General features: G+C 47.3%; 3 protein-coding genes and 1 long non-coding RNA gene across 9 annotated transcripts; 1 reads left to right on the forward strand and 3 right to left on the reverse strand.

The window, feature by feature from the left end:
- Positions 1–11259: 11259 nt before the first annotated feature.
- Positions 11260–26032, reverse strand: PARD6B (par-6 family cell polarity regulator beta). Its single transcript, XM_060123760.1, has 3 exons — positions 25967–26032; positions 21083–21305; positions 11260–12368 (listed from the first exon to the last, which is right to left on the reverse strand). Exons 1-3 carry the CDS (start codon positions 26030–26032, stop codon positions 11539–11541), a joined length of 1119 nt encoding a protein of 372 aa, XP_059979743.1. The 3' UTR covers positions 11260–11538.
- Positions 26033–55289: 29257 nt separating this feature from the next.
- On the forward strand, positions 55290–127715 carry RIPOR3 (RIPOR family member 3). 2 transcript variants are annotated; one of them, XM_060123933.1, is made up of 22 exons: positions 55290–55627; positions 98091–98209; positions 104824–104970; positions 107232–107310; positions 110298–110321; positions 110628–110681; positions 111335–111484; positions 111655–111718; positions 112017–112060; positions 112248–112373; positions 112460–112605; positions 114330–114504; positions 116041–116613; positions 119373–119503; positions 120434–120557; positions 121113–121248; positions 121878–122039; positions 122756–122917; positions 123425–123627; positions 124885–124968; positions 126077–126167; positions 126595–127715. In XM_060123933.1, the coding sequence occupies exons 1-22, from the start codon at positions 55625–55627 to the stop codon at positions 126696–126698; spliced, it is 2901 nt and encodes a 966-aa protein (XP_059979916.1). In that variant the 5' UTR covers positions 55290–55624; the 3' UTR covers positions 126699–127715. The 2 variants fall into 2 exon arrangements, with proteins under 2 accessions (XP_059979916.1, XP_059979915.1); XM_060123932.1 differs by lacking the exon at positions 55290–55627 and adding an exon at positions 68145–68299 and having other exon boundaries at positions 114375–114504.
- Positions 127716–128837: 1122 nt separating this feature from the next.
- PTPN1 (protein tyrosine phosphatase non-receptor type 1) lies at positions 128838–196950 on the reverse strand. Of its 5 annotated transcripts, none has more exons than XR_009535222.1 (11): positions 196729–196950; positions 154101–154181; positions 151470–151560; positions 148481–148581; positions 145620–145718; positions 140226–140363; positions 136213–136422; positions 135660–135821; positions 135064–135287; positions 131913–132335; positions 128838–131729 (listed from the first exon to the last, which is right to left on the reverse strand). XR_009535222.1 is itself a non-coding variant. In XM_060122918.1 (11 exons), exons 1-11 carry the CDS (start codon positions 196789–196791, stop codon positions 131721–131723), a joined length of 1350 nt encoding a protein of 449 aa, XP_059978901.1. In that variant the 5' UTR covers positions 196792–196950; the 3' UTR covers positions 128838–131720. The 5 variants fall into 5 exon arrangements, 4 of the variants coding, with proteins under 4 accessions (XP_059978901.1, XP_059978900.1, XP_059978902.1 ...); XM_060122918.1 differs by having other exon boundaries at positions 132164–132335; XM_060122917.1 differs by lacking the exon at positions 128838–131729 and having other exon boundaries at positions 131826–132335.
- A 74514-nt stretch (positions 196951–271464) lies between these two features.
- On the reverse strand, positions 271465–278570 carry LOC132505301 (uncharacterized). Its single transcript, XR_009535351.1, has 3 exons — positions 278544–278570; positions 276211–276467; positions 271465–272009 (listed from the first exon to the last, which is right to left on the reverse strand). It is a non-coding gene; the product is annotated as an uncharacterized LOC132505301 (long non-coding RNA).
- Between the last annotated feature and the right edge of the window lie 9788 nt (positions 278571–288358).

Raw genomic sequence — 288358 nt, forward strand, 5'->3', positions numbered from 1 at the left:
AACTTTCCTGTAAATCTAAAACAATTCCAAAATTAAAAGTTTGTATTTAGAAAAAGGAATGGAAATAAATGAATGGGGAAGAATTTTATCTAGTGATAAGGAAAGAATTACCAAAGATATATTAAATGAGAAAACCAAAGGGTAGAATATGCTGTTTTTATATAATAATAAGAGGGGACATAGTATATTTTCATACTGTCTGATTTACATTAAAAATCTATGAAAAAAAAAATCTATGGAGAGATAAGCAAGAAACAGAGCATAATTGGTACCCAAGGGAAGGGAATGACAGTTGGGTGAACTGGGGACCAAAAAAGGTGAAAGTGTTTTCACTATGTACTTTTAAAAACTTTTTTTGGTTGTTTGAACCATGTGAATTTATTTACCATTCGAATAACTAAATTTGTAAAAAATAAACAATTGGGGAGGAATAAGAGGGCTTGTCTACAGAAACTAAAATGTATTTTAAAGCTTCAGTAATCAAAACAGCATAAAAAAAAAAAAAAAAAACAGCATGAAATTCTTCCAAAGCAGACAAGTAGATTAACAAATCGTGATTTGGCCAAAACAAACCCAAGAACATGTAAGAAACTAGCAAATGATAAAGGTGGAATTACAATTCAATGAGAAAGTAGTGTCTTATTCAATACATTATGCTAGAACAATTAATGGAGAATTTAAACCAAAAAAACCCTCAGATCTCTTAGTTTAACCAAAGATTAGATGGCCAAAGAATTATCAGATGGATTAAATATTTAAATGTAAAAAAAAAAATCATAGAAGTATGGAACTTAGAATAAAAGCTGGGTAAGCATTTATATAATTTGAGAGGGAAACTACTAGAGAAAAGAATAAAGAATTTTACCATGGACAATAAGAAATTCCTACAGAATAAATACAAAAGCCAATGATACACACAGTAAGGAGCAAATGACTAATTAGGAAAAAATGATGACCAAAAGGTTGACTTCCTTAATCTACAAAGCACTTCTATATTAAGAAAAGACTGATACCTCAATTTTTAAAATGTTATGCAAAGGACCCAAACGGAGAAGCTAATAAAAGAAGAAATACTAATAAACAGTTTTTAAAAAGCCCTTCAAACTAATAATCAAAGGTATGTAAAGCAAAATAAAGAGATGCTTTTTTCCCCTATTAAGTAGGAAAAGCATAAAAATAATAAATCTGGTGTTTTGGAGGGGAAAACGACTCACACATACCCCTGGTGAGGAATTAAATTAGAACAACCTTTCCGGAAGGAAACTGAATATATTCATGAACCAATGCTCCCTTCTTCTCCAAAACAAAAAAAAAAAAACACAAAAAAACACATGCGTTGACCTAATGATTTCTCTTCTAGGAATTTATCCTAAGGAATTAACTGAACAAAGAATAAAAATATGTATTTACAAAGCTGCTCACCACAGCACTGTTAAAATTGTGGGGAAAAAAATGGAAACAGCAAACGAAAGGGAATTGGTTTTATTAAATGAGGGTTCATCTATACAATGAAACACAATGAAGCCATTATAAAAGATGTAGAGCTGTATTGACAGAGCAAAGACATTCACAATATATTGCCCTCTGAAGAAAGCAAATTACAGAATAATTTAGATGTATGTAAGATCCTGTTTCTGTCAAAATCCATATTAGGTAATATATATCATTGTGCATATGTACTGAAAAACTTAAGAGTGGTTATCTCTGAATAGTGCTTTTTTGAGGGGGTGACTCTTTTCTTTCATATACTTTTTTCCCTAAAATTTCTTCTGAAATCATATATTACTTCACTGGACACACAGCTTCCTTAGCCAGTCTAGTTTTTGTAAGAGATAGTTATATATGCAAATATATTTTTCTCTTTCCCAGGTTATGTCTCTGAAGCTCTGAGTTAACTGTAAGGACCAGAAATGAATATTAAAAAAAACCTTGCCTCGAATTTTGACTTTTGCTTTTGATGAAGAGAACATCTAGGAATGAGTACTTCAACAACAACAACAAATTATAAAAACAATTAGCCCTAGGAAGAACAGAGTAAAAATAAGCATGATGTCAGTTTGCCAAGGAGACATCATGGTTCTGAGAAGTCCTAATTGAGAGCAAACTATTGGACTGGAAATGAGCAACAACTCAGGAATAAATTATGCATGGCCACTGTTAAATATTTTATCCATCCTTAACCATTATTTATCTTCGCAAGGCTAAAAGAGGAAAGACAAAGAAAATACTCAGATAGTAAGCATTATCAGTCTTGTCATCTTTCCTCCATCCTAGAAGCCATCAACATTCAGGCACAAACCCTACAAAAGAGGAAAAACTCTAACCATGATCACAATAAGCAATCGGCAGGCTGAACTTGAACTTCACGACTTGATTAAGGGATGTCAAGGTGACCTCACCTTCTGCATCCAGTTTGTCACATCCCTCAAAATCATGAACATTTCGCTCTGCTTAACATGCTGTTTTAAAAATGAACGCTTATGAATTCTTGGCGACGTCCAGGCAAAGGGGTTTTGTGTTCCCCTGGTACCCACGCAGTGAGCGGGAAAGGACAGCGAGGATATTTGAGGAGCTGTCAGGAGTTGATGTAGCCCATTCAGCCCTTTGCCATTTGGCCAGCTTCCCAGCCACTTTGCCTCCTCCCCTGGCTCTCTCCCTTCACTGTTGATTTCCTCCCTCTCCGCTGTCTGCTTGGCTGATGGAGGCCCATGCCAGTCCCACTGGGCACGGGCCCTGTGAGCACCAGTCAAGGCCCCGTGGTGGTGGAGGGAGGACATGGACGCCAGCTCGCTAGAAAAACCCTCACGGGCCACAACGGAATTGCGAAGACTATTGCAAAGGTTTGACTGTTGCCTTCCACAAGGGAATGAAAAATTTTTACGATGGCCATTTTGGGGTGAGATTTGTTTGGAATCATTTTTCAAGTATTGTCTGGCATTTTGTATATGCGTGTGTCAGATGCGTACATTACGTTGTTATCCTTTTTTTTGGGGGGGGTGGGAAGGCGGGGCTGCACCAGGTGGCATGTGAAATCTTAGCTCCTCGAGCAGGGATTGAACCTGTGCCCCCTGCAGTGGAAGTGCTGAGTCTTAACCACTGGACCGCCAGGGAAGTCCTTTTTTATCCTTTTTTTTTTTTTTGCATTACACTAATGTTAATTCCACATTCTGGCAGACCAGATGTGTATGTGTGTGTGCGTGTGTGTGTGTGTGTGTGTGTGTGTGTGTAAATGCATGTACCCAATTTAAACATCAACTAGTTAAAAGTTGTCTGTATGGGTGTTTTAACTTTTTTTAATGTCTATTAATTTTATTTATTTATCTATTTATCTATCTATTTATTTATTTATGTATTGGGGGTATAGTTGCTTTATGTATGTTTTTAAACCAAGAATCCTTTTCCACATTTTTCTGCTTTACCAGATAGAGATTCAAACAAATGAAATCTACCTTCTTGTTAAGTTACCTGGTGTGGATTGTTACTCCTGAGAGTGACTGATTGGGGATTCTGATTCCAGATGATTCTGGCGTTAGTCACTGATCCACCGGGGAAGCAACACTGACCAGGACTGCTGTTCCCATGCTGTCATCATCACGGCATTGTTGGAGGCCCACATTCTAAAGCCCTCTCCTTCAAGCTCCCTTTACCCATGCGTGGCAGGTATTTACCAAGTTAATGATTTAGTTTCTGAGTCACTAAGCATACAGATTTTTGCTGGAGTCACCCCGGGTACATACCTGAGACAGCAGCTGAAGGCCTCTGGGAATGTTGGGGAAAACCTGATTTGCGACTGACTACCCTACTGTAGATTTAAAGCTAGCACGCGCTGGCAGGACAGAAACCCTGGGAACAGAACTCTTATGTTCCATAAGAACAGTGCCCTGTTTCATCTGAGTGGAACCTGTTCCAGGTCTTGGTGGAACAATGCCATAAAAGATATTTCCTTGTCGTTTCAGGCATTGCTAGGAGATGGGCTGGAAAAGGAATGCTGTACTGATACAATCTGTGAGTTGTACTATTAGTCAAATTCTAGCCTTTTTTGGTCTTCTCTTTTGGTGGATAGCCCAGAACAAAAATCCAACCTGGAGTTTTCAGAGGCTTATTTTCTGCACACCTCTAATGATCTGTGTGGGGAATTACCATATTCGATCAACCTTGAGATTCTGGAAAGTCAGATTATACTAATTTAAGGAAGTGGAGTCCCTTGCACAGGGGGCTGGAGACTGAAGCTTACTTTCGCCAAGTTAACAGTACAGTGGATGCCAGATGAGTAGATGAAGGCTTTCCGTACATCTTTATGAATTTCAGAAGACCTTAGAAGCCATGCTCATTAAAGCAGTTCTGCTAAGAGTGAAGGAGAGATACAGATGGATCTGAGGACTTCTCAGACTGTAATATGCACGGGAAGCACCTGAGGAGAGCTTGTTAAAATGCAGATCTCTGGGCTCCACCAGCAGAGGGTCTATTCAGCAGAACCGAGGTGGGGCCTGAGCATCTGCATCTCTAACTTCCATACAAGTGACGCCGAAGCTGCTGTCTGGGGACCACACAGTTGGAGGACTACTTTGGGCTGGTCGCTGAATCCCTCTGGACCTCAGCCATCTCCCTGAGAAGTGGACAGCACAGCTGACATTCAGAGCGCTTATTAATCCTCAGGCACTCTCCTCAATCCTCACGGTGACCTATGAGGAGATGGTTTCACAGTAAAGGAATGAGAGCCTTTGATGGTCCATGGTTCTGAGCTTCTGAGACAGCGTTGGCAAACTGGTAGCCTGCAGGCCAGCTGGGGCTGGCCGGTCTGTTTGGTCTGTCTCACGAGTTGTTTTAAAAATCAGGATGTTCCACGGGAAATGCTGGATTTCTGGTATCTTCTTAAAAGTTCGAAGAGCTGGCAACGCTGGGCCCATACATACCCAAGTGGCAACAACGCAGTGGAGTGTGTGTGTAAGGGGAGACTGGCTTACCAGTCCCACCCACCCTACCCCATTCCAACCCCTTGGGAATCACATTTACCCATTACTCTAAGACCACGATTCTCTTGTTTCTGTATTTCAAAAGTAATGAGTTTTGAACTTTCTGCCATTTCAGATTAAAGTTTCTATGTACTCTTTATACATTACATTTGTATCAGATTTAGTTATGGTAAATACAATCAAAATAAAACAATAATATCTGAAAACACAAAAGCAAACGTTGCCATTATTATGAGATTTAAACTTTTCCATCAAATTCAGAACAGGCCACTAGACCCCAAATTTCATTTCCACTTTTACCATTTTCCTTTGACAGAGGACTGCCCTCTGTCCCCATTTACCTTTTGCACAGTACCTTATGCTTTGAACTCTCTCCTTGACGAGAAATGTACACCCAAAGACTCTTAAAAAAAGCTGCAGTTGACGCCACTGTGTTCACTTCCCTTTCACAGGGTCCTTCTTTTGTGAGGTGACAGCACTCTGATTCCCTGATTCTTCTTTGAGGAACACCCCTCACCAACCCAGCGCAGATGTGGGCTCAGGACCCAGAGCCAGAGAGAGTGGGCTCTGAGGCTTTGGCTGTGATTGGTGGGGAGCGGAGGCTCGCTTCCGGGTGGGTAGTTAATGACAGAAGGTACACTGGAGTTGCTGCAGGCCATTTTTGTCACCACAAAGGGGTAATTTGTCTGAGAAAACGCGAAGCAAGAAACAAATTCTAGCTTGTGTTGTAAATACAGCAGCCACTCGCTCCGTGTGGCTATTTAAATTTAAATTCATTAATTAAAACTACATAGAGTTAAGAATTCAGCTTCTCAGTTGCACAAGTCACATCTCAAACATGCAGTATCCATGTGTGGCCGAGTGACTCCCATGTGGACTGAGCAAATGAGCAAATAGGCCACTCCCCTCATTGTATTAAGTTCTACCAGCCGCACCGTTAGATAATATCTGTGCTGAAGTTCTAGCCCTGACTATTCAGCTACGTGAGCCAATAAATCTCTTTTTAGTGAAGCCATTCGAGTTGGATACACTCATAATCGAAAGCCAGAAGCCTTCAGTTAGCGCTCTAGAGAACACGACCGCAGGATTTAAGTTTCATTGGGGATGGTTTTCTTCCTCAGGTCAGTGCCAGAAAAAATAATCACTGGGTCCACAAAAAGTACTTAAGCAAATGACACTCAAGAATATTCATGCCATTTCACCATCTTCTATTGTTTCTCCAATCAGAAAACAATTAAGACATAGAACGGATGGATCTGAAAACAGATACACTTCCTAAGTCCCCGTTCACGTTCATCAGCTTGAGAATAATTAAGAATACAAGAACTGTTTTCCCCCCACTGAAAAGCGTTTTAACATGAACAATATTGAAATAAAATGACATGTGCCTTCTGACACGGTACAATGAGGATATAATATATCTGTAGTATTCTTGCCAAAAATGCGTAACTTGAATTTAATTATGAGGAAACAGACAAACCCACACTGAGGGACAGTCTACAAAAGTTGTCTTTACTTTGAAAAAATGTCAATATTATGCAAGACAAAGGAAAGCTGAGGAACTGTTCCAGAGTAAAGGAGATCAGAGACATGACACCTGAATGCGATGCATGATTCTGGATTAGACCCTGGATGGAGGGACGATTTTTCTGCAGAGGACACTACGGGGGCAACTGGTGAGATTCTAGTATGGTTTTGTGTAATAAATATTACTCTATCAATGTTAAATTTTTTGAATTTGATAACTGAACTGAGGTCGTATACAGGAATGTATGAGAGAATGTCCTTGCTCTCAGGAAAATATATGCCTGTCTTTAGGGGCTTAAGGGGCTGTGATCTCTGCAACCAGTTCTCAGATGTTTCAGGAAAAATGGAGAGAGAAAGCAAATGTGGGTATGATCGGGGTGAAGGGTATAAACTGTACTTTTCATGCAGCTCTTTTCTAAGTTTGAAATTATTTCAAAATAAAAAAGAAAGCAATGCAGTGCTTTCCCCCCCCCCCAGGAAAAAAAATATACTAGTATTTTCCATGGCAAATTTCTCAAGTGGAAAACAAAGTGCTTCACAAGAGTTTTTCAAATAGTGCATCCTGAAATTGTTTGGGGATGGCCCAATAAACATTTAAAAAATGGAACAGAAAATCAGCATTATTCATGTAATGGTTTCGCTTTGTGAAACTTTCAATTATATATAGGTGTGTAGTATACCCATCCTTACACATGCATACACACATCTGTGTACTGGATCACAACATTCAATGCATTTCTTACTGTGGCGTGCAGTTTTTAAACAATGTTTGAAAGCCATTATACTACAGTATCTTTAAGATAGTGACTCACAATTTACCTAAAACACCTTAGTTTGTAACCTGCTGTCCTGGCATAATTATACATTACAGTCACTCATTTTCAGCCACTTTAATTTCTTTTTATAACCAAGTACCGTATGAATAAATATGCTTTGTGGACAAAAAAGAATTTTAGCCTTTTTTAAAAAAAATAATAAGAATTATGTATTATTTGTATAATTGAAAAAAAATTTTAAGTTATCTTTACTAATACTATATTAAATAACTTTGCTATCCATCCCTTGGGATTATAATGAACTAGATAACTATAATGAACTAAAAAAAAGATTTTCTATTACACGGAGAACTCTCTAAGAAAGCTTTTTAAAATGGGAAAACACCTAAATACAGCTTGTAAATAAAATACGAACTCTATTTAATATTAATTTATAAAATACACATCAAATTTTGTAAAGTAACTGGACAAACACATTAGCTTTTAAAAATATATTATGTAAATCTCGTTTACAGGGAAGAACTTGGTAGACTACTACACACTAAGGGCTTTTCAATTATTAAATCTAACAGACTAATTTCCTTTCTTTTACCTTGTAATAGCTAGTCAGACACCCACCCAATTACACCACTTAAGTAGCATGTAATATAGCTAGAGGCACAACTAATGTATGCTTTACCTTACAGGTAACAGTCACCATCAGCAAGTGATATGCTGTCACAAATAACAAGGTCAAGACTTTCTACGTCTTCCAAGTCAGGTGCTCCCCAATCTGCTGAGCTGCCGAAGTCACTGACACACACACAACCCTTAAAGCTTTGTCACCCACAATTAAACCTTTCATCAGTCTAAAAGATGGGAATATCAGAGCAAACAACCAGTTGCTGCTAACCATTAATTCAAGCACCTTAAGGCAAACGACCAGAACAGGGCTACTAGCTTTTCCTTATACATTTCTATGACTTCGATGATTTTTTCCTCAAATGTAATTTTTTACCCAGACTGGAAACTTGGAAGCAGCAGGGATTTAGGATACAAAGAGCACTGGGGTCGTATTTGGGGATGAAAAGGGTCTTTTCGTTCCATACCATTGTTTCATGGACCCCGAAACCAAGTGCATCAGGTACTGAGCGCAACACCGTCTGCACCAATGGATGATGTGAAGGGTTCTGTGTACACGATGTTGAATTTTTACTCAGAAGACTTTCAGTTTTTAAACTGGCGGAAGGAATCGGTTATTATCCTGCATGCTGGATGGCAGAGGAGTTAGTGCAGAGATCGACTGAGCCAATGACCGGGTGACTAATTTGGGATTAGACTTGGTTCAGGAAGAGGGTCTGTTTTATCTCAGGCCTTTTACAGTGTTCAGCATAAAGTGAACTCAATCCATATAGGCAATACCTGTACCTGGGGTGGTAATAAAAAGTATAACTAAGTGAATTTGAATTCAGAAGAGAAACTTTCACTTTACAAACAACTTTTGCCTTATTTCAAATAATCTTAAACAATGTAAGTGATAATTCTATATGGATATCATGCATAACCTCTCACATTATCAGAATTTAACTATATTTTAAATGCCCTAACCCTAACCCTAACTCTAACCCGGGCCCTCGGCAGTGCAAGCGCGGAGGCCTAACCACTGGACCGTCAGGAATTCCTGGTGTTGATCTTCTAAAAATTAAGGAAGCCAGGATCTTGTTATAACTTAGCAATTTTCTCCCTACCCATTTGCTGTAATGGGTGCTTGGTAAATATTTGTTGGGTGACTTTTCATATATTTGCAGACAAGAAAGTAGCCTTTATACAAGTCTATCTTTATTTGTAAAAAATAATATACAACTAAAGCTAATTTGATTTTTAAAATCAAAGCTCATTTAGTGATAATGTACATTTTATAATAAAATTGTAGTAAAATACTGACATTTGATAGTTTAAACAAAGTAGCATTCATGTAAAAATCATATTGCATGTAAAATTTAATTAGAAAATCCATAGTTCACAAAAGTTCATATATTTTGTTGATAGCTCGAGGACATTATCATAAATTTACTTAAGATACAGAACAAAATTCACAGTTAGCTTGACATTTAGTACTATAAAATTTTATGCTGAGTTCACTGATATTTCTGTTAATAAGGTACACTTGAAATAATTCAGACTACCAACGAATCGACATTTTATTGTATAACCAAGATCTATTGGTTTTACAATACGTCTAGCAATCAATTCTTTCACCAATAATTTAAACGACAGATCCAGTTGAAAAGACCGTTGACATATACCCTTAGTGGGATAATTAGAAATCACTAGCAGGGCTTCCCTGGTGGCGCAGGGGTTGAGAGTCCACCTGCCGATGCAGGGGACACGGGTTCATGCCCCGGTCTGGGAAGATCCCACATGCCGCAGAGCGGCTGGGCCCGTGAGCCATGGCCGCTGAGCCTGCGCATCCGGAGCCTGTGCTCCGCAACGGGAGAGGCCAAAACAATGAGAGGCCCGCGTACCGCCAAAAAAAAAAAAAAAAGCACTAGCAGCTTTGATTTCCATTTTCATGAATACATACAAGACAAATCTGTATTTTACAGTTAAAAGTTGTACAAAAAGTCAAGCCCTGAAGTATTTCTTCCCCTAAGAAAAGTTCTGATGTTAAAACTTTGTTAAAAAAAAAGAGAGAGAAAGAGAGAGAGGTAGTATGTGAAAGTATTTTTACTTAAAATGTTGAAGCCCTGCACCGCTTATAATTATAAATGAAATGTAACCTTCTATTCAAGAGTCAAATTTATAGAACTCAACAGAATGTTAAACCTGGAATGCCATTAAAAAATAGTGGTTATATAACTGGAAGAACTTCAATGAATTCAACAAGAAGTACACTGTATTACATAATGTTGTGCAGTTAACAGTTTAGTGATAACATGTTTAGTGGTAAAATGTGGGCAAAATACATTGAAGTATTCTGAGTCAAGAGAGCTTCATTTAATCAACTTTACTTCATATACTTTTACCATATAGAGAAAATATCCTTCAAAACGGAGTCATTTGATTCTTCATTGTTTTAATAGCACACAATTGTTATAAGGTATCCATTCTAGCCCTAGCATAAAATTAATCAATAAATAACTCTGAGAGAAATATCCATAAGTCACAGGAAACTCATGTAGTTCATACTATTCTTAGTCTCTATATACAAGCTACTGTAGTGCCTGTGCACCTCCATACAATGAAACCAGGCAAGGAACAAAAGTTAGCAGCCTTACTCTTACCTTGCTAAGTGGATGCAGCGGAAAGTAATAAATAGCCTCATAAAATTAATCGAGATACACTCTACCTGTCAGAGGTGAAGACGACATACTTTTCATAAAGTGTAGGCAGTGTTCCTAGAAATCCCATTAAGGAAAACCCAAAATTTTCATATAAAAAGTGCACAAGGTTGTCCTGTGTGTAAAAATCTCTTAGTTTGGGTGCATTTTTTTTTAACGAAAATAATTCACACTACTCAAATACATTAAAAGAGTAAAAAGGCAGACAAACAAAATATGCACACAAACAACAAAAGGAATGATTTCTAATGAGATTTGGAATGAGGACAAGAAGAGGTTATGGGAGAGAGTCTCCCATGGGCAAACACGGACCTGAACAACTGTTAGAGTTTCTTAATTCAGGAACATAGCTTCAATGCTTTATAACTTAGGAAGCAACCCCTAAAAACAGTCAATTGATTTGATTTCTTAGAAATTAGGAAAAAAAAAAGCATTTGAAAAAATTACTCGCTACAATTAGCAACAGAGGAACAATATTAAAAAATCAAAATACAACATGGGGAATATAGGAGCCAAGGTCCCAAAGTACCAAAAGATAGACTCAGACTTCTTCACGTTAGAATTAAAAGATATACAGTTAAAGGAAAAATCAACCAGGCTCTGCACAGCAGGTTAAATATGCAACCACTTCAAACAGAAATGATCTAGTCCTTATGTGTAGTTCTGGGAATGTGCTCTAACATCCAGTTCTCTATAGACAAAATAGCAAAAGCACATCATTTCATTAGCAAAGGCCCCTTTGTTTTAGACTTAAATTCACCTCTGACCCACTGAAGTTTATATTAATTATCAAACTACTATTTTAATAACATTTTAAGCTTGCAATATAGTTTTTTCATGCCTAGCCCAGATCACTGGTTCAGAGGTACATATGCTTTAAACTAGCCAAATTTACAAGTCTCCACGGCATCCTCACTCAGAAGACATTCAGACGCGATGGTTTCATAGTGTTATGATTGTTCCATCTTCTTCTAAGAGTTTTTGATCTGGAGCACGCGTTTCAAATTCTGTATTTGTGCCACTTGCTAAGGGTGCTAAGCTCACTTCATTAGAAGGAATAAAACCGTTCTGTCCAGACTCAAAACTGAGTTCTATTTGTGTTAATGATTCCAGGCTCTCGGTGTTGCGAACAGCCTTAGGGATCTGCTGTGGCACACCATTGTCTTCAATAATAATGTCATCTTCATCGCTGTCTTCATCCTCTGGCTCAAAGCTCGGTTCGACCTGCTGTGGATAGCCAGGAAGGCTGTTGTCAGTAGACTGGCCAGAGCTGCCGGAAGTCCGACTGTTCCTAATGACATTATTCCTCTGGTTTGCTGGTCTCACTGTGATGATGAGGTTGCGGCTGTTTGCAATCATCATGTCAGTTACTTGATCTAGACTCTTCCCGGAAACTTCTATGCCATTAACTTCTAAAACTTCATCATTAACGGCTAATAGTCCTGTGCTTTGAGCCAGACCTCCTGGCACAAGTCTGGATATAAAGATCCCTGGGACCTTCTCTAAGCCATGGGGTGTCACCCTGACACTGGAGCCGTCCCGGATGTAGAATCCTAGGGGTTTCTCAGTGCCATATTTGTAAAGACGGACCCTACGATGTGTTTCTGGGAGAATATCCACGTCTATAATAGAAGACACAGGTCTGAAGTCCTGGGGCATACTAATGACTATGTGTGGCTTTTTTCTATGGTTGTCAGGACGCAACACATTGGTTAAAACATTCTTCTTCTTTATTAGTGTGTCTGTACCAAAGGCACTGTAGTCTGCTTCTTCTGTTTAAAAATAAAATAAAATAATTATAGAAATGCTGTAAAAACGCCCATTTATCTATAGTGGAATCTGTACAGAAAGGACAACTCAAATATATTTGATACATAAACAAACTCGTTAAGTATCAGCCTGCTCCTATCGGCTGAAAATGTAACGCAGTAAGACATGCTATACCAGAAAAGCCCAATAGGTGGCCCTCTCGAGTATTCACCATGAAGTTACCAAAAGTTGAAGTTAAATTTGAAAAAGCTCAATGACTCAAACAACATTAAATATGGCAGATGAAATTCTGATAAGCCTCGCACACACATTCTTAAACACCATTTAAAACAAGTTATTTACATTGTATTTTCCCTATGTTTGTTTAAACACCTCCAATTTGCATGTTTATCATATTTGACTCAATGACACGAAATTGGGCACTTTTGAAGCGCAAATACCTGTACTAGAGTCTGGGAGGACAGTGTACAAGCAGACCTCTTTTTACTGCGCTTCGCAGATAATTGTGTTTTTTTACAAATTGAAGGTTTGTGGTGACCCTGCACCGAGCAAGTCTACCGACGCCATTTTTCCAACAGCATTTGCTCACTTCGTATCTCTGGGTCACATTTTTTAATTCTTGCAATACTTCAAACTTTTAAATTATTATACTTGTTACGATGTGCTTTGATCAGTGATCTTTGACATCACTACTGCAGAAAGATTATGACCTGCTGAAGGCTCAGGTGATGGTTAACATTTTTTTTTAGCAAAAAAGTATTTTAAACTTGAGTTATGTATTTTTTTAGACATGATGCTATTACACGCTTAATTTGTGCAAGAATTCATGTGACTTGCTTTATCGCGATATTTGCTTTATCGAACCCACAATATATCTGAGGTCTGCCTGTAATTAAATGAAATGGATAATACACATAAAATGATAATGTAATTAAATGAATGCATATCAAACACAGGAATTCTGGTCTTCTGAAAATACACTCTCCCTCAGTTTTCTGGGGGAGTTTTAACCTTTCATTTTCCCACTTTTGAAAGAGGCTGAGGTATAAGACAGAGACAACAGGGAGGGGTGAGGATTCTGGCAAAGCTGAGAGCTCCTGCCCCATTTAATGGCATGGCTTTTCTCGCTCCAGGCAGCTTTTCTTCACGGACTGTAGGAATTTGTGTGGACAGTCCAACTTGTCAGAAAGTCTTGTTTTTTTAGGTTAAAAAAACCACAAACCTTCCCATTTAAAATGCCGACACCTAATTAAATAACAACAAAAACCTGTTTGAGCAAAATAACATCTGGGGGTTGAATTTATTCTTCAAGCCAGCAATTTATAATCCCTGATGTAAATCAGGGAAAACAGGGCACTAAAACTAGATCTCCTTACATCCCACAGCTGGAGGTAGACAGTCTACAAACAACACGTCTCATCAGAGGATGAGGAAACAGAATTAGCAGCAGGCATAAAAGGTGAAATCACATTTCAAAAATAACTGGAATGGGGATAAACTAAAAAGTCACAATCTCCAAGGATGAAAAAATATTTAATAAGAATAAAAAAGACAAAAGTGCCCCCACCATCCCAAGAACTAGTTTAAAGTCCTAGTCTCAATCACTGCTACAGACAACAGTAACATCACCAGACTGTGTCTGCACAGGGCTTCCATCTGTAGCCTCTTGTCACCCAACTCTCGGCCCCCCTGTCTGTAAGTATTATTACCTTTACTTTATAGACCAGGAAATTAAGGGTACAAAATAAGGTACAGACAGAAGACTGGCCCCAGGTTTTCTTACTAAGGCCAATACCGTACATGTTCAATTCATACAGTGAATGTTAAATGTCCACTGTGTGTCAGAGCCTGGAGAACTTCAGTATTCTTTTCTCAGTGCTGCTTGAACACTCTTCAAAAGCTAGTTTCAGATAAATGTACAAGACTAGGGGTACCTGGGGACTTCCCTGGTGGCGCAGTGGTTAGGACTCTGCGCTCCCAATGCAGGGGGCCTGGGTTTGATCCCTGGTCAGGGAACTAGATCCCACATGCATGTCACAACTAAGGAGCCCCACCTGCCACAACTAAGACCCAGTATAACCAAAAAAAAAAAAAAAAAGCCTAGTGGTACCTGATTTTGGGGCATTTTCCCCCTGGGGATAATTTTGCTTCATTTATGGAGAAAGTACTTACACTGTGTTCTTACAAAGACAAATTTATTTATAATTTGGCTTGGGAAATAAACTGACTGACAAAAGAATCTTTTGGGCAAAATGTAGCCAGAAATCTATCAACAATGATCTTCTACTGAATGTGTTTATTCAAAATTGTATATTTCATTTTACAATCAATTAAGAAAGCCCACACAATTTTTATATGGGAAATTCCACACCATACAAAAGGAGAACAAAACTAAGTTGCTTACATACCTATTCATGGGAAACCTGACCAAAAAACCCCCCAAATCTGCATAATTTGGCATTGCATCCAGACTCTGTTTGAATGCTCTCTGCTAAATTCTCAAAAGCAATATGCCCCAGTACAAAGGCACCTTTGTTCTCCCATCTAGCTAATCAGTTTCCAGCCACTGGGAAAAGAAATATTTTGGCAGAAAGCCAGGGTGCAGGGTGTCGGTTTAAAGTGTAAAGGTGAACATCTACAGAGACCAGGCCTGACGTTCCACCTGAGCATGTCTGTCAAAGTACAAAACTCAGAAAGAGACGGAAAGTTGGAATCCTGGCTCATGGCAACCTTTCACTTGTATAAACCCAGGCTTTATGCAACAGTGTGTGATATAGGCTCAGCGAAACCTCACCTATCCCGAGCCTGGCAATCTCAGCTCACCGAAACAGACAAGGATCTACCCCTGGAATGCCGCCAAACAGCCAAACTGGATGTCTCACTTCCTTACACACAAAAAGCCCCTGTGCTTTCCTCACAGAGGAAGGGAGCCCTGAAGGGCCTCCCTCTGAGCCTCTTACTTTTTCAACATTAATTCCAAAAAACCCTGGTTATCTCATTCCTCAGCTCACAGTCTTAAGTCACAGTCAGGGGTAAGGGTCCACCAGTGAGTGGCAGGCACAGATACAAAAAATAAAAGCCTACAGTGAAGAAAAAGCAAACCTGAAAACAAACAAACAAAACAAAAGCGTTATATAAATCCCAGCAGCATCCGTGTACAGTAACAAAACAGTAACAGTTCATGGTAGAGTCATCAAGAAGGTTCAAGATTATGACCCATTCAAGTTCAGTAGGAAGACAGGGGAAGAATGAAATAATTTTTGAAATTGTTCTAATCAAGGGGTGGACAATCTTTTTCTGTAGAGTTTGTACAGTAAATATTTTAGGTATTGCAGGTCATACGGTCTCTGTTGCAAAAGCAGCCACAGGCACTACAGAACGGAGTGATCATGGCTGTGTTCCATGAAAACAGCCAGCAAGCCTGAGTTTGCCAACCCTTGTTCTAATCCAAAATGGTTAAATGAAATACATGTGGCAACTTTAAAAGGATTAAACATCACTTAAAGCAATATTCAAAGTCTGCAGATCCCTTCACTTCCTAATATAACGAAAATCAAATGCCAGACACTTAAGCACCTGCTACTATGTGGCTAGACATTGTGCTGTGTGCTGCAGATCCAGTGCACCAAACAGCTAAGGTGCTTGCTTTCATGGTGCTTACACACTAAAATAGATGGCAATTAACAAAGAACTTGAAACCATTATATTATTACAAAGGTGCCAAGAGCTGTGAAGTTTATCAGTGGGAACTCAGCCTGGTCTGCAGGGTAAGGCAAGGCTTCTCTGGGGAGCGTGGTTTATACTGAGACTGGAAAACAAACCAGTAACTAATCAGGTAGAAGGGAGGGAAGAACTTCCGGGTGCAGATACAACAAATACAGAGCCAGGCAGGATGGGGTCGGCGGAGGAGACGGTGAGAAGGCAGGGTGGGAGGGGAGAGAAGAGGAGGAGCTGGAGCCAAGTCCAGGCGGCCAGGGCCCTACAGACAGACAGGGCCTCCGGGGAAGTGGGGAGGATTACGGGCTTCAGCCTGAGGGCAAAGGGAAGAAAACCAAGGATTTTGGTTTTCCTACAAAGCTCACTCTGGCTGCAAGCTGGAGGAGGGACCTGCGGGGAAGACAGGAGGTTTTACTGCAGGTAATTTAGGATGGTACCTGGCCTGGGGCAGAGGCAGTGGAATGGGGAAATAAGCTTGAAAAGTAATTAGAACACATTTTTAATAGGCCAGGTGACTGAATAAAAAGGTGTGTCAGGAAACGGGGAAATAAGTTTGAAAAATAATTAGAACACATTTTTAATTGGCTTGGTGACTGAAAAAAAGGTATGTGTCAAAGGCGACACCCAGGTTTCTGTCATAAGCAACTGGTGTCACATTCTGAGCTGTTACTCAGAATTTTTTTTATTTCTCGGGCCATACCTTCTGTTAAACAATTTTTCACAATTTACTATGAAAATGTATACTCCTTAGACCATTTCTAAATTCAACCCTGACTCACTAAAATATAACCTTAAAATACAGCTCCCAAATAACATCCAATGCACAGTAAAGTTCTGAGACAGTTTAAGTGGCTGCCCAGTTGCAGGTGTCTGGGCCACAAGCCCATGTCCTAACGCAGATGAGGCTTCAAGCAAGGCCCTTCTGGTACTTCCAACATACTCCTTTGAATAAACCCATGATACAAATGGGCTTGTCTGATGGCACACAGAAACAGCCTGTGACACAGCAAGCAGCTGTGGTGTAGGTATGCTGATCAGATCTGGCGAGACGTCCGGGCAGGTCAACGGGCCTCAGACTTGGCTGATCATCGCAACGGGCTTTTAAAAAATACACATTTCCCTGGCTGCGTTCCAAACCTACAGGAATGACCCGAGTACTTTTTCTAAAGGTGCAACCTTTAAATATTTTCTGAGATTGTTTACCATACAAGAACCACCTGAACAACAGAGAAGAAAAACTCTCTTTTTCCCTCAAATAAATGAGGAAATTCTAAACTCTGACAGGGTGAGGGGGCTGGCAAAAGCCCTAGGATCCTCTGCGAAAGTAACTTTTAAAATATCAGGTTTTTTGTTTTGTTTTTGCTTCCACAATAACAGCCCTGGAAATAGAGTCTGGGTTTTCTCCTCTAACAATAAATTACTGTAAGACATAAAACTTTTCAAGATATGCCATGATGCTACCCCCGAGTTCAAGCTATGAAGTGGTTTATGCCTTCAGTCCTGAGCTCTCACTTCAAAGACGCTTTATTTGGTAGAGGGGATCAGATGTTAAAAGGTCACACGGTTTAAAATTTAAAATCGTTTTCATGTCTGTCTTTCAAAAAATCGCTTGGTGACACATCAAGTGCAACTGCTGCCCTATTGGTTCCTAAATTGGAAGCAACAGGCCAGTAAAACAGAAAGTGTGTTGTAATTAAGCGAGAAAATGTAACTGTACTTAATGCCATGTTTTACATTTGTTTCCTGAATTTAATGTTCATTAAAGTTTAAGTAAAATCAGCTTTCTACTTAAGCATCTCTTGAGCTCTGTTTAAAAGAAAAAAGGTATCACCACGAACTACAGGGCACTGTGTAACTCTGTAAGACAGACAACAAACATGTTAACTCTACCTAAATAACCAGAGGGTAATGTGGTAAAGGTGGAGGTTGGGGGGCTCTAGCTAGGGTGGTCAGAAGAGGCCCCTCTGAGAAAGCCATCTGAGCTGAGAACTGAGGGAGGAGGAGGCAGCCACGGGACCAGCTGCAGGAAAAGCGTTGCTTACAGAAGGAACAGCAAGTGCAGAAGCACAGAGACGGCAACAAGCCCGCTGACTCCTAGGGACAGAAAGAAAGCCAATGTGGTTGCTGTGAGGGGGGAGTGGGAGAATGGAGGAAGGAGACGCTGCTGTGGAGCACAAATCAGGATGTATTTTATTCTGGATGCAACGGAAACCACTGGAGGGTTTTCAGCAGGAATGAATCGACTGACTGACTTTTCATGTTTTGCTTAAGTCATATGTGTATTACAGTTACTTTTTTTTTTTTTGGCCGCACCGGGTGGCATGTGGGATCTTAGTTCCCCGACCAGGGATTGAACCTGTGCCCCCCTGCAGTAGAAGCATGGAGTCTTAACTGCCGGACCACCAGGGATGTCCTAAAGTTACATTTTTAAAAACAAAAATTTTCTGTTGAACACACTGCCTATTTGTAGATCAAATTCTAAGGGCTCTGAATTGTATTGGTTATTTACCTCTACAGCATAGAAAACTTTTGTTTACATCTAAACATATTTGAAAAGGAAACAGCAGATGATAACCGCCCTTAAAAGATGTTAGGATTAATCCTATGATCACGTAAGTGTTACAATTCCAGTAACAAAAACATGTGGTAGTATAATCCAACACCTATAATCTTTCTAACGAAGGGGATAATCCAACAAGTTCTGTCAGATGGCAGTAGTTTAAAAATAGTCATTCTATATTTAAATACATGTTCCAAACAGCAAATTTGTAATGAAAATTACAACTGCTAACAAGACAGGCCTTCTATGCAACAACAATGATTTAAATTATTCTGCTTAAAATGACAAGCTCCACTCCAATGTTTTGTCTTCTCCTCTTCCTTCTCCAACATTCTATACATAGCTTTCTAAGAACCATCCCTGCTCTTCATCTCAGCAAGCCCTTATGTCTACTCCCCAAAATTTCAACTATCACTTTTCTGCAGACTTTCAGCTCTTTGATCAGCCTCTAGATTTCCACCCTAAGCTCCAGCCCATCATTTCTGATTTCCTACGGGACAAGGTTGAAACTCGCCGGCCAGATAAGCTTTTTTGTCCTATAACCAGACCAATTTTCTTTCCAAGTCAACCTCTCTTCCAGACTGTACCTGTTTTATGGCGCCATCAGGCTCAAATCCAGAAAGCTACTTTCCTCTGGACGCCTCCTCAACCCTCTGCCCTCCGGGTGGGGGGAGCGCAGTGACTCTCAGATCCTCCCCTTTATCTTCCTCACCTGGTCTCCTGCCGGGGCAGCTTCTCAGCGTCTCTCACCCCCCTGCTCCTTGCTCTCTCCTGTAAGACTGCTGCGTACTCCAATTCCTCCTGAACAGCCAAATGAGTCTTCCTGAAGTAACACTCTAATTGTACCACACCCCTGCCACATACCTAGGAAATCCATCTTAGGGGTCTTTGGGAAAATGAATTTGCGTGTTTGTAAAGTATTTTGTAAATAGTCAAGTGATACAGAGGTAAGTTACCCTACCCTTGGAGGTTTATTTTGTTGGCGGACTTTAGTTCCTCCAAACCCAGAAGCAAAGATACACAATCAGTGGAATTTCAAAGCCCTAGGAGTGGTCCAATGCTTATCAACTGATTGGAAAGAAAGTTTCACCTTCAAGGGTAATCTCTACCCACTCTCTCAAACTGCTTTCTGGGTTGGTTTACAAACACAGTAAGGCTTTGATTATCCCACCAATACTGGGCTTGTGGCTCTCATGTCGCCTTTCCAAACCTCTTCATTTACCAAAGACAAAGGAATAAATGGCACACACCATGGCCATCTATAGGCGGACACAGATAAACACACACACACACACACACACACACACGGAGGAGGCTACAAAGTTAAAAGTTTTAGGGCTCAAAATATGTTTCAATTCTTGCCATATAGAGTGGTTATTTTAAAATGTTCTTTTGCAAGACAAATATCAATGTTTACATTCCTCCAAAATAATGACTTGCTCTCTGATTTTCCAGATAGTTCACTAGTTTTATTTCTGTGAAAAATGCCTTAAAAGGAAAGAAAACATTCACCGGAGGCATACTACATGCCAGAGCACTGCACTGAGCTCATTTAAACTTCCTAGTAATCCTATGAGATAGTATGTTCATTCTATAGATAAAGATACCGCGACCCAGGAAGAATAAACAGCTTTCCTTCAGGTACCTATTAAGTGATGCATACAGATTTCAAAGTTAATTGCTACCAAAGAAGTAGAATGTTTCCCTGACTCCAAAGTCATACTCCTCCTACCACATCTTTCTGAATGGACAAAATTCCATTCAACAAAGTGAAGATTCAATAAATTCCTAATTTCCATTTTTAAAAAATCTAAGAGGTTATAAAGTAATTAAAACCACAATCGTTCGGACTTCCCTGGTGGTGCAGCGGTTAAGAATCCGCCTACCAATGCAGGGGACACAGGTTCGATCCCTGGTCTGGGAAGATCCCACACGCCACGGAGCAACTAAGCCTAAGTGCCACAGCTACTGAGCCTGCACTCTAGAGCCCATGAGCCACAACTGCTGAGCCTGTGAGCCACAACTACTGAGCCCGTGTGCTGTAACTACTGAGGCCCACGCCCCTAGAGCCCATGCTCCGCAACAAGAGAAGCCACCTCAATGAGAAGCCCATGCACCACAACGAAGAGTAGCCCCCGCTCGCCGCAACTAGAGAAAGCCTGTACATGGCAACGAAGACCCAACGCAGCCCAAAATAAAATAAAAATAAATAAAAAAAAAAACCCCGCTATCTTTCCAAAGTATACTTAGTGAAGTGTAACGATGTCAATTAAACCAATAATATCACAGATGTCTTAACTCACTTGTTAGTTAATATGGTAAGAAGATTCACACAAAATGTCTATTCATTAAATTTGTAGTGAATTCTGTGTATCCTATCAATGAGGAAAATAAACAACTTCTAATTCTAAAATAATTTTTCTAAACATTGTTACTTACCCTTTTTTTGTATAAAAATCCTAAGCAGTGGGTTGGCCGTTGAAACAGCTTTGTGATAATTATCATCGTTATTTATAGGTAGTAAATCTCCGTGGATGTCTGCATAGCCTACTAAAACGTCAACATTGGGTATCTTATGAACATGTTGCAGTAATCCATAAAACTCCTCAAACTTTCCAGGTTTTGATCTTTCCAGTGAAAACCGACGAAATTCAGCTCCAAACTATAAATAAACATATTAATTTTAAAAAAGGTAACAGGATCCAATCTTAAAATGCATTACAGAAAAATTCACAGGCACAGTATTTCCCTTAATGAAGAAGACAGTTCCAATAACACGGTCTATTGTCAGAAATCTCATTATCAGGAGATAAAACAACATAAGGAAGGCACAGGAATGTGTCTGCTCACTGCTGCATCTCTGAAGGGCATTCCCTTCAAGAGATGCAGGCTCAACTTAATCCCTGGGGTACCCAGGTCTCACTGAGGACTGTCCTGCAGAGTGACTCAGCTCAAACAAACCCTGTCTGGAGCCCAGATCCTGACAGCAGTATCTGCTCCTCACTCAGGCCATGGGGTAACAAAGATGTTCCTAAGTCTTTATTTTGACTGGTAGCAAAAAGCATCTAAGTTTCCTTCCCCATAAAAGGAATTACAATTTCACAGGAAGTGGCAAGAATTAACAGCAACATATACAAAAAGGACTTTGAGTTTCTTGGCACTAAGGCAGGATACAAATGGAGGTATGTCATATAAGAAACAGGTCTAGAGATAAGAAGTGTCTTCCGTATGTTAATCTTAAAAACACACACACACACACAACACATTAAATATATGTCCTACAACTCTCCAATTAAAGCAAAAGTGTTTACGTGCTTGGCACAATGCTAGGCCCTAGAGAATGAAAGGCTCAGGCCTGCACCAGAGCTCAGAAATTAGTGGGGAAAGAGAATAACTATATGAGAGGCATTAAGGGATCACACAAACAGGGAGGACGATACTTCCATCATGCCCAATATTTATCTCCACAATTCTGGTTCTCAGGTCTGCTTCCCTACTCTAGATTCACACCTCTGCCTTCCAAATGCCAAATTATTTAAGTGGTTCTTACTCAACACGAAGGACTGGCTTCATCTAGTCCATAATAAACAGGATCCATGACTTAACTATGGGACTAGCATGGCATTTCCTCAAATGTGGAAACGTAAGAAAGATTCATCAGCCTTCCTCAAAAAGTGCCCCAGTCACACAAGTTTGGGAAACGCTACATAACGATAATTACACTCTTAGGAATCACTGTGGAGACCAGATATTAAACGCTCAGTTAAGTCCTGTGGTTGATTAAAAAAAAAAAAAAAGTTTTTAAACAAATGTTTGCCAAATATGTTTGACCACTGAACTAATTTTTCCTCTAAATATCTATTATTGGCAAGAAACACTAATGTACCCCTAAGACAGCCTTAAGCATCTTGCAGAGAAAGTCCCTATCAGAATAATTTGAGCAGGTTACAAATGTGTCAATTCATTTCCCTAAGGATCCCATGGTCTCTCTGAACTCACTGCTTTTGCTATCTCAAAGAGTTCATCTGCCTTGCTCATACCCACACTACTCACTAGTTTTAAATTAAAATGAAAAATTACTAAAACCACTTCTTACCTCTAACAAATCAAAAGTTTCCAAAACACATTCCTGAAACATAAACACTAACATCTGTCAAGAACATAAGGTGACTCATACCTAAAGCGCTCAAAAAGTGTAGTCATACCTTCACGTTTCAAAGTAAATAATAACTGGGGAACACCCTTCATATCAGAGTTAGTCTTATGATGTTATAAAAAGTCATAGTTTCTTCTCCATTTTCTTTATTCTGGTATCAAAACATCCTAGTGCTTTCTGATTCATCTCAGGGTTTTATTACTTCCCCTGGTGAATGGGAGTAACATCTAATAATTGAATATTTTAGGGCTGCAATGTTTTTGCTAAAGCTTGTGGATAAAAATTCTTTGCTCAACATTTTTTTCTCTTGCTTAAATGTTATGATAAAAACAATGGAAAATTGTATGGCTTCACAAGTAGATGTGCCCTTTTGCAATGTTAGCAGGAAAAAAAAAGAGAAATTGTTATGCTTCTTGCAGCAAAACAATAGGATTAAGAGAACTTTTTACTACATGAAGAAAAATACTGAAATAGAGATAATATTAAGACCCAATCAACAACTATTATAACTTTTCTTAGCCTGGTCTAGTTTGCCTTGGTCACCCAGAATGTGTATGGACACCTGTCTCCCAGCATCTTTTGGTACACTCTAGAAATGAAAACTTAATTTTAATATTGTTTGCCCATAAATAATAACTAGGAAATGTACAGCTCAAAGACTATTCCAAGTGTTTAATAACCTAAGGTTATTAAAGGACATCACCTTGATTATTAAGAGCTTTTCCAACTCTGGAGAAACAGGAAGATAAATCAGTTACCCAAAAAAGTCACATGGTAACTGGTATCACAACTTAACTATAGTTATATTTGCATTATCCATTACTTTATTTGCACCATTTTCCCCTTCCATGAGCAAAGATATGACGTTGACACTGTTTTCTATGCAGAAGAAAAAGTTGACACTGTTTTCTATGCAGAAGAAAAAGAAATCCTGAAACGTGGATCTGTACATCACCAAGTTGTGGTTACAACCTTTTAGCGACCAGCTTTGTAAAAAGCTGTGATATCACCAAAGCAGTGAAAAAGGAAGTATTGCTTCACACATCTGTCCAAATATTTTTTAAATGGTAAAGATGCCAAATGTTTTATTTAATCCATTAAATATATATTTAAAACATAAGGTGCCACTGACACACTAGAAACAGCACCTCTACTGTGCCTATTTATCAGCAGCTAGAACGCTAGTGGGACCACACTTTGAGATGCAGGTTCTCAGAATGCCTTGATTCTATTTAAGAGACACGGTTCACCAGAAGTCCAGTATGGCAGGTCAAATATATAATGGGCAGTATGGGAAAGATTCACAAACCAGTTGACAGAAAAAAAGGGCAGAAAGCCTGAAATTCCAGTCCCCAAGTGCTCGAGGTTTTCTAGTCTGAGAGATAAATTGCCACTTGACTGTATTTATCAGAACACCTAGAATCCCTACTCATTTTTTCCTATGATAAAAAGATTAAATACTTGCTACCAAGATTAGGACCACAAACTGAATTTTAAGATTATGCAACATCATAAATGTCTTTCTTTTCTTAACCTCAACTCCCACAAACCCAAACTAGATTTATGACAGAAATGCCATGAGAAGGTTCAACCACTGGCCACGGAACTACCACCACTATACTGCTAGAGGAAAAGCTCTATATATTTTGAGTTATCTTAACCCTTAGTTCAAGCGTGTCACTTCAATTTGCTATGGCAGTTCCACGGAGGACACAGGAGACAGCATATTCATGAAACGGCTATAACTACATTTCTATTCTTATTAAGCAGAAGGGTTTCTTAACTAGTGCCTATTCTGATACACGAGTTAAGTCGAAAATAACATTGTAAAATAATGTGAAAAATGAATGCAGATACTCTTGATGTGATCATCTCAGTTACAGTAGCTTATAGAACTTTGCTTATCAACTCCAGATAGTAAAAACCATTCCACCACAGGCTCCAGGGAGCCTTCCTACTCTGCTTCACTGAAAAGCACTCCTGGATTTTGCATTCTCCTCCCCCCTACCCCACCCCGCAGTCTTACATTCAATGATGTTTCATTAGTCTTCAAGTTGATATGCTTTTACTTTTCTCCTATTCTTTCATGTGTTTTCATCTTCCCAGCTCTTATTTTCAATGTTCTCAGGGCCCAGCCCATGTCCTCTTTTTTCTATTCCATAAAGCCTAAAACTTATTTTGTAAAAGGTTTTAAGGTTTTGTCATAAAAAGCACACCTTGTCGAAGTCATAAGCTTTCTGAGCCCCCGTCTTCTCAGAGGATCAGACTAGGTTATCTAAGTCCCCTTTGGCTCTTCAATTCATGAAATGCTTGCTGAAAATGTTCCCGGAGCCGCCGACCATCTTCAAATTCCATCTCAAAACCCCCGTTGGAAAGCATTCCCTCACTAATCCCTATACACCGTCCTGCTCAGGCAGCCCTGCAATTTAGGAATTCAGTGGATACTGACGTAATTATCAGCAGATTGGCATACCGTTGGTCAAGAGTGAAAACACTTGATGTGAAAAGGTAGCAGGATGGAATGAAGAGGGCACCCAGACTCAAACTGTGAAGTGCTACTCAAACGAAAGGCGATAGTGTTAATTTTAGAGATTAAATGCATACCAAAGTTAGTGCTAGAAAAATCTCTAAGCAGGAAGCAAAGCTAACTTTACAAGGGCTCTTGAGTTCCCTGGGCTCTCTCCTTCACCACTTGATGCACCCTTGAGCCACAGAAAGGGGTAACATTTTGTGACCACGGGTATTCCAAATACTCTTTACTCAGAAGGCCAAGAGGTAGAATTCCTCCAAACCTTTCGTACCACGCTGCGCTCAAACGCCTCCCATCCTCGGCTATACCTCGGCCCTTACTCCCATCCTTGAACAGGAATGATTTTTAAGGAGATAGATTAAGCGCTCAGCTGGTCTCCTTCCTACCTGGGGCAGGAGCAGACACAACCCCCCACGCTCGTCCTCTTCACAGCAAGCGTATTCTCCACCATCTCCTGCCTCCAAATCCCACCATCGCGCCCACCACGGTCCCAGACAGCGGGCAGCTCCTCAGGCCGTCCCCGGCCAGCCCTTGGCTTCCCCCAGGCCTCCCCCAGGCCCCGGGAGCACCCCCCTCAAGGCTCTGACCGCCAGTCCCCATCTAGCCGGCCGCTCCGCCCAGCCCGGGCCCCGCGCACCTTGCTCTTCACCTCCATGGTGCCCAGGCAGCCGCTGCCCGCTCCGTGCCGGTGGCTGCGGTTCATCCTGAGGCCTGGCCCGCAACAGCCTCCTCCAGCCGGGCCGCCCCTCGGAGCGCGGAGAGCGAGTGCCCGGCCGCTGGGCTCGGGACTCGGCTGCGGCCCAGGCGCCTCCTCACAGGCACCTGCAGATGGGCGACCGTGGCTCGGGTCTCCGCGCAGAGCTCCGCTCGGCTGGCTCCTCACGCGGTGGGACCGAGGGTGAGACTGGCGGCGCGGCGGGCGGGAACGCGGCTCCCTCCCACCGGGCCTCTGCGACGGCCGCGACGGCGAAGAAGGAGGAGGGGGCGGAGCACAGGGGACAGGCGCCGCAGCCTAGCTCTCAGCCGCTTCCCCCGCGAGCCCGCGCGCGCGCACCCCAGACGGGCGGGAGCCGCGGCACGTGCGCGCGCTCACCTGCAGCCTCCGTAGACGCCTTGGAGGCTCGCGCTCCGCCCACACCCAATGGGAAGCGCGCACCTGCGCCTCCAGCGCCAACCAATCGGTACACGTCTCGCGCTGCGCGTGGGCGGGCCGCCTCCGCGAAAGTCCCGCCCGCCGCCGTACGATTGGTCCCACGCTGCGAGGGAGGGGCGGGATCACCTGAAGCCGTGGACCTCCTCTCCCGACCTAGCAGGAGAGCTGGAAAGCGCATGCGCGGGCCCTGGAGTTTCCGCCCCGGGAAGGCAGGCCGGAAGCGCGAGCGCACCTGGAGATGAGCTAGGGCGCTGGGCCTTTTGCGCACGCGCAGGCGCGCGCCTGGTTGACCCGGACCCGGCTCGCGCGCCGCGGGGGAATGGGAGGCGAGGCCCGGCTGGTGCGGAGGCGGGGTGGGGCTGCTATGTTTCTGCCACCCCTTATCTTCCTTCCACTTTGGGATGCTGCAGCGTGCAGCTACGCCCCTCCACCACCCATTTGCGTCGTTTAGGGGTCTGGCTGCAACTCTGATTACAAAATTCAAGTTTTCCCGCCTCTGCAACAGTCACTGGGGAAGAATCTCAGGGCTCTACTGGCTTAGTTTTGTTGGTAGAGACTCTTTCTGCAGTCCGTCAAGTCTCATAGGGTCGAGTAGCCGCTGGGAGGGAGGGAAAGTGGGCAGAGGCTCGGGATGGCTCCTCGAAGGTCCGGCTTACCCGAGTACTTCTAGACCGTCCCTCCAGGGCTTTCTTTTTTTCTTTTCTTTTAAATTTATTTTTAACCTCTGAAGTCTTCCTCTCCCTCCAGCCATTTCTGGGCTATTCGTTGTGTCCACCAATGACAGCCTCCAGATTGCCTTTGTCCCCCTCCCCCCAGTGGAATGACCGAGCTCTGTCCCTGATAACAAAAGACTGACTCCTTCTCTCTAAATGCCCCAGAGCTGGGTTTGTTCTCCCAGGGGCCCTTTTCAGCACTGGCCGTGCTGGGGAGGTGAGGAGGAGACCCCCAACGCTCCCCCGCACACACCTGCAGGGGGCTCATCATGGCACTGCGGCTCATCAAGGAGCTGTGGAACCCTCCTTTGAGCTGGACCTGGGCCAGCGGGCGGGGTTTCTAACCTGAAATGGCCAAGAAGATCTGGTTAGGGTGCTGCATTCCACCTGAGTCCTCCGAGGCTTCCTCCCCTTATCTCATGCCTCCCATCCCTCCTCACACTTTGCACCCCTCCTTCCCAGCACTTGTGTCAAGTTCCCGTTTCCCCATGTGTTTTGGGAGTAATCTGCTCCTGACCGAGAATGACGGCTCTGAGAAGGCAGGGGTCTGCTTTGCTCACTGTGGAGCAGTAGCACCTACCTGACTCCTAGCAGGTACTCAGATATGTCTCTGCTGGGTGCTGGAGCTGAGGAGGGCGATTTCTCCATACTAACTTTACCTCACCTGGGCTCAAAGGTGAGAAACCCATCTTTCCCCCTGAGGGGTTCAGTCCAGCAAATATTCGTGGGGGAATTTAAAGTTTTTCTGGCCATTTTGGGTGGAAGTCCAGATGGAAAGGATCCCATCCCAAGCTGAGTAATAATAAAACTGCCTTCTCTACCCCCTGTTCAAAAGCACCTACTATGTGACTCAAGCTAAACTGGAAATGAAGTGTGGTGCTGTGATGGGGCAGCATGGCAGTTTGGTCTCAAGACCCCTTAATACTCTTAAAAATTATGGAGGGCCGCCAGGTATTGTGTTTATGTGTGATATGTCTTTCAACAGTCATTGTATTAAAATTGAAATTGAGAAATGTTTAAAGCACAAGAGTACACAAGCACACATACCAATAGTCATCAGGGTGATGATATCATCACATGTCCTGTCCCTTCTGGAAAATTCCATTGTATACCTGTCTGACAAGGAAGGTGAGAAGAGCAAGTGACATCTTAGTATTGTGAAAATAGTTTGGGCTTTGAGACTCACCTGAAAAGGTCTCAGGGACTCCCAGGGACCGCTGGGATCTCTGTTCTCAGCTGTCACCTCCCAACCCCCAGCTGCCAGGGCTGCATGCTGGGCCCTAGTTCTGTGGGAGCTATTGCTGGGTGGTGGAGCTCTATTACTGTTATCGGTACTGATTTATCAAGCCCCTTTTTAAAAAGGAAGTTCATGGGTGCCAACACACCTGCGTGGGCCCTGCATTCCTGGAGGTGTCGTCACATCCTCTCTGTCCTCCCCCGGGGTGTGGCATCCCTCTTGGACTTTCCTTTCTGGAAGGGAGGGCCCGAGCTTTCTGGATCTCCTAAGTGGAATGTGCTCTGAGGCCTGCGTCACAAGTGCGCCTGGGCTGTGTAAGGAAGGAATGTGGAAAATAGTCTGAATTTGATAAAGGTGGTGTGGAGGAGGGGAGCCCTTTCATTCCGAGACGGCTGTTCCGGGCACACGTTTGTTCGCAGGGCCTGAAATTCAGCCTTTCTCAAGAAGTATGAAGCCCAGAGAAACAGCAGAAACAGAGAAGGGTTTATATTTTTGTTTCTTTGGTTTGAAAACTGAACCCTAATCTCATTTCTCTCCATCCTCCCTCCCCACCCCCAAATCCTCAAGCTAAAGCTGATCAAGTCCTACGTGGGGGATGAAAAGCTAGTCCCAGGCCTGGGAGAATTAATACTCAGTGAGTTAGGGAGATAAGCAAAGTGAGTGGATGACACAGATTCTATAAATTACAGGTTCACAAAATCATTAGTTGGGAATGACTATCACACCCACACACTGTCATATCTCCCCCACCCCAGCCCATCTCCACCCTCTGAAAGAAGCTAGTGAGGGTTCCATTTCTGCTTTATCCCTTTTCCCAATACTTTCTGTCTTTAGTTCTTCTACAACTTAACACAACTCTTGTGTCTGTTTGAAATTTACCTTGTGAGGTGGAAAGAGCTTGTAATTTTCCACAATTCATTTTATTGATTTACATCTTGCATGACAATGCTTATTTTTTCCTTCCTCCTCTTAGGGGGGAAAAAAAGAGGTGGCAAGAAATCACGTGTAACGGTGAGATTGGTGAGATTTTTTTCAAGAAGTCTCTCTTGCCAGCTCTTTTCCTCCTTGATTGCTCAAGTGCCAGTTTTAATGGAGCTGGTTAATAATTCTTTGAGAGAGAGGTGAAGTGTACATTTATGAATCTCAGACTACTCACCGAAGCACTTTAAGCCCTTTGCAGAGTTGGAATTAAGTCACATGATCCGTTTTCTGGTTAATGGCTTATAACACTCACAGCTCGGGAAGCAAATGAATTATCTCCTGTAGCTTGTAAGAAACTCAATGCCATTTTACTTAAAAACCCATCTTCATGGGAGGCAGCGTGTGCCAGGCACCGTGTGCATGAGCCCTGCCCTCGAGGAGCTTTGCTTTCTGACCTCTTGCCTCTCTGGGACTCAGTTTCCCCATCTGTAAATGCAGACGGATGAGATCATCTTCACAATCCCTTCCAGCTCTTAACATTCTGTGTATCCCGGGGATAACGGAGATTGATCATTATTTCAATGAGTTCATGCCAGGGATGAACTAGAATGAAACGTGTAACCTTTCCATCAGGGTCAATAGGCAGGCAGCAGTCATCAGCTAAAATATTCCACTTCCTAGGACGTGTTGATGAAGATGATGATAACTAACATTTACGAGGGTCCACCCTGGTGCTGGGAACTGTGCTAAGTGCCTTCCCCATGAACTATCTTATTGGCTTTTAAGGAACATGGAAGAGCTTTATACTTGGAGGCCCTGAGATCTTAACTTTTTAAAGTGATAGCTGTTCATTTGAGCCCTTGCTCTGCCCCTTGCTGGCTGAGTGACCTTGACCCTGTTCGTTTAACTACTCAGAGCCTCAGATTCTCTCCTCAGATGAGAAACTATACATGAAACTGCTTTGCAAACCATCAGGTTCGGTGAGAACATTGGCGGTTATTATTTAGCACATAATATTGCCTACCAAATCCTTTGGTAGAATTTCAAGAAATCCTTTGAAATAAAACAGAAATGTGTAATAAACCATTCTTCTTGTTTTCACACGGGGTGACCTTTTAGTGGCCATCTCTTAGAGAGGCCGAGAGGCAGCCTAGAGGAGTCCTTAAGAACGTGATTCCCAGATGCCCACCTTCACTCCTGCCTCTGGCATTTCCTACCTGTGTGACCTTGGGCAAGTTTTTAAGCTCTCTGAGCCTCGGTTTCCTCGCCTGTAGAATCAGGATAATAGGAGCATTATTTGTCTTCATTCATGTACATTCATGTACATTCATGTACAAAGCACTTACGATAGGACCCACAGAGTAAGGACTCCTTAAACGTTACCTATTATTGTCATAATTGCTGTCTAATTATTTTTATTACCTACTGCCATAATAGAATTCATTAATGTAATAAGTATTTATTAAGCCTCAACTGTGTATACAATACGGTCCTCGGTATGGAGTTAAAGAATAATTAAAAAAAAAAAGAATGAAGGTTTGATTTCTACCATCTAGAACTTCACAGTTCACATAGACGTTGGCTCAGCAGGCATCCTTGAATGCCTACTAAGGATCAGGCAGAGACAATACTATGAATGTGATCAAGTTCTTGCCTCCAAGAATCCAGAGTCTAGCTGAGAAGTCAGACCCTTGGAGAGATGCCTTCTGGAAGCGATGTGCGGAGTAGGTGAGGGGGGAGGTTTGCTGGAGTTGACCATCCTAGAGCTCACATCTGGCTCCATCACTAACCTGCTGTGGAACTGTGGGCACACATCTTCATCTCTCTGAAGACCACCTTCCTCAGGAGTGAAATGAACATAGTGAGAATATCTACCTCTTTTGAATTCATAAATATTTACTGAGTGTCTATTTTGTGCCAGATACTATTCTAGATGGTTAAAGATACAGTAGTAGCGAAGACATGACCCAATCCCTGACATTCCAGGGGAGGAGAGAGAAAGAATCCACAAGTTAATTAATTACAAAATATAGCGTGTTAGTGATTAGAGCTATGGAGAAAAATAAAGCCGGGAAGGGGGATGGGGAGGCCTAGGGAGCTTGGGGGTAGGGGGAGGTGTAGAAGGAAAAGGAAAATTTCAAATAGGGTGACAGGGGTGGCCTTTCAGGGACACTGGAGATGAAAAAGTGATCCTGTGTTTCTCTGGCTGGTGGGAGCGGGGGCGGGGGAGCTGAGGGTCGGGGAAGCCTTCCAGGCAGAGGCTCAGCCTGGGTGTGATGATTAAAGGAGATAAAGCTCGCTCCGTGCCTGGCACACAGCGAGTACTCAGAAGACACCAGCTGCTATTTTGAGCCATTACTCAGGGCTAAGGCCGGGGCAGGAAAGAGGAGGTGGGAGCGGAGAAGAGAGGATGACTAAGTCAGGCCTAGGGGGGAGTCTGGAGTGTTTCACGGGTGAAGTGACTTTGGTTAGAGCCAGGGCAGAAGAATGAGTAGGAGTTTGCTAGAGGCACGGGGTGGTGTGGGGGGGGATAGGGCGGGGGAGGAGGCGTTCCAGGGAGAGGGAGCCTCGCAGCAGAGGTGTGGAAGCCGGCAGAGAAGGCGGTGTGTCCCCTGCGCCCTTGCGTGGGGCGCGGGTGTGCACTAGGTGGCGGCCCTCTCTGGCCACGCGGGCTGGAGGAGGAGGTGGGAAGCAATGAGATGGGCCTCAAAGGCCACACTGGGGAGTTTCTGCTTTCTCCAGCTGGTGCTGGGAGACTCCTAAAATCTTTAAAACTGGGCAATGAAAGGAACAGATTTGTGTTTTCATAAGATCTCCGGAGGACGTAGGCACTGGGGCAGCGAATTTAATGAGTCTTGCAGGGAAGGGTGTCATTAAATGGCAAAACGAGTGGTGGGGCGTGTGGGACTTAGGGAGGGGGCGGGCCGTCCAGCCCTCAGTTATTGATTCATTCAGCACATCTTTCTGGAGGCCCAGCTACGGGCCAGGCACCGGCTGGATGCCGGGGCCGAAATGGGGAGTAAGACCAGCTCTTTGCACGAGGGAGACAGATGAGAAGCAAGTAAACCCAGTTTTGGGGTGGGGGACAAGAATGGGATTGCTTTACGGCCCAGGCAAGTGGCTGCGATGGGTGCGGATGCCAGGCGGGGCCTGCAGAGGGGAGAGCTCCCGCCGAGTCAGGAGCTCACGAAGCCCAGCCCAGCCCGTGGGTCTGTATGACGGTGGGCTTCATAGTGGCAGGTCTCGTGGTTCTTGAAGAGAGGCTGGACATTTTTACGGGGAACTTCCTGATTTTTAACTGCTGGCAACTGATCAGAAAGAGTGCAGTGACTGAGGATAAGTGGAGTGTGTACGTGTGTTTGTGTGTGCGCTCGCGCACGCACGTTCTGCTTAGGATGGGTTGTGGGAAAAGCGCCGAGGAGGTGCTGGTGATGTATTATAGGGTGCTGGCTGGGGCGAGAGGGGAGAGCATGTGCTGGAAGGATCCAGGCAGGGCAAAGCTTGATGTGTTTGAGGAGTTAAACGGAAGCTATGGCTGGAGCTGGAGGAGAGAAGGAGAAGAATGGCTCTAAAGGAGACTGAGGGTGAAAGGGGGGCAGGGTGGGTTGTGCAGGGTCTTCCAGGCCATGATGACTTTGGATTTTCTTTCAGGTTCATTGAAAAGCCATCTCTGAATCATTAGAAGTCCTTCTAAGGTCTGTGGCGTCTGAATCTAGAGCTAGGAGGGGGAGGAAATGCAAAGGAGGAAAGTGGCAAGAACAGAGTCTCTGGTTCTCAATCATCCTTGAGTAGAGGATGGTCAAGTTGAAGGAGAGCGAGGCAGGCAGAGCGTTGGGATGAATTCCAAGACCCTGGAGAACCTTGGGAGATGACATTCCAACAGGGAGGCTGCTGCCGTTTTTTTTTTTTTTTTTTCTGCTGCCGTTTTATGGATGTCTGTGAACCAAGATCTTTGGTCTCTTCTGGATTTTATCTTGTAGGTCAGAGGGTCCCAAACATGCCTGAGGATAACATTCTCTTGGGTGATTAAAAATGCAGATTCCAAGGCCCCTTTATGTGATCCCATTTCTGGAGGCCTGAAGTGGGGCCCAGGGAACCAGTAATTTTAACTATGGGGATTCATCCTCTCCAGTAAGTTTGGGGAATATTGAAGCAGGCACTCAGGTGGCACTGCAGGTTTCTGACCTGGGAGCCGGGAACTGGTATTTTCAGATGGATTTCAGGGAAGAGTTTGCAGGCAGGAAGACCGGTGAAGAGGCCCTTAACATTTGTCAGGACACAGGACTTGAAGGTCTGGACTTGGGTTGTGTAAGGGAACTGTGGTAGTTTTCTAGGGCTATTGTAACAAAGAACCACAAACTGGGCGGCTTAAAACAACAGAAATTTGTTCTCTCCTAGTTCTGGAGGTGTCAGCATGGTGGGCTCCTTCCGGAGGCTCTGAGGGGGAATCTGTTCCAGGCCCCTCTCCTGGCTTCTGGTGGTGGCCAGAGATCACGGGCATTCCTGGGCTTGCAGGCCCGTCACCCCAGTCTCTGCCTCCATCATCGTGTGACGTTTTCCTCCTTTTCACCTTTATGTGTTGCCTGAAAGTTGAGGAAGGTGAAGAGAGGGAAAAGACCACAGGATTTGTTGAAAAGCTGCCTACCTGACACATCATAAATTCTCTCGATGCTGGTCCTGGGAATGTAGAAACATTTGTTGGAGACTTTGGGGAATGCAATGTCAGGAGAAGGCACATTGGAGGCCCCTGCAGGTGGATAATGGGGAGAAGAGGACCATGGTAACACTTGACGCGAAATAAGATGGGTGCCAGAGATGGCCACCAATAACGACAGCTAAGACCCCGGAGCGTTGAAATGTGCAGGTGTGTTAAAGTGTGTACACATCTCTTCTCGTCTCATCTCAGGTGACCAGCTCATCCCGGTTTGCCCAGGACTTTCCCAGTTTTAACCCTGAGAGTCCCAGAAACCCCTCAGTCCCTGGCAAACCCTAATTCATCTTCACAAGCATATATGGATTTAGGTACTGTTATCACCTTTATTTTACAGATGAGGAAAGTGAGGAACAGAAAAGTTAAGTAACTTGCCCGGGCTCACATAGATTAGTGGCAGAACTGGTACTCAAATCCAAATTGTTGGATTCCAGAGTCTTCTAGGTTGCCTTTTATAGGGTCAGGTGAATGTCGGTGATGGGTTTTAAAGTCTTTCTTCCTTGATGAAATACATCATTTTGTTTGGAGGCAGAAAGCCTGCCTGTGTCCTTTTCCCCCTTCCCCGAGACAATCCTACAGGTGAAAAGTCGGCTAAGAGTCAGGTTGCAAGACTTGTTGCCCTCTAGGAGCCTTCTAGAAACAGGACAGTCTCCAGGGGGTGTGCCCCACGACCCCAGGCTCTGATCAGAATTCCTCACGGGATTTTTTTTCAGGGGGAGGGAGAGGGGGGTCACTATGGAGAGGAGTTTCCAAAATGAAAATAAACCAGCAAACAACCCAACTTGTTAATGAGATCCAGTGACTTAGCCCTATTAAGTTCAACGTTAAGGAGAAGAGAACGAAATCATTTATAGAAACCTTTTTCTCCCTCAGGAGTTATTTAAGAACTGAACCTTTTTTTTTTTTAAATTTAAAGGAATTTGCCAAGGTTATGTAAAATTATACCAGTGATGGAAGAGGCTGCAGAACAACAGCAAGGCCAGCCAAAGTTGATGCCCACGACCTTAGACTCTTGGGAGACACAGAGGCAAACAAGAACAAGGAAGCCAAGAGCGTGAGAACGGGCTGATAGGGAGCACAGCTGGGGAGCCTGGTCCCCTGCCCGCCTGCTGGCTGAGCTGAGCCAGGGGACCTCGCCCACTGAGTCTCATCTCTAAAAGGAGATCCGGACTAGCTACCTAGAGTGTTGTGCTGAGAACGCCACCAGATTACAAATATGTCATTTAGCGCTGTTTCTGGTACAGGGCAGGTGTTGAATCAATAGTACTTGTTACTGCTCAGGACTCTTTTGGGTTCGCACTTTGGTCTGTGATTAGAAAAAGCCCCCAAGCTAGTGTCTGAGGGCTCACGCTGTGTCAGGCCTGAGCTAGGTATGCTACACACATTCTGATATTTAATCCTCACTTTAACTTAGGTAATATTATTATTCCGCTTGTAGATGCGGAGACTGAGGTGGAGGGGGGAGGAGAAGTGGTTTGCTTGAAAGATTTACGCAGAGAGGGAGGGATTAGGACCCAGGTCTATTTTTTTTTTAACACCCACAGGTCTATTCTGACTCTGTTTTCTACTATACAAGTTTACAGGGAAAAATACACCCCCCCCCCCCAGAAAAGAAAAGCAGATGCCGTTTTCCTAGTTCCAGGTCTCCTTAAGTATAAAGAAGATCTGTTTGTTTCAGGAACGTACCAGTGGGGAATTTTTAAAGGGAGCAAGGTGTGCCCGGCAGCCTTCCTGATTGGGGAGTTTTTGCTTATGTTTAGAGGCAAAATTTTCAGGCTCTAGGTGTTTCCCACACAGTTGAAGAGCTTAAGGCAGACTTGACCCTGCACCCCAGGGCTGAACCCTGCTTACTCCCCAGTTCATCACCCCAAGGTGAATGTGCCCTAAAGCCTCCACTTATATCCTTAAAATAGGATCCTGTGCATACAGTCTGTGTTTCCTGTTACTCCTTCAGGATGGTTAGGAGATGGTTATCTCCGTTACTAACCTCATCTGACTTCTGTTGTCATGATCAGTGAATGTAACTTTTTATTTGTATGTGGGCCTTGCTGGTGGGTCAGTCCCATGACCTGCGGGGAAAAGGTCTCCCAGCTCCATCTTTAAAATCAGGAGCGTGAATGCATAGTGATGCTCATCTCGAGACTGGCCAGGAAGTCCTAAGCTCTCACCCTTTGCATGGCCCTAAATGAGACACCCCCATCCCAGCCGTTTTACTTCCTGTGGCTTCCTCTTGGTCACTCCTACCGTCCATCATTCGGTGATTTGCTCATTCATACAGCAAACTTGGAGTGCCTGCTACCGTTTAGACATCTGTCTTCTCTCCAGGGACCCAGTGCTTTTCAAACAGGAGTACTGAAGGACCCGTTTTTCAAAACTTTCCCAATTGTCACGGATGGACACTTCTGTAAAAATAGAATAAAAATGAACGATCAGGGACTTCCCTGGTGGCTCAGTGGTTACGTATCCGCCTGCCAATGTAGGGGACACGGGTTCGAGCCCTGGTCCGGGAAGATCCCACATGACGCCGAGCAACTAAGCCCGTGCACCACAACTACTGAAGCCCACGCGCCTAGAGCCCATGCTCCGCAGCAAGAGAAGCCACTGCAATGAGAAGCCCGTGTACTGCAACGAAGAGTAGCCCCCGCTCGCTGCAACTAGGGAAAGCCCGCGCGTAGCAACGAAGACCCAATGCAGCCAAAAATAAATAAAATTTTAAAAAATATATATTTAAAATAAATAAATAAAAGTCAAGCATTTTGTGATAGCCCTTATATGTGGAATCTAAAAAGTACAACAAACTAGTGATTATCTTATAAAAGAAGCAGACTTACAGATATAGGGAACAAAGTAGTGGTCACCAGTGGGGAGGGGAGGGAGGGGCAATGTAGGAGATGGGGAGTGGGAGGTACAAACTGTCAGGTATAAGATAGGCTCAAGGATGTATTGTACAACATGGGGAATAGAGCCAATATTTTGTAGTAACTGTAAATGGAAAGTAACCTTTAAAAATTGTATAAAAATAAATTTTTTTTTTAAGTCAAGCATTTTTTTTTTTTTTTTTGCGGTACACAGGCCTCTCACTGTTGTGGCCTCTCCCATTTTGGAGCACAGGCTCCGGACACGCAGGCTCAGTGGCCATGGCTCACGAGCCTAGCTGTTCCGCGGCATGTGGGATCCTCCCGGACCGGGGCACGAACCCGTGACCCCTGCATCAGCAGGCAGCCTCTCAACCACTGCGCCACCAGGGAAGCCCTAAAGTCAAGCATTTTTCAGGGGGAAAATGTCTCCCTTTTACCCTGCCTTCTAGGTCTTTTATTATACACACACAAATACAGCAATGGGCTCAGACCATACCATAAATTTAAAAAATATATATGTTTACAAATCTTGCTTTCTTCACTCAACAGCATATCATGGTGATACTTCCACTTACATACCATCCCCATTCCTTTTTCCTGGCTGTATTTAGGCTGCGTATAGGTAAGCCATGACTTATTTAGGCAGACTTGTGATGGTGGACGTTTAGGTCATGATTACTCAGAGTGTTGCAGTGAACATCCTGTGTGTATGTCCTGTGCACTGATGTGTGTATTTCTCTAGGATAGATTCCAACAAATCCATCAGTGGGTGTGCACATTTGAAATGTTGTAGGTACTGCCAAGATTGTCCTCCTGAAAGGTAGGACCCGTCATCATCAGATTTCAGAGTTGGAAAATGTGCTGTTGAAGTTGCCCCTCCTTTTGCCAATCAAAAGGCTGAAAGGGGGAAGAGTTTGATCTAGGTCACATGTGACGTAAGACAGAGCCAAGAACACAGCCTCCTGACTCTCTTTCCAGTGAGGTTCCAGGTTTTTATCAACTTCTAACAGCCCAATGGCCATTTACCTCGACTGGGGGCATGTCCTGCACAGAACTAGGAATAAAAGCTTTGAATAATTATGTTTATGTCAAATTTGAACCTCGGTCCTTAAGATTGTGTCTTAAGTCCCTTAAGAAACGGACTGTGGGGACTTCCCTGGCAGTCCAGTGGTTAAGACTGTGCTTCCAGTGCAGGGGATGTAGGTTCGATCCTTGATTGGGGAATTAAGATCCGGCCCGCATGCCGCTCAGTGAAGCCAAAGAATAAATTAAGAAAAAAAAAAAGAAAGAAAGGGGCTGTGACTTGGGATGCCTTTGCAGCCCCTCTAGGAGGAACATCTGATTCCCATTTGACCAAAGCACCCTTGTCATACACGGGGACAGAACTTGGCCTCCAAGCTTAGCTCTGCTCTGACTTTGTGATTTGCGGCATGGTACCTAGGCCTCTCTGTGCCTCAGTTTCCCCATCTGGGAAGGAGTAAACCCTCTCACAGAGTAATCGTGATGACGAAATCAGAATAATGCATGGAAAAGGCTTGGGAGGCTCCCAGGAAATGTTTTCCTTCTCCTCTCCTCGTATCCTTCTCTTGTGGAGTTTAAAAGGATCAGGATTTGCGGCTGAAGCATCCAACAGAGGGCACTCACTGTCTGAGCTGGAAGTGGGATTCTTCTCCGCACAGAGACGAGCATTAGTAAGATGCTCCAGTGGTGCTAATTTATTCCCAGAGTTTAGGTTTAATTAAGGTCAGAGTCATTTTTCTTTATCATTGCTGTGTTGTTCTGAAGAGGTTATTTAAGGACAAGAAGTGGTCACATCCCCAAATTCCACGGACACTCCCTTTAATCTAATCCCTCTCTGAACTCCCTGTTTCCTAAATATCATCATCTGTCTTCACTTCCCTGTCTTCCGTGTAACCCGTCTCTGTTAACGGCATCACTATCTTTTGGGCCATCTAGGACCATAAGTTTATTTTGGACTCCCTCCCTCATTCCCTGTATCCCTGATTGAAAATATCTAACACACTGGTCCTTCTCTGTTGCCATGCAGAAGCGCCCAGGGGACAGACCTTCACGACCTCCTGCCAGGACCAGACTCCACATCCAGACAGGTCTGGGAAGCCTCAATCTGAGTGCTGCAGCCAGAGCTGTCTGATCCACCTCTCTGGAGCCCAGGGGACTTGGTGACCCCCATCCCCTCTGTTAGCATAACATTCAGGGCTGAGCAGGGCCCGGTGGCCCCAACCCTCGCCTTTGGCTGCCATTTATGGAGAGCTGACTGTAAAGCTAAGGCGTTTATAGGCCTGGTGTCATTTAATTCTCAGGAGATAGGAAATATTATTATCCCCTGTTTATGGACAAGGAAACTGAGAGCCAGCAGAGTGTAGAGACTTGCTAAAGGTCACAAAGCCAGGAAGTGGTGATGCTGGGATTTCAAGCCCTATGTGTCTTAACTATGTTTCCCAACAGTGGTCCTAATACTGCCCAGGGGTGTGTTAAGAGGGTCCCTTGGGAATTCCCTGGCAGTCCAGTGGTTAAGACTCTGTGCTCTCACTGCAAAGGGCCTGGGTTCAATCCCTGGCCAGGGGATTAAGATTTCACAAGCCACGTGGCAAGGCCAAAAAAATAAAGAATAAAGTAAAATGGTACCTTGAAATGTCAAAATTGGCAATGGTTCCTGGCTAATTTCTACTTTAAAAAGATGACTGGAGTCATTATTTTTAAATTTCCCTTAAAACACCTGGCAGAGTAAGACTTTTGCTTGCCCAGCGAGTCCAGGAAAAAATGAGCCTGAGTGTGACTCGGCCGCTTGCTTATTTTTTAAAATTAGATTAAATTATTTTTATACAGCAGGTTCTTATTAGTGATCTATTTTATACATATCAGTGTATACATGTCAATCCCAACTTCCCAGTTCATCCCACCACCACCCCTTTCCCCCTTGTCGGCCACTTGCTTGGTTTCAGTGACACTTCTTTTTTTTTGAAGATGTTGGGGGTAATTATTAATTAATATTTATATAAATTATCTTTATATAATTATAAATTGTCTTTATATAATTTATATTTATATAAATAATAAATTATCTTTATATAATTAATTATTAATTAATTTTTGCTGTGTTGGGTCTTCGTTTCTGTGCGCGGGCTTTCTCTAGTTGTGGCAAGTGGGGGCCACTCTTCATCGCGGTGCACTGGCCTCTCAGTATCGCGGCCTCTCTTGTTGCGGAGCACAGGCTCCAGACGCGCAGGCTCAGTAGTTGTGGCTCACGGGCCTAGCTGCTCCGCGGCATGTGGGATCCTCCCAGACCAGGGCTCGAACCCGTGTCCCCTGCATTAGCAGGCAGATTCTCAACCACTGTGCCACCAGGGAAGCCCTCAGTGACACTTCTTGAGGACCGTGCAGTCACATGGTATTAAATTGCTTTAATTCTTAGACTATATTGCCTCATTTATACCCTGGCAGAACCCTGCTGTTGTAATCTGATAAATTAATGAAAAACCATGTTACTGAAAAACCAACATTAAAAAGAAAAATTTAGCAATGATTCTATTCACATCTGTACTTTCTTAGTTAGTGGAGCAGTGCTTACAAATTAAAACATGAAAAATCTCTCCTCACCTCTTAGAAACAAACATAAAAATTTTTAAAAAAGAAAAAAACTTTTAAAAACACAAAATGCAAGGATTTCAAGAGAAGTAAAGTTCAACAACAGGTGGCTGTTAGGACCATGGTCCTTTGACTAGAAAATAAACTTCATGAAGTCAGGGACCATGTCTTTTACTGCTGGGTGACCAGTTCCTGGCACATAGGAGATCGTCAGAAAATGTTTGTTGAGTGAATGAATGTCCATGATACGGTTGCACCCAGGATAAAATGTGAATTTCTGGACTTGGTCCCTTTAGAAAGAACTGAACAATGACCGAGATTTTCTGCTCTTTATAGTTTGTGGTACTCTCATCATTGTCTCATTTGATCCTTGGAATCACCTGTGCAGTAGTGTTTTCAGAAGTGGCTGGGAGAGGTGAAATACTGGGTTCAAGGTCCCACAGTAAGGGAGAGGGGCCAGGTCTTTTGAGTCTAAATCCAGTTCTCTTCCCACTATCCTCCACCCTCAGCAGGTCGAAGGAGATTAGAGATCGGTGACTAAATTAAGCAAGGTTTAGATTCCTCCTCTGTGGAGTGGAAACTTTGATTGGCAACCATGTCTACTCTGTTCTTGGACCTCTCTCTTCTATGACTCCTTCCCCCGGTGACATTACCTAATGGCATGGCTTTAAATACCACCTATGTGCTGAGGGCCTTCACATGGATATTTCCTGCCCCAAACTCTCTCCTGAACTCCTTCTATGTGTACTTAGTTTCCTCCTTGGCTCCTCCATTATTTATGTCTACTAGGTATCTCAAACTAACATGGTCCAAACTGTAATCTTGATCTCTCCACTCCCCTTCTCATCAAGAATCTTCTTCCATCTCAGCAGATGGCAGCCCCATTCTTGAACTTGTGTCTTCCAGAAGACTTCCATTGGCATTATCCTTGACTCCTCTGCTTCTCTCACACCCCACATCCAGTCCTACTAACTTGATCATCAAAATATATCCAGTATCCAACTGCTTTTCACCACCTCCACACCGTCTACCCTAGACCAAGTCACTGTCATCTCTCGCTTGGACTATTACAGTAGCCTCCAATCTGGTTTCTCTGCTTCTTCCCCTGCTTCTCTACAGTCTATTTTCTATACTAAGCCAGAAGGATCCCAGAAGTCCTAGGATCACTCCTGCCCCTCAAACAGCCTCCCTCTGATTGTCCCAGATTGCATAAATACTCAGGTGGAAAGCAAGCTTGTGGCTACACTGTCCCAATTCATTTTCCTCCCTTTTAGAAGTCTCACCCATCTCCAACTAGGTTTGCTGGCACCGGGTCTTAAATTCTGATAATTGTATCTTATATCCCTGTCACCTCCCTCCTGCCCCACCTCTTTCCCTTTAAGAGTATTTCAAGACTTTCTCTATGGCTGTTGAAACCATAAGGTAAAGATTCAAGTATATACTAAAAAATGCATTACGTAAAAGAACTGATTATATCTCAACAACTGGAATCCAAACAGAATGAAACAAAAATTCAGCAAATATGTATTTGTTTTTGTTACTTATTGCTCAGAGCAAAGCCAGGGAGTTTAAGTGGCAGAAAGAACACACGTCTCCTATTTAATATTAGGCGGCTGTCATCACCCCCTCGATACAGCGTTCACAGGTTAGGGTTTTTCTGGCCCTGAAATATACATACCCTACCTCCCTACATAGAGGTGTCAGGAGTCTTCAGTCATCTCCTATGCTATGGTGGATTACATTTTCCAAACAATGAGCACAATTTCTCCCTTAAGGAAACTTGTTATCGAAAGATCCGAGGGATCGGAATGTGTAATACAAAACAGACATGCAGAGAAGAATGAGTTTTATGGCGCAGGAAGAGAAGAACTGACTTTATTGGCTATAAAATAAAGTCCACATGCTACAAGTTGGCCTGAACCCACATTGTGCATCATTTTTTTCAAATTGACCTGAGGTTACAAACCAGCCAGCCCTTTCATAGCTGGGGGACTTTAGGGATAAGCCTCTTAGACCTCTCTTAGATAAGCCCCTTAGAACCTGTCTCCTATGATGAGGGGCTAATGCCTCCCAGGGAAATTGTGAGAAACGGGAGGACACATTGGCCAGTACCAGTGTGTTCTGGTTGGATGCAGGAGAGTCGTGTCCTGTTAGGCAGAATTATCACCTAGTTATTGTCTCCAGTAGGAGATGAAGTATGGTTCAAGGAGATGCACGTGGGCGTCAGGTTGACAAGGAGTGGACGCCTGAGGAGAAGCTGGATGTATCAGCTTCATGGACTAAGGGATGTCCAGAGAGCTGGTGAAACATTCGTTCTGGGTGTGACTCTGAGGGTGTTTCTGGAAGAGATTAGCATATGAATCAGTCATCTGAGTAAAGGTAAAGAAGATTGCCCTCACCAATGCTAATGGCATCATCCAGTCTGTTGAGGCCTGAATACAACCATCAGGCAAAGGAAGGGCAAATTTGTCCTCCTTGTTTGAGCAGGGACACCCGTGTTCTCTTGCCCTTGGTCACTGGTGCTCCTGGTTTTCTGGCCTTCAGACTCGGACTGAGAGACACACCATCAGTTCCCCTGTCCTCAGGCATGTGGACTCAGGCTGAATTACATCACCAGCTTTCCTGGTTCTCCATTACGGAGGACAGATAGAGGGACTTGCTGGTCTCCATAATTTCATAAACCAATTGCTATAATAAATCTCGTGTGTGTGGGTGTATATGCGTGTGTGTGTGTATATATATACATATATATATAAAATTTATAACTATCCTGTTGGTTCTGTTTCTCTGGAGAACCGTGACTAATGCATTACCATAATTTTTGTTTCCCTTCTGACCGGGCTACACAGAACCTCATCAAACCTGGGTACTGCTGGCCTCCATACCTTTGCTTATGTGATCCCTTCTTCCCAGCAGGCTTTTAGAACCTTTGCCTGCCCTAAACCAACTGCAAAGGTTCTCACAAAGGCCGCCTCTTCCAAAACGTCTTCCCAGATGCCACCAGTCAGAAGCAATTTGTTCCGGCTCATCTCCTCAAGCATGATTGTACCTCTGTGACGGCTGTTCTATAAGACAGCTGTCAACGTGGTGGTCTTGCAGCATCCCTGAGGGGTGGGGGAAGCCTCCTCAACTTGCTCAGGTCCGAAGCCAGGTGTGGCTGCAGATACCTGGCTCTGCATCACCTTCAAAGCCGTCGATCTTTGCCCATGTCCAGCCCACTGTTCACAGAGATCTTTCTCAAATGCAAACCTACATTATCATGGTGAAGCCTAAAACCTTCAGTGGCTCTCATCAGTCTGAGGTTGAAGACCCGGGGTCATGATGCCTTGAATGGAGTGACCCTGTCTATCTCTGCAGCTTCATCTTTTTGGTTTGTTTGAGATATAATTCAAATGCCATAAAATTCACTCCTTTAAAGTGTACAGTTCAGTTTTTTTTTAAACTAAATTAACAGAGTGGTACAATTATCACCACTGTTTAATTCCAGAATATTTTCATCACCCTCCAAGGAAAGCCCCAGACGTATTAGTAGTCACTTTCCGTTACCTCCTCAGCCCCAGCCTCTGGCAACCACGAATCTTCTTTCTGTCTCTATGGATTTGCCTATTCCGGACATTTCATACAAATGAAATCATACAATATGTGGCTTTTTGGGTCTGGCGTCTTTCCCTTAGCATAAGGTTTTCAAGGTTCATCGACATCACAGCATGTATCAGTATTTCATTCCTTTCTATGGCTGAATACTATTCCACCATATGAATGTACCACTTTTTTGTTTATGCGTTTGCCAGTTGATGGGCATTTTGGCTGTTTCTCGTTTTTGGCTAATATGAATAATGCTGCCGTGAACATCTGTGTTCAAGTTTTTGTCTGAACAATCTATTTCCACTTCTTCTGGGTATACGCCTAAGAGTGGAAGTGCTCGTTCAGATGACATTCCATGTGTCACTTTTGAGGAACCACCAGACCGTCCCATCTCACATCCCTCCAGCAGCATCTGGGGGTTCTGGTTTCCCCCCATCCTCCTCTAGCCTCATCTGGTACCACACTGCTCCTGGGTCTCTGGGCTCTAACCCCATACTTCCTGTTAGTTCTTACATCAGCCTGACTCCCTGTCCCACTGCAAGAGGAGAGTCTTAAAGGTGCCTGTGGTTCTAACCCCATCAGACCCAGTGGCTCCTTGTCTACCCGGAAATGGAATTCACAAATAGTATAACTTACCTACTCACATACTGAAAACATGTACGTGTACTTCTCGAACTCTAAAACAAAGGAGAATAAGTGGAAAGTAATCTATAAGAAAATCATATGTATTTTAATGCTGGAAGTCCTGCTGAAGTAGCCAGGGGCTTGAACCGAACAGGTAGAACCTCTGTGAAGGTGACACCTGCACACGCAGGCGGCTCTAGGTATGGGGTGTTGGCCACTCGTGCACCACGAGCATGTCGACTGGAGTTGCTGCCAGCCCTGATGCTCCGGAAGAGTGACCAATATGAACCCCCAAGCAAAGTCCAGTTCAGCCTTCTCTCAACGTACATGGTCCTTGCATTCCAGGAAAATTCAGTACATATTACAACCATGCCAAAACTATTCTGTGTTTAAATGTAAAATAGAGTTGGGTTCTAGGTTAACCTAACTGCTCCTGGTAAGAACCCCTGCCATGGGCTTCCCTGGTGTCGCAGTGGTTAAGAATCGGCCTGCCAATGCGGGGGACATGGGTTCGAGCCCTGGTCCGGGAAGATCCCATATGCCACAGAACAACTAAGCCTGTGCGCCACAACTACTGAGCCTGAGCTCCAGAACCCGCGAGCCACAACTACTGAGCCCACGAGCCACAACTACTGAAGCCCATGCACCTAGAGCCTGTGCTCCATGAGAGAAGCCACCGCAATGAGAAGCCCTTGCACCGCAACGAAGAGTAGCCCCCGCTCACCGCAGCTAGAGAAAGCCTGCGCTAAGACCTAACGCAGCCAAAAATAAATAAATAATTAACAACAAAAAAAAGAACCACTGCCATATGCTCTTCCCTCGGCCTGGAACATTCTTCCCCTCCTTTTTGGCCAGGCGCTTCACCTATTCTTTCAAGTCTCAATTTGAAAGGTGCTTTCTGGGAATTCCCTGGCGGTCCAGTGGTTAGGACTCCACGCTCTCACTGCCGAGGGTCCGGGTTCAATCCCTGGTCTGGGAACTAAAATCCCACAGCCATGCAGTGTGGCCAAAACAACAAAAAAAGAAGAAGGTGCTTCCTCAAGTAAATCTTTCTGGCCTCTTCTCACCAAACTAGTTCAGTATTTAATACCGTTTGCAGTCACGTGTTCATGTCGTTTCCTTTTATTAACGTCCACCTCCCGGCTCAACTCCCGACCCCATGAGGTCTGGATTTGTGACTTTCCTATCATTGTATTCCCAGCCCTTAACGTAATGCCTGGTATGCAAATATTTGCTGCACGAATACAATAGTGCTCTTGTCTATCGCCTTTGTTGTCCTGGGAGTTCTTAGAAGACATTACTGTGCCAGATTTGTCTGTGTCCCTAGTGCTAAAGATAGTTCTTTCTTCCATGTGGAAAACAGTGGTCAAATATTTAATGAGCAAATAAAAGCAAAAGCACAGTTGGGCTCCCAACGTCCTAATGAATGAGCTAGGGACAGGGTAAGAGGCGTTTCGGTAAATCCTCCAGAAACTGCTGTCATCCTGGGTCGTGCTGGAATCCTTTTTATAGCTGTGGTTTCGATAGAGGACCTTTGTTTTAACTGTGTTAACAATGATTTGAGCTCTAGCCGCTGTGTAACAAACCACCCCAAACATTACTGGCTTCCTGTAACTGAGAGCTGGTTGTGTTTTTTGATTCTGTGGGTTGGCAATCTGCTGGCCTCTCTTGGGCTCACTCATGAGACCACAGTCATCTGACAACTCGACAGGGACTGGAGGGTCCACGTGGCCGCACTCACGTACCCAGCAGTGGTCTGGCTGTCAGCTTGGGTGCCATGGTTCCCGTCAACGTGGACTTCCGTCTTCTAGGAGGCTAACCCGTTCCTCTTCACCATTGTGGTCCTGAGGTCCCAAGAAAGTGAAAGCAAAGACAGCAGGTGTAAGGTGAAGACTGCTTCCAAAGCTGGAGGGCCATCACGTCCTCCTCGATCTGCTGGTCAATGCAATCACACATTCTCGTGGCTATAGCAGCACCAGCTCCTTGCAGGGGGCAGCGGATCCAGGTGGCACGTTCACTGGGATGCTTCTTATAATAATCCACCATGGTAATCTCTCTAGAGGATGCTCTTCTACTTCCTCGTTCTGGAATCCAGAGGGCAGCTCTGGGTCTTTCTTGTGAACGGAGGGTCCTCTGGGACCCTGAGTCTCCCCTTCAAACGTGGCATCTTCTTGTCTGGGCCTGGAGATAGAGTTGGAGAAGGTGGAGGAGATTAGGTTGAATGTGTTCTCTTCCAGATTCCGTTGGGTTTCATTTGGAGAGCAGGATCTCAATTTTGCTTTGGTGAAGTCACGATCTCATTTTATTTCCCCGCCATTTGCCTTGCTTCTCTTCCAACTCAACTGCAATAAAGAGTCGAGTTAATGGAGCATGCTGGCTAGTTCAGCAGATTTTACTACAAAAGGACCTCAGGGTTGAGAGAGTTGATTCTAGAGCAAGACTCTTTGAGTTAGAATCCTGGCTCTATCAATTACCTGCTGTGGGAGCTTGGGAGAGCGGCTTCACCTTCCTGTGCCTCGGTTTCCTCCGCTTAACGTGGGGATCACGAGGCCGAGGGCAGTGGTTGTGAGGATGGAGTGAGGTAGTCAGCGTAAATCACTTAGTGCAGGCACAGGACAGTCTCCACCCCAGACAGCTGGGGAAGAGCCAGGGCAGGGCATTTGCTCACAGGTCAGGCAGATGGTCTATGGCTTCTGCCATAGGTGTTTCTCTTGCAGGGGCGGGTAGAGATGGGGGTGGGAAAGGAGAAGGTGGCTTCACTAAAAAGCGGTTTGCAGTCTTTCGTAGTATATCTGTGAGACAGGAAAGCCTCCATGTGTGGTGACTTTTGCTCATAACTGCCTCTCATTGCAGCCCTATTACGAGGTATTTGTGCTTTCAGTATAAATTATAAATCTAAACACATGCAGGGTTTGTTTTCCCCCCAAAGCAGATTCCAACCAGCATGAAACTAGCCAATCCAAATAAATTGTGCGCTTAAGTCCATTGTTTCCAGCAACATGTAAACTGTTGGGTTGTAAAGAATTGCTTTGAAGAAGGCGCCCCATTAGTGCTTCAAGCATCAGGGTTCAATTTAGGCTGTGCATTTTTTGAAGAGTTTACTAGAAATTTGTGGCAAAGAAAGACACGCATTGGGGTGGGTGGAGGGGAGAGGGTTTTTATCAAATTATACAAGATGCATTAAGAGGATGTTGTCATAAAAGCACAAAATAAAGCCGCAACCCTGAACTCCAGGAGAAATGCAGAATTCCTCAGCTGGGGAAATCATTCTGGGAATGCAAAGATCGCTTCCAATGTTATGTTTGTAAGGAAATGACAGTCACCAAGTGGAGAATGTCAGGTCCTCTGAGAAACCCTGTCGGCACTCACGTGCAGAACGCTATTTACTTAACTGGAGTTGGTTCGGAAAATATTTGACTCCGGAGGGTCCCTAAGGGAGCATGGAGGGCGTCTGGGATTTTCCTTCAGGTCAAGACTTGGCCTTTGCTAATCCCCCCAACTGATAAAGCTCCCAGATTTCAGGGCGGATTCATTCCTCCGCTGAACCAAGGTTTATGGCCCAGCCTGAGGCCAGAGGGGGGACCTGTCATTCCAAATGCTTCCCCAGCTCAACAGAGCCAGCCTCTCTCTGTTGAATCGGTTGTTTGTCACTGTGGAGCAGAGGTGCAAAGAACCGGACCCTGAGTCAAGACGGCAGTGGAGGAGAAGATTGGCAATGATGGGTCAGGATATTGATCTCCAGGAAGAATACAGCAATTGGATGTTCTCTTCGGTGCTGAAGGGTTGATAAAGGAGGGGGAGTTTTGATCCTACTACCTGTAGGAAAATGACGGATTTTACCAACTGGGATGAACTTCCTCCCAAACAAGCTCACCCCCATGCCTTCCTGAATGGGAGACCCCTTCGCCATCCAGACTTTGTTCCTTGTATCTGCAGGAGGCTGGGGGTTTGAAAAAAAGCTCAGCTGGGAGTAAGGCCACTGGGTTCCAGTCGGGTTTTTCCATGAAAATTAGACAATGACTTAATCCAGCCATCATTTATCAAGCACCGGCTCTGCTCTGGGCACTGAGTCTGCAATAGTGCACATGGCAGTCGTGGTCTTTCCTCTCAGATGGAGAAGGATGAGGAAACAGCAGTCTTGTGGGATGATGGTGCCGATGATGATGGCAACCACATCTATTTAATAGGAGCCAACCGTGTGCCAGGCAGGGTCTTCACACTTTACATATAATGTCTCAGTGCTTCTCAACTTTAATGTGCATATGAATCATTTTGGGATCCTGTGAATCTGGTTCAGAAGGTCGGGGGTGAGGCCTGCGACTCTGTACTAACTAGCTCCCAGGTGACGCCCCATCTGCTGGCCCATAGACTGAGCAACAAGCTCACCTCATCCTCACAACAACGCAGTGAGGCTCTATAGTTACTCCCATTTTATAGATGAGGAGATGGAGAGGTCAAGTGACTTGCCCAAGGTCATTCAGTCGGGAAGAAGAGGAGCCAGGATTGGGCGCCGGGGCCTGTGTGCTTACACAGTTTTGCCACGATGAGACAGCGAGGCTGCCTGGGAGAGGGTCTCCACACCAGAGCGGGGGTTCGGAGAAAGCTTTGGAGAATGTGGCTCCTTAGTGGGCTCCAACAGGGTAAGGATTAAGGTCTTAAACAGGTAAAAGCCAGGAGGGCGTGGGAGATGGCCAAGGGGAGAGAGTTCTGCTGGGGGAACCACGGGAGAGAGCCAGGCACATTAGAAGGACGAGGGGGCAAAGCAGGAGAGGGGTAGAGTCCCAGGCTCTGCAGGGCCCCCAAGGCTGCGGCTGGTGACACACTTCCCTGAGGCATCGTCTTCATTCTCGAAGGTAAAGCGGGGGGTGGGGGGGGCCTTCCCTCACTGCCCCGCCCACCTGGCCCTTACTACCTGGGCTGAAATTAACACTTGGCATTGTAGGTTTCTGTTTACATGCCTGTCTCCCACTGGAACATTTCCTCCTTCTTCATCTCTGTCCCTGAAATCCCCAGCCTGGCACGTAGGATGACAACACCTGCCCTGCCGACGTCACAGGATGCTGTGAGGGGTAGAGGTGGGGAAATGGTTTGAAAGTGTTACGAATGCTGTGCTGTTGGAAGTTGTGTGCCTGTGAGGGTGGCAGAGAAGATTCTGCGGGTGACAGGGAGTGAGTGTGGCCACACAGGGACTTGAGAGGGTCCTTTGGAGTCACCACATATCTCCCCGCCAGGCCACATCTTAGCCTAGTTTCCCCCAAAGGCCAGCAACTCAGCACCACCTTGACAATTTGGCTACACTCATTTTCCACCTGGGCTCTTATGTACTAAACTTTTTCTTTACATTGATTTACTTTCTCTCCCAACTGTTTGTTTCAACAAATTTCAAACCTGCAGCAAAGTTGGAAGAATAGCTTCAAGAACCCCCAGGACAGGACTTCCCTGGTGGCGCAGTGGTTAAGAATCCGCCTGCTAATGCAGGGGACACGGGTTCAATCCCTGGTCCGGGAAGATCCCACATGCCTCTGAGCAACTAAGCCTGTGCGCCACAACTACTGAGCCTGTGCGCCACAACTACTGAGCCTGTGTGCCACAAGGAAGAGTAGCCCCCCTTTGCCACAACTAGAGAAAGCCTGCGAGCAGCAACAAAGACCCAATGCAGCCCAAAAACAAATAAAATTTAAAAAAAAGAACCCCGTATCCCCCTCACTCAGACACTCCAATTGTCAATATTTTGCCACATTTGCTGTCTCTCTGTTTCTCTCTGTACATACAGTTAAAAAAAAGCAACATGCAACCACAAGTAACAAGTGTTGGCGAGGGTATGGAGGAAAGGAGACCCTCGTGCACTGCTGGTGGGAAGGTAATTTGGTGCAGCCACCATGGAGAACAGCATGGAGGTTCTTAAACACTGAAAATAGAGTTACCATATGATCCAGCAGTCTCACTGCTGGGTATGTGTCAGAAGAAAACGAAAACACTAGTTCAAAAAGATACATGCACACCTATGTTCATAGCAGTATTATTTACAATGGCCAAGATATGGAAGCAACCTAACTTTCCAGCAACAGATGAATGGATAAAGATGTGGTATATATATATATATATATATATATATATATATATATATATATATATATATATATATATGTATATACACACACACACACTTATAAACACACACGTATGCACACATACATATAAACACACACAATGGAATGAAAAGAATGAAATTCTGCCATTGGCAACAACATGGATGGACCTAGAGACTATTATGCTTAGTGAAATAAGTCAGGCAAAGAAAGGCAAATACTCTGTTATCACTTATATGTGGAATCTAAAAATCGAAACAAACGAATGTATATAGTAAAATAGAAACAGACTCACAGATACAGAAAACAAACTAGTGGTTAACAGTGGCGAGAGGGAAGAGAGGAGGGGCAAGATAGGGTAGGGGATTAAGAAATATAAATTACTATGTATAAAATAGATAAACTGGGCTTCCCTGGTGGCGTAGTGGTTGAGAGTCCGCCTGCCGATGCAGGGGACGCGGGTTCGTGCCCCGGTCCGGGAGGATCCCACATGCCGTGGAGCGGCTGGGCCCGTGAGCCATGGCCGCTGAGCCTGTGCGTCCCGAGCCTGTGCTCCGCAACGGGAGAGGCCACAGCAGTGAGAGGCCCACATACCACAAAAAAAAAAAAAAAAAAAAGATAAGCAACAAGGATATATTATATACAGCACGAGGAAATATAGCCATTGTTTTGTAATAACTTTAAATGGAGTATAATCTATAAAAATATTGAATCACTAGGTTGTATACTTGAAACTAATATTAATATTGTAAATGAACTCTACCTCGATTAAAAAAAACAAAGAACAGCAACAACAAAAAAAACCACGGGGGCTTCCCTGGTGGCACAGTGGTTGAGAGTCCGCCTGCCGATGCAGGGGACACGGGTTCGTGCCCTGGTCCGGGAAGATCCCACATGCCGTGGAGCGGCTAAGCCCGTGAGCCATGGCCGCTGAGCCTGCGCGTCCGTAGCCTGTGCTCTGCAACAGGAGAGGCCACAACAGTGAGAGGCCCGCATACCGCAAAAAAAAAAAAACCCACGGACTTACTTTTTTTCTGGGTCCATTAAACATAGTTAAATAAACTTTCAATTTTATTTACTTATTTTTCTTTCAGTTTTATTGAGATATAATTGACATACAGCCCTGTATAAGTTTAAGGTGTACAACATAATGATTGGACTTACGTACGTCATGAAATAATTACTGCAATAATGCTCCAGTGAGCATTCATCATCTCATACAGATACAAAATAAAGGAAAAAGAAAGATTCTCTCCTTATGATGAGAACTCTTAGGCTTCACCCTCCTAACAACTTTCACATATAATGTACAGCAGTGTTGATTATATTAATTGTGTTGTGCATTACATCCCTAGTACTTATTTATCTTATAACCGGAAGCTTGTACCTTTTGACTACCTTCATCCAATTCCCCCCTTCCCCAAACCCCCGCCTCTGGTAACCACAGATCTGATTTCCTTTTCTATGAGTTTGTTTTTGAACAATTGACCTACAACACTGTGTGAGTTCCTGTTACACAACATAGTGATTCGATATTTCTACACATTACAAAACGATCACCACTAAGCTTTCCATCTTGGAATAGTTTGAAACTTACAGAAAAGTGGCAAAGACGGTACAGGGAACTCTACATACCCTGTACCCAATTTCTAATTGCCCCTCTTGTCATCTTACATTGCTATGGTACATTTGTCATAACTAATGACCAATATTGATACATCATTATTAACTAAACTCTGTGCCTTATTAGGGTTTTGTCAGATTTTCCCTTAGCTGATGGATTCCCTTTTAAACTTAAAAAAATTACAGATAGGAAAGTGGAAGACAGTGGAAAACCGTGATCACTTGCCAAACAGGATTCTAGCTGGATGCTGTTGGCTGCTGGCTGACCTAAGCCTGAGGCCTGCTTTTTCTTTGTCAGAAAGAGAGATTAGTAGACGGTAGAGGTGTTAAAGACAGATTAGTACAAAGCTGAGACTCTGTCCCAGGCCAAATGGGATGGGAAGAGAATTGCCACTGGAGTAAAATGACGCTCCCACTCTAGGGGCAGTGCTGTTCAGTGTCCTGTGTGTCACCCAAAGTCATCTTGGGCACTGACCCTATGTGAGGCCTGCTTTGGGAATGGCATGGTCTCACTCTGCCACTCCCTCAGATGGCTGGAAACACCAAGTCTGAGACTGCCCGGCTCCAAAGCTGGGGTTCCTTTCTGCCCTGGAGGACGAGGAGGAGGGGCTGGTGCCCCCACTGGCTCGGGGCTGTGAGAAGCATCATTTGTCTTCTTTGCAGTAAGTCCCCAGTTGAGTTCCCAAAGCCCGCAGGCACTGGACAAGTGGAGGACAGAGAGCATTCTGGTGAATTCCATCACATCACAGCACGTGCGAAGCACCTTGTGTGGAGTACCAGGCTCGCCTGCCTGTTGTGCCTGTGAGATGTGGTCGTGCACTTGGTCGGTGAGCAGGAGAGAAACGGCTGAACCGAAACCGTGCTTCTCGGCAGCCTTTTCTTGGCATGAATTCTGAACTTGTTCACTCCTTTAAAACGCTTCAAAATGGTTTTCATGTTTTGCAAGTTAGAGTAGGTGACATTGCTTCCTGAAAACCAAGCCATCAACTTTCCAATACTTTGCTTTCAAATATAGATCTGCCGGCCTCCTTTCCAGGAGACCTAAGCCCACTCCGGAGTAACTTTGACAGCTCCCTGGCTCTTAAGGAATTTCACTCAGTGCAATGTCACTTTCAGCTCTGGGTCCCAACATCTGACTAGAGGTGATCAAACTAGAGTGCTTGTAGAACTTCTGGGTTCACTCCTCAGGACTGCTGTTCAGTTCTCAGCTGACAGATTATAGAATTCTTTGAGCTAGTCCAAGGAGGCAAACAGGTGGATGAAATTTTCTCCGGGTATGGGGTGCAACGTCACTGGTGAAGGAAGCTGGTTGGGAATCTAGGTAATAAGTGAATCCATTTTCACTTTTCAGAATGAAGCTGCTACAGGTAAGAGCACCACGCTTAAACTTCTGCCTCCCCCACTTCCCAGAGGTAATGGCTCAGTGTGGTTTATATCCTTACAGACTATTTTCCTGGCTTTATGTGTTTCCATAGCATTTCATTTTATGTGTGTATAAGGGCGGAGGGTTACACAATCAGGATGATATTGAATGTATCATTCTGACCCTCTTTTCACTCAATAATATGTCTTGGAGACCCATCTCCATTGTTACATACAGATGCAGCTCACCCTCTGAATCCCTGCCTGGGATAGTACGATTCTTTCATATTCTATTTATTATATTCTATTTATTATATTCTATTTAACCAGTCATTTTTTTGGATGGATATTTATTTCCAATGTTGCCTGTGATAAACCTTTTTTTTTTTTTTTTAAGCAAACGTCTATGTGCATGCCACCTCGTGGACGTGCATTAAGTGATGTTCTGGGTGGCAGCTTACGCCCATTTCTGGTTTTTAAAGGTCTTGCCAAATTACCCTTCAGAGTATGTGTGTTTGTGGCTGTGGGAAGGGGTGTCAGTTTCTCTTCTTTGGGGCTGTTTATTCCTGATTTCTTGTCTGCAGTGGCTGCAGGGTGGCACGGAGCCAAGGGGCAGCAGAGAGAAATTTATCCCTAGGTGTTACAGGCTGGGAGGCACCATGGCTGGGGGGTGGGCTCTCCGTGGTGGCGATGAATGGGGCCTTTGTTCCTGGGTCCATCCCTGAGCAGAATCCGAAATCCGAAAGCCGAGATGTGCCGAGGTGACCAAAGGAGCAGTGCCTCGTATCTGGACTCCACCCTTGACTGGGACACACAGTCAAGTTCATAGGAGTTCTACACACCCATGTAATGGGGGTTGGGCGGCGGGGCGAACCCTGAAATAATTAGGTTGTAAAGAAAGAAAAGAGGCTGACCACTAGCTGTAAAGATGTAAAGGGAAAAGGCCAAGCTAATTTACATCCCAGGAGAAGTGGGAGGTGCAGAGGGGGCTTGGGGGGAACCAGGACCAGAGGAAGGGGTGTACGGAGGACCGGATCTGGGACAGAGGCAGGGAACAAATGGGAAGGAGGGAAGAAAGGAGGGAAAGGAGAAAGAGTGAGGAGAGCGACCCGAAAGTGGCAAGGTAGGAAGAGGGAGAAGAGGGCGGGGGAGCGAGCGGGAGGCTGGGTCCCGTCTGTTTGTGATTAGTACGAAGCCCGGTGCAGAATGAGTAAACAGAAACTTCCAGGCCTCCCCACACCCCCCTCTCAGGCAAAGCAGAAATCAGATGCTCCGTGATTAATCGTGGAGAGTTCAGGACACGACCACAAACGCTGTACGGACTTGAAATTAGCTGCCTTTCCCGGTCCCCTTGCCAAGATGCGAGTGGGGGTGGGCCGTGAAGGGGTGGGGCTCCGCCTGCAGGGGGCCAGCATGGAATTCTCCCTGGCAGAGCTCAGAGTGACACTGACGGGCAATCGGCCGCGGCCAGAGCGGCAGGCAGCATCCGGGGGGGAACGGGGCCGGCCGGGGGGGCCCCAGGCGGGCTTCCTGGAACCCCAGCTCCGCGGCCGCCTGCACCCTGACACAGGCCGGATAAGAGCCAGGCTGCTTTATCGGAGCCCGGCTGGCGGCCGCGCGCCGTCCCCACGCACCACGAGGAAGATCGCGGGCAGGGGGTCCTCCGAGGCCATCTTCCGAGCGGCCAGTCCCTATAGGCTGGTCTCCCAAGCCCCGCAGCCGATGGGAGCCGACGCTCGCTTCAGCGATAGAGAGAGCCGTGTTGCTTCCAGGAGGACGGCGTGACACGGCCCTGAATGTCGAGACCTGCTCGATGGTGAGTGCGAAGCGACTGCTCCGTGTGCAGCTGGCGTGGACCAGACTTTAGAGGGAGTCGGGGTGTGAGGAGGGCATCCGCACATCCCACCTGGAGCTCCCCAAGCACTGAGGCTGAGATGAGATGGCAGCATCTTGCTGTGTGGCCTTGGGCAACTTCCTTCCTCTCTCTGGGCCTCCCTTTGTCCATCCCTACAATGAGGGGTTGAACTAGGTGATCTTTAAGGGGCTCTTACTATGACTACTGTTTTTTCCTTGTGTTTAGCAGCGCCGGGCAGCTTGCAGGATCTTAATTCCCCGACCAGGGAATGAATCCCGGCCCTTTCAGTGAAAGTGCAGAGTCCTAACCACTGGACTCCAGGGAATTCCCTACGACTGCTATGTTGTGTGGGTCTGCTGCATGCCAGGCACTGTGCCAGGCTTTGCTGAAGCTTTAGCTCAGAGAATCCCCACGAGCCCCTGGCAGGACAGGGATTATTACTTTTATTCTCGTTGTACACTGAGCAAATGGAGGCATAGAGAAATGAAGTGACTTGCCCAAGGTCACACAGCTGGTCAGTGGCAGAGATGAGAGTCAGATCTCAGAAGCTCTCCGCCTCCAGGAGTAGCCGGGACTTCTGTGTTCTCTGAGTCTGTGACTATCCCAGGAAGTAGAGGTGAAGGAGGAGAGGGTGTCAGGGGAGTGTTATGTGTATGAGGAAGAAGAACAGTGGGACAGACGAAGCACCGGGCTGATCAGCCTGCAACATTTAGAGGGTATGTCAGCCCAGGGATGGGCAGGGGCTCCTGGCTGGAACGGAGAGGGCCTGATGCCCCTTGCTGTACTAGGCTCCCGGGGAATGAGAGAAGAGAGGTAATATTAGGCAGGGGTGGGGAGAGCTGGGGGTGGGGAGAGTGGCACATGCCTCTATGAGGTTTTGTTCCAGTTTTATTTTGCCTTTTTCAAAAATCTGTTTCGAATCATTCTGGGCCCCCACTGCTCCTCTGGACGAAACAGAATTGTGAAACACATACAGTGCTTTCCACATGCCTCCCTTGGGGGGAATCACATATTAATATTATCGTAGGCTATTTGCATATACATCCCTGAAGCTGTGGTGACAGCAGCCAAGAGATAAGATGCAGATAAAGTCAGCTAGTGTCTCTCTGGCAGAGACAAGGAGGATGCATGTTACATCAAGGGCGGGGAAATCCACAGCAGGGCTGTGGCAGGTGGGAAATCCCTCGGGTGCCAGCCATCTGGGTAGAGCTGGAAGTCCCAGCACCCAGATATGGCCTCCTCTTTTCTCTTCCCTTGGAAAATTCCATCCCGCAGCAGCTCTGTACTCGCTCCTTTTCTTTCTAGGACTGGCCCAGACCCTCTGCCTTGGGCTTGAGTTGAGACCCGACTGGTGGTCCTAGCTCAAGAGTGACCAACTTGTCCCAGGAGATCCCCTCAGTCCCGGGACAGCTGGTCACCCTACACAGTTCTGCCCTTGATTTCTGTAATCTTGTGCAAGTCACTCCCCTTCTCTCATCTATAAGACGAGATTATTTTAGGAAATCTCTAAAATCTCTTTAAACTCTAAATTGCTATGACTCTGGCTGGAAGGCACTTATGTTCTAAACGTGGGTGAGACACAAGCTTAAAGAGGAGGAAAATCTCCCCGCGAGTCCCCCAGCGCATCAGGGAAGGTGCCGGAGGAGGCTGGGATTAAGATGGGCTTGAAGAAGTGATTGCTGGCCTGCAGTGCCCCGTGACTGCTGTCAGCGAGAACAGTCCTAGGGCCCCGCAAGCTTCAGAAAAGCCTCATGAAACGCTGAAAGCCCAGCTCAGTCCCGCAGCTTAGGTTTGGCACAGAGTGATTTAACCCAGATGTCTGCCACTTACAGAGCCCTCACCTACGTGTCATTGGAAGCTCAGCACCCCCAGGGTCCCCCAGTTCCTTCTGGGGAGCTCCAAAGGGATGTTTCACATTGGCTTGCAAACTAGTCCCTCGCCTCTGCCGCCAAGGCCACTGGGAGAAATTCACTGTTGCCAGCACCCATCTGGTGCGGCCAGACTCCAGCTGCTTATTGCCTGAGCTGCTCTGGGTTCTGGGCAGAGGTGGAGGGAAGGGCTTCCTCCCCAGCCCGTGGCACTCTCTGCCATGTGGTCCCTGCACGGGTGGCGTCCTGGAGCCAGCTTGGACCGGCTCGCAAAAGCCGACTGTCAGATTTTCAGGAATTTGGTGAACTCGTTGCTAACCAGAGCCATTATTAAAAATTAAGCTACATAAACTTATAATTAAATAAATTTAATTAAAAACAAAGGTCGTGGGGCTTCCCTGGTGGCGCAGTGGTTAAGAGTCCGCCTGCCAATGCAGGGGACACGGGTTCGAGCCCTGGTCCGGGAAGATCCCACATGCCATGGAGCAACTAAGCCCGTGCGCCATAACTACTGAGCCTGTGCTCTAGAGCCCGCGAGCCACAACTACTGAAGCCCACGTGCCACAACTACTGAAGCCCACACACCTAGAGCCTGTGCTCTGCAACAAGAAAAGCCACCACAATGAGAAGCCCACGCACTGCAACGAAGAGCAGCCCCTGCTCGCCACAACTAGAGAAAGCCCGCACGCAGCAACGAAGACTCAACATAGCCAAAAAATAAATAAATGAAATAAATTTAAAAAAACAAAAAACAAAGGTCGTAAGTGCTCAAAACTCATCACTTTCCAGTTTTTAAAACTACATGTTACTGTTACTGGTTCTCCTGGGGATATTCACGTCCGGTGTGTCTGTCTGGTGGGAACACCCCCTAACAGTGCACTATTGCAGTGCACTCTTCCCAATTCCATTTTTTGCGACTTAAGTTGGTAGCCTGAAGTCGGCCATGGTGGGAGTAATTACACTACGGGAATTGGCAAACAGTACAGCTCAGGGCTTGATTTATTGTTTTGTTGACTGTCTAGGTCAACAGACAAAGTGATCTAGACAAAGAAAGGGAGGGAGAAAAGGATGATGCAGGTTAAACATAAAAGTGCGTCATGTCTCTAATTGTTACAGTGGGAATAACACCAAAAAGCAGGGAAGTTGCACACTTCGCTGACAAACCAGGAAAGTTCCGACCTGCACTTTGATGTATCATTTTTGTCTCAGTCCTTAAGGTAAAGGCAGATATCAGCCAACGTTCTGGAAAGAACTACAGTCACTCATCAATTATAACCATAGGGTGACAACAGATACAAGAGTTGGGGGCAAAAATCAACAAAAATGTCCTGTGTGAATCAACTGAGTATATGAAATTTACAAAAGGGGGGGCTATTGTACATTTTATGTTTATCTGTAAGTTGTGGGCTATACATCCTTTCCATCAATACAATCTATAGTAAACCTGGGTATATATGTGTTTATGTGTGCAAGCATGAGTAAGTGCCTATATTTGTACACATGTGTGCACGTGCATACCCACACATACACTTTCCCCTGGAAAGCTGGTTGTTAAACCTTTACCAACACACCACTGGCCCCACAGCATATATGCTTGTGCCCAGGGTCTTAGAAATCTTGTCATGGACGTCCTCAGCTCTCACCCAAAGGGATTCAAACTCCAGGCACTGGGCCTTGGACATAATCCCTCAACTTCCTCCTCTGGCCTCAAACAAACCCAACAGCCAAACTCCTCTCTCCTGCTCTAAGCGCTGGAATGGATGCAGAGATTGGGAGGGTCAGAAGGTGTTATTTGCACCGGCTGCGTCCAGGGCCCCAGCTCAGGCAGCACAAAGGCCCTGGGTCCCTGCATTCTCGGTGCCCCCCCCTCCCCTCCACATTCGCAGGGCGTTTCCGGGTCCCCTCAGGGGCAGCTCCCTGTAAATTCCATCCCTTTTCAGGTCTCGCTCCTGCCATCCTTGATTTTCATGCACAACACATGATTCTCTAATCAAAATGGCGTCTTGGAACATGGAGGAGGAACAGCTAAGCCAAACCTATTGGAAAGTTCAGAAAACTTTCTATTTTTAGAAAACCTAGGAGCCAGGTGGGCCCTTTCCAGTCTCCCAGGCCCGCAAGCACGAGAGGAAAATATTTCTCATTCCCCTGTTCTGCCTTCTTACAGGCCTAGCCAAGGAGGAGGCCCAGGTGGGGACACTGGCCGCCTATGAGAAGTGAGGCTGGGATGGCAGGAAGCGAGCCCCGCCCACAGCAATCTTAAAAGGAGCTAAAACCAGGGTTTTTGGATTCTTTTATTTTGCATGTAAGAAGGGCAATCCTGACTTTAAATCTCAGTGGGTTCCGCTCCAGGTAACCACTGTCTGTTCTTCCAGACCATTCATTCACTCGTATATGTAATTTTAATGTTCAAATATGAGGTCATTCTTACATTTTATTCCGTATCTTCCTTGTCTCATTTGACAATACACCCCGGTGTCTTTCCCTGTTAGCACATGAAGACCTAAACCACTCCTTTCAATGCCTGCATAACAGAAGCCCCAGGAGGTTGTGAGAAGGGAGCCGTTTTGACAACCACATCTCTATTTTCAAACCAGGTCTCAAACTTTCTTGACTGCAAAACACATGAGTAGAGCCCAGCTGCTTCCACTTTTCAGTAAAAAAGACATTCTATTGGCTCTACCCTCAACCTGTCTCCGGAAGCTGCTGGCTTCCCGTCACCTCCACTGCCGCCACCCTCGTCCCCGTGGCCATCATCCCTCTCTGGACTGTTGTGGTTGCCTCCTCACGGACGTCTCTGCTTCTCCTCTTGCCTCTCTGATGGGCTGTTCTACACCTGCAGCCAGCAGGTCTTATTAAAAGGAAGTCAGATCCTGCCCCTCCTCTGCTCAGGACACCCTCCTCCCACAGGCCTGGCTCCCTGCTCCTAACCACGGCCACCAGGCCCCGCAAAATCTGGACCTCATCTCCAGATTCTGCCCTGCCCTGCCCCTCGCCACACTCACTGTTCTCAAGTGAGCCAGGCTCAGTACTGCCTCAGGACCTTTGCACTTGCCTTCCCCTCTGCCTGGGACACTCATTCCCAGATCTCCACATGGCTCACTCCGTACCTCTTTCCATCATCTAAAAATAATATATTATTTTTCTTTTTCAAAATATCCTCTACTAGAATGTGAGTTTCCTGAGGGCAGGTTTTTTATTTATTTATTTTTTTTGGCCTGTTTTGTTCAGTGCTGTAGCCCATAGTAGGTGCTCAGTTAAGACTTATGGCATATTCGCTTTGCTACGTTGCCAAGGGTGACAAAGTGGTCAGACTGAATTAGGGTCCCTGGGCACCTCTAGCTGCATGCTACATTTCATTTATGAATACCGCATTTTAATAGCCCGTGCTAACTCACCAAGCAGCCGCTCCTTTGCAAAACAACGAGAGTCTGTGGAATCGTGCATCCTCACATGTGCCCGTCAGACCAACCAGGCCCAGGTTCCAGGCTCTTCATGTGGCCCCTATACTCACACCCCCCTTCTCTGTCTCAGGTGGGCTTGGAGGACCCGGTAAACAACCCCCTCTTTCTTACCTGAGTTCGGATAAACCCAGGAGTCAGGCAGGTGATGGGACTCGGAGTCTGTCTTGGCCAGGTGGCTGTGACCGTGTTGTCCCTTGAACTGAATCACCTCTCCCACCACCCAGTGCTGCAGGCAGCCCTCTGATGAGGAGCGAGCCTAGCATCGCCCTCCAAACTCACTCCCCAGGGGAGAATGAGCGAGGGGAGGGGAAGGCCCTGCAGGTGGAGGCATGAGGAGGTGGGCTTAAGTGGTACCTCCAGACCATTGATTGCACCCACCCGCCAGATGCCCGATAGGCTGGTGCCTGGTTGGCAGCAGCGGGAACGGCCCAAGGTCTTTTCTCACTTGCCCAGGGGCACCCATTAGATCCCTGGTCCCCAAATCCAGGTCCAGAGAGCTTTCCTCAAGTCTTTACAAAATGGACCTCAGGTGACTTCAATTAATCACAGCCCAGGTGAAAGAGACAATTGAATGTCCCCATTTACCCACCCAACCCACAAACAGCTGTGACAATTATTTATAACCAGGTACGTGCTCCTTCCACTGTGGTAGCTACTACTTGAACTTTGTGTTTATCTTTCCCTTGGTTTTTAGAAAATTGTAGTAAGGTATCCATAATATAAAACTTACCATAGTCACCATTTTCCAGGGTACAGTTCTGTGGCATTTAGCACGTTCGCAATGTTTTGCAATCACCACCATCGTCCAACTCCGGAATGTTTCCATCATCCTGATTTCTCTTGTTTGAAAAAGTAGTATTATCACTCACGTATTTATGCCATAATAATGTATCATTTACTTTTACTTATTTTTGAACTTTATAAAAAGATATATGTTGTCCTGTGGTACCTCTGTGTTCTTAAATCATTTTATCACTAAAATTCATCTATGGCGGCACGTGGCTGGTTGTTGATTCACTTTCACTGCCGTATACTATTCTGCAGTAGGCCGGAATTTGTTTTCCAAGTCTATGGGTCTTTGGGTTGTTTCCACTTGTCTGTTTGCTGTTATAAACAGAATTGCTTTGAGCATTCTTGCACTTGTCCTAGTACATTCATGCTGGCGTGTGTCTCAGACGTGTACCCAGGAGTAGGATTGCTGGATCATAGGGAATATGAAATAATATACTGAACTATTTTCCAACGTGGCTGTACTGATTCACACCCACCCTCAACCATGTGGCATTTGTCAGATGTCTTACTTTTTTGCCACTTGAATGAGTGGAATTTCCCCTGGATCTCGACCACCACCACACAGACAGGCCCAGCTGCCGTCGACTGTGTCTCTCCAGGTCAGAATACCCAAGCCTGAGCGGGCTGTGGGTTCCTGATGTGCCACATCTTTGTGGTACGGCTGCTCCCGGAGGGGAACCGAGCCTGATAGCATCGACCTCTCCTTCCTCCCCTTCCCCTGCTTTTATTTAGCCTGACTCTCATCACATGTGGGAAACAGTGTGACGGGGGTAAGGGTAAATCCTCACCGTGAGACAGGCACTTTTCCACACACTTTACATGTATTGCTGTAAACTCATTCAACCCTCAGGTCCCACAAGTGGAGGTGCTCTTATAAGCCCCACTTTACAGGTCTGGAAACTGATGAACAGAGAGGTTAAGTAACTTGCCTGGAATCACACAGAGTTGGGTTTGGATCCAGCTTCTCTGGCTTCCTCTGGAGTTTATTCCCCCTCTTGGTAGAGCTTAGCAGTTAAGTGTTGCAAACTCTTCAGTCCTACAGACTTGGGTTCAAATCCTGATCCCCTACCACTGTGCTGTGTGACTCTAGGCAAGTTACTTCACCTCTCTGCACCTCTAAAGTGGCAAGAGCTCTCTTTTCCAGAAGCCTCATAAAGTGTTCCTTTCTTGTGCCGTATTGTTTCTTGTCGGGTTGTATGCCCATTCCTGAAATATCCCTGGAATACGCTCCTTGGCATGAGCAACTGACAAGGCTTATCCTTGGAGCTGAGGGGGAATCAATTCTATCCAAACCAGTGTCGGCGAATCAGGGCCTGAGGTGTCCCAAAGCTAGCTGCTGTTCTTGGGAGAAGGGCAGGGGTGCTGGGCAACAGGAGTGGAGACGTCCACTCCAGGCCATGCTTGGGCCTTTGCACACACATGTCTGGAATACCTATTCTGAAGGGTAATTCCCAGGGAGAAAGCATGTTTATACTTTTTTTTGCGGCGGCGGGGGGGGGGGGAGATTCCATTTCTGTTGCCAATTAGTTCTGCTTGAGAACAGCTTTTTGCAACACCAACATGTTGGCCGTCCAGGCTCGAGTTCTCTTGATTAGCTCAAAGTAGGGGAGAAAAGTGATTTTTCTTTCCTTCCTCTGCCCCCAACCGTGATACCCGGCTGTTAGTGATGAAAGGGGTCCTGTAGCTCATTTAGTTTTCCTTGTCATGACTCCAGGAAAGGCTGTAAAAATCATCAGTGGGCCCTGCGGGCCGTAATTGGCTGGAGGGGAAGTTGGCTACCACAGCGGCTGAGTTATCAGAATCCACTTCAGACGAAGACGCCTCAGTCAAGCCTCTTCTAATTGCACCTGCTCCGCAGGCTGGCACAGGGCAGGGAGCGCTGAAGGGTGTCTGTGTGCCTCTCTTCCTTCCCGGGTCCCAAGGGCGCCAGGGCTCTTGTCAAGACAGAGAAGCTGGGAGAGCACGTGGCAGGCTGGTCCCCAGCCAGCCTCTGTTGCCCGCACCAAATCTCAGCTCCGCTGTTCATGGCCACGAGCCGTGGACGAGGGACTGGAGCTTTCTGTGCTCACTTTCCTCATTTTAAAGTGATGGTCGTGGTCCGTCCTGAGATTGCTGTAAGGACCAAATGAGTGGATACACTTGGAAGAGACCCTGACAACGTGTAAAGTCCTTCCTAAATGTCAGTTTTTATTATGGACTTAGGATCTCCTCTGACGCTTGAGTCATGTGATTGTACCAAAGTATCTTAACCCAGTACCCTGTTGATAGACATGACATCAGTTCCAATCTTTTGTGATTGCAAGTCATGCTGCGTTGAATGACCTTTAGCTTTGTGTATCTACCCCTCCCCGGGGTATGTGAACCCCACGATAACCTTGGCTCTGGACTTTCCTCCCCGGGGCCTGCAGAATGAGGAGAGATGAGTGGGCCATGGGCCAGCCCCAGCCTGGCATGCAGACCGGCCTGTGAGGCAGGGCAGGGTGAGGCCCTCCCGAGCCAGGTGGGACAGATTCCTTCCGAGTCCCTCAGAGGAGTGTGGCCTCTGGTCCCCAAGTTTCTGGCAAATGCCTGAGCTGGCCTGGACAGAGGAAATCTGTGCAGGTTCAGCCCATCTTTTGTGATCCTCTTCCTCCAGGCAGACCCCTGGGATCTCTGTTCCAATACTCTTGGCTGTCTCTGCATGGATTTAGTACCATGGTGTCCGGCTCCCTTTTGCGGGGACAGGAGGAGTCAGGAAGGCAGGATTTTGGTCCTGACTTCTCAGCTCTCCACCCATGTAACCCCCAGGGCCTCTGTGTCCTCATCTGTATGCACCGGATAATAACAATAATGGTAACAACTCCTCAGGAAGGTCGTGGGAGGTCTCAGCGATGCAACATTGGTGGAATGTTTCACCCTGTGTCGGGCACGAGAAACACAAGCTCGGGTTAGGAATGTCGCATCTATGGGAGGGTCCAGGTTCACCTCGCCCACTGGGCCGTGGGTACTTGCAGGCTGCAGCATCTGGTCTGAAATCGAGAATAAACGGAGTCCAACCTAACTGTGTGGGCTTGGGCGAGTCGTCCTCCCTCTGGACTGAGTCTTCTTTCAGAAATGGGGGTTCTGACAATTCCTATCTAGTAGGTTTGTTTTCGGAATTAAACGAGGCAAAGCACATAATGCTTTGGATCTAGCAAATGCTCAATAAATGCTGGCTACTGCTGGTATTGTTAATCTTCGGTGTTAACAGTCATAAACATCCTCCCAGAAACCAGCACAGTGCCGTGCACGCAGTGGGTACTTAGTGAATCAAATGCACTGACCGACAGGGCCAAGTCCGCTGGTTATAAAGTAGGGTCTGAGGGAGGCACTGACGGAAGACCCCATTTCTCATGTTGTTGACCCCCCTAGAGAGAATAGAGGAAAACCACCCAATATGACCTGACCTGCAGTTATGCCATCTGCTGGTACTTAACTCCATGCAATGCTGGATCAGGCGTCAACACCCCCATTTTTCAGATAAGAAAACTGGGGCCCAGAGATGGGAGAGCCTCACCCTGTGCCCCACAGCCAGCCCACGGCACAGCAGGGGCCGATCCACTTCTCCTGACCCTCAGGGCAGTGGCCCTCACCCTGACCCTCAGCCCCATGCAGGAAATGGACTGCGGGGACGAGATACAGTGTCCCTCTGTGGCCAGAGCTCTTGCACATTTCTGACATTTTTGCCTCTTGGGACAAAGGGTGAAGAAACTCAGATGAACTGTTCTTGTTTCCCGATAGACAAACACTCCTGACCCAGGGTGAGGAATGTTTGCTGCTGGATTGGTTCGGAAGTGTGGTTTTGCCTGGGTTTCTCCCCCTCCTCTGTACCCGACTACAGGGCGACTGTAGAAAATCCAGGGAGGGCAAATCCAGGGATGACCTTAGGAATTCTTCCAGAGTATCTGAAGGGTCAGGGGGCTCCCTGCACCATGGATGCTGGCAGCCCCGTGTCCGCACCCAGTGTGCTGTTGGACCCGCCCCGAACGAGAGAACAAATGAATGAGCAGGTGTTCACTGCCCCTACCTGGCCCTCTTCCGTGTGTCCTCTCCTCTTATAAGGACACCAGTCATTGGATTTAGGGCCACCCTAATCCAGTACGACCTCATCATAACTAGTTACATCTGCAAAGGCTATTTCCAGATAAGGTCACGTTCTAAGTCTCTGGGTAGACATGAATTTTGGGGGGATACCATTCAACTTACGACACCACCTAATACATATTCGCCATTACTAACACTCCCTTCACCACCTATTGCAGCAGTACACACCGCGTGCCGGGCGCTTCTCTGAGCTTCTTTTATTCCTTCTCTCCTTTGGCCCTCTCTGAAGCTGTGTGAAGTGGTCCTGTGATTATCTCTGAGGCCCAGAGAGGTGAACTGACTTGCCCTGGGCCACACAGCTGGCAAAGAGCAGAGCTGGGCTTCAGACCCTTTTCTTTCTAACTCCAAAGCTGGCAAGATTTCGAGACGTTCCAATCTCCCCCCGAGAGCTTGGGGTTGCCATACTTTCCTTCCCAGAATCCCAGTATCTGAGATAGGCTCGCTCCCGGCCCGCACCTCTCTCCAGAAACATCCCCCCAAGAGAGGCTCTAAAGGGACAGGGGAGGAATCTTGTCTTTATCGTGGGAAACTGAGGTTGTGCTCTGCCTCCGGTGGCCGGTGCCCGGGTCTCCTGCGGGTAGGAAGCTGGCGTGCCACGTCATCCCTCACATCTGGGGACATTTTAGGAGTCTTGACTGGGGGCTACAAATTGAAAAATGGTCCATTAAGGTGTGGTTTATTCATCATCAAGACAATGCTATTAAACGCTCGCAAAGTGATTCACTCTGGCAGGTCTACAAGCCCCGACTTCTCGGGCCGGGTCACGGCCTTGCAGCATTGGTGGGGCTGTTTCTTTGATGGTGGCATCGGCGAGGGGAGAGTAGGGCCTGGTGGGGCTGGGATGGGGCTCCGACAGAGACGAATGAGCGCGCGGCCAGATGACGCTCCACAGTTCACTTTTTATCACGCCGCCGTGGAAAGAACTTGCTTTGGCTAATGGGAGACGTGTGCAATTAGGGGTCAGGAAAGAAAACTTGTTATTTCCAACAACTGGGGCTTTGGGGCCAGGAAATAGTTGCTCTGTCAGAGTGGAGAGAGTGAGTGGGTTGGAGACCCTGGGGAGGTCAGGAGTCCCCGCAGGACAAAGCCAGCCCGCAGCACATTGTGTGGGCGGTTGATGGGCCTGGCGAGTAGGTAGGGGCTGGACAGACACATGGCAGAGAGCACTGCCTCAAAGCCAGACTACCTGGGTTCCAATCCCGATTCCTCTGCGTCTAGCCCCTTAGACAGCCCTATGTGGGAGAATGATGAGTAGGCCATGATGTTTCAGAGTTGGGTTTGATTTAACCCACCTAACCCTCTGATTAGAATGGTCAGAATGTAAGATAGGGGTTGTAACAGACCTCCCTTGGGGGCTTGCGGGGATGTCCTGAGCTAACGGCATAGAGCAAGTTCTTATTAACGCCAACCATCGTTGTCAGGACGGCGATCCGGTGGGGGGCTGGCCGCGTATGGAGAAGAGCCGAGGCTAGCAGCGCACCGGCTTCCGGCTGTGGCCCCGGGGCCAGGCTCCTAACTCACCCGCTGCCCGCTGGGCGGGAGCCTTCTGCTTCCTCGGGGCAATTGGGAGCCCAGTACCGAAGTGGTCGTCACCCAGCTTGGGCAGCCCATGTGCCCGGCATCCAAGAAGCTGTGGGATCAACTGGACCCAGGAGGAGGGCTGGGGTTACCCCAAAACCACTACCTGCCACAGCTGAGTCGCCCATGGGCCGCCAGCCTGTTTCCATGCCTGTGGACATCAAAGGTCTGACTCACATTCCCGTCTTCAGAGCAACAGCAGGGCAGACAACGGCCATGTGGCCCCTGGGGCCCTCTGCTCAGGGGGCTCCAACCCTGGATGAGAGGAAGGGACGGACACGCGTCTCTGTGGGGCCGGGGGGCTGGGGTGAGCCGCACGGCGGATCCAGCTCAGGGGCGGGGATCACGTAGGCCTGGGGTGGGGAGCGCTAGACACCGTAGTCATCGGGCCCTGTGAGCTGCATCTGGCCTGAAAGTCTGTTCTCCCGATCTGGAGTCAGGCATCTGTTGCCGTGTGAAGGCGAAGGCCTGACCCCTTCCCCTTTGTCCTGCCACCGCCAGGTCTGACTGCTCGGGGGCCACGGCCAGGCTGTGACACTTGCGCCCGCTGGCTGCGGCTTCCCCGCAAAGGCCAGTTTCTGGAGTTCTCAGATGCCGTGGCTCTCGGCTTGTTTATCTCCACGGCGCCAAGCCTGGCCGGCTTTTGGGTAACAGCAGCCCCGTGGGGAACATAATCCGTGAAGAAGGGACAGCAGAACCCAGCGTCGGGGTATGGGGGAGGCCACGGGATGCTGGGCGCCCCGGTGGTAGGCAGCTGTGAGCACAGTCCTCTGGAAGCCCAGGAGGCCCCGGTCGGCAAAGCGAGGATGGAGGTAAGGCTTCTCTGCGGTGGAGGACCTCTCCCCAGGGGACAGTGGGGCGCTGACCTTGTGACAGCTGCTCAGTGAGGGCTCGTCACAGCTTCATTCCAACCTACGCTTGGGCTTCATTCCCCGATTCTGTGATCTTTTCAATGCTCAGCCAGGGGTCCCACCCATTCATTCGTTCATCCATGTTCTTAGCCCTCACGATGAAGCTATAAGGTGAGGAGGTTATAGGAGCAATAATACGAGCAGTTATCATGATGCACATTTTTAGATGAGGGAACACATAAAGTTTGAGTAATTGGTTCCCGGGCACAGAGGTAACGAGGGGCTGTATTATCTGTAGCTGCGTTAACACATGATCCCAAAACGTAATGGCTTAAAATAGCCTGTGTTTAAAATCTCAAAGTTTCTGCAGGTTAGGGGTCCAGGCCTGGCTCGGCTGGATCCTCTGCTTCAGGGCCTCTCATGGGCTGCGATCAAGGGATCAGGGGGCTCCAGTCACCTCAAGGTCCAACTGGGGCAGGATCCATTTCCAAATTCTCTCAGCAGTGCAGGCAGGATGCAGTTTCTCCACGGCTGTTGGTGGGAGGCCCTCAGTTCCTAGCCACGTGGGCCTCTCCAGCACGTCAGCTTGCTCTGTCAAAGTGTGTGTGTGTGTGTGTGTGTGTGTGTGTGTCACTGTCTTTTATAACCTCGTCTTGGAGATGATATCCACCCCATCACTTTTGCCATATCCATTCATTAGAAGCTAGTCACTGGGCCAACTCATACTTAAGAGGACAGGGTGGCTGCCAGCAGGGGTGGGTGGCTGGGGGCTGCTTTGGAATCTGTCCACCACCAGGGCCAAGCCAGAGTTTGAACCCAGTTGGGTCTGACTCCAAAGCCTGCCCCCCTGTCCCTCCGCCCCCCAAAGGAAGCTGAGAAAAGAGTTCTTTCTTCCCCAGGCCTAGAGATTGGCCACCTGTCTGTTACCACTCCGAGTCAGAACTGAGTCGCCATTCACATATTCAGTGGACATTTCCTGAGCATGTACTATGTTTCAGACACAGTGCTGGACAGGATAGCTGCGGTTCCTACCCACAGGAGTGTCCATCCTGGGGACTTACATTGGGTGGCTGCACATTTCCTCACACTGTCACATGTGTATGCAGAGAAAACTCTCTTTATTTCCTGTAACTGATCTGAGATTTCTCACAAACCCCAGTTCTAGGGCAACAAGGAAAAATGCTAGATTTAGTCTAATCTGGTAGATTTAATCTGATCCAGGACTTCAGGCCTTTAGGTAATGCCCAGTCTCAGATTCCCTTCTGCTCCCCCCTCAGCCCCCTCTCTAAGTGCCATCTGAGTCTGTGTGTCTGGGAGGGATGCAGATGACGAGGTTCCCCATGGAGGGGAGAAGACGGGGTCTCCAGCCACGTCTGATGCCTGGATCACTGCTTGCCTTTCTGGCATCTGTGGCTAAAGCTGGTGGCTGGAAGAACTCATGCTCTGGGCTTGGAGCCCTGCCTGGCTGGCTTGTCTCTACCTTGGCTCAGACCTCCCATCACCACTTCATCTGGCCCCCTGCCCAGGCAGTCCACCGCCTGCCTCTGCTGTGGTCACTCAGCCCCTCCCCCAACAGCATGTCCCCCACTTGAGTAGGGACGTGTTGAGTCCCATCCTGGCTATGGGGGGACCCCGTGTAGCCAGAGAAAGTGGACCACGGGGCTTCTTTCTCTTCAACCTGCTGCATCTCCGGGTTCCCCATCCCTAGCTGGTGGGTGGTGGTATCAGTGCAGCTTATTCCTTGAGCCTCCAGAGGATCAGTACAAACCCCTGCCTTTGGAGCTGACCCTGCTTGTATAAAAACACCAATAGGGCTTCCCTGGTGGTGCATTGGTTGAGAGTCCGCCTGCCGATGCAGGGGACACGGGTTCGTGCCCCGGTCCGGGAAGATCCCACATGCCGTGGAGCGGCTGGGCCCGTGAGCCATGGCTGCTGAGCCTGCACGTCCGGAGCCTGTGCTCCGCAACGGGAGAGGCCACAACAGTGAGAGGCATTTAATACAACAACTCTGTGCGGAAGTACTCTTAGTCCCATTTTACAGATGAGGAGACTGAGGCACAGAGAAGTGAAATGACTTGCCCATGGTCACAGAGCTAGTAAGTAAGGCAGAGCTGGGATGTGGACCCAGGGGCCCTTAAGCCCATGCTTTTCACCATTGGTCTCCTCCATCTCCTGTCCTCTCTGGGCTGAAGCTGAGAGGAGCAGAGGTGTCCTTGCTTCCTCTATGTACTCTCCTTCGGCCATAGTTAGCAAGCCCAGGGTCACAGGTGAAGGGAGACCTTCTCTACTCTCTCAGTGATTTGGGAAATTGCTATGCTCATTGGGAGCTAAGGGACTTAAAAAAAATGTTTTCTCACAGTGGAGGCTTTTAAGGCTACTGTCTCGTGGCAAAATCTATTTAGATTATGAGGAACTGAGTCTAGCCATGGTCCTGCTCTTTACTCCTCTGTACAAATCTACATCTTCACCGGGCAGGTGGATATCTGAAGACCAGGAGGGGAAGGGCTGTTTCCCCACAAAGGCAGAGACTAAAGCGCAGTAGTATTTTTCAAATGATTACCTGTTACGGAAATGATCACACACTTAATCAGTCACAGTTGTGACAAACGCGCTGAAGGAGAAACACACGGCAATGCGGGTGTGTAATGACTGTCTGAGCCCATTCAGGGCGGCTGTGACGAAGCACCAGAGCCCGGGTGGTCAGAGCCACCACGTCACAGCTTCAGTTCTGTCAACAAACCCTACGACCTGGCAGAGGCCCAGCCTCAGTCTCCCTACCTGGGAGCAAAGAGGTCAGTCTGTCACCTCTGAAAGGGTAGAGCCGACAGTTCTCCAGGGGGTGACCTGGGATGCTGAAACCAGGGCGGCCGGGGAGAACAGGTCAGGACCACCCAGGGTAGAATGATGTGGAAGTTCTGAGGGCTCCCAAACACTTTCCTCTTTCTCTCTTCTCCATCCTCCTTCCTTCCTGCCCCCACCTAAGCCGATCTAAATGAGAATGATATAAATACTAATACTCTGCCATTTACTATGTCATCCATTGGGCAAGCATTATAACATCGAATTCTCAGAGACAGACACAGTGAGTAGTATTATTATCCCCATTTTACAGAAAGGAAAACTGAGACTCAGAGAGATTAAGCAACTTGTCCGTGATGACACAGTGAGAACGTGGCATGCTAAGATTTGTCCCCAGGTCTGCCTGGCCCCGAAGCCTTTGCTATCCTCCCACGGCTACTGTGCCCGTCAGGTCTCTGCATAGGGGGTGGGGTGGGGGAGAAAAGAATTTGCCCCAGGAAAAAACTTCAAGAGCTGGACTCCAGAAATGCCTGAGGGAGCCAGGCCAGTGAGCCGAGCTGCAGGGAGGATATGATATGTCAAGAACTTAAAGCAGAAACCCAATTTTGGAATGTTCTAGGACAAGGCAGGGAAGGGCCCTCTGGAGATGGGGTGGAGATTCCAGTCCATTTAACCGGAGGAGAAGGGGGTGAAGGGACATTAACTGCTGGTTGATGGTTAACGTTCCCTCCCAAGGGTATGTGTGATTTATGCTGATGTTTTAAAATAAAGTCAACCAAGCTAGACTCAGTGTCCCAGGAAGCTAAGGAGACAGCAGTCCTGAAAACTTTGGGGGGGAATAAAAGGATATATGCCAGACAATTTGCCTCCTTTTTGACTCTACTTATCCAAAGTGGATGTCCTCTTATCACAGAAACCCCTCAGGAAGGGTCTTCCAGGCACCTCCATCTGAAGAAATTGGTGTCCTGTGTCTGCATTCTAGGCCTCTTGTCTTGACTGGATCAAAGAGAAAAAACAAAAACAACCCCCGAACTGTTCCCACTGTCATATTAGCTAAACCCACTTTGGTCCCCATTCTGGGGTCTGCCTGGGAAAAAAGAAGAATCTGTACATTAAGACTCTTTGAGTGACATGTGACAAAACCCCAATTCATACTGGCTCAAGCCGAAAAGAGAATGTATTGGCTTACATAATTTAAAAGTCTAGGATTGGGTGTAGCTTCAGGTATGGCTGGATCCGGTGGGGTGGTAGGGGTGGGGGATCTTAGCGCTGATTTCCAGTGACCTGCACTGGAGGAGATTTCCTTGCCTGAACCCGTCACGGTAGCTGCAAGGATGTGGTGGTCTGAATGAGTCTCAGTGGTGTGCACTGAAAAGTCGTAAGGGATCATTCGTCATGAGAAACCTGTGGTGCTTTTAGAAGCAAAGTCAGATCAACAGAGAGATCTTCTTAAGTTCTGTCTGATCCAATGAGATCTTAAGAATCTGAACTGTTCTCAGCTCTGAGGAACCTTATAAAGCATCTGGGTTGGGGAGGCCAGTATGCGTGCCACCAAAACACTATTCTTCCCTCCTTCCATTCCTGGCAGACATTGCTAATGGACCACAGACATTGCTAATGGATCACAGCACCCTTTCCCAGTGAGCCTCAGACTCTGTCTCAATATCGCTTTGGAAGCAACCCGTGTCCACCAGCTGGTGTTAGAGCAGGAGCCGAAATGATTTGCAGTTTCTCTCCTAAGCGGATGGAGAAAAGGAAACCAAAGATCTGAGAGTTGTGATTTGCCCAGCATCACGCAGGAACTCAGGGACCGAACCCTCCTGACTCTGGCCAGCCTCCTTTCCTGTGGGATTCTGCCTGATTGAGCACTGAGAGGAGGTCTGTCCCTCAGTGGAGATTTCCACTGCAGACAGCTGCGGCACGTGGTAAAGAGATAGACTTGAGGTCAGAGGAAAGCCAGAAAGCTCGGCCACTGACCCAGTTCTTGCTGAGATTATCCCCTGGAGCTGAGTGCAGCTCGGTGGGCAGGACGATCGGTGGGGAGCCCACCAGTCAAACCACTTGTCCATCCACAGAGATCTCAACGGGCTTTTGGTGCCCTACCTTACGTATAATAAAACCCGGGAACGTGCTCTACTAGACACGCGTTCTCAATGGGAGGTGATGCTGAAATTATTCCCTCCTGGGGACGGGATCAGGGTTGTCTTAGAGGGAAGGAGAAATGGCTAAGAAGCCAGAAGGTGGAGAGTAAGTCCTGACATAGCTATTATTCTCCCGGCTCAGCCTCACCCAATCGCAGCAAGAAAATACGTGTCAAACAACCAGCTGATTATTGGGCCGTAGGGAGGTACGGAAGGCAGGTCCTGACCTCAAGGAGCCTATAGTGATGTATGGGATATGAACTTAGTCAGTAATTTGTGTGGACTGACATTGGGCTCGCCGTGTGCCTCTCACTAAGCTAAGAGCTTTGCCTGCATTATCTTAACTCAAATTCACATGACAACCTGGAGGAGGCAGTGGAGATTTTCCTTATGAACAGACACTGAACCAGAGGCTTAGAGAGAGGGAGCCGCGCTGCCTGTGGCCACCCTGCCCATGGCCACCCTTGAGTGAGGGCAGAGCCGGGCTCCTGGTCAGGCCTGCCTGACCCTGGTTCTGACCGAGCCACACGCCCTGGACTGGCAGACGTGGTGAAGAGGAGCAGAACGGAATGTGTGAGCCGCTGGAGAGCCATTAGGCCCGTTGCCCCCAGCAGCAGTGTGCAGGGTGCTGGTGGGCTCAGAGAAGCACGCGCTCGTTCCCAGAAAGCACAGGTGTGCCCTTGGGGAAACGTCACCGGGGAGGCTGAGTAATGTAACTAAATGCCAGTCGTGACATTAAGCTTGTGGCCCACAGAAAGGTGCAGTCGGTTTGAAAACTTCGGATCTAGAACAAGCCCCCCATTGTACAGGTGAGAAAACTGAGGCTCAGGAAGGAGAACTGACTTCCCCCAAGTTGCACGGCCATGAGCAGTGGGGGCCAGGACTTGAATCTCCATCGGGGTCCCAGTTGAGCCAACGCCCCTGGGGGCCCATGGGAAATAATAGGAACCAAACTGTGGCAGGGCAGTGATGGAGCACCCAAAAGAGGGTGCTGGGGGGGCCCGGATGGAGAAGCACCTGAGGGTGCTGTGCCTCGCCACCTACAACAGATCCCCCGGGGTGGGGTGGGGGGGACGGCAGTGATGACGGCAGCGCCTATGATGGCCACCACCTGAGCTCAAACCCAGGCCAGGGACCCGGCACTTAAAAAGCACCCGATTTCACAGATGTGGCCAATTATTATTGCTTCTTTATTTCCTTTGGAAATTTACTTTTAATACGTTTTGGCTTTCCCCGTCCTCAGCGGGGTCTGGCCCTAATCAAGGCAGCCTGACTGATGACAAAAGCAGAGGCTCCCAGGTAGGCTGCACACACCCACACCTCCGGTGGGTCTGGCAGAGGCTGGAGGGAGAGTCCAGTTTGCAGCTAATCCTTTTCGCATCAGCAGTCAGCTCCTCGGAGCCTCTGGAGGGGCTGCTGATTGTGGAACCAGCTGGAAGGGAAATGCGAGGGCAGATGTGGCCACAGCCAAAGGCCCGAAGTCAGCAGAGCTTCACTGCAGCGTTTTGGGAAGGGTGCCATCCATCAGATGCAGATTCGCATCCCAGAACTACCACTGACCGCCGAGCCGCTCTGCCTGGATGAGACTGGGTTCAGCCCCAGGAGCGCCCTGAGCGCTGGGGCCCTGTCTGCTGAGTGACTACTATTTGTCCCCGTTGTCAGCTAAACTCGCTGTGGACAACAGCTATTCTGCGGGGGCCAGGGGAAATGGAAGACATATTTCTCCCCCTTCTCTCCCAGGCCCCCGACCTGCCCTTCAGCTTCAGGAGTTCCGGGCTTCACCCTTTGTCCAGGACCTTCAGAGAGATTGTGATAACAGCAGTTCTGAAGCTGAGAAGGGGTCGTCGTGAGGACAGCGTGTTCCTGCAGCAAAACCCTCCTCGCCTCCTTGCCCCTCCTCCAAGTGCTACAGACCAGAAGAGGGGAGCTTGTCATTAGGGACATTCAGGGACACAGCTTTGAATCCTAACTGTCTCAAAGGGCTTCTGCCTGCTTCGGCGTGGTGTGTTTGGGTTCTCTGGATCATAAATCTACTGTAACTATTCTAGGTAAGAAGGGGATGACTTGGACGTTACAGACATGTTCCTTTTGATTATACAAAACAAAACAAACACCAAACTCCAGAAAATCTAATAAAACTCATTTGAAGAAAGATTTGTTGGGTCATGTATGGAAAAGTCCAGCGGTAGCATAGGTTTTAGGTGAAGCTTGATCCAGCCACTCGACATTGTCACGGGGATCCAGACTGCCACGGCACCTGTCCCTCTTCCACACACATCTGTGTGTGCGTGCTCCCGGAATGGCCATTCCAGCTCCAAATATCCATGACCCTTCAGCTCAAGTATCTGCACCAACATGTCCTTCCACGTCTCTTCATTTGTATTACTGAGGGAGGGAATCAGATGTCCAGGCTCATCCTTTCAGGCCAAGCACCAGAAGTTGTATGTTTCTGGCCAGTGAGTGGATGGTCTCTCCTGGGTCCAGTTTCCAACACTTATTCAGTCATCAGTGGCCAGACCACGAAGGTCACATGGTTGTTCCAACCCGGTGGAGGCAAGATGTCTGAGAAGGGGTCTTGGACCAGTCAACCACCCTGACACCTTCCCAGAGAAGTGGGGACCCACACGCTGAGTCCCATGAGTCTCTGAAGACTCTGCAATTTCTCCCTGGCCTGAAGATGATCTGGAGTCCTCTTTTGTTCTTAATTAGTAATATTAGGAAAAGTTTAAGATCGGTTCTGGTTAGAATTTTTTTCCCAAGCTTTTTCTTGAGGCTCTGTTTCTGGTTCGTTCAGGAGGAGAATTTCAGACTTGGTTCAGGAAATAGTGTTAATCACTGTTCCTGAGAAATCTGTCAGTCGCCACGTGTGTCCATCGTCAGCAAGCCCAGGATTATCCTCGGTTGGCTGTTGACAGGCAACTGGGCTGCTTCTTCAAACAAACCCTGCATTATTTTATACTTTCATACCAGGAAAAAGGTTTGATCTTCAAAACAATGTACTCACATCATCGATTAGGCTGGAAGAACTTGTTTGGCCAAATTTAGAACCCACAAGAAGGTCAGAGAATAAATTTAGAACTGAACTCTGCACCCTGAGGGCCAACAGCTCCATCTGGCACTGGGTGCCTGCTAACTCCACCTGCTACCTTGAGTTTGGTTGAATTTTTCCCTCTGATTATGTGTCTACAGAATTCTTGTATGATAACATGGTCTTTAAGGGCACGACCTGGCATCGAAAGCCTGTCTTTACTACTTCATAAGCTGTGTGACTCTGGGAACGTGTTTCATCACCTGATCCTTAGTTTCATCATCTTTTAAAGGGGGGAGGGTAATAATAGCATCTACCTCACAAGATGTTACAAAAATTGATTAAGATATTTTTGTGTGGGACTTCCCTGGTGGCGCAGTGGTTAAGAATCTGCCTGCCAATGCAGGGGACACGGGTTCAAGCCCTGGTTCGGGAAGATCCCACATGCCGCGGAGCAGCTAAGCCCATGTGCCACAACTACTGAGCCTGCGCTCTAGAGCCTGTGAGCCACAACTACTGAGCCCACGTGCCACAACTACTGAAGCCCGCGAGCCTAGAGCCCGTGCTCCGCAGCAAGGGAAGCCACGACAATGAGAAGCCCACACACCGCAACAAAGAGTAGCCCCTGCTCGCTGCAACTAGAGAAAGCCCGCACGCAGCAACAAAAACCCAACAGAGCCATAAATAAATAAATTTATTTTAAAAAAAAGAAAGATATTTTTGCGTGGTAAAATATATATAACACAAAATCTACCATTTTGATTTTTTTTTTTGGGGGGTACGTGGGCCTCTCACTGTTGTGGCCTCTCCCGTTGCGGAGCACAGGCTCCGGACGCGCAGGCTCAGTGGCCATGGCTCGCGGGCCTAGCCACTCCACAGCATGTGGGATCTTCCCGGACCGGGGCATGAACCCGTGTCCCCTGCATCGGCAGGCAGACTCTCAACCACCGCGCCACCGGGGAAGCCCCACTTTGATCATTTTTAAGTGTATTGTTCTGTGGGATCACATACCTTCACACTGTTGTGTTCAATCATCACCACCATTCATCTTCAGAACTGTTTCATCTTCCCCAACTGAAACCCTCTACCCATTAATCAATAACTTCTCATTCCCCCTGCACCAGCCCATGGTAGCCACCATTTTAATTTCTGTCTCTATGAATCTGATTACTTTAGGAACCTCATGTAAGTGGAATCGGACAATACTTGTCCTTTTGTGACTGGTTTATTTCACTCAGCATAATGTCTTCAAGGGTCATCCATTGTGTAGCCTGTGTCAGAATTTCTTTCCTTTTTCAAGCTGAAGAATATTCTATTATACGGACAGGCCACACTTTTGTTTATCCATTTATCTGTCAATGGACACTTGGCTTGCTTCCACCTTTTGGTGATTGTGAATAAATGCTACTATGAACACAGGTGTACAAATATCTGTTCAAGCCCCGGCTTCCACTTCTTATCCAGAGTTTGATTAAGATATTGATATTTTATGGAGAGCCCTTAGCCCACGTGTGGCATATAGTAAGCATTCAGCATCTTGTAGCTGATAAAATCAGTATTAGAAAAATAGTGGGCAAAATTTAAAAAAATGCAAATTAAAGAAGGAGGTGACATTTTTGCTTGTCAAATTAGCAACAACTAAAAGGTAATAATCCTCAGTGCAGCTGGGACAGGGTGAGACGGATTGTGTCATACACATCCGTGGGAAATCTTTCTGGAAACAACTTGCAGGGCTAAATCTGATATATTGAGGTTCTCAGAAGTGTGCATACCATTTGACCCAATAATTACACTTCTGAGAATTCATCCCAAAGAACTTCAATTGCAGACCAAGATTTGACACTGGAGAAGTTTGTCACAGCAATCTTTGTGATATTGTGGAAGCATCCTCTATTTCTGTTCGTAGAGAATAGTGAAAAAAAATATTGCTGGTGTAGTCCTGCAATGAACTATTTTGTAGTCATTAAACATGCTGATGAGAATAGTGAAATGAGAAGATGTACATGCTATACTATTTCATGAAAAAGAAGGTATAAATATTGTATATATTGATCCTGTAAGGATAGGTACCATTTATTGAGCATTTACTATGTGCTGGAAACTCTGCTAAGTTCTTTACGTACTTTCTTGTTTACTCCTCCCCGCAAGCCAAAGAGGTGGGTGCTATGATTACTCCATTTTACAGATGAGGAAACAGAGGTTCCAAGTGGTGACGTGACTCTCAGGGTCACACAGTCAGCAAGAGGCAGAGCTGGGATTCCAACCCAGGCCCCTCGGCTCTGAAGAGTAGAAAAGGAATGGAAAGAACACGGTGCACTAAAAGATAATCATGCTCCTTGGAAGAGGAGGAGTGAGCTAGTTTTACTTTCTTCCTCATGCTTGTCTGTACTTTTTTCCCACAAACCGGAGTGGGGTGTGGGGAGAGCATATCAGATAGAAAGGGAAGGAGAGAGGCAATTGCCCCTTGCAAGGCAAGAACTCAGTTTGTGTCCATTTTTTTTTCTGGTGAAAGTAGAGCAGAGTGTCCTGGCTGTGTCTTCTGGCTGATTGCTTAATAATCGTGGACACATACACATACACACACACACACCCACACACACACACACACACACACACACACGACAGAAGAGACAAAAACCAGCAGTAGCCAAAACTCTGCTAGATCGACGTAGACTGTTACACGCGCAGCTTTCCAAAAAGCAGAGCTCAGTGAAATAAATAGTTTTCCTGTGAGAAGAGGCTTAAGTTGGCGATCTTAACAACCCTCCAATTCATTCCAGATCTTCTCCGAGTGGCTCGCCTCAATGCACCCATCTTGATGTACTTAGGATCACTTAGTAACTGCAGTGTGCCTGAGTGTCTGCCGGGCTTCTCTGGCTCGGCAGCGTGCGAGGGTGCTGGGCAAGGGGGCAAGGAGGGGTTTGGCCCTGGGGAATGCTCTCCCCACTCCTCGAGCCCCCCATAACTTCTTGGGGTCCCCAACTTTCTTCTCCTGGTAAACCATCACATTTAATCTAAACTGGAGGCCTGAGAATTCAAACACTTTTCTTGGCAAAGGCTCCATTCCTTTAGTCCTGGAGAAAATCTGCAGGAAGAATTTAGAATCAGGGACTTTGGAAACATATACACATGAAAAAGTCTGGGCTATCTTAAAAACTGACAGCTTCACTGTCCAGGCAAAAATGTATTGATGGATGGATTCATTAATTCACTTGCTCACTCAACAATTGTTTATTGGGCCATCTCCTATGTGTAAGATTTGTTACAAAGTTAGTGTAAGATAGTACAAAGTTGCTGGACGTACAAGATTCATCCAACCATCCGTCCATCCATTCAACCAGCAGATATTTACTGAAGCCTCCTAGGTGCCAGGCACCTTCTGAGGATGCTGGGCCATTAGCAGGAAACTGCCTCTTAGAGCTTGCATTCTAGCTGGGGTGACAGACAGACAAGGAAAATGTAGCATATAGAATAGCGGATGGTATTAAATGCTAAAGAGAAAAGTAAAGCCGGGATGGGGAAAGGGGGGCAGAGGTGGTCCCACTTAGATGAGGGGCCAGGAAAGGAGGTGTTAAGCCACAATTTGTGGGAGATGAGGGAAGATGATTCAGGAGGCACAGAAATTAAATAACAGTGACTCACGGATCACGTGCAAGTCCCGTTTCAAGTATCTTTCAGTCCCGATTACGCCGAGAAAGTCTCTACTTGTTAATATGTCTTTGATGCCTCCCAGAGACCCACTAATCTCCCCCTTGGAAGCACAGAGGCTTAGCAGGCAAGCATGCCTCCTGGCCCTTGAACTTGGCTTTGTGTTCAGTGTGAATATTTTGCAGTTACTGTTTATATTATTATTGATGGGCAATGACACTGGCTCTTCATTTACAGTTATGAGAAGCATCTTTCTAATTTCATCTATGTTTTGAAAAGTGAGCTGATTTTATTTATTTTTTTAAATTTTATTTATTTTTGGCTGTATTGGGTCTTCGTTGCCGCGCGGGCTTTCTCTAGTTGCAGCGAGCCGGGGGCTACCCTTTGTTGCGGTGCGCGGGCTTCTCATTGCGGTGGATTCTCTTGCTGCGGAGCACGGGCTCTAGGCACGCGGGCTTCAGTAGGTATGGCACAAGGGCTCAGTAGTTGTGGCTCACGGGCTCTAGAGCGCAGGCTCAGTAGTTGTGGCACATGTGCTTAGTTGCTCCTCAGCATGTGGGATCTTCCCGCACCAGGGCTCGAACCCGTGTTCTCTGCATTGGCAGGCGGATTCTTAACCACTGCGCCACCAGGGAAGCCCTGAAAAGTGAGCTGATTTTAAAAAGTATTAAGGAACTTATAATACAGGTGGCACTCAAATATGGGGGAAATTGTAAAGGTGATAATGAATGAAATTTGGGACACACTTAAATCAGACGTGGGACATCCCTGGCAGACCAGTGGTTAAGACACCACACTTCCAATGCAGGGGGCACGGGTTCGATCCCTGGTCAGAGAACTAAGATCCCACCTGCCTCGCGGTGTGGCCAAAAAAAAAAAAATCAGACGTGACCCTTCTCCTCGAGTTGCCCAGAGCCTGGCTCAGGAGATGAAAGCTCTCAGTGTGACTCAGCCTGTGATCAGCACCTCCCTTTAAGGGCCTCTGGAAGGGGACGGCATTCCCTAAGGCTCTGATGGGTCAGGGAGAGCTGGTCAGAGGGGGAGCTGCCGGGGGCACGCTTGAAGGCAGGGGCAGGTCTGGACCTGCTGAGGGAGGACAAGCGGGGCATTCCAGGCAGAGGGACAAGGGAAGCCAGGAAGTGGGGGTGGAAAGATGAGGAGAGTCAGCCAGGCAGCAAGTATATAAGGGAGCAGAGCTGCTGGGGGAAGCAGACCTTTGGGAGGCCACCCCAGCTTTATACTAGTCTTGAGACTCCTCCTCACACAAGTTCCGTTCTTCGAGCGCTGCTTTCCTGCGTTTTCTTATGTGATCTTGGCGGACCCACAAGGCAGCACTGTGGTCAGTCCCGTTCCACAGACGGGGAGTTGCGGGCTCAGGACACATCACCTGTGCAGGGTCACGCACTTAGCAAGCTGCTGTCAGCACTTTTATTTAAACCTGTTTTAAAAAATTCAGATATAATTCATATACCATAAAACACACCCTTTTAAAGTGTACAATTCAGTGGTTTTCAGCCTTTTCCCAAAGTTGTGCAGCTACTGCCACCATCCGATTCCAGAACAGTTTCAACGCCCCCAAAAGAAACCCCGCACCGCTGAGTAGCCACGCCCGCTCTCCTCTGCTCCCGGCCCCCAGCAACCACGAATCCAGCTTTTGTCTCTATGGATTTGCCTGGTCTGGACACTTTGTGTAAGTGGAATCATATATGTGACCTTCTGTGTCTGGCTTTTTTCACTCAGCATCATGTTTTCTAGATTCATCCATGTTGTAACATATGTTGGTACTTCATTCCTTTATGTGGTGAAAACTATCCCATTGGACGAGTGAACCTTCATACATTTTGCTTATTCTTCAACAGCTGATGAACGTTTGGGGGGTTTTCACTTCTTGGCTCTTAGGAATAATGCTGCTAAGAACATTTGTGGACAGGCTTTGTGTGGACACGTGTTTTCATTCCTTTGCAAATATATCTGGGAGTGGGATTGCTGGGTCATATGGAAACTCTGTGTTTCACCTTTTGGGGGAACTGTCAAGCTATCTTCCTAATCGGCCGCACTGTCCTGCGTGCCCACTAGCGGTGCCCGAGGGCTCCAGTTTCTCCACATCTTCACCAACACTTGTTACTGTCCATCTCTTTGATTACGGCCATCCTAGTGGGTGTGAAGTGGTATCTCATCGTGGATTTGACTGGCAACCCCAGCAGCCAAGTTGCGTTTAATTAGAAACTTACTCTGGCCTCCTGTGGCTGGAACTGGGGTCAGTGGGAACAGAGGCGGGAGGATTAATTGGGGCTGGGGTGCAGGGGCTTCAGCAGCTCCTCTGAGGACGGGAGGGAATGAGAAGGGCAGTCAGAGAGGGGCCCCAGGGTTTGGAGCTTGGAGAATTTGGGGTGTGATGGGGCTGGTAAGGGCAAGTGCTGGGAACAGAACTCGGAGACTGGACCCACCTCTCCTCCTGGGTCCAGGGCGAGCTTCTTCCTCATGAGAACAGGCCCTGGCCTTGGGCTTCACTGAGATGGAGGGGGACAGAGTGAGGCAGCAGAATTCCTCCTCAGGGAAGCCAGAGCAAAGGGGGTCTTGAGGAACGAAGCACTCCCAGGCCTGCACCAGACTCCGAGGGGGGCTCAGAGCTCGAGGCCTGGGCTTCACCCCGCCAAGAACGCTGGGCACATACCACCCACTGTTTCCAAAGTTGTGACTTTCAGGTCCTGACTCCCAGGACACGGGTTGGGGCTCATTCCTGTGCCCCTAGTGTGGGGCAGAGCTTTGACGACCACAGGCCCACTGTTGTTAGCTGTCAGCCACCAGCTGATTTCTAATCATTATCATGTACAATATTCATGTTTCTTAAGCATTTACTATGTGCCCTTATGACGTACTCTGATGCTTTACATGCATTTAATTTCCATCCCCATTTCACAGATGAGCAAACTGAAGTTCTGGGCTGTGAGGGAGGTCTTGCAGCCACCCCAACACAGCCAGCAAGTAGGACAGTCAGGTCTCCAACCTCGTCTCTACTGTCCAGGCCACACTGGGAAGGAGATGGTGTAGGAGCCTTCCACTTTAAGGCCTTCCTCATAGGAGGCAGATTGGTTTTCTATTGCTATGTAACAAGTTGCCAGAAACTCAGCAGCTCAGTGCAACCGCATTTATGAGCTCCCAGCTCTGGAGGACGGAAGTTGGTGTCTAAGATACTGGGTAGACCGAGTTCTTGTGTGGAGGGTGTGGAGACAAATCCACTTGCAAGACCACTCTTGTTGGCATCATTCAGCTTCACGTGGTTGTAGGACTGAAGTCCTGCTTCCTTACTTGCTGTCAGCCGGGGCCACTTTCAGCTTCTAGAGGCTTCCGATTTCCTGGCCACGTGGTCCCCTCCCATCTTCAAAGCCAGCAACGGAGACTTTCTCACACTGAGTCCCTCTCATGCTTTAAACCTCTTCTGCCTGGAAGAGCCGGTCCTGTTTCAGGGGTCTCCTGAGTAGGTCAGGCCTGGGCAGGATAATCTCCCTTTTGCCATAAAAGGTGACCTACTCACAGGAGTCATATCTCCTGATATTCACGGGTTCCATCCACACTCAAAGGGGAGAGGATTTCATGCAAGGTCAAAGGTCCTGGGGGTCATCGTAATATTCTGCCGGCCACGGAAGATCTTAAGTTCTAATAATAATAACAGTAATGGCCACAGGAATGGTGATACTTCCTTTCACTTGCTCAGAGCATCATGGTTTCCAGACTTACTCTACATCTGTAATCCAGTTGGAGCCCAACAGCGATGCCGTGAGGTATGAGCATCATCCCCGTTTTACCCAGGAGAGAGACAGACACCTAGTTAGCGTGTCTGGGGCTGGAGCCCAAATCTTCTGACCCCAAGCCAGCCCAGGGCTCTTGGAGCCCACAGCACCCCTGCCTGCCACCAGAACCCTCAGACCTCATTACCGTTCTTGGAAAGGGCGAAGCATCTCTTTCCAGCCAGCCCAGCCCTCGGGGAGCGCTTCCCTGCAAACTCACCACGTTGGGTCATAGAAGCTCCAGCGTTTACAGGAACTGCTGCTGGGCTGGGTGAAGCTCACCTCATCAGGCAGGAGAACGAGTAAAGACTGAGGGGCACTGAATCAAAACAGCATGCGTGCAGGAAGAACCCCATGACCAGGGAGGGCGTCTGGCTGAGGCTGTGGTGCTCTGGCTGAAAGAGAGGGGGCCACGCTGTCCAGAGGGCCACATGTCAAGCGGTGCTCACCGCTGCTCCTCATCTCCATGCGCCAGGCACAGGACTCACGTGGGTGCCCTGAGCAGCAGCCCCTGGGTGCCTACATCTGCCAGGCTTCTTGTGGGGTACCTCTCCCCTTAATATTAACCAGAGCCCAAGACCCCAGTGGGAAATCCCTGCCCCCCCCACACTATCCCCAAGGATTCTCGAGGGTCTTAACATTGCTAGATAGCTTTCTGCTGATATATGTTAATTTTTTAAAATATTTCATTCTTCTCCTAAAATGCTGGATGCAATTTTAAAAAGGAAAGAGCCAGCTTTGCAGCTGGAGGAGGATGAGTGATAATTAACAGTCATCATTGTTAGAAGGCCAGTAGGGCTTTACGGGGTAGGTAGAACTATTGTAAACCAAGGAGTTTGGGAGATTGGAATATCTGCTTGTCAGATCTATAGAAAATTGCAGGCCTAAGGTGATTGGATTCACTGGAAAGAATTCAAGGCGCAAACTCAAATCTGCGTAAGATTACCAAGAGCACAATTCTGTTCACTATTATTTTTAGGAGAACAAAATATGCAAAGCTGTGTTCATTTCCCTCAGAAAGCATTTTCCTGAGCAGTATTAACAGCTCAAGAATTAAAAGCCACTTCTGTTTTTCCTTTTGACACCATCATTTTGAAGTATCACTAATCATAGGTAAGTCTGACCCTCCCAGAGGAAAAGACAGTCCTAGGGAGTTTCACAGGCCTGGGGCAGGCAACAGCCACACTGAGAGTGCAGGGGAAAGAGCCTGTTTGGCTGGAAGTAGGTCTGTCAGTCAGTGATGTGGACATGCTTAAGGGACAGAGCCCTATGCCGTGTTCTGATAATGGACCCCTGGATGCAAAGGTGGTTAAAAACCAACCTTCAAGATAAAGACAAGCTGATCCTAAAATATAGTTCATTTGAAGTTTTTGGATGTTATTTATTTTTTATTTTTTTATTTTTTTTGGATGTTATTTTTTAAGATTAAAAAAATGCTTAGGATTATTATAAATCAATATTTATCAAAAAATAAAAGTATATTTAGAATAGTTTTGTTTACCTGATTAAATATCTGGTTTTTGGTATGTGAAAAAAAAAAAAAGACAAAAAATTGTCTTTTTCCCTTTTATTCCATGCTGGATGCTCTCCAATTCTTTCATTTTTCCTAAAGTTTTGCTGACACAAGGCTGCTGGGAGAGCGGCCTTTGGGGAGGTCTGTGGTGAGCCAGTGCAAAGGAATCTGGCTAATTTAAGCTGAGGGGGTCTCCTGGAAGGTCATGGGGAGTGGGGGTCACCAAATGGATCCAGAAAAACAGGACTGGAAATGGCCTGAACTAGGGGCTCAGGAACCCAAGACGGTCTCATGATAGACCCTGCAGTCAGGGACTCACCGAAGCCAGAATGAACGAAATCCAGCATGTTCTGTCTCCTGTCCTTCGACTCCAGTTTCCCTTCCCAGGGAGGCTGTGTCTGCTTAGCCTGGCGAGGTTCCTGTCCTCTCCGTAGTGAGGGGATGGTGGGGCTCTGGGCCAGTCCCAGCAGACTGAAGGCAGTGGGCTAGAAAAAGGCAAACAGGGTGCTGTTGGGAAGAAAGTCCATAGAATTTGGGGTAATGGGAACCCAGGGGTAGCACACTTGTAAGTAAAGTCTGGAATCACCATCCTAAAATCCCATTGCCTGGAAAATGTCCCATGTTCTGCTCTCCCCTCCCCTCCCCCATAGCCTTCCCTGTCTCCAGCTGTCAATCATCAACACGCACATGTCAGTGCCTTCTTACACGTAACAGCCCAGCATCTCTTCCCTCACCCCACCAATGCCTGGAGCCCCCCTTAGCACATCCCAAAGCTCATTAAGCTGCTGGGCTAAACAAAGTGTTTTCGACCTGCTATAGGTTGGATTTTGTCCCCCTGCAAAAGATATGCTGAATTCCTACCCCCTTGTACCTGCGAAGGTGATCGTGTTCGGAAATAGGGTCTTTGCAGATGTAATCAAGTTTAGAGGAGGTCTTCTGGGTGGGCCTTGATCCAATGATGGTGTCTTTATAACTAGAGAGAGATGCCTGGTGAAGACAGAATGCGCAGAAGGCCATGTGGCCCTCGAGGCAGAGATTGGAGCGATGCAGCCGAAAGCCAAGGAAGGCCAGGGATTAAGGGCCACCACCAGAAGCTGGAAGAGGCAAGGAAGGACTCTTATTTTTAATTTATTTATTTTTGGCTGTGTTGGGTCTTCGTTACTGCACACGGGCTTCCTCTAATTGTGGTGCACTGGCTTCTCATTGCGGTGGCTTCTCTTTGTTGGGGAGCGTGGACTCTAGGCTCGCGGGCTTCAGTAGTTGTGGCCCACGGGCTCAGTAGTTGTGGCTCTCGGGCTCTAGAGCGCAGACTCAGCAGTTGTGGCACACAGGCTTACTTGCTCCGCGGCATGTGGGATCTTCCCAGACCGCGGCTCGAAACCGTGTCCCCTGCATTGGCAGGTGGATTCTTGACCACTGCGCCACCAGGGAAGGATAGGGAAGGACTCTTTCCTAGAGGCTTTAGAGGGAACATGGTCCTGCCGACACCTTGACTTTGGACTTCTAACCTCCAGAACTGTGAGACGATACATTTCTGTTGTTTAAATGGTACTTTGTTATGGCAGCCACAGAAAACTAAGACACTACTTCAGGTCTCTAACCTTAGCAGCACAAAGCTGTAGGAAAGGCCATAAATTATGGTTTGGTTTTTCCTTTTAACAAGGAGAAGAAAACCCCACATCCTGGAAACTGTAAAGTAAGGTAACTAATTTCAATGGTTTCTATTTTGTAGATGAGAAAACTGAGGCTCAGAGTTTGTGACTTATCCAAGTCACATAGTTAGAAGGAGGCAAAGGCTGGACTTGAACAAGATTTTTGACGCCAAGACTTGTACTCATCATCCTCCATGTGAATGTGTGGCTCTGTGTCTCACAGGTTAGTGCAGAGACCCCAAATCCTAGTCCCCAGATGTCACTTTTCTTTATTACATGAGCTCAAAAGTTAGTACTAGCTATGTTCTTATGGGAACTACCTGTTACAGCCACATTTTCTGTAACATGAGCCTCTGTAAAGCAAGCCTTTTTCCCTGGTGATTTTCATTACAAAATCAGAGATTCACTCCCACCAAAATCATCTCCCCATAGACCCGAGTAAGAATGTTTGGCAAAGAAGGAATTAATTGATAAACAGCTTGTAGTATACTAACTCCAGTGTCTGCCTGGAATGTTTTGCAACACTTTTGGAACTCCAGAATTATAATTTCAGCACAACCTGTTTATTTCAGGCTATTAAGCCACATGTGTATTCCGCATGCTTGGGAATCCACTGGCTTCACTCTGAATGGCAAGAACGGAGACCCTTTCTCACTTTCGGGTGGGCATTTGTAGCGGTTGGTAGAGCAGGGCTGCAATCCCTGGGGAGACCAGTAGGGGTCTTCTTCCAACAGGAAATAAATTTCAGGCTGAAGATTCTCTAAGTTCAAGGCTTTGGGTGCTAGAAAATAAGTCTGTTTCTTTGGGATGAAACCTACCCTCCTTACAATGTGGATTAACCAGTTGGTGTGAAATCACTCAGTCCTGAGAATGGGGCAAGAAAAGGTGTGGAAAAAAAATCCGACTTTTCCTGCCTTTTTGCCCCTCCTGGGAGGCACTGGAGCTGAGGCCAGGGTGCCTGGGACAGCCTCTGTCTTTCCCGTCAGGCACCAAGGGGAAAAGGACACTGCACGTCCGCACTGTCGAAAGAAAAACCAGAACGCAAGCTGGCCTGACTTTTCCCTTGTAAATTGTTTACCTTGGGACAACCAGATGGCTCATCTCTTGTTGACCCCTTGACCATTTCTCGTGCTGTTAACAGCCTCTATTAGCAAACAGTTCCACTCCACTGGCCCACATGCCTGTGCAGGAGTCCCAGGGCCTGCTGGCTGGGGAGCCTCTGGCATACCAGGAGGTTGACTCAGCACTGCTAGGCTAAGGATCTTCATCAGGGTTCAGGGTCTGGGTACTTCAGCTGTAAATGGAGTGAGGGTGGAAATGGGATGGATTATGTAAACGCTTTGCAATCCCTCCCACCCCCCAGCCCCTCGTCCCCCAACCCCCTGGCCCTGCCTTTACCATGACAAGACCTGGTTGTGATTAATGTTTGAGGGGTGAAGGCTCTTGCCTTCCTGGGCAGTGGGCAGGGAGCACTCCATCGTCCCTGTCTGGGTTCCGTCCTTAGGCACCACCTCCTTCTGGACCTTGTGGGTGTGGCGCGGGGGTGAGATTTTAATATTAAGAGCTCCCAGAAGCCCCGAATCTGGGGTGGGGTGTAAGAAACAGATGGACATTTTTAAAAGCTCACTCCAGTTTTCAGGGCAAGTGGAGGCGGGGAGACCAGTGGAGACCCGAGAGGTGATGGGGCTTGGTCCTGGGGTAGGGGTGGAAAGAGGGGACAGATTCCGGGTGTTTCTGAGAAGCACGGTGCAGAGTGAAGTCTCTTGACCAAGGAGGAAGAGAGCGATGCCCTTGAGGGTCTTACAGCCCGGCTGCCAGCAAGACAAAATTCTCACCCAGGGAACTAGACTTCAGTGGTCCACAGATCTGAAACAATTTTAGAGGTGGAAAAAGCAGGTTCTAAACTCTAAAGCATAGAAGGAATGTTCACAGATCCAGACACGTAAATATTTGAAGCTTCTGTTACACACACTCACACGCACGCACGCACACCTCATTAAGAGCAAGGTAAAAGGTAAGTGAAGGGCTGGGAGAAAATTAAGAAAAGATCACCAATCCAGGATTTATAACTAGCCCCTAGAAATCAATGAGATCAAGGTGGATAACTGGGGACTTCCCTGCTGGTCCAGTGGTTAAAAACAGACTCTGCACTCCCAATGCAGGGGGCCCGGGTTTAATCTCTGGACTGAGATCCCTCATACTACGCAATGCAGACTACAGAAAAAAAAAACCAAAAACTAGGTAACTGTACAAAGGAATATGAATTTGTAAGTTCCAGAAAAGAAGGCTCTAAGGATAATGTACATATGGAAGCAAGCATGAGCTCACTGGGAATCATGTCCAAACATAACTTCTACTTAGGGATCACTGAGTCCATTTGAGAGAACTGGAAGTTGAGGCCTGCGGTTGATAGCACAGGCCAGAAGCCAAAACTCAAATGCATTAGACCCCGAAACCAGAATGGGATGGAGTGAAACCTGCAGCACTGCATTTCACTGAGGGTCAAATGAGCTGATTTGGGTCAAGTGCAAGGTCCAGCCTGGCTCTCTTAGCTCTTCCATCTTGGGGGGTCAGGCCCAGTGGACTTGGGAGTAGGGAAGGGGGAGATAAAACTGAGAAAGGGGGAGACAGGAAGGAAGGGTGAATCTGATTTGCATAATAAAGACTTGTGTGGGAGGGAGCTGGATAGAGAGCCCGAGGGCAGGGCAGGAGGTGGAAGGATTGATCTAGAGGCAGACAGATTGGAGGCGGGGCTCGGAGAGGGCCAAGGGCAGGGCCACGTGATGACTTTCGTGCCATCCCCACCCCACCCCCCAGCACCTTGGCCACCCGGGGACAATTCCTACATAAAAAATATTAAATAGTATAGGATATTGTGACTGGTATAAAGATGGATGTATTATAAAATAAAATACATTCTATTAATATATATAAATAATATAATTTTACATTATATAATAAAACATTCTCTTTGACCTAAAATTTCATTTTGTAGTCTTCTGATTTTAAAAGTAATCCTCATGTTTTCATGGGGCCTGTGCACTGTGCCCACATCGCTAGTGGAGAAGTTGGCCCTAACTTGTTCCACAGACAGCAGTCAGGTACAGAATTCTTTCCCAGTCCTTTTGGCTGGTTTGGAGAGAGACTCCTGGGCTCTGATGTCCAGCTGTGTGGCAGGGGGAAGGTCTGTGTCCCCAAGATTACCAGGCGGTTCATCCAGGGTGGACTAGTTGGCCCACGTGGCCAGCAGAGTTCTGCCTGCCTGGGTTTGAATCCAAACCCTGCCTGTGTTGAATTGCCCCAAACCAGCGTGTGCGTTCATCGGCAGTCAGGGTCTTTGGGATTAAAAAGGTAGGTAGCCTTTGGGTCTCTTCTGGCCTCCAGGTAGGGGGTTACGATCAAGGCAGGTCTCACGCAGAACTCTGACGTTACAGCAAACACCCCCCAAGGAGGAGGTCAACCTCTACTCCAAGCTCAAGGCCTCACGCTCAGGCCTCCAGGCTTTCATCCATACCCTGGTGTGTGTGCGTGTGTGCACACGTGCGTGTGAAGGATGGGGGTGGCAGAGGCCCAGTGGGAGCTGTAGGCCCAGGGCCCCTTCTGAATATGTTGGGCTGCCGGGGCCCCCAGGTTCCCACACCCTATTCATGTCAGGAGACGGAGCCTGAACGACATTCGTAGCCAACGGAATAGAGTATCTACAACACTACTCCTTTCACCTGTGAGAAATCGTTCCTGACACCCAGCACGCTAATTCACCAGTCCTCTCGTGCAGATCTGACGAGCTGCCTTTAACCTTTAACCTTTAACCCGGTCCTTCCCATCGGTCACCATTCTGCACCCCGCCCCCGCCCCCGGGGGACAGTACAGTGTCTGCAGACAGTCTTGGTTGTCACGACTGGAGGGTGGAGAGCTCCTGGCATCAAGGGGTGGGAGGGTAGCTGCTAAATAAGCAGGACAACCTCCACAGTGAAGAATGACCCCAAATGTCAGCAGTGCTGAGGTACAGACCCTCCCATAGCTGCTTCTGGAGTGGGGACCCACGTTAGCGTCCTCCACGCAACACCTACTCACCCCTAGGATGTGGGCTAGGTCTACGCACACTTGGGCCACGCTGCCCGCACATAAGCATTTTAAGGTGAGTTATTGAAGACCTAGTGCTGCCACGTGTTACTTCAGGCCATTTCAGTTCTACCAGCCTCAGTTTCCCGGTCCGTAAAATGGGGGTGGTAACAGTGCCCACCTCACAGGGGTGCTGTGGGGAGATGCCCGATCCCTCCTGCCTGACCCCATTTTTATTGCTGATCCTAAGCAGACCCGATTGAGAGTGGTGCTTCCAGAGGCTCAGCTTCGTCACCTCCCCCCATCTCTGGGCAGCTCCAGCTTCCTGTCTCCCCTCCCCACACCCACACACACTCCTTTGCCCGTGGCGGCCTCAGGAGGCTCCTTCCCCCAAGAGTTGCTGTCTCTTCCAGGTGACCCCTGGTCGACCCGCCAATGGGAGTGTGTCGGTGGTGGTCAGGGGCCATTTAAATTAGAACACTCTCTGGATATTTCACAGAAATTCATGAGTCATTTTTGCCTCATAAAACCCAGTGGAGTTAGCTGGGAGTGCAGATGATATCTGTGGACCTTTAAAAATTTTTTTTTCTTTTTTTTAAAGAGGCAGGTTTCTCCTTTGATCCCAGGTTCATCCTGAGAAGCAACGTTCTCTAGGTTGGAGGACACGCAGTCAGCTTGGCAACTTGATTACTGTGCGACTGAGGACAGCTTAGTCAATCTCTCGATTTTTTTCAAATTAACTTTTTTTTCTTAATTTGAGGGAATACATGTCCATTGTAGCACATTCGTAAGGTACTGTTTCAAAAATAAAACACGCTGTATACAGTTCACATCTTGCTCTGGTTTACTCACATCTTACCTCAAACATTTTCCCATGTCACTATTCCTCAAAATCATATTCCTAACAGCCGCACAAATTTCTTTTGTATGGGTTATCTCACCTGTCCCTTGCACTTGGCCATTTGTGGCTGCACCCTCAGTGTTCCCATCTGTGAAATGGGCACAGGTGTGCTGTGAAGTCCAATGAGAGGGCCTGCCCATCCTCTCCTGTGACTGGTCCTTGACGAGCCTACAGGCCAGAGTTGGTGCAGGACAGGAACTCCTCCCAGGCCTGCCTTGGGCGGGAAGAACACAGCGGGCTGTGGACTGCATGATACACTGAGGCAAGGGCCCTCTTGGATCCCGGATTCTGACTCCGTGCCTGGTCTTGAATCTGGCCGTCAGGAAGTTTCCATTTGCCCTGCAGCTGCGGGACAGTGGACTCTGGGGGCACAGTTGGGGCTCCCCAAGGAGCTGCTTGCTCTTCTCTTATACCAGAAGCCGGAGCCATCAGCCCATCTGTCTCTTTGAGGCCAGCTGGCCACCTGCAGAGACACACCTGGGGTCTCCAGGTGCCACTGGCTCCAGCTGCCACTTCCACGGTGGCCCCTGAGAGCGGGTGGCAGGACCCAGGAATGTGGGCTGCCAGGCAGGTGGGTGCCTACTTGCTCTATTTAAACCAAGTGTTCTTCAAATCCGGACTGCCTTCATTTAAACATGCTATTTAAAAAAACACTTTAAGTCATACAGAAGACAGCTCGCTCTAAATGGAAGGTTACCTTAAATGAAATTCAACAAAACAAAACAACCTGACTGCGTTCAAACTCCTCCTCTGCCCACCCCTGGCTCTGTGCCCGGGCCAGCTCTGTGCTCTGTTGAACGGGAAGGGTGACAAGTGACAGAGAGTCGGGGAGCCAGGATGAAAAGACGACTAAAGACTAAAAGACTAAAGACTAAGAGAACCCTCCCACCGAGTGAAGCCTGGAGGCCACTGGGCATCCCTCACTTGGCCCAGCGTGTGCTGTGCTTGAGGGAAGCCTGAGTTCTAGCCCAATCCTCCCATTTTACAGACTGGGAGACAGAGGTTCAGAGGGGAGGGAACTTGTCCTAGATCACATGCGGCTGGAACCGTATTCTCCTGTTTCCCCGGGCACGTCTTCCCGGCCCCATACAACCTGGCTCAGGAGGCGCCCAGCAGGGAGAGGGGAGCCCAAGCCGGCAGGCATGGAAGCCGATGGAAGGCGTCCATCCTGCGTGGGTCAGCTATGGGATTTTAAATGGGCTCCAGCGGAGGAGCAGGGGACTGCGTTTTGGCAGGCACAGGGAGTTTGGATTCTTCTGACTCTTCCATTCACCTCTGGGTGAGCTGGGCAGGTCGTCTGGCCCCTCTGGGCTGGGTCTGGCCATCAGTAAGATGAGGGCGTTGGACTCCATCTGGTGCAGACAATCTGGTTCCCAGAGACGCCTTCTCAGGACGCCCTTCCCTCTTATGTATAAACTCACATTCCTCATCCTGGGCTATTCTGCCATTTCCTTTCGTGCTAAACCAAAGGGCTATTTTGGAAACTCCTATAAGCAAACTAATCCCTGGCTGGCATTTGAACGGATATAAAAGAGCCCTAAGTGAGGGACTCAGGCATAAACGCCGCCCAGCCCTGAGAGCCCACGCCGTTAAATTTAGAAGCATCGCTTCCAAATGAGGTGAAATTGCAGGTTCCCTGTGGCCGGTGGGCAGCTTTGGGCAGCACCGAGCAGGACAGATTTAGCAGAACAGGCTCCGGCTCCCTCTGGCTGCACCTTGGGGGAAGAGGCCCAGGACGGCCCCTTCAGTGTCTGGGGAGCAGCTGCTGGGTAAGGAGCCCCTTCAGCTGGCCCGCCTGCCCTGAGCTCCCCAGCTGGATCCAAGCATCAGATGCTGCCCGGGTGCCGGAGAGAGGCAGTGACGGACACGCGGGGAAGAGGCAGTCTTGTCTGCCACCGAAGGTTTGGGACCCGCATGATTTCTGTGACCCTCTCCTCTGCCCAGGGGCCCAGTGAGGTCCCTGGCCTGCCTCTCATGCCCTGCAGAGTGCCAGATGCCCGGGGCTGCCCGACCTGCCTACAGTCCAGCCGCTAAAGGGTAATGCCGGCAGGGGGAGGGGGAGGGGGGATGGTCTTGGGGGAGGAGTGGGGTCTCCAAGGTGCCCAGCCTCTGTTCTGAGTGGTCAGTGCCGCTGTTGTGTCAACAACTAAACATTAAGAGTATGACCCTTGGTTAAAGGTGAGAAACATCCGTTGGGACTTGTCAGGAGCCCACTGAAGGCTCCTGGGATTCCAGGGGTCTCATCCCGGCCATCTCATGCCCAGTCCACCAGGGAGGGGATCATTTTGCAGCCCGCTGGGTGAGATCACAAGGGTCAACTTCAAAGGCTCAGCCCCACCAGGGATCGGCCAGGAGAGGTGCTGCTGGGATCTGACGCTGGTCCAAAGGGCCCTGGGCTCCCACACCCTGAAGCCTGCAGGGGATGGGGCTCGATGTCTCTCAGCCGTCCCCAGGGCTACATTTCTAGCTTGGCAGGTCTGGGCCATGAGCCTGCTTCCATTCTGGGGCCCCCTCCCTCCTGCTCAGGCTCATGGCAGCGGAGGGGGGGTAGTGTCCTCAGCACAGCCCCTGCGGAAGCAGGTGCCTCCTAGCATGAAGTAGCTGGGCTTTGGAGCCCATCATGCCCAGGTTCAAATCCCAGCTCTGGCAGTTCCGACCTGTGTGACCTTGGTTGAGTCATTTCCCCTCCTCTCTGAGTCTCTGTTTCTTTATCTGCAAAATGGGAAGGATAATAATAATATTTGCCTCATATCGTGTTGGGAGTATTAAATGAGATTTTAAACCTTTAGAGCAGGTAGCAGAAGGAGTGCTGGCCACCCAGGGGTCATTCATCAATAGCTGCTGCTCTTGTAAATAATGTTTTAGTGGCACATATCCAGGCTCATTCATTTACACATTATCTGTGACTGCTTTTGCTCTAAAACGGTGGAGTTGAGTAGCTGTGACAAACACCATAAGGCCTGCAAAGCCCAAATAATTCACTCTCTGGCCCTTTCCCGAAGTCATTTGTCCACCCCCTTCTTGGAGTGCAGCACATAGTGGGAGTTTTTATCTTTATCCTGTTCTTCCACTGACTGCGCCTTGGGCTGCACAGCCTGCTGAAGTGGGGGAAGCAGCCCCAGCCTTTCAATTCTTGTCCTCTGGTCCCATAAAGATGCGCTGTGACTCTTTCAGGCCCTGGAGAACGCCCCCAGCCCCACCTGCAGGGAACTCTCTGTCTAGTCGGGGAGGCAGACAAGTCACCATTCACCGTCCACTGTAAGTAAAGTGAGGCAGGGATTGGGGGGGAGGTCCAGGAAGGCTTCCTGGGGGAGGTGACATCTGGGCTGGAAGAGGAGCTGGGAGGGTCTAGCCAGGAGGCCAATCCCCACGTGACAGCCAGACCTCACCCTGGAAAACGTGGCTCCCTGAGCCAGCCTCTTCACCTCTTAGAGGCTCTTTCCTCATATGAAAAGTGGGGTCATTGCACCTCATGGCCCTGTTGTGAGTAGTCAGTCTACAGCCAGGTGTTGGCACATTGCGTGGGTCTGCACTGAACCTCAGTTCTCCTCCTCGGTCCTCCTTTCCTAACGCTGGTCAGGCAGATGTTTGGGTTTGTTCTAGCAAACTGCATGCAGAGGAACTCTTCAGCGATCGTCTTTCTCCCTTATCTTGAAGTGGAGGACCTGGGGGAGGCTGGAAGAAGACCCAGAAGGCCTGGGAGGGAGGGTGGTGGGGAGGTGGAGGGAGAAGGTGGAGGGAGGGCGTTCCGGTCCCCAGCCCCCCGGGGCTGGCTCCAGAGTCCGCGTCCCACCCGCTGACCTTGGGGATCTCCCTGCCTGCTCCCTCCTGTGCCCTTGCTCATCCTGGCTAGGATGGAGGGAGGGCGTGTTTAGCAGTTTGAGAAGCTGCCGGTGCCACCCAGAGCCTGTGCTGATAGGGGTGGGGGCAGTGGTATGCTGATAAAAGTTTAACAACAGGCAGAAAAACAAACAAACAAAAACACCTCAAACCCTAATTTGTAGCACTTGCCCATTTCCACGCTGTACTTAATTCTGTCATGGCTGATTTCAAGCTACCAACATTCCTGAAAATTTCACCGTCGACTCTTGTGAGCTGGTCCAAGCTGGCAGCAGCACAGCCCAGGTAGGGACTGTGGGGGCGTGAGGGTCCTCCCGTGGGGCTGGGGCGAACCCCCAGAGTGCGGGATGCCTGCCCACGTACCTGAGAAGCGCTGGCTCAGCATCAGTTACACTTGGGTTCTCAGCCTGGCTCTGCCGCTTCCTAGCTGGGTCCCTGGGTTCGTCTTGTTACCTCTCTGAGCCTCAGTTTCCTCATCTATTGAATTAGGCTCGCAACAGCTCCTACACCTCAGGGGGTTATGCAGCTCTACTAAGATAATTTACATAAGGCCTATAGTGGACAGCTGGCCTAATTATGAGCTCTCCACTGCCAGACTGCATCAATTTCCCCATCCGTACACCAGGCTGCTGTTCACGGACCTATTGCACGGGACAGTCCCTGGCACTGGGGCTCCACTCAGTGGGTGCTCCGCAGACACTTGCCGCTTCCTCCGTCGGGGCCAGAGGTCGCTCCTCGGCTCATCTGCCCCAGCAGCTGGGGTCTCCAGGCTGGGGTCTTGGTCAGCCGATGGCACACAGACAACCAGCTCTTTCTGGTGTCTATTTCACATCCTGTGCTGTCAGCACATTGTGTCCTTGGTCCTTTTCTGAATTTCCATTTTACAGACGTGATCACGGAGGCCCAGAGCCGGTGAGCGGCACAGCTGCAGCTGGGGTTTGAGCCCAGGTCTGGCTTTGTTGCTTCCAGAGCTCACCTATGCACAGCACGTGTGGGACTCTGGGCTGCGGGAGGTATCGGAGGAGGAGGAAGCTTGTGGGGGGTCACGCAGATCTGCCAGGGGGTTCAGAGTGAGGGCTCTGGAGCTTGTGGTGGGAGCTGACTACAAACAAAATGCAGGACTAGACACTGGATAGACGTGGCTGCAAAGGGAACGTTATTCCAGGCAGAGGCCCCAGGGTGGGCAAAGGTGTGGAGTCTGGGCTCAGCCACTGGGTGGAGGGGATGTGGGAAGCAGGGGCCCTACCGAGCGGGAATAGGAGGGAGTTGGCGGAGCGGAGCTTTCTCAGGGCAGTGGGGTCCCCAGAATCCTTGCACCGACGCCACCCTGGCTGAGGGGTGAGGTATAAAACTGTAGCAGTAGAGATTTAGGTTAGATATGGGGGAGAACTTTCCTATTGTGTTGGAAGACACTGGACGATATTCCCAAAGGATGTGGTGGCATTTTTCCAATCTCGAGATGGTTTGGAAAAACGTAAAGACAGCCAGGGTTCTAGTCTGGCCTCCCTGCAACCTGGGTGAGAGATGGGGTAATGGATCTGTGGCTTCTGGAAGCCTTTGATGCCAGCAGCCTGGCCTCATGTGAACTGGGCTGACTCACCCCCTGCTCAAAACCTCCCATGGCTCCCAGTTACCCTTAGCCAATTGCAAGGCCCAAGTCCTTCCTGGGGCCACCGAGGCCACCCTGACCTGTGCTCTGCTGGCCTCTCCAACCTCACCTGGAGCCCCCCCCCCCCCCGGACTTCTTTCCATTGCTGGATTACACCTTGTCCTCTGCGCCTCCAGGCCTTTGCTCACGCCGTTCCCTCTGCTTCAGATACCTTTCCCTCCCCTCCCCTTCCCCTTCTTCCCTCCTCGCCTTTCCTTCTCAGCTCTTGGTCGCCCCCTCCATGGGTTGGTCTGGTACCCGCATCATTTCACTATGGACTCCCTACTGTAATGGTGGCCCGTCAGCCCCCTGCTGGACTTGGAGCCCTGCAGGGCGAGGGCTGGGCCTGCCTTACTCGGCATCCGGCTCACAGGAGGTGCTCAGCGGGGGTTTGTGGAGGGGGGTCAGGGTTACTGGCAGAGAGGAGTAGCTGAGGGGAGGTGAGAGGAGCTGGTTCACGAGTTGCTGGGTGCCCCCTGCTTCACACAGGCATCAAGGACCCAAGCACAGGGTGCAGAGACCTGGGTTCGAATCTTGCTCCTGCCCCCCGCCCCAAGCTCCCTGACCTCACTGAGCCTCAGTTTTCTCATCTGTGAGCTGGGGGCAGCTCCAGCCGCCCCCTCTCTGGGGCTGCTGTAGGGCCCTTGGGGGCCGCGGTGGAGGGTAGCCGGCCTGCGGTCAGCACTCACCAGGTGCCAGTTCGAGGCTGACTGTCCTGCCCTCTCCCTGCAGGTGACAGCCATGTCGGTGAGGGTGCGGTTCCTGTCCTCTGGGGACACAGGGGCTGTGGGGGTCATGGGCCGGAGCGCCTCCTTTGCCGGCTTCAGCAGTGCCCAGAGCCGGAGGATCGCGTAAGTTCTGCCCGGGCTGTGTGTGGGAGGCTTGTTTGAGGGCCAGGGATCGGGGGGCCGGCGGGGGCATCCTCCTCCCACGCCAGTGACCCTGAGGCTCACTCTCATGCCAGGCCTGCAGCGCAGGGTAGTGTGTGTTTGTGTCTGTCTGTGTGTCTGTGTATGTCTGTGTCTGTGTGTCTGTGAGTGAGACGCTTGGTGTTGGGAGAAAGCTGTAATTTGCTTCAGATCTGAACAGGTGTCACCCTACAAGCTCCTGGCAGTTGATCCTGGAAGCTGATCTGCTTGAGTTTATCAGGCCCACTTGGCAGATCAGAAAACTGAGGCCCAGAGAGGCAGAGCTGCTCACCCAAGGTCACACAGCAAGACTGATTCAGAGTTGGAACTTAGTCTCCTAGGGGCCAGGTTAGGATGGAATGTTCTTCCTGTTTTTTGGTTTTTTTTTTTGCGGTACACGGGCCTCTCACTGTTGTGGCCTCTCCCGTTGCGGAGCACAGGCTCCGGCCGCGCAGGCTCAGCGGCCATGGCTCACGGGCCCAGCTGCTCCGCGGCATGTGAGATCCTCCCAGACCGGGGCAGGAACCCGCGTCCCCTGCATCGGCAGGCGGACTCTCAACCACTGCGCCACCAGGGAAGCCCTGTTCTTCCTGTTTGATAGAATGGGAAGTAGGGCCACCTGTGACCTGGGGCAAGTGACTTCACCTCTCTGAGTCTGGTTTCCTCATGTGCGAAATGGGGATCACAAATGTCCCTCCCTCATGGGCTTATCATGAGGGTACAGTGAGGTGACACATGGTGAGCTGTCGGCACATGGTGGCACGCAGTAGGGGCTTGTGGGAAGTTTTCCAAGGAGGAGAGACAGGCAGAGACAGGCCTGGTTAGTTCTGACCCTCCAGACGTGAGTTCACGGCTGATCTGCGATGTGTCTCCTCCCGCTGCAGGTAATGCCTGGGAGGAGGGTGCGTTTCTGCCCCTGGGGCCACAGCCCTGCCAGCCCAGGCGTGCCGGGCCCCTGGCTCCAGGAATCCTGAGGGCCCCACACGGCTGCCAGTCTGAACAGCCGTGGTGGGCAGGCAGGGCCCTCAGCCAGAGCAGGGCGCAGAACCAAATCTCATCCTGGCATTCCCCTACCTGAAACCCTCCGGAGGTTCCCGTCCTACTGAGAGCGCAATCCGGTCCCCACGCGGCAGGGTCTGGCTGGCCAGCCTCATCCTGAGCCCTGGGCTCTAGCCGCATTGGCCTCTCTGTCCTCCAGGCCTTTGCACAGGCCCTGCCCTCGTCCTGGAACCCTCTCCACTGCGCTTCACCTGGCCTGGTCCCGCTTAATCTCATCAGGCCTTGGCTTCAAAGCCACTTCCTGGGGGTTGGGGGTGCGGACCACCCGAGCCCGGCAGGCCCTCCTCGTGCTCTGTCCATAGGCTCCGCAGCTGCGCATTAGACCCACCTTCCCCTCCCCCCGCCCCACCCCCCATCACTGTGAGGCCGACCCTGCGGTCAGGCCCTCCCAGCTCACTCGCCTTGTCTCAGGGCAGCCCAGCTTCTCGGTTCTGAGGTGTGCCTGGGAGGAGTGGCATCTCAGGGCTGAAATCCTGGAAGCACCCCTAGGAATCCCTAATTCTTTCCACAAGTATTTATGGAGCATTGGCTCCGGTCAGGCCTCCTCCCGGGCTGTGGAGACAGGCCCAGGCCCCGCCCTCCTTTCAGGACAGGGAAAACAATAAGCCAGTGATAGTCAAGATGGATGCCGCTGGTGGCGGGTGCCCGGAAGGGGTTAAAGCAGGGAGGCAGGAGGGCAGCAGGGGGCTTGGAGGAGGCCCCCAGTGAGGCATTTAAACGAAGGCAGAGAGAAGAGGAGCCCGTCACGTGCAGACAGGGTGTGGGCGTGGGAAAGCCTTCCAGGCGGAGGGGACAGAGGTGCAAAGGCCCTGAGGTGGGAATGAGCTTTGAGGGACAGAAAGTGGGTGTGCGGCTGGCCTGTGGGACAGTGGTGTAAATGTCCTGGGGCTCCCCGTCCTGCCCCCATCCCCCAACCCTGCAGGGACTACTGGAGGATGCCTGGCTTGGACGGGTTCTGAGATTCCTGAGTGGCCTCCATCGGGCCTGGTTCTCTGTAGTCCCCTTGTCCAGGGGTGAGGAAGTAGCTGCCCGCGATGGCAGAGAAGCAGCACATCTATTTTTGACTTCCTGTCTCTGTACATAACTTCTGTACATAACTGTACATAACTTCCTGTCTCTGTACAGCTCCCAGGGATCTGGACCCTGGCTCTGGGGCTGGACGGTCTGGATCAGGTTTCAGGCCTCACCTCTGGCCTTATTTCCCAAGTAATCCAACCAGGCTGAAACACGGCCACATTGCCAAGGTGCTCAGCAGCGGGGGCAGGTCAGGCAAAAATAACCTTAGACAGGAGAGCAGAAGAGCCTGGCTCCACTTAGATGTCCCCAGCCCTTACCCCTGCCCTGGCACCTGAAGCCCCTTTGCCTCTGGACAGCGTTGTTGTTTTTTTCTTTATTGTGTAATCAAAGAATTCACTTGGGGAAGTAATCTGGTGAGGAAATTTTACACTAAGTTTGAATGACTGCTATAACAAGGCCACATATAATAAATATATAATACTATATTATAACCTAAGGCCGTACATAATAAGGTGGGCAGATGAAGAAGAGAGCCAGGCCCTGACACTGTCCCATTCTGCCCTGACTGACAGGCATGGGCTGCTCTTAACCCCTTCCTGCCATCCCTCAGCCAGGTCTCCCCTCCCTCAGGCAGGGACCCGCTTGAGCCAGGAGACCCTGCAAGGTCCGCACCACCTGGGAATTCCTCCACAGGGACGGCTGGGAAGTGTAGGTGTGAAAACCAAGCAGCAGCCCTTGATTTTCAAGAGGAGGAGGCTAGAGAAAGGGGGCAGAGAGGAGGGTTAGACCTCAGAGACATGTATCAGGAGAAACAGGCTAGTACACGTGAAGCACCCAGAGCAGAGCTTGACCTTTGCGAGTGCCGTGCGCGTGTTTGTCATCATCCCTGGGCGTCTAGTACCACCAGATGCAGGAGGAAAGGTGCGCTTACACCCAGCTTTGAGTCCTCACCTGAAATGTGTCCAGTCGGTCCTCTTATTTATTGCCCCGCCCCCAGCCCCTCCCACCTCCGGATCCTGCACCTGCAGCAGCCGTGCACCGGGCCTCCGATAGTGTCTCCCAACGACACCAGGTAGAAGGGCTGGCCCAGCGGCCTCACGTGAGGGCTGGGGCCCGTGGGTCACACGTGCCCATCTGGAAGCTCGTCTGGCATGCCGGGGGATGTTTAATATTTACTGAGTCCTCCCAGAACTGCTGTGACATCCGCCCCTGGAGGTTGCTCCCTGCCCCGGCAGTTGTGGCACTGGGCCAGACATGAAACCTGATTTCGCCATCCGGAGACTGCACATACATCACTGTCCCTGGCGGGGCTGGCCACCACACCTGCTCTGTTGAACCTCAGACAAGAGCACTGGGTTCAGAGCTTCCCCAGGAGCCGGTGCTATCAGGCACAGCCACAGAGCGAGGGCGAGGAAGTTGCCAGGTAGATGGAAGTGGGATCCAGCCGAGGGCACGCATCTGCCGGGGACTGTGGGACTCTGGGAGCTGGCAGGTGAGCGGGGCTCCTGCAGCCCCACCTCCAAGCTGCTCACCCACCCCACCTGCCTGTCTGCCCACCTGCCGGGGACCCTAGCCTGTCTGAAACCCGTTTCTCTCGAGGCTGCAGCCCTGCCTGTCCCTGCCAGCCTGCAGATGGCAACTTTGTGGAGGGTGTGTTCCAAGAGGTGGCTGATGTGGCCTCCGGGAGGGTCGGGGAGGAGGGAGCACAGTCCCTGCCTGGGCTCTGCAAAGTGTCACTTGACATATAATATATGAATAACAGCAACGGCAGGTGCAGGGGTGAGCTTAGTCCCCAGGGCTGCGTGCACATTACCCAGACTCAAACATCGCCTGATTGGAGGAACCTTCCCTGTTCACCCTTTACATTCATTATCCTGCCTTTGGTTTTATTCTTGGCACTAGGCACTATCTGATATATAATTTTTTTTTTTTTTTGTGGTACGCGGGCCTCTCACTGTTGTGGCCTCTCCCGTTGCGGAGCACAGGCTCCAGGCGCGCAGGCTCAGCGGCCATGGCTCATGGGCCCAGCCGCTCCGCGGCATGCGGGATCCTCCCGGACCGGGGCACGAACCCACGTCCCCTGCATCGGCAGGCGGACTCCAACCACTGCGCCACCAGGGAAGCCCTGGTATATAATTTTTTAAATTGAAGTATAGTTGCTGTACAATATAACTGATATGTACTTTTAAAAATTACCTTATTACCTTCAGCACATATATAGCACTTACTCTTTCCTGGGAACTGCTTGAATCTCTTTACATTTATTAACTCATGTAACTCTCACAGCAACCCTTTCTCTGGTCCCCATTTTATGGATGAGAAAACCGAGGCGCAGAGAGGTTCAATAACTTACACAAGGTCACACAGCTTATAACTGGGGGAGCCGGATAGAGACCCCAGCATGTGGTTCCGGAGTCTGTGCTTGCTACCACTTCCCACGGTCTCCCCAGCTGGCAGGGCAGCTCACGAGGGCAGGGGTTTTGTCTGTTTTGGTCACTGTTCTACCCCTGGCTCCTAGAATGGCATCTGGTGTATGACAGGAGCTCAGGAAATATTTGTTGAATGAATGACTATCTCATGACAACTCCGTGGGGCAGGCCCTCTTATTATCCTCCTTTTACAGATGAGGAAACTGAGGCTGCAGTAGATTAAATACCTGTGCCCTCCGGGGCTAGAATTTGGCCATGGGCGGCTGACCAGGAGCTTGTGTCCCATGAGATGATAGGAGTTGCTAGCTTGGTGACGCCCCTGAGGTTTCCAGGGCGGGGTTCCAGGTCCTTCCCTGATGCAGCATCCTTGGGACCCAGTTCCCAGCATCCCCGGGCAAGCCCTGGGATCTGTATTTCTGGCATGTTGGCCTGTAATGTGGCTGTGCATCCATGTTTTGGGGAACCACGGGGTTTGGGGCTTGATGCCCGACAGCAGGGGTGGACAGGACAGCTCTGCTGAGTCAACCACAGGACCCTGTGACCGTGTGTGGAATGTGCAGTGTCTGGTTGGCTTGGAAGTACAGCCCAGCCACCTGCCAGGCCTCTTGGGGACCAGGGCTTGGCGATGGCCCAGTGGCCCTTCTCCCAGGCCTGGCGAAGGAGATGGAGCTGTGTCCACTTGCCCCCTGCCCAGCTCTCCAGACCACAAGCCCCCCACCCCTCCCCGCAGACTGTGAACCCTTGAAGGTGGGACTCTGGCCCCTTGGCTCCCATCGTGTTGCGTGACTCAGAGAAAGCCCCGTTCTGTGAGTGTTTGAATGAATGAATGAGCCTGTGCCCTTGATTTTAGACCCTAAAAGGGCAGCAGACTGTGAAGGGCATCCAGGGACACTCGGAGCTGGGTTTCTAGCAGGAGGATATCTCCCGAGTGAAGCAGAAATGGTGAACCCCTGAGAAAGTGGTCCTCCTACTGTGGTCTGAGGACCAACAATAGTGTAGAGCCAATGGACCGTCTGCTCCATAGGCTGTCCAGGGCCTGTTCCTTCTCTCTTGTTGCTTGGCCATACCTGTGGGGGGCCCCAGTGCACATGGTTGAAGCTGGCTCTTCAGTGCATCCGAGGAAGATGAGGAAGGAAGTGGGAGAAGTTCCCTTCCAAGGAAGTGGAATATGTTGACTAACCCAGTACTGGGACATGGGTTTGCCTCAGAATGCCCATGGATGCATGGGTGTGTGTGCATGTGTGCGTGTGGGTGTGTGCGTGTGTGCATGTGTGCGTGTGCGTGTGTGTGTGTGTGTGTATGGTGATTTGTCAGGCTACCTCCCTCCAAACTATATGTATAAAGAGCAGAGTTGGGGAGATGTCCCTGAGGGAAATTGAGGTGCTATTAACAGAGGGAGGGGAATGGATGTGGGGCAGGCAAAGCCAACAGGTACCCAACCCATGGGTATACCACTGGACTATGATTTGGCCTCCCACGTTGCTTTGCCTGCACAGAGCTTGATGAAGAGCACAAACAGACAGCATTGGCATTTGGGCTGCTTGATTGTATTTCTCACTGTAAGTTAATTTCTCACATCAGGTTAGTGTTATTATTCTTTTTTTAATTTATTTTTTATTTTTTTTGCGGTTCGCGGGCCTCTCACTGTTGTGGCCTCTCCTGTCGTGGAGCACAGGCTCCGGACACGCAGGCTCAGCGGCCATGGCTCATGGGCCCAGCCGCTCCGCGGCATGTGGGATCTTCCCAGACCCGGGGCACGAACCCACGTCCCCTGCATCGGCAGGCGGACTCTCAACCACTGCGCCACCAGGGAAGCCCCTATTATTCTTTTAATCCTCATATCCAAGCCCTCATTTGACAGATGAGAAAACTGAGGCCCAGAGAGTCTTGGCAGCTTTCCTGAGACCACGCAGCTTGGTGGCAGTGGGGTGAGACTCAGCCAGGTCTGCTGACTGCCTGGGGCTCTGGCCACTGTTCCCAAAGTGCCTGCCCCTGAGAAGGGCTTGGTCCAGACCCCTGCTCTGACCACGCCCCCCCCATCCCTTCTCACAGAAAGTCCGTCCACAGGAACTCAGTGAGGTCTCGAATGCCTGTGAAATCCTCCAAGATGTATGGCACACTGCGGAAGGGGTCTGTCTGCTCGGATCCCAAGCCACAGCAAGTGAAGAAGATCTTTGAAGCACTGAAGAGAGGCCTCAAGTAAGGATGGCTATTCGTGGCCTTTAACAAGTGCATTCTTTGTCCTCGTCTGCTCGGTCCTCTCTGCCTCTTCCTGGGGAACGTGGGTGGGTCTCTGCTGTAAGAGGCCACAGAGGGAGCTCCTGGTTATCTGTTTAGTCAACAAGCATGTCCTGGGTGCAGCCATGTGCTTGGCCCTGTCCTTGGGCACCGGGGACACAGTGAATACGGCAGGGGGACCCTGGTCTCATTGAGCTCACGGTGTGGAGGGGGAGACGGTGATAAAAAGTAATGTGATCAATACCGTAACTTCCACGAGCCCAGAGGGCAGTGAGGGAGGTGATGGAGAGACAGCGTGTGGAAGGCCTGTCACACAGGGCTGCCCAGAGAGCTTCACTGAGGAGGTCCTGATGGTTTCCGAGAAGGAGCCATTGTGCTGGCCTCTGGGGGACAAGCATCTTGGGCAGAGGGAACGGCACGGGCAAAGGCCCTGCAGTAGGAGCTTGCACAACAGCTGGAGGTCAGGGAGGCTGGATTCAAGTGAGGAAGAGACTGACTGATTAACTGAGCAGAGGTGGGAACAGGAAGATTCAGTCACTTATTCCCCATATTTTTATTGAGGGCTTATCAAGTGCCAGGCGCAGGGTACGGGAATGAACAAAACACAAAAACCCCTGCCCCCGCGGAGCTGACATCCCAGTGGGGGACACACAGACAATAAACAATATAGAAAAGTAGGATAGAGAGTATGTCAGGGGGTGGTAGCTCCTATGGAGGAAAACAAATCAGGGTAGAAGGTGTGCGGTTGATTTTAAATAAGGTGTTCAAGGAAGGGCTCACTAAGAAGGTGACATTTGAGCAAAAACCTGAAGAGGTGAGCCCTGCAGATGACGGGAGAACATTTCAAGCCAAAGGAGCCACTTGTGCAAAGACCCTGGGGCAGGAGCATGATCGGCCCATTAGGGGCACAGTGGTCGGGTCAGCATGGGAGCTGAGGTGGGGGAGGGGTATTCGCACATTTGCCGAATGGAAGGCTTTTCCTTCTTCCTGGGATGCCCTGTCCTGCTCTCCACCTCTTGTGACCTGCTCTTCATCCCTCACTAATTAATAATAATAATAATAATAATAATAACAGCGGCAGCAGCTCTATGACTTGTTTGGTGCTTCGTGTCCCTGATGCCGTGAGAGACTCTCTCAGCCTCCTTTTCCAGGCGAGAAACTGAGTCCCAAAGATGGGAAGCATCTTTTCCAGGATCCCACAGCCAGGAAGCAGAGAGTGGGGCTCCAGGGCCAAGGCTGCCTGCCCCGCTGTCCCCTGGGCTTAGGGTAAATGTCACCTCCCTCCGTGCCGGTGCCTGGCTCCCTACGCAGGGGTCATCCCACAGTGCGCCCGGCGCCGGTGCTGCGTGGGAGCCGGGGATGTGCCCAGAGGGTGGAGGCCTATCTCCAAGGTGCCGCTCTCCCAGGAAAGCTTCTGGTGATTCCTGTGAGGACCGCACATTTGAGACGTGTCTGGGGTCAAGGGCATCTCCTTCTTCCTGGGGAGCCCAACCCCTGAGGGAGCTGTGGTCTGACAGAAGGTAGTGTAAGTGGGCCCAGAGAGGGTGAGTCACCTTCCTGGGGTAAGCCAGCAAATCTACAATGGAGCAGGACGGGGCCCCCACCTGGCCCCCAAGTCCAGACCTCAGGTTTCATGTCCGAGTCTCTTTTTGGCGGAAAACACAACATGAAAAGTCCCCTCGGGCCCATGGCTTTTTCTGTGCCTTCCAGAGTGGGTTTGTCAGGCCCCTTTCTGGGCCTGGGCATCCAGACAGCAGGACGGCCTGCCTTTGGCTGTGAGGGAGGTGTGCTCTCTGTAACCTCCCCACGGGCTGGGGTGAAGATACTGGACTCTGGAGGCCACTGCCTGGTTTCAGACCTGGGTTCAGCCTCTTCCCTGCTGTGTGACCCTGCGCTGAGTTGCTTCAGGGTCAGTTTGCCCATCTCTAAAATGGGTATAATAACAGTAGTTCCTGTTTGCAGGGCTGTTTGGGGAATTACCTAAGGGATTCCCTATTTTGTACAGCGCTGGGCGCACAGCCCTGGGTGTGTGGGATGTGGAGGCTGGGAGAGCTGGGACTGGGCTTCCTGGGGCTGGGCTGAGTCTGCCCTCTGACCCCTGAGCCTGCTGACCACCCGCTGCTGGTGGCCGTGGCTGCCTCCTCCCTGGAACTCTGCTCATCTGCCTGTTTCTTTCCTTTCTCTGCTCCTTTTCCAACTCCTTTTCCTTGTTCTCCTCACAGGGAGTATCTGTGCGTCCAGCAGGCCGAGCTGGATTACCTGTCAGGACGCCACAAGGACACCCGCAGGAATTCCAGGCTGGTGAGACCCCTCCCGGGCCCTTCCCAGGCGAGCAGCCTTGGCCAGGGTTCCAAGATGGACCCTCTTTCACCCCGTTGCCTGCATCACGGGTGTGAATCTCAGTCTTGGAACTCAGAGGCCTAAGGAGTGACGTTTATTTTTGATGAATGAACCTCACTTGGACCTGGATGAATTTAACCTCGCAGACTGGTGGGAAGCTCCCGGCAGCCTCCCGCCCTCACATGGTGCAGCAGTTCACACATCTTTGGGCCACCTCCCTTTAGTTCTAGAAGTAACTGTAAGGTAGGCGGGTGTACAGAGGGGTGTCTACGTTAGATGGCCCTATTCTGTAGCGCTTGGCCATCTGGGCCCCCTGCAATCAGGGTGGCTTACATGATGGCAGGAAATTGGATCAGGCATTGAATCCAGGGTGTGTCACTGTGCCTGTGGCCCTGACACCGTCCGTCCTTGATCATCCCTGCGTGTTCCCACAACGTCCAGCGGCTCTGCAGTTTTGCTCTCATCCGAGTGGCATCTTTGAGGCTGCCCTGGGGCCTGTCTAGCCCAGAATTCACCTGCTCTGGGCTTCTGCCACCCCCTTAGCAAAGCCAGATTTAGAAGAAACAAAACAAACGCCACAAAAACCCAATACCAAAAACAAACCAAAAAAAGAGGATGCCCAGTTAAATTTGATTTTCAGATAACAAATCATTTTTCAGTATGTCCCATGCAATCTTCAGGACACAGTTATACTAAAAAAAAAAAAAAAGTATTCATTGTTTATTGGAAATTTAAATGTGACTGGGGTCTTGTATTTTTTTTTTTGGCCACGCTGTGCAGCATGCGGGATCTTAGTTCCCTGACCAGGGATCGAACCCGTGTCCCCTGTAGTGGAAGCGTGGAGTCCTAACTGCTGGACCACCAGGGAAGTCCCTGGGTATCTTGCATTTTATCTGCTGGCACTGCCAGGACCCCACTGCTGGGTGCCTGCATCTCTCCAGTGGGGAGGCTTTCTTTTGCATCTTGGGGAGTCCCTCCCAGCCCCTCTTCTCTATCCGGCTGCTGCCTTGTGAAAACCCCTCCTGTCCTTAATGAGAACTTCTGGAAGCAGAAACCAGGAGGCCTTGATGTCTATGGTTTTCTCTAGCTCATTCCAGCCCTGCTCCTCCAAGGGCCAATGCAGAGGGCGGGCCACCGGCTTGATGGAGGGGGTGGGGAATGAATCTATCAAAGTCGTGTCCCCTCACCTCTATATCCTGGCCCCAGCAAAGAAGACCTCGGGGGTCGACAGGGTGGGAGATGCAGGGCTCCCAGCCTGCCGGCCCACTTGGAGAAGGGAAGGCTGGGCAAACTCACTCATGCCTTGTCCTTGGTGGGCAAATGGGTCAGTGCAGAGGCGGAAGGAGGCGCTGCCTGGTTCCCGGCCCTTCCGAGCACTGGCCGAGCCTCCCTCTCTTGTGGGTGTGGCTGTTCTCACGTCCTCCGGTCTCTCTTTCTCTGTTCTAGAAGTAACTCTAAGGGACGCAAGGTTTATGTAAAGGTCTGTATGTGTTAGCTACTCCCATTTCATAGGTGGGCACACTGAGGCAGGGAAGAGGCAGCAACTGCATTGGGGCCACCCAGAGGGACGATGCACCTGGGGTCCGGTTCTCAGTTTCTGAGAAGTTGCTGTGCAGTTACTTTTCTTTCCAAAGCCTTGGGAACTTTCCTATTTCTTAATTTCTTGCATAGAGTTGTTTTTGTGTGTGTTTTTAAAGAAAATATTTATTTATTTTGCCTGCGCCAGGTCTTAGTTGCAGCACTAGGGATCTTTTAGTTGAGGCATGCAAACTCTTAGTTGCGGCATGCATGCGGGGATCTAGTTCCCTGACCAGGAATTGAACCAGGGGCCCCTGCATTGGGAGCGTGGAGTCTTAACCACTAGACCACCAGGGAAGTCCCCTTACATAGAGTTTTAATTTCATAATCCTACACGTACAATGTCACATAAATGCATACGTAGGAAAAGAGACGTTGGCACGGGGTTAATCCATCTTTTCCTTCTTGCCTGACTGGTTCCCGTCTGCAATCTTCTCTGTCCCACCCTGTTTAGCCCTTGAGGACAATCTAGTCTTTATCTTTCCATATTTTCCTCCCTGGTCACATAATCATGCAAATATACAGATTGTGCATATAGAGTGGTTTGGTTAACAGTTGTCTTACAAAAATGAAATTGCAACTTACATACTCTCCCACATCTTAGTCCTTCTCCTTAGTGGATCGCCAACCTTGTGGAAATGCGTCCAGCCTCAGATATAGTGACTCTAACCCACGTGGGCAAAGCAGGGCCTGTTTTGGAATTAAAGTTTATCCGAACACAGCCCACACCCATCATTTACATATTGTCTGTGGCCGCTTTCATGCTCCAGTGGCAGAAACCACGTGGTCTGCAAAGCTGCGATATGTACTATCTGGCCCTTTATACAAAGGTTCCCCCATCCCGACAATATATTCTTTTCATTGGCTACACCGTGGCCCCCTGCGAATCCGGATGGACCAGTCCGGATTTGCAGTTTCCTTAGACCTGAACTCCTGGGTGGTGCTGGCCGCCTCTCCCCACTCTCAATTCCTCTGGTCATGGCTGAAGTCACCCCTTAAATAATCAAATTGCACTGGTTCCCCTCTTGTTGAGTTTACACCGTCCTTTACTCTTCGTAACTACCCTATGGGGTCGGTGCTGTTGGTACCCCACTTTACATAAGGAAATGGAGGCTCAGACAGGTAGAGAAACTTGCCTGGGACACACAGCTGGCAAATAGAGTCAGGCCTAGAGTTGCCTCACCCAAAGCCCGTGTGTTTACTCATTCTTCCTGCTTGGCCTGGACCACAGCTTGCTGACTGCAGGCCTCAGAGGACGGAGTGGCCGCTGGCTTTTTGTCCTCTGAGCTCAGGCGCCCCTGGGATGTAGCCTCCTGGGTCTTGGAGGAGCACTGGAGTCCTGACTCCCTCCTTCCTCTCCTCCCCTGCAGGCTTTCTATTATGACCTGGACAAGGTGAGGGAAACTCCTGTCTGCACGTGGTAAGCAAGGTGGGCCATGGCTGGGCCTGGCTGGATGAGAATAACGTCTTCGCTTGCATTCCATCCTCCTGGCTGTCCCATGGGAGGAATACTTGGGTTTCCTCCCCACTTTACAAATGGGGAAACTGAGGCTCAGTGATGCGCCTTCTTTAGGGATGGTGAGGGGCTGGCCTGGCGTTGAGCGCAGCTCTGTGTGTCAGTCCCTGGAGGAGGGTGGCAGGGGCTGGGGGGGAGTGTGGGCAGGCTACTTTTGAAGCATCTTCTCTTCTTCTGGGAGAAGCAAACACGCTCTGTGGAAAGGCACATTCGGAAGATGGAGTTTCACATCAGCAAGGTCAGCCTGGCTTCGGGGGGTGTCTCCCGGCTTGCTGGGCCTCTGCTGGGTTAGCAGTGGGGCGGTGGCGGGAGGTTCTCTGGGTGCCAGGTGGCTGGAGAGAGCCGAGGAGGAGCAGAGCCTGCAGGGGCTGAGCCCTGAGATGGGGATCAGGGGGTTGGGGTTAGAGGGCTGGGAATGTTGAGTCCCACCACCCGATCATACAGATGGGATTGCAGAGGCTCAGAGAGGGACAAGGATTGGCCCAGGGTCGCACAGCAAGTGCCTTAAGCTTTATATTCTGCAAATTCTTCCGTGAGCTTGCTCTACTCCCCCAGGAGCCCAGTGGGCGGACAGAATATCACAAACCCACCTTCCCTGTTTCACAATTGAAAAATCGGGCAGGGAGAGGGGAAGCGATGCACCCACCCGGCCAGTTCACTAGTTTTTACTGTGCACCCGCTGGGTGCCAGCCTCCGCCAGGTGCTGGGGATGCGGAGCGGACGAGACAGACTTCGTCCTTGCCCCGCGGGCGCACAGTCTACGGGGGTGGGACCGCCGGGGTGGGGTCGGCTGCTCGGGGGCGAGCGACTGGCAGGTCTGGGCCCCGCCCCTCGGCGTGGGCCGCGCCCACTAGCCCGTGCGGCGCGCCCACTGGCCCGTGCGCCCCGCAGGTGGACGAGCTCTACGAAGGCTACTGCATCCAGTGCCGCCTGCGAGACGGCGCCTCCAACATGCAGCGGGCCTTCTCCCGGTGCCCGCCGAGCCGCGCCTCCCGAGAGAGCCTGCAAGAGCTGGGCCGCAGCCTGCAGGAGTGCACCGAGGTGGGCGGCGGTGGCGGGCAGCGCCGCGAGGGTCGGGCCGGTCTTGGGGCTCCCTGGGCCCTGAGGAAGCCTCTCTCTCTGCTCGGGGGCCTCTGTCTGGCAGGGTCTGTGCGTCCCCCGTGGCCGAGCCCGGGGGCAGGCGGTGAGCCACCTTGTGTGGGGCCTTGCAGGACATGTGGCTCATCGAGGGGGCCCTGGAGGTTCACTTGGGCGAGTTCCACGTCAGGATGAAAGGTAACAGAACAGGGCTGAGAGTGGCTGGGCCGGTGCCAGTGTGGAGGGAGCATCAGGCCTTCTCGGGGAGCCCTCGTTTCCACTCCTGTGACTTGTGACCTCGGGCAAGTCCTATCCCCTCTCTGAGTTGAAAGTGAGGGCCCAGGCCTGTCCACTGTCATCATGAAGGCCTATCCCCCCCATCCCCCGAAGCTGATACCCACCCTGTGATGGGGGGGCTCCTCGTGTGAGGGCCTGTGACCCATGGGGCAGGGACGGAGGAGCGTGGAGAGGAGATTAGCCCGTCTCTGTGTTCCAGGCTTGGTGGGCTACGCACGCCTCTGTCCGGGAGACCAGTATGAGGTACAGCCACGCTCCGGGCGGGATCAGACCTCAGGGCTCCTCACCAGGCCTTTGGGGGTTGGGAGCTGCTGGCAACCAGGGCCCCAGCTGGGTTTCTGTCCCCGCCCCGACCCAGTTGACAGGGAGGGCCCCCAGGCAGGGGGCAAGGGGGGCGGATGACCCCTCCCTCCGTGGGCCTGGCCCACAGGTGCTCCTGCGCCTGGGCCGCCAGCGCTGGAAGCTGAGGGGCCGGATCGAGTCTGACGACAGCCAGACCTGGGACGAGGAGGAGAAGGTCTTCATCCCCACCCTGCACGAGAACTTGGAGATCAAGGTGGGTGGGGCTTAGGGGCGGGGCCGGGGCGCCGCGGGGGGGGGGGGCTTGGCTCCGACACCACCCAGAACTCCCCATCCCCGCAGGTGACAGAGCTTCGGGGCCTGAGCTCGCTGGCGGTGGGCACAGTGACCTGCGACATCACCGACTTCTTCACAACCCGGCCGCAGGTCATCGTGGTGGACATCACAGAGCTGGGCACCATCAAGCTGCAGCTGAAGGTGCTGTGGAAGTGAGTCGGGGTACCGCCTCCCCCTGCCCGGGGCCCACTGCCCCGACTGGAGGCCGGCCCCAAACTCCCACCCAGAGAGGAGGGGGCGGGGTGGGGGGAAGGGGGCTCGCCGGCTCCCCCTGGTGGCCTAACCACGCCTTAGCATCCACCTTGGGCAGCCCTGCCCTCATCCTGCCCCCCAGACAGGCTGGGGCCCAGACCCTTACCTGCAGCCCTGCCTACCCCACCGCCCCCGCCCCTCTGACTTTTGATTCCCTTCTCACTTTTGACCCAGTGGCTGTTAAAGACCTGGCTGGGGACTTCCCTGGTGGTCCATTGGTTAAGACTCCACGCTCCCAATACAGGGGGCCCCGGTTGGACCACTGGTCAGGGAAAAAGATCCCACATGCCGCGGCTAAGAGCCCGCATGCCACAACTAAGAGCCTGCATGCCGCAACTAAGAGCCCGCATGCCGCAACTAAGAGCCCTCATGCCACAGCTAAGAGCCCGCATGCCGCAGCTAAGAGCCTGCATGCCGCAACTATGACCCAGTGCAGCCAAATAAATAAATATTAAAAAATAAAATAAAATAAAGACCTGGGCTGGCCAGGACCCTTTCCAGCAGCCTCCTGGGCTGGGTTCCTGGGAGAAGCCTGCCTCTGCCCAGGAGGACTGGCTTTGCTGTGCCCACCTCATTCCCCGCTGACCCCTGCCACCCATCAGGCATAACGCCGAGTGGTCACCTTGAGTCCTCCCTGGGCCACAGCCCACAGCCCCATGGATGGGGGACACGCGTGAGAACGACCCCTGCCCAGGGTGGGGCTCTCCACTGTGCATGCCATTTCAGTGATCGCTGGTGGTTTCCACAGGTTTTGGTTTTGGTAGCAGAGCTCTTTCTCCCAAGTGAAACCTTGGGTTTCGAGGAAATTCCCTTCTCCTCATTCCCCAGGGCAGGTGCTGCAGGAGCAAAGGGACTGAGACGCACTTCCTCTACTCTGGTGCTTCTTGTGACCAGTTGGGGCCGGTCTCTCCTTCCTCCCTGGGGTGGGGTCCGAGCCGGGGTCACTGGAGCCACTGCCCTCTCCCCGGTGAGCTGGGTGAATTTGGACAAGTGACACCCCAGTTCAGTGTCTTCATTTGTCTAGCGGGACTGAGCACGTCTCTCAAGTGTACGGGGCAGGGGGTGGCCCAGCGCCATGCAGCCCCAAGCCGGGCAAGTCCAAGGACCCGGGTATCCCGCCGGCCTGCAGCTGCCCTGGGCAGGCAGTGCCTCTGAGCCTCAGGCCCTCGTGGCTGGGCTGGGCCCCAGATGTTGCGAGCTAGGCCTGTGTACAGGGAGGCACGAGGCAGGGAGGGCTGACCCACGCCTGCCTGCTCCAAGGGCAGGTGAGGGCCGGGCTGACGCATCACTTCCTCACCCTGGATCTGCAGCCTTCCCTGTGACTGTGACTGGCGCCCCCTGACCGATGAGGAATCTGAGGGGGGCAGTGACGTGGCTAACCCAGAAGACGGCAGAGCCGAGTGTCCACCTCTGGTCTGCTGAGCTTCTCGAAAGGCCTCTAAAGGGGGGTGTCATTCACCTGTGTGGTGGCCGAGTGCCGCCCCTCGCCATCTGGCTAAGGGCGTTCAGGGCAGCGAGCCTCTGAGAGACGTGGCCAGAAGGGTTGAGGACGTGGATTTGGAGTCCCCTGGCTGTGCCTGCCCCTCCCCGAGCCTCCACCTCCTGGGTCCTGTCTGTGCTCCAGTGTCCTCCAGCCATCGATGACACCCTGGCCTCTGCTCTCCTCCAGCCCGTTTGATACCGAGAGCTTCCTGGTGTCGCCCAGCCCCACGGGCAAGTTCTCCGTGGGCAGCAGGAAGGGCTTCTTATACAACTGGACACCCCCGAGCACCCCCAGCTTCCGGGAGAGATACTACCTGGTGAGTGAGCCGCGCCGGGCAGGGGTGCCGTGGTCGAGCTGGGATCGGGAGTGGGGGGGACTCCCCAGGGGCCAGCACAGGGGGCTGGGCTGAGCAGCACACTTTGGGCTCAGCCTCCGTTGTTTGGGGGTCATCCTGGGTGTTTTTCTGTACTTTTGCTTTCTCGCAGCCAAGCCCTCCATTCTGGGGCCTCTGGACTTGGTCCTGGGCTCGGCTGGTTCTTCCAGATGCCTGGGATGGGGTTCTCTGGATGGTTCTACCACCCCAGCCATGACCTTGGCCTCCAGTCTGTTTTACCCTTTAGTATACGTTTCCAGTAGGTAATACCTTGACGCCCTGTACAGTAAAATACCTCTTTCCTGTGGCCTCCAGGGACCTGGGTCCCCTCCTTAGCACCAACTACTCTTGTCACCTTCCTCCATATTCCTCCAGAGATGCTCTGTGCCGTCTGGGAGCAGATGCCTCTTCCCCAGCCATTCTCCCACAGCAGCCCTTAACCGAGTGATGTACTGGACACCGTCATTCCCAGAGCGCTCCTCATTCTTTGTTTGCACCGTGCAGCATTCCACATTTGGCTAAAAATCGCACTTTATTTAACAAGATATTGAGGTTCAGTTATTTGCTGTTACCAACGACTGGGCTGTAAAAAACCTGGTACACATGTCATCCTGCATGTGTTCAAGTATCTTCCCAAAGCAGGTGCCCCAGTGAGGGTCCAGGGACAGAGACAAAAACAAGGACATTCTGTCAAGCCCAGAGGGAGGGTGATGCTGAGCTGGATGAACCCGTCTCCCGCCTCTGGACCTTAGGTGCGGAAGGCAGCTTTATATGAGCTGGGCAACTTGTGCATTTAGAGGAGATGTGATTGTCTGGCCAGGGTGGTCCCAGTGTACTTTGGTTGAAAAATCATCTATGGTTAAGAGCATGGACTCTGGAGCCAGATGGCCTGGGGTCCAAATTCTGTCTATGCCTTTCATCTGCTGTGTGACCTTGGGCAAGTCATTCAACCTCTCTGGACTTCAATTTCCGTATCAGAGAAATGAGAACAACAGCACCACCCTGATGGGGCTTTGTAAGGGTTAAACGACTTAGTTAATGAGGAGTGCTTACAAGAATGCCTGGCAAAAACAGATCGTGCTCTCTGAACATCAACCATTATTATTGGTTCGGTTGGTGAGGGGGACGGGTTCGGGTTTATGTCAGCTCGCCTGGATTAAAGCTCTCGCACTTTGATCCTCGCCTGTGTGGCCGGAGGATGAGCCAGTGCCCACCCTCAGGGAAGTGTGGTGATGGTTAAATGAGGTCTGACTCAGAGACTGGGGCTGCAAAGGAGGGCATTAGAGGGGTGATGAGGGATAAGGGCAGAGAGGTGCCAGGCTCTTATCAGCACTTCCGGGCTGCCAGTCGCCTTGGTGGACCTCAGTCATCCTGAGAATGTGGGTATGCAGAGCAAGGGTCTGTGGGGGAAGCCCTCTGGGGGCCTCGCTGTGATCCCTGGGGCAGCTGGTGAGGCTGCTTCCGCATCCCCCTCTCCAGTCTGTCCTGCAGCAGCCGGCACAGCAAGCCTTGCTGCTGGACAGGCCGAGGGCCACCTCCATCCTCAGCTGCCTGTCCGACGGCGACCTCCGGGGGCCTGGCCTGCGGAGCCGGAGTCAGGAGCTGCCTGAGATGGACTCCTTTAGCTCCGAGGACCCCCGAGACACTGAGACCAGCACAACAGCATCCGCCTCGGACGTGGGCTTCCTGCCCTTGGCCATTGGCCCCAACACCTCCATTGAAGAGGGGGCCCAGGAGGACCCCCCACCCCTGGGCCTCCTGCCAGAGGTGTTCCACCTGGCGGAAGGCTCATTTGTGGAGCAGCCTGGGTGGAGAAATTTGGGAGTAGAAAGCCTCGACCGGCCACGGGGCTCCCCCTTCCGCAACCACGTGATCCCCGGAGGCCAGGAAGGCCACGATGAAACAGAAACCGAGGATGGAGTGGATGGGCCTGGGGTGCCCCTCGAGAGGCCCCTGCAGGACGTCCTGGATTTATTGAGGTCCACGGACCCTGCCCCGCCCCAGCTCCGGGAGCTGGAGTACCAGGTCCTCAGCTTCAGGAACCGGCTGAAGGTACGTTTATTCTTTGCTGGGCGGAAGTCCTGCTTTGCTGATGGTGTGACAACTGGGAGTGAGATCCTGGGGCAGGGAGCCTGGGCCAGCATCCTGGCCTCACCCCTGTGTAACCCAGGTGGGCGATGTCTCCTCTCTGGGCCTCAATCTGTTCATCAGTCCAATGGGTGTAACAACGGCTCTCAACGACCTGGGAGGAGGATTATAAGAGGAAGTCGGGGCTCAGTGTGGATAACTTGCTCCACGTCCAGCCAGATCCCAGCCCCATCTCACATCTTCTGACCTGGGTGGGTGGGGCTGCGGCTCAGCTTTAAAATTCCCAAGTCGGGGCATTCTCAGGGTCAGAGCTGCCACTGTGGGAGGCCCCTCACAGCCACACACCCCACACCAAAACTTCTCCACAGGGCCCACGCCAGGGGCTGTCCTTGGGTGGCTCTCAGAGGTGCTGGCCTGGGCAGGTTATTTCTGTTTTTTTGGTTTACATGTACAGATGTACATGAGCTAAAATGTATACTTATATATATATATATATATATATATATATATACATATGGCATATATATACATACAGCACCTACTTAGACATCAATTTTTTTTTTGGCCATGCCCCAAGGCTCGTGGGATCTTAGTTCCCCAACCAGGGATCGAACCCGTGCCCCCTGCAATGGAAGCACGGAGTCCTAACCACTGGAACACCAGGGAAGTTCCCATACAGCAATTACTTTATGGAAACACTGTCTTTTGTGTTCAGTTCACTGGCACTGAAATAGTTTAACAGCTCTCTTCAAAATTCGTTTTGGTTATTCCAGCCCTGACCCCTCCCCCAACATTACAGTTCAGCACAGGTGAAAGTTTAATTTTTCACTTTATATCTAGTAACTTTAAAAACATGTTCGCTGTTTACCACTGCTGTGGTCTTTAAAAAGGACCTGCCAGAAATTTTCAAGAAAAAAATTTAAGAAGTAACGTCACACTTTTTGTATTTCTTAGAGGCGTCAGTATGTAGAACCATGCGGGTCGGCACGCACGCAGCTTCTGCCACATACCTGTATTTTGAAAAATACACTTTGCATAAACAACCTAAAGTAATACCGCAATAGGACAATAATTTTAAACATCTTCGAGGAAATTTTTTTTTTTTTTTTTTTTTGCGCAAACCAAGTTAGAACAATACAAATGATTATAGGCTATGGTGTTTAGTTTGACTTTTTCAAGAGAAATTATGCACATAGGTATAGGTGTATAAATTCACGTATTTATATTCATGTGTATATGTGAGGATTTAATGAGGATTTAATTTTATACGTGTGTATCTATATACACGCAGTTAATTCTCACTATTCACAGATTCTGTTTTTGCGAATTCATCTACTTGCTAAAACGTGCTCGTGATGCTTTCGTGGTCATTCAGAGGCACGTGCAAAGGGGCAAATAATTGGAGTCACCTCATGTGCAAGTTCCCAGCTGAGGCTGAAGGAGGTGACACTCTTCCTTCTTTTCTCAGCTCATACTGCACCCAAGTGTCCTTTTCACCGAATATTTAGTGCTACGTTTTCCACATTTCTGTACTTATTTCCGGTGATTTCGCTGTTTGAAACAGCGCCCAAGTGCCAGGCTGAGGTGCTGGCCAGTGTTCCTGACGTGCCTTATGGAGGAAATGTGTGTGTTGGATAAGCTGTGTTCAGGCGTGAGTTAAAATGCCACTGACCTTGGGTTTAGTGTATCAGCGGTACAGTGTCTATATTAAATAAGACGTCTTTAAGCAGACACACAGAAAACAAGGTTACGTATTGATGGGTTGATGAAAATGTTGACCAGAGGCTCACGCCTCTGCATCTCCCCTGGGAGCAATTGTTCAGTTTCAAATCCAGAGATCGTGACGTTACACACCGTAACTACCGTGAACAGTAAGAACTGTGTGTGTGCGCATGCGCCTGTGTGCGCGCGTATATATATGTATATGTGTGTATATATATATATTTTTTTTTCTATTGGGCAAGGAAATCTCTGCAACTAGTCTTATTCTTCTCTTGTTGCTCAAGGTTTTCTCTTTGGGCTCAACTTTCAGGAGCCCAGTTCTGGCTCTTGGGGCTATGCCTTCGGTGCACTTTGTGTGAGATGAGGCCCCTGGGGATGGGAATCAGCCACAGCAGACTTGCCACTGGGAGACTCTGACGACTTGACACCCCCTCCTGCCGCCTCCCCCAGTCAGGGGCTGCCTTAAACTTCCTCTCCTTCCACGTCTCCCCGGGAGAGGAGACACCTGGAACTCAGAGGCTCACCTAGCAGCCTCTGGCCTGGGTTGTTAGGAGTTGTCTGGCCTGACCCACGCCGTATTTAAAAAATAATTTGGAATTAGTTGTCGATAGTTAAAAACTGGGCAGCTCCCCACAAAGTCTAGATTTCCACCTTTTCTTGGAAAACTGAACAATCTGGCAACCTCAGGCCTCACACTCCGGGTGGCAGGTGGCCCTCTTGGGGGAGGGCCCTGCTCTCCAGCTCTCTCCTGTCATGTGCCCTGTCCCTGTGGGTGTTTGTGACCGGTGAGATTTTTCAGATCTGCCCTCCTTCCAGCTGTCATGCCAGACCTTGTCACAGGCCGTTCGGGAGGGGCCTTGGGGATGCGTCCCCTTGCCCGTCCCTGACGCAGGGGATGGCAGCCCTGCTGAGGGACGGTGACCAGGACGCCGTTAGGGTGGGTATGCTGGGCGGGTGGCCGGGCTGCCCTGAGTTCCGGCTGTCCGTCCATCCGTCCGCAGCCCCGCGGAGCCCGCCGGGAGCACGCGTCCGCCGAGAGCCTGATGGAGTACATCCTGGAGAGCTTCTCCTTCCTCAGCGCCCACATCACCCCGCACGAGCTGGCCCTGTTTGGGGGCTCCCAGGGTCCCCGGTGAGTGCGCCCGTCCCAGCGCAGCCCTGGTGACCAGCCTTGGGGCCGGGGTCTCCCACAGCCCGGCCCTGATGTCTGTTTTCTTTATTGTGGCCCCGGCCCCGCCCCACACAGAGCAGGTCCTCCGTGACCACTGAGTGAACGAGGATACCTCAGCCTGGCCCTTAGCCTTCTGCTCCGAGCGATGGGCCTTTTTTTTTTTTTTAATCTTAAAAAATAATAATAAAAAACAATAGCGCACTCAGTAGGACCTCTGACCTCTGCGGAGCAATCGCCCAAGCGACCCCGCTCCCAGTTCCTTCTGCACAACTGCCCGCCCTCACCTGCGACACCAACTGCGTTCTCGGTGAAGCAGCTCCTACCTGCCCACTCGCACTGGCCTGAGCGCTTCTCCTGCACCCAAAGTTCAGCAGCACAGAAGCGTGTGAACAGGCCACATTTCTCCTCTCTTCTCACGATCCCATGGGGAGGGTGTGGCATCTCCACCCACCTCAGGGCTCAGGCTCAGCCCCTGCCCGGAGCAGACTCAGTGCTGGGTATGCTTGTGTGTCACTCACCCCTCACGGCCCCGAGCTTGGGGTTCCTGCCCCCACTTTACAGATGAATAAACTGAGACTACGGGAGGCTGACTTATCCAGAGTCACAGAGCTAGGAATTAGTTGGAACCTTAGGCTTCTGCTACAAATTGCACACCCTGCAAGGTGCGGCGGGGGGGGGCCCAATGCCATCCCAGCACCTGTTTTGAGTTGTTGCTACCTTTTGCTGCTTCTCCTTTTCTCTTAGTTTTCTCCTCAGTTTAACTCCATCTCCTTGGGACCTGGAGTTGGCCTCCCTGATCAGAGCTCTCCAGAGAGGGAGGGTTTCCTCTACCCTTGGAGGGAGCTGAACTGCTAACCGAACGGTCACCCAGTTCTTCTCAATTCAACTCAGAAAGGACAAGACTCCACCTCCACCGCCAGCGCTGAAAGCGTCGTCCAGGGAGCTCACGGCTGGTGCCCCAGAGCTGGACGTGCTGCTCACGATTCACCTCCGAATCTGCAAAGCGCTGCTGCAGGTGGGTGGGGAATGGGGGAGGGTGGGGTGGAGTCGGGGTGGGGTGGCAGGTTCAAAGCGGGGGTGCTGGTGGTGGTGCTGGTGAAGAGTCATGGGGTCCTTATACAGCCCAAGCCCTAAACTGAAGGCAGTGGTTGTGTCTCTTTGACTGGCAGATGCCAGGACTCCAATCCAAACTGGCTCAGCCGAAAGGAAATTTTTTGGCTCATAGGATTGAAAGGCCCAGAGGTGGGCTTCAGGCCCAGCTGGATCCAGGGTTTCAAACGTCATCATGACTGAGTCTTTCCCTCTCTCAGCTCTGCTTTCCTGTGTTGGTTGGCTTCACTTTCTGGCAGGCTGGCTCCTTCCGGTGGCAAGGGTGGCTCCTGGCAGCTCCAGCCTGCATCCTATCGTCTCTACCCCTTTAGCAAAGGCGGAATCCCCAGATGACAGTCAGGGAGCTACCATCGGGATAGAAGAAAGGATGGGCACAGGGCAGGTGGGCGCCACAGGCATGGTGGTTGACCTCAGAGGGCATGTTCTGTGCTAACCCGGAGCATCATGGGTTGCTTCCCAGAAACTGGGCTCTCCTAACTTGTCGAAGATGGTCCAGGAGTGCCTCCTGGAAGAAGCTGCACAGCAAAAACAGACTCTGGAGATGCTTTCTGTGCTTGATTTTGAGAAGGTCAGCAAGGCGACATGCGTTGAAGAGAGTAAGTGCCTGTCCTCCCTCCACGGACTGCCCGTGTGCGTGGCAGGAAGTGATGAGGATGAAAGCCCAGGGGGCCTCCTCTCCCTTCCCAACACCCAGAGTTAAATGGAGCCCAGGGGACATGAGTGGGGGCAGTGGCTGGGATCAGACACACACTGTGGGGTGGGAAGGGAGGCCCGCTAGCCTCGGTCAGCTGTGTGACTCTGGGCGAACGATTCACCTCTCTGAGCCTCAGCTTCCCCGTCTGTATAGGGGAGGCCGCTGGGTAGGTGTCAGTGAAGGAACCCCAGGGCACATTCAGGGCATACAGTGTGCGGTCAGACAGTAGCTGTGACCCCAGTTCTGCCTCTGCCCCCTCTGTGGGACTTCCCCTTGTCCATAAGGAGAGGCTGGTGACAGCAGCAGCCCCAGGGTTGTCGTGAGGGCTGCAGGTGGTGACCCAGATGAGGTGCTCACAGCCGCAGCTGCTTGTCTCTGCGGGTCACAATGGGATGTGGGAAAGGGACTCTGCGTTAGGCCAGGCCATCCCTCCTCCCCGACCTCTCAGGGCCTAGTGGAAGGACATCTCTGGGCTTCCTCACTGCCTGCTGTTCCCCACCGCCAGTCAGGCTTCTGAGCCTGGGCTTTCAGTCATCCCGCAGGCCACGCGGAGGAAGGGATGCCTGAAGCTGTGGAGAGGCTGCACGGAGCCCGGCGCGGTCCTGTCCTGCCCTGGTACGGTGCTGCTGGACCAGCTCAAGAAGACGTTCCTGCACAGAGTCAGAGGGAAATACCCGGGACAACTGGAAATAGGTAGCCCCCTGCCTGTGCCCGCCCGCCTCAGAAATGCTTTGTGGATCCTCTGGGGCCTTCAGCATTGCCTCGGCAAGCCTCCTTGTCTCCACCTCTGCGAACGTCTCCACCTCTGCGAACGCCTTCTCGGCGTGACGTGGAGGCCTTTCTGAAATTGACAGCAAGGCATCTCCTTTTCCTGGGGAGAGGAGGGAGGAGTCCGTGAAGCCGGGAGGCTGCAAACGTTAGTGGGCTCGTGCACCTTTCTGATTCCATGGCTTCCACCAGAACCTTAGAGGGGTTGAGAAGGAGCCTTTATGGGAAGGTAGGCAGGACTTTACCTGCCCCATAGCGGTGTCTTGAATCTTGGCTGGACTCTTTCCCAGAATGCAGAGCTGCAGCACCTTTGTCTGTTGACAACTGAAGGGTGACATACTCCAGGCAGTGGCTCTGGGCCTTAAGCCGTTCTAACCACCTGCACACTCCCAGGCCCCGGCTCTGTGGTTCACATCGAGGGGCGGGTGGGGCCCAGGGCACACGGATGCACCGCAAGACTCCCACCTCGGGCCTGTGGGCCTTAGCTGGAGCACGCCCCATGCAGGCGCAGGGGGCGCAGGGAGGGACACCCACCCACACGCCATCAGAGGGCCTTTCAAGTGACCCGGCCGTGGCCGGCTGAGCGGCGCCAAGGGGGCGGGGTCTCGGTCTCCCCTCACGTCGTGTCTGTGTGTTGCCAGTGTGCCGCAGGCTCCTGGAGCAGGTGGTCAGCTGCGGCGGGCTGCTGCCCGGAGCCGAGCTCCCTGAAGAACAGACCATCACCTGGTTCCAGTTTCACAGCTACCTGCGGAGGCAGAGTGTCTCCGACCTGGAGAAGCACTTCACTCAGCTCACCAAGGAAGGTAGGGGCTGGGGTGGGGGGCACATGGCCTCAAAGCAACACACTGACGACAAAGGAGTGTCCGTCGTGGAGACCTCTGTCTCGGCTCGGCTCTGGGAAGCCAGTGTTTCAGAATCACTGTGTCTTTCTCCTCCAGCTGTTCTTTCGAGAACCAGATTTAATTAGATTCTACATTCAGCCCACGTAGAAATGAACTCCCAGGGCAGGAGGCTTTACAAAGCACAGAGTAGAGGTCAGAACTGGACAGAAGGGCTATTGCTGGGCTGGCCAGAGTCCCTGAAGTATGGACCTGGGGTTTATTCATTTTCAGGGTGTATTTGATCCCTTGCTAGAAAGCCTTCCTGGAGATTCCAGGAGGCCCCCTTTGAGACCAATCCAGACTGTCCACTTGGTGATCACGCGGGCTTGTCCTGGGATTTGCTTCTCCCTGGCTAATGCACGAGCCACAGCTGTCCAACCCGGCGCAATCAGAGGGGACCCCGGGCCTCCTTTTATCTGTCTCTTGTAGTAACACTCTTCGAGGAGCTGCAGTGCGTGGGCCAGGCCAAGGCAGTCAGGAAGCTGAAGGGGAAGCAGCTGGGCCAGCTCCAGCCCCTGCCCCAGACTTTGAGGGCCTGGGCGCTGCTCCAGCTGGACGGGACCCCACGGGTGTGCAGGGCGGCCAGTGCTCGCTTGGCCAGCGCAGCCAAGAACAAGAGCTTTCGGGAAAAGGTACGGTGTGGGAGGCGGCAGCCCCTGGCTGCAGGTGTGTGAGTTGGGGGGAGGTGGAGGGAGGTAGGCTTCCTCTCGGAAAAACAGGGAGCAGTGAGTGACTGGGGGCTGCATCTGCGGCCGGTATGTTGATGTAGAGATACTCCAGACAAGAACACAGCCTTCCGCAAGCCCTCACCACTGGCAGCAGCCAGCCAGCCCTGGGGAGGGAGCTGGCGTTGCCAGGCGATCAGTGGTTAGCAGCATGCCACGTGCTCACCACCTCATTCAGCTCAGTGTTTCTAAAGTACCTTATCTAGTCGGTCTCTGAGATGTCACCTGCACGTAGAATGTCTCTTAGAATTCTGACAGTCACCCTCATTTACTTTCAACTAATGTGTGTGGCTGGCTGTTTCGTTGTGCTTGGTTCACTTGAAAACCAAGAGATTGGACCCCTCTGCCTTTTAGGTTCCTGAACACCTGTGACTCTTTCTAGATTTCGGGTACCAGCCCCTGTGGTGGGAGAAGGGCAGTACTGGGGCCTTGGTCTCGGGCTCACCCAAGTGCCAGGCACATCCCCACTGGCCCCTCCCCCGTGCTTAACAGCCCTTACAACAATTTTGCAAAGCAGTTGCCAGCTTTCTTTTCCAGCTGAACCGACTTGGCCATGGTCATGTGACTGACAGGGCGGGGTCAGAGCTGTGACTGGGGAAGAGTGAGGAAGGGAAGAGATGCTTTTCCTTCTGGCCAAGGCAGCAGCCTCACCGAGGCTCCCTCTGTGTTCACTTCTGCTGTCCCCGCTGGACAGTGGGTTTCTCTGATTCAGCATTTTTTTTTTTTTTTTTGCGGTATGCAGGCCTCTCACTGTTGTGGCCTCTCCCGCCGCGGAGCACAGGCTCCGGACGCGCAGGCTCAGCGGCCATGGCTCACGGGCCCAGCCGCTCCGCGGCATGTGGGATCTTCCCGGACCAGGGCACGAACCCGTGTCCCCTGCATCGGCAGGCGGACTCTCAACCACTGCGCCACCAGGGAAGCCCTCTGAGTCAGCTTTTTATCTAGATGGCAGTTTCAGAACGCATTTTGTAAACAGTACTAGAGAAAAAGAGTTTTCTTATGTTGTGACCCTCAGCCCAGGGACCAGCGTTTTTAGATAAATTGAATGCCATAGCCTACAACTCGACAGTACGCACACCTGCTGTCAGCATTCGGGGGATGAGCCGTGGGCACCGTGGACTTTGCTGTCACCAGCCCCCCGTTCACAGTAACCTCATTTCCTAGGCTTTGCTCTTCTACACCAACGCCCTGGCCGAGAACGATGCAAAACTCCAGGAAGCTGCGTGTGTGGCGCTAAAACATCTCAGGGTGAGTTTAACCCGTCCTTGGTGGGGATAGAGGGAAGCCTGCTTGTGGTTAATGCTGAAGTTAGTTCATTTCAAAATGATCCCACTGGGACCGAAAGAAAGAAAATCACTGCCAGTGAAGAAGCACCGTAAAGAGCTGGTTGTAGAGGAACAGCCACCAGCTCCAGCAGCAGAAGCTCTGATGGCAGAGGTCCCTCGGAAACACTGCCCGTTTGCTCTGGCCTGGTGTGAACAAGCAGGTGGCCCCAGAGACTCACTTTTGAGCTCTTGGATTATATGGTTTAATATCCTCAATGAAAAATGTTCTAAGAGCACAATAAGCTCATTGTAGAAAAAAGAGTGTAAAAATACAGCAATGCAAAAATTATCCATCCTAATTCTTGAGCATCTCTGTGCATAAAGCTTTTAAAATTTATATGGAATTCTGAATTACTTCCTTGGGCTAGACTTAGTGTTATCCCAGGGCCAGAGAATGCACTGATAAATGTTTTTGAGACTCATGATACCACACACCCATTTACACTCCCGAAAGCAGACAGGAGGGGATGCCCGTTTTACCTCAATCTCATCTTCATTTGTAACCCTTATTTTAAAAAAAAATCATTGCCATTCTGCTAGATGAAAAATGGTCCAATACAGACTAAATTCATTCTGGAATGAACCGGCAGGAAATTCTACAAGGACCATCTGGTTATAATCAAATAACCAGTGAGTGTTAGGGTACCCACTAGGGGGAGCTAAAGTGCACTCTGGTCCTTGGCCCTGGAGGTGATCAGGTGGTCAGCTGTGCCTCAACCAGGTCAGACCTCCTCTCCTGGTCTGACCTGGAGGGCAGGGTTGGGAGAAGAAGACGGGGTAGAATGGTCCAGGAGGAAGCAGGTGTTCTCATTTCCAACACGGGCCTTTCCAAAGGTGTCAGGATTGAAAACATGATATGCTGCCAGTGGCACTTTGATGAACCTGAGGCCAGAGGAGAAACCTGGAAGCCTTCGGAGAAGGAAGGGGCTGAAGCCGCAGAGACCATGCTAGGGCTGGTCCTGCAGGGTTTATAAAAGTGGATACCTGTTCCTTAAAATGCCCCTAATTGTCCCTCCCCCAACCTCAAGCAGGGCATCGAAAGCATTGATCAGATTGCCCGCCTGTGCCAGTCTGGCGTGGAGGCCGTGCGAGCGGCAGCCCGGGGAACCACGCTGTCATTTGGTAACGTACAGCATCCAGCGTTTCGAAGTGCAGTGGGGTTGCTGCGGCCCGTAGAAAGGCTGTGCCGGAGAGGCCACAGCCAGCTCTCAGGTGACGCAAAATAGCACACGGGACGGGCACCGTTAGCAACCTGTTTGACTGCATTTGGCCAAGGCCGGTTTCCTTTATGGCTGAGGTGGCCGTTTACGACCCTTGGGAATGAAAGCCAGATGCGAGGCAGGATTAAGGTTCAGCGGGCTCTGTCTTGGACAAAGGGACGAGGCCCTGGGGTCCACGTGAGCCAGTCCCAAAGGCTCCCCACCCCCTACCCTTTAGAGCAGCACCGGAGGCCTAGGCGTCTGGAAGTACTAAGGCCACCTTGGCTCACCAGTGTAGGAAAGAGCGAGGTGGGGAGACAACCCAGTGACAGATGACCTTAATATTTCAGGTGAAAAAGGACGCTTAGCTTTTGAGAAGATGGATAAACTTTGCTCAGAACAAAGAGACGAAGCCTTTGGCCAGGAGGCAGATGTTGAAATCACAATATTTTAAAAAGCCTCAGCTAATGAGCCCAAACCCGGCACCTTTGTTTTTGCTGCTGCCCGGCCTCGACACAGGGAGGGCTTCGGGTGGAGGTACACGGTGTGCTCTCCCAAGAGCGTCAACTGGCCAGAGCTGCTCCCGGACTCTGGGCCAGTTACGAAGCCCCAGGGCACAAGTGGGACTTCTGTACGGGAGCAGAACAAGGGGCTGCGCGGCACTTAGAGGGCTGCACTTCAGTCAATCAGCCTTTGGCTTTGAGAATCGGCCTGACCTTCCCCGGGGGCAGAGCCGGGTCAGTGCCAGCCAGCCACGTCACGAAGGGGCCGAGGCCAGGCAGGCGGAGGCCTGGAATCAGCAGGTCAGCTGGCTCAGCACTTCTGTTCACTAAAGACTGGGACTGAGGAGGCGAGCAGACCGAGCGTCCCTGCTGAGGACAGAACTCGGGTCGTTCCCACAGCATCAGGTGTCACTCTGGGGAGGGCAGAGCCAGGGTTTCGACGGTTCGCCCCCTCAGCCCGAGCTGCACCCCAAGCGCCACAGGGGAGCCAGCTGGCGGCCTGCTGACCGTGGGCCTTATTTTCACTGTGGTTCAACAGCACAAAGGAAACAAGAACATGCCGTCAGCCGAGAAGTCTTGAGTGCCATTTGCTTTGCCCTCACTCATCAGAATGGAATCCATTTTCTGAAGCAAGTCAACTTAGGGCTTATTAAATAAATTGCTTCAGGAGCCATAAGCTAGTTTGAAGAAAGATTTTACTGAACATCATGTTTAAAGAAGGAAAATTAATTTCCTATTTAAGTCTATTAAAAAACCCAGACATGTCCTGGGCTGTTTCTGGGATAAGAATGTAGAGGTACCCTGGGGTCTGGATGTGGTATCAACAATGGCATTGGAAAGCTCTGTAACTTAAACATGCTCATTTACATTTCCTGTATATATTCTGTGCTTTTTGGTTTAACTCAGTATTTATTTGCCTTGTCCATATGTTGTTTTCTGAAATTTCAATTAAAATAACTTTTTATTGGTGTTCCACTCTACCTGAAAAAAGTGGAGGGTAGTGGTTGTTTTCTGGAATATCCTGAGGGAAGAAGCCATCCCTGCTGTCCCTCAGTGCTCTCTTTCCAACGTGACATAGACGCAGGGGTAGAGGAGGGCTGCCTCAGGGCAGGGCTGCCCCTTGGACTCTCCACATGCTCTCTGAGGCTCCCAGAGTCCCCTCTCCTTACAGACACCAGGCGGCGTGGCCCTTCTCTGGCCTTGGGCTCTATCTGACTTCTGCTTAGTTACAAATTTAGTTATTTTTTTCCACATTGGCATTCCTCCTCTTCATGAAAGCTTAGATGTCATTTTTTTTTTTTTTTTTGTATCTGAAAACGATTGAGGTGACGACAGTGGGTGTGACACCACCACCCAGGTCCCCACTGTCCTTGCTGGGTGTTGTGTGGTCACATGACCACAGACGTTGTTTCTGGGTTCCATGGATGTTGCTGAGAGGCCACAGCATAAACAGTTTACTCAGCAGCCAGCTTTGAACAGTCATAAAACCTTGAAGGATATAAGGAAATTCTTGGTAGTATTTCTGCAACACTGTGCAAGTCTGAAATTATTTCAGAACAAGAAGTTGAAAAATCACTTTAGGGGAGACTTACATTTAATTTTGTATACGAAACGAAGACTACACGAATTGTTTATACTTCACTGTTACCTCTCAGTGTCAGTCTCCACTGATGTGTCAGTTCCACATCAAATGTGACTCGGCAGAGGTGCCGAGACATGGCCACCGTTGTGTCTTACAGGCAGCCGGCTAAGGGACACATGTTCTTGAGGTTTGAGCAGTTCTTCAAACAACCTTTATAAATTCATTAAGTTATCCAAGGGCCCTAACACTTGAAAAGGTGAGTTTTGTTGTTGCTGAAATGGGTTGAGGCCTGAGGCGCTGAACACGAGGCAGGGAAAGTGCCCCCAGCCCAGAGGCACCCACGACTCCAGGAGGCCGTCGCCGTCGTAATCCTCAGATGCGGAAAAACTATAACCCCTCTTGACTGACAACATCTGCTTCACATCAGCAGGGATGGAAAGAAAACAGAAGTTGCCCAGCCTGGTTTAGGCCTATTAAGCAAAGAAATGGGAAGCACCCCAAAGCCATGTTCTTTAGAAAAAATTTTTTATTGTTGCAACTAAAATGCAAACCTATCATTTATATGGCAAGTTGGAAAACTGTACAGTTTGACAGTTCTGTGAGGTCACAGAAGACCCTGAGACGCGCCCCCCGCCCCCCATCATGCATCCATGTATACACACACCTGAAAAGGTATCATACCAAAACACCTCGCTTTTTTTTGTTTGTTTTTATTTTTGTAAAAATGGTTTATTCTATGGCCATCGTAAAAAATAATGACCTGATGAGTAAATATTGGCTTAAGGCATATAGCAGAGCAGCTCGCTACTTCTCTAACATACGTGTGACAAGATGGAGAACCATCTGTTTTCCAAGGATAGGAGGTTAAACCAGTATATCCATTTTGAAATGCTACTATATATACACACCAAACTACTACATACATATACAGGACTTAAAATAACAAACAAGCCCAACTCAAAAATGCTTACAGCCTGGCACCTCAGAGTCTTATCCACACCTCACCAAGGCTCTGCGGGGCGATGCCTCAAATGTTCCCACCACAGACTTTCTCTGCACGAGCTTCTAACACGTGAAAGGCAAAATGTGAAAATGCTGGCAGAAGAGCAGCCCGTGAGCTATAGCTGCCTTTTTTTTTTCTTGTTAAAAAAGCCACTTAACGTGGAGGTCTTAAGTTCCCCTCGCAGGAAGAGTCGTGAGCACCATCAGTCCCCAGGGTTCAAGGGCAGGGCAGACGCCTCTCTCAGCAAGGCCCCCGGACCTGAAGGGCCACAGGCTGGCTCGAAGGGACCGTCGTCCAGGCTGTTTCAAGAAGTGTGGTTTCCAACAGTCGCCTTGGTTCCAGATCACGGTCCGCTCAAGAAGAGTGTGTACTTGGCACAGTGGAGGCTGACCCCAAAGGTGTGTGTGTCGTGGGGGACCTGCTTGTCTAAGTGTCCAGAGCGCGAGGTGTGACTATGGCTTCCCACACCCTTGGAATGTCTGAGTTACAGTGGGGCCCAGCTGGACCAGGACAGGCTGGGCCTCACTAGAAGTCACCAGAGTGTCATGCCAGGAATTGGGCAAATATCTGTTACTGGACATCGCTCCGCTGCCGAATGGCAATGATTTCAGCAACGGTCTTAGGAACCAGAGCCATGTAATGCTCAGCTCATGCAAAGGTAGACTGGACTTGTACACGGAGCGCGTCAGTAAGGAGAGATCTAAGGATTTCAAGCACGTGGTATTTGATCGGGACACAAGAAGACCGTACATGCATCCTAATACACACAGGGAGAGTGGTGACTGAGACCGAGGTTCGAGCAGACAACTGGGGAGGGGAGGAACCGGGACAAAGTAATCTCACGCCATGTGTCTTAAATAGCCAAGTGTTCATTATATATTATCCCCTTGTTCTATAAACATAGGCAAACCTCTTCTCGTGTTACCCAATGAAATCACGACTGCTTACAACCGTCCTCCTTCCTAGTACTGGTCTGACGCAGCAGGCTCACGGCAAAGTCCTCCGTTCCCAGCGCTACCTGAGGGTTTATTATTGTACTTTTTGATAAAGCCCTTGGTGCAAGGCTGACATCAAAAAACGTTAACACATTATTGGTTTATGAAGATGCTAGTGCACTGTGGATGCCTTCAGGAGAAAAGAATTAAAAAATAAATATGGAGTGGAGAGGCTCACTACACGCCGTCTCCAGGGAGGGCTGCGGGAAGGATGTCGCTTGCCGCCTGCCAGGGACGCGCCGAGGGGGCACCATGCGAGGCTCGCCCCTCCACCCGCACAGGCTGCCTTGCTCTGCGCCACCAGCCCAGCGCCCTCTGTGCCCTCCTCAAAAAATGGGTTGTGGGTCTGGTATTCAGAGGAAGGCAAGGGGGAGAAAAGTAGCAGGATGGAGGTGAGGCCAACCGCCCGGGGAGGGGGGCTTTAGTGCAGAACCGACGTCCGTCGGGGCGCGGAGGGCTACGCTGTCCAACGGCCCTCGCCTACGGCGGCTGCCTGCTAGGCGGCTGCGGGCTCTACGGGCAGGGGCGAACCGTGGGTGGAGGCAGGTCAGATTGTGTGTGGCTGTCGAGCAGGAACTAGGACGAAACCAAACGCTTTCAGAGGAGCCCGGCCCTGCCCCCGCAGAGCTGCGGACTCATGCAACACCTCGGCCGCCCGGGCCACTCCAGCCCCCGTGAAGGGGGTTTTGGTTATTATTATTATTTTTTACAACAGCTCCCCCTTCCCAAAATCACCCCCGAGGAAAAAGCTGTCTGCACGTTACTAAACCATCGGATGCGCTCAAAGGTGGTTGCTTAGAAAGAGGTAAAATATTTAAAATCATTAAAAGAAAAAACAGAAGTCTCGTGAGGTGATTTCCACGACCAGAGATTTGAGGCTAATCCTCACTCTTCTCCGTAACTTTAACGGCAACACATTCTAACGTGTGGATTTCTACTGAAATGGCATTTATGTTCCAAGCAAAGTGGAAACTGCTCCTGCTGGATCTCAATGGCTGGGTGAAAAGCCGGTGGCCACCCTGTGGTGACCTCTGACCCTGAGGCAGGGGCCCTGAGGAACCCTGTTTATGGGGATGGAGCAATGGGGGCAGGACGTGCGCAAGACGGCTGTAACGAGAGGGGGCCGGTGGAGGAGCGGACAACGGGAAGCCAGTGGGACACCCTGAGCAAAAGCAGAAGCCGGGTTCTGTTTTCTAGAGACGGCCTTTTGTTGTTTTTCTTCTTAAAACGGGAAAGCTCGCAGGCACTGTCCCGGCTCAGTGCGCGCTCAGCAGAGGAAGTGCCTGAGCGAGAAGATGTCCGAAACCCTCAAACCCTCTCCTCCAAAGGACTTTACATTCACAAAAGTGTGGGAGTCTTTCCCTGGGAAATCAAATAAAAATTGTGTATCTGGTTACACCACCTAAGGGTACAAGAAAGTTTCGTAAGTGCCTAGTCTTTTTTTTTTCCCAGAAATAACAAAAAGCTGCTTTTTATAAAGGTTAAAAACAACAATGTGTTGTAATTCTATTACTTTTTTTTCAAAAACAAATGAACAAAAAAAGAAAAAAGAGAGAGAGACGTATTTGGCATTTTGTCTACTTACTCCTGAATAGGTTAAGGCCCTGAGATTAGACTCTTCTATTCTTGGGACCACAGGGCTCCTTAAGACCCCGGTGCATCAATCCTCAATTCTCTCTCGTTAGCCCTTCACAGTCCCAGACTTTGAAAACCTTTGATCTGTTTCTTCTGAGGCTGGCTCAGAGGCTCCCGCAGCACTGAGCGCTACCGCCGGGCTGGCGGCCAGGGCTTGCTGTACACGCGGTCTGGCCAGCACGTCCGTCAGTGAAAACATACCCTGTAGCAGAGGTACGCGCCGGCTGTGAGGACCGTGGCCACGCACACGTTGACCAGGAAGGGCTTCCAGTGAGTCGGCGCCTGGTCCTGCTCCTCCTTGGGCAGCGATGGCTCCCCCTGGGCGGGACCTGCCCCCGCGACCCGCCTCCGGACTTCAGTGTCTTGACTCGCGCTGAGGAATGAGGGGGGCAGAGGCGGGTTACTCACTCGGGAAAACAATGGCAAGGATGCTATTACTCCCGGAGGAATTCTAGGAAAAAACGAGCCACGTGGAAGCAGAGCCTGCTGATGCTGACACTGGCCAGAGGCCCGCCTGTCACCACCTCCCTCCCAGGGCCCGACAGCAGGGCCAGGGTGGGGCTCTGGAGACCCGCGGACTCCTCAGTGACGGGGCTGGGTAAGCCCTCCTCAGACGGGTCTGAGGAGCAGTACAGCCCCTGGGGCCGCTTGTAGAATGTTCCCCTTCAGATCAGGGAAGGTAACAGTGCGACCACAGGCTTCCACTCCCTCCCCGGGGCCTGACAGACGTGGACACACAGAGGCCTTTGTTGCTGCTGACATGCGGACACCACACATCTGCAGTGCTGACCCTCTGCCCTCCCCGCTGCAAGCCCAGCCAGTCCTGCCAGCAGGCCCACTTCCCAGGTGTCCCGTGTGCAGTCAGTTGACTACCTTGCTGGGGGCGAGCCAGAGCCACCCTGTAGGGCTGTCCCAGGACAGGCCAGCAGAGGCTGTGGGCCTGGGTGCAGCCAGACCCTGCCTCTCCCCTCCCCACCTCTCCCAGGCCGTTGCCCTCCCACCCTTGCGTCCATCGAGGCGGCCCTGGCCACAGGAAGTCCTGCCTCCCACAGGCCTCTCCATGGCCCTGCTGCCCCAGCAGCCTCCCGCGTGACTGGCAGGACCATCCGGGGGCACCGCCTCCCCAGGAGACAGGAGGAGGCTGCACGAAGCACCCTTCTCGGCGCCCACCCGGTGAGGCCCCAGCCGCAGGGCTGAGGCCTTTGTGCACGTGGGCTCCCCGCCCTCCCCGGTGCCCAGAGGCGCATAGGTTCTTGGTCCCACTCCATTCTTTTCCTGGAATTCTCTGGCTTTCAGCTTCCCAAATCCACACTTCCCTGCTCACCACCTTCACCCACAGAATGTGAAAGGCACCTTTCTCTCCATTGTCTTCATGAATAAAGAAACAGGACCAATGACACAAATTTGACCCAAGTCACGTGCGAGCCCTCAGAGGGAGCACGCCAGCCCCCCCTGAGAGTGTCAACAGAGGCCCTGGGAACCGGGGCACAGTCGCACTTGTTCAGCACCTGCTCTGGGAGGCCCCGCTGGACAAGTGTCTCTCGAGCCCCAGAACCGGACCCGGTGTTCCTGTGATGAGGGCCAGTTGCACAAAAGGCCCTGGGGAGTAGGTTCATGGGCCGGGACTGGGACCTGGACACCAGCATTTAGCAAAGTGCCCGGGGAAGATTTTGATGATCAGTTTAGCCAGAGGCCCCGGTGGGGCACACACTGTGTGTGACCTGCTTCCTCATGCGTGACCGTTCCAGTGTCCGGCCGTAACAATACACCCTGATCCCATTCTTTAATAGCTGCAGAATATCCAACACAGGGAGAAAGCACGACTTATCTAATCCCTGGATACACAATCAGCTCATCTCTAGATTTTCACCATTAGAAATAATGCCACCACGAACACCTCTACCTGTACATCTCTGCACACCTGCTTGAGAACTCCTGCTGGCTGAGTTTCTAGGTGTAGACAAACGTGGGGTCAAAGTGTGCACTAATCTTAAACTGCCCTCCAAAACTGCAGGCAGCAAGGGCACTGCCTCCACGGTCTCAGGCTCGGGCTAACCCCCGTTCATCCTTCAAGCTTGTGCACAATGCCACCTCCTGCTGGCAGCCTTCCTTGACCACCCAGGGAAGGTTGGGTGTCTCCTCTCTAAGGCTGACCCCCTCAGCGTGCACCTCCATCACACCCCTGTCCATGGGCCACCACCACAATCTACTGCTCCCTTGCCAGTAAGATGGTCTAGAACACAGACCAGGGGCCCCAGTCTAGTTATCTTGGGGTTTCACATGCATTAGTAGGTGCTCAGTAATCTTTGTCAAACTGTAAGGAAGCAAAACGGCAATCAACTCAATCAAGACCACATGAAAAGGGGGACTTCCCTGGTGGTCCAGTGGTAAAGAATCCGCCTTACAATGCAGGGGATGCGGGTTCGATCCCTGGTGAGGCAGCTAAGATCCGACATGCTGCGGGGCAACTAAGCCCACACGCCACAACTACTGAGCTCGCGCACCTCAACTAGAGCCCGCGTGCCCTGGAGCCTGCGCGCCAGAACTAGAGAAGAGGAAACCCGCACGCCACAACTAGAGAGGCGCCCACACACCTCAACGAGGATCCCACGTGCCACAACTAAGACCCAATGCAGCCAAAAATAAATAAATAAACAATAAACAAGTCTTAAAAAAAAAAGACTACATGAAAAGGTTAAGTACCCCAAGACCATTCTGGGGGCTGAAGGTACGTGGTCAAGCCTGGATATCAGTTTCAGGACCGGCCTGAAGTCCAGGGCAGGTTTCTGTCTTTGTCGCTGTCATCACCGGGCTGGAAGACCTGACTCAGTCGCACCAGACCCCTGATTCCAACAAGCACCACCAGGTGGTGCTAGATCCCCGCTAAAGCAGTCACTTCCCCGGGCCAACCTGTGGCTCAGTCAGAGGCTCCTCCAGCTGGGGGAGGAGCAGGGACGGTCCAGGGGCCTGTTCCTCAAGAACACAGAAGCACAGTTTGCCAAGAGGAGGCTGGGTCCACAGGGTTTCAATATCAATATGTATTTCTGGAACAGAAGGCCATTTCCCCTCGCCCCCAGTAAGCCAGGACCCTCTCACATTACCTTTCCAGGCTGCAGGGGGCGGTTAAGAGGGTTCTGGTTTCTTCCTTGACGGGCCCGTCTTCTTTAACCTCCTCAGTCTCAGCTGTCACCCACTGGTGGTTTGCGAAGAACTCCTTGCACTTCCCATTGTGTGGCTCCAGGATTCGTTTGGGAGGCCGGGGAGGTGGGGGGATGTGCTCGGGTGGAGGCTCCAGGTCCTCGTGGGAGAGCTCTTTCCATTGTTCCTTGAAAAAGCAGCAAGAGGAAGTCCCGTGAGATTTCACGTTTGGCTGATCTGTCAGAAAACCTGCTCCCCTTTAAGTGAGCAGAGGTGAGGGGCCCTCTCAGCTTCTCGGGTCTCCAGCCATGTCCTTGGAAGATGAGATCTTATGAAAATAAAGTCTATTCTCCCTATTAATGATCTCTATGTGAGCACTTCAAAGGCAGAAATTGGAACATGGTGAAACCTTCCACAACTTTTTAGCTATTTAAACACGAAGCCCAGCTATTTCCTCTGACCCAGGATACTGTTTCAACGTTTACAATGAACAGCCTTCTCCTTTACAGGCAAAAATTTAAAACCAACACACCTGGATTAAAGCAAAAGCACTGCTGACCTGTACTGAAGAGTCTCCCATGATGAACTTGGCGCCTTCGATCACAGCCAGGTAGGAGAAACGGAGCTGGTCTGCTGTCTGGATCAGTCCCATCCGAAATTTCCGCATTTCTAACAGAACTTTCTTGATATCAACAGAAGAAGGGTCTTTCCTTTTGTCCATCTGAAAGCCAGAGAGGAGACACAGCTGAGTGAGGTCCGAGCCTCAAGTACAACGTGACTGTGTATGTCCTGGAGCGTGCCAGTTCCTATTCAGGAAAAGTCATAGCGAGGAAGGCAGAATTCTAGAAAATGTGGCAAAATTGGGACCATTTGAGCACAGGGGCAAAATGAGAGGGAAGGGGATTCTCTGGATCTTCCACATTAAAATTAAGGGCCTCCCTTCAAATGAAGCTATTTAGGGTAAAGCTCCTTTCATGGGAAGGAAGCTATTAAAAAGTGAAGATCAAAGCTAGTTTATTGCAGAGACAGTTAACAGAGAAGCTGTGGCTGGGCCAGACTGGAGGTTAAAATGTGCTCCCTTCTCTTCTCCGGGTATTTAAGGGCCTTCTTACCAGCAAGAGGCAGGTGTCAGCCAGACAGAAGGTCCCCGATCTGCCGATGCCAGCACTGCAGTGCACCACAATGGGGCCGTACTCCATGCTGAGCGACCCCGACTCGCGGACTTTGAAAAGAAAGTTCAGAAACGAGGCTGGCGATTCAGGGACTCCAAAGTCAGGCCACGTGGTATAATGGAAATGTAAGATCTCTCGAGTTTCTTGAGACTGGAAGAGAAATATACTCATGACGATTCTAAGAGAATCACCTGTACGGAAATCATTAATTCCAAGTAAGCATGAAGTGCCTTTCCACCCACCTAACTCCAAGAGTAGCCTTAATTCTCAGATTTTTCTCCCCGGGTCCACAAACCCAGTGAACAAATACCAAGCCCCGAGTTGTGCTCCTGCTTCAACTGCCCCTCCTTTAGGATGGAACAGTCTTGCCCACAAGAGCCCTTGTCTCCAATGTTCCTCTCACTTCTGCCGTTTTCATAATTACAACCGATTTCTATCCGCCCCACAAGTCAAAATGATGCTTCGCTGCCACCCACAGCAATCTTGTCATCAAAGGCCTCGGGGTTTCACATGAAAGAGTGGAAATGTAACTGCACGTGTGGGGCACCAGCTCTGGGAAACTCGGGGCTTTCCTTACAGGACTATCTGGATGCCTCAGAGAATTGTCATTTTACAGAAAAAAGTTACCAACTCAGTCTCCAAAGACAGGAGGCTGCCACGTGTGGCTCAATATCCAGCTGAACAGATGGTCCACGACGAGGAGGAGGATGCTGACAAGACCAGCTGCACTGGCCCCACAAGCGGAGCGCTTACCGTGTTCCAGTGTGGGCACGAGAGCTCACTGGGTTCTCACAGCAATCCCTCGAGGCACATAGTCCCGTTACTCCCATTTTCCAGATTAGAAGACTGAGGCTTGGCAGCTAACCCTCCATTAAGTGGGGGAGCAGGAGTTTAAATCTAAGCTTGCTTGACTCCAGAGCCCGCTGCAGGAACTCTTGAAAGGAGGACCCTGGCCCTTGTCTCCTAGCCCAATCTGCTCGCTGTGGAACAGAAAGAACGGCCTCTGGTGCTGTTTCCAGCTCCGCTCCTTCCTCTGAGCCTCTGAGACTCCACTCCCAGGGTGGACAACTGGTCGCCAGGAGCAATGATCAAAATGTAGTCCTTGCTGAGGAGAGCACCCAAGATTATACTAAGGTAAGAGCCCACAGTAATGGGAGCCAGTCACAGGGGAAGTAAGGCCTGCAGACAGGAACCACCCCAGCTGCGCAGCGCAAAGGGCCAAGCCAGTGCCTAAGTTACCTGGACAGCAGCTGATGGTGAAACACTTTGGGCCAAAGACCCGCTGACTGACAATGTCTCCCTTCGTTTGGCAAATGTCCATAACGTGCCTCCCGTGTGCCCGGCACGATGAGGTAATGACCCCGCGCCCTGCCCTCCCAATGCTCACAGCTTAGTTACAGAAAACTTCCCTGACCCTAGTGTGATGAAAACGTGTGAAAAGGACCCACAAAAACAGCAAGGACCTAACATCAGCAGAGAACACACACGTGTCACCCTGCACCAGCTATTACACACACTGGTATCTTTCTGCAGAACTGGAAAAAATCTGCTTATGACATTAGAATAACTTATAGAACCACACCAAACAATTCCATACTTTCCTCCCTAGAAAATGATCTCCTTATATCCTTTAACGGCTTAAAAGAGAAATGTGTCTTCTATTTATTTTGGAACAGAAAAGCACTTAAAAATAGATTTTTAAAAAAATGGAATAAGAAGGGCTTCCCTGGTGGCGCAGTGGTTGAGAGTCCGCCTGCCAATGCAGGGGACGCGGGTTCGTGCCCCGGTCCGGGAAGATCCCGCATGCCGCAGAGCAGCTGGGCCCGTAAAGCCATGGCCGCTGAGCCTGCGCGTCCAGAGCCTGTGCTCTGCAATGGGAGAGGCCGCAACAGTGAGAGGCCCGCGTACCGCAAAAAAAAAGGAATAAGAAAACATGCCAAAAGCAAGTTCCTTCTTTTAATTCTTAAAAAGGTGTGGGTTACCTTCTGTTTACTCCCTCCCTCGCGGCTGCCCACCTCTTTCTCAAGGAATTCATTCCAGACGTGTGCTCGGCCAGGTACACGTCTGACAAAAGACTTTTTCAAAACCACGTCTGTTTGGAGCAAACAGATCTCCCCCAAACCTCCAAGCTGCTGCCTCTGCTCTGCCACGCAAACAGCACAAACCTCTTCTGCTCTGTCCAAATTCTGTTTCCCTCAAGAAGCAAAGGAAATTTTCTCAAGAGTTTGCCGGAAGTCACTTGCAATGTCAGGCTTGCAAACGCTCAAAAGCATTAAAAAAGTCTACCACGTAATCCTCCAGGCACATACCAACCCACTGCCAACATTATTGCTGAAAATCCTCCATATCAAACCCCTCCATAAATCACACCCCGAGAGCCTGCATGCGGCTATGGCCGGGCTTGGGGCTCCAGCGCTAGTGCACAGGGGGCGGCAGGGGGACCTGGACCCACTGCGCAGCTGCATTCCTCCAGAGCCACGGGATTTTAACCTCTTCTCCACTTCCAGTCACCTGCGTAAGTTCTCGATCTTACTTCGACTATTAATCCCACCCCAGGCGTCACGGTGACTATAAAGCAGTAAACTGAAAACTAAGATGCAAATAGAATCCAGGGGCAGATTCCTCCTCTTCAGCCCCGGCCCGCAAGCCCCAACACCAGTCCCACCGCCCCCAGATAAATCCACGTTCCTTCGACCCCACAGAACCTGTGAACCCTTCCCGGCACGTGCTCTGAGCCTGTGCTGCTCTCACACTGCACACGGACCACCTTCTGGAAGGCTTTCAAAAACCCTATCTGACAGGGGGGCAGACATAGATGCAGTGAGAACGGTGCCCTTTGCCTGAAGTCTGACAATTTGATATGCTGGGGCCAGGAATCAACCCCAGGCAGTCTGATTCCAGGAGGCAGTGGCTGACCGTGTTTGAGGGTGTCCCCAGGAGCTGCCGTCAGCTCCCTCCCACTGTTCCCACTACAAGCATGGTTCCCCAGAGTGATGGCTCCGGGCGAATCATTCAGCCTCCCCGAGGGCAGGGTCTTCCGTGATGCCGCTTCTAGCACACTGCCCAGACATATTCCAAGACCATCATTTAATGATAGCTGGCAGGTGGTGTTACAAATTCTCCCCACACATGGGCTTCCCTGGTGGTGCAGTGGTTAACAATCCGCCTGCCAAGGCAGGGGACACGGGTTTGAGCCCTGGTCCGGGAAGATCCCACATGCTGTGGAGCAACTAAGCCCGTGTGCCACAACTACTGAGCCCACGTGCCACAACTACTGAGCCTGTGCTCTGGAGCCCACGAGCCACAACTACTGAAGCCCGCGCACCTAGTGCCCATGCTCTGCAACAAAGAGTAGCCTCCGCTCGCCGCAACTAGAGAAAGCCCGCGCACAGCAATGAAGACCCAACGCAGCCAAAGATAAAATAAATGAGATAAATAAATTTATTAAAATTAATTAATTAATTAATTCTCCCCACACAAACAAGCCCAAGACTTCATCTAGAAAACTTTCACTGACTATGAACTGGGAGTCAGCCCTGGAGGGCCCTTCTTCCCTCACTTCAGACTAAAGAGACTGTGGACCACAAGAGAGGCCCACGTGCTCTGCTGGTATTTAACTCACAGGCCATCACTTTAGTCCCTCTGCAGTTGCAAAGGCAGGAGCAGGAACAGGTAAGGTTTAGGTCAGAACTCCCTTTTCCCTAAGAACTGGTGTTAACTAGTGTTGGGAGAGAGCTCTGTGGGGAAGGAGGCAGGTGAGACCCGCCCCCAGGCACCTCTCGTCACCCGGTAAGTAAGCAGGTAAGCTCTACTCACCATAGTGCTAAAACTACTTCTTGCTCAGAGCACAGAAAACCACTGGCATAAACAACTGGTGTTCAGTAGTATCACCCAAGTGAAAAGACATCTCAACCAGTAACTGTCTGAAGTACTTAAGCGCATGCCATACTCACTGTGAGGTTTTCCAATTCTAGTTGTCGTACTGTGTAATATGACTTAATATCTTCAGAGATCAATGTCAATTTCAAATTTGTGTCTTCAAAGATCATTTCTTCTTCTTCTTTTTGTGGCCAGTACTGTGCACATTTTAACTAGGGGAGAAAATAACATTGAATTATTGTGAGCAACTGACAGTCTTCCTATGGAGGTTTGAAGTACCGTCCACGAGCTTTATGATAACCCAAAGACCCAGGGTTTTCTGACCTTGGAGGTCGCCATCAATGTAACCTGCCTGCCTCCAGAGGAGATGGGGAGGGGGTCTGTGAAGATCTAGACCAGGACTAGTCAGGCAGACAGGACTTGCACTTCCAAACCCAGCTGCCCCGGTTTTCCACACAGCGAAGTGTTCCAGGGGTCTGATCCTCTCCCTATCACCCATGAAGGAAGCCAGATGGCACACAAGGTTTAGTCTCTCATGAACTACTTTATGTAGCCATTTCAAAGGTTATCAAGACCCTGATGGGTGCTCTCGGCATAGCGCAGACTCCCTACCCTGGGGACGATAACCAAGGCTAGAAGAGACCACATGAAACACCGTAAAAAGCTTGAAGGGCTGTAATCAAATGCAAACCAGAATCGAGAAGGTTTGCAGAGGGGTCCTCCAAGGCTGGGGATCACCCACTGCCCCACCCCACCCTTTCATTCTGGTTCGGTTCAGTTCAGAAAAATCCCTTGTTGTAGTTTAAAAATTTTAGAAACTACTTGATGCTCTTGATTTAAACGTAGCTCATTAACATTTTCCTTAAAGCAAGCAAACTCCCGAAGATTTGGTTTCATTTAGAGTTCAAGAAAGAAAATCTGAGTCAAATTTAGTGGCATGCTTTGCTTGAGCCAAGTGTCTACGCCAGACATTTCTGGTTGCTGATGACTGTTCTGGATAAGAACAGCAGGTAGATGGGGGCTAAGCTGCCAGGTCCATAAGCCAGAGGAACCAACATATGTCCCCAGACAGAGGGACCCTCAAAGATGGTATGACTTTCAGCAAATGAAATATCAGTGTGTGTAAACAGCTCTTTGGGAAATGGTACAAGTTCAAGACCCTTATAATTCAACATGCATTGACTCAGAGGAGCCAGGAGGCTCTTGAAGAGGCTGAAGACAGAACAACAAAAGCCCATTGGTCCTGCTTTAATGAAAACCAAAGCAACAGAAAAAAGGGAGGGAAACAAATTAAGAAACACCACACTGAGATGCCAACACAGCATCAAACTTTATGGTTTCCGAACAGAAGGCCAATAAGAGCCTGGACACTGGCCTGTTTTAAAGTTTTGGCCAGTTTCACCCTCCCTGCACCAATGGTGAGCGCCAAAGATGAACCCCTGGAACAGAGCCCATCTGTCAGCACCAAAGAGATCCTGCCACTCAGGACACAGAAGCATCAATGGCATGGCACGATCCCATGCTTAGCCAAAGTGGGTGAGGCAGATGACAGCAAGACTTCAGGAGATGCTTAAAGGATGCATTCATTCCCACACTTCAAATCATTAGACCTGTGTAATGCCTTGAGACTCCAGAAACAGACTGCCCTGGTAGGTCCAAAACCACGTGTGCTGGAGTGGGCACCCAATTCAGTGAGCAGACCAAGAGTAAAGCAAAGAAGCAGAAATGCAGAATGGCGAGCTGCTACCAAAGAAGAGGCCAATGTTTTCATGCCTCATGGGCAGGAAAGGCAAGTCTTCTCAACCTCACGTCCACACGGCAAGCAATCACTTTCAAAAGCAAATATAAAGCCTTACAAATCCCTGTAGTCTGGGTAAAGGGCGAGACTCTGGAACTCTACGGCTGAGGAGTTCTGGTGCACGCTAAGTGCCAGCACCTTCTAAACAGGAGCTCCTAAAAGAACTCTTAGGCATCTATAGCAACACGCCACGGTCTGCTGTCATTTCCTGCAGAAATTTTTATTGTAAACATATGCAACAAAACAAAACAAAATAAGCACAATATCAACTACTTCCTGTTATCCTGTTTAGTTGATACACAGTGACCGGAAAAGGCGATTTATTTTATTAGAAAGCAGTCCTTCTTCAGGGTTAAAATTGAGGCATGTTTTGGGTTGGCACCAAACAGCCACATGGCAGTGCCAAAGTACTGGCATCTGTCATACCTGCTGTTACCACCATGAAGGCGGGCGTGAGAGAGTCCTTGCTTGGGTCCATCTAAGACAAAGAGCTACGCCATCTTGAGAAAAATCCATGAAAGTCATCTGGGGTGGCCCTGTGATGGGTGATTTGGCTGAAAGAAGAATGAACACAGAGAACTAAAAGCAGAGTACGAGAGAGATGCACAAAGCCTAAAGCACCTATGATACAAAACCTAGTGTCTCGGGCCTGAAAGCACTTGAAATCAAACAGCATCTTTAGTAGGGATTTCAGGGGAGAGATATGGGTGATGTTTCTGGTTGAACATGGCTTTGCTACTTCCCCTGCCTAGACAACAAGCCTGGCCCCTACACACATGCACTCTATCCCATCATGTCTAAACTCAGTTTTTAAACTGAATGAATGAGAACTTTGGCCATTTGGATGACCTTAGTCTAACACACACGATCATTTTCTGCACAACGGTTTTCCAGGAAGCACAGGGTCCCAAAAGGGTAACGGGCAGGTCTGCCAAAAATACAGGGAGAACATCTACCACTGTTTGGTGAAAGAAGGAAACCAGAAAACAAATATGCATTACATGGAAACGCTCTGCAAGCTGGTTTTCACCACGGGCTGTGTGGAGAAGTTATAATTAGATTAGGTGAGCAAACAAGACAATGCAATTTCTTATAATTTTCCCCAGTCAGCCCTTATGGGGTGATAACGTTGAGGCCGAATTAAAAATGTTTATCCCAAGGAAACTTTAAGAACCATAAGCCATACGTTGCTTTCCATGCCAATCTGCAGGCCCAAAAGACCCACAGTAAAAAGAAGAGCTGCAAAGGAAAACAGGGATTACTGTCACATCATCACAGTAAACTACAATAAAAACCAACTAGTTTTTTTTTGTTGTTGTTTTTTTAATGGCCAACATAGCAGTCCAAGGGGAAAGGTTGTCACAGTGGATCTGTGGTCCATTTACGTTCGGCCTTGGGTGGGCGACAACCAAGAGCAGGGCCTGGTGACAAACATGTGACTGCAGTACAGGGCCACCACTCCTTGTGTCCTGTGGCAACAGTAGCTAAAGCAAACCGCGTGCAAATAGCAAAGAGGTTTCATCTGAACTTTTAGTAACAAATAAAAGGCAAATGCTACCATATCTGATGATTTTAAAATAAATAAGTCATGATTTAAAATTCTCAACCCTCCATACGACTACAGAGTGTCTCTCAACTGAGGGCAATTCTGCCTCCCAGGGGACACTGGACAATGTCTGGGGACATTTCTGATGGCTTCAACCTGGGGTGGGGGTGATACTGGCATCCAGTGGGCAGAGACCAGGGATCCTGCTAAACACCCTCCAACGCACAGGCCGGCCCCCCAAGACAGAGAGCGATCCGGCCCAAACGTCAGCAGCGATGAGGCTGGAAGACCCCGAAGGGTCATCTGTGCTCAGCACCTGCACCGGCCACCGTGTTTCACTTCTCCTTGAGGAGTGTGTGTATTGCGGGAACCTCGTGTTTTGTTTCTTTACTCAAAACTGCTGACAAGAGTGGTGATGGGTGAGGGTTTGCTTCACATTTGCAACTTCACATTTTATTAATCAAGCCACTGCAGAGAAAATCAAAAACCACTCTCACTGTAAACATTTTTTTCTAAGACAAGAAGCATCACTGCATCAACTGAACACTCAGGTAAGCTCTTTACACCTGTGAGTGCGGAGCAAATAAATACTCTCTTTCAAGAAAAGGAGGCAGAGGCAAAAGTATGATTTTAAACATGTGCCGTCATACGAAGGCCATTTGTTGTAACCAAGACCGTTCCTTTCCGGGTGCGGGAGGGAAGAGGCTTTGTGGCGAGTGCTTTACTGCTTTAGGTTTTCACTGCTCACGTTTCCTTTGATGTGTTACTTCTTTGCACTTGTATTTTTTCCCTTTAGGGCCACGACTGTGCTTTCTTCAGAGGTGTGGCGTCTCCGGAGCCTTCATGTTCTCCTGGCAAGCCACGGCCGCATCCTGACACAGCCAGGACAGCTGCGACAGCAGTGCCCCCGCTGAGCCCCAGAGAGCACAGTGTCAGCACCTGGCCGGGCCTGGGCCACACGCTCCTCCCGGTCTCCGTGCTCCTCAGCCCACCTCCTCCCGGGGCCTCCACCTCTGAGGCTGCGGAGCCCCGGCAGTGCTGGTGCTGGCTGCGAGTGTCTGGTGCTGGCCGTGTCTGGTGCTGGCCGTGAATGTCGTGGGAAGCAGGCGGGAGCCGGGGGGCGGGGATACGGCATCTATTCCCTACTTCAAAGACGCATGGGGAGGGAGAGCACAGCCACCGCGGCCCCAAGGGAAGCAACGTGGGATGCTGCGAAGTGAGGCAAGTGTGATTCTGATCATTAGCCCAGAGAACTGGCAAGAAACTTAAAAAAAAGAACAATTTAATAAAATAAATAAACGTTTGTCCTGGCTGGAGTCTGGAGACGGAAGGCGGGGCTGGGGGTCCAGGTTAACTAGGGCCCAACCATACCCGGTCCAGTAGCCACATTATGCATATCTGGGAGGCAGGGGGAGCCCCAGAAGAGTTTCAGCTGTGAAGAGGTGTGGTGAGACTTGCTTTAGAAAGACCATTCGGGATACAGGACGCAGGAGAGACTGAGGAGAGCCGTTGAGGGGCAGGAGGTGGCCTGAACAAACGCACACCTCGAGTCCACGTTGCAAAGAACTTGGAAGAAAGGCACACACACCCTGAAGTGAAGCACAAGCAGACAACGTCCACACTAAAGAGGTGTGGCCAGGAGCCAAGCGTCTGGGGATTTTATGGAGGCGAACCCAGGGTCCAGCTGCTCCCACAGCTCAGGTGCGGAGAGGCATGCTTTTACCAGCCAGAAAAAGCAAATATGATGAAGATACAGTAGGAACTTGCTTTTCAAAACAAAACTCCGCTTACACAGCTCCACAAGGCAAGCACAGCAGCACACGAAGCGGGAGAGAGACTGAGAGGTGAGAGGAAAGCAGGACACACGCATCACACACTGGAGAGACTGACTGATGGGGGCAGGGTGGAGAATAGGTCAAGGGCAGTTTGACTTGTTTCCCTCTTTTAAATTCACCTACGTATCTGACTTGTTTACAATAAACATGTATTTGTATACTGCTTCTTTATGTTTTTCTAATAGAAATAGAAAAGCAACTCAAGGAAATAAACACGGACAGATGTTGACTTTGTGGACTGGCGTCCACACGGGCAGCGATGCAAACAGTGGATCAATCTATGACTTACCGAGCCTTTCTCCATCACTCTGTTGAGCATGACAACGCCCCTGCTTTTCTGCTCCCACACCATCTCCCAAAAGTGACCGCAGGTGTTGGGCAAAGGGCCCTGCAAACACACAATGCACAGTGTATGCATTTTACACACAAACACGTTCCAGTGCAAGTTCACTGCTGGCGGTGAGTGGATGACAGGGCCCTCAGGCAGCGTGGTGGCCATGGCTGGGACAGGGACCCGCCTCTCCCTGCCTAGTGGTAACCACAATTTTATTTCCTACCACGCGGTGAAAGGTCATTTCTGCACCTCAGGGCTGGTTCAGAGCTGAGCAATGGAGGAGTGAAAACACAGACTCTGCTTTCTGGTGTGGGCTGGCCAGCTGAGGGGTTCCACTGAGAACCATGCCTTAGGGCGGGTGGTATAGCGAATAAAACTGGCTGCAGGGGAGAGGCAGTGTGGGGAAGGGGTCACAGGGACGCTTCCGATGGCTTGGTCCCAGCTCCAATCACTTACTATCTGTGTGACCTCGGACAAGTCACCCCACCTCTCCTTGCCTCAGTTTCTCCACCTATTCACAGGGTTGTGAAGATTAACTATGTTCATATATCAATAATTATTAGGCCTTACCACAGTACCTGGAATACAGTAAACACCCAATAAAATGTACCGATTATTATTACTATTAATAATGGTTAACCTGACCACAGACAGCCTTCATCCTTGGACCAAGGAACATGAGATGTGGACACACAAATGGTCAGGCGGGTGGCCCAAGGGGTATGGTGTCACCGAGGCATGGGGGTAGGGGTGCCTGCTGAGCAGCGGGGCCTGTCTCACTCCAGCCCCCCTGGCAATGGGCACAGATGTTTACTGGATATAGGGTATGAATGCCTCGAGTTTGCCTCAATTTTTAGTGCTGCCTGGAAGGGACATCACCTATCACCTGCACGACAGAGCATGTCACCTCCTCTGGCCAGCACCACTTCTTCTAAAATGGTTTCCATTCACTTTCATCCAAAATCTCCTCCGTCTTTACATCTTTTCCCTTTAAGTCTCACTGCGCTTCCCTCGACCACAGAGCCCTCAGTGCCCTCTCGCTTCCTTCCCTGAACTTATCTGGGATTTGCTGCCTAAACCTGACAAATCCTGGCTCCTTAGAGTCTCAGACAATAGCGGATTCCATGGTAACCCCTTCCAGCCAACTGACAGAAAAACAGCTCCAGGAAGGCAGGAATCAGGGGGCCCATGGCTGGGCACGAGGACCATATTGCCAGGTCCCCATAGCGGTGGCTCTTGTTACTCCCCTGCCCCCATACTTCACCCCAGTTTAGAATGGGTCTGCGGGGTTAAAAATCCTGTAAGATGTGAAAGGATACACGCCAAACTCAGCCAACACTTGAAGATGGACATGAAGGCCAGCACCTGTGACATTATTCTCTATGCTTTAAAAAATATTTCAGTCATATTGTCTAGGGATGTAACTCTGGGGTCAGGCTGCTTCAATCCCGTATGTAAAGCTCAGGACAGAGGGAGACCATGTAAGCAGTTGGATATAACCATGGTACAACCTGACAAACAGACAGACCTTCAGATGTGCCAAGGAAGCGCTAGGGCATGGGGGTGGGGAGGACAGCGGTGTAGAAGTTTCCATGGTGATTTCCTAACACTCCATGTGACCTTACAGACCCTATCTTTGCTTTGGGCTTCCTGACCCCACACAAAAGCTGAATGGCTGAAATTAGGAAGTAAGAAACTTGACTACTTCTAAAAAGAGAAGTTCCCAAGAAGCCACTTTTGCCTCAACCTCTTCCCACCAGCCTGCCACCACCAAGGTCTCGCTCCTTCTCATCCCCACCCCAGAGGTGCTGGGAGGACCATGCGTTGAGGGCCCGGGGACTGACATTCCATACACTGACTGGGGGGCATGAGGGCCAACTGTGGTCACGTGCGGAAAGGAACTGGGACAGGACAAAAGGGACAGTAAAGAAGGGCCACCAGGGATACGCCCTGCCCCAAAGCAGAATTTTTTCACTGCACTTTCTGGTTTCACTGTCATTTTAGTCTCCGAATATTAAGCACAGCTATGACGTTCACAATCACCCTATAACGCAAACCCAATATACTACTGATAAAAACTGATACGCAATGAAAAAACAAAAATTAGGATTAAAAAAAGAGAGAGAAACTTAGACTGTTTAGACCAATTTACAGGTAACAGATTAAGACGTGAGAAAATTATTTAAAAAGAAACTCCTTTATCCCCTTTCCCAGATACCGATGGTCTTTGGGTCATACACCAGTACATGTTTCACAAAAGGTCAGTTATTAAACCACTTTTATGATTTTTTTTCCCATAAAGATGCCAAAAACCAGTGGGAGTTTCAAGTGGTTGTGCATGTTTGTTCACATCACCTACCCCCTCCATGCACCCCACCCCCCGCAAGAATGAGGACCATGCAGAGGAATTCTGAATGGCCATCTGGATAGATTCCTTGCCTATTGCTAACCCTCTCAGATTTCCACGAGCAGCACTGGACACTCTGAGGCGAATACTTATGGACTCAACACAGGTACTGCTCTTCTCTAGCTGCTGCCTCTGTCAACAGACCACAGGCCACTCTGGCATTTTACTGCTGTTTTCTATAAACCCAGCAATGCCATACTTCCCAGAAAAGATTCATGTCACGACCAGACTGAATCTCGGAAGGAAGACTTTTTCCTTCCTTGTTGCTTTTTTGGGTTGTTTAAAACCTGATCTTCTAAACAGATGTGGCAGATTTTATTTGAGGTGTAGACAACAGCACTCTGAAACTCTTACGCTGACATCAAGTAAGGCAAAAACCATTAGAGTCAAATTCGAACAATCCGTTTACCTGCGTGAGAATGTAACTCCTTTGGGCTTCTTCCATTTTTATCAAACTAGCGTTGATATAGTCGTTATCTTCTTGATGAAGCTTAATCCGACTATGGTCAACTGAAAGGCAAACCAGAACTCAGAGGTTAATCCTGGAGGACCCAAATGTCCACACAGGCAGTGCGCCCCATGGGGAAAAGCAAGAAGGTGAGTTGGTGGCACTCAGGGCGTTCACATTGGCTGAGGCCAAGCTGTTTTAGTTGAGATTAGTTATCAATATGGGAACGACTAGTATTTTCAGAAAGGTTTTTGGAAGTGTTTGAAACTTAACATGAAACAGCAACAGAGGCAAACTATACTAAAACACAGAATATGTCCTGTTTGGGAAATCTGTTTTTAGGCTATATCGTCTTATGATATTTGTTACTGTCCCCACAACTTGGAAGACTGCGGAAAGGGGATGTCAAGGGATCTGTTCTCTGATGCCTAATATATACTTTTAAAGGGTAAAAAATACAGTGGCTTCGATCTTTAAAAGGGAAAAAAAAATCCACCAGAAATTCCACCCAGTCCCCAGAGCTCTAGTTGGTACAATGAGCTAAGTACGTAAGACTTACGATCACACCTCAATCTCACCTATGCCTAATGGTTCAAAGATTAAGTGGCTTAAGTATACAACAGTGTGAAAAGTCATACCTTGAATTCCTTGATACGAGGTTTTTTTTTTCAAAGTTCAAGTATAACATAAATCTCATGATCAAAGACACTTAAAAGACAGTTTAACTGGAAAAAATAAACTCTGAATCCAAAACACTGAAAGTCTATTAAATGTAACTTTCAGAAGAGTTTTTAAAAGTAAGCTTGTGTTTGGAAGGTCTGCCCCAGGTTACTGAAAAAGCACAGCCCCCTTTTTTTCTCCTTTACCATAACTTTGTCACAAAAGCCATGTTTCCCTGAGGGCCACCTTCCTTATCCTGCTAGTGCAGCTAACAAGAGCAGGTGGGTATTTTTACTTCTGGTACAACACAATGGACGGTAAACTCAGGTGACCACCCATAAATAGTTCTCCCCCTGCCCAGTGGGAAAGGAAAAGTTAATGGGGATAAGTGGTTTGGGGCTTCCTATTCAAAAGGATTCCAAAGAGATGTTTTAGGAAATTAGCCACTGTTTCGAATAATGTTTCTCATCATAGAGGGTTAATACAAACTGAAATACTTGGGTAATATTTAAGTGGGTCATGGAGATAAGAAATCTCAAAAAAAAATTATGACCGGCACTGGTGGTTATGTGAGTGGATTCAAACAGCACTGGGTGGTGACCTTGGGCAAACAACCTACTCACCGAGTGCTGGGTTTTTCACCTGCCAAATGGAAGATAATACCCAGTCCCCAGAGCTTCCACCTTGAAACATTCTCCCCATTTCCTCCATAACCTTAAAAGAAAATCACCTTTTCTACTGAAGAGTAGAGGTAGGGGAGAAAAAGCAAAATATAAGGAGTAAGATTGGGTGAGGGTGAAAAGGTTTGGGAATTGCGTCTCTGGAAGAATATTTTAAATGCTGTTTTTTTCTCTGTAAAACTGGTTCATAAAACCATTTAGATGAGCCTTGATCAAAAATGTAGAAAAGGAATATTAAAGACAACATTACTGCCTAATTCAGAGCAAGTACAGCAAAGGCTAGAGACCATGGGCATGGCCACACCATGTGAAAGGTGCAGACAGTGATGGTTCTTTCCAGTTCAGGGCGGCTGGCCAGGGCCTCACAGCAGCATCACCTGAGGAGAGGCTGTTAGTATTATTTTTAAATAAAGCCTATGAGGTGCCATAGCCTAGACGTGCTCAATCAAGAGTATTGGGCATTGGGGCAAAATCATGTGTCACTTGACCTAGACCCGCGCTTCAGATGTTCCTGGCGAGCACCTTCAGTTAGTGACCATCTCAACCGCAGCCAACATTCACGAGTGAGACACTGGGCTAAGCGGCTGACGTGACTTTATTCATCTTCGCACAATCCTGAGATCCACGTTGACTCCTGTTTGACTGACGATCAGAGGAGGGGGCAGCCGGCCCAAGGCCACAAAGCTCTGAGGGGCAGGGACTGTGGCAGCCGTTGGAGGCAACCTGCTCCGTGCCAACTGGGGTCCAACTTCGCGCCCCTCCCGGGAACCTGGGCGCTGCACAGTTCAGGGCGGGAGGGCAGTGAGCTTTGACAGGCCGGCGGGAAGTGCCTGGCTGGGGACTGACCGGCTGCATCTTCAATGTCCCTGGCAGAGAGCAGTGCCGGGGGAGCTGCTGGCAGCCATAGCCCTCACTGATTGGCAACGGCCACATGGAGGTGAGCCAGAAGGTTCTCTGTGGCCTAGAGGAGGTGGCAAAGTTCACGTCCTTCACTCCTCTCCAGGTTTTGTTACTTTATACAAATTCTAACATATTTGGTTATTTACTTTCGAGATATCAGCGGACTGAGAGCCAATTACTCAGAAGGCAGAGGAGGATGCCAACGGGCACACTGAGAGCTAATGGCAGGAAAGAGCTTGAAAAATGATGATGGCAGCAGGGGGTGGGGTCAACAAGCAGAGCTGACTGCAGCTTTAGTTGAGGGGGTGAACCGCTCCCACCCTTTAATGCCTGAGCAGGGCATCGTTAGCAGTTCAATACAATGCTCGGGGTCTAATAAGACTTTTGCTGAGTCACCCAGAAGTGGTTATATTATGCCTGCTATACCCTGCTTCAGCTGGTAGGAAAATGATTCATCATTAAAATAGTCAAAGTGGAAAAAAAGTGCTTTGAACTTAGCTGAATTTTCCAGGAACTGAAACCTTACCCCTTCTACAAGGGTGGAAAAATGAACCATTACTATAAGTCTCTAATGCCTTTATTATAGGAAACAATCAAGTCATAAACCTTTACTGCTATCAATTTATTACCAAACCCCGGGGCTAAAGGAGTCCTGACTGAGAGGTCCTGCAGCTGAATGGAAGCAGAGTAACGGCGATGTGAATACTTACAGGGACTGACATCTCTGTACCTGTTTCGGTTTTTGTTCTTAGGAAGCTTGGCCACTCTACATGGGAAGTCACTGGCTTCGTGTCGGATATCCTACAAAAAAAGGATAAAGAGTTCTCCCTTGAAATCTCTGGCATCAGGAATTCATCTAGATAGTTAACTGAGCGTGGGCCCTGTGCCGGGCACTGAGGAAGACCCAGCACAGAAACGGACATCAAAGGGAGCCACGCAGTGTGGGAAATGCAAGGTGCTAATTCAGAGGCATGCCCAAGGTCATGGGAGGAAAAGAGAAGGACAACTGGGGTGGGGGGAAGTGGCATGGGACTGGGAGCTGGAAAGACGTGGAAGAGGGCAGGAAGATGGGGGGGGTGGGCACGTTTCACTCAGGAACCCCCAGCACGGCAAAGGCACGGGGGCTGGAGTTCACGTCTTATGCAGGAACAGTGAGTGGGCCGGTGGGAAGAACAACAGGCCTGGGGCACATAGGTGGGTACAGGCCAGATCTTGGAGAGCCTTCCAAGCCAGGCCTGGGAGTTCCATCTGTAACCTTTTGTAAAGCTATAGTTATCAAGAGCAGATAAAATGCCCTTTTACGCCAACAAACTATCCAAATGCTTTCCTAGGAGATGGTAAACAAATCCCATTATACCGAACTGTCAGAAAGAGCAAGTGCCTGGACTAACAGAAGATGCTCATTATGCGTCCTGCTACATGGATCCCACACATCTAATTTTGCTCCCCTAAATCAACACCCCTATAATCCTATTTAAAAGTCTTTTCCTTTAAGTCTGTATTTTACTATACATTATTAAAAGAAAAGCTCATCCAACAATGTGAATATACTTAATGCCACTAAAATGTACACCTAAAAATGGTTACAATGGCAAATTGTATGTTATGCATAGTCTATTACAACTTAAAAAAAAAAAAAGATGAACCCACAGTGAGAGAACAGGAGAGCAGATAATAGCAACACAATTTTGGAAGCTGGAAATCAGACTGATTAGTGGTTGGCAGGCCTGAGAAAGCTCAATTACAAGCCAGCAGTGGGGAAAGCAGAGAACCATCATGATTTCCACCACAGAACCTTCCAAAGGCGCAGAAAGTGTGCTTCTCTGGAAGGAGGGGTGGGATTCACTGCAGGGGAGCGGGGCAGAGCTGCCTGAGGGGAGCAGCATCTCCACTCCCACCGCCCCCTTCCGTGCTGCTGAGTGACTGCTGCCTCACAACTCTGCAGAAATCTGGAGATTTATTTTCTGGAAGATGTAAATCAGGGGGCAGAGTGCTCTCTAGATGATCTGAGCAGACAAGAGGAAAGACCAAGAGATGCCATTACAGGGGTATGGAAATAACAGCCTACCTGCACCTAGAGGCCCAGTGGCCAGATCTGTGCTGATAAGCCCCTTACACCTGCTCAGAGCTCGCTGCAGACCCTGTAAGTCCCTATTCTTCATCATGTACACACCACTGATTACAAGATGTCAGAGGAGAGAAAGCCTCTGATACAAAAGAGATTTAAAAGAAAAACAAACAGGCAAAAAAAGCCCCTTAGAGGAAATAAACTGCAGAGAAATGAAAGCTTAAAATATATACATTATTAATATACTCAGATAAGATACTGTATCCATGGATTAAGAACAGGATGTTGTATACAATAAAAATGTCTCTTCCAACTTAAAAACAAGATGGCAGAAATGATAAGCTTAACTGAAGAGTGATAAGATAAAAGTAGAAGAAATCCTACCTTTCCAGAAGGCAAAGCCTAAATAAATAAGTAACAATAATGGAAAATTAAGCAAAACAAAATATAAGAAAAGAATACATTAAAAAATAGTTCAAGGAAATCTCCCAGACACATCAAGTGCTCATCAAAATGATAAAAACAGACCCATACTGAGACACACTAATTTGCAATTCCAGAATCCTGCAGACAAAAAGAACATACTGTAAGTTCCCAGGGAGAAAAAATAGTTCACTTTCAAAAGATAAGGTAATCAGATTCTGCAAGAACACTGAAAGCTGAAGGGCAATGGCGCAATGCCTTCAAAATTCTGAAGAAAAATGATGTCCAACTTAGAGTTCTATACACAGCCCAATAATCAACAAGAGAGAAGGGACAAGAAAAACATTTCAGATATGCAAGGTCTCAAAAACTTTACCACCCCTGCTCCCTTGCTGCAGCAATCCACTGGAGCATATCTTCCACCTGAGTGAGGAAATAAACCAAGAAAGAGAAAGATGTAAGATATACAGGACAGGGGTCGGGGGGAAGGATCCAACACAAGAGCAAAGGCACAGGAAATTTCCACAAAAGCTGTGACGGGGGAGGCCCCAAGATGACAACCATATACCAGCACTAGGAGGCAAGCAGCCAGATTGGCCCAGAATGACTCAAGAGACAGACGAGTCAACAACATGCCTTTGTCCCCTGTACCAACCGTGACCGAACGAGACCACCAAAGGGAAATGAGAAGACCTGAAGTCCAGAAAACAGGGAATCCAACTGAGAAGAAAAGCAAAGAAGTCTCAAAATGGTAGCTGTGTGGCAGCCTACAGACCCAGCGACCCAGACCAAAGAACAGAGGTCCCCAGTAGGGACGCCTCCAAGACCAAATCTGAAGCTGAGAAATCACCTGAAACTGCTCTGTCCGAAACAGCAGCCCAGCAGCCACGAGCCACACGTGGCTATTGAGAGCACTTGAGATGCAGCCAGCCTGAAAAGAGATGTTGCGCAAGTGTAAAAATACACATTGGATTTTGATGACTTAGTGCTAAAAAAAGAAAGTAAGGTATTTCAGATATTTGAAATACTATCGGTTGAAATAACGTTTTGAACATATTGGATTATGCAAACTATACTACTACTTTCATCTGCTTCCTTTTATCTTTCTTACTGTGGCTACTAGAAAAAGCAGAATTACACATATGGGTTGCACTGTATCTCTATTGCATAGCACTGACTGAGCTTGTGGAAAATTGTTCTGAGAGGCTATCAGAAGCTATGGGAAGAATTAGCAACAGGTAGAAAGAAAACTCTACAGATGAAAAAAAGGCAGGAAAGTATTAACTACAGGAAAATCTATTAAAAAGGAAACAGTACAGTACAACACTATCTGTGACTGTGTGCATAGGCAAATAATGTACACAATGAATATGGTTTTAACCAAAAAGTATAACATACTGGGAGAATGGGGGAGGGGAAGCAAAGTGGGAAAGCAGAAGGAATGGCTGTTTAAGAAAGTGAAATCCTATACCTTAGGAAAGATCTAAATCAATGAATCCAAAGATAAGCATTTTCCTTAGAAATACGGAAATAAATACAAGCTAGAGTCAGCAGCTCAAAGAGTTCAAAATAGTCATCCATGAAGAGAAAGACTGGGGAACAGGGAGGTATGGGCAGCAAGTAACTGGATTTTATTATAAGCTTATCATGGTATTTAAGCTCTTAAACCATGTATACATTCAACTTGGATTTAAAAAAAAGAATGCCCACATTCTGCTATTCTACTTATTAAAAAAACTACAAAATGACAAGGAGGAGTTTTTGACTCATACTAGAAATGAGATAATAATTTAAAGCTATGATGATATATTATAAACCCACTTGGGATTAAACAAATTAGTCCAGTAGTAATTTAGCCATCACATCATTTATGGATGAGATTAAGCTTTCAGGGAAATGCTACACAACACAGAAAAATGACTTGAAAAAATAAATCTCAGTTTTAAATTTCTTATTCTACTTGTTATTTGGAAGTGTTTAGCAAAAGGTACGAATTTTGCCTTGTGATGTGAAACAATCTGATCACTCCAGCTGGTGTGACTAGATGAAGATGGAAGAAATCATTGACATGGATAAACCACTGAACTAACAAGTATTCATTCTGAGGAAATAAGGGCCAAAATAGCAACAACAGTGTGCAATTGATTTTATTCAGCCAAAGGATTTATTAATCTGTACTTTTTTGGTGAGAGAGAACACAGCAAAACTCGGAGATACCTAATAAAAATAGGAGTTATTCACACAATACTTTTTAAAAAAGAGATTCTAAAATTAAGGTATACTCATGGAGCAAAATGCACAGATCTTAATTATGTATTTCAATTAGTTTTTCTGACCAGCTTTGAGGTATAATTTACAAATAATAAAATATACCCAGTTTAAGTGTTTCTCAATTTTAGAATGGCATATGGGAAATATATGCATGCTTTGAATACAAGTATTTACATTTCATTCAGTAAAATAAAATGCCATGATTAGAGTCTTAAAATTGAGGAGTGATAAAGTACCTTTAAAATTAAAAGTAACTACCAACAGTGGTTTAGAAGAAAGCAGATACACTACTGTACCACAAACCTTTACAGAACTACAGCAAAACAAGATTTCTGTATTCTAAAACTGTATCAAAGGTAAGCTAACCTTCTAACTGCGGTAGAAAAAGCAGATCCCTGACTGATGAACAACTTTAAGGAGACTTTCATCCCAGGCATGAAGTATCCCTAGAAGATCTTTGATTACTCTGACCAAAGATTAAATAATCCACCAAAGTATGTAAAATTTCCACACACACAATAAAATAAAGGCCTTAAAGCTGATGATGAAAAGATGAACGCTGGGTAAACTGAGGAGCCAAGCCAAAAAGGAAACAATAAACTTGCCATGAAACATACTCCCAGAAGCATCCCCTAAAAAATACCTACTGAACGTTTCAAGAATCATTCAAAGTGTACCTCATAATTTCAGGGATGGGATCACACTAACTTAGAAATCTTACCAGTGGGAAATTAAATATACCAACAAATAGATAACCTATCCATTTCCTTCCCTCGGACAGTTCTTTACTGGCTTTTTAGAAGCTTACTTCTTATTCTTATTGTAGGTTTCAGAAATGTCATAGAACGAAACATCATATGTAATGGACGTCAAACGTTCATGCTCTCTTGGAGAATAAATCTGATGATGTGCTACTGAAGCAGAGCTCAAGTTTGGTCAAAGCTTACAGGCAAATGGTTTAAATTACACTGTATCATTTTATATGGGCACCCAAAATGATCTGACTCATCTCTATAGTGAACCGTTTTCATGAGAGGAAAAAAGCAGTTCTTCCAAAATTATGATTTGGCTGGGCTAGAAAGCTGGGCTACAAAATGCTTGATAAAGTTTAAACAAAACATCTGAACTGGAAATCTTAAGAGGCAAGGAAGTGAGCAGGGCAGAAACTGACATTACCTGAATAATTTCTAAAGCTAGTTCTTTATTTCCCATCTTCCCACACTCACTTAACAAGATAACAGATGACCTCCCAGTGAGTACAAAGGGATATAACATGCTTATAAAGCTCTGGTAATTCTGGAATGAATTAGGGCCCAGAGTGAATCAATTTCTGTATTTACGGGAAAGCTCATGATCCATTATTCAAATACCTCCCAAATCCAATTAGGCAAAAAGTCAAACTTGGGTGAAAAGCTGGTAATTTTTTACTTGAGATTTCCATTTTTGAAAACACATAGGCATAAAAGCCAATCCAGCCTTGCAGAAATATTTTCAGGTTTATAGCACTTTGTTAAAGTTAGACCTAGCAATTTTGGTTTTAACACCTTTTTCTCTTTAGTCCCAGAATAGGGTGAAAGTCTCTTATTGGCTCCACAGTAAAATGCATTTCTCTTAAAACTATTTGAGAGTGATGAGGTGGAGCCAGCATCTTGTTAAAGCTGGGAGTCTGCTGGGAAGGGCCTAGACCTTCACCTCTCTCACCCCTCCTAGCACCGGCCCAGGCTCAGAGTCGGCACTCAACCTAATTCTAGTGATGGAATTAAGGGATGATTCCAAAGGTCCCCCTCAAAGAGTCCTTAACTCCATACCAATCTGCTTCATTTTATGGAACAGAAATGTTCTTGAAAGGGAATATGTTTAAGCAAATGTCTGGTCCAATCCTGCTTTCCAATCATTTTATTATTTTGCTGTGCAACTGAGTCACACGGCCTCCTGACAAGAGAGTACCAAAAGTGTTACTAAAACGTGGATTCAAAGCAAAAAGGGTTATTTTTAGATGGTTCGGACAGCCATCTGTTTTAAAAGTCTAAAGGAAGAAAAGACTCCAGTGGTACCTTTTATTTGCTAGAACTGCAGCGAACTACAAGTCCCTTAGCACCTTCAGCATCTTCTATGCTCCCCTGCACCCCCATTTTACAAATGGTTGCCTAATTTGATTGCTCCGACCGTTATCCAGTACTTTATGGAAGCTACTGGCTCTCAGAAATAGACGGAACTAGACTGAAGGGAAATGCAGAAGTACAGTAAAGACAATAATTTAAAATGCAATAAGTGAACATACAGGGTGTACATTTCCTGGAACTCTTGCAGTAGTCACCACTGAATAGGGAGATATATATAGAAATGGGGGGGAGGGGTGGCTAGACTAAAATTTTAGCAACCAACTCTTCAAAATAACGTGTTGAACAAATTTCGTTATTCATAAATCTCATTATAAATGAGAATATAAAATTTCTGTATAACAAAGTATACTCTGAGAAATACACAAATTATCAGTCAGAAGTTCAATGTCTTTCAAGTTGAAAGCAATGCTGTATTCTTTATCTATACTAGTTAATGGAACAATATAATTTACTACAAAAACCTTAGGAAAATATTTTATTATATTTATCTGTTTATATAATCAATACACGAGAAGTCACATACTCAATATTGTTAAATTTTAAGATAAACTACAACGCTTAGATAATAATGAAAAAGCTTAAAATTTAGCTAACAAGCACCAAGCTTGCTTTGGTTTAAAATTTAAAATGATTATGTACTGAACAGAAAAAGATGATGAAAAGTAAACCAAGAACCTAAGACTCTTATGTGGTAGTTGAAAGAGAAAGAGGGGGAGGGAGGAAGGAACAAAACTGGCCAGTATTTAAAAGGCAGATATACAATAATCATCCCTGCCAGAGCTTGAGGAAATGTTGGGTCATCTTGTACACTGGTCGGGGGTAAGGTTAAAAGAAAATGGAGTTACAAATCACTACCAGAACAATTATGTACATTTGGAAAACAACATGGAAAAAAGCATAATCAAATTGTTTTACAAATTCGCCACAAACGAGGATGAGGGCAGGAATGGAAAGTGTGGAGTACCCTTCACAAAGGGGAACCATCTGGTGGACATGGTGGGACCAATTTCACGCTCTGATGTGCACCCTCTGCTCTGAACACAAAGCGAGGTTGATTAAATATAAAGAAAAGCACAAAGGCACAGCTAGGCTCAAAAACAGAACAAATGAAAAAAACAGGCCTCCCACTCAAAGTGATCTGCAAGCAAGGTACCAAAAAAACAGAAGGTGACTAGTTCTGAAAAAGATAGCCAACAGATAACTAGAAAAATAAATCTATTCCACAAGAAATTTATTGTTAGCACTTTAAAGATAAATATATTTGAGATAAGGGATAAATAAAGGAATCATGTATAAAAAAGATGCTATAAATAAATCTAGGGAGGAATGAAGCCAGAATAAGTGGATAGGAAAGAACAAATGAGAAATCTTGGAAATGGAATTGACAATCACTGAAATTTAAACAACAACAACAAACCTTAACAGATGAAGATAAAAACTCTGCACTGAACACAAAGGATGGGTACTTTGAAAGCAGAGGAACACAGCATGGAGAAATAGGAGATGTGAAGGAGCAGTTCAGAGACACAGAGGATAGAGCAGCCCCAGCACACCCCTAAAATATAAATCAGTACCCACACGTTAGGGTCAGAGTAAAGCTGCAAAACAGTAAGGATAAAAAATCTTCAAAGTAAATCACAACATCTCCTGGAAGCTTAACAGAACGTTAACACTGTCATTTATTTATTTTTTACACAGCTGAGTAGTTAACAAAGAAATATAAAAATTGCGTTTTCAAGTACCACTGACTTTAAACCTTATTTTTACAACCCTTAAAGTATCTGTTTTTTGTTTTTTTAATCACTTATGTTTTCTGTTAAATGTCATAAATTTCACCTTGGGCAGAAATCAATAGGCAGAAAATGAATCAGACTTACAGTAATTGATGTCAATGAAACATATTGGAACAAGTATTTTTTTTTTAATGCTGAGAACCACAAAACCATTCCTGTAAGAGAACAGTCTAAAAAATTGAATCTACTTTCACTTCTGTTTTGTTTACCTTCTGCTTTCCATAGGGACAGTTTAAGTGTTCAGGCCCTGGGGTTCTGGCACTTTGCCGAGGACAGTGGTACAGCTGACTAAGGACACAAGTAGTTGGCAGACATCTGAAAGTGGAAGGTTTACACCTTCGTTTACATGGAACCAGATTGCCAACCACCAGCTTCCTCCTTCCATGGTTAATTTCCCTAAGCTCAGTGGTCACAGGGAGAGACCTTAGGAACCCACACAATATTCCTACTCTGGAATAACAGAACCATACTTATGAAACTGATGATAGTCTGTGTATAACTTGGGAGTGTAAATGGGAGGGAAACAGAATGTCAAAATGAAACTAGCTTTGGTTAAGCATTTCTTTAATATTCCAAGAGCAGTACAAGATTCTGTACCATAACCAAAGAAAAGGCTTTTGCATTATTGTTATCAACCAAATGAGTTTTCTAAATACTTTCTAGATGTAAATGTACTTTTCTACATACCACTTCGGGGATTAGGGCTGACGAGGAAAGACGTGACCAATGCCCAAAAGCATTATGAAGTGATAGTTTTTTACTGAAGCCACAAAGATAAAATGACAATTTGGGGAAGAGGGGAAGCAGGTGACCAAGCTCTTCTGCCTGGCTTTCCAAAGAATTCTGTGTATGTGGATTAAAGAAGCAAGGTCTAGAGTCGGTGTTTGAGTCCCTGCAATTCATCCAAATATTTATTGAGCACTGACTATGTGGCAGGCAATAAGGATATGAAGATGAACAGCCAGATAAAGAGACGCTAGGTTCTCAGATAGGCACTGTCACATGTACCTCACACAGACACATCCATGACTATTCATCAAGAATAACAGTAAAACAGGATTAAAGCCCTGAGCAAGTGGATACTCTACCTACACCCCCTCCCCACCACCAAGGATCTGATCATTCTTGGAAAGGCAAAAGGAATGATTCAGAAGCCCCAAACTCTATCTGCACCTGCATTTCTTTTGTTTTTGCTTTTTTGCGGTACGCGGGCCTCTCACCGCTGTGGCCTCTCCCGCCGCGGAGCACAGGCTCCAACACGCAGGCCCAGCGGCCATGGCCCACAGGCCCAGCCGCTCCGCGGCATGCGGGATCCTCCCGAACCGGGGCACGAACCCGTGTCCCCTGCATCGGCAGGCAGTGACTCCCAACCACTGCGCCACCAGGGAAGCCCTGCATCTGCCTTTCTTTTTGCTTCCTCCTGTGGCTTACATTAAGGGTTCTAGCATTGAACTGTGCCTGAGAACAATGGTACCAGGCTGTATGCATAAAACCACATGCACCACACATTATGGGTAAATTAAGGATAACCTGATCTATGCACAGATTTCTTATCTTTTTTTAGACCTCAATCTAGTGTGAGATGCAACTCTACTTACATAAAGCTAATTTAGGATGTTGCTGAATAAACAGCAACGGTCTTAAAAACTTCAGGGCTTCAGGAGAAAAATCTCTTTGGGCCAATTTGGTGAGAGAGGACTTTTAATAAAATCAACAGTTCAGTGAATGCTTACTACTTACCATGCCAAGACATGTTAGTCTAATCATAAGGTTACAAGAGACAAAACCCCATGTGAGCCCATAGCCTGTGGCTTTCTATCTGTTTTCTCCACTAAGAAGTCATGCAATACTCAGAGTTACTTGAAATTCCTAATTAAGGAAACATCTGAATGCAGCAAGTGAAAGTAACATTCTGTGAATGACTTTACAGCCATTTGTTTTTTAAGTAACTTATCATAACATCAGCATTGATGTCACATGTCACACCTGCTTATAAGACACCTGGAAAAGTGGCAATACCAGAGCAAGGTACTACTGCTACAGGCCAGAGGAGCCCTTGAAGTGTTTTGAAGAAGGTTCACTCTTTGTTTTGTACATTATGTGGATTTTGACAAATTTATAATGACATGTATCCTCCATTAAACAGAATATTTGCACTGGCCTAAAACCCTGTGCTCTACCTATTCATCCCTCCCTCTCTTCCGGCACACCCCTGTCAACCTGTCAACTGATCCTGCTACCATTTCCATAGTTTTGCTTTTTCCAGAAATGTCATACAGTTGGAATGATATCATATGTAGCCTTTGTCCACTTTTTTTCTATTAGGCTGTTGTCTTTTTCTTAATGATATGCAGTATTCTTTATGTATTCTGGGCACAAGTCCTTTGGTGGTCACACACACTGCAAATGTTGGCAAAAGCCAACTGATACACATATCTAACCACCCCAAAACACAGGGCTTACAACAGCTTATTTGCTTGTGATTCTAGGGGTTGGCCATTTGAGCTAAGCTTAGCTGGGATGGCTTGTCTCTGGTTCCATGTACTGTTGGCTGGGCTCACCATATGCATTTGTGATCACTGGTGGCCCACTGGCCTCACTTACAAACCTGGTGCTTGGCTGGCTGTTGACAAGGGTGATGGCAGTAATCAGGTCAGTGTCGTTCATCATCCAACAGGCTAGCCTGGGTTTGTTCACACTGTAGTGACGGTAGAATTCTCAAAAGCAGCAAGAAAGATATGCAAGTACAGAGACACTGCAGGTTCAGTTCCAGATCACAACAATAAAGCGAATATCGCAATAAAGTGAGTCACATGAATTTTTGGTTTCTCAGTGCATATAAAAGTTATGGTTATATTATACTAGTGTATAAAGTGTGCAAAAGCATTATGTCTGAAAAAAGCAGTGTACATACCTTGATTTAAAAATACTTTATTGCTTAAAAAATGCTAACCGTGAGCTAAGCCTTCAGTGAATTGTAATCTTTTTGCATTAGTAACATCAAAGATCACTGAGCATGGGTCACCACAACAAATATAATAATAATGAAAAAGTTTGAAATATTGCAAGAATTACCAATATGTGACACACAGACAAAGTGAGCAAATGTTGTTGGGAAACTGGTGCCAGTAGACTTGTTTGACACAGGGTTGCCACCAACCTTTAATTTGTAAAAAACACAATAAAGCAAAGTGCAGTAAAACGAGGTATGCCTGTATGTTTTTTAAGCCTCTGCTTGTGTCATTATCACCAACATTCTACTGGCCAAAGCTAGTCACGTGGCCGAGCACAAATTCAAAAGTGATTGTCGGGGCATGAATGTGACAGACAGGGATGGGAGGAATTTGGGGCCACTTCTGCAAACAACCCAAAGTTAATGGTGTCTTTTGATGAAGAGAAGCTCTTTTTTTTTTTTTAACATCTTTATTGGAGTATAATTGCTTTACAATGGTGTGTTAGTTTCTGCTGTATAACAAAGTGCATCAGCTATACATATATCCACATATCTCCTCCCTCTTGCGTCTCCCTCCCTCCCACCCCCCTCCCTATCCCACCCCTCTAGGTGGTCACAAAGCACCAAGCTGATCTCCCTGTGCTATGTGGCTGCTTCCCACTAGCTATCTATTTTACATTTGGTAGTGTACATATGTCCATGCCACTCTCTCACTTCGTCCCAGCTTACCCTTCCCACTCCCCGTGTCCTCAAGTCCATCTTCTACGTCTGTGTCTTTATTCCTGTCCTGCCCCTAGGTTCTTCAGAACCGTTTTTTTTTAGATTCCATATATATGTGTTAGCATACGGTATTTTTCTCTTTCTGACTCACTTCACTCTGTATGACAGACTCTAGATCCATCCACCTCACTACAAATAACTCAATTTCGTTTCTTTTTATGGCTGAATAATATTCCATTGTATATATGTGCCACATCTTCTTTATCCATTCATCTGTTGATGGACACTTAGGTTGCTTCCATGTCCTGGCTATTGTAAACATAGCTGCAATGAACATTGTGGTACATGACTCTTTTTGAATTATGGTTTTCTCAGGGTATATACCCAGTAGTGGGATTGTTGGGTCGTATGGTAGTTCTATTTTCAGTTTTTTAAGGAACCTCCATACTGTTCTCCACAGTGGCTGTATCAATTTACATTCCCACCAACAGTGCAAGAGGGTTCCCTTTTCTCCACACCCTCTCCAGCATTTATTGTTTGCAGACCTTTTGATGATGGCCATTCTGACTGGTGTGAGGTGATACCTCATTGTAGTTTTGATTTGCATTTCTCTAATAATTAGTGATGTTGAGCATCCTTTCATGTGTTTGTTGGCAGTCTTATATCTTCTTTGGAGAAATGTCTATTTAGGCCCATTTTTGGATTGGGTTGTTTGTTTTTTTGATATTGAGCTGCATGAGCTGTTTGTAAATTTTGGAGATTAATCCTTTGTCAGTTGCTTCATTTGCAAATATTTTCTCCCACTGAAGAGAAAGTTCTTAAGGTCAATGTAGTTCAATTTATCAATCTTTTCCTCTATCGTTTTTGTGGGGTGTCTTGTTTAAGAAACAGTTGCCCATCTCAAGTTCATAAATACAATCTTCTCCATTATTTTTGAAAAAATTCAACTAAAGAAAAATGTTTTTCCATACAATTTCATTTATATCTTGATTATGCCTCAAGATGTTGGAATAAAACATACAGACGACAATATGGCATGTCTGTCCCTTCCAACAGCCGTTTTTGTGCACAGTAAACACTACTCTAACTTGATCAGCAGGCACTCAACGTCTGCTGAATGATGAACACAGAGTGACTGTCTCTGTCCTTTGCCTACCAATCTTCGAGAATATTAGTATTTTTCTTACTCATGTAAGCTGTTTACATATCTTAAAGCCAACAATTCTTTGTCTATCCTGAGAAACCACTTTGCCAATTTATTTGTTTGCACATTTAAATTTAATTTCCCCTAAATAAAAATATTTTAAGTGTGGGAGGATTATCATAAAATGTCATTATAATAACGAGAGCTGCCACTTGGCAGAATTACGAGTGATTTTTATTTTCTATTGTTTTCCAATTGTTTTCTACAGCGCATATGCATTACCTAAGTAATAAAGAGTTTTAAAGTAGTTTAAAATTTTTAAGTATTCAAACCTATTGACCTTTCCCTCTGCGATTTTCTTTATTGCCTCTAATGGTAGAAAGTCCTCTTCCTCAGTATGGTAGTAACAATTTAGAAAAAAAAATTTAATCTTAACCCATCTGGTTTATTTTCCTTCTACAATTTTCAACTATACCCATTATGTTGCCTTTAAATCTCAAACTATGCTAAGAATAGATGTTTCTTCTGGTTCTGTCAGGTTAACAGTTCCACTATGCTAATCTTTGTGTCCATCTATTACAGTAATTCAAATTGTATATTACAGAGTGCTTCCTCCTCCCTTCTTCCTAAACTCAAATAGGAACAAAATGCAGCTGCAACTGATCATTCAGATTTCAGAGTGTATTTTTAAGAGAAAGATGAACCATTACAACTAGGTAGAGTTGTGTTTTTTTAAGAAGATTAATGCAGGCTAGATTCATTCTTTGCAACTATTTTAGCAAATTAAAGATCAAGAGGAACACAGGAGATTAAAATATAGGGAATTAAAAAAAGCCACTATAGTATTTCTATAGTTAAAATGAATACTGTTACTTTGTTCTTCTGTAAGGGAAGAGTAGGCAGGATGGCTCTGGCACAAAACTTTGCCCCCATATTTATGTGGTATGTATTATTAGGCGTATAAACTTGTAGTGAAATAGAAGAAAAAATTAAAACATTAAATTATTTCTGTTCACCATGTCCATAAGCAGACTATTTTTTTTAAGCAGACTATTTTTTAAAAAGCATAGTTCTCCATGTCAGTTACCTGATTTCTAACATTTTAACTTCCGTCAAAGCAAATTTTAATTTATTAAGTGTACTTAAATAAAAAGCAACTTTCAGAGTAACTACTTAAAACAAGATCCAGCATAAAATACCTATATGTCAACAAATCAAATTAGAACATCTTCCTATCTCCTTGACATATTTAGGGAGATGCAATTGTTTAAAAACGGTTCTATCCCTTCCTCCTCTCCAGCCATAAGCCTCCGGCAACAGCTGCATGATCTTTTGGTCATCTGCCTTCTTAGAACTGGATACATTAAAAAAAAAATTTTCTATACAATGAAAGGAGGCAGTAAACCTCTGCTAATAACATATGATCAATTTTTAGAAGGCCGACTGATGCCAAATACTTCCTCAAGAGGATTTGCTCAATATCTCAATGCTACAACTAAAACTATATAGGAACCAAAATCCATATACATATTGCTAGAGACAGACCTAGGGCCACTATTATTACATAAATAACTGAAGCTACTGTAGAAGTAATATCCTTTAAAGATAATACAATAGCTAGGCACTCTTCTCCCCAAGGCTCACAAAATCATGACATCTTCATTGGGCTAACAGGAAAATAAATCCCTAGGACCAAATAAATCAAACATTTTACAAAAATCAGGATAAATAAAGAACTTTAGGGACACTAAGTCTAGTGACATTTTCATGTAACAGCAATGCCTAAACTTGAAAAAAACTCACGATTAGAATATTTGTTTTCTTACTGCACTGTAAAGCAATCTTCAAGTAAACAAGATTACTCAGAGCAAACAGTGGAAAGTTTCAGTGAGATATGTTCATTAGAGAACAGGATAGTTAAAAAGCCAGAAATGTAAAATTATTTTAAAGGTAATTGGTCTCACCACCCAAGTATATTTTTTAGAGCAAACCCTTACATACGATGCCAAAGCCAAGTTTTGAGGATCACCTTCAGAGTCAAGACTGCAACACTGCCATCACTGTACTTGCAGCCAATTTTTGTTCTTGCGTTTCAGGTTGTACCAACTGTTGACGGGGCAGGTGGCTCTGTCGTGGTCCCTGTCCTCAGTGAGTTCCTACTTGGTGGGGGAAGACCGCTGTGGCCACAAACAATGCTACTGAGTAGAAAGTCCTGCTCAGAGGCAAAATCTATTCACAGCAAGAAGGGAAAGGCAATGAGAGGAGCTGGTAAAAATGAAAATAATAAACTCAGGAGTAACTGTGGAGCAGCCACATCTGGTGCAGAGGAAAGAGCTCTTTCGGCACTGCTGACCTGTCACCTCTCCTTGCCAACTTTGGTTGGCATTAAGGGGAGAAGATACATCATACAGCTATATCTAAGCTGTTTTGCCTAGTCTGTTCCAGCACTGTTGCTTGAAAGGAAACCTTAGCAATGAAGGCTGGGGTGGAGACAGGATGGCCATTCTCCACTGGAGCAACCCCAAAGTCTGCTGCCTGTGTCACTCTCCAAGCCCTTGCCATCACACCAAAGGTCAGAGAGGAGAGAGTGGGCCCACACCACACGAAAGTGGCCTGCGACCCAGGTCTCTGTGCCCAGACTCCTAGGGGTGCACAGGGCACACACATAACACTTCCTAAACTTGCCTCCGCTCAACAGGGCTGGAGAGGCTTTCCAAGAGAGATTGCTGGCTGAGCCTCCTCAGCTCAAAGGAGCAGGCACTTGAGGTCCAGCTTGTTCACCGGCAGAGCACGACTCCTGCAGACACAGGGCCCTCAATAAGGATCCACTGAATGGGTGGGCTAAACATGTCAGAACGAACCAAGGTGAGATATGAATTTGGAATTATGAAAATAGAGATAGCATGAGGATGGCAGTGGAAAACAAATAATGAATGCAAGAAGAAAGCACCAGTGACCCAACTAACTTTGAGAACTCTGCTCTCTCTTTGACTTCCTCAACAGAAAGGTCAGCGGTGATTTCCCAGTAATGAGTAATTTCCTGCTATGATACCCAGGGAATGGCTGGGTGTGAGAGAAACATTTCTTGGAAGGATGTGCCTCTTCCCCTCTACTTCTCCTGCAGGCAGCACGATTTTCTGATGTGGTACACTCCTGGAGAAGGCTACATTCCAACTGAGATGAAATCTAGGCTCCCTACATCCTCCCTACAAACTAGGGAGGAGCAGGTCAATGGCTGGAATAGCAGGAAGGCTTTTACATGGAGTGCCTGAGCCAGGCCAAGGAGGGACTAAGCGTTGTCAGCACTCAGCACTCCTAAATCAGGACCCACCGGGGTCCTCTGCTGCAAACAATATTCAGGTAGGAATGGCAAGTGCTGTCTTCCTAGCTCCTTGTGCCTAGCAGAGCTCGATATGACGGTCAGCTCCCTAAGGTCGTACCCCGAATGTATTTCCAGGCTGATGGTCCCTCAGCCCAGACCCTGGATGGTAACATCAGCTTTCCTTGACATTTCACTTTCCTCTCCAAGTCCAAAGAAGATGTGGTTCTGGCTCCTCTGACCCCTGAGTGTTCAATTTTTTTTTTTAAGGTATTTGTTATGATGCTTGGATTTATTTCAAAATAAATTAGAGCTGGGAAGGATTAATGGGTAGGGGATACAGAGGAAAAAAGATGAGCCATGAGTTTTTAATTATTGAAACTGGGTGACGAATACGTAGGGGTTCATTATACAAGCCTATTTCTATATGTTTGAAAGTTTTCGTGAAGGATTCTTGCAACTCAAGTTTTTTTTAAAGTAGGGAGGAATGATATGATTGGATCTGTGTTTTTGAGTGATTACTCTGGCTTTATGATTCTGGGAAGACGGTGGCAGCAGTGGCCAGTTTTCCACTCTCCCTGAATCCCCATAAAAATAAATGGAGGACTTCCCCAGTGCCACAGTGGTTAAGAATCCGCCTGCCAATGCAGGAGACACAGATTCAATCCCTGGTTCGGGAAGATCCCACATGCCATCGAGCAGCTAAGCCCGTGTGCCACAACTACTGAGCCCACGCACCACAACTACTGAAGCCCGCAAGCCTAGAGCCCATGCTCCACAACAAGAGGAGAGAGGCCCACGCACCACAATGAAGAGCAGCACCCGCTCGCCACAACTAGAGAGAAGCCCATGGGCAGCAACGAAGACCCAACGCAGCCAAAAATAATAAATAAATAAATAAACAAACAAACAAATGGAGCAACAGGATAGCCAAACCAACACAGAGAACCCCTCAGACAACAACTAAAACAAAACCAGAGATTCTGAAAGTACAAGGAAGTAGGGAACAGCCAGTTATTAAGACCCATGTGGTATCAACATTTATGTGGGAGGAAGGAGAATCAACAGGGGGGGTTCTGATGGCTGTGACCAGGAGAACCCCAAATCATCAGGTCTCACTGGGAATTGTGACAGGCCAACTTGTGTGAGCAGCCAAACTAGGAGCAGATCCTGTAGGCTCCAATTCACAGGCATCCCCATGCTCCCCCTCCCCAAGGTGCTGGGTCAGCCTAGGCCCTACAGACTCTCAAAACTAAGACCTTCTAAGTAAGACACAGCCTGCACGGAGGAGAAGCTTCTTGGAGCAGAACAAATTGAGCAAGATACAGACAAAAGGAGCAAAGGAAAGATAAGGTTGAGATAATAGGTAAAAATGGGAGGAACAGGGGAAGCAGATCTTAGAAACACAAGATGCTTTAAAAATCACTTCACAAAGCCAACTAAAGAGGGAGCCTGAGAGCCCTGGGCTAGAACATCTATCTGACCCACCCCTTCCTTCCTAAAGCTACCAGGAAACTGTTCACTTAAAAACGGTCAGTAGACAAGGAACAGCTGAGTTCCACACAGCATTAATATATGAAAGAGAATAAGGGACAAACAATATCCCTACAGAAGACAAAAGCAGGCTAGAAAGATGCCCACAAAAGATGAAACTAATCCAACAAGAAACTAAGAAAATGGTAGAAGCTATGGAATAACAACATAAAGGAGAATGAGAACTTAAGAACCAAAGTAACTGGAAAAAAGAATGATCTGAAAAGAGAAGTGAAAGAAATCAGGAAAGAATTAAAAGAAGAAAGTATTTTCAGAAATGAAGACAAAACAAGGAGGAACACAAGAGCAAATAAATAGGTTTAATGCCTTAAAGGAAACAGAAAACAGGAGAGTTTAAAAAAAAGAAATTCAAAAAGAAGTAACCAAAGAGAAATAGGTTCCTTGTACTGTTATAATTGTTCTGTAAGTTTGAAATTGTATTTTAATTTAAAATTATATTTAATAATTTTTCATGTTTTTAAAGCAAATTATTAAGATTTTAAAATTTTTGAGAGGAAGTGAAAGAAATAAATGATAGGCAAAGAAGATCAAACATACACACAACAGGCTGAGTCCCTGAGAAGGAAAGCAATGTAACAAAAGAAATACTGAAAGCTTGAATTTAAGACTCTTCTGAAATTAAAAAAAGAAAAGGTTTGAAACTATACATTGAAAGAACACATTGATTTGGGGGAAGAATTCTTCTTGGACCCAAAATGGCCAAGAGCAAGATATGATTTAATAAATGATTACACTTTGAATTAAAAAATTTTAAAAATCCTTTGGGAATCTAGCAAAAAGACCAAGTCACTTTTAATGGCTAAAAATTAGACCATCAAACATCCACAGCAATGCTTTATACCACAAGACAGTGGAATAACATATTTAAGTTACTTAAGGAAATAAAGTGTGATCCAAAGATTTTTATATACAGACCATGCGGCCTTCAAATATTAAAGCTGCAGACAAACTGTTATGAATGTGCACTGTTAATTCCCAGAATATTGTTTCTATAAACCATTCCTGAAGAATCTAGGAGAGAATGAGCATCAGGCAACCAAAATGACTAGAGAGATTTAGGGAACAACTGAGAGTGAGAATTAATATTTACTAGTAGGTCTAAGATAAAAGGATGGCTGTAAGGGAGACGGTATACTATATAATGTAGAGTACAACCACCAAAGGGAGTGTGGAAGGCAGAACGGGAAGAGTCTTTAAAAAAGAGAATAATCTTGCTAATAGTTTTATGGATATTGACTGAGACTCTTCAGATAGCAACTGAGAATATTTCAAATCAGATGCTGGGGGGAGAGGGAAGGGAAGAATAGTTGATTACTAGGTAACTTCAATACAGCTCACAGAAGGGAATCACAGTAATACGCAAAAACTGAGGGCACTAGGGGTATATGATAAAGATATTAGTATAGAAGGAGTCATTAGAAAATATAAGCATTCCTAAATACTGAAAGACTTATTATAAAATTCCTCCTCAAAAATTATAAAAATAACATGTCCAGTGTATACAATACAAAGATGTAATGAAAGAACTTAACCAATGTTAACAGTCTAGTATTGTCTACTCCTCCAAACATGCAAAATAAACAATGAATTCTTAAATAATGAATTCATTATTTATGAATTCTTACTATTTGTTTTTACATAGATAGGCCCACATTATACATATTATTCTATGATAAAATCTTGTTATCCAGCCATCTAACCTACCTTCATTTCCTCATGTAATTTTTCTTTTTTTTTCTTTTTTTTAACTCATGTAATTTTTCTTAAACTCGTTTTCTAGGTTGATCAATCACATTGTAAATAGAATAAATCCGTTTCTCCCAATTGTTTAGCAATGATTTACTTTTCTTATCTTATTACTTTATCTAGAGCCTCCAAAATAATGTTCAATAACAGCTGGGTTAAAATAAAAACAACTTCAGCATTTTAACAGTTAGGTTTGAGAAACAGATTCTCTTGTTGAAGTAGCTTCCACATATTCTCACGTTACTAAATTTTAATTATTAAGAGCTGCTGAATAAGGCCAGCCAGAACTCAACAGTTATTTTTCATTAGTGATAGCCTAACCTCCACTGAGAGATCCTATTCTGGACAGAAAGAGCTCCCTTCTCTCACTATCCAATAACAAGACAATCATGCCTAACTAGTTTTTCTTCTCAAGTCCTTTCCATTTGCTTGGATAGAGTCCCTTGGCAGTTATCTCCTCCTTTTAAATTTTTTCAAGCTGATTATCTGGTTGATGTGCTTTTAGCGACCCCATGCCACTTGATGACTAGCGTCACTCATCCTGGCTTCTCTCCTGCTCTATTCATGCTTTCTGCACTCAGTTACAGTACTTTAAAACAACTTCCTTTTTACTTTTCATATGTCCTATTGTTTCTTTCCTTTTTACTCCAAAATTGAAAATTGGGGGTATTTTCTGAATTTTCTCAACAGGAGCATTGAGATAATTCAAGCAACACTGAAAACCAGACCACATATGAAAATCATATGGCCACCGAAAATCAACTGACTACACATGCAGCAACCAAGTGGTGATTATCTTTTTGGTTATTTGTTCGACAGAGGGGGAGTCAGTAGACAGATGACCTCAGAAGAGTATTTGCTCAAGAAATAACAGCAAAGATCTCTAAGCCTCCTTTGTTACTTGTACTTTCCTGGTACATATTTATTCTTCTACTTACTCTGTTCTGCTTAAATTATAGGCAACTCACTGTCAGGCCCTTTTCAGACACTGTTGATAATTCAGTCTATTTTGAATGGCACTAAATGGTTCTCTCTTGGTTAGAAACCACCCAGAGTATCTTTCAGCAGCAAGGCCAGATAAACTGGCTAAACTGTCTATAAACAATCAGTAAGCTGGTAAAGTACATTCGGACTAACTATTTTTAATCTATTTATTTCTCTTACAGGTAGCTGCTTTTTGAAACAAGTTTAGAGAAAACACACAATGGCATGAGAGGGATATAAGATTAGGAGAGGGCGGGCTTCCCTGGTGGCACAGTGGTTGAGAATCTGCCTACTAATGCAGAGGACACGGGTTCGAGCCCTGGTCTGGGAGGATCCCACATGCTGCGGAGCAACTAGGCCCGTGAGCCACAACTACTGAGCCTGCGCTCCACAACAAGAGAGGCCACCGATAGTGAGAGGCCCACGCACCGCGATGAAGAGTGGCCCCCGCTTGCCACAACTAGAGAAAGCCCTTGCACAGAAATAAAGACCCAACACAGCAAAAATAAATAAATTAATAAACTCCTACCAACAACAACAACAACAACAAAAAAGATTAGGAGAGGGCATGCTTTTTGAGGGCAGAAAAGAAAAAAACTAGAATGAAATCACATAAAAAATAGCATTACTGGGCTTCCCTGGTGGCGCAGTGGTTGAGAGTCTGCCTGCTGATGCAGGGGACATGGGTTCGTGCCCTGGTCCGGGAAGATCCCACATGCCGCGGAGTGGCTGGGCCCGTGAGCCATGGCCGCTGAGCCTGCGCGTCCGGAGCCTGTGCTCCGCAATGGGAGAGGCCACAACAGTGAGAGGCCCGCATACCGCAAAAAAAAAAAAATAGCATTACTAATACAAGAGTCTATGGGAAACAAATAATGCACACACAAATGAGCCCAAGTAAAACTGAGGAAATATGATAAGATGGACAAACTGTTATCAATGTCAATATCCTGATTGTGATAGTGTTCTACAGTTTTGCACAACGTTATCATGGTGAAGGAAACTGGGCAAAGTGTACAAAGGACCACTCTGTATTATTTCTCACAACTGCACATGAATCTGTAATTATCTCAATAAAAATTTCAATTAAAATATGACTGGCAGAATACAGACAAAATGTTTATAGTAGTTATACTCTGCAGTGATAGGGATAAAGAAAACTTTTATTCTTTTTTCTTTTCCATAGTAAATATATCACTGTATAATGAAATATACTATAAATTACAAAAATAAGAATTCTTAACAAGGGTTGAAAGGATATAATCAAGACTTTAGGTATTTTAAAAATATTTTATAAAATCTCAAGGAATATGAATAAGTATAGTGAATATAGGACTGTTCAACAAATCAGGGGATTCTAGTATAAGACAAATCCTTAATTTTTAAAACGTGTATAAACAAAGGGGAAGTACTACTTTCTGCCAGTGAATAATAAACTTCTGGGAGTCATTATCTCAGGAGGTGACATACTCTGGTGACCAATGCTCAGGCCGTGCATGCCTTCCCTGCGTTCTTGAAAATTGCCAAGCCACTTCTAACTGAAAGGCTCACCCACCCCACCCCATAGGCCTCGCCCAAGGATTCACTGACCCCTTCATACCTCCTTAAAGCCCCTTCTTCAACACTCTCCTTCTACCTTTTATTCTTCTTTCATGGCACTTCCTCCACAATTAATAGTTTGTGTGACTGTTTCATGTCATCTCTCTCCTGTGACTATTAACGAGACCACAGGTGTGTGTTCCCTATCACCCTCACCCCTGTACTTGTCACTGCCTAGCACACTGCCTGGCATCCACAGGCACCCAATAAAGTTGTAATGAACTAAGTGCCAACATAATTTATATGAACTTATAGGTGACCATCATAATGGTTTATAGGACAAATTACGACTCTTCTGTTCAATAATTGTTAGGTAGATTACCCTTAAGTGATGAATATGGTTTATTTAATTCCACAAACATTTCTGAAGGGTGTACAGAAATGCCATCTTATATGGCAACTAAATTCTATAGTTAGCTGTGAGGCAAAAATTTCATGCAATTAAGATTAAAACCTTGGAAAAAATACTTCAAATTGCCAGCATTGAAGCCTTAGATATTTTAAAGCCCGGATCTTAACTTCTTTTGTTTCTCTTTCACCAGTAGTCTCCCCTTCCCTACAGAGGATTATCAAGGTGTGGTCTGATAGGACAATGTGGTATTTAAAGGAATTTCTCTTTTTTGCTTGTGGCAGTATGTATAGTTTAAGCAAGGTTAAATGAGTGCATGATACAAGTCCGCAAGGTGACACTAGGCCAGACACTACAGTACACTCAGTACTGAGGATACGAAGGTCTAAAAGACATGATCTCATATTCTCAGAGGGTTCACATTCCAGCAAAGAAGAAAATAATATATAAGCAATAGAATTAAAATAGTAATTCATATAAAATATTATTATTATTTTTTGGCTGTGTTGGGTTTTCATTTCTGTGCGAGGGCTTTCTCTAGTTGCGTCAAGCGGGGGCCACTCTTCATCGCAGTGCGCAGGCCTCTCACTGTCGCGGCCTCTCTTGTTGCGGAGCACACGCTCCAGACGCGCAGGCTCAGTAGTTGTGGCTCACGGGCCTAGTTGCTCTGTGGCATGTGGGATCTTCCCAGACCAGGGCTCGAACCCGTGTCCCCTGCATTGGCAGGCAGATTCTCAACCACTGCGCCACCAGGGAAACCCATAAAATATTATTAAGTGTTAAAAAGGAAGAGCACACTGCAAAAAATGCTATTTGGCATGTCAGAAGCAGAATATGTTTTCTCAGTGGTTTTCTTCCTGTAACCAAATCCTAATTTTCCCCTAGAGAGATGGATTCCTCAGGTGAATTAGGGAAAATTAATACATTCAGGTATAGAGGTAACAGAGAAAGCATGTTAATATTTCCCATAGAACAAAAAAAAAGGGAACTTAACAGAAAAGTCAGCTCAGTGTCGGGGGCGGGAGGCACCTGCTCCACTGAGGCAGGGCCTGTGAGCTGAAAGGAGGGTGAATGGTGGCCGCTCAGCAGACAGAAGATACAGCACCAATGACAACCCAGTTTGGAAGGGGTGGGGTGGGGCAGGGGTGCTGGTCAGCAGAGCTAAACCAACACCCTTACCCAGACCTGCTTTAAGCACCTGTGTTAGGTGAGGCCAAGGAATCAGGAGACTACAGTCCCAGCAACGGGGAGCCACTAGAAGTTTTCAAGTAGGACAGGGATATCACTTCTTGTCCCATGAAAGACAGGATGGAAACAAAGAGCCTGAACCAGCTGAAGGTGACCATAAAAGGCCAGAGATGAGGAGGGCCTGAATGGAGACAAGGGAAGAGGATGAGGAAAGAAGGAAAGAGGTTCAGATGCACATTTCAAGAATGAAGTTGGAGGACTTGGCAATCAGTTGGATGTAAGGGTAAATCAAAGAACTGAAGGTTACTTTAGCTTTTGAGTCAGTGCAACTAAGGACAGATACACATATTAACTTGTAAACAAGTGTCTACTGATTTTATAATTATTCAGTGGATTTCACAATACGGGAAAAATAAATGCTGGGTGGTTAAAAAAATATATCAAGCTTACAAGGCAAGGTAAAGCCATGCTCTACATTACAAAATACATCCTCTAAACAAAAGCATGAGAAAGTCTACAGAAACCTATTTAATATAAAAATAATGCATTAGAAAATATATAAAATCTTACGAGTTCCCATTTCTATCTGATCTATTTTAAAAGAATGTAACATATTTGCACAGGTTAAAAAAAAAGGCTTAAGTGCTTGAGTGATTTTCTGGCAAAATAATTAGACATTTTCAGAAGAACTGCCAGTAAATTAGAGAGAGAAAATCTGAAGTCTCATTTGGATAAAACTTGCTAAAACCAGAAAGTGCTGTTTAATATGACAGCTTCTATGGCCAGACAACCCCATTCCCCCCCTACCCCTTCTGTGCTCACGATTATTAAGGGGAATAAAATGCTAGAAACTTTCATCACACTACGCCAGAATGCACTTGTAGAACAATCTGTAGTTTTGGGGAGCAGTCACGTTCCACCTCCAGCCCCACCTGACCCACCTTCTTGTTTACAATGATGCCAGACTGAACCTTTCAGAAGTGGTACATCACACCTTCCTTTCTGGGTGGGCTTGGGTGGGCACAGTGTCCCTTTCTGCTGAGAAGTGAAATAGCAGCTGTCAAGTGAGGGACAAAAAGCCACACATGAACTAGCAGGGAACCTCCAGCCCTGCAGCTCTCCACAAGCCAGTTTAAAAGCAGCAAACTGCTAATTGGAAACACCCAGACCAACTATTGCCATCAGCTAAGAGCCCAATGCCTCAGCATCTCAGCAGTGCTTGGTTGAGGACAAAAATGAGGTGCAACTTGGGTGCCTGTGGGTTCAGGGAGGGGAATGTGATATTTATGGGAGATGATGGCCCTGGAGGCAAACCCTTTTATCACAAGGCTGCCAGGGCCAGGCCTGCTGTGCCATTCAGATGCTCTCCGAGGTCCCATTTGCTATGACCAGCTAATGCAGCCTGTCCTTACCCTAAAAGATTTCTTTGTATCAGGTGAAGCACAAATCAAGTCATAAAAGACCACAGAGATCACCTACCCAACGGTTTATCCAGTCTCCTGGCAGAAGTCATTTTGGACTCTGAAATACTGCTGTGGACAGATTCAGAGGATTTAAGTAGGAAGTGCGCTGTACGGTTTTGTGTACTGTCATGAAAAGGTCTTATCTGAAAACAAATCTTAGACAAGAAATGTAATCAAGGGAGGCAGTATTAATTATAAAAGCTATTATTTTCTGCAATGTGATATATAACACAGGAGAATGAAATGGAAATACAGGTGCAGTTTATAAAGATCATAAAGATCAGTCATCTGGGATTCTACAATTTCTCACAGCAAAATTAACATGTGATAACTCTGCCACAACATTTAATTTTGAAAACCTCAAAAAGACTATATATTTATTTCAAAAGCAGGAGACCCTGATAGAAAATTCAGTTGTAGACCAGAGGCAAAAACCCTGGTCCAAGCAAAAAAAAATGGTAACCAAGCAAAAAAAAACGATAACCAAGGAAAAAAAGGTCAATGCCTGGGGACCCCGGAAGAAGACAAAACAGGGTAATGAAGAGACAGCCAGGCCCAAGAAGTGTCCTGGGAGCTGTCATTGTTCTCTAGCCCCAGAAATGCCAGCCTAATCTATTCCTCACGGCTCTAACCTTGAATCCAGCCTCTCCTCCAAAATCCATGAGAGTCCATATTACTTAGAGGTGAGAAGAAAAACCACTTCCAGTGGCAAGGCTGCATGAGAAGGGGATGTATTAATACACACCTATAGCCACCCCCCCACCACATACACAAACACACTACCCCCCAGATGGAACCCAGAATGGTTTTTATTCATAAAATCACTATTATGTATAATATTAAATATATATAGTAATCATCATCATATATAATAATTCTATGGGAAAATCACATATGATATTAATAGGAATACTTCAGGTATACTGCAGAATAAATAGGTACCAGGGTAAGCTTGGAACTTAACCACCACTCATAGCACTGATTCTACAGAAAATATGTTCAGAGTCCCAGACAACTAACTTTCAACCTTTTGAAGCAGACACATGTATGTATTAGGGACTGTCTGTACTTTCATGCTTGGTTACCAGTTGACTCTCTGCCAGCCAGAAAAGTCCATCTGAACATTGTTCCCATGAACTGACCCAAAGAGATTTAAGGGGACACTCTGGATAGTAATAAACTTTGAGCCTCACAGCCAGGGACTCCATGACACACAAGACTGGCCGTAGCTTTTTATTTGAAGACTATCAATTTAAAAAGGACAAAACAGGCATATTAAAAATCAAACAAAAAACAAAATTCTTGAACACAAAATTCTGCCACAAACTGAACCTGTTCTGTTTTACAGGCTGTTGTAGTTTTCTGGCTGTCTATTAGCATCTCTCCCAACTTGCTTAAGCATACAGTTGTTTCTATCATCTATCCTCTTCAACTGGCATTGGTAGATTATAGATGTACCCTTAAATACAGAGATAGAAAGCAACTACAGATTAGATAGCAGAAGAAGCAGTTTATTGCTAGTTTGCAGCCAATCAAACGTCACGAGGCACACAGTGAGAGAGCCCACAGAGCTTGGTAACGACGTCAATGGCCAACCCCACTTGCCCCACATCCTTATAGGGAAGCAGCCTCAAGATCCAACATGTTGGTAATTGCTAGTGGTGGTTGTGGTGGCCATGGGGGGAGAGAGTGGTGAGGAGGGGAAGCAAGGATGGGGGAGAGCAAGACAAAGAGGATGATGGTGGGTGGGGACTCGGTAACACACAGACTACAATACGGGGACCATACAAGTAGGTCTGAAACCAACAAACTGGAATATAAATGCTAACTGCTAACTGTTTCCCATACTATCTTCAACACTCCTTCAAGACTCCTGCCAACAACTCTGTCTTTAACACTATTTCTACTTTGTTCTCAACTGTTCTACCTCTGGCCTTCGTTAAAGGCACTTTTATGTTTAAAACAATCTCAGTAAGTAACACTGAGGATCCAGAACCTCTGCTCTGAGATGAACAGAATGAAGGCAGGTGAGCGCTGCAGTCCAACAGGAAACCTCTATTCGTTTAATCACGGCTACTCTGATGAAAGGCATTCCTAGGGCTCTGGGAGAGCAGCACGTCTGGAGGAAGGGACACTGAACCGGGAAGAAAAGAATTCTCTTGGGTTACAGGTCTGCTCTGTGACCACTTAAACCATGCCAGATCTCAGTTCATTTGAGAAACAACCTGACCCAAGTCATTCACCACAATGACTTGTGTTTAACACAGGTAACAGAAATGTGCCCTGCAAATTGTGAAACTAAGTGCGTTTATCTAAATTTGATTACATTCACAGAAAAATTCTGGTTTAAAACACAAACCTTTAAACAAAAAAAAAATAAAATCCACAAGAAGCCAAACCAACCCGAAATATCCCTTCTTCACCAGACTAGACATGTCATTCTGCTCCAAGCTACTAATATAAAGCCAAGCCTGCCTAGGCAAGAACAAAGCTTTTACATTTATTTTTATTCCTCTCCTCCTCTTCTCCATTCAAACAATACTGCTCATTTTGTAAGAACCAGAAGATGAGAGAAAAGTTGAGATCCACAAAAAATAGAATAACCTTCAGGGCTGAACCAAGGATAATACGTTAAGAAAAGAGTTGAAAACAAAAGCAATGATTTCGTTTCACATGCACATGCTTCACCTGCCCAGAATTTTGTTTTGTTGGAAACTTTCTGGCAAGATCAAAATCTCAGGAAATTCCAAACAAATGAAACTCTAAAGGCAAATTACTTAGGAAAAAGGATCTAACTTCAGAGACCCAAGCACGCTCCTGCCATTTTTATCCAGTTCTTTACTTTTATAGAGGAGCACCAAACCAACCATAAAATCATATGCTAACAAGAGCTCTGCATCCTGCAAGTTGACAACTCTGGCTTTTAATAAATGCCTCTATTTCCTGTCAGCACTGGTCAGTCCCTGCTACCAAACCTATGAAGTTTCAATGAGGGAGACTCTCATACCGCTGACGTCTCTCATACTTGGCCAGCATGCTGGAACACAAGAACTAAGAAACCACAGGGAAATTGCCCCTCCAGAGTGGCATGGGCTGTGCACGGCCCCGAAGCAGGACCAGCCGAGGAAGACAAGGATGGGTTACAGATGAGACTTAGTTCCAGAGTGTACACAGTAAGTCCCCGACATATGAACCTTCAAGCTGCGAACTTTCAAAGATGCGAACGTGCGTTTGCATGTCCAATCACGTAAGGCCTGAGTGAAACTGCAGCTTGCCCTCCGTCTCCTATTGCTGACGATCCTTCAGCTCTACCATCTTCCACCTCCTCTCCCTCCTCCAGTCTGTAACTCTTCTTGCCTGATCACTCGATGCCAGCCCCTATACGCCAGCTGCTGTATTGTACTACTGTACTTTTCAAGGTACTGTACTGTAAGATTAAAAATGTTTTCTTTATTTTTTGTGTGTTTGTTTTTTATGTATTATTTGTGTGGAAAGTATTATAAACCTATTACAGTACAGTACTATACAGCCAATTGTGTTAGTTGGTACCTAGGCTAACTCTGTTGGACTTACAAACAAACTGGACTTACAAATGCGCTCTCAGGACGCTCTCAGGACTTACGAATGCGCATCTCAGGATGCGCTCTCAGGACCTAGGCTAACTCTGTTGGACTTACAAACAAACTGGACTTACGAATGCGCTCTCAGGACGGAACTCACTCGTATGTAGGGGACTTACTGTATATGTGTATATGTGTCTATCTATCTGGGATTAGGCCCACTGAAATGAAGTTCAGCTACGTTCAAGGCACTGGAGGGAGACACCAAGAATGACACACAGTTCCCGCTCAGAAGGGCTTCTAATTTCAAAGGGGGAGGGGGTTGTTCCACACATAATATAAAGGGTGAGAGAGAAAACAAAATGTGTGCTAAGTTGATGGTGGGTCAGTAACACATGGTTTGCACAATACTATTAACTCAATGCCTCCCTATCAACCAGTTTCCAATTCATGAACCCAAATAGCATAGCTCCTCTACTCATTCAGGAACTACTTATTGGGTACTTTTATATGCCAGGCACTATATTGGATCAAAGAGACAGAAATGACTCAAACAAAAGCAATCCTGCCCCTTTTAAGATAGGTAACTTGGCAGCAGGTAAGTAAACAGGCAACTACAGAACAATGAATATCCTTACAGTATAATCAAACAAAGTGCTATGAAAGTGGAAGTACAGGGGCCATGGGAAGACCTGTAAGAGGCACCTACCTGGGGAAATTTGAGAAGGCATCCTAAAAGAGGATGCCTAAGATGGACCTGAAAGGAAGAACAAGAACTAGTGAGGGATGGGCTTCCCTGGCGGCACAGTGGTTGAGAGTCTGCCTGCCGATGCAGGGGACACGGGTTCGTACCCCGGTCTGGGAGGATCCCACATGCCGCGGAGTGGCTGGGCCCGTGAGCCATGGCCGCTGAGCTTGCGCGTCCGGAGCCTGTGCTCCGCAGCGGGAGAGGCCACAGTGGTGAGAGGCCCACATACCGCAAAAAAAAAAGAACAAGTGAGGGAGAATGTTCCAGGCAGAGGAAACAGTATATGCAAAGGCCCTCTAGGAGACAGGGAGCCTTACATTTCAGGAACGAGAAGTGTTCTGGAAGCTACACCAGAGTGCAAGAATGTCTATGAGCCCGCTCTGAATTCAAGGGCTGTTACTACCTCTGGGTGAACAACTGAAGCAGCCTAAGAACAACAGAGTCAGATGAAAGTGGCAGCATAGGGAGACCCCCAGCAGATGAGCAGAAAAGCCCAAGAGTGAGAGCTGGGACTAACTAGCTAGAAAAGGAGAATATATAAAAGGAAAGAAAAAGGAAAAGAGAGAGTTATGGAAACTGCGGTTAGACAATATTCAAGAAGCAAATAGAGGTCGACCATGTTAAATGGTGTTATGATAAGGATGCAAAGAATCCATTGGCTTCAGCAACAAGAAAGCTAATAGTAACCAGTGAAGAATTATTTTAGTGGCGTGGCAGGGTGGAGCCTAGCTTCCCTCAGTCGAGGAGTGACTGGGAGGTGAACAATGGACGCAGTGACCTATTTATTTCAAACATTTCAGCTGGAGAGCAGTGACTAGAGGGGGAGTCACAGCCGGAGGAAGCCTGAAAATGTTTAAATGGTTCAAGAAAGATGGTAACATAGAGGGAGGGCTAAGGACACATACCTAAAAAGAAACACTAAGCTATTGGTGCAAGATGCCTTGAACAGGTGGGATGGGAAGGTATGAAGAGCGCAGATATAAGGCTGCCTTCGACAGGAACAAAGACTCCTTTTTCCTTGTGAGAGAAATGAGGCAGAAAGGATGACAGGCAAACTTCAGATCTGACAGCCAGGAGCTGAGGGAGACAGATCTGAAGTTACTGACCTGATTTCCTTCTAGTGGTTCAATCTGCAAAACCAGGAGATTTTTCTCCAGCAGCACCTAGGGGCGTGGGCCCAGGAAGAGAAAAGCTGGTGGCTGGCCTGGTCCAGGTAGAGCTGGTCTGGTATGCTGATGGCAAGAAGATGGGCAGGGGCCTCCCTGGTGGCGAAGTGGTTAAGAATCCGCCTGCCAATGCAGGGGACACGGGTTTGAGTCCTGGTCCGGGAAGATCCCACATGCCACGGAGCAACTAAGCCCGTGCGCCACAACTGCTGAGGCTGCACTCTAGAGCCCGCGAGCCACAACTACTGAGCCCACGTGCCACAACTACTGAAGCCTGCGCGCCTAGAGCCTGTGCTCTGCAACAAGAGAAGCCACCGCAACGAAGAGTAGTCCCCGCTCGCCGCAACCAGACAAAGCCCGTACACAGCAACAAAGACCGAACGCAGCCAAAAATAAAAATAAATTAAATAAATTAAAAAAAAAGAAGATGGGCAGAAGGGCTACACGGGGATATTGGAGAGGCAGCATTTCAAGGGACTGACCGGCCGCATAAGAAGGGAAGGGAGGACTGACGCTGGAAAGGAGCAGCTGGAAGTCTGGCTGTAGGAGTAAACCCAGAGGAGGGAAGTAACTGAGTGAGGGAGTGTGGAAGCACAGGAGGCTGTGATTAGAGAGTGAAAGGTCTGAGTCTAATGAGATGGCAAAGACAGAAAACATCCCAAGGGCCAGGGCGTGCCCTATGGGAAGGAGACGGCAAAAGGAGAGGGACATGAAATTTCCAGGGGAGGAGGTGAGCATGGTGGATGGACTGCCCAAGGGAACACTGACGTGGCCCAGGGAAGACAGCAGCTGTGGAAAAGAGGACACGTTGTGAGCCAGGTATATTAAGGGGAGAGGGAGGGATGCAGAGGGGCCCACTTAAAATATGACCAGCATAATACAGGCAAGTAATTAAACAATTCCCCCAAAGGCAATTTATTGACTGGGAATGCCTGCTGGAATCCTCTCTTAGATTCATACTCCCACCCCCAACACACGCACATCTACACCTCCCCTCCAATCCTAAGACAAAGCATAATCAGTGAACCAGGGTCTTATCCAGAGTTTGGACTTCTATTAAGGATCTATTTTTATAATGCTTTCTTATTCACTTCCAACTTAAAAACGGTTGCTTCCCCCCTGCAATATTCTGTCCATTTAATAGCTATGTTTAGGGGCTTCCCTGGTGGCGCAGTGGTTAAGAATCCGCCTGCTAGTGCAGGGGACACGGGTTCGAGCCCTGGTCTGGGAAGATCCCACATGCCGCGGAGCAACTAAGGCTGTGCCCCATGACTACTGAGCCTGCGTGCCACGACTACTGAAGCCCACGCACCTAGAGCCCGTGCTCTGCAAAAAGAGAAGCCACCACAATGAGAAGCCTGTGCACCGCAACGAAGAGTAGCCCCCGCTCGCTGCAACTAGAGAAAGCCCGCACGCAGCAACGAAGACCCAACGCAGCCAAAAATAAATTTTAAAAAAAAGCTATGTTTAGTGACTCTGTTGAGATGCCTGTGAACTATTGTTTTTCTGCTCTATACATCTATTTCTGCTATGGATGTTCTATAGTATCCATTCAGTGACATGTAAATGACTCCAAAATAAAACCGGAAGGAGGAAAAACAAAAACAGAAGCCACATTGAAACATCCTCCTTCACCAGTGAAGGAAAGACAGTCAAAGCTTCTTTTACTCTACTTTGTCCTCCATTGATAAGAAAAACTCTTCCATTTTCAAATCTGTAATGACTAGTAATCAACAATTATTCTTTAAAAAATCGAATCCAGTACTACTTCCACACATGATCTTCAAAGCCAGAATTAGAAAAAGGAAAAAAGAAAAGATGTTACACAACCTTAATGGTTTGCAGATATCCAAGTCTGACTGCTCCGACACAGCAAGGAATGAGTTTAGTAAGTATGTGAACGGAAAACAGGCAGCAATCAGCAACTCATTCAGAATTACTCAAGATGATAATTTTTGTGTTTAAATCACAAAGTCTCAGAATATGTAATCATATCCAAAAATGTTAAAATGCCTAAAAATTAAAGCCTATCAGTTAGTCATTTAAAACTAGGATAAATTATCAGTAAACTTAAGTTATTTTACAAGGTACTTGACTTGAAAGACTCACTCGAACAAAGCCATCTATATAGAGAGAACTGCTAATGAACAGACCACATAATGGGATAAGCCAGCTAACACCATTAAAGATATCTTTTAAAATTCACAATGAATAAATGAGACCTTTCTTCTTATAGTGTCATCTGCAAATCAGGGGGATAGCCACATATTTTCCATTTGTACTTACTGAGTCAGGCTTATACTTAAAGACTCTTTATAAAAAACATTTTGTGTCATAAAAGATAATTCTGCTTTTTGTACAGACTGAAGAGTATCTGCATAAATACCTGGATAAGAAAAATAAAACTATTTATATAAAAGCTATCACTTCATTGCAATCAATACTGTACTACCTGCCTACTAAGTGTAACGCACTGTCCGTTAACACCGTTAACGCACAGATGATAACACAAACATCATCCTGCCAGAGAAAACACCTACACAGGTGACCACTACACGGCAGCAACATGAGGTCAATGACATGTTGTAGCCTTCACTAAGTCACCCTATTAGAAGGATTCTGAGGCCATTATCACAGTCAAGGTGAGAAGTAATGGCAAGGGAGAGAGGAAAAAAATATATATTAAGAGAAAGAGAGACAATGCATATGAATCGTGGAGGGGCAAGGGGTGGATGGGAGGCGGAGGGTTAAGAACAAAGAGGAAGAAAGTTAAATATGCTCCCATGCTTTCAAGCTTAGGTAATTTAACACTTAACATGAACAGAGAAGGGCAAGGAGGCCTGAACCCAGATTAGGGGACTAGAGAACATAAGGGGCTCACTCCTGCCTGCCCTTGGAATCTCAACTTAGACATTACTTTTATAGACTATCTTTACCTGACAGGTCTTCCGCTTGCTTTTCCTTCTCCCAAATGCCTCTTCCTCAGTGTCCGCAAGTACCCAGGCCTACGCCTATGAGAGCTCTCATCACTCTGAACTGGGACTGTCTCTACCCAGCCCCTTTGCTGGCTGCACTGTTAAGCTTCTTAACAGCAAGGACAAACTGTGTCTTTCTTGCTCACCACTTACCCTCACTGCCTACCAGAGCCCGGGCCCTAGCTCATGAACTTGAATGAGTGAACGGACTCTGCCTGAAAGGAGCTTACCATTGCAGAACAGAAGAGGAAATAAAGGGGAGATGAAAAGCTTCATGGAGAAATTGATCTCCAGTTATTGATTTTAATTTCATATATACAAAAAAGTATTAAACGGCCAATGCCATCATGTCACACAATTCAGGAGTGCTAAAACACTGAGTTGGTTTTGTCCTCCTGGGGTTCAGCTTTAGGAGGGGAAAAGGTACAAAACTCAGAACAAGGATCCTGATTGTTTTATAATGGTAAAGAATCTTCCCTATCTATTGCTTGTTCTAATTTGTCATATATAATATACCTCTATGGAAGAAGAGATGTTCAAGAGGGATCAAAGGAATAGCATCTCCTATAATATAACAATATAACACGTACTTCTGTCGCTAAACAGGGACAGAGACCTTTCACACATATTCTTTATAACATATATACATATATATATATATATTTTCCCCCCAATCATGGCTATCATTTATTTCATCCCTTGATAGAGAGGATAAGGTAGAGAAATCATCTAATCATGAATTGAGACACATGACAAATGGTATCATTCCTAACCAGGTCACAAAGCAAGTCATTAAAAACACTACTTCTTAGATTTTTCAGTGCAAACTTATTTGAGCAAGTCATTCTTCTTGTCAAGTCCCATACTGACCATCCAATTTAATTTCCAAGTTGGTCATCAAAAATAGTTCATGGAAATAATTGAACATGGGACAAAAATACAGTCACACTCAGTTGCTCGAGGTGGAAAAAAATGGTGGCAGCTTCCAACTTCCTCAAAATAGCAGAAAGGGGATAAGGATGACAAGGGAAGGGGGAAGGGCAGGAAGGAAAGAAGCACCTGGCTAATGATTTTATCCCGGATTTTAATGTCAAGGGCACTCCCTCCTCAGGCATTTTCACACTAGCCACCATATCTCCAGCTAGTCTTCCCTTGCTTTGATTTTATCTAATGATAGTACACCAACTACTTACGAGCCTAAACGTCTTTTTAATATCACCTTAATTCTAATGCTAATAAACAATTCCAAGAAAAAAACCCAGTCTGGAGTAGAGGCTACAAACTCAAGTGCGTCCAATGGCGGGGTAGATCATATAAGCAAGGACAGGGGGACCCGCTGGGGAGAAGAATACACACGTGCCCCTCAGAGCAGCAGACCACTGCCACGGTGGGCTCAGGCCGTGTGATCTTCAGATTTTTCAAGAGAAGCCAGAAATCCAGATTTGTATGTGATTTCTCCTGATTTATCAATAATGACAAAAGTTTAAACTCCTCTTTTTTTTTTAAAGCACTGTCTGGACCAAGCAAAATATAACTGGGTGGCCAACTTGTGACATCTAGGTAAGAGGTCAGAAATATGGGCAAGGGTCAAAATCTACAAACTCTCTCTTCCTATGTGCTAATCAACCAGGAAGCGAAGCGCAATTCCTTGTCCCTGCAGTTGTGTATCAGTGTGAGCATGGCCACAGTGCCGTTGTAAAGCTGGGTCCAGGACATGGGAGACCTCAGGCAAAGAAGAACATCGAGGCTCTGACACCTAATTATCCTCCCAAAACATTTCCTGCTATTAAAGACGAATTTATGGTGTGTAATAAACGGTACTGCATGTAAAGCACTTTGCGCAGTGCCTGGGGCACATAACAGAATTCAATAAAAGTTAGCTGTTATTGGGTTTTATTATGAATGAGGGTAGAACATGGATCAGACTGTGCCTTTCTCCCTTGAATGGGAGATTTTAGTCCAATTACAAAACCCAATAATCCTCTTTAGACATGAGAAGAATTTCAAAGGAAACTGCATTCATCAATGTGGCATTCAGTCATTTTATAAAATAATGGATTTATGCCCACACAGGGTGCTTTGTTCTTTTTAAGGACATAATGGATTTTTAAAGTTTTGATTTGAGTTAATATGAAAATTTAAAGTTCTTTCTCACTTTTAGATAAGGGGGATCATGGAACATATATGGCTGCCAAATCTAGCATGAGTGGGACGTGAAGCCCCCATTTTTCCAGCAAAGTTGCCCCAGTCTCCTGGCTCCTCGTGTGACCGCGTAGGGGTAGGATGTTAGATTCCAGTCATGCTGTAAGGCTATCTGGTCTAATCACCATATTTTACAGATGCTGAATGTTAACTCCTTCAAGGTCCCACAACAGTCGAAGGCAGACCCAGAACCCAAACCCTGTCCTCTTCTTCCATCACCTCACAAGTCCCTGGGGGGGATGTATGTTCGAGGGAGTTGGTTAAGGGTGGGTAGCAGGGCAGCCTGGGACTAAAGCTTTGAGACAAAGATCCAGCCTTTATGAGTAAAAGGCTCTATCAACTAAGGGGACAGGGTGGGAAAGGTTTCCTATATACAGCCAATCAAAGCCTTGCTTCAGTACATCTCAGGGTCAGTCAGACTCTTTTAAAAATCCTCTAGTATCAACCATAACCTTTTAGTCACTGGCTTATAGCAAGAGTTCCAAGCCTCTATGAAAGAATCTAATTTACTTGCTGGAAAAGTAGAGACATCACTAAGCAAAGGAATCAATGATTTTTAAAAGAATGTTACTATGTTTCAAAGTGTCCAACTACCAAAGTACTGAGAAAATATTTTTTTGAAATATAGCCAAGTGTAGAATATAAACTGAGTCCTACATTCAAAATCTGTCTTTCTAGAAAGCAAATGTCAAAGGATATAAAGCAAGCTGTGAACAAGAGACTAAAATTAGCTCAAACCACAAATAACCTAACATACTTATCACTTCCTTATGCTCAACCTACAAAAATCAAACATTAAAAGCATTTACAAAACTAAAGGTGTGATGCCAATTTAATCCTTTAACTTCAGCTGTATCCTTTCTTCCTTCTGGCATGTAAACATTACCAAAGAATGACATTTTATTAATTTGAAGGCAAGTACAAGGGAAACCATTAGAGCTAAGTTTTGCCCTGTAAATAAAATAGCATGTACCATGCAGTTCTTAAGTGGTTAGAATGGTAACCACCTCCTCAAACTGAGGATAGGAAATTTCAGATGATGGACCACACCCATCTCCGAATGCGCTTCTCACAGAGAGCTAGGGACATACCAGACTCCTACTTCAGACCAAAGCTTGCCTCCATCTCCTCAAGCCGTTTATTTCCTACTTCCAAAAGCAACATCTTCCAATGAACAAAGGCTGTTGGGAAACACAAAAGTTTTTGTCATAAAGTAGTGGAACGTGTTGCAAAAGGAAGGTTAGTTGACAAATGTGGGTTCATGCAAAAAAAAAAAAGGTACTAGTTTGTTAAACTTCAACTACTTTTACCATGATTCTCTCTGCGTGATGACTACATTTTTGATAAGTTTTCTGGGGAAAGTTCAAGCTCAAAAAGGATGGAAACGAGTGGTTAAGAAACGATGAGTATAAAACCTACCAACTGCTACTGTGCACTCTTCAATACTAAAACTCTAAAAAGCATTCTTATCAGTAAGTAGAAAAACAAGGGACAGTAGCAGACCTGGGTACTATGACAAGAACAAATGAAATAAAATACTGCTAATGACACTAATATTCCTGGGATATATTAAGAAAAACTGTTAGTGGGACATGAAGGAATATTTAAATACACTTAGAAATGGTACCATGATAGGTACATAAAGGACCCATTAAAACGCAGCACATCATGGGGATGTGGATTCTCAAGGATGGTTCATGGGAGATGTGGACCAGCTAACCCTCAATCATGGCCATATCACCCGGTGTACTGGGGATTGCTCCAGAAATGTGGCTTTGTGCCTGTCAACCTGATGTGGCTTAATGCAACTTCCTGATATTGCACCACTCTGCTTCACCCCCTCACCCCACCTCCGAGGATGATCCAAAAGACCCTGGCAACTGGGAGGTGGTATCCAGGTGGTGGAGAACAATAATGGCAATGCTCTTAACTCTAAGATGCTGTCAAAATAACATTTTGAATCAGGGTAAAAATAAAGCAAAACAACAAGAACAACAAAAAACACAAAACAAAGTATCCTCCCTCTGAAAGACCCCTGAATATCTTCTTAGAGGCCTCTTTTTCTCTGTGCAAAAGTGAGCCACACAAATATTTATGACCCAGTTAGGCATACTTTGCCTTTATCACTGTAGAAGCAAACTCAGCCCTGACTATTTGAATAGTGAAGCAATACAAAATCTAAGATAAATGTAACAGTGACAAATGTTTAAGCACCGAGGGAATTTAAAGCTAATTTACCGTATTATGCTAAACGCAGCTTGCCTATTTGTTCTCTTGAGTGAAGTTATATTCAGAAGTGATTTCATGCGCAGATATTTTTAAGTAACCCCCTGTTCTTCAGAGAATTCCAACTACTTGGAGTAATTACTTGATGTTCACCTTCCTGTAAGCAATTCACAATACTGTATAATTCTCTGAGTAATCAGTACTCATCAGAATAAAAACTAGCTAAGCTGTTCCCTGGAACTTAGCGTGGCATTTTTTAAATGAGATTCTTCAAAACGAAGAGATGCACCAGTAACAAAGCCATTAGGTAAGAAAAAAAAAAAGTCGGGGGAAAAATGTTTCATAACAGTAACGGAGATAAGGGAGTTTTCCTTCTCTAATCACTAACTAATAAATTAAAAAAACACAGTTTTGGAAACCTAGTTTTGCTATGCTCATCTTATCTTTGCAAGTGGTGTCGCTTGCCCACAAAAGCCACAAACACAGCCGAGGCTTTTCCTTCTTCACCTGTAGAAGAAAACGTGCCTCAATCAGTCTTTGGGAAGAAAGAAGCTTAGGACACAAGTCCACTCGCGCCCAAAGGTTTGCTTCAACAAGCAGTTAACCCTCAATAAGAACTCAGAACTTCCTGGCACACTACTAGATTAAGAGTAGTAGGGAATATGTATATTTTCCAGAGAAAAATATGGACCTTAAGTGTCCCTTTGCTAAGAAGCCACGTTTATTTTGTGATTCCATGCTGTAGAACTTCTTAAGCACCAATTCTATCTAATTACCACGGGGTATCCGTAAAACTTTACAAACAGCGTTGGTAGAATCAAAAGCATTCAAAACTGCAAATTGAATCAGGTCACAAATTAAAAACAAAACACTGAAAATCATTTATCAGTAGTTATTTTTGTCTGCAGTGTGACTTGTACTACATTCCGAAGATCAACTGATTTGGGGGGGCTTGACTTTTCTTTGGCTATTTATTTTGGGGGAAAAAATCTTCCATGGGAAATGGTCTTGTTCCTAGCTTTCAGATATTCAAAATTTACAAAACTGTCAGTAAGACCCTTGTGATACGTCAAGCTGCTTTGAGGAAGGAGAGGGCAGCAGCTAGGAAACTATGAAGCCCACTTCTACAAAGTGAAGCATTATTTCTAAAATGCTGGAGCCTTAGGTACTTTCTTCTCAAACACGGCAGCTGTGTATACTATCATGCTCTTCAAATGAAGTTTAGACCAGATGTTGGTTTCTTTCTAAAATTACAACATAAAGGGCAGCTACTCTTTGTGTACCTAGCTGGGGTTGAATCTTTCGTAAATTCTCGAGAATCAGTTCCTCTATCTTTACAGGAAAAACCACCCAATTGCTACTCAGAGAAAAACTGCAAGCATAACTCATATGTCAGTGCCACTCGTTTTCCCACATTACTAAACCAAATGAACCCAACTTATTAAAAATGTTCAATACCTCTTGGGAAAAAAAAGATTCAATTCTTTTGAATCTTCAACTATAGTCACAAAACTTACACATTTTTGAGCCTAACTGTACCCACCGACACCCACGCACCTTACAAAATTGAGTAACCACAGCAGTGGTTACAAGGATTACTTCAGGAACATCAAACTCTCTTTGTGAGCACATTAAAGACTTTCATTACTTGAGGAGAATTTGGTGATCAGTTAGTCAAGGACCATTTTTACACAGGAAGGGACTGAAGCCCAAAGAAAGGAAGGGACCCATTCAGCCTAGTTAGTGTTAGAGCTAACTAGAGAAAAAGCAAAAGATTAAGCTACTCTCTTGGCCAGAAGGGTGATCTGATCAAAGGCCAAAAATGTTTGCCTTTACCATTTATACTCTGAAAAGAAATCACAGGTTTTATAAGGGTTACTTTATGGAGAACCATATTTTTAAGCCCACAGTCAAAATATATTTTACAAACCAGCTACATACAAAGCCCTTCTAGAAGGCATGTGAGAACAAGTCGAGAGTGATGAGAACAGAGTAATTCAATAATTCTTAGAGAGACAGATATATCACCTCCAAGTTTCCTATTAAGTTCGCCTCAGGCCAAGTACAAATTTGTTGTTAAATTTAAAGTTCCTGTGAAATAAGCTGGGTTTCCTACTGGGTAAGCATCCAAGCTTTTCTTCCAAGCCACCACAGCAGGCAACACCAAACTGCCTCATCAAGCCGTGGCTCAAACTGTACTGGTTTTCTCTGAGAGTGGCCTCTGCTATTAGTACTAATGCAGGCTAATCTCTTTGTGTCTACCATTCCTCCTCCCCCAGAATGGGAGCTGGGAACTGTGACTTGTCTTTCTATTGTCAGGGCCTGGGGCAAAGTGCTGACAATCAATTCAACCCCAACATTTCTTAGGCACTTTGTGCCCGGTGCAGAGGACACCAAGATGAATGAGAAAGATGGAAGAGGTGACTTCCATAGTTTGGACCCTACAGTAGATGGACTCGGATACAAAGGAACAGCTCCCATGAGAGCAGGGCTTTAAAAGAGATAGGTACGAAGGTGTATGTAAGCACACAAGTGAGAGAGCCAAAATCTAGTGCAAGGGGGCACACATTTGAGCTGGGAGGCGCAAGCCAGAATGAGTGGGAAAGGCAGCCTAAACAAAGTGTTGAGCCAAAGTACAGAGGAATGAAAGAGAAGGATGAGTCTGGAGAACACTGCACCTTCTAGTGTGGCCAGAATAAAAGGTACACAGGAGGGGATGGCTGGAACCTGGCTGCCATGCCAAGGAGCTTGGACCTTACACATAAATGAAAGCATAGAAGTAAACAGAGGAGTGACAGACCCAGGTCTGTTTTTAACCAATTACTCTAGTGATAATGTGAAGAATATACACAGTGGGGCAGGCGGGAGATGTGGAGAGATTGTTGAGGGACCTTATTAATATGTTTCTGGTTTCACCAATTTCTGTAATGTGAAGCCAGAAATGACAACAGTATTATAAGCAAAATTTGAGAACCTAGACCACTGGGATGGTAGGAAGGACATCATAGTGACCAATCAATGAGATGTGGTAGAGGGAATCAAGAACCATTCCAAAGTCCCCAGCACTCCTGCATATTCAAAACATGCACCAAATGACTGGTACCAAACTACATTGTCTTGGACACAATGACCCTGCTGGACTTCCCCTTTTCCTAAACATGGGCAGTACAAAGAAACATGCCCAGACTATGTGTAGTCAGTATTAGTTGGTTACCATGAACAAATTAACATAAACACTGTAGGGAGGGACCGCCAGCTTGTGCAAAATACACATGAGCTCAGGCTGGCTTATGAAAAAGTACCTGCAATTAAAAGTACAGCATAAGACAAAAACTGTCAAAAGGATTCTGCCATCTAAAAGATCAGAAAATAGACAACTCAAAAAAAAGAGAAAAGGGAAAAAAGAAAAGGCACAGTTACTTCAGTAGTTAAGAGTCTGACAAAACCCCTACAGGAAATTTTAAAATTTATTTCTATCATGAAATTCAGTATACATTCAATTACACTACTCAATACCAGGCATTTTTAAAATAGGTTTGGGGGAGCTATTCGTGCTAAAATGCAAAATGCAGGGACTTCCCTGGCAGTCCAGTGGTTAAGACTCCATGCTTCCAATGCAGGGGGGCATGGGTTCGATCCCCACACGCAGCGCAGCCAAAAAAAAAAAAAAAAAAGCAAAATGCACTGGAGGGGCCTTGGAGCCCAATGGTAGATAATTGGCAACCGAAAATCATTTGCATTACCATTATCCCCCAGCTGACTCTTTAGAACCATCTGATATAGTTTATGATGTACTTCCAAAAGAACCAAAGTATTCCTATAAATATGCCAGTGATGTCAAACAAATAATGATAGCAAAAAGTTCTTCCCTCCACTATTTCTACTTGTGCCCCCAGTTAATCTGAGTCCAGACAATTACAAACGTCTTTGCACCGTTTCCAAAGTGGTGATCAGACACCTAAATTTAGTTCACTCAAACCAGGGCTACACAAGAACATTTAGATCTAATGGGTCACTCAAGATGACTAGAGCTTCCCATCCTCTCCATGTCACTTCCGTTTGTCTTTCTTTTTTTTAAGTGAAGTGAGTCATACTGTATAGATCTTTCTCCTCTGCACAAAACACATTTTTTCTCTGAAGAGAATGGTATTTATATAAAAATTACTGGGAAATTTTAATATTCATCTTGGACTGTAATAAAATAAGCTGTATACAGCAGTAAGGAATTTTAGTGAATTATTGTTATAACATGATTTTAACCTAGTCAGGCATTAGATCGTATTTCATAATGAAAGCAGCTATAAAAACAAATGTCAATTGGAAGAGTGGCCCGTATTACAAAGCCTGCCTCTAACATAGAATAAATCTTGCCTTGAAGTCACAAGCTATTGTTGCAATCTCCTTTATCTGAAACAATCAAATCATTCATACTGAAAATTAGTGAACAGTGTCAGAGAATCAAAGAATTAGAGACGAGAGAAATGGCGAAGCACCTGACCCAAACCTTAAACTACAAATGGAGTGTAGTTTTTCCTATTTTCATTCATTCAAGCCCTCTCTTCTCTCATTCTAGCTCCAAAAACCAATCTCTTTGCCCTATCTATGTTCTCTCTTCTCTTTTGGGCACTCCAGGCTTGCTAAGTATTACTTCCACTTTTCAAACCAGACATACAATCATTTAAATGATAGAAAACAATTTTTTAAAGCCATCTACACATGCTATCAAAGCTGACTTTTTATAGACCTAAATGCTTATTAGTATCTATGCTATCTATTAGCATTAACAACTATATAGAAACAGTTATGCTCACTTTATCAAATTGAGCTAGGAGAGAATCTTCGCCTGAAACATTTGTTTTCTAAGCCGCCTCATTCCTCGGCATTCAAAAGTCTACTTCATCTTTTGTTCTTTTCCCAATTGTTTCCAAGTTTTTACATCTTTTTGTTCTAGTTAGAAGTTAGTATAGTGAGAAATAACTGCACTGCTTTGTTTACAAAATGTTAAGCAAAAATTACATATTATTTTAAAAATCACAATAGACTAAGCAAGCCCAAAATGACTCTGTATAAGGCTGCCTTCACTGTGACGGGCTACAAAACATCAATTTTTCTAACTTCCATTTTCTACCCACCATAAACACATTTCTTTGAATTCCTGAAAAATAATGGTTTTCGTAAATTGACACACACTTTGGAAAATCTGCCACTTTAGACTCAAGGTCATCTGAACTCTACATTTTTTATAAAATGCCAGAATTTGCCACTTTTAACATCAAGAAGGAAAAGAGCGTCCGATTCAGATTTCGTAAAAGAAAAATATCTGTACTGCAGAGGTGAGAAAGCCCATAGCAGATAATTCTCTGAGATAAAAGAAACCACCTCTAGAAATGTGGCAATCGATTAAGGATCTAGAGAAATCTCAACATACAGCGATCTCGACCAACTCCTGGGGTTCCAAGGTGGTAGACAAACACAAGAACAATGAGGGAAATTAACTGAAGACCACGCTCCATGCTAGTGACTTGCTTAACATAGTTTTAACAGTGCTTGGGTGAAAGGTCTCCCACTCCTCGCTGAAACTGTAAGTAATCAAATTCAAATAAGGACTTTTTATAATATGAATTTGCTGTTGCCAACTGAGTCAGCTTCAATATAAAAGATTCTCCCCAGTACCTCCTGGAGGCCACCCCTACTTGTGATGGGGTATATCATTATCAACTCCAACACTTCAGACCAATAATTTTTTCATTTAAGACCACTTTAGACTCCACTGTATTCAAGCTGATGCAGACAATTTGTCTACACATTCTCAAAGTCACTAGTGGGATTCATTCAATTAACTCAGAGAGACTAGACACGGAATACAAATTTTATATATTGATCGATCGTACTTACACAGATTAGAGTGGTTATAAACATTAGTCTATCAGAAGCTAATATACATTACAGTGCAAGTAAAAAGAATCCTGTCAAATAAGCTTGATGAAAATCCACATGAAACCAAGCCTGCCAAAAAAAGGCTTTTGTTAGTCAAGCATACCAAAGAACTGCTTAAAGCTTTTTTCCTTTTTAAGTGGAGCTCAAAATAGATTTTAATACTACCAGCTGATGGATCTCACAATTTGCCTTTTGAGCCTATAAGCCGAAAACAGCCTTCTCCCTTTACACAAGTAACAACATCTCTCTATTCTGTATGTTGTTTATTTAAAATACCGAGTGTGGTTTTGGTTAATCCTCACAACCCCCGCGATGACATTTAATCGGGAGCACATATTTTCTTCAGAGGATTTAGCTCTTGTGAAAGCAGACTTCTTCATCTTTTTAATCTGATGATGTAGAGATACGTGAGAAACTCTACCTTCCGAACTTTTTATTTATGAATCACCATAACCCACAAGGAGATGAGGACCGGGAAGACGCCATCATCTCAACCATGACCAAAGGATAAGATGCTCACCGAGAGAAAGATGCTATTTTAGAGGGAGTAAAAACGTCAACCTTCCCTGTTGCCTGCCTGACACGGGATAATATTCTGGCCCCAGTGGAGTGGGTACTCCAGACTTCCTGGCTGGAAAGCTCTTTTCAGCCTGCTACTCTCAGGGCTTAGCTCACAGAGCAAGTATCTCTTCCTCTGACAGATCTTCCCTGATCCCCTTCTCTGAGGCAGGCCATCTTCCCTGAAATCACTCTCTACCCCGTTATGTTTTGTTTTCTTCATAGCACTTGTCCCCATCTGAAATTGTCTGCTTATGTGTTGCACTGCCCTATTCGACTCTAAGCTCACGGGGGATAGCATCTTGCCTGTCTTGTTCAGCAAACACTACCTCCAGCGCCTCAGCAGCGCCTAGCACGGAAGAGGCACGTCAATTCAGATCCATTAAATGAATGAACAGGAAGGGGGAAGGGACTGTCATCCTTGGGACTCGACGCACAGAGACCAGGAGAAAGGAAATGTAAAGGAGGGAGGGGGGAGTAACCCTTTCCCCCGGGGAGACAAAGGAAGACAGCCTGAGGTGGTCCAGTCTAGAAAGGAAGTAGTGGGGGTGTGCTATCCACCCCAAGGGACAAAGAGTGGACAGGCAGGGGGGCGGGGTCGGGGTGCGAGGCTTCGCGCTGAGAGCAGAGACTGGCGGCTTCCAGGCTTGAGAGGTCACCCGGGCTGGAGGATATGAGGTAGGTGGGGGATCAAAGGGGACTGCGAGGCCGGGGAGAGACGCAGGCCCACCCGGGGGACAAAGAGAGAGGCGGCTGGCCTCCGCCGCCGTCGGATCGAATCCTCACGGAGCAGGGCCCAGGCGGAGGGCGGGACCCAGAGGGAGAGCGGGACCTGGGGGTCTGAGGGGAAGGTTCGCTAGGCCTAAGCGAAGGGCCTGCCGCGCTCTGGGGGCGCTCCCGCACCTGGTAAATGGCCGCCCAGCTCCCAGCCTTGTCGATCTGCTCGAACTCCTTTTCCATCTCCATGGCGGGCCAGGGGGGCTGCTGCGCCTCCTCCTCGGCCCACTGTGCCGTCTGCCGCTCTAGGCCGCGTCGCGCTCTCCGCACTTAGTCCCGCTGCAAGCCGCGACTCCCGCCGCTACCGCCGCCCTAGCCGCCGCTGCTTCTTCATGTCAACCCGGCAGCCGGAAGTACGCACCGCGCTGCCGCGGGCTCCGCCCCTCAAGCGGAAGGACCAATCAGCGCTCAGGAATGTCGGCTAGCAGTTCCGCGGGGCGGAGCCGGGGGAGGTGCTGGGGGAAGACATCTTGCAGCGTGCCCTCCCTCCTCCCCTCCCATCCCGGTCTACGGGCTTGGGCGTGGCGCGCGCCCGTTGCCTAGGCGACCCCGGGAGCCCCGCCCACGGCGCGTGGGTTTGCCCGGCTGCCACCAATCTTGAATTCAAGCATCGACGCGGTCCGTTGAATCACAGAGTGACCTTGAAGCAGTCATGCATCTTTCTTGCAGCGCCAGGGCCCAGGCCTCAGTGCTCCAAGGGGGGCGGGGGGGATTACATGCTCCCCTTCCAGGCTCCGGCCTCTGGCCAGATGTCCGCCCTTTTATCGTGAAACTTAGAGCTTCATAATTTACCAGGCTGCTGGGGAAGGCCCACTACTCTCTGAATGTATTTTGCGTTTGGAGTCTCCTATCCTGGGCACTGCAGAAATGAATGGATTGGGGTCTTGGAATGATTTTTAATATTTCCCCAAATAGCAAGGAAGTCCTGCTCAGAATGGACTCAGTGGAGCACAAATTCCGTGGTGCATTAGTGTTGAATAGTGGCAGATTTCTGGGCCCACTTCCAAAGGATTCGGATACAGGAATCTGTATTTTCTACCAGCAACCCCAGCTAATTCTATACCTGTGGTCCTTGAAGCACACATGAGAAGGGCTGGTCAGGTGGTTTTCCTGCAGGTTGTACTTTAAGCCATTCACTTTTGGGTCGGGCACATTATATGAAGATTGTGAACTCCATGGGGTCAGAGACCCTAGAGGACAGAATCATCTCTGTTCACTCTTCCCATCTCAAGCCTACCCAGAGCAGCGGTGTTGAATTCCAGCTTATTCCTTGAGTGCTTGTGGCAGGCACTGTACCTGGCATTCCAAGTACATTTTCTCATTTAATCTCTACATCAACCCTACAATATAGGCACTTTTATTATTCCCATTTGATAGATGAGGAAACTGAGGCACAGAGAGGCAAAATCACTTGTCCAGAGTACCTTTGCACATTGGTATGGAAGCCAGGATTCTAATCAGTCTTCAGGGGAGTGCTCACTTTGGAGACAGGCTGCCTGAGTCCAAATTCCGGCTCTACTAAATACTAGCTGCGCAACCTTGGGCAAATTACCTAACCTCTCTCTGCCTCTGTTCCCTCCTTTGTAAAATGAAGATAATGAAAGTACCCACCTCATAGGGTGGTGTGAAGATTGAAAGAGTATGTATAATGCTTTTAGTCTAGTGAGTGGATCAATAAATATGAGCCCCCGTTATTATATACCTTCAAATAATAGCAAATGGGAGGTAAATCCTTGTTGAATAAATGCAATTGGTTTGATAGACAATGTCTTTAGAAACTGAGTATTCCATGGAGGGGGAAATTAACAAAAGATGCCCCTGCGGGTGAAAACTTTGGGAACCCTACACTTGGAAGCTGCCTAATATAAGTCTTAGCCATTTAAGTGACTCTCCAGGTTTGTGTACTCTTCCTGCCCTTGTTTCTTTGAGTGCTAGTTTATCTGGAACTCACAGAACTCAGAGCTCCTTGTTGCGGGGAGGGGGGGGACAGAACAAGCCTGGTTCATTCTTCTCACTGTGGGCTGACCTAAGTAAGTAAATAAATCAAATGCCCATCTGGAGCCCAAGTGGCCCTCATGCCTGCAGGGAGTACCACCCAGTGACTGGAGCGGCCTTTGAGTGGGGCCAGTGCTATGCACAGGATCTTGATGAAGGAGTGGAGGTGGGTGTGTGCGTGCAGAGTCCATGTGTGTTTAGTGGATGCGTTAGTTACCTAGGGTGGCCGTAACAAATTACCACAAATGTGGTGGCTTCAAGCAACAGAAATATATTTTTGAACAGTTCTGGAGGCCAGACGTCTGAAGTCAATGTGTTGACAGGGCCACACTCCCTCTGAAGTCTCTAGGGGAGAATCCTTCCTTGCCTCTTCCAGTTCCTGGTGACTTCAATTGTTCCTCAGCTTGCGGCAGCATAAATGCAGTCTGTGTCCGTCTTTATGTGGTTTTTCTCCTCTGTCTCCTCTTCCAGCTGTCTAATCTCCCTCAGCCTCACTCTTTCAAGAATACCTGTCATTGGATCTAGGACCCACTCTAATCCAGGAGGATTTTGCATTGCCAGGTAATCCAAGATGATCTCATTTTGAGATCCTTAAATTAATTACATCTGCAAAGACCCTTTTTCTGAATAAAGTTATATTCCAGGTTCTGTGGGTTAGGACTTGGACATATCTTTTTTGAGATATGTCCCCCACTCAACCTACCACAGTGGCAGAGGGTGAAACTTTGTCACAATATTGGTCCTGAATGAAACCCCTAATTTCAGGTATCAGCTAATCACTATTATATCCGTTCTTCACATAGCAGCAGCCAGAGAGAGCTTTTAATTTTTGGATCATGAAACTCTTGTAGGTAAAACCCTCCAATAGTTTCCCATCCTTCTTAGAGTGAAACCCAAATAAGTCCTAACCCTGGCCCACCTCCCCAACCTTTCTCCTTTTCTTGTACTCTAGACCAATCCTCTAATTCATTGAATGAGTTTCTACCTCAGGACCTTTGCACCAACTGTTCCTGCTGCCTGGACCACTCCTCCTGCAGATCTTGTCACCCTTCAAGTCTCAGGTCAACTGTTACCTCTGCAGATAGGTCTCTGACCACGGTCTCTAAAATAGCCCCCAGTCACTTTCTACCGGTGACCTTGTTTTTGCAAGGTCATCTTGCAAGGTCATGCCATCTCTAAGCCAATATTTGCATCACAGTGCTCATCTCTAAAATCTCTCTCTTTATTTGTTGGCTTGTTTCCTTTTCCTGCCCCCCACTATAGTGTTCCAGGAGGGTAGGGACCTCGACTTCTTGTCTGTGTCCCAAGCCCCTGATATTGCGTTGGGAGGAGGGACTTGAGGTGCTGGAATCTTCCGTGGCTTTCTAAGGCTTGGCTTTCATCTGTCACGCTCTACCAGTTCTCTGCCATGTCCTGGCCTAGAACCAGCCAAGCGTTGGTATCCCCCAGAGCTGTGATGGTGGTGATTGGGAATCTTTTAGTGATGATTGGTTAGAAAATAAACAAATGGCCATGTGTCATGATAGCTAAAACCTTTTCTTGGCAGGCCTGCCTGAGGAATGGTCTCAGGTGGTTTCTTGGGCCTTTCCTTCATAGATTTAGCTAATGGAGCAAATCAATGACCCATTAAACTTTTTAAAATGTCCTAAAGAGTTGTCAGTAGAGAAGGATGGCTGTTTACCAAGGCTCCAATGGATCATTGACTCCTAACTTAGCAGTGTCAGCAAGCTTCCTGGTAAAAATCCGGCCTGGTCTTTTTTCTGGGAGGTAGACCAGTGTTAAGAACTTGGAATTCAGAGACAGACCAAAGTAGTCTCTGATGAGATGTCACTTCCTCGGAGAGGCCCCTTCTGCTGCCCCCTAATAAACAGTTCCATGAATCTATATCCTTTTTCCTTCTTAGAACTTATCAGGCATTTGAGGACATATTTTCTCCCTACTGTTACCATGTAGTATTATGTCCTGTGTTTGTTTTAGGTGTTATCGTCCATCTCTACCACTAAATGTAAACTTCATGAAGAAAAGAGATTAAGTCGATTTGGTTCAATGCCGTCTTCCTTGAGCTACAGGTCATTCCCAGGTGGGCCACAAGTCCTTGGAAGATTCCAGAAATCAAGATGACAGGGCTTTTTTCTACCTCTTAGACTCAGACCTCCAGGGTCCTCAGGGTCATCCAGCTCGCTCTGTCTACCAGTGAGGACACACAGCCAGGAAAGGAAGTGGCCCTTCCCTCTGAGACTCACAGCTGCTCTCCTAAAGAAGTTTGGGCGCCTTGACTGGTTGGCTGATTTGGGGTCAGCCAAAGACATCCCTGGGATGGAGTAACTGACTAGGGGCAAAACCCAGGCCCACAGCACTGGAAACTGGATGCACAGAGCTTCAGCCTCCAGCCACAGACAGCGCTAGGTGTGACCTCTCACTTTATGTTTCCCAGAAGTCCTGCAAGCCTGGTGTTGTCCCATTTTGCAGATGAGAAAATGGGTAAAGAGGTGAAATCAATGAACACCCAAATACAGAATGCTGGTCTGGGTGCAGCAGGTTAGAAACTTCTAACCCTGGTCTGCTACTTACCAGCTTTCAGGCTTTGGGCAAGTTGCTTAACCTCCTAGTGTCAGCCTGAATGCTTTCCAGTGAGAAAAACCCAACTGAAAGCAGCTTTCACAAAATAGGGAATTCACTGGCTCATGAAACTGGGAAGTCCAAGAGTGGTTTGCTTCAGGGACAGCTGCATCCAAGGGCTCAGACAATGTCATCGTGACTCCCTCTCACTCCTGCTCTCTTAGTGCTTCCTCTGTGTTAGCTTCACTCTCCTCCCCAGGTAACCAGGATGGCCCTGGCAGCTCCAGGATCACATCCTGCCAATTCAGCAACCCTGATGGAAAAAGTGCTTCTTTTCCCTGTGGTCCCAGCCCAAGTCCTGGCCTTGAAGCTTGAAGTTCATTGGTCCAATTGAGTCTCACATGCCATCTCTTTTTTTTTTCTTTTTCATTTTAACATCCTTATTGGAGTATAATTGCTTTACAATGGTGTGTTAGTTTCTGCTTCACAACAAAATGAATCAGTTATACATATACATATGTTCCCATATCTCTTCCCGCTTGCGTCTCCCTCCCTCCCACCCTCCCTATCCCACCCCTCCAGGCGGTCACAAAGCACCGAGCTGATCTCCCTGTGCTATGCGGCTGCTTCCCACTAGCTATCTACCTTACGTTTGGTAGTGTACATATGTCCATGCCTCTCTCTCGCTTTGTCACAGCTTACCCTTCCCCCTCCCCATAGCCTCAAGTCCATTCTCTAGTAAGTCTGTGTCTTTATTCCTGTTTCACCCCTAGGTTTTTCATGACATTTTTTTTTCTTAAATTCCATATATATGTGTTAGCATACGGTATTTGTCTCTCTCTTTCTGACTTACTTCACTCTTTATGACAGACTCTAGGTCTATCCACCTCATTACAAATAGCTCAATTTCGTTTCTTTTTATGGCTGAGTAATATTCCATTGTATATATGTGCCACATCTTCTTTATCCATTCATCCGATGATGGACACTTAGGTTGTTTCCATCTCTGGGCTATTGTAAATAGAGCTGCAATGAACATTTTGGTACATAACTCTTTTTGAATTATGGTTTTCTCAGGGTATATGCCCAGTAGTGGGATTGCTGGGTCATATGGTAGTTCTATTTGTAGTTTTTTAAGGAACTTCCATACTGTTCTCCACAGTGGCTGTATCAATTTACATTCCCACCAAAGTGTAAGAGGGTTCCCTTTTCTCCACACCCTCTCCAGCATTTATTGTTTCTAGATTTTTTGATGATGGCCATTCTGACTGGTGTGAGATGATATCTCATTGTAGTTTTGATTTGCATTTCTCTAATGATTAGTGATGTTGAGCATTCTTTCATGTGTTTGTTGGCAGTCTCACATGCCATCTCTAAGCCAATCACTTTGTCCAAGGGAAATATTGGCAAATAAAGAAACCAAGGCCCAGAGAGGTCAAATTCTTAACCAAGGTCGCACAGCTCTAAGTATGGAAGTAGGATTTAGATAATAGGCAGTCTGGTTTCAGCGTCTGTGCTCTCAGCCGTGACGCTACACAGTCTCTCCAAGAATTCCCATGAACTCTAAACAAATAATAACAATGAAGACATAATAATAGCGGTAATAATTATCACAACAACATGGTGAAGCTACTACTATTATTATCCCCCATTTGAACTGAGGCATAGAGAATTTCTCAGCTTGCTTGTGGTCACACAGCTAAGAAATGGTGGAGCCAGGATTTGAAAGCAGTTTAGCTCTAGATGCTGCTTCTAGTTCTGAAATTCTATGAATATATGTGAGTTCTGCACTGTGAGAACTCACAGGAAGGTTAGCAGCCCAGAAGCCCCTCACTCACATCCTCACTGGGCCCTTCCCCATCCTTATGAAGACTCTCCCACCCCTCCACTCCCAGAAAATATTTCAGACTTTATTCTAAGCCATTAAAAATAAAAACAAGGGGCTTCCCTGGTGGCGCAGTGATTGAGAGTCCGCCTGCCGATGCAGGGGACACGGGTTCGTGCCCCGGTCCGGGAGGATCCCACATGCCGCGGAGCGGCTGGGCCCGTGAGCCATGGCCGCTGAGCCTGCGCGTCCGGAGCCTGTGCTCTGCAACAGGAGAGACCACAACAGTGAGAGGCCCGCGTACCGCAAAAAATAAATAAATAAATAAAAACAAGAATAAATACAAAAATCTAATCTGGAGCTCCCTCTCCTCCAAGAGTGAGTGCCCAGGTGCGGGAGGAGGTCAGGGGGAACTAGGGGGAATCACGTGCATGCTGAGAAAGGTGGGTCAGAGACAGGGTGGTTGAAGCAGGGAAACTTCAAGCAGGCAAGTCTGACCCAAGGATGGAAACTAGACCTGGCCCCGTGCTTTCAGCAAAGGAGGGTTTCCAGAGGCCACTGCTTCCTCCACCCTCCAGTTTAGGGGGTGGGGGGACACTTTGGCGGCACACACAGTGATTCTGGGCATAGGTTCTGCAATCTGGCGGACTTGGGCTTCTGTGCCCTTGGACAGGTTACTTACCCTCTGATTACCAGTTTTCCATCTTTTACATTAAGACAGGGATGTGATGGTCGGACGAGATGGTGTCTGAGCCTTGTCTCTAGTTCAGGGCAAGGACTCCATAAATGAGGCTGTTGTTATTACAGTTGTGTAGGTTGCTAAGTAGAAAAAGCAGGCTATGATCTGCCTACAGATGTTTTCATAGTATATGTTGCAACCTCCTGTTTTACATCTCTAATTTCTGTCATGCCGGTGGAGGTGAGCAGGTCCAGCTTTGTGGGTGTGTCTGTAATCTGTGCAGCTACACAGGGCCTGGGCTCAGAAGGGCCCTGCGCTTGGTTTAATGCTCTGCAGTCACCATGTTGAAATCCTTAATAATTTTGGAATCAGGGACCCTGCATATTCATTTTACACTGAGCCTTGCAAATTATGTAGCCAGTCCTGAAAGTGAGTCTAGATTTTCAAATTCTTGAAGTGGGTTAGGAACAGTTTCTGTCTTTGAAGATGGAAATGGTTTCCCCCCTTTATTCTGGGAGGAACTACTACTCTTGGGGGAAGTCTTAAAACAGTGACATTATTCAGATACATATTCCCCATGTTGAGTTGTTTATTATTGTTTAGTAATAGTAATTATAATTGCTACGTGGATTGGGTGTTAACTATGGGCCAAGCTCTGTGCTAAGCTAGCGCTTTACCTTCATCCCTCTAGATCTTCCCAAGAACCCTGTGAAAGGGTCTGTTATTAATCTTATTTGACAGATGAGGAAGCAGAGGGGTTATGTAATTTGTCCATTGTCACCAGCAGTGTTGGCATAATGTCTATGAGTTGAGTGGCTCTGTAGCAATATGGCAGCCCTTTTAGAGAAAAGGAATTAACTTCTAAGCTTTCATTTAGATAAAAGTGTTCCTGGAGTCCTTGGGAGAGAGGTGTGTCTTTTGGATCAAATATTTGCTCTGGTAGTTTTTGTATTTGAAGATGGAAATGGTCTTCCATTTGAAAACTGACCATGCAGAGAGGGAGGGGCTGGCCTGTACTTTTCCTTTCCTGTCCTGGAGGGAGGCCTATGGAGAAGACCCACACTTAAGCAGAGGGACCCTGACATGGTGGAATGTTCTCACAGCTCTCAAGCTGTCCTCACCTGGGCCATGGAGAAGCACACAGTGAAGGACCTGGATATTCCCACTGCCCATATCTAGGGTAGGCAAGGAAGAGAAAGGCTCTATATTCTAGACAGAGGGTCAGGAGGCCCCCCTCCGTGGGAGGTAGACTGGCTCCCACAATTGGCTGGAGAGAAAGGAGGACGGAGACCGGCATGAGGGAAAGCAGGACGCAGGTACATGGCCTCTAGAAACTATCTGCTTTCAATTTCATTTTGTGTTTTCCTTTTCTGCATTGTAATTCCCACCTGTTATCCTCAAGTCTTCAATAAAATGTTGTTCCCTGCTGCAAGCTCATCTCAGGCTTGGTATTACCCAGATACTAATTGTCCCCAATATCAATTCTCCTCTTCTTTCATAGAAATAGGATTGTACCTGGGCCATGGCTGCCCAGCTAAAGACTACATTTCCCAGGTTCCCTTGAAGCTAACTATGCCATGTGACTACATGCTGGCCAATAGGATGTGGGTAGAAGTGATGTGGTCCACCTCTAAATCATGCCCTCAAAGGCCCAGGGGGTGCTGGACAGAGGGACAGGAAAAGTTCTTTCTTTTGCTTTTTACTCCATCCCGCTGCCTAGAACGTAGATATAGTGGGTTCCAACTTGGACTGTGCAGACAAGGGCGACATACAAGGGATGGAAGAGAGCAAGACAGATGGAGACTGTCCCATCACCCCTAGACTGATCACACACAGACCGTTCCATGAGAGAGACATAAAGGGGGCTGATTTTCAGCTGATGTGCACATGTCTAGTCATCCTGGTTGCTTACAGACATCATTCTTATTGTTAAAAATAAACTTCTGCTTTGTTTAAGCCACTGTTCATGGGAGTTACAGTAATTGAATCTATATTCTATAATTAAGCCAGACATGTTTTAGGGGGCTGATAAGGAAAAGGGCTGTGTACCGCCTCCAGATTAAGATGGCGTTGGAGACAGGAGCAGCATCTTGATGCAGGCAGTTAAGAGAAGGCAGACAAGGGCAGTAAAAGTCCTGGGAGAGACAGCTCACTGTGGTTGCCAGGCAGCCACAGGGATGGTCCATGGGACATGTGAACGTCCCCCAGAGATTCTGAGTAATATCCTGCAGAAAGAACCTGATAAAAGTTTGGTCTTGTTAGAGTCATGGGGTCTGATTGTTAGTTAGATATTAAAGGGGAAGCTGGAAATTTTGGGGACAGCTGGGGTTAGAAACAGTGCCCAGAGAATGTTAATTCCCTTCTGAGGCAGATACTTTTGGTTGCCTATCTATGCATCATCCCCTCCCCGCTTCTTCTTGGTTGACAGAGCCCACCCATTATAACAGAGGCTGAAAAAGTGAGCTATTCCTTTTCCAAGCCACCTTTGCAGTTTGAGCATGGACATATTACTCAATCCCAGCTAATGGGATGTGAGGCAGTCTGCCCAGGAGCTTCTGGGAAAGGTTTCTCCCTCTTGTAAGAGACACGTGGAAGGAATTTTGCCTCTTCCTCAACAAGCTAAGGTTGGAGGAGCACAGAGAGAGCCCCCGAGCCCTTGGCAATGTCACTGAGGTACTGAACTGTCTCTGGAACCATCTAGCTCTGAACTTCTTTGTAAAGATCATAAGCTTTTTAGTTTTATTGTTGAAGCCACTTTGGGTTGGCTTTTTTATTACTTGCAGCCAAAAGCATGCTAACCGCTACACTGTCTTTGCCTTCTGTTTCTACCTTCCTTCAGCCCTATGGGTCTCAAGTTTAGCCTCATTCCTTCCGCTGAGCCCTGGTTGCTCTGGAAGTCAAGATCTTTTGGAAACCACCTGCATCAACTTGTCATCACTTTTCTTCTAAGTAAGAATCTCCCTTGTCCCTTCTTACTTCTTCATTTCAGAACCAAGATCTGTATCTGGGTGGGGTGAAAGCAGAACTTCAGCCTTTGTACAAAACTCTATTTGGGCATGGATTGATCCTCTTGTATTGGTCTTATCAGTCCGGATGTGTGTCTCTCTCAGCTGACCGGGAGCTCCTCTCAGGCATGGACTGGGTAGTATTCATCTTGGTATATCCCTAGGGTAGCTCAGGGCTGGGCAAGAGGAGGTTCTCCCTGAATGCTTGTTGAATGAATATATGAAAGAATGAATCATCTAAGCCCAATTTTATCACCTCCCTAAACAGAGACAATTTCCCTCCCCACTGCTCTCCTATACTACTCTAGGACAAGACAGTTCTTGCAGAGGTAGAGCCAGGAAGAAGAAGTATTTAATCCAATTCTCAATTCCAAAGCAGTGTCTAATCCTTCTCTCCTTAAATTTCCTTTAATCCACCCACTGTCAGCCTTAGCTCTGGTTCAGCAATGAGCTGACTCTGACCCAGATTGTCTCCAAAAAAAAAAAAAAACAGGAAGAAGGAAGTAGGGAGAGAAGAAACTGTGTTTGTATTTAAATCAAATTCCAGAAGCATGGAAGAACTAAAGAGAGAAAGGATTCAAGGTGGGCATTCTCTCCACCAAGACGTGTAAATTCTAGCCCTGGAGGTGGGACCTTTTTTTTCTCAATTCTTTTTCTAATCTCAAAAGTAATACATGTTTAATGAAGAAATCTTGAAAAGCACGTATGAAAGAGAGGAAACAGTGTTTTAGTCTCACCACTTACGGTGGTGACAACATTTTGGTATGCGGATTTCCACAGTTCTTTGGTTTGTCTCTGTCTCTTCACCTCTATCTCCATCTTCTCCTTTCCCTCAGCCCCTCTCATCTCTCTCTCTCTCTCTCTCTCTCACTCCAGGTCTCATTCTCTCTTTCTCACACTTAAATGTTTCCAGGTTCTTCACCCTCCAGACAGGGTCATACCCCGCCCCCATTTAATAAACACTCAGTGTGATCTAATTCGCATCTCATGATGCCGTAGGAAACCCAGTCCCCTCGGCTCCGCAACACTTTCTGAGAAATCTGAATACCTTTTCCTCAAACTCTGCTTCCCACTTGTCTCTTCTTGTTCTAAATTTTCACTTCAGTCCACTCTCCAGCTTCCCTTGCTCTTCCCGTATCAGATGGGAATGCTTCTGGCTCTAAGTAACACTCAGGCTGAAGCAGATCAGAGTTCCTTTTCCCCACAGAACGAACAGTCTGGGGACAGGTGTGCCCCCATCATGCTGATGGCCTGCACATCCCCTCAGCCCTCGGTGTTCACACCGCAGCTTTCTGGCAGAAAGCTTTCTCCGGCCACTGGAGTGGGCTCAGCGTCCCTCAGGGTCTGGCCAGGAGCTCGTGCCTTTAGAAACAGCCCTCGACCAAGGACAAGTGGGAGCTTGTGGGTAAGCAGCTCAACTCCTTGCTCCTCAGGGCGGACAACACAGGGGCATGTTCTCCACGGGCTCTCAGAAGTCTCCAGTGGGGCAGAGTCCCACTTGCCCTTGGTGGCAACTTGCCCCTTCCTGTCCCTGCCTCCTTCCCCCACTCCTGGACCAGTGCTCCCCAAGACCTCCTCTCAAATCACGTGCTTGCATTCAAGCCTTGCCTCAGCATTGGCTTCTGGAGAAACTCTGTCTCAGACGGTAGACTTGGGCTCTTCCTTCTGTCTAACTAAAAGGCCACAAATAGAAATGTCTTCTTCAACCAAGTATGACTCCACAAACTTCTGGCCTCTTTAAAAGAGCAGCGCATCCCCACTTCTAGTCCTCGAGATATCAGACATACTGGGTCTCCCTCTAGGGCCCCACCCCCGCTGCACCCGGCATCGTACATACACAATAAAGTGATGGAGGGGCCTTCTGAGTCTAAAGTCAGAGGCCATCTAGCAGTTGGGGACAGCCACTTCTCTTCAGGGGTCCCTGTGAAGCCATTTTAGTGGAAAGGCACCCTACTCCCACTCCTACCCAGCCCCCTCCGCCCCCCACTTCCAAGCCCCTAGAGCCATAAGTCTTGCTTGAACTGGGTGTCGGAAGGGGGGAAGGTGTAGAAGAACTTTTTTTTTTTTTTTTGCGGTACGCGGGCCTCTCACTGTTGTGGCCTCTCCCGTTGCGGAGCATAGGCTCCGGGCGCGCAGGCTCAGCGGCCGTGGCTCACGGGCCCAGCCGCTCCGCGGCATGCGGGATCTTCCCGGACCGGGGCACGAACCCGTGTCCCCTGCATCGGCAGGCGGACTCTCAACCACTGCGCCACCAGGGAAGCTCTGTAGAAGAACTTTGAATCAAATTCTAGATTGAAGTTTTTTTCAAGTAAATTTTTACTAAAATATAATACATATACAGAAAAAAAAATATATATATATGTCATAAGTACACAGCTTAAAGAATGTCCACCAACTGAACATGCTGATGTAGCCAGCACCCGGATCAAGATGCAGAACCCTCCCAGCCCCCCGGAGAGCCACCTTGTGCCCCTTTCGGTCCCATCCCCTCCTCAAGGGCTGCCGGCATTCTGACTCCTAACACCCTGGGCGAGTTTTGCCCGATTTTGAACTTTGCATAAATGGAATCACGCAGGGTCTGCCCTTTCATGCCTGCCTTCTTTCGGTCAACATCACGGCTATGAGATTCATCTGTGTTGGGTCTAGCTGCAGCTCACTGGTTGAGACTGACATTTTAATTTGAGGAGTTTTGAGTTTTAAGGACTGAAAGGAGATGGTTTTGGTAACTAAAAGAGCCTGAGAAATTATGGAATTGGAGAGAGGTGGATTGAGGAAGCCCACCCCTTAAGAGCTGCATGACTTTGGACAAATGACCGAACTTCTTGTTTCTCTGTTTCTGTAACGTGGGGCTAACACAGGTTCCTACTTCACGAGGTCGTTGTGAGGACTCGGTGCATTGGTGCCTGCAAGAGCAGCGCCTGGCCCGTGGTGGGGGGCTCTCTTGGGAGCCTGCTTCTCACTCCACTACTGCCGCTGCCGTGAATACTACCTCTACTCTCGTATTTTTATTATTACCCAGAGGGAAAAGGGAGGTTTCAACAGAGGATATTTGGTAGTAGTTATTATAAAAATAAAATGATTTCTAGTTACATCTCAACTAGTTGAGACGTATCCCTACACCGGTTAGGTGTGCGTCTCAGGTAAAGCACACATCAACCCTGAGAAGTTAGTACAGATCATGCCCATTTGATAGATGAGGCAGCTGAGGCTTGGAGGGAGAAGCAGCTTCTTTGGGGTCACAGAGGGACTTGGTGGTGGAGTCAGGGCCTCTCTAAGCAGGGAATCCTGCCCTTCTCTTTGCCCTTTTGCCTACTTCTCATCTCCTGCTAGATCTGGCAGTCCTCAGGATGTACTGGGGTGACCCCACTGGGCTGCCCTTGGCATGACCACCCATCCATGTGGTGCTGTCTTTAGAACTTACTGGAATGTTTTCTGTATTGATTTTCTTATCGACCTGTTCACATGAGGCTCAGTCTTTCTTGCGGGTCTCATAAGCAGCACTTTGTGAAATACCAGGTGGGTCAGTGATACTCAGCAAACAGGTTCTAAGGTAGCCCCGTGGTAGTGGTATGGTGACTGGGAATGTTGGTTTTTATGGGGCTGAAATCAGTCAACTGAGGTAACAGAATTCTATTCTATTGGCCTGTTCACCCCTGAACCAGAATTCTCCCACTGCAAATCAAGAAATTGGCCCGCAAGAACAGGAGAGGAGTTTGTGAGAAGGACGTAAGGCACTTTATAGACATAGAGAAAGAAATGCCAGAAGCAAGTTTGAAAAGGCTTGAGAACAGGATGCCCTGGGGGGGGTCTTGGTTACATAAACTGGCAAGTGTCTTCTTCAGCTCTGATGACCTGTCACTAAGGACGCTTTGGCTGCAAGTAATAGAGAACAATGACTCAAACTGGCTTAAGCAGTAATGGAGTTGGTAAGTTGGGCAACTCTGAAGTTGGTTGACTCAGGGGTTCAAGAATGTAATTGAGAACACAGGTTTTCTCTCTCTTCCCTCTACTATCCACCTGTTGGCTTCAACTGAAAGCTGGTTCCCTCTGTGGCTGCAAAGTGGCGGCCAGTAGTAAGCAGGCTATAAAATTGTTAACTTCCAGTAGGGAAGAAAGAGAGAAAGTGGCTTTCCCTGGCTCTCTCTTAAGAGTAAGGAAGTGTTGCTGCCAGAAGTCCCCAGGAAATCTATCCTGGTATCTCACTGGCTAAACTGGCTTGGCCCGTTCACCCCTGAACCAGTCCTCAGCAAGAGGCATAGGGGGTGATTCTGGCCCCCATTTGGAGGACATTTGGCAATGTTGGCAGACATTTGGTGGTGTTAGTGGCATCTCATGGGTAGAAATTAGAGATGCAGCTAAATATCCTACAATGCCCAGGATGACGCCTCCCTGCTTCACACACTACAGAAAATTATCTGTTCTGAAACATCAACAGTACAGAGGTTGAAAAACCCTGGCTTAGACTAATCAGGCCCTCCCTGCGCTTAGGGTGTAACAGTTGGTGGGGAGTCACCTACGGTGCCCACTGCAAACTCTTTTTTCAGAATCTGTTACTCTGTTGGAGATTCAAATTTCAGAGATGGTTTGTTTGGCTTGGCCTGGTTCACTTGCCCACTCATAGGCTAATTGAGTGTAAGGCACCGTGGTTGACCAGTAGTCCCCCCACAGGAAGATCCTGGCACAGGAAGTGGGAAGGGATGTTAAATAAGCAGAACAAAACAAAAAAGCCCACCTCAACGTCTCAGAGAAGCTTAAGCTCTTGATGCTGCTGGAGGGGACAAGTTTCATGTCTTAACTGGAAACCCACAAAACTGTGATGTGCTTTTGCAGTGACACTCCCCTCAAAGAAGAAGAGGGAGACATCCCAGAATGAAATAGGGGAGGGGAAAAGCATGCAACATCCTGGGATGATATGGGGGAGGAGTGGGGAGAGGAAGAGTATGACACACGTTAACTTGACTTCAAAGATGGTGGTCATTGGGGCTTCCCTGGTGGCGCAGTGGTTGAGAGTCTGCCTGCCGATGCACGGGACGCGGGTTCGTGCCCCGGTCTGGGAAGGTCCCACATGCCGCGGAGCGGCTGGGTGCGTGAGCCATGGCCGCTGGGCCTGCGCGTCCGGAGCCTGTGCTCCGCAACGGGAGAGGCCACGGCGGTGAGAGGCCCGCGTACACCAAAAAAAAAAAAAAAAAAAAAAAAAAAAAAGATGGTGGTCATTCATTCTTTCCCTCGAGGTATGGCGTCTACTCTTCCACACCCTTGAATCTGATCTGGCTGAGACCTTGTGTCTGTTTTGACTAGTAGAACATGGTGAAAGTGATGCTGGGCTAGTTCTGGGCTTCCTGCCACATGTAGCCCTGAGCCACCACGGAAGGAGTCTAGGCTGCTCCAGTGGGAGGGCGCTGAGATGCCATCTTGGATGTCCAGCCCAAGTCAAGAGGACGTCAACCCCAGTAGCCATCTGCTTGCAATGGCACGAGAGAAACCAAGTGAGAACCGCTTATCTGAGTCCAGTCAACCCACAGAACATGTGAGTAAGAATAATAAACTGTTGTTTTTAAGCCACTACATTTGGAGATGGTTTGTCATGCATCAATTGATAGCCAGAACAATATATAAAAATAATATGCATATATAATAGAGATATTTCAATTTTCATTTACTAACATTTTCATTAAAATACTTTATTATAAAAGTCATATAAAAGTGTCGCCAAAAATGGAGAAAAGAAACACCACCCCTAGTTACACCGATGTAACTCCAATCACAATGACTGTAAGCATCTTAGTGTGTACTCTCCCAGCCTTCTTTCCTACGGAAGATTTTCATACAGCAGTTTGAGAGCATCCTTTTTTCCTTTTTCCAATATGTCATCATCGTTATTCTACATTGCCATAGAGTTTTTGTAACCAGAAAACTATACTAACAATGCTATTAACAGCCACTTATAGTAGACAGAATAACGGTCCCCCCAAAGATGTCTATGCCTTAATCCCCTGAACTTGTAAATGTGTTACTTTATGTGGCAAGAGGGACTTTGCAGGTGTGCTTAGGTTAAGGATCTTGAGATGGGGAGACTATCCTGGGTTATCTCAATGGGCTCAATGTAACCACAAGGGTCCTTATAAAAGGGAGGCAGGTGGGTCAAAGTCAGAGAAGGTGATGTAAGGAATCAGCATCCAAGAGAGTGAGCAGAAGAGGCCATACTGGGGCTTCCCTGGTGGCGCAGTGGTTGAGAGTCCGCCTGCCGATGCAGGGGACACGGGTTCGTGCCCCGGTCCGGGAGGATCCCACATGCTGCGGAGCGGCTGGGCCCGTGAGCCACGGCCGCTGAGCCTGCGCGTCCGGAGCCTGTGCTCCGCAACGGGAGAGGCCACAGCAGTGAGAGGCCCGCGTACCGCAAAAGAAAAAAAAAAAAAAAAAGGAGAGGCCATGCTGTTTGCTTTGAAGGTGGAGGATGTGCCACAATCCAAGGAATTTGGCATCCCTCTAGAAGCCGGGAAAAGCAAGCAAACAAATTCTCCCTGGAGCTTCTACAAGGAATGCGGCTCTGCCCACACCTGGCTTTTAGCTCCACCAGACCCATTTTTTTGGACTTCTGACCTCAGAACTATAAGATAATAACTTTGTGTTGCTCTAAGCCACTAAGTTTGTGATAATTTGCTACACTAGCCATAGGAAACTAATACATCATGTTATTTAGCATTTAACACACAGTATCTTATTTAATATCTCACAACAACCCTATGAGGCAGGTCCTGGTGCCATCTGCGTTTTAGAAATGAGGAAGCTGTTGCTCAGGGGGACGAAGGGACTTCCTCAGGCCACAGAGCTGCCCCGGGCAGAGCCAGGGACATATGCTGGCCCTGCCACTTATGGGTATACTTACAAACACCGCTAGTATAGGATTTATTTGGACTTGTGTAAACATACAGACATTGGTCTAAGCCTTTGTCATCTTTTTTTTCATTGTTTGTTCCTGTATTAACATTGTGACTTCTCTGGAAGTCCTCACCAGCCATAAGATGAAAACCACAGTTTTGAAATTGCATGGGCCATTGACTCATTGGTTTTTGTTGTTATTGGCACTGAAGTGTCTCATTTAAAAAGATGAAATCCCAATTCACTTTGGGGTTTAGATGGATCAGATGTAATTTTGAAGTTGCCTAAATCTTAACTGCTATGTCAATCTCCTGCTTCTGAGATGTTTTGTTTTGTTTTTTAAATGTTTTCTTATTTATTTATTTATTTTATTTTATTTATTTTTGGCTGCATTGGGTCTTCATTGCTGTGCGCAGGCTTCCTCTAGTTGTGGAGAGCGGGGGCTACTCTTCGCTGAGGTGCACAGGCTTCTCATTGCGGTGGCTTCTCTTGTTGCAGAGCATGGGCTCTAGAGAGCAGGCTCAGTAGTTGTGGCATGCGGGCTTAGTTGCTCCGCGGCATGTGGGATCTTCCCAGACCAGGGCTCGAACCCGTGTGCCCTGCATTGGCAGGCGGATTCTTAGCCACTGCGCCACCAGGGAAGCCCCAGAGATGAAGTTTTAATGACATCTAAAGAAGCTCTGAAATGGGCCCTGAAGCTGTCTATAATCTGAAGATAGCCAAGAGTTTATGCAAACAAGATTCTTTTCTGCTCAGCGGAGTTTCCCCCTCTTTCAGCAAGGTTGGTCCATCCATGGGCTAAGCTCACATGGACCGGTATGAAGTCCAGTAGTGTTCCCCCAGACGGCTTTTGCATTGATCTGTTTGGAACAATCTTTTTTTTTTCTTAATCTATGGAAAACAGTCATTCCTCACATCCAACACCAAACATCTGCATTCCCATAAAGATCTCCCAGTTGCTTACACGTGAGTTGGTCCGAACGGTCCTGGATTCTCACTCCCTCTCACACAGTCCCCGCTGGAGTCAAGATCTGCTTTACAGTTCTCACGAAGCTTGATTTCCCCGCAAACGTCCAACTGATAGTCCTATTGTAGAGTCTTCTGAAATAATTTCATTTTTTTAACTTTTTTATTAAGACAATCTATCTACAGTAAGATTTACCCTATGTAGGATCCAGTTCTATAAGGTTAAGCAACCTATGATGCATAGGACAGTCCCCAACAACAAAACAATCCTGTGCAATCGGGCTGAGGTTGAGAAACTGCATCACAGCTGTGATCAAGTAATTTCCCTTTGTCAGTGGCCTTCCCTTCCCCATCACTTCCCCACTCTAAGATCCATACTTCCGTTGCTTCCCATATGTGTATTTAGCTGTTTAATGTCTCTTTTCCCTCCTGTGATATAAACCCTAAGGGGCAAGGATTGTGTATGTTTTGTTCTCACCATGTAGTAGCTGCTTAATAAATATGTTGAATGAATGAAAAGTGCAAGTGAAAACTATCTTTCATAAAAAGCATCTTTAAAATTTGAGGACACCAGGAGGCTTCTCTTGACTTCAGTCTTGATGATTTTCTAAACATCATTTGGGAAGAAAGGAATGTATGAGAGAGAGAGAGAGAGGGAGAGAAACATTGTCTTTGTAGGGTAAATGTGAGCTGGATTTCTAGCACTGCCACTTAACTGCCACATTACCAACAGCAAGTCACATTCCCTCAACTGTAAAATGGGAATTATAAAACAAGATGAAATGTGCTAATGGATGTCAGTGCCCTGCACTTTGTAAATGTTGGTTTTTTACCTTCTTCTCTGTTTCCTCCTTCTCTTGAGTTTCCAGGCCAGTGTTGGTGCCCACGGTCATCCTCTTCAGCCCACCCTGGAGGACTGCCTGAAGCTTGGTGGACAGTTCTGTACACAGCTATGGCATCTGCATCACTGCCCTGGGCCCGTGTGTGTTCAGCGTGTACACAGCAGGTCACAAGGGAAGTGCCTGGGAGTTGATAGCCCCAGGCAGCACCTTCCACCATTGAGAGATGGGCATGGTGGATAAACGTCCCAGTTTCCTCACCCCCTAACAGGACACTCCAGTGTACTCTACATCGTCTTCCAGAGTCCTCACTGAGACTGAGCCCTGGTTGCCCATAAAGGTGAACAACGCACTGACACTCCCTTTATTCTGGTCCTCCCTTCCCTGTCTCATTTCCCACTTCCTCATTACTCTTCCTGAGGTTGTTTCCCAAATAAACTACTTGCACCTAGGGAGCAGCAGTTACAGTTTGTGAGCTTCAGATTTTATTATTTGCCGGACTTCATCTGCCCAACTTCTAGCTGCTAGCATCTTCATCTTTTTGCATGAGTTTGTTTTTTCCCTGGCTGTTGGAGTTGAGCAGGCTAGAAGTGCTGGAGAATTAATTCTCTCTCCCCTCTGCCCAGCAGCCATCAACCTGTGCATGGAAGGAGGTGGTGTATAAATACCCCAGCTCCCTGGTCCCTCAGGTAGAATAACTCTGAGACACATGTTTTATACTGGGGGCGGGGGGCGGGGAGGTGAAGCTCCAGTTGCCTGTGGTAGTAACTGTCTTGATAATTTGCTTAATTTTGGCTGCTCTCCCTTCCCTTCCTCACTCTCCTGTTCCCTACTGATGTGTCTTTTGTCTTCCAGATAAATTACCTGTCCTTGAATCTTTGTCTCAGGATCTGCCTCTGGGGAAACCCAAACTACAATACAAGCTCTGCTATGGGAGGTTTCCAAACGAAGATATCAATTAGATCCAAATGCAGTCTTGCCTTAAACCTCCCCCAAAGAACAGGGTGGAACACGCTATTGTCCAGTTACGCAGCACTCCTGTAATAATTCCATCCAGAGCTGAAGCAGATGACTCCTGTTCACTGAGTGGAAGGACCTCATCTTTCCTGTGGCATTAACAAGCCTCACACCCCACCCTTTGGTACATAATCGCCCCCTGTATTTCACATGAATTCCTTTGTTGTCTTTCACAACGTTACTGAAACACAGACAATGCTCTGTTGATAGCTTTGGAAATGCCCCTTGGGTATCCAGCGGGGGGCGCCTCTTTCTCCTATTTATTTAGTTACTTTCTGGGGATAGTACACATGCTGAATGTTGTCAGCGAAGTTAGTCTGGCTGAATACTTTCATCTGCCAAAAAAAATTTTGCAGAGTGGCTGATTGGAAATCCCACAGCAACCAACCCCCCACCCCCATGACACTTTATGTTATTTTCTACATTTTCTTTCTTTTCATAGTGGTGAGTATGAAGGATGTTTGCTAATTGGGGGCCCTTCTGCATCTACTGCGTTCTCTTCTGTGCCACGCACCCCGCGTTTCCATTGGCATCACCCCTTCTGCAAGTTCTCTGTCCAGGAGGTTCCTGTGACACTCCTCTCAACAAAGAGCATTGAGACTTAGCACCAGCCAATCAGTGGCCACCACGACTGGTTCAGGCATGGGCATGTGGTACAAATTGGTCCAATCAGAGTTCACCTCAGGATTTGTTTGGTAGCAACTAGGAAGCCAGCAGCTCTGCCTTGCAGTTCCCCAATGAGCTTAGAGTGGTTGGGTTACTGACAAATGAACTTGGCTCACTGAAAGTCTCAATTCCTGAGGAATTTTAGATGTTAAAACATTTTTTTCCCACCAAACAGTGCTCCCTATTGTATTATGTTAAATCTCCCTGGAGAGCAGATTCCTTACCAGTATTTTTGAGCAGAGACTATAATTTTCTAGTCACTTTTGCTTGTTTTAAAAAGCTTAGCCTAAAATAGTTCCAAAATCTGAGCAAATGCCTGATTTAACTCTTATATTGGTCAGGATATTAGTCCAGCTGCAGTAATGAAAGCCAAAAGTGGCGCAGTGGTTGAGAGTCCGCCTGCCGATGCAGGGGACACGGGTTCGTGCCCCGGTCCGGGAAGATCCCACATGCTGCAGAGCAGCTGGGCCCGTGAGCCATGGCCGCTGAGCCTGCGCGCCCGGAGCCTGTGCTCCGCAACGGGAGAGGCCACAACAGTGAAAGGCCCGCGTACCACAAAAAAAAAAAACAAAAACAAACCAAAAAAAACGCCAAAATAACTGGCTTGAAAAAAATGAACGTTTAATCTTCTCTCATGGAACAGCCCGACAGCGTACAGTTGGCCATGGTGGTTCCATCTTGTCTGGGATTCAGACTCTGTCTAGTTGCTTGGGACCCTTAACACGTAGCTTCTACTTTGTGTCTAAAAGAGCTGTTAAAAATAAATAAATAAAATAAAATAAAAAATAAAAGAGCTGTTTCGCTCCTAACATATTCCCTCCTACCAGTGGGAAGAGGAAAAGGGGAGGGAGAGGGCCCTTCTCTTCCTTCCAATGGCACAATTCAGAAGCCTGTAGTCATGGAGACAGGGATGCGATCCCTAGTCTTCAGCCTCCTCTTCCTTCCTCCAGCCTTCCCCACGCTGCTCTGCCACCTATGTGGACAGCATCAAAGGGCTCTCCTGCCTGCTGGCTTCTGATTGGTTTGACCAATGAGAGACACTGGCAGGAAATGGGAGGAAGGCAGCAGAGTGGATCTGGGTATTTATTCCCTCAGCTCTCCTGTTGGGACCCTCGGCCACTGTGTCCCTTGACTGAAGGTCACAGCTCCTTCAGACAGCCTCTTCATAGGTCTCCTTCTCTCCATATCTGGCAACTGTTTGCATCTTTGCCCTTTTCGGCTTAGGGTGATAACGCCTTCCACTAGGGGGTTGGAATGCCCCCCCATTACTACTACTCAGTGGTAACACCCCCTCTGTTACTAGCCTTGGAGTGTTGCAGCATCTGTGGGTTCTACACCCTGCCCACAACTTCATAAACAGTCCATTCATAAAACTCTCCTCCTGCTGGGCCCCTGACTGATGTGAATCCTCCTAACAGTCAAAGGCCATAGATGTCTTTATCATCATCCCTATTTTATTTATTTACATTTTTTATTTTTTTTTAACTTAAAGAGCCATCCTTATTTTATGGATGAGAAACTGAGGGACAGAGAGGTTAAGTGAGCTGCCTAAAGTCACAGAGCTAGTGAATGGAGGCACCAGCGTTTGAGCCAAGGCCGTCCAGCTCCAGAAACCACATTCTTTATCACTGCATGAGCCTCGGCTTCTTGAAATATGAGAAGGACGAGGTTGTAGATTATCCCCCAGGTCATCATTAACTTGTTGAGGGCCTCAGGTCCTCATATTTTTGGTGAAGGGGTTGGACCAGTCCAAGAGTTACAAACCCATATGCCCAGGGAGGCCAAAAAGTGGCATAAACAAAGTACGTGGACTGGGGCATTGCCACAAAGAAATATGCTTTCTCCTGCTTAAAGATTTGGCCCTCTTATCTATCTTTCCTTTCCCCACTAGCATAGAGAACCAGGCACAGAGATAAGTCATTTAGCAACTGCACTTAGCTGACAGTAACAGTTACTTGACTGCGGGAGTTTAAACAAATTAGAGATATATATATTATTTATTTATTATTATTTCTTTTACATAAAACCAGTCTGGAGGTCAGCATTCCAAGTGGGTAGCTCCACGATGTGGACAGGGACTCCATTTCCTTCCATCTTTAGTATGGAACCTCTCTCTTTAGGGTCACAAAATGGCTACTTAAGCTCCAGCCATCATGTTTGCATTGCAGGGAAAATGAAGGAGAATGGTAAGGCACCAAAAAGCTTTCTTGGAAGCCCCGCCACCAACTTTCATTTGCAATGCATCGGCGACTCAACCTCGGCACTACTGAGATTTTGGACTGAATAATTCTTTGCTGTGGGAGTCTGCCCCATGCCTTGCAGGATGTTTAGCAGCATCCCTGCCTCTACCCACTAGATGTCAGTAGTACTCGCCCTCTCTAGCAGTGACAACCAAAAACATCTCCACACACCGCCACATGTCCTCGGGGGGACAGAATCGCCCCTGATTGGGAAACATTAAGGCATTCTTACATTCAAAAGAAGCTGGAAAATGTGACTTTTGAATATATTACCACCCCCAATAGTGTAGGGGTGTAGTGTACGAAAGAAATAGATATTAGACATTTGGATGGCAAATAGCCGTCCTTGCTCCAAGAGATCTCATTCAATTTCCTCTTACGTTTACTAAGCGAGACCTAAGAGCGATGATAAGCAGTCTCCGTGTCAGGAGTATAGAGAATGGTGGAGACTGTGGTAAACTGGGAGCAGAGGGCCCATCGAAAGGGGATGTTTTCCAGCTGCCTCCCAACTTCGTTACCCAAAAGGATTGTGGGACTGGAGTTACTAGAGCTTCTGATTTTTCAAGAAAAGCTGGAAATTGAGACTTTAATATGCCATCTCCCATTTCCAAATATTGGCAACCAGTTCAATTTTTATAAATATTTTTACAAGTAATGTTTGACCCACAGGATGCTAGTTTGCAGTGACTGGTATACGGGATTTAAAAAAAAAATATTTTAAAACATACACAAAAGATAGAGAGAAACATAATAAATACCTGGGTATCCATCTTCAATAGTTTTCCACATTTTGCCAATCTTGTTTGATTATCTCCCTTCAAATTACTCTTTCTTTGCCAGAGTATTTTTTTTTAACATCTTTACTGAAGTATAATTGCTTTACAATGGTGTGTTAGTTTCTGCTTTATAACAAAGTGAATCAGCTATACATATACATATATCCCCATATCCCCTCCCTCTTGCATCTCCTTCCCACCCTCCCTATCCCACCCCTCTAGGTGGTCACAAAGCACCGAGCTGATCTCCCTGTGCTATGTGGCTTCTTCCCACTAGCTATCGGTTTTACATTTAGTAGTGCATATATGCCCATGCCACGCCAGAGTATTTTAAAGCAAATTGTTGGCCTCTTGTCATTTCACCAGTAAATACTTGATAATCACTTTAAAAATTAAATCACCATGCTATTATGACACCTACCAAAGTTAACAATGAGATCTTAGAATGGACCAGATGGTTTTTAAGGGGGAGCCCAGCTTTGCCATTCCAAGCTTTATTAACTGATTCTCCTCCTTGTCTCCTGATCACCCTCCCTCTCCCACCTCTGTCCCTCCTTTTACACACATAGACACACAGACAGATATATAGATGTACACACGGAAGCACATGGGCAAACACACGAACACAGGAGTACACACAGACACACAAACATACAGACCAACTCACAGAACACCACTCACAGACATTCAGCACACAGACACACACAGACACCACTCACACAAACACAGATACACATGTGCGCCTCAACCACTTCTTGAATTTAGACCTGCAAGCATTGTAAACTGGGCTGGACCCAGTGCCTGTCCCATTCCCACCCACGTCCTGCCTCTCCCTTGTGCTGACTAATTTTTGACCCTGGACTTGTTCACTCACCCAGGCCTTCATTTTCCTTTGTGCAAAACAGGGAGAACAATTCCAACTTGCCTCCGACAATGATGCAGGGAGGAATGTAATGAAAGGATTGCACACTCCTTGTGCAAGGATGAAAGTGCTTAATAATTACTGCAACAACGGCAGCAATGATGAGGCGATTAAAAGCCCCAGCGGAAGCGGAGTGTAAACAAAGAGGCCCAGAAAGGGCTCTGACGGTCTTAATCTTCTGACTGCGGACAATTTAAGACCCACAGCCCTCCTGTCCCTGAAGCCTTACACTTGCCTTCTATTAATACATGAAGACGTTTTGGGGCCTGGCAAGAGAAGAGGTTCAAAATCCAAATACCCAGCTCGAGCTGTTAGGGGAGAAAGATATTTTGCAGCTTGGTTCCTAAATTAGAAGATGATTTCTGGGTGTTTAAATATCTCCCTTTATCTCTGTACCACTTATACTGCTGCTGACACAGCTCTGGGGCCTGGGTGGGGCTTGGGGTCAAGGGGAGGCCGGGTGATGCATTCTTTAGGTGCGCCCTTGGAGGAGATGTCCAAACAGGCCTCTGGTTCCTGCCATGCTCTGCCAAGGACACTCCCAAAATACCCTGGGGACAGATGCTATTTTTGAGGTTCAGCTTAAAGGCTACCTTGTGCCCCCCGCAAAATGGGATTTCGCTCTGAGTTTGCTTTTAAGCAGAGCTTGCCTCACTTTTTGAACTTCTCTTGGGGTCGCTTGAGTAAAATGTGAATTAGCCTCCGTTCTTCTAGCCTTTTCAGGAGAACCAAACTCCCGCGATGTTTAAAAAAAATTTTTTTTTCTTAATCCCTTGCTGTTTCTTTCCTACTGTTGAGTAGAGAGGATGGCAGCTAAGTGCTTGAGGTTAAAATTTAAGATGCCAGCTCTTAAAATCCAGTTCTTCCTGAAACAGTACGAATTTATCATTCCCAAGGTCAGTTTCTGGCTTAGCGTCAGGAAGCTAAGGAAAGGAAAATGAGGAATTTTTGTTTTCCGTTGTTCCGCTTGTTACATACATATTAGAGGTCGGCACCCTTTGAAGATAATTTCATTTGCAAAATATTAGAAAGTTGAGAAGTGGCCATTTTTATTTCTGCAAAATGGTCAAGATAATAATGATGATGATGTAAGGATCATAGAAGCGTAAGAGCTGCTTTGATTTGAGCATTCACTGCGTGCCAGGCACTGCTAAGCTTGTCACTAGCATATCTCATTTAACCTTCTCCACAGCCCTGTAAAGTAGGTACAGTTATATCCTCATGATGAGGATTTCCACCTCTTCCAGGAAGCCCTCCCTGACTCCAGCCCCATACCTTCACTCCAGGCTGAGTGCTCTGTCCTTTAGGCTATTGGACTCAGTGATCTTTTTTTTTTTTTTTTTTGCGGTACAAGGGCCTCTCACTGTTGTGGCCTCTCCCATTGCGGAGCACAGGCTCCGGATGCGCAGGCCCAGCGGCCATGGCTCACGGGCCCAGCCGCTCCACGGCATGTGGGATCCTCCCAGACCAGGGCACGAACCTGTGTCCCCTGCATTGGCAGGCGGACTCTCAACCACTGCGCCACCAGGGAAGCCCATCAGTGATCTTTTAAATTACTTGATTTCATGTCCTTGAGAGCAGAGCCCATGTCTTATTCAGAATTTGTAGCCTAAGGGGCCATAGCATGGTAGGTATACAGTTAAGACTTGTTGAACGAATTGAACAAAGATCTTGGGAAAATTGCCCAATTTCTCTGAGCTTCACTTTTCCCCTCTCTAAAACTGGGTTAGTGGGACTTCCCTGTTGGTCCAGTGGTTAAGACTCCACGCTCCCAATGCAGGGGGCCCAGGTTCGATCTCTGGTTGGGGAACTAGATCCCGCATGCCGCAACTAAAGATCCCGCACGCTACAACAAAGATCTTGTGTGCCTGGCCCAGCTAAATAACGAAATAACTAACTAACTAAATAAATTTTTTTAAAAACTGGGTTAGCAACAATAATAACAGCTGATATTTTTTGAGTTCTCATGTGGCAGAGATGACTGGCTGCTCTCCCAATATCTACTCCTTATTAACAACCCCTGATTTTGTTCTGGGCAGCAATGTGCCTCCCATGCAGCTAGGGGAGCAGCAAGCAGGTGTTGTTGGGTGGAGCTGATAGTTGGCAGATACACACCTTTTGCCCCTCCTCATGCCCTCCTTCTTCCTGCCTAGAGTGTGGACATGACAGCTGGCACTCTGGCAACCTTTTTGGTCCTTGAGGCAATCTTAAGGATGGTGGAGGAAAACATTAGAAGTCTAGGACCCTGATGATTGTCTACTGATCATTCTAACCCTGGATGTCACACCTTTTGATTTCTTAAGTGTGCACAGGATAAGGGCAATGAGGGGAGAGAAAGGGAGAGAGCTCTACTTGGGATTTCTGTTTTATATAGCCAAATCTAATTTTAACTGACAAGACTTGCCCAGGTCCATGTTAAGTGCTTATTACACACCTCAATGAATCCTCCCAACAGCACTTCTAAGCAGGCATCATCATTATCACTTCTGTTTTATAGATGAGGGGACAGAGGCTCAAAGGGATTAAGTGAGTGGGATTTGAGTAGGCAGTCTGCCTCCAGAGCCAGGAGTCATAGCCGCTACATCATGCTGCCTGCTTTATTGTGATCTTGTGGTGGGTATGGAAGTGCTATAGATGCTGTAAATCACTGGATACATAGTCACTGTCTCCCTCACTTACTCATTGACTTATTAATTCATTTATTTAGTCAACAAACATTTACTGAGAGCCAATTCATATGCTTATATTAGACTTGGGGGCTATGAAAACAACCATGATAGTTGTCTGCCCTCCAGGAGCCCCCCAGTGTGAGGTTCTGTTATTGTTACTTTCCAGGGGCAGATAGTGGGTCAGGGTCCCATATATGGTGATGCACTGTACAACCCCAGGGGCACCATCTACACAGACCTCAATATGAAGGGTGCCTCCTGGAGTTGGGCAGTCCACAACCTGCACAACTGTATGTGGCAGCCCAGCAAGTGACAGAACTGGGATGCAAATCCTGCTCTCCAGTCTCCTACTTGGATGCCTTTCCATCTACTCCCTGCAATATCTTGGTTTGTTCCCAGATCCCTTTTACTGTTTGTTGATGTTGGTCTCTGTCTTTCATGTTGGAAGTGTTTCTCAGATGTCAGGGGCTCTTAGGACCTCTATTCATATTGGAGAGGGAGGCACTAAACAACTATTTGGAAGCTCCATGTGTTTCTCTGTAATGTGGCTGGGCAGTGAGCCAGCTTTTTCATTCTGGGACCCAAATGTCATTGTCATCAGTCTTTTTGCCGAGGATGTCCACTTCTACTTCTCTGTAGAGGACTCTCCAGGGGTCCTGCCTGAGCCAGGCTGCCTGTGTTCTGGAAGCCGATGTAGGGAAGGGAGCTGGGTCTATTTTGTTTTTAGCTCCTTGCTTCATCCCCAGCCTCTGCAATGTCCACCTCCTCTCTATCCCAATGTCTCCAGAAAGTAACCCCCAGATCCCTGCCAAGGTGGGAAGGGCAGTCACCTGGCTACACAGGCTGGCAGAGGGGGTTGAGGGCCTTCTACCAACTTCCAGCCAAGGCCCCGTGCTCAGCCTTGTCCTGTTCCCCCACCCTTAGAGGCATCTGGCACCACCAAGAAATTTTTTTAAAATGGTAGATATGACTGATTGAATAAAATACTTAAGTTTAATTTTATAGTAAAATACTTAAGTTTAATTTTATAGGAGAAAAAGAAATGAAAATGAAACTGAAGGAATTTCAAGTAAAAGAATGTTCTACCCCTAAAATTATTTGAAAATTTCCCCTAAAGTTAAGAAAAATGATTGTGAAAATACTAAGATGCTTGAAGCATTATTTTTTGTCATTTATTTTGTTTTTTTTAATGAATATGTTGACTTTTGCTAAGATGATGAAATTAGTCTATTTATTCTTTAACAATATTTTAAAACTGAGGTATAACATACATACACTGAGCCATTTCCAGTTTGGGCTATTATGAATAGAGCTGCTATGAGCATTCTTGAACATGACTTTTGGTGGACATAACGCCCCACTTCTCTAGGGTAGGCGTAGGGCCCCAATTTGGAATCCACACAGGATCTGTGCTTGTTACTCTGTTTACACTGTCTCAGTTCTTATTGGCCTCCTCCACTGCAGGCTCAAGTACCCAACTGTCTACTTGATGTTGCCACTTGGATGTTTTACTGACCTGCCAACCTTAATATACCGTACCCTGGAGTGCACCCCCATCCCAAGCCAACCCCAGTCCCCTCTCCCTAGTCCTCCCAGCTCAATCAGCACTGTTGCCACCCACGTGGTACCTGAGCCAGAAGTCAGCCTCCAGTCTTCCCTTTGCTACACTGCCCTTTCCGGTGCCACATCAACTCATGGATTCCAATTTCAAACTTTCGTTTAAGTCCATCCTCTCCTCACCATCTCCACTGCTTCCTCCTGGTCCAGTCCACCTCATCTCTCCCTTAAAGAGGGAGATAACTGCCCAGTCTCCTAATTGGTCTCCCTGTTTCCATCTTGCTTTCCGCTAATAGTTTCTCCAAATGGCAGCAAGATGCTCTTAAAATGTGAATCAGATCATATTCTTCTTTTGAATGTCTTCCCACTGAACTTGGACTCAAGACCAGACTCTTAAATGGCAGTTTAGGCTCTGTAGCATCTGGCCACCACCTGTCACATGTCATCTTTCCCAGGCACACTCCTAGTCCTTGGAATTTACCACCTTTTTTTTTTTAAACCTTGGGGCCTTTTGCATATACTGTTCCCTCCAGCATTGGGTTATCAGTCCCTTGCATAACCTTTAAGATATTTTTTGCATATATAAGCAAATATCAATAATATATTCTTTTCCTCTCCATCCCCTTAAAATATCAAAAACGAGTATGTGCTATACACATGGTTCTGTATATATATATATATATATATATATATATATATATATATATATATATATTTTGTAGGAAGTCCTGGCATGAGCTTTACTTACCTGTTTATACACAGCTGCCTCTTTATTTCATATCACTGAATGTTATTCCATTGTATGTATGGACTGCCATTTATTCATCCTGTCCTTTATTAATAGACATTGTTTCCTTTTTTTTTTTTACTATTAAAAATGATGTGATAGGGGCTTCCCTGGTGGCGCAGTGGTTGAGAGTCCGCCTGCCGATGCAGGGGACACGGGTTTGTGCGCCGGTCTGGGAAGATCCCACATGCCGCGAAGCGGCTGGGCCCGTGAGCCATGGCCGCTGAGCCTGCGCGTCTGGAGCCTGTGCTCCGTAACAGGAAAGGCCACAATAGTGAGAGGCCCTCGTACTGCAAAAAAAACAAAAAACAAATGATGTGATAATGAATAACTCTGTATATGTCATTTAGCATATGTATGAATAAACCTGTAGGATAAATTCTCTTTTTTTATATAAATTTTTATTTATTTATTTATGGCTGTGTTGGGTCTTTCTTGCTGCGCACGGGCTTTCTCTAGTTGCGGTGAGTGGGGGCTACTCTTCATTGCAGTGTGCCGGCTTCTCACTGTAGTGGCTTCTCTTGTTGCGGAGCACAGGCTCTAGTCGTGTGGGCTTCAGTAGTTGCGGCATGCAGGCTCAGTAGTTGTGGTTCACAGGCTCTAGAGCGCAGGCTCAGTAGTTGTGGCGCACGGGCTTAGTTGCTCCGTGGCATGTGGGATCTTCCTGGACCAGGGCTCGAACCCGTGTCCCCTGTATTGGCAGGCGGATTCTTAACCACTGCGCCACCAGGGAAGCCCAGGATAAATTCTTAAAAGCAGAATTGCCAGGGTAATAGGTATGAGCATTTTATTTTATTTTATTTTTAATTAATTAATTAACTAATTAATTAGGCTGCGTTGGGTCTTCCTTGCTGCGTGCAGGCTTTCTCTAGCTGCGGTGAGCAGGGGCTACTCTTCGTTGCGGTGCGCGGGCTTCTCATTGCGGTGGCTTCTCTTGTTGCGGGGCACGGGCTCTAGGCGTGTGGGCTTCAGTAGTTGTGGCTCGTGGGCTCTAGAGCACAGGCTCAGTAGTTGTGGTGCGTGGGCTTAGTTGCTCCACAGCATGTGCGACCTCCCCAGACCAGGGCTCAAACCTGTGTCCCCTACATTGGCAGGTGGATTCTTAACCACTGCGGGTATGGGCATTTTAAATGTAATGAAACTGCCGAAGTCATCTTTATACTCATCAACAGTTTATACTCACACTAACAATGTATGAAAGTGCTCATTTTCTGATACCAACATAGTGGATTGTCAAACTAGGATTTCTGTTAATCTGATGGGGGGTAAATGATATCTCATCTCTCTTATTATGCATGATATTGATCATCTATTTATATAATTAAAAGCCATTTGTTTTTCCTTCTCTATGAACAATCTTTTTTTTTTTTTGCAGTACGCGGGCCTCTCGCTGTTGTGGCCTCTCCCGTTGCAGAGCACAGGCTCCGGACGCACAGGCTCAGCGGCCATGGCTCACGGGCCCAGCCGCTCCACGGCATGTGGGATCTTCCCGGACCGGGGCACGAACCCGTGTCCCCCGCATCGGCAGGCAGACTCTCAACCACTGCGCCACCAGGAAAACCCCTATAAACAATCTTTTTTTGCCCATTTTCCCACAGAACTGGTGATTCTTTTCTTATTGATTTGTTGGAAAACTTTGTATATTAGGTAAATTAGCCTTTCGTGATTAGCCCAATTTGTCTTTCGGCATTTAATTTAGTAAATCTTTTTAACCATAAAGACGTTTTTAACGTCTTTATGTTGTCAAAAGTATTTATCTTTCATTTTAGGACATTTCAGTTTTGTTGCATTATTAAAAAGGTCTCTTAGAGTCTGAAGTTATAATAGACTTATAGCTTTTTTATTTTACTACATTTGTGGTTTCACATTATGTGTTTAAATCTATGATCTATTTGGAATTTGTCCTGGTTTACGTGTGAAGGAAGAATCCAACTTGATTTTTTTCCCCCAGTGACTACCTGGTTGTTCCTTCTCATCTTGTCTCAGTTTAAATATCACCTCCTCTCTGACTGTCCTATTCAAAGTATTTCTTATCTCAGTCCATTGCCTGTGTCATTCATAGAACTTATTGCAATTTGTAGTTTTAAAAACATTTGTTTGTTTTTTTTTGGTCTCTCCCACTAAGATGTCAGCTCCTTGAGGGCTGGGACATCCATCTTGTTCACCATCATATCACCCACAGCTTGCAGTGTGCCTTGTACATAGTAGGTGTTTGTGGATGACATGTAATATTGCTTCTGCCTTCCAGCATCTGTTGTTCCTTCTTCTGGTATTTGCACTCCGATTTTCCTTTGACAAAACCACACCTCCATTACTGCTGGTCCATGTGGTTTGGATAGTGTAGACTCCGCCCCTGGCTTCAGGTGTGGGGCGTGACCAATCTGTGGTCCACCCCCTGGCAACAGTGATTGGCTGAAATGGGCACATGACCTAAACTCAACCAATGAGGTACAATATCAGGACTGATAGGCATTATTGAGAGGGAGCATCCTCATAGGAAATCTCTTACAGGTTATCTGAGGCTCTTGACTTTATGGGGCAGAGGCACCAGCCTTTTCACCTAAAAAAGAAAAGTCCTGGCAAGGCAACTTTGGTCTCTCTCTTGTTGATCTTGAAAACAAAAGAATATTCTGATTCCACATCTGGGGTGTTTGATGAGTCAGTTAAAGAGAAGCTTTCATTTCTTTCAATCCAACAAATATTTCTTGAGCACTTATAAAGTGTTTAAGACTTGAGCTGAATTCTGGGACTGGTCTCAATTTTTTTTTTTTTTTTTTTTTTTTTTTTTTTTCGGTACGCGGGCCTCTCACTGCTGTGGCCTCTCCCGTTGCGGAGCACAGGCTCCGGACGCGCAGGCTCAGCGGCCATGGCTCACGGGCCCAGCCGCTCCGCGGCATGTGGGATCTTCCCGGACCGGGGCACGTACCCGCGAACCCTGCATCGGCAGGTGGACTCTCAACCACTGCGCCACCAGGGAAGCCCTGGTCTCAATTCTTAATGGTGATTTTCTTTTGAAAATACAGCATGCTTCTAAGTTTTTTTGAATTAAAATAACATATATTAAAGTTTTTAAAATCCAAAAAATATAAAGGCAAAAAAATGGCCAAATAACGCCTACTGACATTTAAAAAAAATACAAGTAATACTTGTATGTGGTTAGGAAAGTGAAGTCATTCAGAAAGGCTCAAAACATAGCAAACAGGTATAATAAACCTCCCCCACATTCAGAAAATTAAAAATTAACAGTTTTTTAAGCTCACAGGCAAAAAATTGGCACCGAGTCTACCTCCCCATTAAGTTTCTTGTGGTTGTGTGTAGAAAAGTTTTATACATATACAAGAATATTTATATATATATGCAAAACAATTGTTTTACTTTAATTTACAAAAGCGAATGTAATATGCATCCTGTTCTGCCCCTTCATTTTTCATTTAATAATATCACTAGAAAAATGGATAAGGGATATGAACATATAGTTCTTAGAAAAGGAAATACAAATAGCTCATAAATATATGAAAGGATGTTCAACCTCCTTTGTAATAAAAAAATGCAAATTAAAGGTACACAGAGAGATCATTTCTCATCTATCAGATTGGCAAAAATCCAAAGTCTGATAACACTGCGCGCTGTCAAGTCTGCAGGAAAAGAAGCACTCTTGTACCCTGCTGGTGGAAGTGGAGACTGGCACAGTCCTTTGGAGGGCAATGTGACCCTATCAAAGTGATAAATGCATATACTCTTTGATGCAATAGCCGTAACTTCTGCAAATGAAACCTTCCGATAGTCTTGCTCAAGTATAAAATGACATATGCTTGGGGTCATGTTTCGAATATAAGTTTATTATTGGGGAAGCTCTGTGAGGGCAGGACCCTGTTGGTCTTGCTCACCTCTGGATCTCCAGCTCCTAGAACAGTCCTCTGAATGTAGCAGATGTCACAGGGACAACACTCACTCAAGCTCTTCTGCCTCTCCCACCCTCCTTTGCTAAAAGCTCATAAATATGTGGCTCATTTCTGCCCCGTGGGATGTGCAAAAGTCACGGAAGTCACTTCCAGCCTAGTCCTTAAAAAACTCCCATGCAACCTTCTAGCTGTCTCTTTGCCTGCCATGTACAGCTGTAAGACCACCTGTTCCAGACGGCACAGTAACATGATGGAGAAGGGCACTCAATCTGCATTGTAATGAGAATGTAAGAAATAAACCTTTGCTGTATTAAGTCACTGAATTTGGGAGGCTGTTATGCAGCATAACCTGTCTGATCCTGACTAAAGTGTAGGTGCTCAGTAAACGCTTGCTGGATAAGTGTACGCTGCAAAGAACAGGCTTGTGCACATGGCTGGATGAATGAGGGCAATCTTAGGCAAAGTTTTCAGCCACCATGTTGCTGGGTCAGGGAGGACATACTTAACATCTTGGTAGATAGTGCAAATTGCCCTCCTGAGAGTTTGCATTAATTTATACTCCCACCAACAGGCATAATGATAATACATACAGATCTCATTTTGTTCCAGGCACCATGCTAGGTGTTTTCTGCATGTGGGATAAACTCACCCTCACAATAGCCCTACTGTGGCAGATGCTATTACTGGCCTCATTTTTTGGAAGAGGGACTGGCAGCACAGGGAAGTTCAGTAACTTGCCCAAGGTCACACAGCCGGTAAGGCAGGGAATGTCTGTAAATTATAAATCCCTCATATCCTATTTCTTCAATTGAACTGGCCAAGAAATCTGTATTTAAAAAAGACTCCCCATATGCTACTGATAGCCAGGTTTGGGATCCAGGAGCCTGGGGAGTTCAGTTAAAGGTGCCAAAGAGTGGTTTTGTTAAAGCAGCTAAAATATAAGGGCAACTTGGGTGTCTTCCTTTACATGGCCTTCAGTATTTGTGGAACAGGAATAAACTGATATAAGTGAATCAAAACTGTGTACTTCTTTCTGTTTTTTTTTGAAAGGATTTACTCCATGTATATATTTTATGCAATTTTTCAAGCCAGACCCACTTCTTTAGAAGTGTACTATTTTGAATATAACTTCATCTGTGGAGTTCACAGACATAAGAGACAGAAATACGATAAAAGTTTCTCTTTCACACAGAAGCCCGAGTTGGGGTGGTGGCTTTACACCTTGAAGTCGTCAGGGGTTTGGGCCCCATCATTATCAGCATGTTGTCCCCATCCCAAAGGCCAAATGGCTGACCACCATGTTTGCTTTCCCATGTCCTGTTCACATCCCATTGACCATCCCTCAGTCACATGGACACTCCCTGCTGCAAAGGAGTTTGGGAAATTTAGTCTTTATTCTGAGCAGCCATGTGCTTCTATGGAGCTTCTATCAATATCAAAACCAATACTGGGACAACTCCCAAACTCTACCACTGAAGGCATTACTAAAGAGTATAGAATTTAGGTTCTGGAACAAAATAGATTACTCATCCCCAATAACAGCACTACACCATATGGTTTCAGAATTTCAGCTGACCATGACTGCCAATTTCAGGAGGCCCCACTTGGCTGGTCGTCGCGCTTTGTGGTATGCCTTATGGTTGTATCATGCAATAAGCACATGTGGGTCCTCAAACTAATCAACAGTAATAGATTAGAGCCAATTATGTTTATTTTAAAATTTCTTCTCAAGGGTGTCATCCTCAGTGTCAGAAGCGCGATTAATTAATATTTTGCTGATTATGTAGAAGTTGCATGCAGAAAATAAAGATTTCTTTCAGCAGTGTTTTAATGTCATGGATATACTGGTGTCTACGGGCTGCTTGAATCACCTGCTCCTTATTCTAGCTCCATCTCTAGTATTAGCAGAGTTCCCCCTATCTCACCTCCCACCTGAATTCAACTTGATCCCAAATATGGCTCCGCATCATAGAACCCAGGCTAAGTCCTAGGCACGCAGCTACATGAATAATTTACCTTTTGGGGTTTGCCTACCTAGCAGCCATTTCCTCTTTTTCTGATAAGAGCATCACAGTTTTCTTACAGAACACTGTCTCACTCAGTCCACGTGGCTTACGCGGGGCTGAGCCCACTCCTGGGCTTCAGCATGGGCATATGACCTAGGCCTGGCCAATCAGTGCATTCCATTCTCCCAGCCACAGTGATTGGGTTGGAGAGAGACATGTGATCTGAGGTAACCAATGAGACTCATGTGATCTGAACCATTGGGAAATAGAAGTTCTTTATCAGCTGACTTAAAGATAGTATGATGTTCAATAAAAAATAAATAATATAAAATTTAAAAATAAATAAATAAGTAGCAAAAAAAAAAAAAGGTAGTATTACGTCCTGGGCCTAAAGCTGTTGGGGTTTACCTTTGCCATCTTTTATTCATTCCTTCATTCAGCAGGTACTTACTGAGCACCTACTTTGTGCCAGGTGGTGTTCTAGGCACTGGGGCTACAGCAGTGAAAAAACGGACAAAAACCTTGCCTTCGAAGAGCTAACATTCTAATGCGGGATACAGACTATAAACAAATATGTAATGTGGTTGGAGGATAACAGGTGATATGGAGCAAAAAACCAGGATAAGGGGGCGGGAGAATAGAGGGTTGCTATTTCATATAGAATGGTCTGGGAAGAACTCTTTGAGAAAGTAATATTTAAGCAGAAACCTCAGGGAGTAAGGAACTGCCATGTTCCTGTCTTAGGGAAGGGCATTACAGGTGGAGAGAATTTCAAATTGGAAGTCTCTGAGGCGAGAACATGCTTGCTATGTTTGAAGAATAACAAAGAAAACAGTGTGGCTAGAGCAGAGAGCACAAGGGGGAGAGAAGATGGTGATGAGGGGACTGAGTATGACAGGCCTAGTAGGCCATGATGAAGATTGAGGACTTTATTCTGAGGGCACATGGGAGCCATCAAAGAGGTTAGAGCAGGGGAGGAACCTGATCAAATTTATGCTTTAGAAAACTCACTCTGGCTACATGATGGGAGGTAGACTGGAGAGTTTGAAATGTGTATTAAGAAGTGTTTTGGGGGCTCTGAGATGAGCCACCTGCAACCTAGAGTGGCAGTTTTCACACTTAAAACTCTGCACCAGAGTTTCCTAAACTTCAGTCATCCAACCACCGCCTTCATTATGTATGTCCCCTACTGCCTGCACCATTGTCTTACTTAATATTTTTCTTTAAACAAACACATTTATTTTACTAAAGTGTATTTATTTTTAAAGGAAATGTTTTATTTCTACTGTATCAGTCAACTCAGGCTAGATTTTGCTGCAATAACAAACAACCCTAGAATCTCAGTGGGTTGTCAACAACACAAGTTTATTTCTCATTCATATTTCATGTTGGTTGCAGGTTGGCTGCAGCTCTGGTCCATGTGTCCTCTTTACTCTGGAATTCAGGTAGAAGGTGCAGCCCACCCCCTGCCCATCTCACTCACAGCAGAGAGAAAACAGCAAGTGGCAGAACCACATGCTGGCTCTTAACACTTCTCCTTGGAAGCTCAGTTCACATTCTATTGGTCAAAGGAAGTCACACAGCCAAGCCTGACATCAGTAGAGAGAGTTACCAGGGAACTGCCAGTAGGAAGGACTGATAAACATTGACAATAACACAATCTACCACATCTATTGTAAATGGGAAAGCAGCACCACTTGCCCTCAGCAAAAGGTGACCACAAAAAAGTAAATATTGGGGCTTCCCTGGTGGCGCAGTGGTTGAGAGTCCACCTGCTGATGCAGGGGACGCGGGTTCGTGCCCCGGTCCGGGAGGATCCCACATGCCGCAGAGCGGCTGGGCCCGTGAGCCATGGCCGCTGAGCCTGCGCGTCCGGAGCCTGTGCTCCACAACGGGAGAGGCCACAACAGTGAGAGGTCCCTTTTTTAAAAAAGTAAATATTATGAAAACATTTAACTTTATTAAATTGTGGCCAAATAACCTTGCCTTCTGAAGGCTCTAAGTCTGAGGCCCACTCTCTTTTTGTTCAAAAGGAAGATGGGTAAGCATTAGAAAGGCATGAAAGACATAGCAGTTTCAAACTGTTACCTAGATGTAATCAGAACGTTTGAAAGAAAATGGAATGCTATTTGATGGTGCAGCCCTGTACCCACTAAAATCTTCCAATGAAGCACCATTGGTACTTGGTCTATACCTTGGGAGATTCTGATTTAGAATCACTCTGGGGGAGGATGGAAGGAAACTAGAAGTTTGAGGGAGTGATGAGAATGAGAGTCACGTGCTCCCAGGTGTTTGCTGTGTAACATAGCGGCCTGGAGACGATTCATGTCCATAGGTTACCTCATTTACTTCTCACGTTTGCCCTACCACATAGGCAGCTTTATTTCCACTTTACAGCTGAGAAAAATGAGATCCAGAGAGGTTCAGCACCTTGCTCAAGACCACAGGTGAAGGAGACGCTCCCAGCCAGGCTCGTAATAAACCTGAGGACGAGAGGTGTAGTTTCAGGCTTGGCCACTTGGTGTCACTCTCTCCAAACTGTCGGAAGACGGCCCAGCCGAGATGCGCTGAGTACTGGGGACTCTGGGCAGAGCTGCTTGCAAACTGATCCTGAAGAAGGCAAAGGAACCGTATCCTGTCCTTCCCGTGGGTGTGCAGAATTCCTGCCTGTTACTTTTTCCCATCGTGCATGAAATAAGAACTGGGTCTCACTCTGTGTCCACACTGAGCTAAGTGCTCGACGGCATCAACTCACACAAGCCTCCTAGCAGCGCTATGGTCTTCCCATGTTATGGATGAGAAAACTGAGGCCAAGAGAGTTGGAATGATGTGCCCAACTAATAAGTGGCAGATCTGAACCTGATTCGAGGCCAGATTTAAGTTGGAAGCTTAAGAGTTTTGGTGCCCAGCAAGTGCCTAGTTGGGTGGCTGTATTAATCCTTACTTTTTAATGGAATGTATTTCCAACCACCCAACCTCAGACCCCACAATGTTCCTGGCAATGAAAATAATCTGACTATTTAGGGGACAGCATGTTTTCTGTTGTTGCTTTTCGATGTAGAAGTTAGTTTTCCTCTGACTATCAAGAAAACACGGAGGGTCTACTTTTAAAGGATTTTTTAAGCTACCAAATATTCTTTGATAATTATTTTTAAAAATTAGAAAATCCATCTAAGTAAAAAGAAGAAAATAAAAGTCACCCCGAATTCCCATCAGCCACCCAGAGATAAGTGCTGCTGACACTTTGGAGCACATCCTTGTGGGCATTTCTCTCTCTCATCTATCAGTGTGCATTAAAAACTTTAAAAAAAATTAATAAGGAAACATATTTACATGAAAAGTAATTGAAAAGGTACCATAAGATTTACAGTGGATATTCTCCCTCTAATCCTTAACCCCTGCGCCCCAGCTCCAAAGCTCCAAGCTTCCCTTTCCGGAAGCCATCCTGGTTATCATTTCTTGGGGATTGTTACAGAGATATACAGAGTGTAGATAAGCAAACATGTACATGGATTCCTGTAGTTGTTTCTCTAAATAGAAGCACACTACACACCCTGATCTGCATTGGTTTTGTTTTGTTTTGTTTTGTTTTTTACTTAACAATGTACCTTGGAGATCTTTCCAGATCAGCACTAGGAGAGCATTCTTCACACATTCCATTGTCTGAATATAATAATTTATCTAACCAGCCCCTGGTGATAGTCATGTAGGTGATTCCAGTCTTTTGCTGCAGCAAACAATGCTGCAATTAGTATTCCTTTCACAGGAGTCTTTCCGTGTTTGTGGGTCCATTTCTGTAGGGATAAATTCTTAACAGCTGAACTGCCCAGTCACAGGGCAGGTGCATTTTTAAATTTTAACACTTATTGTCTAAATGCTTTCTAAGGTCATACCTACCAATTGACATTCAGACCAACAATTTACGTGAGCACTGGTTTCCCCACACACTAGCCAACACCAACTATTATCTGACCTCTCGATCTCTGCCTTGCTGATTGGGGAAAAATGTGTTCACCATGGTTGTAATCTGCATAGTTTTTCCTTAGGTTGGGAATTTAAAAATATATCTAAAGGCCATTAGTATTTCTTTTCTGGTAGCAAAGCATTCATGTCCTTTGCGTATTTTTCTATTGGATAATCATCTCTTTTTTCATCTGCAAGAGCTTTTCGTATACTAGGAAAATTAGGTCTTTGTTTCTCATAAATGTTACCAATGTACATATTTTAAAATACAGATATGTCAAACAAAAATGGGATCTGCCTGTACACAATGTTTTTGAGGTCTGAGGTTATTTGACAATATATTGTGGATCCCATTCCATATTAGTAAATATGCCTTTGCAACAAAATTATTTATTTGAGACTTATTTAAAAATCACTCGGGGTATATTGGAAGTTCATCAAATATAAATGGCTATGGGTCTAGGTGACCACCCGCGTCAGAGAGGAGGATTATGAAGCATCTAATATGTGCCATCTGTTTATGTATATTCATAACAACATTCATAACAACACTGTGAAGTAACATTATCCCCATTTTACAGCTGAGGAAACTGAGGTCCAGAGGGGTCATAGGATTTGTCCAAGGTATCCCTGCTGGTCTGTGGAAGATCTCAGATACAAACCCATGTTATTTTTTCTCCCAAGCCTTTGCTGCCATCTTTCATTACCTTAAATCCCCACATTCCCACCTAGTCTGGATGAAGATGGCCCTGGGGTAAGTCCCCATTCTCCCCCCACCACCCCAGGCTGGAGAGTTTCATGCAGTTTAGGGATGAGACCACCGGGAGGCGCTAGGGACACATCCTCTTGTCTAATTGGCTGCAGCCTGGAATGGGAGGGACGTTTTGACAGCCCTAATGTCTTTAGACATTGTCAAATTTAGACACTGCCAGATGGCCCTCGGTTTAGAACCCCTGTTGTGGACCCACAGGGTCCAGGCTGGTCACACAAAGTGACCAAAGTTAGTCCTGTCTCACACACAGAGAGCTTCACATATAGGAACCTGCTAATTAACGCCCTGGAGGTGGGGACTGACTCCATCTCTGTCTTAGAGATGAGGAAACTGAGGCCCAGAGAGGTTCAGAGACTTGCCCAAGGCCACACAGCCAGTAGGTAGCAGAGCCAGGGCTTGACCCCGGTTGTCAGACACCAGCACCTGTGCCCTTAACCACTGTACTCTACTGTCCCTCAGTTAAGTATGTATTGTTTGGGCATCCAATCCACAGGAGTACTCTCTTCTTCCACAAAGAAATACTTTCTCTCCCAGTTTTCTTTTTACGTATTTTCATTTTCCCACTTTTTTTAAAAAAACAATTAGAAAGTGATTAATTTTGAGTACTTATTAACTTTGTTTTCTCGTTTAATAAATTTATTTAGTTTTGGCTGCATTGGGTCTTCGTTGTTGTGCGCAGGCTTCTCATTGTGGTGGCTTCTCTTGTTGTGGAGCAAGGGCTCTAGGCTCGCGGGTTCAGTAGCTGTGGCTCGTGGGCTCTAGAGAGCAGGCTCAGTAGTTGTGGCGCACAGGCTTAGTTGCTCCGCGGCATGTGAGATCTTCCCGGACCGGGGATCGAACCCTTGTCCCCTGCATTGGCAGGTGGATTCTTAACCACTGCGCCACCAGGGAAGTCCTCATTTTCCCACTTTTGATGGAAAGTCAGGTACAAGAGATTTTTCATTTTCAGTTTAATTATACTATGAGAAAAACACCAGCCCGAAGTGCCACGATAAATGGCAGCTGACACCCAACCTCGACATCAGGGATGCACTGGAGAGTGGTGGGGACTGTGGAGTCCCAGATGGCTCAGCCCTGTCAGTCCTGGCACGTTGTTTTCTGTCATGTGTGCTGGCCCAATTTTGCAAGAGAAGCCAGAAATCTAGGTTTCTCATGTGAAATTTCCTAATTTTAAAATAATGGCAATTAACTAAAAAAATTAAAAACCCATGATGACCACACAAAACATGTTTGATGACCACACAAAACATGATTTGGCCTGAGGGCTGCCAGTTTGCAACCTTCCTGAAGGGTGCATTCAAGGTCCAAGAACAAACACATATCCTCCTAGTGCCCTCTGCCTTTCCTAATCATTTATTTAATTAATTCTTTTACATATTCAGCCATGCATTCGTTCCATGTATGGATTCCAACCACCCACTCATCCATCGATATCTATCCACCCACCCATCCATCCATCCATCCATCCATCCATCATCCATCATCCTTCATTCATGCATTTCACCCAGCTACTCACCCATCCACCCATTCATCCATCCATCCATCTACCTATCTATCCATCCCCCATTTGTTCATTCATTTACTCAGTCATTATTAGGCCCTCATGTGCTAGACCCTAGCCAAGCCCTGGGGACATAGTGAAGCCTGTGAGCCCATCCCCTTATCTAGAAACTCACCATTTGGTTTAGTAGAAATGAGAAGAAGGAGGCCAATCATAGACAAGGATGGAAACAAATGGTGTTAAATTTAGACTCTGCCATTTGCCAGCAAGGCAACCTTGGACAAATCATTAAACATTTTGAGCCTCGGTTTTCCCCTCTGTGAAGTGAGGCTAACATAGTGACCTACAGCTTGCTCACAGGCAGGTTGTCAGGACCAGGTTAAGCTAGGTAATGTACGTGAAGAGGGGCACAGACACGGTGGTGTGATACACGTTAGGCTACAGGGACACATGGGGCTGTGGCGTTAGGTAGGGTCGCTAGCCCAGCTTGGGGTCTGGGGAGGCTTTGGGGAGTGGCAGCGTCCACAGTCTCCACCATGCCCCATGCTGGGAGAGGGCTTGCTTTGTCATTATTCGCACAACTTCCCCCTGGTCGGCTGACACCTTCCACCGGCCCAGAACGCGCTGGTTTTCCCACTCTTGCTTCACTTCTAAAGGGCAGCTCTTTCTCTGACCACCCAGCACCACCCTGCCCCAGTTTGTGGGAAAACTCTATGGAACAGAAAAGGCTTGCGGGCTTCCCTTTCTCTAGATTTGTTTTTATTTTTTCCCATTTAAATTGAAACCATGCTTATTAAAGAAGATTAGAAAAAAACACATCAAATAAGAAAGAAGAAAAATTATTCTTTGTCCCATCCTTCTAATGCAACCACACTAAACATCCTGTTTTTTTTCTCTTTCTCCTAAGCTAAAGGTGTGTGTGTGTGTGTGTGTGTGTGTGTGTGTGTGTGTGGTGTGTTTGCATAGTTGTAAGGCATACTGCTCAACTATTTAGTGTTGTGTTTTTAAAAACTTTTCCATTATATCGCAAGCATTTCCCCCCACTGCTCATCTTCACGAACATATTTGAAGGTCTGCATAAATTTATCCAGCAAATGTTAAGTGAGTACCTATTATGGTCTGTGGGAGAGAGAGAGACAGTGTAATAATACTGAGCACAAATTCTGTGCCAGACACTGTTCTAAGCACTTAAATTAAGTCACTTCTTCCCCACAACCATCCTATGAGGTGTGTGCCATCGTAATGCCCACTTTCTAGATGAGAAAACTGCGGCCCAAGTTGTACAGCTAAGAGGAGGAGCCAGCATTTGAATCTGGGCGGGCCAGCCACAGAGCTTGGACTCTGGCCATGCTGGGGCACTTTGGCCACCTGCAAATGGTGACCCCAATCCAGAGTGGTCAGAGCTGAGACAGGGAATGTACAGCAGCATGAGACAGCCCTGAGGGGCCTCCAGACCCATCCTGGGCATCAAGGAGGGCTTCCTGGAGGAGAAGGTGACATCTCGGCTGAGGAGGTAGGAGGTGAGGGCATTGCAGGCAGAGGGAGCAGCGCTATGAAGACCTGAGGTAGGAGCAGTGTGGAGTGTTGACAAGCTGACAATGAAGCCAGCCCAGGCTGGGGAGGGGGGTGGCGCCAGATCACACAGGGGCTGTGGGCCCTGGGACTCTTAGGGAGCCCTGGGGAGCCCCAGGGGGTTGTTCAGCTGGGCTGTGTCATGACTGAGGAGGCTCTCCTCTACCCTAGGCCAGGCAGTGTCCCTGCTCTGGCTCCCACAGCCCATCTGTGGCACCCTGGGGACTCCTTGCCTGTTTGTCACCCCTCTGTTATTCTAGACTGAAGAAAGCTAGAATCTGGACTAATTCATTCTCTTCTGTGGCCTGGGACCAAGCTCAGTGCTGGGCAGATAAAATCCCTGGAATGAGATAATAGCTGACAGCATGTGGTGACTCTGTGTCACGATTGTGCCACAGCCACGGAGACTGGGCCCTTCTGTGGCCCCTCAGGTCCCTCGGGGTTCAAGGCCTCTTGAGATGTGCCCGGGTCTGGAGGGTTGCCAGGACTTTGCTCTAACTTGCCCGTGGTGTCTTGTTTGGTTTCTGAGAGGCCCTGGTCAACAAGGCAACCCTTGCTGGGCCCTCTCGGTGCTGGCGCTGGCAAGGAGCTGCCTGCGGGCAGCGCACACACCCACCTCCCAGCCTCCCCCAGCACGGATTCACCCTCCTTCTGTCCACACCGCCTGCTGCTGGAGGGGGGCCGCGGCCCCCTCTTCTGCTTGGGCTGAGGGCCTCCAAGGTAACTATTTGCTCCTGCCCCCCTTCCCCAAGCCCATTACCTTATCAGCTCAAACACTTCAGAGTTCAGGCCAAGAAGCCAAAGTCAACTTTGAAAAAGTCTTTAAAAGGCCAAAACACAAACACCGGGGAGGGTGTTTGGAGCGGGGTGGAGAGGAGGTTGGGGAAGGGTGAGCTCTTGGCTTCCTTTAACAGACTCCAAAGGACTCCTATGACTCTCTGGGCCCCAAGATGTATGTTTGAGGACAGTCACTGTTTTCAGTAGCAAACGACTGAGTTCACCTGCATCCATGGATAGGGGAATGGATACATCATGACGTGCCATGCAGTCTCTGAAAACAGCAAGACCGCTTCATATGCAGTGATACGGAAATAGACTGTAAAGTGGAGAAAGAAAAAGCCAGGATATAAAGCAGATCTGTGTGTAATCCGATCCTTTTTGTATAAACAGAAAAGGTGGGGATATATATCCCTACATGCCTGTTTATGTGTAGAAAATTTCTGGAATCATTTACCGGGTATCTGGAAATGTTAGCTGCCTCTGTGTCAAGAGTCAGAGGGAGACAGACTTCTCATTATACTCTTTGTATCTTTTGAATTACTTAATATCATGTTAAAGTAATATTATAGAGATAAATAAACTAAACAAGAATATCAGTGATTTTGTTCCAGGCAAACAGCCAATAGCACAAAAGACGAGGAGGGAAACGGCTGCAGAAGTTATAGTGACTTTTAGCAGAGATCAGATTATCGAAGGTCTAGCTCAAGGGGAAACCTAAGGCTATTTAGAGCCCTCTCAGTAATTGACCACATTCAAACAAGGCTTTCAAGGTTCTCTCGTGTTTTATAAACCTGGATGCTTAAAACGCACTTTCAAGACACCATCTCATTGAACCTCTTGAGGATTCTACAAAGTATATAGAATCAGACCACTGTGTGGATTGATTAACTCATACAACAAATAGTTACTGTTTTAGGTGATCAGGATGTTAGCAATGAACAAGACTCTCAAGATCCCTGATTTCATGGAGCCCATGGGTCCAGAGGGAGTGCTGAACAGATAAAAAGTAACCAACAGCAACACAGAAAAACAAGGATGACAATTTCAGACAGAACCGTTGGGAAGAAAAATGAGACCAGGGAAGATAATTGATAATGGTTGGTGTGGGGAGTGGTCAGCGAGGGGCTCTCTGAAGAGGTGATACTTGAATCGAGACATGAATGAGAAAAAAGAACCAATCACAAGAAAATCAGGGAGAGGACAGAAGCAGGAATAGCTAGTGCAAGGGCCCTGTGGCTCCACTAAGCTTTGCCTGTGGCAGAAGCAGAATGGTGGCCAGTGTGGCTGTGGCTTAGACAGAGAGTCAAAGTGCATTGGTAGAGCCACTTGGAGAGGGTGGCAGGGGCTGATCCTGTGGGCCTTGTGGGCTTGATAAGGAGTCCAGATGAAGAAACTGAGGCTCCGAGAGGTTAAGTAATTTGCCCAAGATGACACATTTATCAGAGGCCAAGCCAGGATTCAGACCCAGGTTTTCCAACTCCATGTCCAATCCTCTAAGCAGTCACGTATGTCTACATGTGGCAAAAACATGAAACATGTATTTCCATACAGCACCGCCCATGTTCTGAAAACATGAGTATTTTTTGTTATTTTTTGCACAGAAGGGTGCATACATCATACAGAGAATTCTCACCAAGTGGACAAACTCATCTAATCAGCATCCAGATGAATGTTCCAGAATAAAACAGAACATTCCAGAAGCCCCCTTCATGTCTCCTCCCAGTAAATGCTCCCTAAGGTTAACTAACCACTGTCCTGAGTTCTGACCCCATTGCTTAATTTTATTGCTTTTGGACTTTATATAAATGGAATCACACAGTATGGGCTCTTTCCTGTCTGGTTTCTTTCGCTCAACATTATGACTAGAAGATTCATGGTGTTTCAGTAGACTTTTACTGTGTTACAGCCCAGACCAAGATATCATGTGAAGCACACAAAAGCTTCCCTCCTACAAAAAAGGCCACGAGGAAGTAGCTTACACAGGAAGCAGTTCCAGGTATGTTGTTACATGAAAAAGGCAAGTTCAAAGCAATATGTGTAAAGCAATCCCATTTTTGTTGGGGGGAAACAGTTCTCCTTTTATGTAGAGCCAAAATGATCCTAGAAAATCAGTTAAATTTTCTCTCAACCACAGTGCACTACGAATTCTTTGTAAATCAAAATAGCCACTGGATGGAGGGGCTGCCTTGTGCTTGGGGACGTGCTGAACACAAGATAGGATCTGTCAGCTCACCTGAGCTATTTAGGTCATTTCTCTCTCTCCCGTCCCCCCTTTGGCCCAGTGTTCATGGTGAAATCGTCTAAGTTAACTGCCTGTATCATGCGATTCAACCCTGGAGTCTAGTGTTTCATGGAGATTTTCCCTGCATGCTGGGTATGACAGGTGGACTTTATTTTTCCTTATTTGTTTATTCTAACTTCTGTAGAAAGAATAAGAATTCTTGTGTATTAAATAATAACCGTGGCAGCAGCAACAATCTGACAAACAAAAGGAAGGCATTTCCATCCATGGTTTATGTTGCTGCCAGAAGGTCACCCTGAGAAAGAGGATGTCACCTGATGCACTGAGTCAAATGGGGCTGGGAAAAGAGCATCTACCCCCCTCATCACGGCCTGAGGAATGGGACAGCACCCATGGGATCAGAAAGGGATGACCCTGAGGCCAGACAGGCTAGGGTTTGAATTCTGACCTTACCCCTTGCTAGCTGTGTGTTTTGGTTACTACTACTGCTGCATAACAAACACTCCCAAACTTAGTGGCATAAAACATCCATTCTATTCTTTTGGATTTGTATCTCCTGGATCCCTTGGGTCAGGAATTTAGACAAGGCACAAAGAGATGTATTGTCTCTGTTCTATGATGTCAGCAGTCTCAGCTGGGGTGACTTGAAAACTGGGGGTGACTTGGTGCTTGGGGGGCACTGGTATCATGTGGAGAGTCTTCACTTGCCACAGGCTGGCAGCTGGTTCCTCAGAGGGGCTGGCAGTAGGACACCCTATACGTGACTTTTCCGTGTGGTCGCTTCACTCAGGGCTAGTTGGCCTTCCTCACAACATGGCAGCTGGGTTCCCAGAGCAAGCATTCCAAGAGAGCAAGCTGGAAGTGCAAGGCATTCTTATGATCTGGGCTTGGAAGTCATGTAGGATCATTTTCACTGTACTTAGTCAGTTGATGTAGTCATAAAGGTCATCCAAGGTTCAAGGGGAAGGGACAGGAGAGGACAGAGCGACCTCATCACTCAATGGAAGGAGAGTCAAAGTCACTTTATAAGAAGAGCCTGAGGAGGATGTACGGAAGCTAGAACCTCACACATTGCTGGTGAGAGTTCAGAATGGTGCAGACCCTTTGGAAAACAGTTTGGAAAAGCGGTTCCTCAAAAGGTTAAACATGGAGTTTCACCAGCAATTCCATTCCTACATATATATACTCAAGAGAAGTGAGGACATATGTCACTCGAAAACAAACATCTGTCAACAAATGAATGGATAAACAAAGTGTGCCATAACCATTCAACAGAGTATTATTCAGCCATGAAAAGGAATGCAGTACTGATACAGGCTACAGCACGGAGAAACCTCCAAGACATGCTAAGTGGAAGAAGCCAGTCACGAAAACCCATAGATTGTATGATTCCATTTATCTGAAACGTCCAGAAGAGGCAAGTTCACAGAGACAGAAATTAGATTCCTGGTTGCCAGAGTCTGGGAAGGGGGAAATGGGAACAGCTGCTAATGGGTACAGGGTTTCTCTGGGGGGTGATGACAATGTTCTAAATTAGATAGTGGTAATGGTTGCACAAGTCTGTGAATATACCCAACCCCCCTGGATTGTATACTTTAAAAGGGTGAATTTTGTGGTATGCAAATCATATCTCAATAAAGCTGTTTTTCAAAAGAAAAAAAAATCATGAGGGATGGGAGATACAGCTGTGAGCCTCTTTAGAAAATACAGAGTGAGGAGGAGCTCATCCTCCTATGCCTCAGTTTCCTCTTCTGTAAAACGGGGCTATTTAACAATCAAATGAACTCATAGGGTCTTTGGGGGATTAAAAGATACAGTCCTGAGGCCGAATCGTGCAAGGGCAATGTGGCTGGCTCAGAGTGAATGAAGGAAGTTTCTCATAAGTGCTAAAAGGAGCTAGGTGGGAAATACAGTATGACCAGAATCCAACCTCTTCTCCCACCTCCGTGGCCACCACCCTGATCTGGTCTCTATCATCTTGTGCCTAGACTACTGCAGTCACTGGTCTCCCTGCTTCCATGCCTGTCCCCCACCCCACCCTCTACACACACACACACACACACACACACACACGCACACACACATGCACACAGTCCACTCATCTCATGCAGCCGGAGGGAGTGTATCAAGGCCTAAGTCCGGCGATGTCCCTCTTTTGCTCAGAACCCTCCATGGGTCCCACATCATGCAGAGTAATAGCCAAGGAGCCTATGAGGTCCTCCAAGACTTGTACCCCTGACACCTCCCTGATGTCATCTCTCTCACTTACCCCTGTCTAGATGCACTGGCTTCCTCACTGCTCCTCAGACACACAAGGAAGAGCCCTGCCTCAGGGTCTTTGCACTTGCTCTTCTTTCTGGCTGGAGCACTCTTCCCACAGATATCCTCAAGGCTTGCTTCCTCACTTGCTTCAGGTATTTGCTCAAATACCAGCTTGTCAGTAAGGCCTTCCTCGATCACACCTCACAGTCCATCTCCACCTTTGCTGCATTATTTTTCTCTGTAGAACTTATCATTATCCGGCATTTTATGTATTTTTCCTTATTATTATTATTTTTGTTCATCGTCTGTCTTCCCAACTGGAACATAAGTTCCATGAAGTGGGGAATTTTTTCTGTCTTGTTCACAGCTATAATCCCAGTGCCTGGCACATAGTAAGTGCTCAATAAATATTGCTTGAGTGAATAAAATGTAAAAAAAACCGAAACGAGTGAAGCAGTTCTGATGGAGGGCAACAGGGAGTGGTGGGGACCGTGCAAACTGGTAACCCTTGTCCCATCTGAAAGGTGCAGCTAACACTTGGCTACATACAGTCTAAAGTTCCCATGTGGGAATATGGGCCCAGTATGGCCAAGCTCCAAGTGTTTCCAGGGAGGCCAGAAACTTCTGTATTTGTGTGAAAAGTCTTGATTTTGAAACCATTAAACCGCTGCTGATCAAAAATCCACATCTGCTGCCTACCTAGGTGGGAAGCTTGCCATTTGTGACCTCTGACCTGGGTCAGAAATGCTTCCAAAAATTGGCCTCATAGAGCCCCAAATTTCTGGGAAAGCTGACAGGAGTTCGGAGAGCAGGAGTTGAAGAAGTAAACTTGGGCTTTAAGTGTTTCTGTGAAACGAATGGCATTTTCTTATTTAGGTTCTTGAGATGATTTTATTTCAGGGTGAGTTCCTTTCTCTTCTTCTAAGTCTCAATTCCACCCTCACATTTACACTGGGCCTGGGCATCTTTCCTCCACGCTGGAACGAAGATCAAAAGTAAATATTGGCAGAACATTGGTTTTACTGTGACCCCGATAAGGAACAGACTAAAACGGAAATAGCGAGATTTGATTGTTCCTCCCACGTCTTCCCCCCCAGCCGGACTCCCTCAATATTTACTTATTAACTTTGCTTCATACAAAGTCTTGGTGTTGATTTTGTTGCCAGCGGGGCTGCCACACCGGGTGGGGCCTGCACAACTCCAGGGGCTCCAGGCTATAAATAACTCCCACGAACAGCGTCCCCTGGAGTTGTGCCGTGGTTGCCTATATGTGTTTATTTAGATCATCTCATTCTCATTGACAGTGGCATAGGAGTCCTTTTTGCTTCGAGAAACATTTTCTGCTTTGTAAAAGTAACATGCGCACATGGAGAAAAATTCAAACAGTGTAAGAGTGTTCTGGGGAAAACTGTCTGCCTTCTGTCTTCATCTGATCTTTCCCAATTCCAATCTGATCTTTCCCAACTCCAGAAACACCAACTGTTGCCAGTTTCTTATGCGTCCTTTTAACTATATATACAAATCTTTCTTATTCTCTCTCTCTCTCACTCCCTCTCTCCAAATAGATGGTATATCACACACACATCCATACATACATGTAACAAAGTATCTCTCTGTTTCCTGTGTTTCTCTAACATCTCTTTTTGCACCAATGGTTGGTACAAGGCATTAGCAAACTATAGATCTCAGGACAAATCTCTCCTGCTGCCTGTTTTTGTACAGCCTGCAAGCTAAGAATGGCTTTTACATTCTCAAATGGTTGAAAAAAATCAAAAGAAAGATAATACTTTAGGGCACATGAAAATTATATGAAATTCAACTCTCAGTGTCCATAAATAAAGTTGTACTGGGACACAGTTTTGTCCGTGTGTTTGTGTGATGTCTGTGACTGCTCTCGTGCTCCAACGGCACACTTGAGGACTTGCATCAGGGACCGTGGAGCCCACAAAGCCCCAAGTATCTACTATGCGGTCCTTTTCAGAACATGTGTGTTCACCTCGGTTTGTATTGTACACATTGCTCTGCTTTTTCCACGTAACCATAGATCCTGGGAGGTCTTCTGCTATCAGCACATACAAACGGTTCCCAACGTAGGGCTGTTCTACTGACGATTTTTTGATTTTATGATAGTGTGAAAGCGATAACACCTTCAGCAGAAACTGTAATTCAGATTCTGAATTTTGATCTCTTTCTAGGCTAGCAACATGCGGTCCAGTCCTCTCTCATGAGGCTGGGTAGTGACAGTGAGTGGCAGCTCCCGGTCAGCCCCATGGTCACCAGGGTGAACAACCAGAACACTTACAGCCATCCTGGACCCGGACAATCATTCTGTTCTACACTGTCAGTACAGTATCAATAGGTGACATGAGATATTCAACGCTCTATTATAAAATAGGCTTTGTGTTAGTTGATTTTGCGCAAGTCTAGGCAAATGTAAGTGTTCTGAGCATGCTTAAGGTAGGTGAGGCTAAGCTCTGATATGTTGATAGGTAGGTTAGGTGCATTAAACGCATTTTCTTTCTTTCTTTCTTTCTTTCTTTTTTTGGCCGCACTGCGTCGCTTGCGGGATCTTAGTTCCCCACCCAGGAACTGAACTTGGGTCACTGCAGGGAATTCCCTTAAATGCGTTTTCAACTTAATATTTTCAACTTATGATGGGCTCATCGGGACTTAAGCCCATTGTAAGTTGAGGAAGATGTGCACTGATTTATGTGCACTGATTCCTTTTAACAAAGGCTCTAGCATCTCTCGTTGTGTTGCTGGGCCATAATTCATCCAGTTCTTAGGATGGACCCCTGAAATTCTTGTTTAAATGAAAGGAGTTCGTGTCTCAGGAGAGTTTGAAAATTCCTGTCAAGGACAAGAAATCTCAAGTGGTCACTCTGTTTGTTATTTATATCTTGTTCTTTGAGAAATAGGATTTGTAAAACCGTAAAACCACTAAGACAGAGGTGAAATACCAGGAAAGGATTGGAGTCAAGATGCCTGCCCTTCCTGGCTGAAGAAGCCTGGATTATATTGAGCTCGAGGCTTTATTTGAATCATACTTGCAGACGATGCACAAATCTTTGTGGATGTTTATTTTCCTCAAGAAGGAGGTTGCAGGCAGAATGGCTCTGAGAAGCTGGAAAAAATGCCGATCAGGGTAACATAGAACAGTGTTCCCTACCCTTACAATTGCCAAATCTTGAAGTAAATGAATTATTATTTACTTAATATTTTTCTTTAACTCATATAATTTTTTAAAAAACCTTAAACACAGTTGTTTCATCTGAAGAAATAATATCCATGAATTCACGGTTCTGATGAGTTAGTAATATGTGTATTTTTTCAAATGTGTGTAAATATGTAATAAATAAAATTTTTTAAAAAGCACAACTTCATCCTATAATAATCATCCTTCATCCTTCACCACCTATAATAATCTTGAAAACCAACGTGGTGCCTGTGCTAAACATTTAAAAATGCTGGGGTATCAGACACTGGTGGTTGCCATGCCAACTGCCATTTTCCCCTTCCTTTCTGCTGACGGAACCCTGACTTTGTTCTGCTGGCCATGTGCCCAGACCTGGGAAATAAACCACATTTGGTTTAAAGCAACCATGGCCATCCTATTCTCCCGGAGTTGTGATTGGTCTAGGGGTGGTCATTTGATCCAGTTCTGGCCAAAGGGAAACTCTGCTGGGAGCTTCTGGGAAAGGATTTCCTGTCAGATAAGAAAGAGGCACATGAGGAGAGACCTATTTGCCTCTTTTCTTCCTTTCCTGCTTTGGACATAGTTGTGTGAAGAGGTGATGAGTGAGCTGTGGCAACCATTTTGTGACACTGGGTGACAAACCTAAGGAAAAGGTGCTGACTTGCTGTTGAAGGCAAGGAGCTTTGGTCTTTTATGACAACCTTGAGATGCCAAACATACCCTAGGGTCTCCAATATCCAGAAGTCTTTTAAAAAACAATAAATGTTATTATAATCTAAACTGTTATCATAGAGCCTCTGAAACTATCTTAATGGATCCAGCTGGCTTTGTCCTTTAGAGCTGGACTCCAGGATCCAACAGATTTATGGCCATATTCCAGCTCCACCAAATACTCCTAGCTCTGCTACCTTGGGCAAGTGGCTTAATTTTTCCAAGCCTTAGTTCTTCTGTTCATAAAATATAAATAGTATTACTAGTTATCTCAGACAGTGATTTTTGAGAAAAAAATTAAAATTCATTTAAAGCACTCAGAATATGAAAGTGCTGTTGGTATCAATATCAGTATTATTTCTTTAGTATTCATATAATCCTCTAAAAAGGGGGGTGCGGAAGCAACATGGACAGAGACAGGAGGTTGACAACACATAACTAAAGACCACCAGCCTGGCGCAAGAAGAGCAGAAGATGATCTGAGTGTCAGAGCTGACCACAAGCTGGGATGAGTCAGTGCTTCATTGGACAAGTTCAGTGGAAGCCTTGGGGACTAGACTACGAGTGTGACAGGCAGATTCCTGGCTGTGAACTTTCTGCTTCATGATTCGTGACTCACACTTTCCAGGAGCATAGATTCTACGTTTGGTCATCTCATCTTTTTAAAGGATGTGGGAAGCTGTCCTGGGTCCAAAGGCTTGGAGGCAGTGGCCTGGGGGCTATTTACGTAAGAGATTGGAAAGATTCAGGGGCAAGGTCGTCACTGCCTTCTGTTTAGTTTACAGAGCAGCTGTTGGCTGTGTCTATAGCAGCCTGAATGAAAGGAAATAGACCAGGAGGTATAGCATGAGCAGAAGGAGTACTGGATGGTGAGTCAGTAAACTGGTGACTCCACCGTGTGACCCAGGGAAGTTTCCTCTCAGTCCCAGAACTCAGTATCTCTGTATGTACAGTGGGGCTCCAGAGCAACCTATGGTCTTGAGGAGGTGACTGTGACAGATAGAAATGCATTTGGCTGCAAGTAGCTGGAAATCCAAGTGACTGAGGCTCAAACAAGCAAGGGGTTGTTTCCCCCATAATAAAAAGTTCGGAGAGAGGCAGTTATTGGTCTTCACTTAGTGGCTCAAGAAAATCAGGGCTCTTGCTGGCATCTCTGCAATTCTCTTGGCTTCCCCATGATAGTTTCAGGATAGATGCTTAGTCCTTCTAATGATAGGAAGAAGTAGGGCAGCACCATCCACTTCTATCCACTTTATCCCAAAGCGAAAGCTTTCCCCCAACCCCCAGAACTCCGCTCACATGTCTTTTGGCAGAGCTGATCATGTGACTGATGACATGCCTGACTCAGCTGCAAGGGACCCTGGGAAAGTGAGGATCTGGTCACCATTGTGAAAGGTGAGAAGAAGAAGGGAATGGGCATCAGTTTGCCAACCACAGGATCTTAGGGCTACAAACCCCTAATCCTGGCCCCTGAGGTCTCGGGCATCCAGAGCCACTGTCGACCACCTGTGGCCCTTCCAGCTACAACGGAAGTTGTGAGAACAAGACTTGAATTCGAATCCTGCCTCTGACACTGGCTGTCTGTGGGACCATGGGAAAGTCACTGCACATCTCTGAGACTTCATGTCTCAACAGGACAGAAAATAAAATCCAACTCCTAAATGGGGCTTTGGGGCCCTGGGTAGTCACACAGCACCCCATGCTCCAAAGGGCCCCGCACTTGGTTTAATGCTCTACTCTTGCCATTTTGAAATCCTTAACAATTTCAGAACAAGGGCCTTGCGTTTTCATTTTACACCCGGTCCTGCTAATCCCATAGCAGGTTCTGCATGGTTTGTCAGGCCCTGTGTGAACCGTTTCTCCACTCCACTCTGGTCTCACTCCCTGCTACCTTCCTCCTCCTCCCAAATGCTCCAAGCTCACTCTCCCCTCAGAAGGGCACGGCCTGGTGCGGTGGCTGTCCGCAGCTGAGGCCGCCCCTGAAGGAGCTGGCAACAGCTGCTGACCACTCTCTCCATGGCGGAGCAGCAAGGCCCTCCTGGAAGGGATTCTGAGTGGCACGTCTCCATGTCCACCACTTTATGTTTGTCTTCAACTTTCTGTTTACCATCTCATGGTAACACATTTGGGGGCAAAACTTGAGAAAGTTGGCAAATGTGGGAATGAGGCAGTGCAGCAGAGGGGTGAAGAGCTCAGGTTTTGGAGTCAGCACTTCATCATCTAATTGCTGTGTGGCCTTGAGCAAGTCACTTCACCTCTCTGAGCCTCAGTTTTGTGCTTTTTTTTTTTTAAGTTAATATTTATTATTTATTTATTTGGTTGCACCGGGTCTTAGTTGCGGCAGGCAGGCTCCTTAGTTGTGGCATGAGAACTCTTAGTGGCGGCATGCATGTGGGATCTAGTTCCCCGACCAGGGATCAAACCCAAGCCGCCTGCATTGGGAGCGCAGAGTCTTATCCACTGTACCACCAGGGAAGTCCCGAGACTCAGTTTTGTTTTATGTAAAGTAAGGACAATAGTATTTACTTCACGGTGCTGTTGCGAAGACAAACAGGCTGGGAAAAGGCTCAGCACAGGGCCTGATACCTGGTAATCATTCAGCAAATGATCATTATTATTATGATTTTTATTAGTATTATTATTATTATGATCATTATTATTATTAGAATATCAAAATTCTGAATGAATGATGAACGTTTGTGGAGTGAAAAGGTTGCCTCTTTCCTGAAACCAGTTCTGCTTTTCTCTCCTCTCACCTTTCAGAGCACTTTACGTGGATTTCTCATGGTCAGCTTTTGCCAAAGCTATTTGTCTTCCAGCCTGGAAATAGCTATTTACCCACTTGTATAGTTCAGGTCTTTGGGCTGAAAATGATAGAAACAAACCCAACTCAAAATGGCTTAAGAGAAAAAGTGTGTGTGTGTGTGCGTGTGCGTGTGTGTGTGTGTGTGTGTATGCATTGGTTTATATAAATTAAAAGTCCTAAGATGGGTTCACCGTCAGGAATGGCTGGATCCAGATGTGCACCTGTTGTTTAGGAACCATGCTCCTTCCAACTCTCAGCTCTGTTTTCTTCTGTGTCAGTTAGGATCACCCTATGTCCCCAGGGTCCCAGGCTTCCATTCTGTCAGGTCAGCAAGCGAAATGGATAGAAGCTGACTTTTCTATGTAGTCCCAGCATAAGTCTGGGGTTGACTCAGGTTGGCCTGACTTGGGTCACGTGCCCATTCCAGAACCAGTCCCTGGGACTGGGGGATGCAATATGTTCATTGCCCAGGCCTGATCCACCTTGCTGGGGAGACAGCCCACTTCCTCTTGAGCCACATGGAGTGATACTGGGGAAGGAGTGGTTCCCCAGAAGAAAGGGGGATGGACAGTAGTCAGGTACAAACAACAGTTGGCTACTGCATGCCCTTCTCAACTGTCCAACTATCTCTATTCCAAGGCCTCCTTTGGACATGCTTGGTACTCAATAAATGTTTGTTAATTGAATGAGTGATTGTACAAAGTAAACTATTAGAAGAAAAATCCATCTGATTTATCAGAAAGGGCGTGATCTTAGGGATAATTTCTTAGGGGGCACAATGCAGCTTCTAATTTTCCAGGTCCTGCCCATTTTTACTCTATTCTCCCAGGTTGGCATCATTTCAAACTTCAAAACCTCGATTCTGCCTGCTTCAGCGGCAGAGTGAGGCTGCTTCATGGGGCCGTGTCCCACAGTGGGCACCCACCCACCGCAGGCCCGGGCAGATGATGGGTGGATCAAGAATGGCTCACTCTTCCCCGTGGAAAATGCACAGGAGGCTCCAGCCCAGGGAGATGGTGAGCAGCGTCTGATAAAGGCAGGCGTCACTGGGTCTTTTTCCTCCCCTCATTGGCCGGTTTCAGCAGGTCACACTTTCACCCAATTCTCTTTCTCATCAAGAACTTCCGAAGAATCCTCTTCGTGCCTGAGTCACACACAGGCACTGGGCAGGAGATACCTGGAGCAGACAGACTTGGGAGCCTAGCAGACTCAGGTACACATGCTCAACTTAAGGGGGTACCTAGGAGTCGGCTGCCACCCACTGTGGCCCCGTGAAAAATGTGGGAGCAGTGTAGCCAGACCTTCTGATTTTTTTTTAACAGACGGTTTTTTGGAGATTCATGGCAAAATTGAGTGGAAAGTACAGAGAATTCCCATGCCCCTCCCACCCCATGCTCAGCCTCCCCAGCTATCAGCATCCTCCCCCCACAGTGGTACACTTGGACACATCAGTGAACCTAATGGACACATCATTAGGGATCCACCCAGAGTCCATAATTACATGGGTTCATTCTTGGTGTTGTACATTCTATAGGTTTGGATCAACGTATACTGACACGTATCCATTATTGTAGTATCATTCAGAATAGTTGCACAGCCCTAAAAATCCTCCGTGCTCTGCTCATTCATCCCTCCCTCCCCTCTAACCCCTAGCAACTACTGATCTTTTTAATGTCTCCGTAGTTTTGCCTTTTCTAAATCTTTTGGGGTTTTTTTATTGCTTTTTCTTGTGACAGCCATGGCTTTGGCTGGACTGCCAGAGTCAACTCTGAATGGTAGATGCCCAGGCCAGTCTGGTTAAATATTTTGCATACTATTCCTGGAAATACCCCTTTCTTTAAATGCTGATGATAAATTCTAATTTTATGAAAACATCATGCAGGCCAAATCAAATAGGTTGCAGGCTGCATTTGGCTCGTGGGCTACCAATTGGAGATCTCAGACATGGGGGATTGAGAAGGGTGAAGCTGGAGTCCAAAAGCCCTAGTCTTGTTCTGCCACTTCCTAGCTGTGTGACCCTAGGTAGTCACTTTGCTCTCAGCCCATCTGTCAAGTGAAGGCCTCGAGCATGTGATTATGCAGGAAGGAAACCAGTCAGTGCCAGTCTCTGAGGTTAGATGTCCTGGCATTTTCACAAGCTCCCTTGGATTGCACTGGGCACAACAAACCAAGACATAGATGTATTGCTCTTGTAAAATTTGAAGACAGTAAAAACATCAAAAATTCCCATAAACATACAGGCTTTGGGGTAGAGGGAAGTGAGAGACCAGTGGAGGGATGCTTGTTGCCTGCTTGGCTGGGCAAAGGGAAAACCAATTTCTCTGCATCCCAGAAACTCTCCATTGCAACAACCGTCTTGACGAGGGCTAACGTTGATCCAGGGTTAGGAGCCAGGCTGCCTGGGGTCTAATCCTTGTTCTGCTGTGTACTAGCTGTGTGACCCTGAGCAAGTGGCTTAACCTCTCTGTGCATCAGAGCTTCAGGGGTGCTGTTCTTGTCATGGTCTATGTGATTGGCGCCCCCTGATTGGGCAGTGCATGGTTGTCTCTGGTGGCCCTGAGGTTCTTGTCTGGAAAACAAGGATTAAATGAGTTAACACATGGAACATGCATGAAGTGGTGGGTGCCCGGCACAAAGTAATGGCTCCCTAAGCGTCCACCAAGAGGGGTGTTATTGTCTCTGCTCTGTGCCACGTGCTTCACCTGCATCTAGCACTACTGTACTATAATCACCCCATTTTATAGAAGAGAAAACTGAGGCTCAGAAGAGAAAACAGTCTCGGAGAGGGTCAGTAACTCTCTCAGGGTCATCCAGCTAGTAAGTGGCATATAACAACAACAACAAAAGCAAGAATGTAACCAGATTGGAAACATCCAATACTGACTCAGCACCCCTGTCTCATGCTGGGCCCACTGCTTTAAGCACATTATCTTAGAGTGGCTCCAACACCCTTGCCCTGCTCCCGCACACCACTACCCCTGCCTTAAGAGGGTGTATTTCCCACTGCCCCTAACCTCCACTTAGGATGTGAGAAGGGCTCAGCTCCAGGCAGGCCTGCCAGAGCCGAGTCTAGTTCTCAGGGTTCACAGTGGGGTGCCCTGGCCCTGTGATCTGAGCCTCACCCCTTCTCCCCCTTTAATCCTCAGATTTCAAAGCACTTTACACTCACACTCGAATAAGAGAAGACACCTTCCTATATTTATAACTAACGGCCTCTTGTGAGGCCGCAGGGCATCAGGGCTGCAAACACTACTAATTCTAGGATATACTCACAGGATGTGGCCAGCACAGCCTGGGTAGTCAGGACGGACCCAGACTACCTGATCCAAAGTAGCCCCCTCTTCTCTCTCTCTCCTGTACCTGCTCTATTCCTGTGTAGCACTGATCAGCTATTTTAAATCGTGTATTTATTTAACAGCATATTGACTTAAAATAATAGCAGCAGCTACTTTTATAGAGCAGCCACTATGTGCTGGTCCTGCACTTTGCTTGTACAGTCATCTCTCGGTAGCCACAGGGGTTTGGTTCCAGGACCCCCATGGATACTGAAATCTACAGATGCTCAAGTCCCTTATGTAAAATGGCAGAGTATTTGCATATAAGCCACTTTAAATCATCTCTAGATTACTTAAAATACCTAATACAATGTAAATGTTATGTTAACAGTTGCTGGCACATGACAAAGTCAAGTTTTGCTTTTTGGAACTTTCTGGAATTGTTTTTTTCTAGATATTTTCTATCATCAGTTGGTTGAATCTGCAGGTGTGGAACCCGCCGTACAGAGGGAAGACTGTATCAACCTCCTGGGGTACAGAGAGGTTAAGTAACTTCTTCAAGGTCACGTAGCTAGTGAGGAAGCTATATTTAACTGCTTATTTGTTTATTTATTTGTCTGAGTGCTTTGTGTTTGTCTCCCCCACTCATCCATCCATCCATCCATTCATCCATCCATCCATCCAACCATCCAGTCATCTATCCATTCCTTTATTTAACACATTTATTTAACAAAAACTATATGCCTGGCTGGGCTTTACGCCCTGGGGACACAGAAGTGATCTTGTTCACTGTTGCATCCCCAGTACCTCGTACAATGTCTGGCACGTAGTAGGCACACAAAATATACTTGTGGATTGAATTAACAGGATCCTGTGCTCAGCCTGTGTGACAGCACAAGTCTTTGTGTAAACATAGGTGTCTCTTTCTGTGCCCCAGGGAGAAGGAAAACCACATTGTTGGCTCTCTCTGGTTCTCATGCTTTTTCACTTCTCCACACCTTTGCTAGAGCTATTTCCTCTCGTGGCCTTTCCTTTCCCATCATATAGATCAGGGGTGGGTACACTATGGCCTAGGGGCCAAATCTGGCCCATCATCTGTTTTTGTAAGTAGTTTTATGGGAACACAGTCGCACCTATTTGTTTAAGTATTATCTATGACTGCTTTTGATCTACAACAGCAGAAGTGAGTAGTTGTGGCAGAGACCTGTGGAGTCTAAATATTTATTATCTGGCTCTTTACAGAAAAGGTTTGTTGGCCTCAATCTAGCTGACTTTTCCATATCTTGTAAGAATGAGTTGAAATGCCTCCTCCTCCAGGAAGCATTCCGTGATCTCCCAGTCTGGTTTAAGGACCTCTACTGTGTTCCAGTAGTCTCATCTTCCCTCTAAAACAGGGTTTCTTAATCTTCTCCCACTTCAGGAGACTTTTTAGATACTTTTTCCTAATTTCCAGCTCCCCTCCCCCCATGAAATTTTAATACACAGATAAATTGTATATCTGTTTTTTCACTGCAGCTTTTTGGAGGGCCACAAACCATGGTAATCTCTAAGGTTCTTTTGCTCCTGCTGAGAATGCATGCGAACATAACTCTTATTGCCATGCATTCATTCAGCTGAACAGAGTGTATTGAGCACTTACTATGTACCAAGCCCTGCTCTAGGCACAGAGGACACATGGTAAAGGTAGCAGACACAGTCCCTGCATCTACTCATCTATTCATGGGAATGGTCCCTCACTAGACCTGAGCAACTGGGAGGCAGGGAGCCAGCTAATTCAACTTTACATAAGAAAAATTTCCTGGAGCCCAGCTCTAGTAGGCATTTAAAGAGTTCAACAACTTGTTAACATGAGTAGTTATGGAAATGTAGTCACCGAAGGGATGGGGTAATTGGGAAAAATAAAATCGCACTGCAATAGAGACAGGGATTATTGGATTAATGATGGTGTTTTGGAGATTTTCAGTGTGCCCACTGCTGGGCACTCAATCACTCAACAAACATCTATTCACTGGGTAATCTGGACCAGCAGGCCATGGTGGGGACCATCCTTCCAGAGTCTCTGTGATATAGATGTCACAGACTGCCGGTCCCAACTACGGATGTGTATTTTGATCCTCACAGTGTTAGAAAATAACACAAACAAAGAAATTGAATTGATTGCCAACCTTTAGAAATTGGGAAATTTCATATAAAAATCTGAACTTCTGTCTTTTCTGGAACAAAAGGGAACAATCGGGTAGCCTTGGCCAGTATTCCTCCTTGGCAGGAGTCAGATGGAGATAAGCAGCAGCTGTGACTTTAGATGAGCCTTACACGCATCAGTTTGCCCCAGTCTCCACCCCTCCCTGCTGTCTGCTTGACCCTGAGACAAGAGTCAGTTGCTGTTCAGCACCATGTGGTTGCCTTACACCTCACCCCCTTGACTCCTGCCAGGCTCCCCAAGGCTTCTGAGTTTTTGATCCTCAGACTGTGATAACAGGAGGGTCATAGCGATCACAGTTAGAGACCGAGGGGTGTGTCTGTGGCAGTGACAGCCATTGGCCCTCAGATCCAGCCCCCTACCCTTCCCTCCTCTGCTCGGCATCACAGGAACTGCACTTCCCCTCTTCCCTGCCCTCTGGCTTCCTCCAGGGGCTGGCCTGTGGGAGGCAGCATTGGACGGTATAGGAGGGGAGGGGAGAGAGAAGCAAGGGTATTTCTCCCCCTCTCTAGGCCTCGGGCATTAGACATGCTCCTCTCGGCTGCAGCTCCCACCTGGCGGACCATCCCTGGTTCTAGCCCTCACTGGCCGGCTGGCTTCTGTGCTTCAGTGACACCACCCCATCTTCTGTCCCTCCAGCCCCAGGGACAGCTTCCTACTGCTGTTGTGCCTCTGCCTCCTGTGGCTTCTCAGCTTCTCCACCACATGTAACCAGTCCCCATGTTAAACTCCCTCTTTGGAAGACCTGGGTATACCTGGAAGCAAGGGACTCCTCCTCTCTGGGGGACAAAAGGACATTGGGCCCAGTGGCCTCATAGTCTGCTGGTCATTGCCAGTTGCTGAGCACTTTAGGGATGGGACAGCATCTTTGACCTCATGGTCCCAGCTGGTGGACCCTACTGGAGGCCCTGGTGAAGCAGGAGGAAAAGGCCCTTCCAGAGTTGCTGGTGATGGACACTGACAGTGAGACAGAGCCATGGAGTGGGATCAATCCTGCTGTGGCCACTCAGAGGAGGGGAGGCTTGAGCGTCCAACTGGAGCCTTCTTCTGACTCCTAGGAGGGCAAGATGTGGGCCCCAAACAGGGATGCTGGGAGGTAAAACCTGGCACCTTCCCAGCACTCAGTACAGAGCCCATTTGGTGACTGGGCCTGGCTTTGGCTTTTGCCAAACTGGAGGGGGGGAGAGTGGGGAGAATGTACATGGGCATATCCACTGTCACATAAGGGTGCAGCCCTGTTTCATTCTTTCTTGAACTCAGGGAATTGCAGCCCTGTGCTCATCATGATCATATTGGTGGAGGATAACTGATTATCAAAAACAAAAAGGAACTATACTGAATGTCCTATTCACCTGCTTTTGATGGGCAATTCTGAGAATTCTTCATTGGGGGTGTGTGTGTGTGTGTGTGTGTGTGTGTGTGTGTGTGTGTTACATGTGTTTCTACACAGCATCCAGCTAGGATATTTAAAAAAATGAACATCTACAGTGTGATGTAACATGAGACTCCACAGGGCAACTCAATCTTTGGCAATAAACGTCTTCCCACGCAGACATAGAGAATGGACTTGAGGACATGGGGTGGGGGAAGGGTAAGCTGGGACGAAGTGAGAGAGTGGCATGGACTTATATATACTAACAAATGTAAAGTAGATAGCTACTGGGAAGCAGCCGCATAGCACAGGGAGATCAACTCGGTGCTTTGTGTCCACCTAGAGGGGTGGGATAGGGAGGATGGGAGGGACATGCAAGAGGGAGGAGATATGAGGATATGTGTATATGTATAGCTGAGTCACTTTGTTATAAAGCAGAAACTAACACACCATTGTAAAAGAACTATACTCCAATAAAGATGTTAAAAAAAAATTTGCTTTAAAAGAAAAAAAATAAATGTCTTCCCAGCTCTTTGGTTATTGTCTGTCCTCCCTATCAGATTGGCACCTCCAGGAGGACAGAAACATGCCTGCTTTGCTCCCCATGTACTCTGAGCCTAACACACAGTAGGTGCAAAAGTATTAAGAAATCTTGGTATGCCACATGTAACGATTAACTCAAAGATGAATTAAAGATTTGAAACTAAGACCTGAAACCATAAACCTTCTAGGAGAAAAAATAGGCAGTAATCTCCTTGACATTGGTCTTGGCCATAATGTTTTCGATTTGTCACTAAAAGCAAAGGCAACAAAAGCAAAAATAAACAAATGAGACTACACCAAACTACAAAACTTCCGCACAGCAAAGGAAACCATCAACAAAATGAAAAGACAGCCTACTGAATGGGAGAAGATATTTGCAAATGATGTATCTGACAAGGGGTTAATATCCCCAATATACAAAGAACTCATATAACTCAACATCAAAAGAGCAAACAATCCAATTAAAAAATGGGCAGAGGATCTGAATAGACAATTTTCCAAAGAAGACATACAGATGGCCAGCAGACACAGGAAAAGATATTCAACATCACTAATTATCAGGAAAGGCAAATGAAAATCATGAGATATCACCTCACATCTGTCAGAATGGCTATCATCAAAAAGACAACATATAGCAAGTATTGGTGAGGATGTGAAGAAAAGGGAAAGCCAGTGCACTGCTGGTGGCACAGCCATTATGGAAAACAGTATGAAGGTTCCTCAAAACATTAAAAATAGAACTACCATATGATCTAGCAATTCCACTTCTGGGTATTTTTCTGAAGAAAACGAAAACACTCATTTCAAAAGATACATGCCCCCCTCAATGTTTATTGCAGCATTATTTAGAACAGCCAAGATATGGAAGCAACCTATGTGTCCATCAAGAGATGGATGGATAAAGAAGATGCAACACACACACACACAGACACACACAGACACACACACACACACACACACACACAAGATGGAATATTACTCAGCCATAAAAATGAAATCTTGCCATTTGTGACAACATGGATGGACCTAGGAGGTATTATGCTAAGTGAAATAATTCAGAGAATGAAAAATATCACTTGATTTCACTTATCTCTGAAATCTCAAAAACAAGACAAATGAACAAACATAACAAAACAGAAACAGAGTCATAGATACAGAGAACAAACTGGTGGTTGCAAGAGGGAGGGGTGGGGGAATGAGTGAAATAAATGAGGGAGATTGAGGTACAAATTTCCAGTTATAAAATAACTAAGTTACAGGGATGTAATGTACAACATAGGGAATATAGTCAAAAATATAGTAATCACTTGCTATGGTGATAAACGGTAACTAGACTTACGGTGATCATTTGGTAATGTATAAAAATATTAAATCACTATGTTGTACACCTGAAACTAATATATATGTCAATTATACTTCAATAAAAATATTTAAAAATAATAAACAAACCTAAAAAACACTAATGCAAAAAGATATATGCACCTCCATGTTCACTGCAATCTTATTTACAATAGCCAAGATATGGAAACAATGTAAGTGTCCACAGACAGATGAATGGATAAAGAAGATGTAGAATGTGGTATATATATACTCAGGCAAAAAAGGAATGAAGTCTTGCCATTTGTGACAACATGGATGGAAATTGAGGGCATTATGCTAAGTGAAATAAGTCAGAGAAAGACAAATACCCTATGATCTCACTTATAGGTGGAATCTAAAACAAAAACAACTTAGCTCATAGATGCAGAGAACAGATTGGTGGTTGCCAGAGGTCTGGGGGGATGGGGGCAAAACAGGTGAAGGGGGTCAAAAGGTACAAATTTCCAGTTATAAAAGATAAGTCATAGGGATGTAATGTATAGCATGGCAACTATAATTAATAATACTGTATTGCATATTTGAAAGTTGCTGAGACAGTAGATCTTAGAAGTTCTCATCATAAGGAAAAAATGTGTGTAAGTAGGGTGACAGATGTTAACTAGACTTATCGTGGTTATCATTTCACAATATATACAAATATCAAATCGTTACATTCTATACCTGAAACTAATATAATGTTATACATCAATTATACCTCAATTAAAACAAACAAAAAAAGAGAAGTCTTGAGTTGTAGTTGGTTTGTTCTCCTGCACAACTCTGGTGTGACCTCTGGGTTTCACCTCTGGGCATTTGCATGTAATTTTCCTCTGCCTAGGTAGCCCTTCCACCACTTTGTCCCAGTTAATATCCCATCCCCATTCTCATCTCAGCTTCAATGTCACCTTCTCAGGGAAGTCTTCCCTGATTTTCCAGACAAGATTCAGTACCCCCGTCAACGTCCTTACATCATTCATTTGTTCATTGTTTCTTTCCTTCACTTAAACCTTCAACCACTTATCCAACAAACACCCATAGCACGCCTACCCTGCTCTAGGATTTGTTCCAGGCACTATGGACACAGCCCCTGCTTTCATGGAGCTCACGTTTGGGGATCATTCAATAAACAAGTAAACAGATAAGGTAACTTCAGATCAATATGTGTTACGAAGTAAACAGGATGATGTGGTAAGAGCGTGACTGGCGGGGGCCTCCCTGAGGAAGCGATGTTGTTTTTTTTTTTTCGGTACGCGGGACTCTCACTGTTGTGGCCTCTCCCGTTGTGGAGCACAGGTTCCGGACGCGCAGGCTCAGCGGCCATGGCTCACGGGCCCAGCCGCTCCGCGGCATGTGGGATCTTCCCAGACCAGAGCACGAACCCGTGTCCCCTGCATCGGCAGGCGGACTCTCAACCACTGCACCACCAGGGAAGCCCAGGAAGCGATGTTTGAATCAAGATTTGAATCAAGAAGAAGGAGCCGGCCATGGGAAGATCTGGGAAAAGCATACCAGGGAAAGGGAGCAACAAGTGCAAAGGCCCTGAGGCAGGAATACCCGGCACAACTGAGAAACAGCCAGGAGGTCATTGTAGCTGGAGCACAGTGGGGAGCTGTGAGCTCAGAGAGGTAGGGTAGTGGCAGGTCGTGCAGAGCCTTGAGGCTACAATAAGGACTCTGGATTTTGACCTGGGAGCAGAGGGCAGCCGTCAGAGGGTTTTAACAAGGTTTTGTATTTCTTCACAGTCTAAGCCCACATCACCTTTTGCAATTCTGCTTTTGCATGACTTTGGGAGTGGTGTCTGGCTTTTGACTGTGAGTTCCCTGAGGGGGCAGCCATGTCCCTTCTGATCCCCAAATATCTGTCTGACTCATAGTACGTGTAGGCCTCAGGCTGGGTGCCACCAGAAGCAGACAGTGAGACAAGAATTCAAGTCATTTGTTTGGAAGGTGATCCCAGGAAGTAAGAAAGTGGGGACATGAAACAGGGAAGGAAAGGCAGCCAGTACAGGGTATATTTTTGAGCAGGTTACAGCTGTTGGGGCTCACTTCTGCTGGGGAACACTGGGACCAGTGTAGAACATGCCTCCAAAGTATTCCCACCCAGGAGTGAGGAAGTGGGTTTTTATCCACCACCTCCCACGTCACTGGTTGAGGGTTGTTGCCAGGGAATAAACTCTTGGGCACGTCCAGCCTGCCCTGCATGGCCTTAATAGGCTCTGGTGGCCAGAGAGAGCCCTCAGCAAAGAGATGCAGGCACTGGTGACTGGAAGCCATTGAACAGTGAGCAGTGGGGCGCAGTCTGTATTTAAGTAAACTAATGACAGCTGACCAATAGAATAGCCGCGAAAGAAATGCCCCTGAACACGACAGCGGGGGCACCACTTCCTCTTGAATTTTCAGTGAATCCCCAGAGTTCCTCAGGGGGTTAGCTTTTGCTCCAGTCTCTTGGTTTTTGTGTGGCCAGGATGGAAGGTTCTGGAAGCCTGCCCTGCCATCCCAGGAGGCTGGGGCTCACCACATCCTGGGAAACTGGAGAGGAGAAATTTGGATTTTTCTCTAGGAAGCAGTTTCCTCGGCAGTCCGCAAGCCTTTATCAGCGTTCAGCCCTCTCTTATTGGGCAGGCAGCCCTGATGGTGTGGGCCTGGCATTCCAGGAGCAAAAAACCCTGCCCTTCCTTACCCCACCTGGTAAAACTGGGCTGCATGGGGATGGCACCGTGCCCTCCGGCCACCACCCGGAAACTGGCTTGGCTGGCAACAGGGCGGGTGGGGAGGAAGGTAGAGCTGTTTGAACATGTCCCTTGCTGCCGCGGAAGGGGTGGGAGATGGCAGGGGTGTGCTGCAGAAACGTGATGAGGTTATAGTTTCCTCTTGAGACAAATCCTCTCAGCCTATAAATGGGCCTGTGCCGACAGAGAAGGTGAGTGATATAAAGATGTGGTGGAGCAGAGAGATGCCTTTCAGACGAGGAAATCAAAGAATCCTGCCCATTTCCTGGAACCCGGAGGCCTCCCACCTGCCCTGGGCACTGGGTAAGTAGTGGGCATCATTCCATGAGACCAAGTCTCCTCAACGGCACTGTTGACCTTTGGGGATGGATACTTCATTCTCTATAACGGGGGTCTGTCCTGTGCATTGCAGGATGTTTAGAAGCATCCCTGGCCTCCACTCACCATGTGCCAGGCGCAGTTCCCCATTCCCAGTCATGACCATCAGAAGTGTCTCCAGACATTACTAAATGTCCTCTAGGGTACAAAATCGCCCCTGGTTGAAAATCAGTGCGTTAGACCCACCAGTACTTACACGAGGGCTTCTTTTGTTCCAAACCCTGTATTCAGTGATTTACACGTCTCAGTCAGTGCACTGAGTCTTCACAACACACTTATCAGGCTGGGGCAGATGTGGCAGCTCCATATTGTCATGCCAAGGCTGCTAACTTGTTCTCACCTCCTTGCAGTGTTGCCCTGGTCTCACGGTACAACATGGCTCAACCCCACATCCACATTACAGCCAGTGGGAAATGGAGAGGGGAAACCTGGAAGTTGTCCAGATAGCTTAACACCACATCCCATTGGTCACAACTTGGTCACATGGCCACATCTAACTGCAAGGAAGGCTGGGAAATGTAGTCTTTATAGGGACAGCCCCATGCTCAACTACGAGTCCATTACTATGAAAGTAGGGGAGGATACTGAGGGACAACTAGCAGCCTCAACTATGTCCCATTTCATAAACGGGGAAACTAAGGCACAGAGTGGTTAAGTACTCTTCCAAGGTCACACAGAGAATAAAAAAATAAAGTAAGAAAATGGATATAAAGTGTAGGTGCTTAAAGCCAGCCTTCTTCCTTCCCATATATCCTTTGAGTATCATCCATTGCAATTGGTCAGTTCCAAGGGTCTCCTTTAGAGGAGGATACTGAAAGTTTTCCTGCATTCCCAGGACTGATGAGTTTCCTTTGGGCCCCTGAAATCCACACCCTTTAGGTCATCCAGGTGCAATCCTAAAATAACCCAAAGGTTTTTAGGATCCGTTTATCTAGTGGAGCAAAGGACCCATGGACCCTGCTTTCCTACATGCACAGGTGGGAGATATGTTGAGGCAAGTTCTTAGCCGAAAAGATTTCCCTAAACTGCAAGGAAACTGAGGCCCAGAGAGGAGAAGGGACTTTTTCAAGGCCACACAGCTGCCTCCTGGCAGAGCCAGGACTAGGACCCCAGATGAGGAACCCTGGCAAAATACTGTCTTCCAGCTTCCAAAACCTGGGAGGCGTCCTCCACCTTCTCATTGCCTGTTCTCTGTCCTGTGCATTTGTTCCCTTTCCCGTTTTAATCCCTTTACTGCTGTGTTAGTGAGATTTCTGGGAGAAGCTGAGGTTTACACTCGAGACCATTGTTGTCTACCCAACAGCCAGACTCTCTTGTCTTCAAAAGCAGAACCCTGATTTTGTGAAGGAGTAGGAGGTGATAAGTCCAGCCCCAGGGGAAGGATTAAGATTGGGCATATCATCCCATGCCTCTTGGCTACAACTCACTTTCCCAGCCTCCTTTGCAGTGTGGAACAGACATATGACCCGTTCTGGCCAATTCAATGTGAGGGGAATCCCTCCAAGGAGACAGTGGGAAAGATTTTCTTCCCCGATTAAAAGAGCTCAGAGAGAAAGGAGATTCCCCCTCTCTCCCCAACACTTTCTCCTCCCTTGAACTCTATTAAGGATGTGATGCTAGGGACTGTGGCCCTATCTTGTGACCATGAGGTTTCAAGACTAATGACAAAAAGCCAACACACAGGATGGCTGAGTGGAAAGGTTAGAGTGGCTGAATACTGGATGACATTGTTGAGATGCTGCCTTGACCCTGAAACTATCTACCTCCAGACTTCTTGTCCTCTGAAATAATTAAATGCCTTTCCTGTTTAAGCCGCGATTAGTGGATTATTCTGAAACTTGCTGCTGAAGGCATTCTTAACTAATATAATTAAGTTCAGCCCACCATATTTTGGCCCTGGAATTTATACCCAAATCCCAGATGGTAGGACCATCACTTATTTTTATAAGTGGCTGACACCCCTCTTTGCCTCCGTGGAAGCTGATGGAGAGAAGCCCATTCAATCTGCTTGGGTCCTCGCAGGATGAATGAGGTGTGAAGAAACACACATAATAATTCTTGGGAGACTTTTGAGATGTACTCAAAAGGGTACAACATTTGCTTATAGTTGGGGGCTTGGATTCTTTAATGTATTATCAACTCTCAGAGTTGCACAGCATTTGGGGAATTTTGGACTTAATAAAATGTCTATCAATTAGAAACGCTTGGATGCCTGTAACAGAAGAATCATAATGACTAACAGTTATATGCTGAATATAACTTGCCAGCACTTTAATAAGCACTTCACTTACACTAACTCACTTATTCTTTACAACCCCACGAAGATATACTATCTTCCCTCCATTCTCCAAATAGGGAAACTGAGGCACAGAGCTAGTAAGTGACATAACTGGGATGTGACGCCAGGTAGCTGACTCCAGAGTTCATGCTCTTAGCTGCCTCTCTTTATTTTTTAAAATTTATTTATTTATTTATTTTTGGCTGTGTTGGGTCTTCGTTTCTGTGCGAGGGCTTTCTCTAGTTGCGGCGAGCGGGGGCCACTCTTCATCGCGGTGCGCGGGCCTCTGGCTGTCGCGGCCTCTTTTGTTGCGGAGCACAGGCTCCAGACGCGCAGACTCAGTAGCTGTGGCGCACGGGCTTAGTTGCTCCGCGGCATGTGGGATCTTCCCAGACCAGGGCTCGAACCCGTGTCCCCTGCATTGGCAGGCGGACTCTCAACCACTGCGCCACCAGGGAAGCCCAGCTGCCTCTCTTTAGAGCCAATTAGCAGTGACTTCAGCCATAAGAACTTCTGTCATTTACTTAAAAGGAAGTTTAGCACGGAGTCCTCTAACCTTACCCTTTGCCAACCTCAGCACGCTGGCTTTTGCCACCTAATTGGCACAGGATGGTGACTGAAGTCAAGCATCCCCCTGTCTCATGTCTGTATCCAAGGCAAGCAGGTAAGGCAGCGGCAGCATTGCCAATCTTCCTTAGCGGGAGAAAGGTCTCACCGGAGCAGTCATCCAGCAAACTTCCTGTTGTGTCTCATTGGTCAGATGCCAGTCACATGCTCACCTTGGACCAATCACCAGCAGACTGGAATGAATGTGCCACGATTAGCTAGACCAATCACACTTCTCCCCAGGGCATGGTGTGGCTGGCACAAATTGGGGTTCAGTTAGCAAAGAAGAAGGGGGATGGCTGTTGGGTAGGCAGCCAGTGACATGGATCCCAGCTGCTGACATTACTGAGTGTATACAGTGAGTTGGGCTTTGCCTTCAGCTCTTTACATATGTTGATATTATCGAGTCGTCGTACTATTATTATCCCTGAACAATTTGAAGTCCAGAGAACTTTAATTGACTTGCCCTAAATCACCCAGACAGGAGAGGAGGAAGCTGGATTCAAATGCAAACCCTTAGAGACCTGCTCTCAACCCTTCTAGGCAGGGTTGCCAGATAAAATAAAGGATAACCAGTTAAATTAGAATTTCAGGTAAAGAAAATATTTTAGTATACGTATGTCCCAAATATTGCATGGGTTATACTTATACTAAAAAAAATTTATTGTTGATCTGAAGTGCAAATTTAATTGGGCATCCTATATTTTTATATGCTAAATTTGACAATCCTACTTAGGGTCACTGGGTATGAAACCTAAGCAGTGGTGTGGGAGCTTAGCCACACTTTGTTTGCATAATAAACACTAAGAAAATTCCACAAAGAAATATGCGTTCTCCCATTTTTCATGTAACCTGATCCCTCTTGGATTATTATTTGTTTCCTTCTTTTCAAGAGTGATATGGGTACAGAGAAAATGTCCCTGCCTCAGAAAAACAACAGTGTATGTATTGTGATAAACGGTAACTGGCATTCGGCCTCAGGGCCAGGGAGGCAGTAGGGAGAGGTGGGGAGTGTGGGGCACTGGGGACTCCTTTCTAACACTCCCATTCCCAGTTGGTTGTCGCCAGGAAGAATGTGGGCCTAGCACAGTCCAATCTTTCAATGTTTTAAGGGAGGGAGAAATCTGAGTTTTTAGGTAAAATCTCTTTATTTGTGAACATTGGCTGAAATTTTATTAAAATGCCACATGGGCCAAAGGAAACATATCTGCAGGCTTGTGGGCAGCCAGGGAAAAACCTCTGCTGTTTAGTTTTGGGAGATGAGGCTGCAACTTCTGCAAGCCGGGGAGCAGAGAGGCTGGGCTGGAGGCAGCCTTGGCAATAGGAGAGTCCCGTGGGGCAAGGGACTGCAGCCAGAACTGGCTTCAAATCTCCTCTCTTCCAGATAACTGCTGTGTGATGGTGGGTAGGTTGCATAGCCTCTCTGTTTTCCAAACCATTCAGAGGCTATAATTGTATCCATCTTGCTGTGTAGCTGGGAGGATTCCACTGATGGAGTTGATGTAGGTAAGGTGCCTGGCACACGGTGAGGGTATGCTAATTCCTTTCCCTGGGAAGGGCTCACACTTAGAAGTTTGATGTATTTCTTTTTCAGGTCCTTCCTCCTTTCCTTCCTTCCTTCCACCTTCCCTCTCTCTCTCACTCCCCCTTCTCTTCCTCCTCCTCCTTCTTCTTTTTCTTTTTTAATTAAATTGGTGAAGATTTAGGGCCAGGCATCAAGAGAGCCAGGGGCAGGCCCTGGCTCTATTCCAACCTTGAGGTGAGACTGGGGAAAGATTCTCTTCCTCGTAGGGCCTCAGTTTCTCCCTATGTGAGAAGGTAGGTCTGACTGGAGCTGCATATGCTCTTCCAGGGGGGCCAGGGTCATGCAATTCTGTGGAGCCTTCTCAGGGTGGGATGGGGGCAGGGATGGTGGCCTTGGCGGTGATGGGAGGTGGGTGGCTGGAGGAGGCTGAGTCGGAGGGCGCTCTCAGGGCTGGGAGCAAGAGAACATACCAGCACATAGTACCCAGTGACTCGCAAGCCATAGGAAGCCAGCAGCCCCTGTCATCAGGGAGCCTGTAAACACCCTCCAAGGAGAGCTAGGTCCCTGCTTGTCTTGGATCTGACCACGGGCCCATCCCAGCGATTTGGGGTCAAAGCTCTTAACAGATCACCCTGCCAGGAACATGGAAACGCCGAGCCCCTCCTCCCAGCTTTCTGAGATCTGACCTCTGCTCACCTCCCCTCTCACGCTCCTCCCTCTTGCCAGGTCAGAGTCTGGTGAGTTTCTCGAACATGCAGTCCTCTTCCTGAGCCTCCAGGCCTTTACACAAGCTGTTTCCTCCACCTGGACTGTTGTCTCCCTCTTCTCTAGGCCTCCCCAAGATCACGTTTCCTTCTGGTTCAAATGTTAGCTCAAAATCACCTCCCGTGGGAAACCTCTGCTGGTTCCCAGGTGATCTCAGGCCCTCTTGTAGCCCCGTTCATCTTCTCCTATGGCGCTCACAGCCACCTGTGAGCTGTATCGCTCTGCTTGTGTGTTTGATCAGTCTGTCTGTCCTTCTCCGGAGGGTGAGGACCGGGGGGTCATTTCTGCTACTACAGCCCATTCATTGAATGAGTGAATGAGTGAAAGGACAAATGAAGCTCTCCCAAGCTCTCTGGTAACTCTCTCAGGCCCAGCGAGCTCAGCGTCCTCTCAAAGGGATGTCACAGCAGGTCAGGTCATTCCTCAGCCTCAACCCTCCCGTATCTCCCCACTGCACTTATGAAAAAATCCCAAACTCCACCCGGGGCTTCCCAGTGTGCCCCAGGATCTAGCCTGGCTGATCTCTGTGACCTCACTCCCTCCCCGCTGTGCCCGCTGCCCCATCCCAGCTCCAGCCACGCTGGCCTCCTTTCTGTTTCTCCACCAACCAGGTCTGTTCCTGCCTCAGGGCAAGCACGTTCTGTTCCCCGGAATACTCGGCGCCAGGCCGTCTCCTAACTTATGTCCCAGTCATGTCACCTCACAGAGGCCTTCCCCACACACATTCTTCCGCAGGTCACCCTGTTTTGTTCCTTCACAGCACGTATCACTATCTGAAATGATTTCATTTATTTTCAAGTATTTGATCCACTTTTGGCAGAGTTCAAAGCTGTGCAGAATAAAGACAGCTTTTCTCAGCTTCCCTTGCAGCTAGGTGAGGCCAGGCAACCAAGTTCTGGTTGAAACTGGGAGTATGTGTGGCAGTTTCTGGAATCTTTCCTAGAGATTTAACTGTTGCTTGCCCTTTACTCATTATCTTTCCTTCTCCATCCTGCCACCTGGAAGGCAGAGGAGAAGGCTGGTGCTGTGGCCTCTATGTTGGAGCATGAGAAGGAGGGCCACACCCTAGGGATGGCAGAGTGGCGAACAAGCCAGAGCCTGGGACACCGAGGGCTGCGTGGAATCTCCAAACCAGCCCTGAACTGCCTACATCTGGACTTCATCACACGAGAGAAAAATAAACTCCCCTTTTTAATGTTGATTTTTTCGAGTTAAGCTTATTATATTTTATCGTGACTACATTTGTATGTCTTAAGCAGTACAGTCTCATGAAAAATGTCAGCTAGAATATATGCTAGATCTTTTCATTTTAACATGTGCTCTATAGGGCTTTGTCTACTCCATCCAGAATTTTAGTTGGAGTTACTGGAAGAGCCCTGGGCCAGAGAAGGGAGGCCACTTGCCTGAGGTCACACCGCAGGGGAGGGGCAGAGCTGGAATGTGACCCCTGGGCCCCAGGTCCTAACCTCCAACCCTCTTTCTCAGCAGCTCCCAGCTTGAGGTGCTGCTGCACGTCCCCCAGGACAATGCGATGGGCAGAGTGATTTACACCCTCTCTGCTTTTTAGGCCATTAGGCCGAGAGGTCCTTTCTTATTTCTCAGCGGCCCAGAGCATGTTGGAACTGTGAGAGAAGACCCTGCTTGTGGGGTCTGCTGGGGGTTGAATCTCAGCCCTGCTGCTGGCAAGCTGTGCACCTCGAGGAAGACTCCAGTCTCTCTGAGCCTCAGTTTCACGATAAGTAATGCCCCAGGGCAGGTCAGGTGCCCTGCAGATTCCCTGAGGTGGCATTTTTAGAGTGTGTGACACCTCAGGAAGGATGGAGCGCTACATCCCACAAAGTGGAAATTCCTGGAGCACAGCTGGTGTCATTGGTGTTAGGAGGAAGTGGGCAACTTAGTGCAAACTTTGGAATCAGTTCTGGGTTCAAATCCTGGTCCCACACTTAGCAACGTGTGACCCTGAGCAATTCACTTCCCTTGTTCTGGCTTTCCTAGTGTCCTCGTTGGAAAACATGGACTCACTCATTCATTCAACACGTGTGCTGAGCACCTCTCAGGCCAGACTGATTCTAGGTGCTGAGATTCGGCCGTGAACAAGTTAGACAAAGTCCTCCTCGTGGGGCTGATGATTGAGTGGGGAAGGAAGCCAGACAGCAAAGAAAGAGACAAACATGTAGCAAGACAATAAGACACATGAAGCAAACTAAAGAGGGGGAGAAAGAGATGGTGGGAGGGGCTCTCTGAGACAGGGTAGTCAGGGAGGCCTTCCGGAGGAGGTGACACTGGGGCAGAGACCTGAATGGCGTGAGATGCGAGGTTCTAGGGCAGCTGAGCCTGGTCTCTCCCATTACCCTGTAACTATTCCTGGGCCTCCCCCAGCTGAATTCTTCCCAGAGCAGGAACCGTGTAGTGGCCAACTCTGTGTCCCAGGCACCAGCCCAGGGATGACTGGTTGAGCAGAGACACTGGCTCTCCCCGCCCCCTCCCCACAAGCGTCCAGTCCATCAGCAAGGCTGCCTGTTTAGTCTCCTGAAGTTCTCTTGAATCCATCCACTTCTCTCGGCCCACCCTCATTTCCTGCCTGGACTATTGCAGTAGACCCCTCCCTGGTCTCCCTGCTCCCACCTTACTCTCCTGTAGTCTGTCTTTCCCACAGCATCTGCATTAGTTTCCCATGGCTGCTGTGGCAAATTACCACAAACTTAGTGGCTTAAAATGACATGCATTTATTTACTTACGGTTCTGGAGGTCAGAAGTCTGAAGTCAGTCTCTAGGCTAAAGTCAAGGTGTTGGCAGGGCTGGTTCCTGCTGGAGGCTCCCAGGGAGAAGCTGTTTCTTTGCCTTTTTCAACTTCTAGTTACTTGCATTCCTTAGCTTGTGGTCCCCTCCTCCATCTTCAAAGTGCATCCTTTCAGTCTGTTTCTGTCATTGTCTCTGCCTTCTCCTCTTCTGTGGTCAAACCTCCTTCTGCCTCCATCTTATGACTCCTGTGATTACATTGAGCCCACTCAGATAATCCAGGATAATCTTCCCAACTCAAGATCCTTAACTAAATCATAACTGCAAAGTTCCTTTTGCCATAAAAAGTAACATTCAGGGCTTCCCTGGTGGCGCAGCGGTTGAGAGTCCGGCTGCCGATGCAGGGGACGCAGGTTCGTGCCCCGGTCCGGGAAGATCCCACATGCCGCGGAGCGTATGGGCCCGTGAGCCATGGCCGCTGAGCCTGTGCATCCGGAGCCTGTGCTCCGCAACGGGAGAGGCCACAACAGTGAGAGGCCTGCGTACTGCAAAAAAAAAAAAAAAAGTAACATTCAAAGGTTGGGGGATTAAGATGTGGACATCTTTGGAAGGGGGGCATTATTCATCCAAAGGGATCTTATTAGAACCTAAGTCAGGTCCTGTGCCTCATCTGCTTAAAATTGTCCCATGGTCCCCAGCTCCCTCAGAGCACATTCAAAGCCCTTACAGTGGCCACAAAGTCCTGCACATCTGTGTGCTTGTTACTTCTCCTCTCTAGCCACAGGCCTCCTTGCTGTGCCTCAACACTCCATGCATGCTCCTGCCTCAGGGCCTTTGCACCGTGCAGTTCCCTCTGCCCAGAACCTTTCACCCTGCCTCTGCCCAAGGCTAGTCCCTTGTCATTCTTCAGGACTCACCTCCTCAGAAAGGCCCCTTTGGACAACACCCTCCCTGTAACAGCCCTTCCCTCTCCCCTCAGTCTGAACACAGTCTGAAATTTTCTTGACTGTTTATTTGTTTTCTTGTTGATTACCCACTGTCCCCACTAGACTATTATCTCTTAAAGACCTAGTAGGGCTGGTCTGTCTGGTTCTCGGCTGTATCTTCTGCACCAAGGACAGGGCCTGGCACCTAGCAGGTGCTCAGAAAATCCTTGCTCCATGAATCCCTGAGTGGCTAACTTCCAAAGGCCCTCAGTGCTGCTGTGAATAAAATATAAATTCGCTTAAAGGCATTCTGACCATCCAGGTGACCTTTTGGCTTGATCTATTACTTCAGTCAGTGATTAAAACACTGTCTTCACATGTAAAAAAGTGGGAAGGCATCATTTAGACTAGGCAAGCAAGGACTTTGAAGGTCCTGGAATAGAGGCAGGGGTCTCCTAAGGGCAGGAGCCAACAGGAGTGGCAGGGAGGTCTCATGGGGAAGAGCAGGGTCATGGAGTGGGCGCTCAGGCAGTGGTGTTCTCTCTCTGTGCCCAGGCTTCCACATCTGCAAAATGCAGATCATAACAGACCTCACCTCATAGCAGGGTTCTCAGCCACTGTGCTATTGATATTTGGGGCCGGATAATTCTCTGCACAGGGGGCTGCCCTGTGCACTGTGGGATACGCAGCAGCATCACTGGCCTCCACCCGTTAGATGCCAGTAGCATTTTCCCAGTTGTGACAACCCAAAACGTCCCTAGATGTAGCCTAAAATCTCCTGAGGGACAAAATCGCTCTGGGCTGAGAACGGCTGCCTCAGAGGATCATCCTGGGGGTTGAAAGAGATGATGTGGGTAAAGCATCTGGCACAGAGCCTGGCACTCAGCAGCTGCTCAGGAAACGGGAGCTGTTATCTGGTCAAGAGGGTGGCTGGGTTGGAATCTTGGCTCTGCCACTTAACAAGTTAGCAGGTGGCACTGGGCAAGTGACTCTAGCTCTCTGAGCCTCTGTTTCTTCATCTGTAAAATGGAATAATAATAGCGCTCACTCTCTTGGGACTTCCAGTGCTATGCCCCGTGCACAGTAACTGCTTAATAAGTGGGAACTCTGAGGATGAAGATGAGGATGACGGAGGCTCCTGGGAAAAGTGGGAGTGAGAGAAAGGGCACTTTGCAAGCACAACCTGGGGTCTCTAGAGTGTGTGCCCCTGCATTAATTAGGGACCCATAGTCACAACTGCCCATACCCGGGAGGGCAGCTGGCTCAGACCCTCAGCCCTGCTGGGCCATTTAATAATTAAGCTGGATAAGGGGTGACAAGGCTGGAAGGCCAGCGGTGAGCGGGGCCTGGCCTTGTTTGGCTTTGGTGACGCTATGGCCCTGGGATCATGGCCTTCTTGAGCCCATAAACAGGGGGTTGGGCCTCGAGACAGGCAAGGCCGGGCCAAGGTCTCTGCCAGTGGCCTTGTGTCCAAGTCATGCAGTGGGTGGGGAGGGGGGCACTCGGCAGCAGCAGGAAAAGGGGCGCTGTGGAATGAGGGCTGTTTTTCACAGGGTCAGCTCTCACCTCCGTCTTTGCTCTGCGCATCCCGTTTCTATCTGTCCTTCCCTACCCACCCCTCTCTTATTGTCACCTCCTATTTATTGAGCACTTATGACCTGCAGAACTGTGCCGGAGTACTTCCTGTACTCCCACCACCCCTATCATGAAGGGGGTGCTCTGCCCCCTCTCCAAATGAGCAAGGTCTGTGACTACACATCCCATTGCTCAGGTAGGGAATCAGAGGCCTGGAGCGCTGAGTCACCAGCCCACGGGGGCAGAGCCACAGCCCAGCTCAGGTCTGGGGTCTCCCCAGCTTGCACTTAACCCCATGCCCTGGGCCATCGCCTCTGCACCTCCTACTCTGTTCTCTTCTGTCTGTCTGTCGGTCTGTCGGTCTCTCCACCCAACCCCACCCCCGCCCCGGGGCCCTGGCTTTCTCTGAACAACTTTCTATTGGTGTTTTCCTGTATCTCCGTGTCTCTCATTTTCCACCTCAATTTCCCCTTTTCGCACTTTGGGTCTCTCTCCCTCCCTCCCTTGGGTTTCCCTCTTTCTGGTTCTGTATTTCTCTTCTTTACCTCTCTGAGTCTCTGCCTCTCGAACTCTCTGTCTCTCTGTCTGTTTGTCTCTCTTTCCTGTTCTCTCCCCCCTCGCCTCTCTCCCTCTGACCGCCCCGCCTCCAGGCCCCGTCTCCCTGCAGCCAGCCCTTGTCCCGACGCCAGCACATTATGTCCCTGGTCAGACCCTGACGTCAGGCGGGGGCCTGGCGGGCGGCCAGCGGCCGCTGCCGGGCAGGCGGAGGGCGTGCGCGGTTTCCCGGGCCCCATCGCCCTCCCAGCCCTGCAGCTGGGGCTTCAGTTCTCCCCGCCTGGCCTCAGCTGGCTGCAGAGTGGACACTGGCGCTTGGTGGCCACTTGGCCTGTGAACCTGGGGTTACACATCACTCGCCTCTCTCTCCCCTTCATCCCGACCCCAGGGCCATAAGAGACAGCTCCTGGCCCTGCCTGGTCCCCAGAGGGAGATGGTACAGCGTGGGGACAAGTCCTGGGGCTGACGAATCCTGACTGTGTGACCTTGGGCAAGTCACCCAGCCTCTCTGAGCCTCATCCCTGAGGCACCTGCCTCTCAGGTCTGCAGGGAGGATCAACTCTAACAGGGGGCTTGCAGTGTGGGAGAGGTGCCTGGCCACTGTGGGAACTCAGCGTCACCACAGGGTCGCACCCAGCAGTCCTCAACAGGGGAAGCTTCGGAGAGGTGCGGGGGTCTAGGTGACACCTGACTGGGGACACAGCTGGTGTTTAGAGGGTAGGGACGTGCATGGGGTGGGGGTGGGGGATGGCCAGGCACGATAAAGGAACACCCCACCCAAAATACAAACAGTGCCCCTGCCGAGAAAACCTGCCCAAGCCCAGTTGGTCTCAGGCCCCATCAGAGCCTGAATAAGTGGTTAAAAAAATGTCATATTTCTTGTTTGGTTTGTTTGGTTTTCTCCCCCTCTGATGTTCAAAGCAATGCGATTTCCTTGAAGGACATCTTGAAGGGCACCTGAGCATCCTGGTTTAAAACAGACTTTGGGGTTAGACAAACCTGGGTTAAATCCAGCTGTATGGCCTCTGGCCAGCGGCTTCCCCGGCTGAGCCTCAGTTTCCTCATCTGTCAAATGGGGATAATAAACATACGCACATTGGAGGCTCATTGTGAGAAGTAAGCAAAACAATGCTTCCAAAGCACAGTAGTCTTTTTTCTTGTCCCTTTTATTCTTCTAATTTTAAATATAGGAGATACAGAAAAGTACAGAGAAGAAAACAAGAAGGTCTCCCAGAGAGAAACACTCAAAGATTTTCGTGGAAATTTGGCTCAGTTAACATATTTGTCCTGAGATCCTACTCGTGCCTGCTTTTTTGTTTTTCATGAAAATAAAACCTGATTTGAAGTTTTCTTTAAAAATATCTTTGCCTATTTTATTACTATTGTTCTTTTTCATACGCACAAACTCAAACGGTTTAAAGGGCATCCAGTGAGCTGCGAGGCTCTCTCCCACCCCAGCCTCTGGCTCCCCTTCCCGGAAGCCAACACAGTTAGCAGATTCTCACATGTCCTTCCTTCCTTTCCTGGGGTTAAATCATCTTTGGGCACATGACTTCCAATCCCTCTCCTCATTTTGGTTTTGTTTGTGTTTTTTGATTCACTTAATTATAAAGTATGACATTGTTAAAAAAATAATTAGAACACACAGACAATCAAAAAAGAAAGGGGAAGATAAGAAAAGTGGAATTACCTGAAATCTTACTCCACCTTTAAAATTTTGGAGTACATCCTCCCAGGCTCTTTCCATCACCTGATGTCTGTAACATTCTTGCAGTCCCAGGTAGCTTTTCTTCTTAGCGCTGATCAAAGCTCGTGACAATGCATTTGTATTTGATGATCAGATAATCTGATAATTATCTGCCTTCTCCACTGTGCAGAAAGTTCCAGGAGGCAAGGAGTGTCATGCCTCTGTCCCCCACAGCCAGCAGGTGCCAACACACAGTAGGCCTGTATGGAATATTTTCCAAATGAATGAATGAATGGGTGAATTCTCTAAAGGGATTATACATTATAGTATACTATCCTGTGACCTATTTTTTTTCACTTAACATATTGGGTACATCTTTCCACATCTCTAGCTAGGCAGCAAATCTCCATTTTTCATGTCTGCATGGAGGTATCACAATAAACATCTTTTTGATTCTGGCCAGAAGCTTCTGCCCCTAACTGGGAAATTCTTTTTCAAACACAGATCTGTTGACAAATTCCATATAAGCTACCCGTGCCCCAGCCCTTTGGCCGTTTACTTTCAGCCTGACACTTCACTGGGTTTCACAGGCCCATTGTTTTTTGGGACAAGTCAAGATTTACTGTTTGTCCTTGACATCAAGTTTTTCCAGAGAAGCGTAAGAGTGAAGAACTCATCCCACCCCCATCCCACTGTTTCATGAAACAGTGCCAGTTAAATGTTCTCTCTGCTTCTCTGCTGAAGCTGGGAAACTTGGTATAATCCTTGCCTCCCTGGCTGCCTCGTTGCAAATAGCACACACCAAGCTCATTCCTACCTCAGGGCCTTTGCACTGGCTATTTCCTCTGCCTGGAATATGCTTCTCTTGGATATTTACTTGGCTTACCTACTTCAGGTCTCTGCTCAAATGGCCCATTCTCAGACAGGACTTCCTCAACCATTTTTCTAAATTAGCATCTCTAAGTCACTTGTCCAGTTTTACATTTCTTCCTAAAACACTTACCTGATATCATATCATACCATATTATGTTATGTTATGTTAATCTTGGGGTTTTTCTTATTTACTGTCTATCCCCCTGACTATGAGGGCAGGAGCATGGTTTGTTATCTTTCCTACAGTATCCCCAGCACCTAAAACAGGGCCTGGAACATTACAGGCATTCAATATTGGTTGAATCAATAAATGTTAATTCCAGGATTCCAAGCTTCCTTCCAAGGCTGAGAACTGACTGCCGTTTTCATTCATTCATTCATTCCAGATTTATCTGTTGAGCACCTGCCGTGTGCCAGGGCCTGTCTGGGTGCTGGGAGTACTACAGTGGGTAAGGCAAACGGGCCCTCCTCTTAAGGGATGTGGTCAGTGGTCACGCATATGCACCTCCACCTGGATAATATCCAGGTTGACTTGCTGGCCTCGGGTGGCGGAGTATGAACTGGGCTTGGGTTCTGACACACGCGGGTTCCCAGCTCTAACTCAGCCCTTGCAGAGCTGGGTAAACTGCAAGGCTGACACACACAGGAACAATATCCTTGTCCTCTTTTTTTCTGCCTGAGGTTCCTTCATCATAAGTGGAGAAGAAATGAAAAAGTGATGCCAGAAACCTTTCTGCATCCCTCCCACAGGCCCAGCTGGGGCTTTGCTTGTGGAACTAAGCTCTGCCCTACTTTCTGGCTGCCCCACACCTTCCTCCTTCCTTCAGGGAAGCTCCTGCCCGAGTAGCCACCACTCCCCAACACAGATGCCAGAAAACTCACATTCCCAGCCTCCCTGGCAGCTTGGTGCAGGCATGGGACTTGGACTCCACCAGCCAGACATGCCTGCTAGAGAGATGTAAGTAGAAGAGAAGGGCAGGACAAGAGTTGCGGAGGAGAATGGACCTGGCTCTGGGGGATGCAGTGGGAGGGGTCCCGGGAGAGCAAGCAGGCTCACTGGGACAGCCCTCCCATAAGACCTGGACCTCATTCCTGGCTGTATAGCCCCCAGTCCTAACCCATGGCCCACCTGGGATGACAGGTATTAAGAATATTCATGTTCTTTGACCCCCACCAAATCCCCCTTCTGTAATTCTATACTAAGGAAATAAGCACAAATAGTGAAAATGCACAAAGATGTTCACAATCTAATTACTTAGAGTGGTGAGGAGTCAGAAACTACCTAAACGCCCAATGACCAGGGAATGGTTCAGTTAATTAGGTGAGGATTCCTAAAAGAAGGTTAGAGACGATCCCTCCGGCAAAAGATCAGTGTAATACTCAGGATTAGGTACCTCTTTGAGTGGCCGAAAAACCCAAAATAACAGGGGCTTACATGAAAGAGAAACTTGTTCCTCTCTTACATAAAAGAAGCGTGGAGGCGTTAGTCCAGGACTAGTAGGGTGGCTTTATACATTCGTCAGGGACAGGTGTTCCTATTCTCTTGTGGTTCCACAATGGCCCAAGATAACCACTCAGTTCTGGCTTCATACCTGCATTCGAGCCAGCAAGGAAGATGGGACAAAAGAGCAGGCAGACTCTCGCCAAGGGCACTACTCGGAAGTTATATCCCATTGGCCAGAGCTTGTCACATGGACACACCTAGCTGCAAGAGAGGCTGGGGAATGTAGTTTTTTTCTGGGTGGTCACATACCCAGCTAAAATTTAGGATTTCTATTACTAAAAAAGAGGGAGAGGTCAGAGAATTGGAGAGAAGCAGGGGGGGTCTGCCACAACAGCAACAATTAAAATAATGTCCGGGAGGATTTTGTAATAACATGAAAGAAACATTGTACAGTTTGGGAAAGCAAGATTTGAAATTGTGTGTCCAGTGTGATTACAACTGTGTAACAAAATTTCAAAACAGAGAAAGCTACTCGAAGGACAAAACTGCTAGAAAGTTAGCCTTTGTGGGGATAAGAAATGTCCTTTTTTCTTTTTATTCTGTATTTTCCAAATGTTGATAATTGAGCAAACTTTATTTCCCAAAAGAAAGAATCCCTGTGCAGATTATAGAGTCTACTTGAGCTATAATTCATGCCACACAAGCTCTTTCTTCGAATGTGCCAAGGCAGCCAGATGGGGAAAGAAGAAATGAAATGATCTCTAGTCACAGACAACATGATTATGAATGGAGAGAAATCCAAGGAACCCACAAAATGCAACTAGAAGAAGAGGGACCTGGGACTTATCACAGGTTCAAGTCATAGCTGTGCTGAAATGCCAGCTCCGTGACCTTGGACAAACCACCAACCTCCCTGTTTCTGCATCTGGGCAGGGGAAGGAAGAACAGTATCCGCCTCTGGACGTGATGAGGGCTGAGAGGAAGCGGCTCCCGCAAAGCACAAGCAGCAGAGGGATCTGCACGGAGCAAGCTCTCCAGAGGTTCTCAGCAGTGATTCTGTCCCCCTGGGGGACATCTGGCAATGTCTGGAGACCTTTACAACTGGGGGAGGGAAGAAGCTACTGCTATCTAGTGGGTAGAGGCCAGGGGTGCTGCTATCGTTCTACAATGCACAGGACAGACTCCCTCTGCAAAGAATACCCAGGCCCAAATGTCAATGGTTCTGAATGAGAAACCCTGCTCTCAACACGCATCAGCTGTTACCATCATCGAGCTTCTTTCCTGGCTTTTGCTGTCATGAACTGCACAGTAGTGGTCGGTGGGGTCACATGCCTGTGGACACGTGTGTTTCTGCAGGATGTGTCTCTGGGCATAGAGTCGCTACAGCAGCCCTGCTCTGCACTTTCATATACTGTAGCCTCCCGAATGCCCCTGAGAGGTCTTCTTCATCTTATCTCAGGCTCTAGACTAGGAGGTTGGAATGTGTCTGCACCCAGGGGAGCTGGGAGAAGGGGCAGGATGGCCGCCGGCCCCCAGGGCAGTGATGACGCAGCTGTGACTGCTGATACGGCACCACCCGCACGATATCTCCCCAGTGCTTCCTAGCCCGTGGGCACTCTGCTTCGCTCATTCCATCCACCTGAAACTCCCCGAGGTAGGCGCTGCCATCAGCTCCACATCAGAGATGAGGAAACAAGCTGAGAGGCAGAACAGGAGGCAGATCAGCTGGCCCCAAAGCCGGCACGCTCTCCCTAGACCTTGCTGCTCTGGCCTAGGGGTCCTTGGCCTGATCGTACATCAGAATCACCTGGGGATTAAAAACCCCCAGATCCCCATGTGCCCCTGCTGGCCGGTCAGGTCAAGCATGGTTGTGGAATCAAACACATCTTAACTTGAATCTTGGCTGCCCCACTTGCTGGCTAGGTGACCTGGGGTCCGTGACTTTACCTCTCTGAGCCTCAGCTTTGTCCTCTGAAAAAAGGGTAGTGTTAGCTGCTCCCTCAGAGGGTGGCCGTGAGGATTCAGTGAAATGTTCTATGTCACAGGCTGAGCATGGGGCTTGGTACACAGTAAGCACATGTTAAGTGTTAGTTTTTATTTTTGGAGCAGGGCTTAGGCACGTGTGTGTGTGTGTGTGTGTGTGTGTGTGTGTGTGTGTGTGTGTGTGTGTGTGTGTGTGTGTGTGTGTGTGTGTGTGTGTTAAGCTCTTTAATTAATTCTGTTGTGCCTGGCTAGTTATCTGTCCATTCATCCATCATCCATCCAATCATCTATCCGTCCATTTATTCAACACATTTATTTAACACAAACTGTGTGCCTGGCTGAACTTTTGTCCCTGAGGACACAGAAGTGATCAAGATAAAAAGCCTCCCCTCACAGAACTGACAATATCAGTGTTGGGAGAATAGACTAGGTAATAAATGAATAAATATGTAAAGTCATATGTAAACAGCATGGGATGGAGCTCTTCTTAAAGATGGACTGAGGGGCTTCCCTGGTGGCGCAGTGGCTGAGAGTCCGCCTGCCGATGCAGAGGACACGGGTTCGTGTCCCGGTCTGGGAAGATCCCACATGCCGCGGAGCAGCTGGGCCCGTGAGCCATGGCCGCTGAGCCTGCGCGTCCGGAGCCTGTGCTCCGCAACGGGAGAGGCCACAACAGTGAGAGGACCGCATACCGCAAAAAAAAAAAAAAAAAAAAAGATGGACTGAGAAGCTGACATCTTCTGCTTGTCCTTCCAGACCCCCTCTCTACCCTGCACTGTCTCAGGGCAGATCTGTGTGGACAGCACCAACCTTGGGAGCCCACGCCTCCCCAAGGCAGACACGAGAAAACTCACTTTCTTAGCCTCTCTTGCAGCTTGGGTGCGGGCATGACACCTGTGTTTGGGAAACAGCAAGGAGGTCTTGGAGGTAGCTGTGGGAATTGAGGTTCAGAGAGGGCAAGGGGCTTGTCTGAAACCAAGCAGTGGGGGGGTGTGGGGAAGGCAGAATTTGAATCCAGGAATACTGGATCCCTCAACTTGAGCCCTTCACTGGTTTATGGCCCTCACTGCGGGAGGGTTGCATTGCATTGAAAGGAAGGTAAGGAAAAGTGTCCCACACTGAGGCCCACCTCAGTGTTTATCAATCACATACTGTAACCCAGCCCTGGGCTCTGCACTTTCATAAGCACGGGCTCACAAAAGCCCTACAAAGCAGGATGAGCAAATCTGGGTTCGGAGAGGTCAAGCAGCTTGCTTGAGGTCACACAGAAAAGGAATCGGGATACAAACCCACTGTTTATCTCCAAACCCTTTGCTCTTTGGATTACAACCCCCTTGCAAGAAGAAGTCCCATCGAAGATGTAGCACCTTGCGTCTGACTCTCTGCCCATACTCTGAGCACCCTGGGGTCAGGGTCCGCATCGAAAACTTCTTGCTACTTCCAGATGAAACCCAGGGCGCTATATATGGTAAGCCCTCAATAAATACCACGTCAACACTGCAAGAAAGCACAGCCAACTTACAGGGTTTTGCTTGAGAATTACAGAGGCTCAGAGGCCATTCCTTCTCACACTTTTTCCTCCTACATGTCCCTCCCATGAAAAGTCTAGCTGACTCATTCTTTGACCTCATTTAGTTCTTCTCAAATGGTGGCTTTGCGAGGTGGGGGATGAAAAGCAATATTTCCCACATTCTCAGCCTGGACTGTAGTACTTAACTGTAGGGCCTTCCATCTATCCATTTACCGATCTGTCAACAGTCCACCCACACACACTTCCATCCACCTGGCCTATTCACTCTATCCAACCTTCCGTTTATTCCTCCACTGATCCATAAATTCAAGCATTACCCATCCATCCATCCTCTCACCCGCCAATCCATCCACCCACACTTCTATCCACCTGCCCTATCCACTCTATCCAACCTTCCATTCACTTCTCCATTGACCCATGAATTCAAACATCATTCATCCGTCCATCCATCCATCCATCCAACCATCCATCTGTCCAACATATACATACCAAGTATCCCCTTGGTGCCAAGCCCTGCGCTAGACTCAGAGACAACTAAGACTTGGTACTTGTACAATGGCAGCGACAGATACGACGGATGGTATAGGAAGGGCTCGTTCATTCATTTTTTCCACATATGTTCTATGCTGCCTCTTAGGTGTCAAGCAGTGTTAGACCCTGGAGAACAAAGATAAAGGACACGAGGTCTTGGGCTCCCATCCTAGTGATAGAGACAGAAGTAAATATGAACCAAGGCAGGAAGTGCTCGTTCAATAGTCATTTTGTTCATTCAGCACGTGTTCGCTGATGCCTCCCACATGCCGGACCTGGGCTCTGGGGACACCAAGATATAAAAGACTTGGCTTTAACCACTTGGAACACAGTCCAATGGAGGAAACAGTCCAATAGGGAATTTCAGCAGAGTGATCAGCAGACATGAGTTGCAATCAGGGTGAGAGCAGGGGTCCATGGAGGCAAGGAAGGTGGCCAAGGGAGATTTCTGGAGGAGGTGGGGCTTGGTCTGAGCCCTAAGGATGGGAGGGGCTCTGCTCAGTCAGCACCCCTCCCCAGGATCCCCACGGGGCCCCCAGGGCACCCCTTCCCACCCAGGCAGCCCTTTTGAGGCTAGGACTCAAACCCTGTCTCAGGACAAGGCCCTGGGAAGCTGGCTGGCCGAACCTTGGAGACTGTCCCACAGTGACCAAGGTCTATTGGTGACATTGAGGTTGTTTGTACAAATGTGCTCCATTTTCTAAGCAGTCTTGCTCACAGAAAAAACAAAACAAATCTGCCGGCATGGCGTATGGTGGGGTGTGGACGGGGTAGCTGAGAATGTCTAACACGTATGGTGCCCTGGGGAATGGTGACACGGGTGCCAGTGGGAGGGGAGAGTGGGAAGGACAGAAGCAAGGCTGGAGATAGATGGTGGCTGGTGGCTCGCAGGCCATAGGAAGGACTCAGGGTTTGATCTGAACGGTAACGGGGAGACGTTGAGCTGGATTCAAATGGACTAAAACATAAGATTCAAAACTTCCAGGTAGCTAGTGATTAAACCATTTGCATATTCATTCATTCCACCAGTATTTGAGCACCTACTCTGTTCCAAGCACTGGAGAAACAAAGGTGAACATGACAAACCCAGACTCTGCCTTCCTGGGGCCAGAGGGGACACAGACCCTGAATCAAAAATCACACAATGAAATAGCGATAAGCACCACCAGGGAAGGCTTCTCCAAGGTGAAGCAAAAGCAGCTGGTTTAGTACTGTTTTCGGCCAATATACATTGAGCACCTACTGTGTCAGACACTGTGCTGAGTGCAGGGGTGTGGGATGAGCAAGATAGACCGAGTTCCTGCCCGCAAGGAGCTGACATTCCAGTGGAGGAGACACACCAATAAATGGACAGCAACAGCATAGTGAGGTAAATGAAGCTGGGGTACGTACAGGGAGCCGGGAGGGCTTCCTGGAGGAAGGGGGTGAGCCGGAGTTAGGTAGGGATTGTGCACGGGGTGGGGGAGGGGCAGGTTGGGAGTCTCCGGTGACCTGCTGGGCTTAGGAGGGTGGGGTGTGGCGAGAGATGTGGTAGCCTTGGGAGAAGGTCAAGATCCATTGGAAGGAGACCTAAGGCTGTGGACGCAGGAAGGCAGAGGGTATCTGCGGGGCTCCCTCTGTCTCTCCATCTCTGTCTCTCTTTGTCTCCTTCTCTCTCTCTCTCTCTCTCTTTGTCTCTTCATCTCTGTCCGTACCTCCTCTTTGTCTCTCTCATGATCTGTCTCTGTCTTTATCTGTCAGTACCTGACAGTCTCTCTGATTCTCTCACTGTCTCTCTAGGCCTCTCAGCTTCTCTTTCTCTGACTCTCTCTTGTCTGCTCTGGTCATCTTCATGAGATGTCAGTAAGAGACAAGGATACTGGGAAAAAAACCCCGAAGGGTGGGCAGGAAGTGAGCCCAGGGGCACAAGGACAGCTGAGCACAGGGACGGGCCGTGACTGAATGTTCTGTTTTGGAAAGACTGCTCTGGTCAGGGGCGAAGGTGGCTGACCACGAAACTTGATAACCTGGCCAAACTCGGGTTCTAGCCAGCCCTGTGGCCAGCAGCCCCATGACCCCATGGATGCCGCACAGAATTTTCCCAGAGGGAGGGAGAGACGGGGAAAATGGCCCACGGGCAGTTTCTCCTCTGGTGAGCGGGACCAACAGGGAGGGGTGGAAATAAGGGAACAGTGAATTCTCAAGCGAGATCTCAGTGTGGTCTAGAATAGGAAAGCCCTGCTTATTGCTATATCCTTTTCAAAGGTTTAACAATTTATTAAGCACTTACTATGTGCCAGGCACTGTGCTAACCCTCTCAAGTGGAGCCTTGCGGTGTAAGACCAAGGACTGTGGAGCCAGACTGCCTGAGCTTGAATCCGGGCTTTACAAATCACTAGCTCTGTGACCTGGTGTAAATTGCTTAAGCTCTTTCTTCGTGTGTAAGATGGGAAGAAAGCAGCACCTGTCTCATCCATCAGAGGTCAAGATTAATATTGTTTAATACTTGTAAAATGCTTGGAATAGTGCGTGGCACATAATAAGTGCTCAAGAAAAATCTAAGCTGTTATGATTTCAGCCTTGCGATGGACAATGTAAAGCTAAGGGGGCAGAGTGAGTCATGTCTGAATCCCTGCTTCATCCCTTCCCAGCTCTGTGATCCTGGTTCAGTCTCATAACATAACTGGGTATCAGTTTTCTTACCTGTTCAGGGAAGATGATCTTAGTACTCACCTCACCAGGGGGTGGAGAGCTTCTATGTGTGTGTAAAGTAGATGGAAAGCATTCACCTCACAGGTGAAGCAAGTGTCCAAAACATTTCCTTTTCTTTTTTTCCATATGTACGGCAGGTTCAGTGTCTCCCAGAATATCTCTGATATTCTGGGTCCTGTGCTCTTCCTGTCCAAAAGACAGTGGCAGTTGGTTAGAGTTGGAGCAAGGCCCCTTGGTGCCCAACATGAGTCCTGACAACAGCCTTCTGATGCAGGCATTATCAACCCATTTCACAGAGTTGGAAACTGAGGTCTGGAGAGGTAAACAGGCTGCCCAAGGCAAAAGGTTCACAAGTACCTGCTCCCCTGAGCTGCTCTTGATCTGAACTGCTGTGACAGCCCCACCATTTCCTATGCCATCAGAGGCATAGGACCTTGACCTCTCTCATGCTCAGCACCATGGTCCTGCCTCAGTATCCCCTGAGCCTGGCCCAGCGCTGGCCTCAGAAATGTTGGTTGTATCAGACAGAATCCACAGGCCCAAAGAGCTGCACTGTCCCTGAATTACCTCTCCGCAACCTCAGCCTGCTTCCTTATCCTCTGCCAGCCAGCCGGAAGGAAATTCAACATGGCCACCACACCCCTAAATACTCCCCTTACTACCAGGGCAAGAAGCAGGTGACAAGCACAGGCAGTGCGGAGGAGGGGATAGAATGGGGTCTGGAGGCCCAGAGCCCCGAGTTCTCATGCCTTGGCTGTGTGACTTTGGACATGGCACTTCCTCTCCATGCTGAGCCTCAGTTTCCTCATCTATAGAATGGGCACAATCATCATACTATCCACCTCTTCAGTTGATGCGAAGAATAGAGGGAGCATGGGTACAGTGCTAGGCATGGGGCAGACGCTCAGAAAATGACAACTGTCCCTGCTATGTGGGAGGGGCGGCTGAAGCCCTCTCCCCCCACCCCAGTCCTTCAAGCCCAGTTTGGCTCTTCATGGTCAATGGTGAGTGCCTCATGAGACAGTATAGTAGTTAAGAGCATGAGCCCTGGGGTCAGCTGCCTGGGCTCAAATCCTGCCTCTGCCACTTGTTAGCTGTGTGATCCCAGACTTAAGTGACTTAATCTCTCTGGGCCTTAGTTTCCTCCTCCATGAAGTAGATGTAATAATAGCCCCACCTCTTTGATTATTGTGACGATCAAATGAACTCACAAAGGTAAAGGCTAGGATCCTGCCAGGCACACGATGGGCGCTCACAGAAGTGTTTGCTGCTCTTCACGGATCGAGGGGGAGAGGGGACCTGGGGGCCTCTGCACAATTTACAAGAAACTCAGGGCGAGGGATGGAATGGGGGAGCTGGGCAAGAATCCCAATCGGAACTGGGGAGAATTTCAGAAAGCAAGGCGACCATACTGAGGAAAGGGCTTTGCACAGGCCCCACGTGGCCCCGGGAAAGGCCGCTGCACATCTGTCCTCTCCTGGGAGCCCAGCAGAGTGCTCGGGCGTCTCCATAACAGGGAAGCTCCATCCTTCAAGTCACTCGGCCTGAAACCTTGGAGTCATCCCTGATTTCTTGATTTCTGCCACATCTGGCCCAGCAGTGTGTCCTGTCCACCTTTAGAACAGATCTAGAATATGAGGCCATGGACTTCCCCCCACGTCCCCACCTCTGATGGCTGCCCCTGGGCCTGGTCACCATCATCTTTTGCCTGGACCATTGCAGTCTCCTCCTCTCTGGTTGTCACCCTTCCCCCCAGGCCCTGCCAGTCCCTTCTCCACACATAGTCAGGGGGATTCTTTCAGAACCGAGGTCAGACGATGCTGACCTGCTCAGGACCCTCAGTGGCTCCCAGCTACCCCCGATAAAAGCCTGAGTCCTTCCTACAATGTGCAAGGCTCTGCACTATCTGCCCCCCCCCACTGCCTCCCATGCTGCCCTGGCCACAGTGGCTTCCTCATCATCCTCACACATGCCAGGCACCATCAAGCCTCAGGGCCTTTGCACTCACTGTTTCCTCTGCCGGGAATGCTCTTCCTTCACATAGCCCCATTGCCCAATCCTTCATCTCTTTCAAGTCTGTCCTCAAATATTTGCTCAGCGAGGCCTCCTCCGGCCCTGCTCCCATGTTTAGATCTGTACCTCTCTGTGGTGCTCCGTCCCCCTTCCCTGGTTTATTTTTCTTCTTAGAACTTATTGCTAGGGAGACACATCTGAAATACAATATATTTAATTTACCTACTAATGTGTATCCCCCTGTCCACCCCTACCCCCAAAATGTCAGCAGGGGGAGCAGGTTTGCCTGCTGAGGTCTGGACATTGTTCCAGGGACTCGGGACCCAGCAGAACGAAACACTGAGCCCCTGACTTCTTCTTTTTTTTTTTTTTAATAAATTTATTTATTTATTTTTGGCCGCTTTGGGTCTTCGTTGCTGTGCGCAGGCTTTCTCTAGTTGCGGTGAGCAGAGTCTACTCTTCGTTGTGGTACGTGGGCTTCTCATTGCGGTACGTGGGCTTCTCATTGCGGTGGCTTCTCTTGTTGCGGAGCACAGGCTCTAGGCGCGTGGGCTTCAGTAGTTGTGGCACACAGAGCCCCTGACTTGTTGACACTTCAGCCTCATGGATCTGAATGCCAGCACTGCCATGAACTGAGCAGGAGACTTTGAACCAGTGAGTGCACCGCTCCCCGGCTTCACTTTCCCCATCTGTGAATGGGACGACGATTCCTCCCTCCCAAGGCCATTGTGAGGCTCAGCGAGCAAATGTCTCCGAAGCACCTGGCACCCAGTGGGCCCTCAATCAGAGCTCGGTTCTCCCCTGTCCAGCCCCCGGGCTGGCTGTCCCCCAGTGGACTGTGCTGGGAGCGTTATTTTTAACTGGTTCCAGCAGGCTAGGCAGCAGCTCTGAAGGCCGCGGGAAGACCACAGGGCTAGCAACATGCCGGCTCTTGACGCCAGGAGACCGCGGCGTGGAAACATCAGGGGAGGACGCCCTCTGTTCACAGTCTGCCCGGTAACCCTTTATGCGAAATTATGTCATGTCACCCGATGCTGTTTATAAACTTAGCGCTGACCTTTCCCAAGCAGGGTGCTGGGAGAAGG

Source organism: Lagenorhynchus albirostris, chromosome 15 (genome assembly GCF_949774975.1).
Source record: "Lagenorhynchus albirostris chromosome 15, mLagAlb1.1, whole genome shotgun sequence".
NCBI lineage: Eukaryota > Metazoa > Chordata > Mammalia > Artiodactyla > Delphinidae > Lagenorhynchus > Lagenorhynchus albirostris.

Excerpts from the sequence above, each read along its gene's own strand:
- PTPN1 (XM_060122917.1), bottom strand. The coding sequence starts at position 196,791 with ATGGAGATGGAAAAGGAGTTCGAGCAGATCGACAAGGCTGGGAGCTGG. Across the intron at positions 151,561-154,100 it reads TTCGGACAGAGCAGTTTCAG|GATATCCGACACGAAGCCAG; the intron begins GTGATTTCTCAG and ends CTTTTTTTGTAG. Across the intron at positions 135,288-135,659 it reads TGGGAGACTCTTCAGTACAG|GAACAATGGAAAGAGCTCTC; the intron begins GTCAGCAGTGCT and ends TGCTTTTTCAAG.
- RIPOR3 (XM_060123932.1), top strand. The coding sequence starts at position 68,216 with ATGCTGGGCGCCCCGGTGGTAGGCAGCTGTGAGCACAGTCCTCTGGAA. Across the intron at positions 110,322-110,627 it reads TCTATTATGACCTGGACAAG|CAAACACGCTCTGTGGAAAG; the intron begins GTGAGGGAAACT and ends TTCTGGGAGAAG. Across the intron at positions 123,628-124,884 it reads ACAAGAGCTTTCGGGAAAAG|GCTTTGCTCTTCTACACCAA; the intron begins GTACGGTGTGGG and ends CTCATTTCCTAG.
- PARD6B (XM_060123760.1), bottom strand. The coding sequence starts at position 26,032 with ATGAACCGCAGCCACCGGCACGGAGCGGGCAGCGGCTGCCTGGGCACC. Across the intron at positions 21,306-25,966 it reads CCATGGAGGTGAAGAGCAAG|TTTGGAGCTGAATTTCGTCG; the intron begins GTGCGCGGGGCC and ends GTTTATTTATAG. Across the intron at positions 12,369-21,082 it reads GATTTTTATACAAAAAAAGG|AAGAAGCAGACTACAGTGCC; the intron begins GTAAGTAACAAT and ends ATTTTTAAACAG.